General features: G+C 40.2%; 1 protein-coding gene across 4 annotated transcripts; it reads left to right on the plus strand.

The window, feature by feature from the left end:
- Positions 1-127016: 127016 nt before the first annotated feature.
- FAM110B (family with sequence similarity 110 member B) lies at positions 127017-237891 on the plus strand. 4 transcript variants are annotated; one of them, XM_059860977.1, is made up of 4 exons: positions 127017-127159; positions 157660-157790; positions 218604-218669; positions 234104-237891. In XM_059860977.1, the coding sequence occupies exon 4, from the start codon at positions 234410-234412 to the stop codon at positions 235520-235522; it is 1113 nt and encodes a 370-aa protein (XP_059716960.1). In that variant the 5' UTR covers positions 127017-127159; positions 157660-157790; positions 218604-218669; positions 234104-234409; the 3' UTR covers positions 235523-237891. The 4 variants fall into 4 exon arrangements, with proteins under 4 accessions (XP_059716960.1, XP_059716972.1, XP_059716965.1 ...); XM_059860982.1 differs by lacking the exon at positions 127017-127159 and adding an exon at positions 127604-127885; XM_059860983.1 differs by lacking the exon at positions 127017-127159 and adding an exon at positions 149715-149732.
- Positions 237892-244058: the final 6167 nt, after the last annotated feature.

The following is a 244058-nucleotide window of genomic DNA, read 5'->3' on the forward strand; positions in this document are numbered from 1 at the left end:
TGAATTCAAGGGAAGAAAAAACAGCACTGGGCTTTTTCCTCTCCCAACTTATCCCACTTCCATTTTTGTTTCTGAAATGGATTACTGCAGAAATGCTGCCACACAAAATATAGTAAATTATTACTTTTTTCCTCATATATGAAGAACGTGCTTCATAACAGAGGCTGTGTCAAAGTTAATAGGCAGCATATTCCACTAATTGCTGTTCATAATTGTCCTCTCAGGCTTGAACAGTCCCACTACCCACAGAGTGTAAAGCATAAGAAATTAAATAATTAGGAAGCTTTTGGGCTGTTGATTTATCTTTTTTCAGTTTAATCTGCATGCAATCCCACAATAACTTTATGTATTGTCTCTCATGCCCCTATCAACGCATCCATTCCCAGGGCTCTGGTTCCTTCAAAATCAAGATATGAGCCTCAGCAAACTGACAACATACACACAAAAAAAGGTTTTGCAAAAAGTTAATTCTGCCCTACATTCTCTGGAGAATGATATTGGTCATGTATCAGCAGCATGTATTGCAGACAGAAAAACTGAGAAGGGCTGCCCACAGAATTAAGCCCAGAGCCTCTGATGCTGCATGATACCACAAATGGTGAATGCCCAAATTATCAAAGAGCTAAGATGCCCTTAGACTATCAGAGGAGTTTAGTGAGTAGAAAACAGTGAGCTAAAATGCCAGTCTGGTTGTACCTTAAATAACATTAACGTAACGATCTTCACAGCTAGAAACTTGGTTTTGTCAGCATTTGCAAATTGGTGGGGTTTTGGGCAATGCCAGTCAGTTTGTGGCTGCTTATAGAAAGCATATGAGCCCTGCAGGAGTATCAGAAGAAACCAATGAGCACATCTAGATGTCTGTCCAGTGTCCTTCCCTGAGGCAGCACACGTATTCAACAAAATTAATGAGGCCTCAGGTGGGCATCTCTTAAGCAGAGCTTTTCTAAATGAAAGCACCATCTTACTAACTGGTGACAAAAGTTAGTATCTGAGTTTTTTATTTCTACATTTTCACAGTTTTGCTGGGTGTTGCAAATACCTTGGAAGAACTGATATAGGCTTGGTCTAACTATTGTGACACTAGAACTGCCAAAAGGAAAGAGCATTCAGGGAAATAAAGACTAGAAGGACTAAAAGGTGGGACCAGAAAAGTCAGGCTAGAGCTAGAAAATATGTCAGGCAAAACCTGGAACCTGCATGTCCTTGCAACATGAGCTGATGGACTTAGGTTCCCATGGGATCACATCTGTGACAATGTCTTCTCTTGTTCTTCTCCTTTGTGGGGTGTTTTTCTTTCTTAGTCATTCATCCCTGTCCCTTCCTGCATAAGGATATAGCTTTTTAATCCTTTTGTGAGAACTCAAAGGCTCCTCATACTGGTATTGTTTCTAAATATTGCATTTTGAACTAATGGCAGCCTGGAAAGATGCTTCCTGACATCAGGATTGCATTGAAGGGTAATTCTTGCAGGAACATGCAGTGACTTGAGTTCACATAGGCAAACTGTTTAATAGGAAAAGCCAAGTCAGAGCTTATTAAGCACTGTTTACATGGAGTTCAGGACAAATAGCACAAGTCCCTCATCTCAGTACAGAAATATGTATTGCTTACGTAGATTCACCCCGGTTTGACTTTATAAATTGTTAATAAATAGTGCCAAGGCCTACCAAAATACTGAGCCAGCTTAATGATAAACTAAAAGCTTTCCATTTCCTTGCCTTGAAATAACAACTCCCATGTGTTTTATACAGTTATTACCTTCAGGGAATTTAGACTTTCATGAGTGCTCTGGCTATTTACTTTATTTGCTAATGGAGTTAGCTGGGCTGTAATGTGAGGAAAGTTGAAAGGGCAAAAACTGGTTTGTGTTTAGAAGTGCCTAGCAATTTGCAAAGGAAACAGTAAAAGTAAATTTTAAAAAAATCCAAAGTAATCTGTTACTTCTAATAGTGGAGGGAGATGCATTCCCTCTATTTTAGCTGCCAGCCTTAACACGGTCACAGAGAATTTTTAGCTGAGCAACCCAGTTTGCTGAGTATAATTGTTTAAATTCCCCCTAGGGCAAGGCAGGTTTGCCTGCAAGCCTGCAAAGTCACAAAGTCACCTTGGCCAGTTTGTTGTTTCCCTTGTTTATTCAGACAATTTTCTGGTCCTGGGAAGACAGCCCCACAGACCTGGTGATAGACCCTGATAGACCCCACCAGGGGCTCACCCCTGGAGGTGAGAGCATGAGAGCACCTCATCCCATGAGGTACAGGCACAGGTACTCTGTGCTGCTGAGGTTCTGGCAGCTGGGAAGTTAAAACACAGAAGCAGTCAAGAAGGCAAGACCCAGGAGATCACTCAGAGAGTTCCTGGGGGACAGTGACCCTGTTATTATGGGTCTGGAGGACTGGGGGGAAGACCCTGGCTTTGGCTGCCTTGAACAATACCCCTTTTATATGAAATCTGCCTGGGATAAGATCTACAAGAAGCCCTGTGAGGAGGGAGCAAAGCCCTACATGACTGATTGAAGTGTTTCTCACAGCTGGTCTGATATCCCAGGGGGATGCTTGTGTGAACTGGACTTTGATATATCTATTAGCATTTCCTTCCTTTCGTCTTGGCGGGATGACAGAGATTCATTAGATTTTGGACAGAGTCAGGCTCACTCTTTCTGGGCTCAGAGCTAACTCGAGACCTCTCTCAGGCCCCTCCATGGGCTGCCCCGGAGCCTTGGGAGTGTGTAACACACCACAGAGCACCACAGCTCATAAACCCCATCCCCAGGATTTACACTCTAGCCCAGCACTGTGCTGATGCTGTCATGCAACTTCCCTTTCTCCCCCCTCTCCATCTCAAGGGCCTGCCCTTGATGTACAACATCAGCACACTCCTGCACGCTCTACTGATAGTACCTCACTTGTGTGAGAGACAAACAGCGATCTGCCTTATTTTGTTAGTGGCATTACCAGCACCCTAGATGCCATCCAAGGGCAGAGACTGAGCCTTAGCACAGAATTATGGATATTCATTATTTTAAAAGCCCTGTTACAATCCCATCTGCTGTTTGTGTGCTGCAGTGTTGTCAGATTTCAAACTGTAGGAGAGGAAAATAGAAACTACTGCACCAAGTGAGGCTGTATTCATTCTTGAATGGCTGAATTTCATTATTGCAGAGATTTTTTTAATGGGTTTAACAAAGACTTTTTAGATATTATTGTCAAATCAACTCTTTAAACAGGCACAAGATGCTAGATACTAAATGAGGGAAGCATCTAAATCCTCAGACAATACACTGTTAAAATAGCTCACTTTCTTTTGATCTTGTGCTTCTGCTGCCAACACTTGAAGGGTTCCATGAGCAAGTTGTACAACTAAAGTTTGTGTCTGAGCTAGAAAGAAAAACTCATCTGGAGAGCTCATACAAGTACCAATCCCTTTTCTGTCTTCTGATAGACCTGAGCTTGCAGGGCAGCTCTGGGACATATCTGTCCCTGTAGTCATTCAAACATTGTCAGGAAGATGTTGGCAGCAGGAAACAGGCCAGCCTGGCAAACATCACTGTTTTGCAGCATAATTGAAATGCAAGAACTCAAAATAAGGGAAAGTGCTTTGTCTTTCCAGAAAAACAGTGCACTACCTTAAACAAAGTAAGTAAAAAACGCACCGTCATCCAACTCCTCTATTTACTTTAAATCCTTCAGAGGCCACAGCAGTGACCTCAGTGGACAGGAGTTTATTTAATATTGGAGTGAATCATTCTTTTCAATTGCCTTCAGCGTAAGGGATTAGGGTTGCAGGAAGACATTGGTGTGGCCAGCCCGTGAGAACCTAGAAGTGAATGGGAACAGGGACTGTAAACCAAAACATGTTAATCTTGAAAATCTTTAAAAACCCCATTCAGAGGAAACTAGGAGAGCTGTGTGAATGCCAGAAACAGGCTAAGGTGCAGCTGAAGCAGCAAAGCTCTGTTCCCTGACTCTCCCATCCCCTAGGGACCTTTCCTGTTTGGAGGCCTGTGAACCCACCTAATGAGGAGGTTCAGTGCACGCTGAGGGCTCCAACAGAACACCACTGAATTTCCCTTTTACTGCTTCTCTGCTGTTGTTGTGCAGTGACCTGTGGAGCTAATAAACTTTAATGCCCATTATTGTTCCTCATTACAATAGACATTATCAGCATCCTCCTGCTCCTCTCCAGAAGATTCAATCACTTTATCTTGGTATTACATTAGTAAAATAGTACAATAACTGAGACTCTTTATATATTCAACTCTCTGAAAGACAGACTACTTGCCTGTTTCTAAAGGCTTAAGTATAAAGTTGTTAAATACAGATGCTGTGCAGGGCTCACAAGTTGTGTAATTATTTCCACAAGCTGTTTTCTCTTGTAAGTAAAAACTTTAGTTCTTTTTCTTTTTTTTCTCACCACCCTCCTCAGAGGGCAAGAATTCTCATAAACGCAACCTTCAAATAATCATGTTTTTACTACCAGTATATAATTTAATTTAAAAGGAAAGGAGGGGGAAGTTTATAGGATTCTTATTATCCAACTGTTACATTTCATGATTAAATTCATTAAAGCAATAATTCAGAGCAAAGGGGTGGTGCTGAGGGCAGCAAAGTTTACAGTGTAAATACTTAGTGAGCCATGCTGTATAGCCAGGGCTCTTATCTTGTGAAAATGATTTATAGAAAACAACTTGATTGCATTTTCAGCCCTACTACCACTGGGTGATTAGATGAGAGCTCTTTGTTGTTATGACTGTCTGCTTTAACTAAACTTAACTCCATCTGCTTTTCATTTAGCAGCCACCACATCTCTCTGGCAGGCAGCTGCCAGGTAAAGAGCAATTTGGAGACTGATGCTGCTGGGGGTTTGCAGCCCTCAGTTCAGTTCCCTGACCTCCCACAGGCTTCCTGCCAGAAGGTCTGACATCCCTTAATCCCTCAGCGAGGTTTCTTGAAATAGCTCCTCCATCTTTGCTTATTTAGACTAAAAATTTCTCAGGCAGGGTCTCTTTTACTAGACTGAAACTGCTGCATGTTCAGGCATTAATGGAGTGCAAATACTATAGACAGGAAGATTTGATATCATTATGCTTATGTTGTCTGATAGTGAGATTGAAGACAGTATTAGGGTTGTGCCTGAAGGACCTGAGCATCACTTAGGTTTCACCGTTGTTAAGTGGAGGAGAAAAATAAATAACCTAACATCTTGTGATTTATCTGACTTCAGCTTGTGCCAGGCTCTTTACAGCAAGGACTTCAGTATGTGCAATTGTATTTGGAAATGACATGTATGGAGGAAATGAGGACAACCTCTTCTGACCACTTTCCAATGCATGAATGATTGCTGCCTCTGCATTCTCATGTGCACATATGTAATTTCATTGAACTTTTAAGTTTCTCAATCGCAAGGAAAATTATGTAAAGCCCTTTGGACCTATCAGAAACACTCACATACATCCTGTGGGATACCCATAGTGTGCTTGCTGATATGTATGAAGACAAAATCTTCCATTTTGGATCTGTAAATGGATGTATATGTCCAGCACAGATGGTGGAGCTCTTCTACAAGGGGGTAGAAACCCCCTAACTGGTCATCTTGAGGGTTTGAGTATTTGCATTTGACATGGAGGAGACCATAAGAGTGCCCTTGGCATTGCACGAGGCTCAGAATTAATGTGAAAGCTTCCTGCGAGGTACACAGCAAATAACAGAGAGATAGAGATAGAACCCTAAAGCTACATAACCACAGGAATTTCTTCCTGTAAATCTCTGTACTTTATTCTGAGATAGGGATGTACTTACCACCACTAAGAGTTCCCTGCTTAGACCTCAGACCCAAACTAAAGGCTTAGATTTATTTTTTTGTTTCAAAGAGAGAAAGTATTTCCCATCACTTCCAAAGGCAAGGAGAGGGCTTTTGCCCACCTTTAGCATAAGTACTCCACTTGCATAGAGCCCCAGCAATGCACTCTCCATCCTCTGGCAATAGTCTTAAGCCCTAGGAAGGATCTACATCCTGAGGTGCACTCTCAGCATTCTGCTCACAAGTAATGAGATAAAAAATTCACTACAGAGGAAAGAGCAATCTATTGGCTTATGAATTAGAGGCATCAGCTGAACCTCAGGAAAGCTGGATTCTAGGTCTTTCCCTGAATCATTAACATAACATGGAATAACTGTGCAATGGGGCTGGATAGAACATGATTTACACTTCAGAGCAGTTTCTCAGCAGGCAGGTAGGTGGGGGGTTAATCTTTCAGCTTTATCCCAAGAGCCTCACTCAGGAAACCGACTGTAATAGAAATGTTGTACTTTGTTCCCTTTTGAAGGGTGGACCAGGAAAGTTCTCATCTCTCTTTTTCCCTGGAGGAGCATGTTGCTCTTCCTTCAGTTACCAGAACTCATCCCTCCCCCGGGTAGGAAGTGTTGTTCTATAGCCTGTTCTATAGCAAGCCACAGGGAGTGAAGGTTACAAATGTTAGCTAAACCAATCAAATTACGGGCTTGTATGTCCAGCCTAAATGAAGAGAGGGTCATATTTACATTCAGGGAAGCTATCAAAAGTGAAGGTTTTGTGGCTAAGTGAAAGGAAATGTGTGCTTGGGAAACCTATTTGCCTGTTTAGTCTGTTTTCAACTAGCTCCCTAAGGTTTCTGGTTTCATACAGGGCTATATCCTCAGGCCAGGATATTAAAGTTTCTAGAAACAGTGAGAAAAGATGGATATACACAGGCACTACAAAAGTGCTTAAAATTATCTGAAAAATGGGATAAAGTGCAGGACAGACAAGAAACCTTTCCTGCCCAGAGCAATTTATGCCTCAGTTTCCTTCTTTGCCACCAACGTGTACTGGTTTTTTTTTCTTTTTTTTTATAAAGATTGCTACAACTACTTCACCTAAAAATGTAACATACACGATTGCATCATGTGTATTTTTGGTGTGCTCAGACAACACGTTGAATTTTTACACTAGCAGCTATGAAATATAATTATGTCAATTTTAAACAGAGGCAGAGTTTTGTGATGTGCCTGCTGTAATCCTGGGACAAGAGACATAACACCATATTGGGCTCAGATCCTGTTCTGTATAACCTGGATTCTCCTTCTACTCATGATTGCAGAAGTTGCAATGGGACCTAAGTGACTGTTCCTGTTTCACAAAACATTGCCTCTATTGCTGGAAAGCCCTCTAATAGGTGTAAGAGGAAATTAGGAAGGAAAGTAACTGGCTAAGGTGTATGGACTGAGATATAGCACATCTGCCTGGTTCCATCTCTAAAAAAAAAAAAAATAGAAGGCAGTCTTTCTGAATTAGGTGAAGCTGTTTCACCTTTTTTCTGTTTAGCATGTTCCCCACTCCTGTGCAGTAACTGTACTTCTCTGTACCCGTGCACAGCTGGCTGTAGATGATGTTTCATTCTCCAGGTGGTAAAGGCTCAGGGTTGAAGGAAGATCTCCAGAACATTCCTTACTTTACCTGAAGTGACCATGTGGACTTCATTTAGCTACTGCACACTGTAATGATGGTAATGAGATTGCCTCAACTGCACATTGAAATTACTTTTGGCAGGGTAATGAGCAAGGTCAGCATAGAATGGTTTGGGTTTGAAGGGGTTTTCAAGATCATCTAGTTAGAATCATAGAATCACAGAATACCCTGAGTTGGAATGCACCCACTAGGATCATGGACATCCATCTTCAGACCCTGCACAGGACATCCTCCAGAGTCACACCACATGCCTGAGAGTGTTGCCCAAACTCTTCTTGAACTCTGTCAGGCTTGGAGCTGTGACCTCTTCCCTGGGCTGCCTGTTCCAGTGCCCAGCCTTCCCTCTGAGTGAAGAATCTTTCCTGGATATCTGATGTAAACCTACCCCGACACAGCTCCAGGCCTTTCCCTTGAGTCCTGTCAGTGGTCACCAGAGAGAAGAGATCAGTGCCTGCCCCTCTGCTTCCCCTCATGTGGAAGTTGCAGACTCTAATGAAGTCTCCCCACCTCATCTTCTTCAAGCTGAACAGACCGAGTGACCTCAGGCATTGCTCATAGGGTTTCCCCTCAAGGCTCTTCACCATTTTTGTAGCCCTCCTTTGGACACTATAGCTTTGTAAAGCTATTGGAGGATAGCTTTACAACCTTCTAATATTGCAATGCCTGAAATTGCACACAGTACTCAAGTTGAGGCCACCCCAGTGCAGAGGAGAGCAGGAAAGTCGCTTCCCTTGCCTGCCTGGCAATGCTGTGACTGATACACCCAGGACAGGGTGTATCAGTCTGGAAACCCAGAGCACCAGAAATATTTCTCTGTCTGCTCTGGGGTGCCCTGACCCCCAGGGGAGCACTGACTTTGACCCTCATTCATGGAGAAAGTTTCCTAGACTTCAAGATAGACCAGAATCCACAAAAGTGTGAAATAGATTATAGAGAGTAGTGTAGGTGTATCACTTGGTGAGAAATTTAGGTTTTGGGATTTTTAGTATGTTGTGGATGGAAGCAAGATGGAGGGCACAGGGTGTCATCCTGGGTTTCTTCTTCATGCTTCTTCCTTCTTCTTCATGGGTTTGGGGGCCATTTGGGCAGAAAAGTCCACATTGCAGGCTCTTTAGGATGTTATTGGGTTAAAAGGGAAAATAATCTAGGTGTCAGTTCTTAATTGGGTAGTTTAGTCTTAAAAGACCTTGTAACAAGAGATAGCCATTTTGTGCCTTGCTAATGAAAAGCTGCCAAAGTCATAGCTGTGAGACTGTTCTACTGGTAAGAAATGATGAACACCTGAGTCCAAACATGGATCACTCTCTCCAGTGCCTTCAATCCAGAGCCAGAGAAACCAATAACTGGTACCCCCACAGCCCCTCCTGGTTGCCACAGCATACTTCTAACCCTCCCATGGGCAGGGACACCATCCACCATCCCAGGTTACTCTGGGTCCTACTCAACCTGGCCTGGAATACCTACAAAGGTTGGGCATTCAAAACTTTTCTGGGCTGTCTGTTCCACTGCCTCGCTGCCCTTATGGTAATGCCGTGAGATGCTCATGTGTCTGCCAAGGAAACCATGGCTGAGACCCCTCTCACTTTACTGTCACTCATTCTGAAGTTGAGGTGACTTGACATGGTTACAAAGAACTTAATGTTGATTCTTGAACCACAATTAATGTGATTTTTTTTTAAAATAAGGGTTTATTTTAAGGATAAATAATCAAGAGCACCCCATTTGAGCTCATTTGTGCCAGGTACTACATGGATCTCCTGCACTGCAAAATAATAAATTTTAATTCTGATATTATATACTGCCCACTCACTGTTAGAAAAATCATTTGCTTCTGATGTTCCCAGCAAGCTGTGAAGCCAGGAAAAAGGGGGAAAATGAAAGTCTATTCTCAAGCCATGGTGCAGAACAGGAAATTTTACTAAAAAAGAACTTAAAACCTCCATATGATGAGTAAAATCAATTCCTATATATAGAGGAAACATCCTTCAACATAAGGCCTCTTGTTTTCCAGCAAGAAATCTTTCATATATACATAAGAAAAGCAAGGCATATCAGAAAAGTGCCAAAACCTTGTTGTGCATTCAAACATTTCTTGATGACATTTTTCTGAAATAATGTTAAAACATCCGAGCATTGACAGCTTCCCAGGCCTCAGTCTAGAAACAACATGAAAATGTGACTAGAGCAACTGACACTAGAGGAAAAAAAGAGGTGAAGTCTTTGACTTGAATAAGAAAGAAACACTTAAGTTCTTTATGAAGCACTCTGTCTCATCTGTCATGTGTCAGACTTTATCCTTGGACAACTGAAAAATCAGGTAAGCAATTGTGGAATTGCTAACGGTTGACGGAATAGTGAGATTCCTCTTTTTAGAATTCTTCCTAATTCCCTTAAGGCAATTCCCAGGTGTTTCCCTGTTTCTTCCTAACGCCTCTGCAGCCCCTGGTTTCTCCAGAGCGCTTAGAATTACATCCCCTTCCCCTGCTAAGTCTAGTTTCAAGCTCTGTTTCTGAGTTGAGCCATCTTGTTGCCCCCAGCACTCACAGGAAAATATATCACCGAAAGAAGACAAAAATAATTTGCAGATCCAGATCTTTCAATTACCAGGAATCCCCGGCTTTGCTTGACCCTTCTAACATAGCATCGCTTGTGGATCAGATGTAGGATTCTGGAGAGAAAAAAATGTTTAGAGAAAAACTTGTTGTGAACAATTATGAAACCATTTGCCCAAAAGGAAACTTTCTTCCCTACTCCCAACCTTCAAGTTTCATCTGGCAGGAGTTAGTTCAGGCTGCATGACCCAACCTTTTCCATGGTGACTCAGCGTTTCATTGCCTGCAGTTCTTTGCAAAGCAGCCATAAGGTGAAGTCTGTTTTCTTTTCTGTAGAAATAGGGACAGCAGATGGCTTGTGGAAGAAACTAAGCTACATTTCAGGTCCTCCTGGGGCTTATTTAACTCAACCTTCCACATAAATAGTCAGATTGTGCTTACTCTCCAATGAAGAAAAGTCTATTTTTAAGTTCTTTTATTTTCAGAAGATATAAATGTCAGCAGAGGTTGAGATAGTGTTCAAGCAGTTTCAGTAAATGAGTAAAAATGAAATTTAAATTGCAGAGGGACAATAATCATATCATCACTTCTATTGTGAAAGCCTAAAATAAAGGCAGAAAACCTATTTCAAAAACTTTCAGAGATTTTACAATAATAATTCTTAGTCTGCCATATGCAGATCTGAGCTGGTAATGAGCATTCAGACCTTTAGTTTCAGGGTCTCTGATAAATTTTTTAGTCTTTTTGTGATTGACACATTTTTAAATTAATTAGCTTTGATATTTCTAAGATTTATTTCCAAAAAAAAATCATTGATACAGACTTTGAATATCTTCCTAATGGTAAACTGAGCTTGTTAAAGTATCAGAAATTTGTCATTTCAGTGTCTACTTGTGGTGTACAATTAAGGCACAAGAAATAGCCCATCATTTGCGATGCAAGATGATAAGAATGATGTGTTTTCTCAATCAATAAACTAGGTTTATACATGCTTTCATCTAATGCTCATGTTACAAATTTGTCTGACACAGGCCTGTCAGGTTGAATCATCTTCAAAAAGTTCATTCAAAGACATGTATAAACAAACATTCCAAAGGAGATGAGAATATCTGAAAAAGTTCTACCTCCCATCATTTAAGGATTGTGCACATCTTGTCATTGTAACACTGAAATTTAACTAAAAGATCTTGTAAGTTGGGAATCAAGAGAGTTCTCTTGTTTCCTATTTCTTCTACACATTTTAATTTTTTAATGAACTTTTAAAAATGTTTCCTAACAGATATAGAGCTGTGAAGTCCATAACATGGAAAAACAACCTAATCAAATAACATGGAATAACATTATTGAAAAAGAAGATAAAAATAGAGAGTTCTGTGAAAGATGGAGCCTGCTTCCCTCTAGAAAAAAAACCCCAAACCTCCTTGCTGTATAATCCAAGTTAAATGTCTATCCAGTCGGTCCTATGGCAATTGAAAAGAAGTGTCCTGGGGGCATCCAGAGCTGCTCTCCTCCCTGCTGGTGTGGGAGGATGCATGTGGGGTTTATGGCCATGTTCTGGGGATCACTTACTGACTTACTCAACAGCAATCTCAAGACCACTCGTGTAACATCTGTCTGTACTGGAACAGCCTCCACACACCCAGTAACTCTCATCCTTGCTAGACAAAAATACCACTGGCACCATTCCTCCTGCCCCGGGTTCCTGGGTCTTGAGTAACAAACTAACAAGATATCACTTGGTGCCAGATTTTAGTTCATAACACAACCCTGGTACAGGAGTGTTGTTAATCAGGACACAAGCTTGGAGAAATGCTTCATTAGGTTATTAGCTCACTGCTAATTCTATTTATTTCATTATTCTATTTTTCTTTCTATTGCTTAATTAAATACACCCTTAATGGATGGGATGACATCCCAGAAGGAAAATGTTTCTCATAGTTGTTGGGAGAAACTTCAGGCTTCATTTTGTTTCTGGAGAAAAAGATGCTAGATAAATTGGTGCTGCTCTGTTGGCCTCTGGGGATATAATGTCCTCCAATAAGTAATGTGTGACCTAGATAACAGCAAACACCTCTTCTGGAGAGAAAATACAGAAGTATTACGTTATAAATCAATAACAATAGCGTGAAAGAGAAAGGTGCTTTCAGTTTGAGAAAATTGAAAGGAGGGCAAGATACCAATGAAAACACAATCTAGGAATGGATGGCAGAGCTGAATGAAATAATATTGTGTTCAAACAGTCCTGTCTGGAAACCAAAGACAAGAGTAAATACAAAGAAGGTGAACAAACCTTTAAAGTGATCATTGGAGACAATAGCTGAGAAAAGCTTTCTAAGATGAAAAAGAAATATTTTAGAAAATGAATTTATCAGAGTACATGGTAACCTGAGATCTTTTTATCTTGAGATTTCTGCTTGAATTCTTTCCTAGATAAATCTCACCTTTCATATGAAGTCATGGCAAAAAATTACTTCTCCAGGGGAAGTGAGAGGAGCATGGCACAGTGGCACTGAGGTGCAGGCCAGGGAGATTATTCTAAGGAGACTGCCTGGAACTGAGAAAGATGGGCTTTTCAGAGCAGCCAGACTTCTGTTTCTACCTCCAGTGCTTATCTCTAGGTGAATCCCCAATATGTTTCATCCCTCATCAGTATTCCCATCCTAGAGCTCTTGGACATCTTCAAATGTTCTCTTTTGCCCTCTCTTTTAATGTCTAAAGGGAGTTTCAGGATAACTTTTGTAAATTGTTGGTGTGACAGTCAGCTCTCTGGCTTCTGGGAGCAGGTGGTTTCTTCAGAGCTGTCAACAAGCTTTTAGGAGAATTTCCACACCTGTTACTTATCATTTCTGAAGCCACATGTATCTCATCCCCTGAGGTGAGGCTGTATACAGTTATCCTCTAAGTTATGTTTAAAAATTAATATGCAACTTGATACATATAAGAATCTTGACCTTGAAACTTCCTTGCTGCTGTGTGAGTTTTCCTTACATAGGTATGATTGCTTCTTTTCAGGAAAGATCATCCCAGCTACATGAGGGATATTTCCCATGTGCCTGATTTATAAAGGAAAGAAAGTTAAAGAACATCTTATTTCAAGTGGGAAACAGTGAGTCATGGTGGTGACAAAGAGAAATATGATTCATGTCACATTTTCAGGTGTTTCAGTTCCTCAAATATCGTCGATAATGATTCACCAATTCTGATTCTTTGCAGATTTCCAAGTGCCTCTAAGGTTCTGTTCTAACAGCTGCTTTTTAACCCTTTTTTAACCCTAAAGCTTACAGCTTTAGGCATCCAACTCCACAAAATAGCAAAGTCTTAAAAGCATGCACTGAAGAGTTCTACAGAGGGTACAGGCCCCTTGCTTCTGCAAGCAACTTCACAAACAGAATTACTGACATTCTGGCCTAGACATCTGAAGTGTGCCTTGCAGCTCGGACCAGAAGGTAAAATGATCTGAGGAACAGAGGGAAAAACTGACTGAGAAGTGAAAATTGAACATAGAAGCTGTATGTGCCTTAGGAAGGGCAGTCATCCTAAGGCAAGGATGCTTTACAAGCAGGGCAAACTTTTGCTGGATATGGGTACTATTTACTTTCTTTATTGCCTCACAAAAATTATTTTAAACTGCTCACTGATGTTTTAGGAGGCAGGAGAGGTCTCCAAAGCACCTGGTTTTCCATTCTCATTTCCTCTTTGCTTCAGGCTTTTTATGGAATGATCCTTTTGCCCTATAAACTTGCAGTGAATCTAAATATGCAACATTCAGCCCTCCTTGACTACTCACTGCTGAGAAGTTCCCTCTGTGCTTGGAGATTTAATAGCAGAGCTATTGCTCATGTAGCAACTACAACAATAGGAATCATGGCAATAGCAATCTCATTGCTAACTTCATTTTTGTGACTGTATGGATGAACCCCTATCTTGCAGCATTCACTATTCCAGTAGAAATGAGGCTGTTCCTTCTGAATGTATAAAATACATTTTATGAAGCATTTCCCCTTCTTTTTCATCCCTGTGTGGAATTGTGCTCTCATTTGCAATATTTAGCAATTCATAAGTCTAGTGTTTCTCTGTAAAATTATGTTTCCATATATTTAAATCACAATTTTATCACCTGTTGACATTGTCTTTTGATATCTAGTCCTGTGGACTATTTTAGTACAGATTATCAATTTTCCTGCCACCTTCCCAACCCTGAATTTCAGAATTTCAGTAGGCATTGTGGCTTCAGTTAGGATGCTCAACATGGAAATGGCCCCATTTCCATATGCAGCAGTCCTAGCTCCTCACTTTCCAGCTACATGCGTTCTGACTCCCATCTCTGTTTCCACATAGTGCATTTATTCATGTTCACATTTGGTTTTGCTTTCATCTTTATTCCTCTGACATTTTCATCCTCTTTTGCAAGATTTGCCTGTCAACCCACCCTGGTCTCAGCACGCATCCATGTAACACCCTGCAGCCTAAAGGGGCTGATTCCTCCTGCTTTTCACTGCAAAAAGCATGTGCATGGCAAGATATTGCCGTGCAGGAGAGTGTGTAATCACATTCTTTTACAGCATTGTCCCACACATGATTTTTGTCCAAGGTCAGGAAGCAGTTTGAAGAGCTGTCCAAAGACTGCACTTTTGCAGTTCTAAGGAATGGCTTCCTCAAGAGCTGGATGAGGGATGGTATGCCGCTCATGGGTTGTGTGGGGATGGAGCCTACTCACTGCCAGAGGGGTGCTCCTGCCAGTTACTTGTTAAAGTTCTTTCAGTACCTAATGAGGAGATGTAAACTGAGGGGCTTAGAAAGTGATTATTTGCTGAATTCAAAGGATTTCCAGCAAGTAGTGGAAAGCCCTCAGTCAGCTAGGCTGATCACCTGTATCACATAGCACACGCTACTCTACTTCCACTGGATCCAATGGCTTTGTGTTTCGATAGCACATCTTCAAAGCAAATTGTGCTGCTTTGATTTAAGGATGAGGAGAGTTTAGGAGATGATGGATTTCCTAAGCAGTTTACTTCAGGAAATAATCTTTTGGAGTGTTACTGTGTTTAATACTTTATCTCCATTAGAATTTATCTGATTCAATTTCTTAGATTTTATAAGAAAATCTAAAAAACAGTACAGACATTTTTCTCACTACATAAAAGACTACGTACTCCCCCCTGTTTTCTCCTTGTGAAGACATTATGCTCTGTAATCAAATCACTCCTCAATCTTTGCTTCTAATAAGCTAACCAGATTTAAGCATTAAGCTTTTAACAGCACGGTGTTTTCTCCAGAAAATAGAATAAGTACTGTGGTTATCATCGGAGCTCTCTTGAGACTTCTAAACCCCACTATAAATGCAGCCACCAAAATTGCATGCTGTATTTCAGTATTAGTCTCACCTGTGTTTCACACAGGGATAAAATTACTTTTACTTCATGGATTACAGGGTCCAAACAGTCCTTTTTCACTAATACATGTCACTGAGAGGCATTAATTAGGTTGTTTCCCCTGCGGTGAATTTTAATTCCTTACAGAGCCTTTGCTTTCCAGGGTACAGTTCTGTATTCTGTTCTATGCCATCTGTTAAGAGAGCTTTTGTTGTGTAGCTTCCCTGTCTGCATTACTGTTTACCGGTGTCTCAAAGCCCCTACTTTTTATCAAAAGCACTTTTTTCTCCTTACTTTTTAATTTCCAGTCTTAAACATCATGGTAGAGTAATGGGGCCCCCCACAAACCCTTCAGGAAAGGTTTCCTAGACTGATGACATTAATAACAAGATTTCTTTTTCATGTACTACTGAGAAGTGCTTGTTGAGTAACTTGCTCTGGTTTGTAACTTACAGAACATTCCACAGGTTTTGTTACTGAACCGTAAGTGATCTGTGAATTCTCAATGTCCCACATCCCCCAGATTACTAATAACTCTGAGGCAAACAAGGCTCAGAGTTATTAGTAATCTGGGGGATTACTAACAAGGCTCCACATAACATTGTTTTGCCTTTCTACCCTCCCTATCTTTCCTAAAAAAGTTAAATTTTACTTTTATTTTGAGCATAGAGTTTTTCCAAAGGTTTTAGTACTGTGGCTTAACAGTGTGGATTTTTTTCCCTGAGAAGGTTAATTTTCTGCTAATCTTACACATTTCATGTCTCCATATCCCTGCAAGTCATTTTGCACTCAGTTAGATGGCTGGCTTTTTGCTTAATTTATCATTAATAATCACTTCCTTCCATCTCTTACCTAAGAGATTTCTCCTAAGTAAAACGGCCCCTTGTTCCAACAGGACAAATCATATCTCTGCTAGTATCAGCTCGTCATTTATCTTCCTGAGAAGGAGCAGAGAGGCAGCATCCACCTGGTCTGTCTTCCAAAGCCTAGTACACCCCACAGAGTCCCTTGTGCTGCCCCATCTTTGGTACAGACAATGACACGTGGCTATTTTCCCATCCATTTCCCAGGCTGTTGTGCCAGGGTTAACTCACCATCCTGCAGCAATGAAGGACCTTGTCTGTGCTGTATTCACAACTGATTTTAATTATCTCAAAATGTCAGGAAGGATCATTGGTGGTGGCTTCTTGTAGATGGAAAAGTTTCCTATAATTTTCATATGTTTTAATAAAAAACAAGATCAACACAAAGCATAGCACAACCCATAGCACAGAGAAAGACCTGTGTATAATTGAAATGAGCCTTAGAAGGAAGCACCAGACAGCTGTGCCTGTTTGGGCTGACAACAGCATACAAAACATTTACTCAATAATCTTAGTTCCTTAGTATGATGCTATTAAATCTACATTTATTTAGCATGCACAGCCTTTCCCCAACCAATTAATTTCCTCTTGTTGATGAAAAGTTTTGGAGAATCTAGAAATAGTTGATATCTAAAATGAGATAGGAAACCTGGTGCCAACTGTTTTTGCATTTCCAAAGGGGAAATATGTCCCGCATCATTCTTGCTTAATATTTAGCACAGATGGCATTTAAGGAAGTTGAGAAAAAAAGAGCTATGAATTATTCTGTCTTTAAGGACAAGGTGTTTGCATTTTATTCTTATAGCTACAAGGAACATTTTTAAAAGGAACACAGTTTCTGCTTCCTTTTTGCTGCAGGAGAGTAATTTTTGGACTGTTAATGTAATTTTATAATTTTCACAGTTTTCAGTTTTTTTAGTATATACAAGAACATATGCTCTCACTTAGGTACTTCAAGGATTTATGTTTACATGGAAATTAATGTGTCATGTCTTGATGAGACACAATATGCAAATTCCTCCTTTTTGTTAATTGACTAAATAATTTCAGCCATCTTACATCCCTGGAAGGCCTTGAGATAGGTTCTTTCTTACTGAAGTCTGAAAAAAATTTGCTGTTAATTTCTACTGCGTTGCAAGACGTGCTTGTCTTCAACCAAGTGGTTGAAGTTGGCACTTTTCCTTGTACACAAAGAATCTTATGAAAATAAAATGACTTTTTACAGAAGAAAAGAGTCTCCTACCTCTTCAATCAAACCCAGACTAACACTTTCTTCAGTTCATCGTAGGTGGATTTGTTTGGGCATCTCTTTATTATTAACTGCTTTCTTGAGATGTCAAAATAAATGAATTTATAAAATTGTTTAAGCTCTAGGAACCTCATTATATGTGGAAAAAAATATGTGCTGTAAATTGACCTTTTTAAGAATGCCTGCTGTCTCAGAAATTCTCCTTGTATAAATATTTAAACTGAGAACATACTTTATTGTTACCTTTTGACATGAGATGCCAGGTAGTGGATATATTTATATTTTAGTTTGCTTTCATTTTGTTTCATTTATTCATTTGTTGATTAAATTTCATATGAAGAATTCAAGAAAGTACAGAAAATAATAGTAAATATCAATTATGTAACCTCTCAAATGAGCCTGTTCAAGACAATTTCTCAGAACCCATCTATTTTCTCGGTGCCATATAGTAATTTCTTTTAAATATTATGCTACACATGAATAAATTCCATTAGTTCTTTAACAGAGCTGTAACTTCAAAGACAAAACCAAAGAGATTGTGGGAGAAAATGGACTGTCAGTTCTAGATCAATTGTGAAAGGAATAAATGGAAATGAATTTTAACTTTACATCACAAATGCATCTGCTACTGAAGTTCAACGACAAAACACAAAACTCATATAAATTAGATCTCTGAATTTTAATTCAGTTCTGACTCTGAAATACTTTCCTGTCAACAACATTAATCCAAGGGATGTGGAACAGTATTTTCCTGTATAATTTCAGAACAAGGCTTTAAAAAACTGCCCAGATCATCAGACACTAAAACAGGAAAGCCCAAAATGAACTTTTCAAGGTCTGTTCTTGAGAGGGGAATATGCACAGATTCAGGCCTATACAGCATTTTAAATGAAATTAAGAAAATAGTCTCTGAAAATGGTGCAAACAATTCAAAATGCTGTACCATACACAGAAGACAGCCATACAACCCAGCCATCCTGGTTTCCAGACATTTTCTTCATTGGCATTAACTTTTTGGTAAGATTGCAGAAGGATGACATTATTGAGAATCAACCTCAGTACAATTATTTCTCTTTCCAAACATAGTAGAATGTTTTTTAAAACACTAAGTGTCAAATACAGAATGTATGCATAAACTAATACAAATAGGATATAAAAGGATGCCTAAACTCTTGATGAATGGAAAAAAATAAGGAGAAAAGGCAAGTGCAACATTTTGGATCTGAAGTGGCCTGTTGTACAGAGCCTGTCCCATTGCTCTGTCTTGACAGGAGTCACACCCTCAGCACAGTGGTTTCTGCTGCTACTTCACACTGCCATCAGTCCCTGACCATCTTCAGCTTTATTCCCGTGGTACAGGTTGCCAAAGGTTCAAACCCAAACTCAGTATGTTAGGCAGGCTTTTTTTACCCCTAAACTTCTGTAAACTGTCAAACAACTGAGAATATTTTGATATAGAAGGACTCCCCTGACAGATCTTTGTGAGCATCTCAGATGGTTAAAAGGTTGGAGAGTTACTGACAACTGTCTGTCTAAATCTTAACGTTATGATAAAAAAAACACATCCAACAAGGCTAGTAGGATGAAAATATCAATAATTTTGTTGTGGGTTTCAGAAATTAAAGTCTTCTTTATGTTTGTTGTGGGTTTTGCTTCAACAGCTGTGTAAACTATTTTCTTGCAAGCTCTAATCTAAAGTTTATGAAGTCAAAAGTGGACCAATTCAAGATTACTTCCTAAGTTATTTTCCTGGAGGAAAATTCGTCCTTATTGTACACATCACTGCTAATTTAAATGGAACTTTTCCTAAGAGTAAAACAAGGAAGAGTTTCATACTCTTTTGATGCCTGGAATAAATAAAATGGACCTTACTCTATGGCAGTCATATGTCATTTCATACTCAGACATGAATATCAATTCATTTACATAGAGTCACACAATCACACAGAATCACTAGGTTGGAAGAGACCTTCAAGATTATTGAGTCCAACCCATGCCCTAACACCTCAACTAAATCTTTGAATCGAGTGCCACATTCAGTCTTTTTTTAAAGACATCCAGGCATGGTGACTCCACCACCTCCCTGGGCAGAGCATTCCAATACTTTATCACTCTTTTGGTAAAAAACCTTTTCCTAATATACAACCTGTATTTCCCTTGGCACAGCTTAAGACTGTGTCCTCTCATTCTGTCAGTGGTTGTCTGGAGAAAGAGACCAACCCCCACCTGGCTACAGCCACCCTTCAGGATGTTGCTGAGAGTGATAAGGTCACCTCTGACTCTCCTTTTCTCCAGGCTGAACACCCCCAGCTCCCTCAGTCGTTCCTCACAGGGCTTGTGTTCCCAGCCCCTCACCAGCCTCATTGCCCTCCTCAGGTGGTGCTCAAGCCTCTCAATGTCCTTCCCAAACTGAGGGGCCAGAACTGGACACAGTACTGAGTACAGGGGAGGAATGACCTCCCTGCTCCTGCTGGTCACACTGCTCCTGATGCAGGCCAGGATGCCCTTGGCCTTCTTGGCCACCAGGGCACACTGCTGGCTCATGTTCAGTTGGCTCTTGACCAGTACCCCCAGGTCCCTTTCTGCCTGGGCACTGTCCAGCCACACCGTCCCCAGCCTGTAATGCTGCAGGGGGTTACTGTGGCCAAAATGCAGGATTTGGCACTTGGTCTTATTAAACTTCCTCCTGTTAGACTCTGCCCATCCATCCAACCATTCCAGGTCTCTCTGCAGAGCCCTTCTTCCCTCCAACAGATTGGCATACACTCCCAGCTAAGTGTTGTCTGCAATCCCCTCATCCATGTCATCAATATAAATATTGAAGAGAACTGGCCCCAGCACAGAGCCCTGAGGACACCACTGCTGACTGGCCCCAGCTGGATGCAGCACCATTCACCAGCACTCTCTGGGCCCGGCCATCCAGCCAGTTCCTAACCCAGCACAGCGTGCTCCTGTCCAAGCCTGGGCTGCCAGCTTTTCCCGGAGTGTGCTGTGGGAGACAGTGTCAAAGGCCTTGCTGAAGTCCAAGTAGACAACATCCACAGCCTTTCCTGCATCCACTGGGTGTGACACCTGGTCATAAAAAGAGACCAAGTTGGTCAAACACGACCTACCCCTCCTAAACCCCTGCTGGGGGTCTGATACCCTGGCCATCCTGTAAGTGCTGTGTGTTGAAACTCAGTATAAACTGTTCCATTACCTTACCAGGTACTGAGGTCAGGCTGACTGATTTATAATTACCAAGATCATCCTTCCCACCATTTTTGTGAATGGGCGTCACACTGGCCAGCTTCCAGCCACCTGGAACCTCACCAGTGAGCCAGGACTGCTGGTAAATGATGGAGAGCAGCTTCGCAGGCTCATCTGCCAGGTCCCTCATCCCCCTGGGTTGCATCCCATCTGGGCCCATAGATTTATGAACATACAAGTGGCTCAGCAGTTCTCTGACTGCCTCCTCCAGGATAACAGGGGGACCATTCTGTTCTCTGACACCATCTTCCAACCCAGGAGGACAGTCATCCTTAGGACATGCCGTCTTCCCACTAAAGACTGAGGCAAAGAAGGTGTTAAGCACTTCTGCCTTCTCCTCACCTGCAGTTACTAAGTTTCCTGCCACATCCAGTAGAGAACAAAGGTTGGTCTTATCCTTCCTTTTGCCATTAATATATTTGTATTGTAAAAACATTTTTTATTATCCTTTTCAAAACTTGCCAAATGAAGTTTGAACTGAGCTTTGGCCTCCCTAATTTTTTCCCTACATGCCCTAGCAATCCCCTTAAAATTATTCCTGAGAGACCTGACCCTCCTTCCAAAGATGATACATCCTCTTTTTAATCCTAAGTTCCTTTGAAACCTCGTTGCCTATCCAGGCTGGACATTTGCCTTGTAGACTCATCTTTCAGCACTCAGGGACAGTCTGTTCCTGTGCCCTCAGGATCTCTGTTTTGAAGCAAGCCCACCTTTCCTGGACTCCTTTGTTTTTAAGGGCTGCTTCCCAAGAAAGTCTCTGACTAAGTCTCCTAAATAGGCCAAAGTCTTCCCTCCAGAAGTCCAATATAAGAGTCTCATTGATGCCCCTCTTTGTTTCACCAAATGTAGAGAACTCTATAATTTCATAATCACTCTGCCCCAAGCAGCCTCCAACCACCACATCTCCCACCAGCCCATCTCTATTTGCAAACAGCAGGTCCAACATAGTCCCTCCCCTGGTGGCCTCAGTCACCAGCTGTGACAAAAAGTTGTGCTCCACACACTCAGATCTTCCTGGACTGCCTCTTTTCTGTTGTATTATGCTCCCAGCAGATGTCTGGTAGGTTACAGTCACCTACAAAGACAAGGGCTGGTCATCCTGAAACATTCTCCAGCTGCTTATAGAATAAGATGTCCACTGCTCGCCAGAGGAAAGCCCTGCAGCTAACGAGAATGAGGAACTCACCTGCTCAGTGCTCTTTTAATCACCCATTAATAAACAATACTTCTTAGAATTATTGTGTTCTTTACATATTTTAAAGACCCCTGAAACATATATAAATGACATTAGTGTTATTCAGTTTGTCAACCTGAAAAAAATCTGCAGCTTTCAAAATTGGTTCTAGTATCTCATTTTTCTCATGTTAATGTATAATATATTTGCAAATTTCTGGGCTGAATTACATTACTAGGTCTACTGGGCCATGAAGCACAATTATTGCTCATAGAATTCATGTTATGAGAGTAATGCAAAATCATTCTTCACATCAATGCTTTTCTTTAAATGAATTCAACTGATCTTTAAATTAAGGGTTTTTTTGCTGAAAAGGGAATTTTAGCCAAATGTGAGTTGAGATATTTCTGTCTTTTCTTCTTTGAGGGTTTTGTATTGTTAAATAGAATGTATTTTAGCTTTTTAAAGCAATGCTTCTCTTTTTGCTGCCTTTGTTTGAAAGCTGGCATGATGAGGAGCTTCCTGTATTCTAAGAATACAGCATGTGTCCAAGGCTGAAATATGATCACATCCAGCCCAGGCTTTTTGTATGCTTTTGTAGAAGTTTTTTCTTGTTAATTACTCTGCTATTTGTCATTGACTATTTGCTCTTAATTTTTTTTGAGCTTTATGGGGAATTTTATCTCATCCTGTTCTCTCTACATTTCTCTTCTAAATATTTATACTAAAATTGAGCAAAATAAACAGAATTGCTTCCTGATTGCCACGATATTTTAACTTTTTAATAACTTTTCATCTTTCTTCCTGCTGAACTGAAGCACAGAAAGATGATGGTAGGATTCTCAAGCTGCTTTCAATTTTCAACTGAAATTGCTGCAGGAGTTGTGTAGGCTTTTGAGACTGTCCTCTACAAGAAGATAAAAAAGTCATTGATAAATTTGGCTCATGTCATTTGACTAGCCATTATCATTATGCATAAATTCTTCCTTTGAAAAAATAATTTGATAATCAATCAAGGAAGTGTATGTGAAAATTGCTCCTCAGCAAGTTGACAGATAGGTTGAAGCTGCGTTTTGACCTGTGTTGTAGGTAGCCCTGTAGTTTCTTAACAAAGCTGCTAATTGTTCGTGAGCTATTTAGGCTTAAGAGCCAGACACTATTTTAGAAAATATTTTTGGTTTAAAGATTTTGTTTGCATTCTTGCCACCTTGAAAAGGATTTTATTCTATTTTTCTTTCCCTGGGCATTTCAAACACAGAAATATGAAAAGCTCAGCAGAAGTAAAATGCTGTTTGTCTAAATTCTTGAAAAAGTTGCAAGGTGTGCACACTGTGCTTAGGTGCAGTCTGTGCCTCCAGCCTGCACTGTATAGAATGTTAGGAGATCCTGTATGATGTGGATTCAGTTCTTAACCAAAATTAGTCAGTAGGCAGGCAGTGGTTTGCCATCTACATCTCGTGTGGGCTACCACACAGTCATTGTGCCTCATTGCTTGGGTAAGTTCAGTCTGCCCATGAAAAGAGCTCAGGTGTCTACCATGAAGCTTCAGCTCATGCTGGAAGTAAAGGAGAGAGCACTCTGAGGGGCTGTGGCCAAAACACCATCCCTGTGTGTGCAGACATAAATCCCTACATTGATCACAGAGCATACAGTTCAGGAGTTTTCACAGACCATGTTTTGCCACATGGAAAAGGCATTTGGAGATGAATGTCTGCCATTTTTGTTTGTCCAAAAAGCTGTCATGTTACAAATGTGATAGACACTTCTTAGTCAGACTGAAATGTTGCACCATAACAGGTGTCCAAACGTCCCCAGCTAGCATGAACTGCTGCAGAACATCCTACATCCTTCTTGTCATGTAAGAGGAAATTTTCCTTAACATTTTTACATGCAACAGGAAAGTAATATGTATTGCACACATAATTTATTCTAGAGACTGGATGTGAATGTGACTCACAGGTGTCAGAGATTAGTTAAAACACCTCCAGAAAGTATTTAAACATGGGATAAAGAAGGCAGTAAAACAACTTACACAGAATAAAGGACAACCTGTATTTCTGTATATAATACAACCCAAAACGATTTTTTGTCCTTGGGATATAAGTCATGAGCTGCAGAAATGCTGGCACACAAATTTTGAGCTGCTCCCACAGCAGCTTGACAGTCCCAGAACACAAGTTCTCATAAAATATAGCTGCTCTGTCTGCTACTCCCCTGGCAAGAGATGCTCTTCTTGCTTTCATGCCAGTGTGGTGGGAGAAACACTCCTACTCACTCTAGCTATAAAATACATAGACCATAATTGTTTTTCTGTCACTGCTGCTCCTTTTCTTTGTTGCTTTACCCAGTGTCATTGTAATTTACCTTCCATTTTCTACTGTCTCATTTCCTAACTTGAACCTCCATCAGTCTGGAAGAACTTCCGACAGAAGCACTCTTTGCTGAAATGCCTTGCTTGCCTCTGTCAGACCTTCCACTCAGTAAGGAATAGGTCATTCCTGCAACTTTGTATGCTGATGTGATGCCTAAAGTTTTAGCTTTCATATTTTCCAGATTCTGTGCTGCATTAGCATATAACTCTGAACTTCGTGTAAAGCGTTAGCAAGTTCTCTTCACAGTTTAGTTAGACAAAACAATAATTTTCCAGCCTTAGGACCAAGGACACCATTGCAGCTTCAGGCCCAAAAACTGTAAACAATGGTGATTTGAGGAGAGCAATCTGGGAGGATGGGATTTCATAACCTGAAACTGTAATTGGAAAATTAACAATATGGAAATGGACCAAAACTTATAAAAGTGTGAAAATGTGTGACCTGTTTTCCATCCTGGGTGGAACCCAGGCTATTGTACTGTCCAAGGTGTATCCTTGGAAGGCCTTTTTAATAAAAACTTACTTTGTTCCATTAACACTGTCTAGCCTCTGTTCTAGGTAGCTCTCAAGGCATCAGACGGGCTGCAACAAACCAAAGCTGTCTAGAGCCTACAGCCTCCTTCAGTCGCACTTTTTCCCAAGCACTGCTGTTCTAGACATCTTGCAGTGAGAGTCATGACATCAAAGCTGTCTCACCTTCATGAAACATGGTATTCAGGCTTGTCCTTTTTGTGAACTGTACAATCTGATTGATGTATTCAGAGTCTGGAAATTCAAGCCTCTCAAATACAGCTTTACCCATAACTGTAGCAGAACTCTTCCTGTTGAGAAGTATCAAGTATTACAAGCCAATGTACATTTTAGTTGCATAGCCAGCTTTGTTGACTCTTCCCTTATTCTGTTATTCAACCAAAGCCACTCTGATTTCACTAGCTCATTTTTTGCTATTCAGTTCTGAATCTATCTCTGATTAGACCTCTGTGAACCAAGGGACACAGAACATCACACAGCACTCATTTTTTCCCTTCTTAACAAAGGGGGGCCTCTGCAACATAATGTGTTTGACTGATAGGCAGGCTGCTGGGTAAGTAGGCAGGTAAATACACAAGTAGGCCAAGAAATGTACAGGTAGATGGATTTTAATTTTTTTTCAAATTAAAAATCATCTTATTTTAATAGTGAAAGAAGTTTTTAAGAGCAAGGCCCATATTTTAGTTGTGACCAACAACTGAACTACTTGCAACCAGTCATATCCCAAGTCTGTTGAGACTTTTCTCTTGTAATTGTTTTTTCATGTGTTACTTCAGAGACCCGGAGTTATGTTGTTGTCTCTTGATAGAATTGTAGTCATTAAAAATAAATATATTTTTTATTTCAACATTTCTTACGATCAAGATCTTGAGATGTTGAGGAAACAGAGCACTAAGAACATAAAACAAACATATTAGCCTACATTTGAGCAGTCTCTACAACTGAGGTAGGGGGTGTGCATTGCACCCAAGGCAAAAAAATGATGGCAATGTGGTTTTACAATGCATACTGTATCTTCAGAGTTAGGCCAGAGCATGCAGCTTCATCTGCTGCTGCATGCCTGGGAAAGCAATGCTCCCCTGAGAGTGAGGACTGTCATGTTCAGATGACAGATGTAAGTCAGGATACAGAACCTGCCTTTCCCTCACCTGATAGTGATAAATATCTTGATGGCTGGTTCAGGCCTTCCCTGGGGAAATGGAAGAAGTCTGTGTTTTTTATCTCTGTCATTTTTGGTGATACAGATTTAGACAGAAACCATAACCAGGCTATGACTTTGTTCTCTTCTCCACAAAGCACAGCCTCTCTCCCTGGGCAGCCTCCCCTCCTTTGTCCCTGCATTGCTAACATTCATGCCTAGATTCCAAAACATGCATTTGAAATTCCTCCTCAGAACCAAGCACATTGTATCCTTCTGCAGCCCAATATCCTCTGGAAGGAAACCAGGCAAAAGGGCAGAAGGAGACAGGAGACTGAGTCCAGACCCCAGATTTCATAAATGGGGATGGGGAGCCAAGAGATCTCTGCCTAAGACAAATACCTTCATCTGCAATTTGTGAATTAAGCAGCACAGAGGGAAAATCATAACTGTTCAATTTCTAATGTTAATTGTTAAAGCAAGACCCTCCCAGGTGTTAACCTGTAAAAAAGGCCATAAAATGGTCTTTCCTGGGCACCTGAGAATTCAGCTAAGAGGAAGCTTTCATCAGTTTTCAAACATGGAGAAACTTGGGCTCTCACAACTTTTTAGATACTGAAAGCAATCAGTAAGTTTGGATAAATGTGTAATAATCTGGAATTAAGGAATTCCTGTGTACATAGATTAGATCACCCTACCATTATTCATGTGGATATTTATTTTTGCAGAAGCAGCTTATTTATGAGTTCATTATTTTTGAGGCATCATGCACTGTTATGCTTATTTCACTTAACTACAGAGATGACAAGGCTAGAAGTTAAATGGAAGTTTGATTATCAAAGAGAAAGAAGGGTTGATTCAGGTAAAAGATGGAAGGCAAGGGAAATGGTGAAAGCAGGCAGAGAAAGCAAAACAAAACAAACCTACAAAATCTAAGATCATTTCCATGTCATGCAACTGGTTTTAAAAAACCCAAGATAAAACATACCTCCCCTCAAGGTGAACTGATGAATTTTTTATTTTGTTCTATTTCTTCCCAAGGGGAACAATAGCACTAAAAAATGATATTTAGATCAAAAGCTTGTGCACAAAGCAGTATTTCAACTCCATCATCAGCCAGGAGGATGAGGCATCAAAATGCAATATATTTTAAATATGGAATTGATGTCTCTGAGGACGTTCTTTCCTGAGTGGAAGAAAATATGTTTTAAGACACACATTACATAGTATAGAAGAAGAAGAAGAAGAAGAAGAAGAAGAAGAAGAAGAAGAAGAAGAAGAAGAAGAAGAAGAAGACCTACATCAACAAACTCACCCTGAAAACACCAACTCAAAATAGCTTATTAATTGGGAATAGTTTCAATCAAATGGCAAAATTAAAAATTAAAATTTAAAAAAGTGAAAAACAAATAAAATTGAATCACATAAGCTCTATTTCCCCCAAAGCAGAAAAGTTCTTCTTTTTACAGTTTCTCATCCTCCTTGGATGAAGAATATTCTTAAGCCTTTTTGACAATTGTTTCTACATATGGGGGAAACACATACACAGGAAATAAATGGGTGATATGGAATAGGTGATATTGAAATTGAATTTACTAATATGGATATATCTCCTAGTATCTTCCACTTTTTTCTCAAAAAATGCAGTCTTCAGAAATAAGACGTTCAATGAAACTGCCTTGTCAGGGATGCTTGGTTGTCAAAGAAAGAGAAATTTAGTTATGAAAGAATGTTGGTATAGCAATGTCACTGAAAAAGCAGCTTGAAAGAGGAACTACCTTTGTATCCTGGTTTCAGAATTTCATGCTACTTATAAGTAGCAGTTTCATTTTATCAAATTTGTGCATATATTGTGTTATCTTAAAAGAACGAAAAATAATGCAGCATTATTGCTCTGCTATGCAGTAATGATTTGTCATCATCTGCAGCTTTTTCTCAGTCATATAGAAGATGTCCCATGGGTTGGGCAACTTACCCTGCAGCTTTTTGTTGCTTTTTTGCTGGAAGGAATTACTTAATTTCACCTCTTTAAGACTTGTGCATATGCAGCCATTTCCAAACAAACTGGGTTTCAAGCCACATTTGCTGTCCCACTGGCTGGAGTTCCCTGGAATCAGTGTTTTGCTAAAACTGCAAACCCGAACCGAACCTTCTCTGAATTCTGCACTACTGACCTTCCAAGAAGTTATGTTGGGGAGTTTATTGTCTTTTTCTATTGAGTTTAAAATTTAGACCAGCTCTGTCAAGGTGTAGGAATAGAGTGTATTCTGGATATTTTTCCCTTACTGCAAATGGCGTTGGCTGCTAATCATTTGAATCTCATTTCTGTTAATAGCTTCTGATGCTTAAATTTATTTATATTAATATCAAAGAGAATTTCTTTAGCTAAAGTGTGGCATCTGCCCTGTGAACACAATTATTTGGGACCCAGAAGTCCGTATGTTTCACTACCCATGAATTGTCTCGCACAGCTGCACTCTGAAAGAAATATCTACCAGCTTTTCAAGTATTTACAGCTTAGGCTGTGATTTTATGATGGTCCTAAGTCAACAGAAGTGGAGCCTGTCTCACCTAACCTTGGCCATACATTCGCAATTCTCCTTTTTTGCCACCTCTGTTATTCATCCTGATGTCCAGTGAACCAGTTGAGTATACTGATCTGCCTGAAAACCAGTCCAAAAATAATAAAAAGTGATAGGTTTCTGACCAGACTAGTTTTCTGATTCTTTCATGTCACAGAGGCACTGGCACACAACTGGTGATGGGAACTTGTAGCCGGAGATAATCAGGAGACATGAATATCTCTGACAGCGCCAGTCTGCCCTTTAGGTGCTTTCAGTAGGAGCTGGGACCTAGTATTTGCCTCATCTTGATTTGTTGCACAGCTCTTATCTTGCTGGAACTCTCTGACTATCTTTCTTAAATAAATATATTTGTCATTTCCCTGGATTTCCACTTCTTCTGCTCTTACTGTTTCTGTGTCCTTCAAGAAGAGGCCAAGGAGACACATCTGAATTGTGAGTCTGGAATGAGTACTGCAGATTTTGACTGACCTTTTCATAATGGATTACAAGCAAGCTGGTAAAAGCTCCAGTCCAAAGAAAAGTCTGCTACCTTTATCGGTGCCCAACAAAGAGCCTGTATGTATATTTCACTTGGCTTTTGCAGTTTAGGAATTAGAGTTCTCTTACATCATTTTTCTGTTTCACTAGAGAGAAACCCAGAGGCTGAGGGGCACTTTCAGCAAAAAGCCAGGGGCAAATGCAGCATTTCAAGGAGTCCCTTCGTTGCTGACTTCTAACAGAGACAAGATATACTTGCTCTCAATCTGCATGTTTGTGTTTGGCTTTCCAGGGACTCTTGATGACTTTTGAACTCATCAGCCAAGTATGGAAGAGTCTGAAATTCTCATAAAGAGAATAAAAATCCTTGTGAGATTCATAGAAGAAGAATGACTCTGTAATAAAGAAAATTGGATGTTAGGGGAAGGTTTTCTCCTATGGAGCACACAGGTTGCTGAACACCAGAGGAACTTTAGAGGACAAAACCTTAGTAAAGAGCACAAACCCCAAGAATCTTTAACCTGCATCTGTATTCTTTTAGAAATCAGCATCAGTCTGCTAACAAAGAAAATGCATGATTATGTATAAAATAGGAAGCCATTAACTCTACAGCCCACTGAACTATATATTATAAATTAGATAGCTTAAAATGCAATTTTCTTTCTTGCTTTTCCTTTACATTAGTAGATTATCCACATTCTTCCTTTCAAAAAGTTCTCAGTGACAGTGTAGACTGAATGTTATTGCAGAAGTTTATTCATTCCTCTTGCATCAGTATTCATCAATGATATAGAGCCAGTCTGAGCTTGGCAGTGACTCAAGGGCAGGCAGTCATTTTTCTAATCAATGCACCCTCAAAAAAGTCATTTACCATCCATGTCTAGACATATAGCAGAAACCTGCTTTGCTTTGCTCTACTTAACATCCAATCTATTCTCTAGAAAGCTGGAAGCAACTTGAATTTGTGTTGCCTCATGCAGATTTGGAAAGGTGCCACATGGACTGTTAAGCTCATCAAGCCCTGCTTCTGGAGCTCCATAAAAATGGCCTTCAAAATCTTTGAATGGCAGCATAGATAGGCTTACACACAACCTAATCATGCAATTCCTCTTTAGGATTCATTTTGAGTACTAAGAACTCTTTATTTTACCTTTCCTGAGAACCTTTCACCTATTGTTCTAAACATTATCCACCATTCATTCAAGTCAGGTTGCTCTTTTATCACAGCGCCATTTGAACACGTCCCAGGCCTTGTATCTGTCTGTGTTTATATGCTCAGACTATTGTCAGTGGGCCCTGTGAAGACTGACATGGACTTGTTTTATAAGGATGACATCTCAGTTCAAAAATCACATCAATAAAGCTTGAAAAGCTCACTCAATTTAATGGTCAAACTCACAACCTAAATGAGCTTTTTTCACAGGTATCAGAAGTAAAGGGTGTGATGTGTAAAGGCTTCTTTTTCCTTCTTCTTGCTGCTAGCATTCTTTCACCTATTCCTGGCAATGGGGTCACTTATCACCCTCAAAAGGTATTTTTAGTGTATAGGATATTGCCACTTTGGAAGCACTAGCTGGGTGAGTCATCACTTCCTATTGATAGCACCAGACTTGTGCAGTTCTGCTGTCTCCTACTGCTGATAAAATTGCTCTGTGATGCAGCCATAATGCATGCTATAGCACAGTTAATTTTGGACCTCGGGGACTTAAATCTTATCAGTCAGGGAGTGCAAGAGCTCTAAAGGGCCACTGGGCCTCTGTATAATTTAAAACCTAAGATTTATATGGCAAAGAGGCCTATCCTTAAAACCATTATTACATCATTATTTCAGATTACTTCTAAGGATAGATATGCAAACGGACGCACTCAGCCTGAATAAACTGCACTGTTATAAAACGGTATATGATGGAAAAGAGCTCTAACAGCCCTCAGGTATTCCAGAAGACTCTATTGATTCAAGTTGTCCAACAGATTTATGGAAAGCAAACTAAGAGACTGCTCTTAGGAGGACCCGTTTCTCCATCAACACTACATTGAAAATGCACTCAGAGTGCATTTTACTTTTTCCTTGACCCTTTTTTTTCTTGTGCTAGTAGAAATAGTGGTCTATTGACAAATGCCTGCATTATTCATAGAACCTTCAAGGCTGGAAGATACCTTTAAGATTATCAAGTCCCACCATCAAGCCAGCACTACCACTGTAACCCCTAAACCACTAAACCACATCACCGAGTGCCAGATCCAGATGCTTCTTAAATGCCTCCGGGGATAGTGATTCCACCATCTCCCTAGGCAGCCTATTCCAGTGCCTGAACACCCTAGCAGTGAAAAAAAATTTCAAATATCTAATATGAATCTCCACTGTCTCATCTTAAGGCTGAAAATAAGCCTAATGCTTATTTTCAGTTAGCTTTCTTTTAATCCTATATCCAAGGAACTTTCTTAATAGCGGTCTTGTTTCAGTTAACTATATATTATAACTAATGTAATAACTAATATAATAACTAATATAATAACTTTCATGTTTCTGATACTTGTTTATGCATCTGTTTTATTTGAGAGAACAAAGAAAACGTTCGTGGTCAGGGTGCAGACATCACCTCAGACTATGCATTTTAAGGCATAAGGGTTTTTTTCCAGCTCTCCTTTGGGTCATCAATCATTTTGTACCTGCAAAAGAAGAATGGATTGCCTTGTTGTGTGCAGGACAGCCACTTGACAGTAATATGAGCTGCAGTTCTTTGTGAGGCTTTTTCTATCTGGCTGCATAAAGAATTGGAGTTGCAGGGAGCAGCTTCACTGTAGGAATCTGACTTCCTTGTGTCCAAGCACTCTGTGAAATGATATGTGATTTTTGAAAACAGACCACTTAAAGATTGAAATTGAAGTCTGGACTGCAGATATCTTTGTCACCAAGTATTCTGGTCACGTCTCACAAGTAGTAATTATCTGCTGTGAGAGAAAGTGGCTGGTAATGGTCGAAATTACATTCTAAGAGCCACATAATCAGCCATTTATCTGACCATTTGAACTGTTCTGTAATAGCATATCTGATTTCTTTCATTGTTAATAGTACCTATTCCTCACTTTCCTTTTTTTCCCCAAGACCCAGTGGATGCAACATCACTCTTCAAATTATTTTTTCTTTCTTTAAATTCCCCCTTCAGGTAGAAATTCCTAAAATGGTCACATCAATGCATTCATCAGACCTCCAAGAAGGTGATCCAGTTAGCGACTTGTTTGCCTTGGTGGGAAGACACAGCACCAGGGCTGTCCACGAGAGGGTTTGAAGAGATTTCTTGCTGAAAAGAAATGAAGGGTCTGTGCTGGGTGTTAGCACCTCTTGGTTGCTGGCCCAAAGGTAATTCTGAGCAGATGTTAAGCAGTCTGGTCCTGCTTTTTCTTGGTCGGGTCTGCCAAGTTTCCTGCTTGAATCAGGTATATTACACGTTAAGGAACACTTTCCCGACATTCTCCCTTTCAGCATCGTGCTTCTCCTTAGTCTGGTCTTTTCTGGTGCTGAGCAGTTCAGAGAAGTCCATGTTTTCCTTGGCAAAAAAGCTCCACAGTGAAAATATGTGCAGAGCCCAGCTATAGAACAGAGCCACAGGAGAGAAAACCCACCACAACTAGACAATAAAAATCTGACTTGGAAATGCAGAGTCTTGTTCTGGGAAGAAAAAAAAAAAAGGAAAATTGGGAAAAAGAATTGTAAGGCAAGAGAGAAAAGTTTATGGGAAACAGACAGAGAGGAAAAAGGATAAAGAAGGTAGAAATGTGAATTAGGAAAAATACCGAGTGAAGGAAACTGATAAAGTGACAGAGCTTCTGTGACCATCTGAAAAAGAGGCATCTGTATCACTGCTGACTGTTTCACCACCAAGCTGTAGCCTCCTCTTCTCCCTCCCTGTCAGTCACTCAGAAAACCCACTATGCACCACTATGGACTGACACACAGATGGAGTGGATGGACAAATACTTGGAGCCCTTCAGCTATCCCTGTATGTAGGCATTGATCTGGGCAAGGGCTCACAGGGTGGGAGGAGGGAGCCGGTAAATGACAATAAGATCCTTTGCACGATTTCTTCTTCAGGGAACTGTCATGAGATGTCAGCTATGGCTTTAGTGACCTTACTCTCATATCACCTTCAATAGACCTTGCTGCAAAATCATGCCCTGTCTTTTATTGCCAGAACAACTGATCTCCATTGCTTTTAAAAAGCATTTTGTGCACAGGAAGAAAATGGTGTAGCTGCTTTCCCAAACATCTCTATTTCCCTCAAAACTTCATTCCTCCAATCTCATTTTCTTACTTGTTTCTCACCTCTCTATTCTCTGATTTGTCATGTACTTGCTGAGAGGAGGTGCACAACCTGCAGCAGACCCTGCAGATGATCTCAGGTTCCTAAAGCAGGCAGCTGAGCAGAACAGTTGTTTTGGAGATCCTGCAAATGACACTTCTGCTAATCCCTCTCAGACTAAGGTGTTCAGGCTTTTCTTTTCCTGCACATGCCCTTATATTGAATCTCAGGTAATGTGTACTTGGTATGGGGACTGAGATCTCCATCCTGGATACCAACATAACATAATTCCAGCATCTTCTATTGAGATCTCTTAGTGCACACACATTTGACGTCTTTTCAAGCAGCATAGCTTTCTGCACCTATCTTCATTCAATTTAATCTGAAATATTCCAGACCACCCATCCCTGGATTCATCAAGAATGAGCTGAATTTGAATCCTGACAATGCTCCTGAGCCTGTTTTTTCTCAGGTAGTTCAGATACATATTCTCTGTTGGAGCAGTAAGTTCTTAAAGAGAAAATGTAAAGTAAGTGTTAAGCAGCAGAGACCTCCTGTAGCTCCCATTGTGATGTGGCCCGCAGTTTGAGGTGAACTGTAAGCAGCTACATCTTCATGTTTGTGCCTTGTTACTCCCTAGGTGTCTGTAAAAGCATTGGGTTTTGGTAACAATTCTCTTGGGTAAAAAAATTAGACTGATTGCCCTAGAGCTCCAGTCCTTTTCCTTCTTTTCAGACTCTGTCCTCCCATACCTCCCTGGTCTGTGTGGGATCCCAGATCTTTGTCAGCAGCTTTGCTCCTTAAGTACACTGACATGGATTTTGTCAGGCACTGCTGACTCAAATACATCTGTACGGTCTAAACACTCTTTAATTTACTCTTTACCCTGCTCTGGTCTGTGTTGCCCCATTTCCCTATTTACTTTGTTTCAGTGTCTGGTGAAGACTAATCTCCCTCCTGCAGCCTGAAAAAAAGCAGACACTCCATACTTCAGCTTTCACTTTACTACCTGACTTCTGAGCTTTTTTGTGAAGTAATAGATTTTCTTTGAGGTCTTTCTCTGACTTCTTTTTCTGTTTCATGCATTTTCTGAACCCTTACTTGTTACCTTGCTGTTTCTTGTGTGTTGAATTCTAAAAAGAAGAAAAGCAAAGCAAAACAAAAACCCTTGAGCTTTTCTGTTTGTTTGAGATCTTTCATTGTTTTTGAAATGCTGTTTTCTTTTCAAGCATCCTTTCTTGTATACCCTACTTTTACCCTTGCTTTTGGCATTTACCACAGGGGTTTTTCTTTTTCCTCAGGGGAAGAATTACCCTCATAACTTAGCATAACAGTTTAACCTTATTGCTTTGTTTGTTTTTTTCCTTTTGAAAGCACAAAACAAGGGTGGCCATCAAGTGGCATTTCAGACACCTTGACTACTTTGTTGGACTCACAGCTCCTTATTCTGCTATTTATGTGTGTTTCTCTCTGATAATAACTCACTCCTGTTAAGGCCCCTTCTGCCTACATTTCTCCATCAGATTTGCAGCCTCCTCCTCAACTGTAACTGAATTTCAAATTTGCCTGCTGTTAGTACAGCAACTTCCAAACTCTCTTGAAAACAAACTAGGGTGAACACCTTGCCAGTTGGGTCAGTGTTACTCTTTGAACAGATGGATAGCTAGGAAAGTAAATCTGCCACTGCCCTTTTCTACGGCATTGAATCCTTCAGCTGCTGAAATTGCCTGGTGCTCATACCTTGATCCCCTGTTCAACCTACACTGTGGAGTGGACTTTCTTCTTTTCCTCTTCACCTCAGGCAACACTACTTTTATTTAATATCTGGAAGCAATGCATACATTCTTGATACATTTTTAAGTGACCTGAATCACAGATAACAAGGTGATAAGCATATTTTAGATGGTTGCCTTAATTTTTTTTTTACTGAGTCCCAGCACAGGCCATAGGATGTTTCAGCCAAAAAAACCCAAAAACAACAAAACAAAACCCTCACTATCTCATAATAAATCTATTCATCCCCCCCCTCTCTTATTTTAATATAAAGCAATATTGGCAGAAGCTTTGTTTTTGTAACTCATGTGATTTTTACCAGCGAATATACCCAATTTTTGATTATAATGTGGTGTAACAAATATTCTGCAAATCAAAGCAAACAACCACTGGGAGTTCTCAGGCCTGTTATTATCTTAGCTCTAGCAAATACTAACTCCAGGCTGCACATTTGGTCAACTATAAAATGACTACAGATGTGGACCATATTTCATCAGACCTCTGTTTATTAGGTTGTCATATTTCTACAGGGTAACCCCTCGCGAGGGGGTTTCAGGATTTCTGGCTTTCAAAGTGGAGGTTTGTGGATTTCTTCAGCAGGGGAAGCAAAGTTTCTCACAGTAGGAATGCAGCACCCAGCATCTGCAGCATGGATCCCACTCAGGATTGACCAGCTACCTTCTGTTTGCACTTCCCACCTTCACCCCCGCTGGCTTGTCAGCCCATCACCTGCTCAGGGCATTCCAGCTGGGGCTCACCAGAGCAGACAGTCCCAGCATATTTGGGTCACTCTGATACTGATTGCAGTCACTATAAAATAATTTTTTCCTGAGGCGTCCAGTCTCTGTCCTCATTGTAGTAATTCTGTTCCAGGAAGCTGAAGCAACTTTAAACAGACTTACTGAAACTTTTTTTTTAAATTTCCATCTATTTCTACTTTGAAATTAGAACATTCATAGCTGCTTCTTTTAAAAAGCTCAAAATTCATTTTGTTTCTTGCATCATGCTATCCAGCTTAACTAATGATACCAATCCATTTCAATTCTCACTCCTTTGCTTAAATTGCTTTGTATCTCTGATAATATGAATATCCATCTGCTAATCAATACACCAGAGATATCCCCATTGATTTTTTCTCTCTTTTTTAAAGAGTCTGTTCTAGTAAATTATCAACTGCTGCTACCTAAGTAGTTTCACTGAGTGCATTTATAGCCAGTAAAGCAATTTCTCACTGGTTAACAACAGGAGGAAAAAAAAGCAGTTGCATTTATTGGATCTGAAAGGTACACAGGCTTGTGACCTGTTCCTGGGGGATTTGCCCCATCCCTCTGGAGCTCCTGGCACAGCATACACGGTCACTGGAGGCTGCCTTGAAATGCCCTTCCACACAGCTTCCCCTGCTGTGTGGATAATGACTTTGCTAGTTTTGCCATCATACTTAGCAGGCCATGATGGACCACGTGCAAAAGACTGAGAAGACTTTAGTAGAGGGAAAATTGGCTCTTAATAGATGAAATTACTTTTGGACTGTGAAAGCAATTTGTCCAGGAGGACTAGCACCTTGCAAGGAAGTGAGATTAGACTTGAACAACTCGCTCCTGGGTCACCTCTCGACTCAGGCACTAATTCAAAAGCCTTCATACGCTGTGGTGCTGCACAGCATATCTGACTGCAGAGCAAAGACTGAGTGTAACTGACAGCCTGGTATCAGGGGAGTGCATCAGGAAAACAAAGAAGAGGAAAAGGAACTCTTTAGGAATAACTAAAATGTTCTCGTGTCTCCCTTGTGTCTCTTCCTGTCTATTTATATGGTAAAAACACTTTACATAAAATCTTACATAAAAAAGGAAAGCTCTGCAGTGTCAGAATTAGTCTGAGACTGGGTTTCCTCTGTGTTTTCATAGTGGCTCTGTTTCAATGGTACTTCAATTTGCCATGCCAGATTCTAGTTTCAGTCAAAGTGAGGGATAGAAGAAATGTTGGCTCAGCTGCTCAGTTGCTTGCCTTATACAGATGCAAGAACAGAGGCATTTCCTAGTGCTGCATTGTACTGCTGCCATCCACTATTCCAAAAAGCCAAACAAACTACTACAGTTCTCTCAGTAAGATTATTTGGGGTGGGATGGAAGTAAAATTGTTCTTATTTCCCCTCCTGTGCCTGAAATCATTCAGCTGTTGCATCTTTTCAAGCTCTCTTTGACATCTGTGAGGTCTTGGAGTTTTCCAGGTTTAGGGATCCCTGCATGCAGTTCATAAGACTATAAGAAAAACATTTAATAATTCAAGGGCTGGTAGAAGTTAGAGTGCATTCAGGTGCTTCATTTTGTCAAAAAAACCCAAACAAAACAGCTGATGTTACATGTAACCTTGTAAATTAAGCCAAAATGTACGTCTCAGTTCTGGGAATTCTGTTTCATTGGTATCTATTTGTTATTAACCAGATAAATTTCATAAACTGTGTAGATACATTAAGGAGCATGAGGCTTGCAAATAATCCTTTTCCTTCTTTTTAAAGTCACCTGTGTGTTCCCATTGACATATCTATTCTCCTTCTTCAAGCAGCATTTTCCATGTTTCAGCAGTTTTATTTCCCTACAGAAAAGAGATTACATGCAAAAGTCCATAATTAAGGAATGTGATGTAACATCATTATTAAGATTTTCTTCACCATTGAAAATATTCTCCGATCTGGTGAAACATTAGGCTTGTTTAATGCCCCCATCAGGTGGCAAAGCCTGTCTTTCCTGAGAAACACAGGTGGGTAAGTCTGGTGGGTACATCTCTAATGCAGCACAAGAGAATTTGGCCACCTGTACATCAGAGGATGGCAGAGCTGAGGTTGAAGACTTTTACCTGGGCTAGGAAAGTTGCCTGGAAAGTTGTCTGTGTCACTTTACCCAATAAAAAATTGCTCCCTCTAAAAGTTATCACAAAGCTCCATAAAGCCTGCAGTCTTTTTAAACTTTTCAAAATTGCCTTTTTTTTCTTGAAAAATGAGAAGTCTGGGAAGTTTCATAAGCCTCCAAGGACTTGCCAGCCAGAAAACTCTTGGCAGGTTTCCTACTTTTTCACTGATCCTAAAGCAAATACTTTAGAGTGTATGAGGATCCCTACTGACTAGTGATCATTCTAATTTTGTTGAGTAGTAAAATTATTAGGATCACAGAAGACATAATACTATATTGATTGCAATGTGCTGATGCTGGCTAAAATGAAAGTTTCACTAGTCTTGTATCATCATCACCTTCACAAGTGAAGGGATGCTAATGTTGGGTGTAACGCCAGTGGCAAGGCACACTAACGGCTCAGTGGAGGTGAAAATATCATTATTTGCCTAATGAGGGCAGAAAAGATGAAAATTGCTCTTTATATTTCCATTAAATTGCATAGATGCCATTGATAGAGTTGTAGAGGCTATTTTGCCCCTTAATATTCCCATGATGCAAGTTAGATTTGTGCTCCTAGATGAAAGCAAGAATGGGAAGCCAAAGATGAACAGTCATAGTGGCTTGTGCAACACGTATGAAAATGAGACCAGAAGCAGGGAAAATTTATATCTTCTGAAACATAAATATTTGCTTAATGGTGATCCTGTCTGCATATCACAGGGAGCTATTTTTTTAGAGATAATTAATAGTAAATTTCATTTTGTATTTTCCTGCCTAGTTATTGATGCATAGATGCTATGTGATTAGGACTACACAGAGAAGACAGACATTCCTACATATTCAAATGCATGAGTATTTTTGTAAGATCTACTGCCTAGTCAGCTTTTTTGGATTGAACATGTAGTTAACATTTAAGCAATTCTAATTCAAGAAATGCAGGGTAACATCCTCACGAAACCCTTTCTGATGCACTAAAAAGACATCTAGTTCTGGTGAAAACAGTAAAGACAGCTAATGTTTCTATGTTCTGGTAATGGTTACTTCATGTTCCATATCAAATATATTCAGTTAAGAAGAATGGCAGGGGTTTTGTAGCAGGTACACTTTAGGGAAGTAATCATAATATTAAATAATACTAAAAATGGAAGTGCTTTTCACATGTAAATGCTGATTAAAATAAGTTTGTGGAACCATTCTAGCAAAAAACATAGACTGGATAAGGTAAAAAATTGACATAAATTTTACTGAACTTCCTTCTGGGTTTTGGGGGTTATTTTGGGCAGGTGCTTCTGGATGGACACCTTTTGCCAAAGCTGAGAGTTGCTGAAAGTTTTCTCAAGTAGAAACAACAAATTTGAACAGCAAGACATTCCCATTTAAACTGAAATATCTTTTTTTTTTTTAAAAAGAAACCCAAACAGAGCAAATAAAATTTAGTTAGATTCCAGCTAAAACTGCTTCTCTGTTTTTCCTCTCCTGGCTTTATTCAGAAGTACCAGTGAACCAAAAATACACAGCATTCAGATGGTTCAGGGTTCTTGGATGGTAAAGAAATACAGTTATTAAAGGGCTTTTTAAAAGGTCAGAGAAAAGCACAATAGGAACCTAAGCACGGAAATCAAAGCCAAAGAAAATCAAATGGAAGTACAATACAAATGCTTAATAGTGAGGTTGATTTCTGCTGGAACCAGTTACACCAGAAAGTGCTAGATTCAAGGCTGCAAACCTTCCAGGCACACACATGAGCCAAATGTCAGCCATTGGGCTCCATACAGAAGGAGATGGAATAAATTTTATGGACTATGAGATACAATAGATCGGACTGTGTGACCTAGTATTCCCCTCTGTGCTCAAGACCTGTTTAAAATGAGCTTTAGTGACACCCACCAGAGAAATCGAACCTTAAACATTAGGACAAGCCCTCATGCTTTTGGTATGGCTTTTAATGGACTGCTTTTGTGAAGTTAAAGAGAAAGCAGTATGCATTCAAAGTGTATAAATAACCCTCTTGCTGAGACTGAAACAATGACTCTGTGTATACTATTGGCAGTGCAATCCCAATGCAATTTTTTGAAAGAATGAACTATTCCTGCAGTGTTTGCCAGCTGGAGTGTTTGCTTTGTGCTTAATTCAAAATATATCTTTGGTTCATCTTCCCTACGAAGAGCCCTTCTGTTTACAGTAACTGTTAACTTACTATAATAGCAGGGACTGTAGACAATACTACATTGTCTTACAAAGCTTGATGTTATCAGGCAGAACCAGACATTACTGGCAAAGTAATAATCACTAGCATAGAAGTTCACTTTAAATAAAATTTTAAAAGTAAAAAAAGAAAGAAAGAAAAAGGAAGGATATAAATGTGTGGTTAAGAAACAAAAGAATAATTGCTATTTTTTACTGAAACAAAATTGTTTCCTTTGTTCATTTAGCTTGCTTTATATCTAGGACTTTATCTATCATTCCCATTACATGAAGGACTTGGTTCCTCACATGACCTGGGGTCTTGTTTTTGTTAACACCAGACAAACAGAAGATCTGTGTAGTATCAAAGAAGGGGGAGGGAAAGAGAAGTGCAATTTTTTTGCCAGTTGTGGTGGGATCAGCTGTGTGATTTGCCATGCACTAAAGATTAGGTCCCCAGTTTTGTGATCCTGCACTCAGTCCCACAAGCAGTGCCTTCTTTACAAAGCAGTCTAGGGCATACTATTTTGATTTTTTTACCATAGTCATGAGTCCCCAGGGGTAGAATCACATAGCAGCAGGGTTGGCAGACTGGGCAGCTGTTGCTTCTGCAAAAGTACAACAAAAGCTTCAGTCAGGGATGCAGCACATTTGCTCTCTCCATGGATCATGCATAACAGAGGCATATAGGGTATGAAGTCAGCTTCATCCCAGCTCACAAAAATTGCTGACCTAGGATGCAAGATGGTTTTGTATATTTCCTTTCTGCCTTCCTCTTTGTACAAACTTTATTCCACAAGATTTGCTCAAGTTTGCAGTTTTCAGTCAACCAGTCAGTCCCCAGGCCAAAATTGCTTTCTGATGAGGGAAACCCTTTTTTATTTTCATGAAACGTTCCTTCCCAAGCACGGTCTGGATTTCTCATGAATTCAGTTTCCAAGATGGACAATTTTATGTCAGTTGCAAAATGGAGCCAAGCAAGTACTTTCACACAGTTCTGCTTTCTGTGGAATCCTTTGCTGAATCTGGCTCTGTCTCTTTGTTATGATTTTTGCTTGTGTGGCAGTTTATTTTCCAGGTGTGTCAGTGCTGGAAGACAGTGGAAAAACATCTCATTTTTTGTGGGGATTTGATTTTCTGCTGTGAGCATAAGAAGACCAAGAGGTAAATCCAATGGGAAAACCAAGTTATTTCAGTTATCACCAGAAGAGGACAACCATTTAATCCACACCCAAAATAATTTCTAAAATACTACAAATGTCTCCTATATAATGGCAGGAAACTGGTAAACAAGAAAAGATAATGTCTTTTTATTGGCAATCCCTTCTGCCAGAAGCCTGCAGACTTAAGTTCTTCTCAATTTCTTCACAGTTAATTGTCTTTAAAGCCAGCCTCCCTAAATTGCCTGTTCTGATTACTGGCATTTCACAGAAAAGAAGGACAAACACTGGAACAGGTGTACCTATAAACTTAAGGTCTCAGTCCATGGAAATACTCAAAACATGACTGGACACAACGTTAAGGAATTTTTCTACCTTCAAAGTTGATCCTGTTTTGATGAGGGGCAGGATGACTTTCAGAGGCCCCTTCCAGCCTCAGGTTAACACCTGAGTCTAAGAAAGAGAGGTAATTCTTCTGTGCCTTGGCTTGAACTTGTTGCATTGCCCCTTAGGATGATTTTTAGGCATCATTTTTTAAGGTTGCTGGTCACATTTCTCTGAAATGGATGACCTTTCTTGAGGCCATGTCAAATATTGCTTATTAATATTAGATATGTTGTATAAGCTCTTTAACATATTCTTTATTGCTATTAACTGCAGTGAGCTTGGCAAACAGTGACTGTTTGCTAGAGCAACATGAACAAATTTTCCTCTAACGTCACTATTTTTGTCTTGAGTATCAAAAACATTTGCCAAAAACTTGCCATTTGTTTCACTGTTCTTCTCTTGATCTGCAGTATGTAAGTCATCTTGTTCTTTTGCTAGCTTTAACTGCTGTGCTCAGTCTACTGTGTGATCCAATTATAAAAGTCCTTTTAAACATTTCATTTCATAGTCCTACAAGTCCTGATGCAGATCTTGGAAGTGTTACTGTTCTTCTAGTACTCTCTTCACCTCAGCTGTCATAAATAGACATAAACAAATAAATTATCCCCTTCATCCCTTCCTACTGTCATGACATGTGTTGCTCATTATCTGTTCTCCATTAATCCTTCAACTTCCGCCTCCCCAAATATTTCCCCATTGAGAGAGAGGCTATTTATACAACAGGACAAGGGGGAAAGGATTCAAACTGAACAAAAGCACTTTTATCTTAGATATTAGGAAACCATTCTTTACTAGGAAGGCAGTAAGGTACTGGAATAGCTTGGCCAAAGAAGTTGTGGATGCCCATCCCTGGAAGTGTTCCATACTAGGCTGGATGGGGCTTTGAGCAACCTGGACCAGTGGAAGCTGTGCCTGGCCATTGTAGGGTGGTTGGAACCAGATGATCTCAAAGATCCTTTCCAACCCAAGCATTTCTATGATTTTGTGGTTTAAACATGGCCTTTTAAATTCTTGATGCACACCAGGAGTTGCCTACTTGTAGTAAATAAGCGCTGCCATTTGAACACAGTTTGCTAATACACATCCAGTTTTTACTCCTTCCTGTGGAAACAAAGAGTGAAGATGGAAGCCATACTCCAAAGCCTCCTAGATGTTGGGATTGCCAGCCTGGAAAATGGTTGTCCATTTTGTTGGTTAATGGGGAAGGATGTTAGTGGTGGAAGAAGCCAAAATGGAAAGTCAGTGGCGTTATGTCCTGTCCCAAAAATCCAGACAAGCTGATGGGTTTTATCGCTGGTAAATGGACTAATAGGCCATTTATAGACAGAGGAGCTGATGGTTATCTGTCTCCATGTCTTCCCACTGCCTTTTAGTTGAGACCAAATAAAAGTCCATGCCCAAGCTGGTAAAAGCGATCTTGCGGTTTTTCACAAGCATAGAAGTGATTTGCTGAGTACCATGGAATGGCCTTTTGCACAGGGTCTGCACAGTTCTTGCAAATTAAAGATCTTTAGCAAGATACTCAGCTCTATTCTTTGACCATAAGATGAGCAAATGAACAATAATTTGTGATAGTTAACCAAGGTTATTTGGCTGAGCTACTCAATCCTTTTATAGATCACTTAATGGCGATGAGGGTGCAATATTTTAGATACAGTATCAAATTAATGTCTATGAGTTCTCACCTTGAACACCATTCATTTCTCAGTGCACACAGCAAGATGATTTACAATGAGTTCTGGACAGTAAAAAATGCATAAAACAGTATCAAATTATTCTATATCTTAGGCAGCTTTTCAGTTTGGGGGTTTATGAGGCGAGATTATTTCTCTAGATGCATGCATAGCCATCTATTATGGCCACCTGAAACACGTGTTTCTGATGGATGGCAGATGCACAGATTTTCATTTGGCCCCTTTCCCTGTCCTACATAATCTCCCTGAGACCTTCCTCATATAAAGATCTCTCAGGTGCTGCTTATGCTCTTTAGATGGCATGAAGGAGAAAAAAAAGTTTTTGGACAGAAATTATCATGGCTCTCACTTGACAGTTTTTTTTGGTTGCCATATTCAATTTGGTGCATATTTTTGCTCTGCCAAACAAATGCATTAGAGAACATTAAAAAAAATGAAATGGAGAAAAGACAAAGTAAAGAGAACAACTATTAAAATAGTCATACTATTTTAATAATGTTGGAAGCATAATATAGACTAGCTTCTCCTTGCTGTCCTTGGACTATGTTTTAAATATGTGTTTTGAAATACTGCTCCTAAAATAATGAGCTTTTAACATCTGCTAAAAAGTAAGCATGAAATCATACAATCATAGAAGGTTTTGGTAGGGAGAGACCTAAAAGATCGCCTCATTCCAATTCATTGCCATAGGCAGGCTCATCTTCCACATGTACCAGGTTGCTTTCATTTCTTTAGTAATTCACTGGTATACTTCATGCTTTTGTGTATCAGACTATTTTGTCTCAGCTTTCAGTCCAGCAGCCACAGAATACAACCATGATACAGCAGATTCTTGCTGCTCAAATCACCTGATTTCTGGGTAGTAAGGATAGTGTGAAAGTATAAGGACTCAATAAAAAAGTTAGAGGATGCTCCATGACATCATATTCTTTGGGTTGGAAAAAGAGAAGCACTGTGTCATTAAATGTAAACAATGGGAAATATTTTTGCAACTTGAGATAGCAAAATATCTAAAGACAAATCTATCAACTGCTATTAAAGACAATATTGATGCAGGATAAGAATTCACTAAGTACCTGAAAGTCATCTGGATGCCTCTTTCATTTTTACTCCTTTTCAACAGATACTCCAAATTGCTTGCTTAGCTTAGTCCTGTAATATTGATATGCAACCTTAAACTGAGCAGCTGTTGCCCTGATTTAGGGTTTCTTGCACAGTTAGGATTTGCTGTGCTGTACTGTTGATAACATTCTTGGCCGTAGATGAACTTGTAGACATTTCCAGTGGTGTCTCAAAAAACTCCTGTCTTATACTTTGACTTTAGTTAACAGAATAACATCTCACCTTGTGCAGTCCTGTTTTATAATGTGGGATATATATATATTTTTATATATATATATATATTTATATTTTTATATATATATGTATATAGGCAGTGCCCTTTTAAGGGTTGGCTTAAGAAAGGCATCTGCTACCTTGGGCAACAATTTTATAGTCTTTGTGCATCAGAATTTGATCCTGAAGGCTAATTTTCCTAGAGAGGTGCAAAGAGGAGAAACAACAGTCTTAAATGTTTCCCTTTGCGCTCATTTGCATAGGATTGATTGTGCTTCTTATTACTCCACATAATTTCCTTTATTAAAAACTTGTCTAAAAATAAATTACTAATTCACCTGAGAAATGGAGGCCTGTATTATTTGAATAAAAAGGGATTTAAGTGGTACACACAGGGGAGGAAGTACTCCAGCACTACTCTCCCAGCAAAAGAGGGTGACCTGACAGTTCTAATGCATAAGCAAGATTTGGGGTCATAAATAGATAAATTTGTTAAAAAAACTAGCAACTCAGAGCAAAACAAACCAAAAAGAATGGTGGGAATGAGCCAAATAGGTTGCAATTAGAAAATAAAGTTACTGTATAACTCTGTGCTGCTCTCAAGTTATAAACACTATGTGGTCCTCTCTGCTCACTCAGTCTTTTAGGAAGGAAAATAGCAAGATTAGAGGAAAGTGGAAGTGGGAAAAAAAGATCAAAATTCTCAGGGTATGGTGTGATCCTTCTCTTCAGCCTGGGGAAAAGATGTCCAAAACCAATGAAAACTGCTGGGAAAGCTGAGGACAACGTCTCACAGTCTCTTTCTGTGTTTGGATTGGGGGATGTCTTACAAAGCTGGTAGGAGTCAAGCTCAAGGAGTCAAGATGAATATTTTTCATGAAATGAGCAGTTGGACTATGAAACTCCTTTCTGTGATGTGGACTGTAAAAGCTCACATTAGTTCAAAAAAGGATTAGGGGCATTCATGTCAGGAAATGCTTCTGGAGACTACTGAATAGAAAGACCTCCATCTCCAGGGCTGCCTGAGCTACAGACCACCAGATGCTGAGGGAGTTTTTCTGGGCATGTAACACTACATGAGCTCTTTGCAGTCACACATCTTCCTGTGTGTCTGGCTTGCTCTCATTGAGAACCATTTCCATGTGTGGAAAATTACCCTGAAAAGGGTATCAGATTTTTTACAGAAAGCCAAATGGTCCAACCCCTGCCAACTGTCTTGTAACAGCAGCTAAAACTCAAGGCTTTAACAGAAGATAAAGAGTGCTATGATGAACTTTGTCTGGCTGTGGATGAGGAAAACTCTCCTCCTTCACAGCAGAGTGCCCATGATGTTTGATAAACCCACAGAAATGCAACATTTGTTCACTGTTATCCTTGCACACACAAGAGCTGTTTGCAGATTTAGATTCAGCTGTGTACCGAAGTAGACCATGCCAGCAGATATGAGAGGCTATGGGGACTGCTACTGCATGTGCTTCTCATCTTTGGACTCCTTTCTCTCATAATCTGCTCCTGGCTGCTGCTGCTGAGCCACATCAGTTAGTTCTGTCAAGCTTTTGTCCTGTTTGAGCAGTGCTGCCATGAGGGAAATTAATTGCAAAAGCATGGTCATTTTAATGAGAGGATGAATATTATCTCTGAGGTTGCAGGATGACTGAAACAGTAACTGGACTTCAACCCATGGTTTGCAATTTCTTCTGGCCATGAAGCATCTCAGATCTCATGGCTCTGCTCCTTGCCACCTGTTTTGCTGGATGTGAAGGGCCACAAGCCATCATGGCAGGAGACTCCAAGCTGCAGAGTACTGATCACCCCTTTGCCTTCTACTACACATTTATCCTTGAGGATAAATGTATTCAATCAAGGGTGCTATTATGATAAAATAAGACATCTCATTCATGTACCAAATGAAACATAAATAGCTCATAAAATAACATATGAAAAATCTTCAACCAAGACTATTTATATTCTCTCATTCATGCCTGAGTCACAGTGATTTCCGTCTTCTTTAAATTTAAGTCTAAACTAGTCAGATTTTTGAGTATTTCTGTTTAACAATTTTCAACTTTTTGTTGGATTTGTTCCTTAAGGATTTGGTTTTTTTTATTGCACCATCTTTTAGTTGATAATTACCTTCTAAGCATACTTCAAGCTAGGTGGTTTCTGACTGGTGAAACAAATCAGAAGCTCCTGGGGGAACTGAAAATGTATCTTCAACTGAGGGAAAAGTTGTCACCAAAAAATTTCATCTTTCTTCTCTCTCTCTATTCTCTTTGCTCACCGTTTCTCCTCCTCCAATGCAGTAGTTCCCTCCTACCTGGGAGCCTTCAAGGGAACATAATATTTATTCTAGTAGGCACAATGCTGGTGGGAATTGAGGATGGTTGTAGGCAGTACCTTGAGCTGAACCATGCTGGGTGTGTGAGGTAGTGGCTGGCTGGCTGCAAAGTAAAATTTTTTCATTCCCAGTAAAATGGTAAACCACACTGAGCTTGGGCAGGAGGAATATATTACTGCATTTCCCTTCCAGTAGGAGCCAAAACAAGCCAGGAACTGAGCAATGAGGATCTGGTGTGGGGTGAAGGATAAAGGATTTTTCTCTTTAATATTTTGAGCAAAGCTGACAATGGTTGCAGAGAGAGTTCAAGGCTGATGTGGCAGCCAGCAAAGGCTAAACTGGAATGTAGGAATTGACAGAGTTAGGCTGGATGGGCTCACAATTGGTTTAGAAATGAATTCCTCCATTTCATTGCATCTTTTGGATTAAAGTCTTATTACAAATGACGAACTACTGTTGTATATATGTTAAAAGGCAAAACAAAGGAAAAATAGATGGAAAAGAAATGTGGCTTTGTTGGTCCTTCAATCCTCAGGAGAATTTATTTGTCTGGCTTGAGACATGGGCCCAGAAAACTGTCTTGGTATTTATATTGAAGGAAGAAAAGACTGAGATACGTGGGCCTCAGCATTATGCTGAACTGCACAAATTAATTTGAAAGCACTGACCCCAGACTTCAGGCACTTTATTTCCAGTGTATATTTCATGTTCTTTCACTGTTTAAATGGCTAGAAATAATTTGGGACCTTTTATTTTTGGATGCCAGCTTGACAATTTATAGGTGAGTCTTGTGTTTGTTTTTCTCAGCAGAGAATTGTGTCACTCTGAAAAAAAATCTGATTTTCTCATTCCTGAGAGAGTGTAAGACAGAGACAATCTTCAGCAGGTGCAACAGGGGACAGAATAACATAAAGAGACAGTGAGGGACCAGACAAAGGTGCATCCTCTAACATCCATAAAGTCATGACTGTGAGTGTTGGGTGAGGAGGAATGAGCCAGGGAAAGCAGCCAAGCTTGGTGCCCTCTCTGAATTCCCTTCAACTGCAGTTGGCAGAGGTCAGCTACAGCAAACATAGGCTGAACCTACAGAGACTTCTGGGCTGAAGTTACAGAGACTTTAAACTCTTAAATTGTACTGTGTCAAAGACTCAAAAACCCAAGAGCTGTGATTACGCTTGAGAACCATGATCAGTGCAAAGCTGAGGTTGAATGCTCAGGGTCTGAAGTGGAGTTGTCCATCCACCTCTATGAGCTAACTAGAACAAAGCTAACAGGTGTCATCCTTTGCCCCCTTGCCTCTCCTCCTTGAGGTTAGGAGGAGGGAGCAGAATGTGGTCTCTGGAATCAGGCTGCAGTTGTGGGTGGTCAATATGCCTTTGAGTTTTGGTTTGTTGTTTTGTTTTCTGATAACGTTCTTTGAGAGTAAAGCAACATCTGAATTCAACTCTTCTCTGCTATCTCATAAACATTATTAGATATTTCTGTGGTATAATTTCAAATTGAGACAAGCCTGTTTCTCTAGTAAAAATAGAGGGTTCAGAAGAAATAACATTTTAATTCCTGGTTAAGTTTTTTCTTGTTGTTTGGTTTGGAGTTTGGAGGGATTTTGTTTTTTATTTAAAATCTTCATCAAGAAGCGTACACACAGGAAAAGGTTAAGATCCACACACAAAAAAAAAACTTGGCAAGTAACATGTTAGTTTGCTTTTCCATGGGAAAAAAAAAAACCAGCTGATTCCGGCATCTAACATTTTACACATCCTTTTATAAATAAATTAATTTCTCCCTCCTACAGATACAAGCCCTTGCAGAGTTCCTCCACTGGGGTATTTACATCCTCTGCTCCTTGTTCAGTTGAATGAAGTCTTTGCTATTTTTTTTGTCACTTTGCTTATTTTGTTTCCCCTTTGTTTATCTTCTCCTCTTCTTGGATGCTTTTCATAAACACCCATTATTGATGTGCAATCACAGCCAAACCACCAATGTTTTTCACTGTTTAAACATGTAAGTGTCAAGGAGGGGAAATGGTCTATGGTCCTCATCCAGGCAGCCAGAAAGCACATTTCTAATACTCTGATATTGTCTAGTGATGGAAGATTGTGCATGAAGTTGTTAGTGGAACAAATAGGAGTTTTGTGGTGAGATCAGAGGGTAGAAGAGAATTATGCCAGCGCTTCCTGCAACATTCTTGGAAACATTCTTAAATACATCTCCTTCCTTTGATACCATATCTCACCAATATTATGTATTAATTTTTCTATCTCAAGATTAAGAGACCACATCTTGGTTAAAAGTCACCCACTGATGACTTTTGTCAAACCTGTATCAATACTTCCATTCCTACTATTATTAGACCCTGAATGGTTCATTTTGGTGTTAGTCAAAACCAGCACTGATGAATGCACTTCTTAAATTGATAAAAATACCATTTCAGTCAACAGGTTCCAATTTTTGTTATACTCTTTAGAGTTACAGAGTCTTAGTTTACTGAGTTACAGCAATCTCAATGATGTGAAACCAGTTATGACAGGAGGTAATTAATGCTGGTAAGCTGGAAGGAGGTTGCAATGTCATATAAAGCTGTACAGGGATACCCAGCTGAACTGGTCATGAGCAATAATTTCAGTCAAAAATTCAGAGCTTGCTAATCAAAGCATGACACTAATGTAAGTGCAAGTATTTTAGGATCTAGTCTGGCATTATATTGAGTCACTTAAACATAGAAAGATGCCTCATAGCTGTCCCAGGTGAGGACGTGCTATGAAGCCATAGCCACAGAGATGAAAACAATACCCTGCAAAAGCCTATCATCTTTATTTTGCTGCTAGAAAACTCTACTGATGCTTTTTACTACATGAAAAGTGAAAAGCAAAACAAAGCAAATCAGCTCTTAACATTATACAAGAAGAAAGTAAGAACATATCAGTGCATATTAAAAAAAGGAGCATTTTAAGCAGATGTTGCTACTGTAGATATGAAAACACCAAGTAAAAATTAAATAAATTCTAATGTTATGAAGGATATTAAGCAAGACAAGCACAGCCCAGGCCTCCATTAAAGTGAGAGCATCTATCATATAAATGTGGAGGCACGAAATAGATAAAGATTTATGCAACTTGGGCATATTATTCCAAATGGGATTTTATTCCAGTTGAATATATGCTCAAGAGATGGTTTCTCTGTGACTGCTGTATTTCTAGATTCCCCTAGACAACTGCTATGCACAAGTAATTTCTCAGTTTTCTATTTGAGCTAGATAATTTCTTTGGCTTTCACCAGTCTCACTCTCACCAACATTTGCTATTTGTTAATTTGTCAGTCAGTCTGTTTATAAAAGATGGACTTGATTACAGCTCCAGCTGGGAGCTGTATTGGAGCAAATTCTTCTAGATATGGTTGTGGTGAAACCAGATATTAGGAACTGTTCTGGAAATGTGGAGATCTTTGCCTCGCCTTGCCTTGTCCATCCCTCTACCTCTCCCTCTCCCTCTCCCTCTCCCTCTCCCTTTCCCTCAGTATTAGCAGATGTCATAGAGCAGGGAAAGAAGGTTTTTTTTCTCTTTAACTTGAGAAACCTTTTTTCTAAAGGTATGCATGTCAAGCACAAAGAGACAAACACACATGTTGTGCTGGTGTGTCACAGGCCTGGATATTAAGAGGAAAAATCCCTCTCAAGACACAAGATGAAAAATCCACCCTGTATCACCATTGCCCTTCATTTGTTGCCATGAAGAGCTGTCACCAGGTGTTCATAGAAAGTCATGAGACAGCTTGCCAAGCTGCAAATAACAGTGTATTAAACTCAGTTGTGTGGAGTCTCAATGCCCTAGATTTTTTAAATATTACCAGAGGCAAATTTTGTTTCCAGTTTTGGGTTAGCACACAACTGAAACTCAATGATGCTTAGCCAAAACCCACAAATCTTGCCTGGTTCTGAATCAAAATTCTACAAAACCACAGTGTTTATCATGGTTTCTACATGAAGTCATAATTAACCCCAGGTTTGCTCAAAACTTTATCCAAGCTAACTAAAAATTTTGCAAACTGTGGGGAACCTTACTGAAGTATTGGACAAGTATGAAAGCATGAGCGGATACTTGAGTTCAATCTGATCCAAAGTTTTGCTGAAAAAGTTTTAAATGACTGTAGCCTGAATCTGATTGTTTTTTCCCAGGAGGTAGATGTTAATAGACATTCATTTAACTTCTGAACTCCAGAAATCTGTTCGGATTCAGTGTTATCCAGGACTGTAGATTTACAACAAATTGATACACTTCAATACATTTTCTCCAAATTATTTCTATTTAGAAAATACTCTTTTTACTCAACCTGTTGATTTTCCTAACAAGAGAATCAAACATTTTGGGGATGTAGAGGGGGTGTTGATTTTTTGGTTTTTGGGGTGGGGTTGGGGTGGGGTTGGTATTGCAATCCCAGAAACATTTTCTTCACTAGCTTAATGTAAATACAGTGATTTCTGTTCTCTGGTTTTGCTATCCAAAACATTCTCCTGGGGCATCAGTAGGAAATGTTCACTCATGTACATTTGAAGTAATTCAAAAAGAAAAAAGAGAGATGGAGAGATGGTGAAAAAGAAAGACAGTGAGAGAGTGTGTCAGAGAGAGAAAAAAAAGTCTGTTAGGCTCTTTGTTTGAAAATATGAATAAATTTCTGTGGCTGAACATACTACTGGAAAATGTGTTGCTTTGGCAAAAGATCATTCTAGGGTGAAATCCCGACCTCAGCATGATCTCTGGAAGTTTAGTTTATCTATACTATACATAAGCTTCACTGGAAGCAGGGTTTCATCAAAGGTCTCAATGAAGGGGAAGTTTATTTTCAGATTATTTTTATTTTCTACAACAGATTTGGATCTAATTGCAGTTTCTGGACTTTGTTGGGATGTCCCACATTGGTAAAGGCTTAGCACTGAAGAACATTATGTGAAAGGTCATATCCTTAACTCCCACATGTGAATGTGTAGCTTAATAAATTTAGAGACCAGTAATTTCAAGTAATTAAATGCAATTTGTCCAGGAAATTCTGCTTGGGAAAAGGTTATAAACCTCAACATTTATGCACTTTTCATGAGTTGTTTCTGTTAAAAAAATTTATGAAAATTATTCAAGGCCTATGAACGGCATCAAGCCTAAATCAACACTATTTTTTAGCATTGTATGGTTCTAGAAATTTATTGCCATTAAAGTATAACAAATACTAGAAGTGAAGTATTTTACTTCAGTTTGAATTTGAAGGTGACAATTTTCGCAGCAAGTGTGCAATATAGTCACAACCTGTCACTTTAAAACAATTTTAGTATTAAGTACAGATGGAGCATATATATACATGACTTTATTAATGACCATAAAAACCTATGCCTTAATTAATTAAAAGTCAACAGCTATGTAAGGTTTTGCACTAGCTTAACTCTGGTTTAGTAAAGCAAATTCTCTAAATAGGAACTGAGCGCCTGCCAGGAGTTCCACTATTTGCATCATTAATTCTGACCCTTTGCTTGCAAGACTCTCTCTCCCAAAAGGAATTCATCTCAGTTATCAAGTGACAGCAGAATTTCACACCCAGTGCCAGACTTCCAGTGATTTCTCCCCATATGGCAACTTCCTCAGCTCCATTATGCACAGTTACTGTGCGTCAGTCTCAGGCAAGCACGTCTTTTGCATAACCAGCTTCACTAATAAGCTGATCACTATTTCTGGAAGCAAAACAATGATTCTTTGTCGGTGGTGGGAATATATTTAAGTTTAAAGTAGGAAAACTATTGTACCTTTAGGAATTCCTGGTTTGATTCTAGCAGCTAGCTCTTCTCAGGTTCCCATTTCAGTTGGTGGAGAGAAGGGCACTGCATGCATAAAGTTCAAAGACTTCAAACAATTTGGACATTCACAGATTTCTTTCTGCAGATATTCATTTCTCCATATGTTCCCATTCTTTCTAGTGTATGTTAGATTCATAAAAATTAGCCCTGGATCCATAAATAGTCATGCAACTTCCATCTTTGTTTGTTTGCAGAACTGGGGGGTTGGTAGTTTAAAGCAGGAGGAATATTGAGAAAGCCTTCCTTTTTCATCCTAGCAGTCTATCTGTGCTCACAGTCTATGGTCTGGAAATCTCCACTTCAGGTATTAGACACAGAACACGTTTGGCACTGCTCAGCAGAGGTGTCCCTGAGGCAGTGTCTGAAAAAACTGGTCCAGGGAAATTAAATTCCTCTTTTCTCTGTGACTACAGAAGATGGTACATATAAGTTATACTTCAGAGGATGGATTTACACCAAAGGGGCAGGAAAGCAATAATCCTTTGCACTGAGGCAAGTGGAAAATCCTTCACACGAGGAAGTAACCTAAAGCACTCATGTAAAATACATTCACAAGATCAGAGAGACAGAAGATGACCAGACTGCACAAGAGGTAGTATCCACTGCAGCCAAAAATGCTTTAGTCCATAGGATTGTTACATCAAGGAAGCCAGCTCTTAATCATTTGTGTTACTGGATATTCAAAATATGTAAATGGGTGCATTATAGAAGGTTTTCAACTTAGTCTCTGTCTAAAATCTCCTCATTTTCATAAAGCTTATGGACATACAAACATCCTTATCTTAAAGCAAATTCATAGACTCATGGAATGTTTGCATAGCGTGTTTTGGGTTGGAAGGGACCCTCAAGAACATCTCGTTCCAACTCCCCCTGCCATAGGCAGGCACATCTTTCACTAGACCAGGTTTCTCAAAGTCGCATCTAACCTGGCATTGAAAATTTCAAGGCTGGGGCATCCACAGCTTCTTTGGCCAGCCTATTCCAGTGCCTCACCAAACTCCCAGTAAAGAATGTCTTCCTTGTAAGTTAAACCAATTCTCTTTGAGTTTAAAGTCACTACCCCTTATCCTGTCTCTACATGACCTTGTAAAATGTTAAATGATAAATGTATCATGTTAAATAATGCTGGTCCCAGTATGAATCCCTGAGGAGCACACTTGCTGCTGGTCTCTCCCTGTTCATCAAGCTGTGAACCACAACTCTCTGAGTGTGACTATCCAGCCAATTATTTATCCACTGAGTGGCTGAAAATGTAAGATGCAGGCATCAATACCCAAATCTCTCATCTGCTGGGTGACCACTCTGCCATTTGAGCTAATTCCCTCTGCTTCCAGTGTATGGAGTTACACAGGCTGTAGGGCAGTGTCTTTTGAAAACAAGTAAGTCAAGGACAATGCTGAGATGAGTGGTAATATTAATAAAAATTTTAATAAAGATTCTAAAGGATCTATATACAAGAAAGGAAAAAAAAATTATAAAGTGAGCAGGTAAATTAATGGCTGCTCCTTGAATTAATCTCCTGTCTGGGAATGGATCTTATCTTTGGGCATCTTACAGCACAGATCTGGGCCCTGGAGAAACGGGTTGGAAAGCCAAACAATAGTTTCTACTCCTTCAGATGACTGAAGCTGGAGCTAAGATTCATGGACATCCTTTAAAGATTGGCATCAGACTTTCAATTCTGTTCACCCTCTTCCCATAGATCATAGCTGTTGTAAATCATTACTACAACACTCTATGAAACAACAATAGAAGAATGATTGGGGTTTTCATCATTTTTTTTCTTGCCTTAAATGTTTTTGTTTTGTTTGAACACTGATACAAAGAGAAAGTACCTCTTTCTTCAGCTCTATCTTTAAATTAATGTTTATGGACCTTCTCTATTTGTCTACAGAAAAATGCCCTTAGTAATTCAAATGGAAAACAATGTCACATTCACATTTTCTGAAAAATCCCTTCGCCCAGGATTTTTCTCCTGGGAAGCTGAGAAGCCTCAGAAAAAAAGGAAAACAATAATTATCTGATTTGCTTCTCCTCTGTTTTACTCATGTGGAATGTGTTCAGAGATTGTTTATCCAACAAGTGATTGTTTCATTGGATTCTCCTGTGGGTTGTTTTCACTCTTTGGCCAATCAGTGCCAAGCTGTGTTGGGACTCTGGAGAGAGTCACGAGTTTTCATTATTATCTTGTTAGCATTCTGTAAGTATACTTTCTGTATACTTTAGTTAGTTTAGTATAGTATTCTTTAATATAATATAGTATGATAAAATAATAAATTACCCTTCTGAGAACAAGGAGTCAGATTCATCATTCTTTCCTTCCTCTGGGAGCAAGGCAAATGCAACAAAGCAAGAGTAACCATGAACTGGAAGAAGAAGGGAGAAGAGGTGCCTCAGACAAACAAAGAGTTTTCTCACCTCTGACTACTCTTTGGTTCCAGTTAACAGCTTTTTGGTGGTATTTTTCCTCCAAGTCCTTCCGGTTACCTTATGTAAAACCTTCTAAGTGATTTGCTTCTAAAATATTACCTCAAAGAAGCAATTCAGACTCAAAGAGTCACATGGTGATTCAGGTTGGGAGGCACACAGAGAATCTCTAGTCTATCCTCCTGTTCCATGTAAGGCCACCTGTAAGGGCAGGCCCAGTATCTCAGGACTTTTTGCAGCTGGGTCTCCAGCAATGGGGATGACACAATCCCAATGCACATTTCTCCTCACAGTGAAACAAATTTTGTCTACATCCATTGCAAACTGCTCCTGTTACAATGCATGCCCACCAAACTCGGCAAAAACACTTAATGACACAAAACTGAAAGAACTGGGATCTTCAACCTTGGCAACCTTGTAATAGGATTTAAATCCAAAGGATGCTTTTCTGCATGTTCCATAAGTCCTCTTCCATGTTCCCTGAAATATTACCTTGGGCTGTCCATCGAACTGCAGTGAAAGATGAAAAGTCATGGAAGTGCCCTATATCACATGATCCAGAGATATCAATTGTATCATGTTTTGGTCTCATGCTCATGCAAGGTTTTAAAATGCATTTAGCAGCTCATGTCTTTTTTGAGTTACAGTGTAATACTTTCCAGGAAAATTGTGTTCTTCTTCAAGATAGTGTTTTCCAAAATCTCATATTAGTCTGTACACTCATGTGGTTGCCTTTTTCCTTGTGGTCTGTCTGTTGACTAGATGCAAACTAAGAAGCAAATTTGTCAAGAAGCCAATGCTAGGTAACATTGTCTCAGAATGAGCTGACCATCATCTAATATGGACTTCCTGTAATCAGCTTAAAACAATGTTTTGAGTTAGATGTGCTTTAATGTATTTATTTGGTTCAGAACATAAGAGCACAAGTAAGTGTAAGCAGCCACAGGCAACTGTATGGTCACATATACAAGGGACAAAAGCAGAAGTGACAGTAAGAGAGTCTTGACATTCACTGAAGACAGATCATCTGGTGCTTGGAAGCAGTAATCAAGATTCCTTAACAAACCCACCAAAGCACTGGCAAGCAAACTGAGGAGTGAGGGATGCAGACTGCTGGAGCTATACTACCAAAGCCATACAAATAAAGGCAGTCATGTGCAGCTGGAATGCTCCCCAAGTATCACATCCTGGCTCTCAAATGGAAATGGCTGGCAAGTGTTTGCTGAATGATGTTGTAGCCCTGCTTACAGCCTCCATTTATTTTGTGCTCCTGAGGCTGAGGATTACTGATCCCCAGCTGTACAATCTAATGTTTTGTGCCCACACATTTTATTTTTTATTAAGATGATCCCAAGTACCTAGTTTCCAGGTTTTCAGCTGCTTTTAAGTAGTATTCTCCCTCCCTATTCCAGTCACTAGGTGGTCTTAAAGTGGCTGTGCCTGGCCTAAGGGAGATCCTTTGGGTAATTCATGGAAAAAGAGAGATGGACTAATAACGCCTGTACCACTTCCCTCCCCATTTATGTTTGGTTCCCCCTTCATGGTAGGTACAGTTTGTGAGAATTGAAAATATTCCCGTCCATACAGAAATTTAACAGTATCCCCTCATTAGAGATAGAGATGATTTAAAGCTCATTTAAGGTTCATTTAAGCCTTCAGAAGGAGATGTATTACTCAGCAGGGAGTAGTAATAAAAATAATGGTGTACAGTCAAGGGAAAGGGAACTCTTTTCCTGACCTGTGAGGTTCATTTCATACCAGGAATTACTGAGAATTACTGCAGAATATTTCACATAGAGCTTCGTTTTTCCGAGTTTCAGTTTTGCTTCCAAATGGAAGTGGGAATAAACTTTGGGCAAAGTTGTGCAAAACTGCTGTAAAAGGACAGCTGACCATGTGAAGTTGGTCAGAAATATTTAAGGAGCAATTTACAAGGGGAATGGCTAAGGTTTACCTATTTTTCATATTTTACACTTCCAAAATGCTTGTTTGAATACATGGTGGAAAATGTGAATTGGTTTAAGTTATCTGAAGTGCTTACTGCCAGCTGATATGCTTCAAGGTGTGCAGTCTCATCTCTAGCCGCCACTTCAGAAAGTCACATTTCCCCCATAGTATCCTGAGTGATACCTGCCACTCTCACATGGATCTCTGGCTATTTCCAGAAGCTAAAACCCCATACTGGCCCCAAAATTGCCACATAGCTCATGAAGGATCATGTAGGTATTGCATACAGAGGCATGATCTAGTCCTTTAGATTTCACTTCAGGAAAATTTCAGGAAAATTAATGGGCATTTCATCTGAGGACAGAATCAGATCTTCAGTATATGGAAAACGTGCGCTCTGCCACTTCAACATTCAGCATCTGAACAATGCTTAGAAATAGTATGTGTGAACTCATGAATGTTTGCAAATTATATCCCAGGTTTCTGATGAAAGATCACAGAATCAAAGAATGGTTTGGATTGGAAGTCACCTTCAAGATCTTTTAGTTCAAACCCCACCACAGGGAGTGACAACTTCCACTAGACAAGGTTGCTCAAAGTCCCATCCAACCAAGCCTTGAACACTTCCAGGGATGATCCATCCACAACATTTCTTAACAACCTGTTCTACTTCCTCACCACCCTAACCCTAAATAATTTCTGCCTAATATCTAATCTAAACCTACATCATTCAGTTTAAATCTGTTGCCCCTTGTCTGATCAACACTTGTCAAAATTCCCTCTCCAGCTTTCTTGCAGGTCCACATTAACTACTGGGAGGTGTCTCCCGAGCCTTCTTGTTGCCAGGCTGGATAACCCCAGCTCTGCCAGTCTGTTGTTGTAGGAGAGGTGCCCCAACCCTCTGATCATCTTCCTCACCCTCCTCTAGACCCACTCCAAAAGGTCCATGTCTCCAGAGCTGTACTCCAGGTGGAGTCTCACGAGAGCAGAGAGGGGTGGAACCACCCTGCTTGCCTCATTTCTGATGCAGCCCAGGACAGGTTTGGCTTTCTGGGCTGTGAGGGCACATTGCCAGGTCATGTTGAGCTTCTTGTCAACCAACACCCCCCAGTCCTTCTCCTCAGAGCTGCTCTCAATCCATTCTCTGCCCAGCCTGTGTTTATGTCTGGGATTGCCCTGACCCAGGTTCTGGACCTTGCATTTGGTCTTGTTGAATTTATTGAGGTTCTGACAGGCTCACCTCTCAAACCTGTCCAGGTCCCTCTGGATGGCATCCCTTCCCTCCAGCAAGCTGACTGCACCAGAGCTTGCTGTCAGTGAACTTGCTGAGGGTGCACTGGACCCCACTGACCATATCACCAGCAAAGATGTTGATCATCATTGGCCCCAGTGCCAACCCCTGAGCCACGCTGCTCATCACCAACCTCCACCTGGAATTAAGAGCCATTGACTGCAACACTTGGAGTGCAACAATACAGCCAATTCCTTATCCACTGAGTGGTCTATCTGTCAAATTGGCATCTTTCCAGTGTAGAGATTAGGTTGCTGTGTGGGACAGTGCCAAGAAATGAGTCTTCATCATCTTTCCATATCAGAAACTACCACTGTTTATTTTTACTTAATGAACAAAACACTTTTTCTGCAATTTATCACTAAATGATGACTGAATTACACAGACAAGTGAAGGGGATCCCTGGTTACCCATTAATTGTGGATAAATACCAACTCCCAGAGGTGTTTTAAATATCCATAGGTGATTACTACTTTTAAAATGAAAATATTTTAAAAATACCCAGTAGCTCATGCAAAGCCTGATCTGCAGACAGTGAAACTCTGACTAGTTTCATTGTTGACTCAAGCCCCAAATTCTAATTTAATAGGGCAGCCGCATAATTAAATTGTGAATAATATAATTTATTTAGGATTAAGAAGCATGTGTGTACTGAATATGAAATATTTAAGCTTCTAATGACCAGATGCTACTTAATTTTATTGTTCTTATCATGAAGTCAAGTGAATTATATCCCAAGCAGCAAATATCTCATACTGAAATTCTTGCAGAGAAACACCAAAATGAACAGCAGTTTTTTAGCTAGTGTTAAACTAATGTTAACCTAACTAGCATATTTGACAAGTGTTTAATTAGGAGATTGATTGGTAGAGAGATAGACAGATAGAAAAATCTCAAATGTATTGTACAAGCCAGAATTATTTATAAATATACTATGGTGGAAGGTAATGTAAAAAAATGGACTGAGAGCATGATTTGAATAACTAATACAATGAAATATCAAATTATCATTGAGTTCTTCTCTTTGGAGACTACTTATCAGTATGTGTGTTCACTGAGCGGGAGCTCCACTGTCTTAGGCTTGCCAATAAATTGGGCTGAGTGGCAAATGACTGAAATAGACTTATCCTATAGATCTAATCTCATCTTTGGATCTAATTTCGCATATGGGTACATATACAACTTTTCTCGCATGCTTTTTTTAAAATTATTTTTTAATTTGATACAAGAAAAAGCTTGTTATCCATAGAGGAGATGCTCAGCAACATGTGCCAGGGAGGCCATCACAGCTCTGCCCTCTTATCAACCACTGTTGAATCATGGCCAGTTCAGAGAAATACGTGCTGGGGGTGTTTACTTGAGGTAGCATATTTTTGGTACTAGTACTTCTTTGGTACTAGTTTGTAGAACAGAGGGGAGAAGTGTATATCCCCAGAATATTTGTCCCTGTGTGGTAAATAGAGTTTGGAACCCAGGTCAGTAGTCTATTTTCTTTTTCCTGTTCAATGGAAAAAACCAAAAAAGCTATTTGATATCCTTTGAAATGATTCAGAGGAATCATGTTTCTTGTTATCTGAAAATATAATACAGATCCAGGTCATCTTTCCTGTTCTGAAACTTAACTTTGGCGGAATCTGTTGGGCATACTGCCAAATTGTAGTGGTACACACATTTGAAAAAATGCCATTTGTCATACGAGTTATTGGAACAGACCCCAATAACTGAATGTCAAGAGACCACTGACTGAATGCCATGAGAAGCACTGAGCATGATGGTTTCTGGATGGCTCTGGTACACTTGGCTGCCCTTGTGGAAAAGCACCCATGTTGCTGCAAATATCCAGCTATTTCATTGCTACAAACAGCATTTCTCTCTCTAAATATCTATTTATTGTTTTACAAGTGAAAATCACTGGATTCAAGGATTAAATTACCACCTCTGATTGCACAATAAATAGGTAGAACTCTGTCCTCTTCACCTCTGAGTGCATCATGAGGCAGAGGCTGGAGATGCACCACCAGCCTCTAATCAACAGTGTTTGCACACCCAGGATTGCTGTCTTGGGGACCCTGCTGAAAGCAACAGAAAAATCAGGTAAACATATTTTCCTTTAACAGAGGCTGCAAATTAGCATGCTATAAGACCCACTCTTTGTTTGCCGTATACAAGATGTATAATATTAGTAGAAGTTGACACTCTATTTCAGGACAACATGCTAAAATTGCTGTTCCTCCAAATGGTAAGTGATAGCTGTCTATGCTGTTTTGTAACAGTCTGTATCAGGACAGAACAGATGATCCCTGATACAAAAAACATTCAGTCAGCTATAGGTCATGACACAATAAATAAAACAACAAATTGAAAAATAATGAAACAGTATTGGTCTATGCCAGTAGCCCTACCATAGCAGAACTTCTGCTTTACAGTGTTTTTTTCTCAAGGCTGCTTAGGAGAGGAATGATTGAATATGGCTTTTAGGGAAAATTAATATCCTTTGCACATACTTGTGGATTGCCTATCAAGTATAAGGGGCTGTGTAGAAGACAGCATTGAAATGTTCATTTCAAATTTGAACAAGGAGATGATGAAAGGGCAAGTGCTCAGGGCTGATTAGAATCAAAACCAGGTAGGATGGCAGTAGGCTCAGAATCTGAAGAGGAAGACAGAGATGGCAGCAAGGTAAGGGTTTGCAAAGGAAGGGTTCTGTACTTGGTAAATGGACATCTGATCTGTCTGGACAATGTTAAGCACTTGCTAAAGAAAGTTTTATTGAACTGGCTGAGATATGATGATAAGTGATTGTACTGGATAAGATGTAGTATCTTAAAGGACAGAGAATGTATGTTTTAAATTTATCTCTTATAATAAATAGACCATATTTATTTTGAAATGCTACATAGCTTGCAGCTCAGCTGGGAAGTAATCTCTTAAGCACGTTCAATTTTAAATCTAGTTCTAAAAATACTCAGATTTTTAATTCCCAGCAAAATTAAATTGCAATGTGTGTAACCAATAACAAATGAATGCCACAGAGTGGTACCAGGAACCAGCTGGAAGTGGGAGCTAACAGACATCACACTGACTGAGAGAAAAAGGGGAAGTGCTACCACATGATGAGATTTCAGGAGACAGAGTTAATGTTTGAGGGAGAGAAGAACTCACAAACAGGATTTAACAGTATTGCAGCTAATGAGACTTTGGTGCAACAATGATACTCAGCTAAGATTTTAAAGGAGAGGTCTTGGGCAGGGGAAGAGATTTGTAGGTCATCTGTATTGAGAGGATAATTGAATTTGTGCTCTGTTGATGAGATTAAACAGAGGTAAGTTATAAAGATGAGTGAGAATGGAACCAAGGACAGACACATTTGGGATCTCCACTGAGGTCTAAAGGAAGGCAAGGACATGCTTCTGACAGATATGCTGAAGAGAGTAAGAAGACCAGGGAACACCAGAGTAACAGCTGGTGAGAGGAAGTGCAATTTCAAGAAAAAGACTAGAACTGCCCCAACAAAAGTGAGGGACATATCTAAGGATGGAATATTTTCCTTCAAATTTTGATTAGAAGACATTGCACATTGTGTCTGAAGATGAATGCAAGGAGAGGAAATCTTCAATGGAACTGAAATGTGTGACCTGAGATTATTCAGTGAGCTTGGAGATGAAAGGAAGAAGGAAGAGAGAACAGTAGCTGAAGGAGCAAGGGTACATCAAGAGTATTTTTCATATGGGAAAGGCAATAAACCTTGTAGTTGGAAGGAGGAAAAGCAATGGGAAAGTGAAAATACTTGATGATAAGAACAGGCTAAAAACCACTTTGATGAGATTGTGACAATGCATGGAACAGAGCTCCTATGACAGTGCAGATTTGAGGAGAAAACAGTAGAAGAGAATCTTAGGATGGGGGGGAGGAAAGAGTTGTGAATAGGAATGGAAGTAAGATGAGAAAGACCAGGTTGTATTGCTATTTTTTCTCTTGGTGTTGGGATACTTTATGAAAAGAAGAGCAGTAGTTTTAAGAAAAAAATCAAAGATGGCAAAAAAAGAAAGGGGACAAAGAAAAGTTTCATTATAAATATGAAAGGAAGCAGAAAGATATTGTTGACCTGGCAAATAGATTTATGCAAGTTAAAGGAAAGGGAGATCATGTAAAGAACTGAAGAGCTGGTGAAACTGGAGGTAACTGTGAAAGAGGAGAGGAGCTCAGAGGGGAAAGAATAAAACAGCAGGAAGACAAATACTTAGGTCAAAGGGAAGGAAAGCCGTGGGTAGAGGACAAGCAGGTTAAAAACAGCCTGTGCTATGGACATGTTGTATTGTGCCCCTCATGACCCAGAAACCAAATCCGCCTCTGTGCACATTTCTGTCAGATAATTATAATGAAGTTTTTGTGTTTCTGTATCAAGGCTAGTGTGTTGTTGTGATGTTGTCATCCGGATTCTTAAGAAATGTGCTGACACCATTTGTTCTTTTGGCACAGACTCAATTGTGCCCTTCTGGCACAACTGGTAAGGGCCACTTTATATCAATGGGAATGAGGTAGCAGTTTGTTTATATAGGATGGTTGTCCAGGGAATAAAGCAAAAAGCGAGGATCTTTTCTCCTCTGTTAGGATTAGCTCCACAGCAACAGAATGGCAGAGATTGCAGCTAGAACAGCTTAATTCTTACCAACAGAAGGGTCTTTGTTGTTTAGGTGTTTATGTGGTTGAAAAAACTACTTTATTAAGTGTAATGCTTGCCATAAAGGGAAAAGTCCTGGCCCCATATTTTTCCTGGTGCACTTATCTCCCAGTTTGAATTGACAGGGTGATTTGGAGAACAAAACTGCAGTAGGCTGCGGAAAGCAGACTTTGCTGTTTGTCCAGAGAACCCTGTTTCAGCAGAGCTTCCACCTACCAGGGATACCCTGCTGTGGCTGGTCACACGTTTCTTCTACTCTTCTGTGTAGTTTCAGTCACCTTAATGCCATCTCTTTACTCCTAAACTTCCTCAGCTGGGTTGCCAATGACAAAAAGGAGGTTGTTCATGCAGACCCAAGGTAAACAAGGTGTCACAGATGTTCAACACTTTCCTAAACCAGGTAATTCATGTTGGTGCTTTTGTTCAGGAAAGTCAACTGTAGAGATTAAAAAAGAAATCTGGGTTAAAAAAAAAAATCTGGGTCATGAAAGATCAGTTGAATGAGTGATACAGACAAGAGAGCAAATCAAGCCCTTCTGCTTACAGGAGAGCATTTAGGGGGTGTTTCGAGTGGCAGCAGATACCTTCCATACTTAATGACGGACAGTCAAGGTGTTTTGAGTTTCAAGAAGCTCTCAGGAACATTTTTCTGGAAAAGTATTGCAAGTACTGTAGAAAAGATGTGGAGTTCAACCTCCATTTAGTCTTTTCTAATGCAAGTACATGAGCTAACACTGACTGTGAACATTGGTCTTGATCTCTTTGCTTCTGCTGGCTTTAAAAAGAGCATGGCAATGCCCAACTTGTCTGTACAGGCAAGCCAGGTGCTAACTCACTCTGTATTACTTTCTGATGCTACTGCAGGCTGCTGTTAAGGGACAAATTTAGTCTAGAAAATTATTTATTCTAAAATGTACACCTTTGTGTTCCTGTCAATGTGTAGTGTAGTATCACTGTTAATGTTTGCCCCAGGCAAATTCAGTAAAGGTGTTGCTTAACAGCATCAACAGCTCTGGATTTTTTCTCAGAAACAAGATAGTGCCAAAAAGTTATGTGTGCCAGGAGAGTTTCAGCAGTTGTCTGAACACTGATATAACCTGCATGTTAGGTACTTTTAGGTATGGTGTAAACTCTGCCCCACTCACTTAACCCCTCAGACAGGGAAACTACAGGTATTTAGGATGGGCATGCAGCCTCAAAATAGGACTCTGTGGTGAACCAAAGCCACACATATTATTTATAAAATTTATGAAACCAGCTGATGGAAATACCTAATGAAAGATATAAGGTGAAAAGTGTCATGAGAAGCTTCCAGGATGCCCAGAAAAATGGAAATGTACTTTTCATGTGACATCCACGAATTATTTATGATAATAAACCGTAATGAATTAGTTGATAAAGCAAACAAAGGTTCCTGATAGTCTGCTACCAAAGTACAGCACAAACCTACTATCATTACACAGATAGGGAGTGCCATGGCCTTCCCTGGGAACATTTTTATGATCAGAGGCCACTCTTTTACACTGAAGACCACTCAACAGTATACTAATAAATACTAAACCAACAAAATGGGGGTTTTTAATCACATTTTCTATCTATATATTAATTTAGTATATGTTTTATCTTTTGTTTGAAGTTTTTTTCCAAAATTTATAGAGGGCAATATTTTAATGTGTTCTGACTTAGAGCAGATCTTCATATCTTTGGTAGTGAGTGCATTAAAATGCATGTTCCTGGGAGAAACAAATGGGTCTACATGGATCATTCATATCTGACTTTCTTTGCTCTTCCACTTTTTCTGTTCTTACCCCTACCCTTGAATCTACTTCATACAATCATAGAATCATTCAGGCTGGAAAGGATCTTTAAGATCACTGAACCCAGCAGTCAAACTAGCACTGCCAAGGTCACCACCCAACCATGTCCCTCTGGGGATAATGACTCAACCACTTCTCTGGGCAGCCTGTTCCAATGCTTGACCACCCTTTCAGTGAATAATTTTATCCTAATATCCTTCCCTGGCACAACTACAGACCATTTCTTTTTACCTGTGAGAAGAAACCAATCCCCACTTCAGTGCAACCTCCTTTCAGGTCGTTGCAGAGAGCAATAAGGTCTGAGTCTCCTTTTCTCCAGATAAAACAACCTCAGCTCACCCAGCCACTCCTCATATGACTTGTGCCCCAGATCCCCCATCCACTTCCCTGCTTTTCTTTGGATGCATCCACTGTGTCTGTGGGTCGTTTGAAGGTTGTCATCTAAAAGGCAGGTAGCACAACAACCAGACTTCACTCTTGCCTTGAACTTAGTATCTCAGAGTATCACCCTGGATTTACATCCTGCTGAATGACTCAGGGGCAGGTGTGCTCAGCTCCAGCACAGAGGCACTGCTGTGCAGCTTCTCCTGGTTCATAAACATCCCCTTTCCCTTGCCTTCAACTGGAGCTCAGACCCTCGTTTGATTCTGCCTCACCCCACACTGTCTCCCCACTGGGCAGCTTTCCTCAGATGAAAGGCTCATTAGATCAATGCTTCCTTGTCCCTTGCTTCTGCAGTCTCTGTCAGATCTCAGAAAAAAAGTTCATCCTGTCTGCAGCCTGACTGTGAGGGTAGGTCACCTAGGGTGTCCTTTTAAACAACTGCAGGTCCTGCCCTGCTGAAGTTCTCATCAGCAGCACGAACAGCTGCAGCAAGGAAAATGGAGGGAAAAACACCTTCTTACAGCCCAGAAGCACACAAGGGGAGCACAGGTGTAGCTCACACCAGGCCATTTGGTCCAGAGTCACTCAGGAAGGGGAGATATTTTTGAAACACTTGCACAGGACCACCAAGGTCCTTTATAAGCAATTATGAAGACAAATGACCTCACATTTGTTCCCATTCAGTGTCCTGTGGCTTCTAGATGAAAGGATGCGGATGAACAGTTGGAGTGAGCCTGTGCTGCAGCCAACATCAACGTTTCCAAACAGCTCAATGGGCAAGTGGCAGCTTGAGTACAAATCAGAACAGCCTGAGGGCAGCCCTAATTTACAGCAATGTAACCAAGCGATGGAAAGAGAAATCCAAGGAAAATGCTGGTGATAATCCCCAGGACTAAAAGATTTAGGTCAAACTCCAAACTACTGAACTAGGCAGAATCTAGTTCATTTTGGTTGTTGTGGCAGGCCTCTACCTCCCTCTGAATCTCTTACTGCTTTTTAATAAACTAGGATAAATGACATAAGATGCAAAATTACAACAGATACCTGTGAAGGATCCGTGAAAGACATGAAGGATGAATAATGCTGGAGTGGATTCTGAAAGCTAAGATGGATGACGGGAGAAAAATTAAGATGGAAGGTGTGGAAGGATGCTTGCTTTCTGACTTTAATATCTTGTGTAAGAGAAAAAAAATGAAAATCCAGAAGTAAGAGGAAGTAAGGTAGAATGGAGCCTTGAAATAACATCTTTCAGAGCGGGTATGAATCGCTATGAATAATGCATCACTAATTACAAGGATGTAAGTGCAGCCATGCATCCAGTCTCAGGCATGTCAATTGGAATTTAAAAGGAAATGAGAAATGTTATAATACGTCTATTTCTATCAGAATCCATGTCTATTGCTGCTGCTTTCAGGGAGAGCTTTCTTTCACAGAGATCAGGTCCTTCTCTTTATGTGGCAGTGAAGCCATAAACGCCTGTGAACTGGTAATCTGTTTCCATGGAAATGAATGGGATGTCACAAATGTAGCCCTATGACTTCATTTCAAGATAGAGAACAAGGAGAAGATAGACAGCAAAGAAGGGATATCAGGTTATTTCAGGCTCTTATGACTGCCCACTGTAAATCTCCTTTGTTTGAGCAAACAATGGAGAGGAGGAAGAGGGTTAAACTGGACTGAGTCATCCTTGAGGTTGCTTGGGTGGGAGATGAAGGTTGTGATTACAATTATTCCTTGTTGGAAGGCTATTGTGAAAGAACAGCAATACTTGGTTTGTTACTATTTGTGTCTTAGCTACATGTTTTCAATTTGTTGCAAGTTATATACTTGTGTACTAGAATAAAATAAGTTGTATTATTTTTATTCTTATTTATAAGAATAAAATAAGAATAAAATAACTATATTTGGTGAGAAAGTGAAGAAACTAAATGAAAGATTTCTTTTTTAGACACTAAAATATTTTTATTACTTTGTATATACCAGTTTTTAGATACGACTCATGAAGTAAAAGATCATCCTTTTTCATTTTATTGACTAGCACAGATGTCTGAGCCTTCCTTAGAAAAGGAGTAAATACTTTACCAACAAATCCAGTTTTTTACAGGTCATTGTTGTCCACTTGCACCTTTTCTACTTTCTTATTACATTCTCTTTTACCAGGCACTTACATTTGAAACCAAGATGAGATTCTCAAATCTCTTTCTACCTCAGTGTCCTGTTTATCTGTTGTGTTTACACAGCACATTGGACCATGTTTGCCCTGGCCAGTCTTCTTTTGAAAGTTAGAAGTAAGGGGTATTCAATAACTAAAAAGCTTTTTTAAAACCAAAGAATATTTATTTTGGAAAAAACCTCCCTTTAAAAGTCTGCCAGATTTTTTTTTTTTACTTTATTTTTTAGTTCTTTGAATCCCCAGGCATTTTCCTGTCCTGGCATTGTCTTTTAACAACTGTTAAGTGTTTTTGGAGAAGTGGCTTATCTCAGCCCATTCTTGTCTTTCTGCTTGCTTTTTTTTGGTTTTTTTTTTGTTTTGTTTTGTTTTGTTTTTGTTGTTGTTGTTTTTTTGTTTTTCTTTTTTCTTTTCACATATTCAGGTAAACTAAGCCACTGCAGTCTCACAGTGAGCAAGGCGAGAACTAGGTCAACACACTTTGTAAACCCTGACAGAATGCTTCTAATTTTGTCACAGACATGGGAAAGGCTTGATGTTTACCTTCTTCCTGTGTAACTGGTTACAAGACCAGCTGGAATATTAGAGTGTGACATTACAATATAAGTTTGCTGAATGTTGTCCTGTACCAGGTAGTCAGGGCAGCAGAGCAAGGCACGGAGCTTACTTACCCAGCCACAGCCCTGTCTAGGTAGAAAGGAATAAAACTGTGACCTCTTCCTTGATGACTTTTTCCTCCCCAGATCCTTGGGAATAACCAGCTCTTTCAAAAAGTCTGGCAACAGAGTTACTTGTCCATTGGCAAGGAGAAGCAGCTCTTGATGAGCCTTTTTTTAGTTCTGTGATTGAAAAAATCCATGGAGTTGACCAAATGTTTGGCTTTGCCAGTGTTACTGCACTGTGCAAATGTTTTGAAGCACAAGTCAGGTGGGCATTAAGTTCTAGAAGTGCCATTGTTTACCTGGACTGAAATCTAGTTACTCTCTGATGCATTCAAGCTTGATGAGAATTATGTTTCAGAGGAACATTTTGACTGTATGCTGTTGAAGGAGAACTTAATTATCTTCATTGAAAATACATTATAATGCTATCACTCGTTATATCTAAATGAATAATGGGGAAGATATTTCCTTTTTTTCCTGTGGCTGCCTGGATCATGAGTTTGCTCAACCCAGTAGCAATTATTTGCATCATAATTGTCTCAAGAGTGAGTTTTTCTGCCTGTGTATAAACATCTCAGATGTATGCAGGACGCTAATGGAAAGAAACAATGAAGCTAATAGATCATCTGGATAGAAATAGATGTTTCAGACTCCCAGGTAATTACTTACACTGATGGTGAGCCATGTATTATTCACAAATAAGAAAGCAACTGAAGAGACCACAAGCATTACTGAGGAGACCCTAGAACTTCATGAAAACATTTTCAGAGACCCTTGAGGAGTAATTTGAGATGGAAGATTGAATTTCAGAGTATTATTCCCAGACAGTCCTCCTGCCAGGCAAGTGCTATATACACAATCCCTGCATGTCAGTGTGGATGAGGAGCTGCCTTTCCCTTCTGGCACCCTGACAGTTTGAAGCTCTTGTGCCTCTAATAGCCTGTATCACCTGTAAGAGCAATTAGAAGGGATATGGAGGGGATGGATGCAGACCATTAGAAATGAGTGCATCTGTACCACTCCTCAAACATCCATTTGGTCAACAAATTAAAACCAAAAGCATGGCATTGGCCAAGCCCTCTTATTTTGTATGTGTTCATCTCACAAAGCAGCACCTCAGGCTTCCCGGTCACTGACTCCTACTTCTGTCATTTGTTTTTATTTCCTGAATCACCAATTTGTTTGCAGGCCCCATTTTCCTTCCCCTTCAGTTACTTTGTTACTTTTTGACAGAGGAAAATGTCTCCTGTCACACTGCATTTGCAATGGAAACCCCTGGTTTGAAAACTGATGAGCTGCTTTTCTTGCATAATTTCCCTCCCATGGTCTGTGCTGTAAATAGAAGGAAAAAATAGCAATCTATGCCCCATGGTCATGGCTGTCATTATTTTTCTTTATTTTTACAAAATATCTGCAGATAAACAGTGGGAAATCTTTTACCATGTAATCATTTAAAATGACATCAATTTAAATGTGACAGCACTACTATGTTTTGTTTAACTGCCAACTCCAATTAAACATTGTGCATCTTTTATTACTCAGATTTCTGGGGTTGCAACAATGCATGGAATCTGTCCAGATTTAGAGAGAACTCTATATTAAAAGATTATTATGAATCATCTTGCCCTGTCTGGAATCAATCCTACATTTGAGTTCACCCCATAGTGAATTTTAATGCTGGCATTAGTCTTAGAACATTCTGATTGCGATTTGCTCCTTAATCAGTTCTTTCTTTTCAGTTTTTAATTCTGCTCAGTCTGTGAAAGCATCTCACATTCCTTGATTTAGTGCTCGACTGCCAGCTTGATGCCTTTTACAGCCTATGAGTATCTTACCAAATTCTCCAGCTATTGTTTCCATAAACTCAGCTGATGGGGTAGGTGGCAACTGAAACTTGTGCTGGGTGTAAAAAGGGCTTAATCACTTGCTAAAGAACCACAAAAACAGAACTAGATGTAAAAGAATATACTAAACAATTCATTGCCACATAAATATTCTAAAACAACAACTTCCTAAGAGTGAAGAAAAAAACCAAAAGAGCTTCCAGATAATTTACATTACTTAGAAATACGACAGTATCCTTAGCAATCAATTATTTGGTAAATTATTCTACAACCTTTCCCTGATGTCTCTGCTTGATGCAGTGATGGTCCAGATGCTCCCATGTGTGCAGACAGTCATTTTTCCACTGAAAATAAAGGTAGATTTCTGGGCAACAGGACAAGTTTGAATAGGCCACCCATTATCTGATTGAAAAAGTGGTTATAATATTACCCAGCCATTACACAGGATAAAATTTTTAAAAAATTAGTGGACATTGAGAAAGAGAAGAAGAAGTCTATCATCTGAACGTCCTCATGTTGGGCACATGACTTGGATGCAAAAATTAGGTTATTCTCTATTGGTGATCTTCCAATGCAGTGGAAAGAGAGAGGGTTCACAGAGTGAGTCAGAGTATACTTGTGACTTTGACGATTTGAATCCCTCTTAGGAGGAATCAGAAATAGATATTTTGACCAAATTAGGTGCCAAATATTCATACTCCCCAGTGAGATTTAAATTGTGTTTGTGGAGCCTAGTCTGTGTTCATTTGGCATCAAACTTCTTCAGCACTGAAAGATACAAATCTCTTCGCAAGCTTAAAAAGACAACTGCTCAGCTTTTTTATGTAAATAATCCTACAAAACTGTCAGATCAACTCTGCTGGAAATTCTGCATTAATAAGATTTGAGATACCAAAGAATCTCAGATCTCTCTGAGTTATTTATTCAAACCTTAAACAGAGAAACAAAAGTCAACAGCTAGAGGATTCCAAAACTATTTACTGTTTTTTCCACATATGCAACCACATACACAAAATCCTGATTGCCTGCAGATTTCAATCATTATACATTTGTTTCCTCTTTCTTTCTTTCTTTCTTTCTTTCTTTCTTTCTTTCTTTCTTTCTTTCTTTCTTTCTTTCTTTCTTTCTTTCTTTCTTTCTTTCTTTCTTTCTTTCTTTCTTTCTTTCTTCCTTCCTTCCTTCCTTCCTTCCTTCCTTCCTTCCTTCCTTCCTTCCTTCCTTCCTTCCTTCCTTCTTCCTTCCTTCCTTCCTTCCTTCTTTCCTTCCTTTTTTTCTTTCACCAAGACAAGATTTGCTGCACAGGAAGTTCTTTGAGGGAGTAAGCAACAAATGTCAACAGAAATCATCAGTTTTGTGAGGAATTTTAGGCTAAAACTTAGGACACCAAGGATTTCTTTTAATTGTGGATTTTACTACATTTGATTCTATGCCTAGGGCATTGAACAATTGCCTTTCCCTACCTTGTGCAATGAAGAATCTCTGTTAAGCAGAAATCTTCTACACTACAATGGAAAAAAAAAAATTAGATAACTCTTTGTTTTTCTAGATCTGACTCCGTGTTAATAAACTGCCTTTAATTTGCATTCTGGGTAAAAAGCTCAGCAGCTCTATCTGCTCTGTGATTTAAAAACCTGATCCAAAGGTAGCCAGGGTGACTGTTGTTGTTGCTCATGATTAAGTAGCTGCTGTTAGATATTAATCTCACTTTGACTTGAATGTGTTAGAGTCAGACCGCAATGACAGCAGGATATCTTCCAGGGGAACTGCAGAGTCTTTATTTATTGATCTAGAAGCAGAAACAATCTAGCAGGTCATTTTCTGCTAGTGCTGCTTTCTTCCTCACAGATAGTGGTGACAGGCAGGAGACAATCTCTTTGCAAGATCATTTCCCCTGATTATTGGTGGCTCCTTTGCTGGCATCACTTGCATTCCCTCCCTTGTCCTTTTGACTTCTTGTAAGAAAGATGCCACAGGAGTCCTCTTTAAAAACTGAAAGCATGAAGAAGAAAGGCAAAATCATTTCAAACCTTCTGGGGATGGTAGGCTAAATAGGGGAAATAGGCCAGAAAGCACACTTTATGATGCAATAGCCACACTCCTATTGCTCTTCGATCTATGTGGGCAAAGAGCTTTTAGAAACTGAAAGGAAACCATAGGAGTTCTACTGATTGTCTTGAGGCAGTTCCTATGTTTGCATATCTCCTTCCTCATACTCTTAGCAGGGGGAGACCAGGGGCATTTCTGTGAACATTCATGACTGCAGTAAAGGCTGTTGGGGGTTAGGACAATGCGTCAGGAGACCCAGGAGCAGCTAGAAATGTAAATGAATCTCCAGGCTGAAGCTGAGGCATTGAAATCCACACAACCCAAGGGGGACCGAGACTTGTGCAAATCTTTCTGGTTTCAGAATCTCAGCTATTTCTTTAGACATCATTGTTCTCAAAATATTAGTAAAAAGCTGTAAATACTGCCAATTCCAAACACCTGAGGCAAATTCTTTGCTACTCTTTTTTCACTTGTTTTCTAGCTTTAAAACTTTGACAATTCAAGAAGTGTTGAGCTTTGAATTTCTCTTTAGAAGGCCAGACTATAAATATTTGGTTTTCAAAGAAAGAGGAAGGCCTCTTGAATACATGATTGAATAAGATGGGATTTGATTGGCAGGACTTGCTGTGGAAAACCCAGCGGTGAACCCATGGTGGCTGACCACAGGAGATCACAGGAAGAAGCCACTTCAGCTGTGTAAGTCGTGCTCCCCTTCCCCTTCTGCAAAAAGTGAATATCATTATCAAGGGCAGCTTTGAATATTCAGCCCCTGCTCTAACAGAGTGTATGGTAAATGCTCACACGTAAGGTTTAGGTACAGTTTCTTGATTTTTGCAGTGGCTGCATTCTGTGCTGCTCCTTGTGATACGAAGAGTATTTATCCTGGATGCTCACACTGAAAAGTAACTGCTAAGTTTGGATAGCAAACTAGACTAATCCAAATAATTGTTCACCCAAAATTTGTTTACATCAAAGTATCGACAAATAGAAAGACACAAAACAAACAAAAAGAAAAAAAAATCAGTCTGTTGTATTATTTTTGGAAAGCCTATAGAATCATGGATAACCAACATGCACTGGAATTCCAATGCACACTGAAACAGATGTCCTTTAATGCTCTTCGTGTGGTGTAAACTGGAGCTAAGCAGGAATGGACAACAAAGGTTTTCATCACCTTTGCTGACCAACTACATTCTGGTTTACTGTGTTTTAATCTCCTCCAATGTGTTGAGTAAAATAAAATGGCACGTTCTGCAGCACAAATAACTTCTTGTTTGTGATATGTCTTCTTTATGTTCTCAGTATTTGCTTTGCATAAACATCTGCCACTGCTCAGCAACCACGAAACACAGAGGATATGGATTTGCTGAAGACATTTATGGCCATATGATGCTGATGAGCTTGTAAATCACATAATTAGAGTCACACAAGAATCAAGAAACTGGAGCAAAAAACAAAAAACCTTTGAACACAAAATGCATATTTTTCATTTCACCAGCTTTACCCAACAGACCAATCTAAATCTATTGGGTCAAAACTTTCAGGAAATAGAGCTGCCTAGAACTAATATACAAGCCACAGTCATTCCAAACAAGCAAAGGGCCTGTCTCACTGGAGCTACAGTTTTTGCAAACTGATGTCAACTCAGCAGATAATGATAGCCAAATTGTTATCGACCTCAAAGGGTTATGGGTTTTATTAGTAAATGCTGTTATTGGAATCCCGCCCAAATATAATTTATAAACCTAAAGAAAAAAAAAAAAAAAGCAATTCCAAATGTTTCAGTACATGAGTAGTTAGAAAAGATGCCCAGAATTCATGCAGCTCTATAAGTAAAATAAGTAATTTAAACGTGCATAAAAAATATTGGAAAAAAATAAACCAAAAACCCATGGGCTTGATATCCTGTAGTGCCACTTGACCATGATGAAAGACATGACCTGAACATTGTTTTGATAGAAAAGAAGGAAATTGCTGTCACCTTTCTGTACCTGAGACTATGAATCTGTGACTTCATTGCCAAACTCACTCGTTTTACCCTCTGTTCTCTCCTGAGGACAGAGAAAAAACAGCTAGAAAGAGCAAAGGCAAGAAGCAGTGATGATGAGGCACTTGGGGTATAAGAGCAATTTAGTGTGCTGCTCCTGGAGTTTAAGCTGTTTGTTATGCATCTCACTGACCAGCTTTGCAGTTCTGTCCATAATCACTGTCTTGGCCTTGGGGAGAGCTCCTGAACATCTGAGATATTCCAGGGGCAGAGAAACCTCATCACACCATGCTAAAATTTGTTAGGAATAACCTGATCAAACAAGGTTATTGTGGGCCTGCCTCTGCTGTCTATGAAGTTAAAGCCCTATTGACATCAAGGGAAAGAGGATCAAATGTTTTGTATTCTCTACAGAATGAAGAACTCCCAACAAAGAGTTTGTGGTGCTGTAGCTAAGCAGCAGGAAATTTGCATTTCGTCAGAGTTGCCTGAGGGTTCAAGATTCTGCCTTTATCATGTTTAATTTAGCACTTGCAAAAGCAAAACAGATAAAGCTATGTAGTACCTCTGCAAAAATAAATAACTTTTTCAGTGCCAAGCCTTGAGCTCACTTTATAATATTTCTTCAGAAACTGAGATGGTTATCAACAACAGCAGTGTTTATCAGCTCATGGAACTATAACAATCATGTGGCAGTGTGAGATCTATTGTGCTCTGCAGTTTGCCTTAGGCCTGTAGGACTAACCTTTTCTCAACTTGGGACCCTGGAGTGAGGAAAATTACTGTTCTGAAGGATAGCCTATTATTTTTGCAAATGCCAGTACAGGGCCTGCACTGTCTCTGATGTCCATAGTCTGCCTGCAGGGTAAATGTCACTCTGGAGCTTTAGAGGATGTGCAGCAAACACTCATTCCAGACTGAATGGACCCTATATTGTGATCCCCTGAAATGAAGTTTTGGTGGATCTAAAATGAATTTTGTTGGGAGCAGGGGAAGCAGGTGGGAATTCTGTTCCACTTGTTTATAATGATCATAATTTATCTTCTGTTACAATGGCATCTTAGAGACTTTCTCCATCAGCGTTAAGAACATGATAGACTTGTTGGCTGTTATTTTTATTAGCAAGATCAGACTGTGTGTGAGATCGAGAAGAGTGCCAAATACTGTCAGAAGCATCAGAAAAAGGCAGTGTTATTGTACTATCACTTCAAAGTATCCCTTGGAGAACACAGGTATGCACTGACTATGGAAAAGTAGAACTTTATCAGGAACTGATTTGAAGTCTGCCTTAATCCAAGCCAGGACATCAAATGAGACCAACTTGTGCTATCAGACCTTGTGTGCCAAATGTGCTGGTATGTCAGGTGGAAACCAGACAGAGAAAATGCATGAAAGCAACATTTTATTGAATCACATTGATAACAAAATCTGTTATCTGACCATTATTAAACTAGAGGGGTTTGGTTTGGTTTGTTTGCTTTGGGGTTTTTTTTGTTTGTTTTGTTTTTTTTTTAAATTTTGAATTGTTAATGTCATTTTAATTAATATATTTCAAAACAGCTTATGTTCAAAACATAAGATTACTCTTTAGGCTGTACACCATCAGGTATTATATGTCCCACTCAATATCCATGTGTGCCTACTCTCCCTTGCCTATGTTCAGTTTCCAAGGGATTCTCATAAGATGCCCTTTTCTCTTGTGTGGCATTATGCTTCTTAAACCTCCTTTCGTGATGTAGTTGAAAAAAGCCTTCTGTGAAACAAAAATCTATAATATGCACTCTCTAATGCGCCAGTTGGTGCTCTTGTAGATGCAGGAGGAGCACCCTTGGACAGTAATTTAAGGGCAAAATATTGCCCAAAATGTCAATGGTTTGACACTGTTTCTTTTTGTCATTTATCTTGGTACAAGACAATTGATTTGTTTTTCAATGCATAAATTTTCAGTTCTCTCCAGGTAAAAGCCTGTAGATTTCTGTTTAAAGCATCACACGTTAAGATCAATACCAAAGCCATGCACCACCTGATTGAAACCCAGTCAAAATTTCTTCTTTTTTGAGAACTGCCAACATCCTCAGTCCTTCACACAGCACAGGCTGTTCTTGGCCATAGGGTTTCATTCCACAGCATCCCACAACTGCAATCCCACAGTGTAGGGAATCACACTTCTGCTGCTTCCAACTCAAATAAAGGCAAAATCCAGCAGACAGCTGGATGAAAAGAAAAATCTGATTTTTAAAGAACTTGGGAATCTTGTGTTTAAAATTTCAACATGTTCTTCCTCCTTACTGTGATTATCCAGTACTCAACAAATATAATTTTCCTGAATATTCCGGTATTCCTTATGAAACCCATGAAGTAGGTACTAGCAGACAGAGGTCCTGGCACCCACGTAGTGGGGTTAGAGTGGACAGAAGTTTGGATTCTTCTTTTTCCTGTAGAGAGTGCATCTCCAGCCATCATCCAGGCCCCTTTACCCAGGCCCCTGTCCCATCCTGGGTTTGGAATAATTGTCTTTTTTATTGCTGCAGGAGTACAGCACATGGAGACTGAGGAGATCTTTGAAGTGCTCTCCTGCACAATAAACAAGTTTCCAAAAATAGGAGAAACACTCAGTACAGTTTATGGGTTGTTTGGATGGTGCTTTCCCAGCAGAAGTGCAGAGAAGACTGGACAATGACATCCCTCAGATAACTTAGACTTGGCCTGTGTCTCTCTTTTACAGCCTGCATAAGGGAATCAATGCTTCTAAAGAAAATCCCACCATTTTCCCCTATCTACAGAGTTTACACGTCCTCTTACAGATTTCTATCATCTGCAGATTGCAAGAGTAAGTTAATGCAGTGGAACCAATGGTTATGCAAATGACACCTTTGAGAGCAGGAGGAATGGTTGAAGCACTGTCTGTGTGCAAAGGCAGAGCTGGGAGCCATTGCCCAGCAGCTCGGGATCTTTTTTCAGGATACATCACAAAATGGTAAGTGTTTGGCTTTGACATTTCCCTTACAAATCCTTCACTATGAAAGCAACAATGATAGAAATTGCTTACAAGACAAAATATGATGTTCCAGGGTGGAAAAATCTGTCATCAGTATAAACTATAATCTTCTACAAGTAGTGCCATTCTCATCTGTCACATTACTCTTCAGCTTCGGGGAAAAATGCTCTACAGATTGGTTTTTACTAAACAATCTTAGTTCCAGTGAAGAAAAGGCAGGAAAAGATGTGCTTGGCTTCACTGGGAAGAGAGCCTTGTATTTTTCATAACATTCCACTCTTTCATTGAACCACCACTCTGTCTGCAGTTCAGCTCCAATGAGCTGCAGCACTATAATTCTCTTCACAGAACCACAGAAGGGTTCAGGTTGGATGGGACCTCTGGGGGCCATCTGGTCCAAGCTCTCTGATCAAACAGGGGCACCTACAGGCAGTTTCCCAAGACCATGTTCATACAGGTTTCAAGGGTGGAAGTTCTACAATCTCTCTGGACAACCCATGCCAGTGCTCAGTCACACTCAGAGTGAAAAAGCATTTCCTGATGTTCAGAGATACTCTCCTGAGCTTCCATTTGTGTCCATCACCTCTGGTCCTGTCACTGGGCACGACTGAGAAGAGTCTGGCTCCATCCTCCTTTCATCCCTTTGTCAGGTGATTACAGACTTTGATGAGATCCCCCTGAGTCATCTCTTCTCAAGGCTGAACAGTCCCAGTTCTCTCAGCCTTTCCTCACAGGGGAGATGCTTCAGTCCCTTAAACACCTTTGCAGCCCTTCACTGGATCCTCTCCAGTATATATCTCTTGTACTGGGGTGCCTAGAGCTGAACACACTTCTATCTGTACACCAAATAAAATATTATTACTTAATAATTAGAAATTTGAATTTTTCTTGTTATCCTTACTGTTTTATTATTATTTCTGTGCATGTTTTATACTCTCTGATTTATGGTCAGATTTCATAGCATTTTCTTGTCAGGAAGAGTGAGGAATACAGCCATTAACTGTTCTTTTTTTAGTGATTATTATCTGAAAAAATATAGATATCTTCTGAGAGGCTGAATCTATATACAGGCCAGATCGAATCTGGGTTACTTGTATCCTTGTCAACTTAAATGAATCTCTTAACTTCTATTAAACCCTACAGCCTCTTACTTTGCCACAGTTCTGCATTGTGTTTGCATCTAGAACGCAACAGGAAACACCCACTGAATTAAGTATCTCTAAGGCTTTCTGGGTCAAATATGAGAAAACAAGGTTGCAGAACAGCATACACTGAAGGAACATTGCAATTGCATAAAGGTTCCTCAATTTTGTTAAGTTCACTAAATCTCGGAAAATGCTTTACTTTCTATTAATTTTTAAAAGAAGAAATATTTAATATCATTTTCTCTGCAGAAGCAATTCTTTTCAATGCTCTTTATTCCACAACATGGTGCAATCTACCCCAGGTTATACCCAAGATTTATGCTGGATGATGGTTGAATAAGGAGTTGTTTAAAACACTGTTCTTATCTGTTTTATCTGACTAAATTCCCACCTTCTACTCCTTCTCTCATAGAAAGCTTCTCTGCACAAATCCTTCCCATGGCCCCCAGTAAGGAGAGCATGGGACACAGCACTTAATTTCCTCCTCCTGCTCCCGTTGAGGTCTTGGCACACCCACCTTAGAGAACTAGAACCTGTTGAGTCAGAGAATCTGAGGAGCAAGTAGGAACTCTTTTTGGTTCTTGTAGGCCTATCAACATCATACACATGGGAGACAATGAAATTTCATTCCTTTTTTTTCCCCCAAGGACCACCCACAACTACAATGACATGGAAAGAGAGAGACACAGGGAGTTATGAAGTCCCTGCTATCTGTCCCCTTTTGAAGCTTTACATGATGATGAGCCTGTACTTCTGCAGATCTTCATGGTAAATCTTGAAGACCCACCCAGGGTCTTATGCCTGATACAGAGTAGAGGGCATTGTCCTCAAGGCATTCTTCTGTTACACATCATCACTTGTGACATAGATCATACTCCATCTCCTATGGAAGCAGTCCCTGTTTTTCCACTGGAAGGGCAGAAATGAAATCAGTAACTTTTCTGCAGAGAGATGAATCCCTTAAAGCCCACCCCAAAGGACTGGATCTTTTGGAGTCACATCATTAAATAAGCACAATGGAGTAAAACAAACAGTTTATTATGTTATCCAATAACAAATGTTTATTATCTTGTTTTCCACTGACTGAAGAAGTAGAACATGAGAAAAGTTTTCAAGGCAGTAATTGGAAAATAATTTATAAGGGGAAGAGCCAGAAAGAAAACAGAACTAAGACAATTGTGTAAATATTTTATTCTCAGAATAATTGTGTACTTTATTCAGGTGCAAACTGAGCTCTAGTTGGCCCCTGGGAAGCAACTGTCCTTTTCATCCCTGCTCCCATGCTTGCTGCAGTGGAGCTGGCCCAAGATCATTGCATGTGGTATCCTTGCAGCCCTCATGCCTTTGTTCTGCTCTCCCGAGGCTCTGCTGAGCTGCTACAACCTCTTTGATGCTGGCAGCCCAGAAAGCATGAAGACTCTTACTGAGCAAGGAAAATAGAGGGTGAATAACCCTCACATAACAGAGATGAAGGGAAGAACCAGAAAAGGGGTAAAGGAGGGCAAGTAAGGACAAGAATGAAAGGGGAAAACGGAAAAATTCATTGGTCTTCCATGCCAGCAAAAGGGAAAAAAACAGTTACCAGAGGCAAGATTTTGGCTGTGTATCCTGGTGATTTTAGAACCTTTTGTTCAGTTAATTGGCAAAGTAAATCCAGGAACAAAAAGATTGAAAATCTTTTTCTTAGAAGGGTCATTTCTCACAGAAAAAAAAAAAAAAAAAATTAATTGCGAGCCAAAACTTGCAAAACAATTACCATTTTTAAGGTTGCAGCCGGCCTTTAACTCTTAACAAAGCCTGGGTATATAAACAGGGAACATTACAACCTCCGTCTTGGTAGCTTATACTAAAAACTTAAAGTCTGGCCTTTTTAATATGAAGAAATTATCTAGTGTCCTTGTCTTGGTTTGGAAAGACAGGAGTCTTCTAAGGAAGGCAGGAGCCTCCCCTGAAATGGAGAATGTAAACCCTCCCCATCTCTCTGAATTGCTATAAATTTTAAATTAAGGGGCTCTCAGGCAAAAAATATGGGAGCAGGAATAATAGTTCTTTAATAGAGAAGAAAATAAAAGGATAAAATAAACAATGCAGTACACTAGAACAACACTGACAGAGTCAGAACCCAACCCAACACCCTGTTGGTCAGGGTGTTAGTAGCAGTCCAGTTGGAATTGTGGCTGCAGTCCTCCTGGAGTGTCAGGTGTGGTTCTGTTGGAGCAGAGATCCTTTAGAAGGGTGTATTCTTCCTCTGGAGATCCAGTGGAAGAGGAGGCAGCTGCTGTTTCTCTGGGGAATCCAGTGGAGAAGCCATGCAGTTATTCCAGAATCTCCGGATTATATCTGGGTAGCAATTCTTGGCTCCTCCCTCTGGGTGGAGCATCTCACAATGGGATGTTATAGTTCTTATCATCCATGCAGTGACATTCAATAGCCTGTTATCAGCAGATGTCCCCTCCCGAGGGAGGAGTGATTATGATCACTCAGAGAAGAGATAAGGAGAATTGCCCTCTTGACAAAAGACAACTGCCATACAGATGGTAATAGAATATGCCTTGCCTTGCAATCTGGAACAGTCCTCAAGACTGTTACTTCTTTAGTCAGAAAAAAAAAAAATCCAAACCACTGTTGTAATGGTGGATCATCATCTAATTCTACTCTGCAACCTTACCTCTTGCCCTGCTTCTCTTTTTGCTGTGTTACAACAGTACCACAATTCTTGGGTTATTTGAGTAGCCTTAGGAAGAGAAATTATAACAGTCCAGGGAATTTCTCAGCAAAACACCAGTAATTCTGGGATTAGGTCACTTTTATGAGAGATACAAACTCACTTCTCTTAAATCTGAGAGAGAATTTGAATTGGTTTCTTTGCACTCTGGGTCAGCAGAAGGTAAAATCAGCTCAGTCTTAGTAACTACAAAGATAGTTTGTTCCCTCATCCAATCTTTTCCTAACTAGAGCTACACAAGGAAACAGAGGGTCTGTTCACAAACACTGAAATTTTCACTTGAAAAACTTAATCTGGAATCAATCACATAATTTACCCATATACCAGCAGCACTAATTACTGCTTCTCTAAACATCATCTCTTAGTTCATGTCTGTGACATTAATTAAATAAGCTCATTCAGAGTTCATTTACTAGTCTGAAGTCCTTTGCAAATCCTAGTAAACTGCCTTTTGATGTTCAAACTTTCCCTAGTGACCAAGAAATACAGACATGACAAAAGACAATCAGTGTTTGAATTCAGACTGCAACATATCACCATCAAGATCAGAGCAGAATGGTTGGTTTCAGCACCTCCTTCATCTCATCTGTCTTGTCCATCCCTCACTTTCCTCACCCTGGATCTGGAGAGCAGCTGTGAAGGATGGTATCTGCTCTCCCTACGCCAGGCAGCCATTCTGCAGCCCCTATCAGCCAGTGCTAAGCAAGAGCTGCCTGCATGTTCATCTGGACCTGAGAACCTGTGGAGGACTAAAATTATTGCCCTATGTTGGAAGAGCCCTCCCTGGAAGGTCAGAGAAAGGCCTGGGCTGTGCCTGAAGCACTTGAAGCATCACAAATGGTACCTGAGACCAGTTTCATGGGGAGGGAAAGAAAAGAAAATGTTGTAAATATGGAGGAAGAATGTGTTCTTCTGAGTGCTGCTCAATACCCAGCTCTAGAGCAACAGCCCCTGAGGGTCGTGGCAAGTATTCTTCAGAGGAAGAGCAGGGTAGCAGTCATCACTAAGATATATTCAGTAAGACATATTAATGCTATAAAACATGTTTTTCTCCTACAGTAGTTTTTTTTTTCTCATTATCTGCTGCTTTCCTGACAAATTATTTGATTACAAGCAAATAAGCTACAAGTCTCTTAAAGGCTTTTGATAGCAATGGCTTGAAATTTGTTCGTTCACTGAAGATCTTGATTAAATAACACAGACTTAGCAGCAATTTTCATAAGAAACTGTTGCATAGAAATATCCTCCCTCCCCTCATTCTTTATGGTGAATCCAGATTACTTCTATCAAAGTCAATAAAATTGATCTGCTTTTGTGCCATTGTATCTGAGGAGAGAATTTAGCTCACAGTATATATTAAATGATGATGGGTACACTAGATACGCCTTGTATGCAAATGCATTTGGTCTCCTTTCCATTCTCCCTCTCAATATGTTTATTTCCATATTATTATTTAAATCAAATAGACTGTTAGCATCAAAGTCACAAAGTTGAGCTCCTCTAAAACAGAAAATGCAAGAAATAAGCTGCCACTTTGCTAGGCTTTTCATGATGCAGTTGGAGTTGAAACTCTATCCCATCCTGTTATCTGCTGATGCTTTAACAAATTCAGTACTCAGCCTTTATTCCCCGTTTAGTTTGTTCTCACAAGTTCATTTAGTGGCTGAGTGGTAGAGCAAAAAACAGAAAAACAATCCTTGAGAGCAAAACAACTGTGAAAAAGACAAAGTCCTGGGGGAATTACTGGAACAAATACTGTGCTGCTTTCTTTCTCTTCTTTACTGGTATAAAGATGTACAGTCATCTGCTTAATCCTTGTAAGTGCAGCATCTCATGACAAAGCTCTACCTCTTTTTTTTTTTTTTATATTCCCAATTATTTGAAAAAGTCCAGAGACTGTCCCCAAATGCCTCTTACTCTCTGGGCTTTCTCAGTTTTCTCTGTGCTTGTTTGTTGTTCTTCCTTTTTTTTCAGTAAGTGGACCAAAGTTTCCTGAAAAGTCAGCCAAATAGAGGCTATCATAAGATATGCACACAAAGAGCACTACAGTATGTTATTAAGATGGAGTGGGGGGACTTGGGTGTATTTCAAGGGCTTTTGAAGTGTACCCAAGAGACTTTAAGCAGTCTTTGCAGAATTCTTGCTAAACTCTGCATGGTTGCCATTTGATTTCACCTTCTTTCTTTCTTTTTTTCACAATATGTTGGTCACCATTGCAAGAAATTGGAACTTTTAAATATCCTTTATTATGATCCAAAAGGTCATTCAGACATGTTGGGCCACATAATTCTATACCCAGTAGTGCTTTGGATTTCAGTGTCTTTTTTTCCAAGAGCACAAAGTGCTAAATGGGAGTGAAGTCCTTAAGCATTTCCATTCAAAGAACAATTCAGCCAGCAAAATATGGCATGAAAGTGGAAGTCAAGTTGATACAACCCTTCACCACACAATGTGTGCAAGCTCTTCTGTTGTTCTGGCTATTTTTCCTTTTAGGAAGCACCACATGATGCAAAAAAAGCTCAAGCAAGCATTTTGCCCTTCAGCACACTGGCTGAATGCTGACACACTTACTGGCAGGAATATATAAAAATTAAGACAAATCTTTCAAGGAAGGAATGCAGTGTAAGGTCTTGTTACCCAGCAACCATGTGTTTAAAAGGACATCTGTCAGTCACAGCCAATGAGAACTTGATGATCTTTTAATTACCCACTGATGGAGAGGTCATCAAGGTATCACAAGGTTATAAGGCTTGCAAAGAACCGTGAAAACAGTATTAAAAACATGGGGAAAATTGGATACTTCAAAAGGATTTTTCTAAAATGTCAAAGCAGATTTGATTTATGTCCTGAGCTCCATCTAAGACCTTCTTGGAAATGACCAGGCTTTTTAAAGGACATTGGTAAAATAAATTCAAAGGAGAAATACCAGCAAATGTTCTAATTTGTTCTTACCTTGCCTTCAGCCATGGGAGAGAGGGATCCACAATATGCAGGTACATTAATATTTTTAAATGTTTTCATTCATCCAACTTTCCAGCATTAAGGAATAACTTTATGACTGCTGTGCTGTGAAATATTCCAGCTGTAACTACTCATGGCTGCACAGTGTCAGTGCCTGAGGTGACATTTGAAGTATAGTACCAGTAAGTCAGCTTTTTGCATTCAAACTCCTAAAATATTCTACCTCTTTAAGTAGGGAACAAGAGTTTCATGTCACATAGTCCAAAGGGAGAAGTACAAGTGGAGGCAAATTAAACTTAACATTTTTCACCTTCTTCAAATATTTGTTCTTTTCTTTATTACTGTGTATGGGAACCTGTTGATTGCTGGGGTCTCTTCTGGCTTTATAAAACTATTTGGTTTTGCATTACAAAGATTGCATCCCAAAGAGAAAAAAAGGATCTGGTAGAGTCTGTCAGGGCAAACACACTGTAAGAGACTATTAAGTTTACACATCTCAAGAGGTGAAAAAAATGAGGCCAGAGACTTGCTCCAGGTCATCAAAGTGAGCTTCAAATTTAAGCCTTGAGTCATAGTCTCTGTCAATACTTTATACTCTGGACCACACCACTTACTCTCTAATTATAAAATAATCATGCTTGCCTCAAGAATTTTGAGACTTGAAAGTTTTCCCCAGGGTATCTGATGGTGGTAACAGCAATAGGTGCCATGCTCAGAGCCACTGCAGAAATGCAGGAATAGGAAATGTCTGGGGAGGAGGTGACTTCAACCCCAGCCCAATATGAAATTAAAACAAAGGTTAATAAAAAACTACTACACCTGGCCACAAAATGTATGCTGAGCATGAGGTTAAGGAAGAAAGAGGAGAATGGCCTGGCACACTGGAAATAAACACCATTTCTCCCTGCCCTTTTTGCCACCTCAGACTAGTGACCTTCCTGTCAGTAAATTCTTCAGCTGCGATCAGAAGACCTAGAGACACAACCCAGAGAGCAATAAGTGAGGTACTGGGAGCACAGTGCATAACCCCATCCAGGTGAGGATTGAGGGCCGGGAAGCTTGGAGTCCAGTGGCTGTGGCTACCAAGTCCAGGAGCCGGCCGGCAACCCCCCAGCTTCACCACAGGTCAGTGCCCTGTTTGCAGGCACTGCTGGTGAGCGCCAGGCAAGCGTGTGCTCTGATGCCCATGGAGCCTGCTGAAAAGCCAAGGAAAAAGCAGTGAGGAAAATCAGCATGAAAACAGACAGTGGGAGCTGCTGAATTTTCCAGCAAGCACTCTGTCACCAGCATAGAGTTCCAGCCCAGGAGGTGAGAACAGGCTGCTGTCCTGTAACATCTCTAGGTGCTCTCACCTACTTGGGAAGGTGTCAGCTGTTGCCACTGGGGTGAAACAGATTTCTTCCTTTCTTAGAGAGATGTGTTTTTTCCATCTCCTCCAGCACAAACAAAGAAGAGCCCTGTGATCTTACAGGGACCTTATTTTGTAAGGCATGCTTCCAAACCCACTCCAAATGCTTGCTCCTTATCCATTCGCAGTCTACTATGGACAGGAAAGTGTGGAACACGTAGCAGTGTCTCAGTGTTAGAGATGTGCTGACAGTTTATGCTTGTTCTTCTGAGGTTTTCTTCCTGTGATTTATTTAAGACAGAATTCTGATGAAATCCAAGACTTCTGATGAAACCAGACACTTTGAGCTGAATCAGAAATGTGTATCTGTAAATGCCAGAAATGCAACAGCCCATCCTGTGTGTTGAAAGAAACTTTCCTCCCTACAGGTCTTTCTTTATAATAAAAAGGGCTCAGCTATTCCTGAAATATGGTTTTTATACTAAAATGGGACTCCATTGTTCCACCTTCTGACTAAAGTAGAGGAAGGCTTGGATGTGGAGGAGGACCAGATTCTCATCTGCTGCTCCCATTTGGCCCTTTGGGAAATTTCACCAGAAGGGAATGTCTGAGGGTGCTAGTTCCCCTACAACTCCCTTACCTGTGTCTCTTCATGGTCCTCAAGGCTGTGGTGACCACAGTTAGGCTCTGTGGCATGGCAGAATGTTTCTGCTACGGTACTAGAGACACAAGGAGAGCCAGGAGCTACAGCCCTGCTAAGCCTTCTTCATGGAATGTTAACAACACAAGATTTTCCATCTAATTTTTTATTGTTAGCCACATTTCACAGGAGATAGAAGGTTTATACCAGCCAAAGCTATGATATATAGAATTCTTTGAAATTTCCAACTGCTGAACTCATGCAGAACCCTGCAGAACTCTTGCTGAACTTCACCAAGACCCTCAGCAGCTTTCTGGGTCTCAGCAGTGCCCAAAATTGTCGTCAAACCCACTCTGCTGATGTTTTGTCACTGTAAAAAACCCCAAAAGCCAACAACTTGGGCCACAACATTCAACCTCCTGGATGGAAACAGAATGAGCTATGTAAATGTTTATTGCATAGGATGTACCAAACCCCAGATCAGTTCTTTTTATTCACAATTAAGATGACCTCTTTTCCACCAACTTATCCTTAATTTGGAGAATCACTTTTGTGATTCTTGCAACCACAGGAGAATGGCTCTTGAATTGTCTCATGAATTTTCACCAAGATGTGAATTTTTCAGGGGTAAGGGCCAGTGCCTGCTTAGCATCAGCTGGCTCCATAAACACAAAGGCAGGATTGCTGCAAAGCCCTCTCTTGACTTTCTGTCCAAGGACATGTGCTACCATCTGACTTCTGAGACTAGGAAACAAAGCAATGCTTGTTTTAGCTTGATTCACAGTGTTAAGTAACAAATCCAAACCTAATTTTGTTCTGTCAAGTTAAAGGATATACATATCACTTAATAATCTTGGATTTGGCTTGACATTTGACGCTCAGAAAAGTTCACAGGAACACAGCTTGCTTCAAACAAGTGGAAAGAGCTAAGAAAACATTGTCTGGCTATGTTTAGTCCAGATGCAACTCAAAATCCATTACCTGTAGCTTTTCAATTTTTTTTTCTCTGTCATTCTATCAGGTCAGGACTCAGGCAAGTAATTTGAAGCAGCAGGGACTGCTTCTTACTTACGTATTAACCTTTCCAGTATTCCATGCCCTCCCTTTCAACACTGCACATTAACAGGCTTCTGCCAACACAAACTTGTCTGTTTTGGTAATTGGGCAAGATTTGAGTTCCAGGAGGATCTAATAAGTGACATTATCTAATGTGACCATTGAAAGTGTGCTCCTTAGGAAAGGAAGTGGTTTTAAATGATGGATAATCAAATCACTAATAAAGTCCACCTGGAAATCATATTATTCCAAATTGCCCAATTTTCATTTTTCTAACTTTCCTCAAGACTGGGCTGTAAATCCCTCTGGTTGTGCAGGACGTGCTGTATAAACCCCTAAATTTTGGTCGCCATCTCACAGCACCATGTGGATTTGTGACCATTGAGGTACTATCCCACCTCTTTCCTTGGGCCCAGGAACCCTATTTCAGCTCAGGCTTTGTCTTGCCTTTCACCCAGACTCATGGACAGGCCTTGGATCCGCACACCAGCCTTGTTTCCAGTCCTGTCTTTGGTCTCTTCTTCTGCTGCTCCCAACTCGTATCCCTGGATGGATCCTGGATTTTCACTTATTGGGTGGGGGAATGCTGTTGATGGACCCTGTTACCAGCACTCAACTCTGCCTGCTAGAGGACAGTCAGTGAGGATGCTGTGTACTTTGGGGTTTGCCTCAGCTTCTGGCTGATCCCTCTGCTGATGGCAAACCATTCCTCCCCTGCAGGTTAACACCTGTAGCATCTCGAGCCTGGGTCGCACAATCAGTGCCACTGACAATCTGCAAATACTGCTCTGTGTGTGGAGAGAATTTCTAATGCTCTCTGCCTTCCACCTGTCCTGCTGCTAGCAGTCTTGCTCTTAAAGAATCACTTTCTCCCTTGCTCCCTTTCTGTCTGTTCACATTCCTTACTTGGTATTTTTTTTCTTTTCCTGCAAAATTTCTGACTGGAAAGTTGCAGGGGTAGCAGCCCAACATCACGAGGAATCTGTGGGCATGCTGGGGGAAAAGAGTTGATGGGTATTGTCATTTGTGTGTATAAGCCTCATCCCCTACTCTACTTTATCCAGGTTTTTCAAAACATGAGAGATGGTGGTGCTGAAAGGGTGAAATGCTATGATATAATAATGTACTGCTATTCAAAGTAGCATATTCTATGATTTCACTCCCTCCTCCAAAACTATGAACATAAATTATGTTGCTGGTTATATTATCACCACACACTGCAATCAGGCATTCATAAGATTCAAATCCACTGAAGTCATAAGCAGTCCTAGAGTTAATGCATCCAAGAAAGTCCAAAAAGTATTGTGCAGTACTTGGTTTTCTGGTTTTACAACATAGTTTGGTCCTTTGGAAAATGGGGTCAGGAGAAAGCAAGCTGAATTGAAGATAAAAAAATTAGCATATATTAGTATGCTTGAACTGCTTCTACATCTATTTTAACATCATTTTCTATATACTCCCTTGCCGCGATTCAAACTTCATCTCCTGTCTCTGATAAAGTCCTTGGTATTCGTTCTTAATACAACAGAATGTTACTGTTACATAATATTTATAGCAAGCCTTCCTAAATCCTCCAAATTAACTTAACTATGCAAAAATTCAAGCTATGCATCGAGGACCAAGCACAACAGCTTTCGGTTGTGGGAAAGAGTGAGAAGTTTAACTCTCAGTTTCCTGGATTTGTCAAGCTTAATCCTAACCCAGAACATTTGTTTTAATGCATTTCTCTGTGTTTTGGGAAATAAAGGAGCATTTGTCTCCCTTGCAGTTGCACACAAAGCCAATTTCAGTGTCTCCAACTATCATATCTAATATACCAAAAAGATCCATTCACGGTCCATGTTCTCCTTGTCTGGGCATATCACACTTGTGTAGCAGATGCATGATCTTCAGATGTCTTAGTCTTTCCCTAGCACATCCCAAGGGTCCCTGATACATACTGATTCAATTTTCTAGTCAGAAATCATTGGACCGGATAAAATAGCTTAAAAATTACCAAAAAGTCAGAAAATGAGCCTGGCAGGAGCCTTAAGAATTCCAGCTCTCTGCAGAAAACAATAATCCAGGCCCCTCAACATAGTTTCTCTTCTGCTCTATTCTTGAAGACCTCAGTGCAGGCAGTCACATCTCCATTGTGTGTACATATGTACTTGCTCCCTGCAGAAACTTTTCATAGTGTCTGACCTAAATCTTCCTTGATAGAATCTGATTTTATTCCCCCTTATCTGATTCATCACAGTTCTAGAGACAATTTATTCCTTTTGTCTTTTCATCTTTACTTGAAAGCTATTATTTTGTCTTCTCCCTAATCTTTTCTTCTTTAAGATATACAAGTTCAAGCCTCCTAATCTTTTCTCATAGTCATGTTTCTGGATCTCTGTTGGTCCACTCTGCCGTATCTCCAACTGCTCCACATATCAAATGCTGAACATCTTCACTTGCCTTAGAAAAGACAGCCCCTCTAAAACATTCTGGCATTACCCACCCTATGTCCCTAAGTCACATTAAAGGGGCAGATGGCATTGACCAGAATGCATTTGCTTTTTGCAGATACAGGCTGACAAGGCAATTGCTTTTCCTCCTGCCAGTGTACTCGACCTAAAGAGAGATTACAGGAACAGAAGTGTACCAACTCTCTTCCTGCCTTGCTGTTTTGATCAACTATAAGTCATATTTTTGCAGGTCTAGTTTAAAATTTTGGGCTTTTTTTTTTGCCTATATGTGTCTATAAGCATGTCTCTCTCTCTCTCTCTATGTGTATATAAAATGCACAAAATCACACACAGATACACATAACCCAGTATATGTACGTGCATGTATATGTAGTGTTATATATAAGCACATGTGTATACATCCGGCAAGCAGTTCTTCCTTCACTTCCCCTCGTTAAAAGTGGAAGGAAGCACAACTTCATTCACCCTAAAAGAGCCTGCGCAGCACAGGGCAGATGCCACTAGTCAGCAGATTGTTTCTGCCTGGAGGAAATTGGAGAAATTTTACACTAAAGGGCAGGGAACTTTACTGGACCTTTTGATGATCCCCTTCTGTAATGTCACAGAATCTTGTCAGCACAAAGACAATAAAGCAGGCTTGTTTAAATAACCCATTACTGTTCGTCTCTTATTCAGACCACGTCACCAAATAAATGACTGCTGTGTCTGTTTTTTCATCAATTCCTCTTTGTTTCAGACTGCCACAGAGGTTTTCCGGATTAACTCACAAGTAAATTAACAGGTTCCTGCTGAATGGACCACACTGAGCAGCATACCCAGACAGAAAATGGCATACCTGACAGGGACTGAGAATCGGTTTCTTGTTGAGCAGGGCTAAACCCAAGATGCAGACATGTGATTATTATTGTTGGAATATATACAAAGTTATTGGAAATTCTGCATACATAAACTGTTCTTCCCTGATATGTGGAGGTGGTGCATGAGTAGGTCTCGGGTGTCAAACAGTTTTTCTAAATTTATCCCAATATTTCATGTGAATTGAGCCAAAAGTGGTCAGCTTAGCCAGGTTGGGCTCTGTTGGAAGACTGCTGCTGCTGAAGGAGCCAGGCGCTTCCTCTTCCTTCTCCTCTCCGTTCTCACCTTGCTCTGACCTCGCAGGGAGATGATTCAACTCCCTGAATCAGCAGAAGACTAAGGGAAAAAACAGGGTAGGGTTTTGCTGGCTTAGTGAGCTGCCCTGGGTCACCCTGGGGCCATCCCACTAGAATTGTTCCTCTCAGTTCTGCGATCCTCAGCCAGGGCTTTCTAGAGCTTTTGTGCACCACCTTATTGCTTTCCAGAAGCTGACCAAGACACCACCCTAAAGCACACAAATATTAAACAGCTTCTGCATTTCCTTATCCATTTGGTAATATTCCCCTGGAAAATGCAGCTGAAATTATCTTGGAATCGGCAGAGGAGGATGGGCTTTCGGGAGAGAGATTCAGAGCAGAAGTCCAACTTTGCCTTCCTCAAACAGCTTTTGGAGAAACATACATCCCAGGAGGCTCAGGGCTAAGTGCTCACGCACAGCACTGAACAAACCCCAGCTATGAGCACTTCTCCTGCCCCCCAAGTGGTACTGTCAAAGGCTGGGGAAGATGATTGGACCCAAAATCCTAAAACTGAGACATTTTATCTAAAATAACCCACCAAAAACCCCAACAAAAAACAACAAAAACCCCAACCCAACAACACACAAACCAAAATGAAGCAAAACATACTAACAAAAAATAAGAGACTTTTTTTTAAATTGAATTTTCCATTAGAAGGAAGTGGTAATTCATTGAAGGCATCATATGGAAGTGCACTTCCTCAGTTGTGATAAATACATAGCAGCTCTAGACATACTTTGTTATGAGCTTTCAGCTGTACTATACTAATTCTAAATGGAAAATTTGTCTTAAAACTATGATATGGATTAAACCCTGCTGTATACTTTAATAAACAGTGCCAGTAATATTTATTGTAGTTTGCTATTTATTGAAAAAAGTAGGAAATTTAGGGCAAATGAAAATATGCCTATATTTGCAGAAATAACAACTGAAACACACAGAAGATAATCTGGAATATTATTAATTTGTGAAAGCAAACAAATCTTTACTGTTATGTTTAGACAGGCAAGATTAAACCCCCAGTTTTTCACTGAAGGCAGAAAAGCCTCTGGAAATTTATTTGTCTGGTTAAGTTACATGTATTTCTCCAGCCTATATGTGGTATCTTTGGAAAAGTGAGGAATGTATCTCCTGAAGTCAGTGAAATTATTCTGTTAGAAAAGATACAAAAAATTAGACCTCAAACTCTGAAAAACAGGCTAACAATCTCCTGCTGCCAAGGTCTGGCACTGTAACAGAAAGCTTGGAACTATTTATATGTGTGTCTTTGCATGTGTGTTATCATTTTTGTGCTATTCTGGAGCTTCCATTTCTATATTTAGTTGGAATATTTGTACCAAAACAATTGAAACTCACATTTGGAAACAGCAGAATCTGTTTATATTCATTTTATATTTATTGTGCCTTTTTGTGGATCTCCAGTCCCTGCTGCAGTAATCCCTTTGAAGTTCAGCTGTATTTTACTCCATCTTATTTCACCATGGTTATTCCTCCTTTAGAAGGACCAAGGCAACAGCAAAAGAGAAAGATGATTCAGCAGACAGCTGCTGATATCAGCAGAATCAGAGTTCAAAAATGTGAGGCTAGGCAGCAAAACTATTTCTCATCTTGCATTCCAGAGAGCAAGTTAATTTTCCTCTTCTCCTCAGAGTATAATCCAACAGCAATGAGCAGAATTGATATTCTGAACAGCCAGACCAATATGGATGATACGGACACTTCCTGACCTATCTCCCCTTGCTGAGCCACAGCTGCACTGAATCTTGGCTGAGGTTCTGGCAGTCAGATCAGTTCTTTCATTGCACATTTATATTCCATCGTCCTTGAATTTCTGCATTCAAAACACTAGAATAACAAGGAAAAAAAAAAAAAAAGAAAAGAAGGTAAAAATCTTTTCCCCCACTCTTGATTTTCCAGCATGGAAAAGGAAGCAGGGATGTTAAAAACTTTGCAGGCTTGCCAAAGTGTTTCAGGAGATGCCAGATTTCTTTAATTTTTAATGATGCACTTAGAAGAGGGAAATTTTCAAGTCTTGAGTTTACACAGCTGATAATGTCCAGCTAAAATAACATCCTCATCATGAGGTGTTACCCAGGGCAAAGAGAGTCCCTTAAGCACTGGCATCACAGAACTGCTGTAATTTCACTTCTGTGAAGGTCTGGGACCCCAGGTAGATCTGGAATGAATAGAATGTACCCTTAGTGCTTTCCCTACTGCTAGAAACAAACTTTGGTTTATACTTCAGTGAAGTTCATAATGCCTGTTTTGCCACTGGCAGAATATGTTCTGTGTCCACATAGTTCCTCTTGCAGCCTTGCTTTGTGCACAATAGCTCTGCACAAGAAGTAAAATAGGAATGCTTCCTACAGGTTTTAAACCAGAGGTATTGTGAGAGAGCATTTTGTATTGCATTGAGATCTCAGGTCAGGAACTAATAGCAGCTTTTTTTAGCAGCGTGCCATGGGAATGCTCAGCTAACAGAAATGTGCTCTTAGGACCTGCTGACATGTCTGGAAAGAAGGGGCAGTGTGGCACTTGTATAGAGCCAGTGAGAGATCATAGCCCTGCACAAAGTTGGCATCAACATACACAGTACTGTCAATCCCTGTGCTGATGTGAAACTTCTTTTCTAGGGATTGCCACTCAGTGCCTCTACATTCATGCGTAAGGCAAACGCCGAAAGCTTTTCTCCTGGAGCAGCAAGTGCTTACCTAAGAATTACATTCTTCTTCCCTTTCACATAAACTTGCTTGAAAACACCAAATTTAAAGAAGGAGAAGGAACAAAACATATTTTCTCAAATTGCCCTGCAGAGCAAAAAAATGCCATTACTAAACCATACACAAATTTCATTGTTCAGGGACAAAAGTAATTTTATTCCTAACTGTTACTGCTCTCCCTGGGGCATCTGTCCTTTAGTTTATACCTGCATCTGTCTTAAAGATATGATCCTAACAAATACTGTTCACTCCTACATGCTCTGGAGGAAATTCTATTATTTCTGAAATCAATGACAAAACATCCTTTAGTGCAGCCAAAATTTTTTCTGTAATTATAACTACAGCTTATTCCCTGTCTCAAGTGTAAGTTTCTCTCTGCACCACACTGGCATATTCTTTCCTTCTGGCTCCTAACATATTAAATTTCCTACTTGTTTTTACAAATGTATAGCCAATAGTTTCCAGATCTTAATTCCTATATTACCAACTTACGCACAATTTGTCAAAACTCAGTTAAAATAGTCAATGTCTCCACTGGCCTGAGGATGATAAATGGGATGTCTGTTCCTCATATTTCTTTCCTTAGGAAGCTCTAGAAACTCCATTTATGTGAACAGAAATCCACTATCAGAGACTAACCAAGAGAAACTTGTCTGGTAAGTGATACCTCAGTGCATTTGCTGATGCGGTCAATTAAAGTAATAACCTAATATCCATGTGTTGGCAATATTTCAAAATATTTCCTTTTCCCAGGCACAACTGACTAAGGAATCTGGATGCATCTCTGACATGAAAATTACAGATGTTTTTCCTACATATCTGGCAGAGATGCTTCTGATCATAGCTGATCAAAATCATAACCCAACTTATTATTATCCCTAACTGCACCACAAACATAACAGGATATGTTTCTGACATGCCCCTGCTCAATGTCATACAGGCACAGAATGGCCTTAGGATTTTGCTCAATGAGAACAGTTACAAATGCAGACAGAACAATGACTCAACTGCAGCCCTGTGCCTGCTTATGAGCAGCATAGCATGCTTCTAAAGGAATGACATTTGAATGATACTACAGCAGTAAATAACATTTGCTTTATCTTCATTACATTCCTGCTATAAATATGTTCTAAAAACAAAAAAATCATCCTTACAATGCAATTTATTGGATTCAGCCTGGAATTTGGGCCACCAGCTCTCTAGCTTCATTCCTTCATGCTTCATCTGCCCAATTATCAAATCCCCTGTCGTACAAAGACACAATTCAGCTGTTCTGAGGGCTTAACTGTGCCCTCAGACACAGGGATGTGCAGTGCTCTGCATCTTGTAACATCGAAATGCACAGCAGCCAGTTTTCACTGGGTACATCCCTGTCTGAGGACTGAAGTAAACAAGTAAACACGATCTGAAAGATCATTTAAGGAGACAAACACGCATTTAGATGCAATGAACTGCTGACCCTGTCAAACCAGGAACATACACCAAAACAATACTGAAACATGAATGCTGGGAGAACAGATGCTCTGATTTACTTTTACTCTCCTCTCAGAGTAGGTATTCTGGATGTGCAAGTGCACTGTACCCTAGACTTCTATCCAACCTCGTGAATATTTGAAATTCTATTTTTCATTTTCTTTACCACCTATTCCCTCTCCTTTGAAAGATTTATGTCAAGGCCTTACTTTTATATCAACCATCTCCCTGTCAGTTTATCTCTCTGATTATCAGTCACTTCTGAGAAAATCTCTATGATCTAAGATGTTTTATGTGTGCTTGCAACTTCATCATGTGTTGCAATGGAGGATTCTTTTCTGTGATGGAATGACCAACCGATTGATGGTGAGAAAATGTTTAAAGAGAAATGCTGAAGAAAAAGAGGCTGCAGGCAAATCTCCATTGCAGAATGATGCACCAAAACCTGCTTTTGAGCATTATGAGCCATGGGTTTGTTCATCCTTTCCAGAGGTCTATGGCATACCGCACATTTTTCTACAAAGAATATTAGAGGTATTATTATAATTCAAATCACTCACAGTAACAGGACCGAAGCCAGTCAAAGGATATTTTCTGGCCATCAGAAAGGAAGGCACACTGTAAGTTCTACTTTCTGCCATCACAGAGCCCAAAATAGCATAACCAGTTCTAGCTGGCACCCAAGGCAGTGACATGGATCACTTGACAGCCAAGGGCTGAGTGTCAGCTGAGAAAGTGTGATTGTCTGTCCACATTGGTGCCTTCTCCAAGAGAGCCATGCCAGTCAGGAAGAAAAGAACTCATTGCCCTGGAAGTCTCTCTGCAGGCAGGCATGGGCTTTCCGAAGAAGGGCCCATTTCATGGTGCTGTGGAAAGTTCCACCCCATCTCCTTTAGGAACCCCCAATTTCAATAAAATGGGAGATGAGTCTTCTCCCCCAGGTTCTCATTAGAAGGAGGCAGGAATTGCCAAGGAACCATCAAGTAACCACTTAGGTTACAATTCTGCAATGGCCTGTAAAAGGCAATGTCTGTTCCCTTACCACATGCACATATTCCCCTTAATGGAATCAAACACCCATGAATGGTAAAGGTGAGAATATTTGGCTATCAACAAGTAAGTAGAGGTCTTCATTCTTTGTTCAGCTTTTTGAACTACTTCACCCTACAAAGCATTACAATTAAGTCATGAAGTGGAAACCAACAGGCTCAGAGGCTTCCTGACCCTGATGAAACTGCTCGACTTTTGTAGCCTGTTTAGCAGGGCATGTTTAGCAGTCTGCATGAGCAGACTGATTTTGTAAAAGCAGCCTTCATTTTTACTGATAAGCTGAGCTGTCAGAATTCATTTCACACACAGATAAAATCAAAACGCAGATCTCTGCAGGAATAAATACCTATGCAGACAAGGTGTTGCTTTTACTGTGAATACTACTCAAAAATATGCCAGATATGAATTTGAGAAAAAGATCCCATTAAAAAGTATATGAAAAGTTCTGGACAAGTGGCACTGGAAACTTCTTAAAAGATTGCATGAAAGACTTTATCATTTCAGAAGCACTGAGTTTTCCCTGGAAGCACAGTGAGAGGTTGCTAGACTCCTGAGAGAATAAATAAAAAGGAGATGTTCATTTTTCATTCTCGGTAAAATATTGATGAAGAACCGTTGTCAAAATCTATTTGGCAAACTGTTTGGTGTATCTTAAATTACTGCATTTTATGTTTCTGGACATGAACAACATAATCTTTCAAGATGCTCCAAAATAATAGTTGTAGTGAAAAAAGAATATTGAATTTTGGTTTATTACAGTCCACTAGGTAATAAAACTGTCAGTGTTTCATTTGGACAATTTTACTGAGTGGAATAAACAGTCATAAAGGTCAGTGTTTTTCACAGTGTTTTAAAGGTGCTCACTGACCATTTTCTGATTTTACCACAGTTTTTGCCTTCATTATCACAAAAATCGCCTGGAGAGAGCCGTGGATTGATAATTACTAGGATGAATTTCTGTTTGGTTTAATAGGACTGACTGGTAGGTCAGTGTTCCAGACAAAGACTAATTAAACTTTTTTAAAAAGAGACTTAGTTGTCTTCAGAGTGGTGCAAGTACACTAGTGACAGAACTGTGTCTGTGTTTGATGAACACAAGGTGGGTGAGTAAGACAGAGAGGTGAGTCTCCATGACAAAGGGGGGAAAGCAGAACCAGAATAAAAATAATTTAAGATTCCTCAGATGTGAAGATACAAGGGAATTCCATCTGTATCCCCATGCAGCACTTCCACCACATATGTTCATATAAGTATGCATATGAGTACAGCCATTTGAAAGGATTGTTGCCTTCATTGTTTCTCACTGTTAAAAAGAAGAAAAAGAGCTTCCTACCTTCAGACCAGCCTTTCCAAGCCCCTGGGGCTGCAGCCCAGCTTAGAGCTTAGGAAACTCTGCAGCTGGCCAAAAGGTTTAGTGAGCCATATTCCCGACAGTCTCAGTCATTTCTGCATTTGTTCTCTCTTTCACTAGAGGTTCAGAAATGGGGAGTCCTGGGGACTTTTGTACCAAAGCTCTTTGTGCAAGTCTCACCTCAGAACTGCTCCCAGGTCGTTGTGAGCAGCCGGCTGTCGACCAGCAGAGTCAGACACTGTGATTTGGGTCCCTGGCTGAGAGGCAAAAGCACTGTGAATAGAAGAATAGCAACGTGCTCCTTCGCAATTAGGTATTTGTGTGAAGAAAAACCTCATTTGTGAGAATGATCATGAATAGGGAATAAAAGGAGGTATGAACACGATCACACTGAACAGCTGCTCAGAGCTGGAACAAATGTTGGTGAATACTCATTTGCAGTATTCTTCTAGATCTGGATTTTCTTTTCTCCCTTCAAATATGGTCTCTGCTTGAGTGGCTTAGCAAAATAAAGACAGATGGCAGTGGATTATCTCTAACACTTCATTAATTGCAGTGCAGCCATTACAGTATTTCTAAAGCACTCGCCAGAGCTTTGCCTGATGATTTCCTTTAACTGAGTCACATGCCACTTAGTGAGTAGGGACCTAATAAGAAATTGTGACTTATTAATTAAGGATGCCGGTGTTAGTCATAGCAGCATATAAATACATTAGCAAACTTCGTGGCTGAATACGTTGTGTATTTGGGATAACTTTTTCAGTGTAAAATAAGAAATCACAAATTCTTGCAAAGGCATGGCTGCTTTACATTGCCTTGCAGTCATGGCACAGATAGTGCCGGATTTTAGAGCCTAATTCACTCTGATGCCATCCAGCTTTCAAAATTAGGAGCCTAATTTCCTTTTCCAAAATTGGCTTAGGAACATACAGCCAAACTTAGAGATGATTCAAAGCCTGAAGATTCAGATAACACACAGTGAAATTACTAATGTTACTAGGTACTTAGATCTAATGACCACAGAGACTATCTGGAAATCTTTTGGTTATGTTTTCTTCTGCTTATAAAAATGTGATTCATTCACTCCTGGGATAGAAGTAATAGCAGGTTACTTAAGTAACCTGCAGATAAGTGACAGCACATTTATCATTTTTTAAATTCTCTTTTAGATAAGCATTAGTTTGAAATATATGTGAAGAAAATGTCTGTTGAATAATTTTGAATACACTTGCTTAAAAATATAGCTGGCATAATGCACAGAAAGTGAAAGGACTATAACCATAAAGGATCTCTCAATTCTGATAGAAAACAGTTTTAGGTACAAACCCAGAGGCACACACTTAAAACACTGTACGTATTTCACAACCCTGACATTCACAATTCAGTAGAATTATCAAAGCTCACAGACATTCATCCAATGAAAAGCCGGCTGGCTGCAGCCTCAGTGCCATCTTGATCTCCTGCCCCAGGTTTCCACAGGCAGCAGATCCTGTGGCACAGTAACTGTAAGTGCCCAGCCACTCTGGCAATACGTCCCGTGCATATAGGGGATTATCCCCAAACTTATTCCAGAAGGAGCAGCAGCTCGCATTTCTGCACTGCTCTGAAGAAATTTCCATCCCTTCCCTCCTTTTCCACAGTTGCACCAGTCCAACAAACTCAACATAGGCTGAAGAGAAAATATTCATCCTGCCAAGCGGTATTTTTGGTTTGATAGGCAGCTAGAGCACAGAGAGAGGTATTACCAGGGTGTACAAGACAATGAAGTCTTGTACAGCAACAGTTTGATCCTGATGTCAAAGAGAAAAGGGCAAACAAAAGGAGAATCAGAAAGAACAACAGAAATAATTTGTGCTCTGGAAAGTCTAACGTAGATACTGAAATCTGAGGTGCTCAGCCTGAATTTGGCTAAGCAGTGATTCAGTCACAGTCTAATAGTGCCAACACAAGAAAAAGATTGCTGGCTGTGGCTGTCTCTTTAATTTTGCAAAGAGAGAATAAGACAGAAAAGACAAAACAAAACAAAACAACAAAAGAGCTGGAATAGGAGCAGAAGCTAAACAAAATCAAACCAGAAATAGCACATTCCCAGCAGCAAGGGTGGATAATTAGCCACTGGAACAGTGTGCCACTGTATGTGGTGAAGACATTAAGTCTTCACAGCAAGGTTGGATCTGTCTCCTCTGTCCAAACACAAGTTGTGATGTCTATGCAGAAATGACTGAGGTTTTTCTGACATGTGCTGTCCTGAACGTTGGACCACATGACTTTTATAATTCCTTCTGTTCTATCAGGCTATTTATGGAATACACGGTCTTTGTATACCAGATTGGTAAAAGCATGCAAGTGGTGCTATGTTGACTCTTTGTTCTACTTTTGTTGCTATTTATTAAGAGGGTTCTCAAAAGTCTGAGTGAGTGCCAGAATGCCCTCAGGCTCTCCACAGCTGAGCTAGAGAGTGGAATGCAACTGTGGCTCCCAGGGGGTGTTGTAAAGTCCAGTGTCCCCTGCCTCCTCAGGAGGAATCTGCAGCCCTGGTTTGGACACTGCAGCTCACCCTGCTGTGCACAAGTGCCAACTGCCTCAGGTGAGATTCAGAACAGGCAGCACACCAAGTGGGCAGAGATCTAAACTTGCTCATAGAAAATGGTGGAGGACATGTTTATTTTTCCCTCTGTTCGGTCTAGTTTTGAGATGCAAGGGAGTAAGCAGGGCTACCTCTGGACTCACAGAACAAAACCTGCTCTTAAATTAGAAAGCTAGGATCACCCTGGCCCTGAAACCCAAAGAAACTGTCAGTTCTGCTCACCTTCAGCAATTCCCTGTCAGAGGACTCTTGGCCGAGCTCAGCTATCCATACCCTGGAACGTGGGTTCAAACCCAGCCTGGTTTAGACAATAGGTAACACTGTGAATGTGAGCACTTTCCAAAACTTGCACTGAATACAAGGTGTGACAAGTCCAGTGGTGGGAGTAGAATTTAAAGATAAGTAATTTTTAAAGTACATCTATGGGACAAATGCATCTACCCTTCCTCTCTAATCATCTATCATCACATGCCTTTTCTTCAGTCTAGGATTTTCACTCATCAGGTGCCCTCTATCATAGTGTTCGGATCACATCTCTAAAGTCCTGTTTCAAATGGGTCTTTGTGGCTTGTTAACTACAGTTTATTCATATCCCATTAGTTTTAATTGTACATATGCAATTTTTGCAAAATCTTCTCAAGGTGAAGATTTCAAAACACATGTTTTGAAAACAATGAGTAACAATGATAAGTACCAATGATTATTGTTGCTAATGCTGGGAAAAGGGTGAAGGTTAACAACTTATTCAGAGCAGAGACACAGAATTGTCTAATTTTGTAGCAGCACAAGACTGCTTTTCTGAGGTCAGCATTCAGAAGTTGGTCTCATGCTGATCTTTGGATGGAAAGATTCTTTTTTGATTTATGTCTTAACAAGCACAAAGAAGTCATGCTAAGAGTAACTTTTTAACTTTTCATAGAAATTCAAGAGAACTCTGAAAAATAAATTTTAGATATTTTAGGGGAAAATTTATGAGCACCTATTTTAGTGACTCTGTATCATTCTTTCCTCTTTAATGTTCAAGCAATATATGAGTTCAGGAATTGTTACACTAAAAATGCCATCCTCAGCCTATACTCTCAACCTGTGCCCAGCAGATGTTTCCATGTAGGATTTAAGAATCTCTCAGTAAGTGCAAGTGGGTTGGTTGTGCCTCATCATTACTGATCCAGTAAAGATTAGCCTATGCATGAGATTTTCTAGAAAATTCCTAAAACTGTAGTCATTATTTATAAACATGTTAAAATTATTTTTAAATTCCTGATTCTATTGACTTTCTGTTGTAGGGAATTCTGCTTTGCAGGGTGATTTTTCCACCATTCTTTCCTGAACTTGCTGTTTTCCTCTCTCCGGTGCTGTTCTTTGTATTTTAGATGGGGAGGCACACTTTGTTACAGCATTATACCTTCTGCAGAGCTTATCATCCCATTCTTATCTCTGCAGCATATCCTGTCTTTTATTGACTGCTTTCAGCAGAGCCCTAATGGCGCTGTGGTGAGAATCTGTACTCTCTGCTGGCCTGATAAGGTTAATTGAGAATTCTCTAATGTTTGGGTAGTTCATACTTTTCTCATCAACAGGCTTGAAATTCACTTTACCATCATTCATCTGGGTAACTGAGGTCTGAATTCCTCCTCAGCCCTCTGTTTCTTCTAAGTCACCTTGACTCATCTTTTCCACAGCGATCACCCTTCCTTCCAAGTCATATATGAGTGTGTATAATAAGCACCACATACCTAAACAAGCTGATGTATCATATCCTAATCTTAACCATGCTCTTTATCACAGCTTCTCCACCTGCCCTTCTTTTTGAAAACAGGTCACAGGAGGCTACAGAAGACAACAGCCAACTTTGCTGGGGACCACACCGAGTCACCAGCACTTCACAGACACCTCCACGCAAGTCAGCCTGAAAGGAGCCAACAATGAGAAACACAGGCTAAAAGCAATGTAAGGTGTTACCTGTTATCAGAATGAGCTACTTCATAACATCATTATGTCTCCAGTTCACACCCCAGGTATTGACAAATAAACCAAAAAACCCCCGTGCACTCCTAAAGATGTCTTCAGATTCTTTGGAGAGTCTGAATGTGGGATTGAAGTTGATAATATTATATGTTGTCTTCATCCATCTGATTTGATAAAATGCCAGGAAGTAGTGTAATAGAAACTTTATTTAAATCTCTGCTATGAAAGCTATTTCAACCTTTATCAGGAGTTTCATAACAATAAAAAATGCATGACTATTTTTCTCACAACACTGAAAATTTACTGGTATTTTGCAAGGCCTGTGGTTTCTGTTCTGTATAAAACAGCTCATATTTTCCTATTAACTAATGCTGCCCTTAAATTGCATCCTGCACTATTGAACAGTAGGGGTGTTTCCTATAAGACTTGGGAAACCTACCTTTAACCTTTCACATGGAATAAAGCTCCTGGGAATCATTGCAGATAGTTTTACATAGAAATCTAAATGACTAAGGAACAGGCCTCATTTTCCAGAACAAACAACATTCAGAAATATACCAGCTATGAATCTGATTGAGTGTGTCCAAGATGAAGATAAATCTTTATAGAACAGTTAATAATAGAGCTATTGCTGTACTACTGTTATGACGGATGGGGGAAAAATTTTAATAAAAAATGTTCCAAGACATTTAAATATTTAAACATTTTCGGTGAACATCAAAGTTCAGTAAATTCCCTGTTACTTTTAAGCTTTTTACATACAAGGTCACTTTCTGCTTTCATCTTATCCTTTTTCCAGATGCATGAATTTTGGAGGATTGCTAGGCACGAGAGCTGCAGATTCACTGGAGAAGGGAAGTTTGTTCTCCCAGGAGTTTCACTCCAATTTTTCACATTAAAGTTCTGACAAAGTGCAGTTGCGTTTAAAGGCTACTGGCACTGTATTAATTACACTGCCTGGGCTGTTGGGTTTGTAATGGATGGTTTGTGCTAGGGATGCAGAAGCTGTTCCTAGTCTGGGTGGCATTTTGTACAGAGCTTTACATCAGAGCAATTGATCCACTCTCACCGAGTTCACTCCTGCTTTCTTTGGCAGAGAAGCCCTAATTTTCATCTGAATAACAGCAGCCCAGTTTAGGCACCTTAAGGCAGCGAGTTGAGGAGGCTGCCATGGTCCCTGCTGCAAGGAAGTGAATTTGGGGTAGTCAACACTGATTCTCACTCCTGCCTCCTCCCTCCCTTGCAGTCTGACACCTGGATCTTCCCAGCATGCCTGGATAGCTGTGCAGTGCCTGAGCTGCGAAATACCCAGTTGGTGTCACACTGCATACCCACACCAGCAGAGTATGAACCTATCAGGGACATCTCAATGCTGAGCATTTTCAAAATACCAAATGACCCATATGAACAGATTGAGTTTATTACAAAATTTTGTTAATACACAAGAATGAAAATGGTCTCTGTGTCCCAGAAAACTGCTGAGGTTTTTTTTTAAAAGCAATTTTTATCACCCAAACCAGGTCAAACAGTCAATCAGGAAAATTTTCTCAAGTTGTTCACTGTTAATAATAAGAAAAAAATGGAAATTATTGAAACCTTTCTGCACAAAAATGTTTCTTTTTTTTTTTTTAACATTGCAGAATTATTTTCTCTTTTCTACAATTTAAATCAGTTTGCTGAAATAACAGCCATTGTAGAATGAATAGTCTGAATTCTTTAGTTTGGAAATTGAGCTCATTTTTTTGGATTTACAATATTTTTGTGAAACCAAATCCCAAATAAGAAATTCTCTAAAATCAGTTATTTTTCACAAATGCATATGAATTTTCAGAGTAAAAGCTTTTGCTATAAAATAAATGGAATTCCTCTCTGCACTTTGAGTAAGAGTGAAACTTACCATTTCTCACATCCTTCTTTTGCAAATATCAGAGAGCTCCAACTTCTATAACAACATGTTTAAATCTGTTTTTTTTTTATCTGCATAAATATTTCAGCAACTGCTATAGGCTGCAGTGTCAATGTTTTTTTCTCAGCAGAGGAACAACTTTTCCTTAAATAGAGGAACCTCTTTTCCTCATTTTTATAATAAACTTGCATAGATATACTTAAACCAGACACATTAGGAAATGTGCAGTCAGTGCATTTCATGGCCATAGCAGTTTTACTACTATTATATTTCATTAGGCTGCTTTATTCATTCCAGGTATCTTCTTCAAGGTCAAAAAAAAAAAAAAAAAAAAAAAAAATCAGTCCAGCAACAGCTGTTTTCAGAGTGCTTTTCCTGTGTACTAACCCATACCCTCCCAATAACATGAGGTCAAATAAAGTAATTAACTGTTCATAAACAAAATGGTGATCTATTATAACTACAGCATGGAAAATAAAAAGTTGTTACTTCCTGTAAATGTAAAGAGAGGTGATTTTCAATAAATTGAAGGGGGAAAATGGCACCATTCCCAGTTTTTCAAGGCTGTACTTATAAGGATTCATTTATCACCTTAGTGACAAGTTCGGGAACTCCTGTCATTAATGCTGAAGCAAAACACATTTGAATGTCATGTCAATAAATCATTTGCCAACTAGAGGGTTGAAGGATTTTACAGTTGTTAATCTGGCTGGTCTGGGAATAGAATTTGCACACCATTTCCTTTCATTACCAGGAACAAAATAAATCCAGATTATTACAATCATGGAAAAAAAGAGGGAGCCTTGGTTTCAAAGATTATTAAAAATGCAGAACTTATACAAAATAACATTGTGATGTATTTGTTTTTCTTATTCTGACATACTATGTTAAAAGTGTGTAAAATCCAATAGTTTCCCAATTCCTTAACCAAAAAATGATCACATATTTTGTACTCAGATTGATTGTACTGTGTTTTGTCAGAAACGAGGCAAAACAAATGGGCTCTGAAGCACAATCTGAAAACGAGCTAATCAAAGCTATTTTGCACAAATGGCAGGGAAGCACTGCAGAGGTGCAAGCCTGTGAGGTCAACATCTGTCAGCAGTTCACCCTGTCCTATGAAATGGAGGTGAAATATCAGCATCTCTCCTGACTGTGACTGTGTCAGTGACTCAAGAAGGGCATATGTGATGGGATCTCTCAAACATCCACATCCTGGCTCTTTAACCATTGCTATATAAGTTTGTGCTCCATTTATGCCTTTCAGTGGATATAATGCAAGTTTATACAATGAAAGGTACTATCAGAGTAATGAGGCAGAAGGCAAAATGTTTTTTCAACAACATTTTTATAGCACTTGAATTCTAATAAGAAGTAACAATCACAAAAATCTTCAAAATGTGAGAGATTCAAAATCCTTTCCCACCACTACCTTAACCAAATTAATCTCTTGTATTCTTGGAGTCCAGAAAAATTTGATCAAAACAAGAGTTGTCCACCCCGAATTTTTTCAGCTTTGAAATTGAATGTGTTTTTCATTGGCTAAATAAACCAATAGGCCAGCATGGAAGCATGGTGAATAGAGAAAGAAAAAAGGTGTAAATGCCTGTAGAACAGTGCTAGAGCTGTGTGGTAGTGGTGGTGAACAATGTAAGCTCAGTTCTGGAGGTGTCATCTGTCATTTATAAATCTCTTGAGTGATCCCACTTTTTTCCAACCCATCAAAGCATGAATGAGCACATACTATCCAATGGAGAAAGAGTCAATCTCTATACCACAGACACCCCATAAATGCTGGTGTTTGCAATCCAGGTAGTAGGGAGGTTCAACATTTTTGTGTCAGCTCTCTTCTAAGGCAAGACTTCAACTCAGGATGCTGATCTTAAATTAACATGTGATATAGTAAATGTACAAAACACCATGGAGCTGTAGGGTAACATAGATGAGTGATATATACCAGTCTTATAAAGAAAAAGGTTTGGGAAAAAAGTGGATTCCCCAAAGTTAGCATACTAAGCTTGATGATATAGCTCACTCAGTTGAAGAAGACTAAAAACTAGAGTGCATAAATGGTTTCTGAATATTTTTGAGTAGCCTCATTGTTGTACAGAGGAATAGACCGGGAACCAGAAAAATATCAGAGTATCAACCAAGCTCTTATGAGCCCTTCTGCTTTCACCCAAGGCTGTCACAGAAGGAAAGTGTTCACTCCAGCCAAAGTGACATGGTGTTCAGGGGCTGAGCAGGATTCAAGAATAAGCAAGGATTGCTGGTCCCCATGAAAGATAGAGGCAGCTGGAAGACACAAAATAAAATGTCTCCTAGAGCATCTGGATCTACTGAAGGGCATGCAGAGCTACCACCCACCCTTGGATTGTTCTCTTTGCTCTTTTTGCACGTGTGTTCAGCTTTGCTGGCCATGATGGGGAGCAGCCTTGACATCCCATTTGTCAGTGAAAGGAGAGAGTTCTTCTCTTGAAGATGGCAGCTCCTTAGGCTTAGTTTCTGAAGCTTGTGAGATGAGGGAAAATTATCAGTACAGAGTCATAGAATATACTGAGTTGGAAGGGACCCATCAAAATCATCAAATCCAACTCCTGGCCCTGTGCAAGACACACCAAGAATCACACTACATGTCTGAAAGTGTTGTTCAAATGAAAAATTCCAAAAATAAGTCCTCCTTAATTACTAATTCATGAGACCTCCAGAGAGGGGAGTATGTCAGAATGGCTTACTGTAGAGAGAACATCTTATGCATAAGCATTATATTACATATGTTAATTACTTCATTGGTATATTATTTTTATAAAGAGACCATATGAAAGAGCAATGACTCTTGAGGGAACAACTAAATGGGAAGGAAGTTGTTAACAGATTTAACAGACTATGTTTAACATACCTTTGATAGCGAAAGATTCTTCAGAAATGTAGTGAGTTGTTCTTGTGCTGATTTCTTAGTGTTTCTTTTGCCATGGAGATCATTGAAAAGTTCCTGTTGTGCTGTACAGAGATTAGGCCATGCATAATAGCCCTAACTGAATCTTCAGTTACACAGGTGTGAGATGAAAGGCTGTTGTAGAGTTTCAAAAATATAGCAGGAAAGAGGTCTGTTCTTCAGCACTAAACAATATTTAACTAGCAGTACCTGGAAGTATTTAAGAAGCCTAATTCTGGAGAATTAACAGTTTTTTTCCTAAATTGTACTTAATGAGTACAATCTTGAATAGATTGGCATAAGGTGGATTTCATTGATCTACCTGAAATTACAGGCAGTTTCACTTTGAGTTACATCTTATAATAATGAAAATTCTGAGAAAAGCTGTCATTTTAAATGTTTACTGCAGTTGGTATCCAAGGGGATGCTAATGATTTGAAAAATGTAAATGCTCATTTTGAGAGAGTAGTTAAGTTCTAGGTTGCATATAAATGCAAGCTTGGCTTTTGAGAGAAATTTCACTTCCACTTCTCCCATATGAAAAGCTAGTGGAGGAGCCCCTGGCACAATTTTTACTCTCAAACCAAGGTCCAAATCCATGAGTTGACAGTAGGCAAAATAGTTCCCCCAAGAAAAGATCCTTTTAATTTGAGGGAAAAATAATAGCATCACCAGTGGTAGGTTAAAATGAATGTAGGATGTATTTCTCCATTAGAAGGTACAGCCTTTGGTTTCCCTGTTTCAAGTGCAAAATGCAGTCTCATCATCTCATTTGACTTCTTACTGCATTCACTCTCCTTTAATGCAAGTGCCCAAGCAGTCAGCTCAAGATGCTGGTAGCAGGGGTTGGAAGTGACCAGCTGGTTAAGCAGTTAGATCTAGGGAGGGAAGACTTGCTGAGGAGACCTTGCAGAGGTATACAAGGTCTGGGTATATACCCACAGAAGTCCATGAGCCGGATGGTGGATGTGTAGGAGAACTGTGGAAGTGGAGTTGGCTCCTGCTCTTGGCCTCGGGCTTGCCCGAAGGTGCTCCTGCAAGTGGCAAGCAGATTGAAGGCAGGGCAGATGCAGAGGCAGGCAGCCCTGGAAAGGCACAGGGCATTTTAAAAGGACCTAGATTTAGCTAAAAGCTTTTTGAAAGACACTTAGTGTGATGCCTCTCACCCAGCTGTAATGGCTCTTGGCAGGTGGGTGTTCACTGCTTAGGCTTTCATTTTAGGCACTCTGCCCAAAAAGAGAGAGAAATAGGCAGTCTTTAGCAGCAGTTCATCTGACCTATTTTAATGTGCTGCTGAGGAGGGGTTGAATTGCCCAGAAGTGCATATTTCTGGTCAGATAAATTTGCCAAATGAAACTTACTTTTATTCACAGCTTCGGGAAGAAGAGATTTCTGAGGTGGATCCCAGCATGGAAGCAGTGTGGATGGCTGTGGGTTGATTTCATTTTAGTTGCTCTGACCATTATTTAAGCCTGTGCTTTGTATTGAATGAACATCATGCTTAATGATGATAGAAAGTGTCAGGTTCCCCATGTGTGCTGCACAGATGGTCCACAGTGACCCTGACTGTGTATTTAATGTGCACAGAGACCACTTGCACCACACATGTGCAGGAGATTTGAAAAACATCAGCCTTGTTGCACACATGGTGAAAAGTTGATCCTCACATAGCAGGAACCTGTGAGGAAGAAACGATTCCAGCTTGGTCCTTTGTTTTCTGTAAATCCCAGTCAAATGTATACATTCCTTACATGCCATGAGCCAGGGGGAGGTATGTGGGGGAACCCAGACACTAGACAGCCCTACCATTCCTGTCACCAGGAGAACAGTCCCTCGGAGGGATCAGTGAGCTAAACCACCACGATGGCAGACACTTGGTGGAGCAGAGCTGTGTCATTGCAGGAGAAGTACTTTGATGGTCCATTTAATCCAGGCTCCCAACAAAGAACAAACTGAAAATTGTATAGGAATCCTACACACTGAAATTTCACCTCATATTTGTCCCAAAAGCAACCATGTCTTTAGAAAGGTCTGCCAGTATTATTGAATTTAAATGTATTTTCTGTTAGCTAATCAATTTTTAGTATCTAAATCTGGCTGCTTTTCCTTGGTTCAGCTAATATTTTTCACCAGTTCTGAGAAAAATAAATCAAGGCATGGTATTTTATCTACAGTGCTACTATTTCAAGCAATGTTTCAACCAGCTGTCACTGTGCTACCAGAAGATTTTCTGTTTTCTAGAGTTTTGTGCAGTTTGGGCGATACAGTGGTAAGTCAGAGTGAAACCCACAGGCATTCTAGACTTCCTCTTGTTTAAATTATATCCAAATCAAGTATTTTGGGCCCTCAGATGTTGCATGGCATGTTAATGCATGACTGTAAGGTATTAACTGGTTCTTCTCTGAAATTTCACATGCTGTTTTGGCATAACTCTGAAAGACTAAAGAGTTTTTAAAACATTTTATTGAATTACAGCAGTGCAAGCTTCTTAATCCTAAAGACAGTTGTACACTTCAGTGAATTTTGCCCATGTGTATGACTAGACTTAGAAATGAGAAGTAAAGAAATCCTCACTGACCAGCTAATGGGTTGGGACATTTTCTGGACCTGAAAAGCCTGAATCTGATATTTTCTCCCAGTATAAGGACACTTCAGGAGACTGCTTTAACTACTCCACTAGAGAATATGATATGATGCAGGAAGAAAACTGTTAAAGCTAAGTTAGGTTTGTGCAAAGTCCTTAAAGACTTATTGAAATAAGGCAAAAACTCTTGTTCAGTCAGGAAAGTGGACCTTCGCTTGCCTGAAAAAGAGAGAACAGGAATTAAATTTCTCACTTTATTCTGTATATGGTTCTCAGAGCTATATCTATTTTTCTATTTTTTAGTGTTTTCTATTAATTGTAGTTGTTAAAATTGCTCTCATTGAAAATGAAGTGTTTTTATTTTGGCTTGCCTTGTTCTTCAGTGTGAAAACAGGGAACAAAATCCTCACATTTTGGTTAAAACAGTTCATTTTACTTATTTGATTTGAGAATGGCAAAAATTTAACCAAATTTATTTAAGGAAACCAGAAAAATTAGTTATCCACTCAATCCTCTAGCTAAAAAAGATGAGAAAAAAAACCCTAGGAATTACTTCATGATGGATCCTGTTAGATTTATGTACAGGATTGCATGATGTGTTTGTGACAGCAGTAGGCTTGAATGGAACAGTCACAGTGAGTCTTTACCCTCACATGTTTCTTTAAGGTTTCTCTTTAGGGTTTCCAGAGATAAGGGAATTATTACTATTTTACTCTTTTTTTTTTTTTTTTTTCTTTGAATGAGAGTGGCTGAAAAGTCTGTATTGAGTAAAGATTGAGGAGCTGTAGCCATGGGAACCAAGCTGATGCTGGTGTCTTTGTCTAAAGGAATCAAACCTCTCAAAACTCCCAGAAGCATCTTTATAAGAGCAACAGTAGCAGAAATGACAACAGGAAGGAAAGCTATTGATGCTCTGCCAGCAGAAACTGGGAATATCAACATTAGAGAAGACTGTGACAATGATTTAACAAGGAATATATAGCATATACACAAGAAAGTTCCACCAAAACCCTCCCAAAACTAAAAGCTGCAAAAGACTCTGTGTACCAGCTGTTGGGAGCATGGGTTTGAATGTAGGAGGGAATGACTCAGTCCTCAATTAAGTGAGTTTCGTGGCTATGAGTGTCACTTGCACGTGTATAGATGGAACAGAGGCCCCAGCTCAGAAAACAGAGTCAGCAGCTTTTAACCCTTGCACTGAAAAACTAGCTGCATGGTATCTTTTTCCCCATGTGATAGGAACAGAGAAGAACTTTGGAGTTATACACAGCTCTTCTTCAGAAATACCAGCTGCCCAAAGCCTGAATACAGAAACACCACAGAAATGGCTGCTTTGACAACGACTGAGAAATTCCAAGCATCAAATTGTCCACCACCACAGCAAGAGGGAAAATGGTTTCACAACTGTTTTGGAAGAAGAGGATCTCTAGGCAGATGGCATTTGGCCAGGGAGCCTGCTCCCAGGAAGCTGATCTCACAGCACTGTCCTCAGTGCTTTCCCCTGCACAGGGCAGAAGACACACACCAGCAACTCTCCCCACACGTGTGAGAAGTCAGCACCTTTCCTTAACACTCATCCTCCCAATGCCCAGAGATGCTCCCGAGCTGGCAGCAAGCACAGACCAAGAAATTAAAAAATAGGAACATAAATTCCAAGTTCTGTGCTGAAAGCTGCAGTGGTCTGGTCGGCGCAGAGGCTGAACCTCTGATCTCACAGATGAAAGGGACTATCTGTGCTGCACAGAGCTGTGCTGATCCCATCCAGCACACTCAGGGTATGCAGAGCTCAGCTCTTTGTGCTCTTCATCAACAGTGCACCACAAGAGAAAATCCCCTGGTTTGCTCCCAGCCCATACCTTATGTAATATTTAAATGTAGCAATGGGATACCTGGAAGAAAAAGATCCAAACTTAAATATGCTCTTCCATAAAACAGACTGAAACCTCAGAAGCTGCTAGCAGTAGCCTAGCAGGCACTCACCCAGCCAGACATCTAATAGTTTTTAATGCTAATCAATAGAAAAGATTCTGGGAAGTGACTTTGAGAGCTATTGTCTCAGTGTGATATATATTTTGAAGCAGTGGGTGATTCTGATGCTTTAATGCAGTAATTTCTGGAAAAGGATATGTGGAAGAGTAGTGAAGATCTGAAAAGGTGGTATTTGTTGGAGGAAGGTATCCAAAAAGGGGTAACTTCTGGGAGGAAAAAAATGGTTAAAATCCAGAAGACTGAGCCAAGCTGTTTCAGCTGCATTCACAACTTCTCTGTGCGTTTGTTGAACATTCATTTTATGAACAACTCAGGAAACTTCCCTTCCCTGAGGAAGGGATAAGTATTGATCATCATAGCAAAATTTTGAAGGTTTATTCACTATTAGGGGAAATACTGACTTGTAAATGTTTAAAAGAGTAAAAAGTTGCTTTTGACTATAAAGAAAAGGTTTTTTTTCCTTTGGAAGCTTAAAATTTATTATGTGTTATATAAATGCTACTCAATATTCCAAGTACTACTCCTATGTTTTCTGGTATTTTAAGGATATATCAATTTTTTAGTACCAAACATATATTATGCCTTATTTTCTCTTCTGCATGCAGTTGGACCTTTTGGTTTGGCACCAGACACAATGCAATTAGAATTTGAAGGGTTTGAACTGCTGTAAATGCTATAATAGCTTGCAGGAGTTTCTGTGAAAGAACACCAAGCATTTTTTTTTTATCAATAAATGCTCTATGGCATATGTTTCTACATTTCAATATCCATTTATCCATATCATTATTTCTGAGGAAATCAGTATTCCTTAAAAGGAAAACACTGTTAAAATGTATCATTATTGTAAGGCATTTTTCATGGGAGGTAGAGAAGAAATTGCAATAATTTTCATTCCCAGGTGTTAGTATAAGGAGATTGCTTTTTTTTTTAACATATTCTTTATTTTATCTGTGAACTTCCATAGAAGTCATAAGACTAATGTCTTAGTCTGTAGAATAAAGTTAATGCCTCAGCTAAATACATCTTAAAACCTGAAAAATCTGCTTAAATACAGCATCTTGCAAGATATGTTTCTTTAAATGATTTCTTTTGTGTCCTGAAAGCAAAATGAATGTAATAAACCACTAGGCTATCTTAAAGCACAATTTGAGTGGAACAATTGTTTGTCTGCTTAATTGCAATATATGAGGTGTGCAATTCCAGTATCTACAGTGAGGTCACTCACAAGTCTGAACACAAACAAGTGTTTAAGTACTTTGTTGGATCAAGTCTTTCAGAAAATTACTGTTGCAACAGAAAAATTAATGCCTCACTGTTGGGGTTTGACTGCAGGAAATTTAGCATAGGTAATACCACTTACAGAAACTCTTTGTGGTACCTCATACAACAACAGACAAACAGCAATGTATTTTCTTCTTGCTTTGAAATGCAGCAAATGTCTTTCTTGCCCTCCTTTTGACTTGTAAATATCAGAAGTCAAAAGCATGCTCTGACCCGTTTTGGTGTTATTTTGGGATTTTTTGTTCTTAGCAGTTGATTCTAATATAAAGCATTTTTTATGTCTTTAGAGGATTGAGGTGAAAAAAGGAATATAACAAGAAAGGAAGGAGAAATAAACTTGCTTGGAAAGGGAAGACTACCATGACAAACAGGGATGAAGAGAAATCTCAAATATTATCTAAGAGAGATGAGGACAGTAGAGGGAATGAGGTATTGTCAGATGAGATATTGTCAGATAGAAGCTGCAAAGAATCTTAAAAATGAGGGTGAGGAAGTCTAAATTCTGTGAGCAAGATCTCTGGGGCCTGTGGTGTGTGAGTCTTAGGTTGGGTAAAGTTTATTTGAAATGGCATCCATTGTAAAGATTAAAAAAGAAGGGTAAAATAGTAAGTAATTAATGCTAACTATGAGAGGATCGGTGTTAGTTTTTTTTTATCCCACACCCATTAAAAGAGGGCTGCTGTTATGAATATTCAAGATTAAGCAAAAAGAATTAGTGAAAGTCTTAATGTGAAGAGAATGAAGTGAGAAAGATGGAACCTAATAGTGGTGATAGAGCAGTGGGGGAGAGAAGGCAGTTTATGAAGAAGTAAGAGAAGTTCCATTTTAGAGCTGCTTGACCTTGAGAAATCACAGGAGATCCAAGAGAGAGTACTAGGGGAACAGAGACACAGCATGCTGAGAGAGAAAAATGAGGGTTTGGATTTGAGGGTCAGAGGTACTGAGGTGAGAAAGAGAATGAGAATAAGCCATGCTACAGGCAAGGCATGGTGAGCAATACAGGGTGGTAATCTGGAGATGCCCAGGGAGTCACTGAAGACCCCAGAGAGGCTTCATTTTGGAAATGCAGCCATTGAGTGATCACAGCTGAAAACACAGGAAGTATATTTTTTATGGAGTGGAAAGGGAGGGGAATGCTGTCAAAATCTCAGTCTTCCTCTCCAGAATGAGACACACAATGAAGAAAAAGTAAAAGAAGCAGGATTTGGGAAAAGGAGGAGACAAGAGAAATAAAGACAGCAAATTATGTCAGGATCAGATGCTAATGAGGAAGAAAATGAGAGAAAGGAAAATGAGGGAACCGAAATTTGAGGCCACTGCTATAAAATCTGAAAGGACCAGAAACACTTTCTGGGATGGGCTATTTTAAACTTTCCTCCAGATAATTATACCCTTGCAGAGTCATGATGTGTTCATCTAAAATGATGGCTCTTTGTTCCGCGTCCGGCATGGCATTGGCGGGTATTAAATGGGATGCGTTGCAGTTCAGCTGCAGGTACAAAGCAAATGATGCATTTCTTTGCTCGAGGCCCTCATTATGCTCTGTAAACAATCAGAATGGAGATTTATTCTCTACTCACTGATTTCCTGCTCTCGGGTAAAAGCACGAGGGGCACGTTAGAAAGAAAGCACGAAGACACTGATTATCTCTTTCTCCAAGCCAAATTGGTTTAGGTTTCTCCAGGCCTCCTAGCAACAGCTTTATTATTACAGAGTAATTTCCCCCCAAATACTTCTAAAACAAGTATCAGATTAATGTTTCAGATAAGAAGAAACTGTATTCATTAACTCCCAGGGCTTGTCTGTTGAAATAAAAGCCTCAAATGAAACACGCAAGTATGATTTCATTATGATATGTTATTTTTCTTGGGGTTTTGTTTTGTTTTGTTTTGGGTGTTTTTGTGTTACATTATTTAACAGTGAATGGTTAATGATGACCAATATACAATACATTTATTCCATAGACAAGAAAAAAAATAATTCCTGTTAGCAAATATACTCCTGCAGTATTAGCATATTTCATGTTTCTTTTAATATAGCTGTAGATATGAATCACTGCACGCACATGCATCACTTTTGTTTACTTACAAACCAGCTATACTGCATATTATGTTGGAGGTAAACACATTTATGAAGAATTTATTAGGTTCTACAGTAATTGCAGTTTCTGTTGTTTACAACCTTATGGCACTCATATTTCTTATGATATTCCAGGACAACTACGGTACATTAAGAGAATGAATTAATCTCATAAATATGTATTCTTTGTTTCATGGTAAATTTTTCAGAAGTTTTGTTACTCAGATGCATATCTCTTAATAACCATGTTTTAATCCCCAAGTAAAAGATTTATTACGTAGTCTCCTTTTCAAAAGCAGCTTAAGCACCAAGAAGTTGGTGAGACTTGGGATCACATCGCAGCTTCTAAAAAGAAAAAAATTCTTCATGTTTTGAAAGACAATAAATTCGCTATGGAGAAAAGATACACAGTGGAGCACTTCTCTCATTGTCTGATTTTTCTGCCATGGTACAATTGTGATTTTTCAGAAGGAAAGATGTATTGGTTTGGTGGTTTCTCTCGCCTTAACCACAGGTGTCACCTTCCAGTATCTCTGTGGAGGAATGGTGGATGAAAACTCTTTTTTTTCCTTTCACTGTCTTTCTTTGTTGTGGGGTGTCACAGCAATAAGGTCTCCGGTGGTGCCAGCAGCTGGTTTTGTAGTGTCACTTTGTTCAACCACACCATGAATTGCAAAGGACTGGTGCAAGCAGATTCTTGAGGACACAGGTTTAGCCAGTGCAGGTGAGCTCTACTCCTGGGGGAATGTGGGAAGCTCCCTGTGGGTTTTCTTAAGGGGGACACTCTTAAGAGAGGAAACAAAGAAGAGGAAATCAAAGTATCTACAGTGTTTCTAGTGGACTTGACTAAAGAGGTAGAAACTGTTGCATCCATATTGCAACAACAGGTGCTGCCTGAATAAAATGCAATATGACAACAGTTTCAGCTGTAGATGTCTTCTTAGCATTAGAAATCTTGCTGGTAATTACAGAACGTGACTCTCTGGAGGGCAGAGTCAGTTTATATCTGATTCACTGTATTCCTAGAGATGTTTTTTTCTGTTCCTTTCCTCAAGAAAAGCTCAGGTGATATGCCAAGGCAGACCTGGACTTGTGCAGGAAACTGTACTCTGTAGCCCAGTTTGGTCAAGTGAGATTTAGGCCCTTCTTATGAGTACACTTAATTCAGGTGGAGAGAGTTTCCTTTACTCCTTGTACTAGCGGCACATGTAATGACAGAGACTTAATACTAGAAATAGGCAATATTTAAAGTTAGCAAGCATTCTAATACAGGCAATGTTGCAAAATACTTTGAAGTTTTAAAAACGAAAATCTTTCAAAATGTAAAGATTTACACCTGGCAAGAAATTTGAGGGAATACATGAAGGGAACGCATGCTTCCATTAAAAGTCACCTGAGGACTGGGAAGATAGTTGTTTATAATACAAGATTTCTTATGAACAGTAGCAATTTGTAGCATAATGTAGGACAGCAATTCAGACATGGGCAGTTCTAACTTGAGATTGTTTTTTGAACATTGGGTGTTTTTAGCAAGAGTGCACATTGAGTTTAACATGCTCCATATGTACAATACAATAACAACAACAAAAAAAGAATAAAATTTTTAAAAAGAGGTGGTCTTAGCATATTATCCATCTATTAAAATGTGTTTCATGCTTCTTATGAAGGGAACTAAGCACAATACACTCAACAGTTGTACAATCTTTCCTGCCTGGTCTATTTAAGTTACTTTCAGCAAAAGGAAGTAGATGTTGCTACAAGTCAAGCTCAGCTTTAACAAAAAGGCAAAGGACAGCACATATTGCCTCCTCCATCCTTCACTCTGTGGGTACAAAACCAAGTTGTCCCTGGCTGGTTTAATGACCCTGCACAGCAATGCACAGAGTATGAAGGGAAACAGCTTGGCACCTGCAAACCTCACACATGAAAGCTCCAAAAGTACAAGGGATTATACAGAGATTAGATTTTTTTTTTTTTTTTTTAATGAAAGAGCAGTTGCTTTACATGCAGATTTTTGTTACCTAAGGACCTAAGCTTGCTTCTGCATTATTGAAAATACATATTAGAGCCCAGCAAACAAGCAATGATTTATTATGGAGTCAAGAGGATTAGCAACATGGCTTTGTCACTTTCTTTTATGAATAAAACACATTAATAACAGCTTTGCAAAACCAAGTAAGGTAGATCATAATATTCTGAGGCAGACAATAAATAAAAGTTGGGAACTTTAGTAGACAAGAATATACATTTATGTTTATCCTTGAAATCAGCTGTATGCAGCCTTCCTAACTATTTTACATATCTCTGAAGAAACTCCATTTAATGTAGAACTCAGCCTATTTGAAGCTGAATGTACATCTTGAATATATGCTTAAATTTAAATCTGCAGCATTAACAACAAATAAATATTTCTCTAAAGGTTGTTCTCCAAAGAGTGTTCTCTCCTTGTTTCTTTTATAGATTATGAATATTAAATGTACCTGGTAAAAAATCAGGAAAATGCTTGTGTGGTAGTTGAAGTCTATTACTGAAAATGTGAACTAAGCACAAATTAAGTTGGAGCAACGCCTGGAAAAGGATGGTTCATGTTTCTGAACTCAAGCTGTGCTTTTTATCTTTATTAAACATTGTAAAATTAGGAATTATGACTGCAAGTAAAATTCCACATATAATTTGTGTCAATATACCATTAAATATCTCACAGTGGTTTTCCTGCAGCTTTGAATTGTATTAGGCCTCTTTTAATGGGGTATAAAACACAAGAATCCAATCTTTCTTCACATGCACCAATGGTTCCCATCACTTCATTCACATAAATTCTCCTTGTTGCTAGTGAAAAATGGCTGATGAGTAAAGTAGGATATATCCCAGTATATGGTACCTTTAATAAAACATCTGCCATTGGAACAACTGGGAATGACTTCAGGAGTAATTTCTGAAATTCTGTAAAAGAAAGAATTAGTAAAAATTTTTAAAAATTAAATAAATTTATTTGAAGAATAAATAAAATTTTTATGGACAAGTTTTTGTTGCAAATTATATTTTCGTATTCTGTAATGTAAATATAATGCTACACCATATCTTTGCAGAGTGCTGTTTTCCTCACAAAAAAACCCCAATCTTTTATAGTTATTTTGCACACCCTTTTAAAGATAAATTTAGAAGACACTGGCATTTTTACAAACATCTACAACAGATCTGTTTGGTGTGAAATAAATACCTTCATTGCTGTACTCAGCAATCAAGTAAGCAATATAGAACTCCTTTAGTTAATCTATTAAATAATAAGGTACTATGTGCCTAGCTTTGTGTAGTGCCTTCCAGCCAAGACAATTTACACACTTCATAATATCATTTTGCAGAGGGCCTGTGAAATGAGGAAATAGCAAATATTCATTCTGTTCCTGGAACAGAAGCACAGGATGTTTTCAAAAGTGGCATCTCTGCTCTCAGCTGTGAAAGGCAAACATTTGGAGGCTGTTTAGCACCAGTGGCTGCTCAGGAAGTGGAGCTGAGTGCAGTCCCTATCCTGCCATACCCAGTCTTGGCTCCATCCCTTTTTAAAAGCTTAATGCATGGTTTTTCTGCTGCAACTAAGTCTTATAAACAGCCAAGTACAGAAAAGAGTCAGTTGATGCTCCACCTTCTTAATACAATATTAAAATCCTGTTGTTATTTTTTTAATGTGGATATACAATGTGTCTCTTGCCATTTAAACATACTCATTTGCATACTTTTCCTGTTATTTGGTTCAGTAAATTCAAAAAGTGTGCTGACTGATGTGAAGTTTTCTCTGATAACTCTTCTATGTTAAAATGCTGTTTGGGAGTGATAACGGGACCACTGCCACATGGGAGCTGATACTCTGCTTCAGCCCTTGACCCATTCTGGAAGTTCTGCATGTCTCTCTCTTCTGTTTTTCTGATGTAAAGTATTTCCTTTTGGAAGATACTTCAATGACTTCAAAGATTTATTCCCTGCTAGATTTTACCTGCTCCTGCTTAAGAAGAAAATAATTGGCAGTGTTGAATAAAGAACTCAGGGAAAGTATATGCCATCTCATAGCTTATTGGTCTCATTGCCATTTCCAGTCTACAGATAATTATCAAATAAAAGCAAAAAGTTGAATGAAAATACAGTCATAGGCTTCACTGGAGTCTCTGAAAGAGCCCCAAAAGTTCATCCAAATGTCTTCCCTGGAATAAGCCATTTCTTGCTGGAAAACTGCATTGTTCTTACAGGGGTTAATCATAATATTTGTTTTATGGTGTGACTTCTTCACCATCCAAATTGCTTCTACACTACACATAACCATCATCCCTCCTGATCCTGCTTTATATTTTAAATACCTTTACAGAATCTTTTTCACTTGCAAACCAGTGTCTCACAATCAATGGAACTTCATTACATATCTGTTTTACAAAAAGCCACATTTATTTAATGGGGTGCTGAAGTCACTATTGTTTGTGTATAGTAACTCAGATTGGAGTTTATAAACACTTTCTTCTTTTTTTCTGACCTGTTACACTGTGATTCCTTCCCTCTTCAATTTTACTACTCCTTTCTAGAAATTTTATACTAGTTTTGATCCATTTGTATGTCTATATTCTCTCTTTTAATAATCCCACTCCTTTTTATCTTTATCAGCTTATTTCTGCTTGCTTTTTCTCCTTGTCATGGTTATTCATTTCTCTCCTCTGTATTTGCACTCATCCCCTTTCCTTCCTTTCAAGCTAACAGATGTAGACTGTATTTACAGACTGGATTTTTTTAAAGAATAACACATCAAAGTCAGACTACAAATATTACTTATGCCTGATGTCAGTTATTCACTACCTGTCACTTCCAATGCACACATCACCAAAGAGCCTCCACTGACACTCTGGCCCAAAGTATAAACCCTCTACCATTACATTTCAAAAAAATAACAAATCTTTTCATGTCTGAGGTGTCAAAAGAAGCTCTTGGAATAGCCAGCATAGACAGAGTCACTACCCCCACACACAATACAAGTATGATCAAATACCTACTAGCAGCAAGAGCTGATAACTCTGGGGGGTGGCAAACCCTTTCTGAGCAGCTCCAATGCAGCAACATGGATTGATTTTTTTTTCCTTTTTTTTTTTCCTAATCTGCCCTTGCCAGGGCATTTGATGCATTCTGCAAAGCAGGGCCTGGGAGAAGCAGTGCCTGGGATGCAGCTGCAGCTCCACTGGAGGAACACTGTGGGGGAGTGCCAGGGTGGCACTGCACATTTGGGGTTAGACAATGTACAAGGCCACGTTGAGCTGCCTGTTGTGCTGCTTGCTGAAACCACGAGAGAAAGAACAAACAAGGCTTGGAAAGTGGGGTAGTTTCATGTTCTGCAGAGCTGCTTTAAATAACCCCTCCCTGACACCACACCACAGAGGGACATTGATGCTACTCAGCCTGTGCTCTGGTAGGATCCCACTGAGGCACAGGGGCAGGGAGAGAGCACTGCTGCCAGCTCTAAACCAAAGGGGAAGTGAAACCTCTCATGCAACTTAAAACCACCAGTCTTCTGGACCCCTCTTCATGAAGACTGGGAAAAAAATGGGAAAGAGCTGGTTCAGGGCAGCAATCCTTGCAGCTGAAGTTCTGGAGAAAGAGGCATCTGTAACTTCAAGCAGAGAGATTTACTGAAGAGAAGAAAAAACATGCACATAACGGTGAAGGCATACAAGGTTTCATGTGCTAACCTTATATTTGAGACTTTGGCTAAATTTTTTGTTTGTCACATTACTGTGTTATGGTAATTGCAAATTTTTCATTAATTTATCTTTATTTTGATAGATCATAGTTTAAACAACAAGTTATTAGTTTCTACATATAACTCAGCTCATGCTCATCTTTTAATATGCCTTCTTGTCACTATAGGACACGAAACAACACAAGCGCACACACCGCTGTTCTCAAGGTGGAGAAAAGGGAATGTATGTTTTCTGACCCCAACATTCACGGTTTTTCAAAAGTGACAGTGGATTAGAGGGTGAAAGTGCCACCTCTCCAATGACACTGGACAAACCAACAGTCCATCAAATTTCTTCTCCTCTATAAAAGACTGCAAAACAATGAGTTATTTACAAAAAGTGTATGAGAAAGTGTTACAAAAATGTAAACATCAGAAGGCTTAGAAAATCTTAAAAAATCAAAGCGACACCTTCTTTTTGCCTTTAACTGTTCTCAAGATCTTTGAGCTAACCTCCTTTTCTGAGGAAAACAACAGGTAACTACATCTTTAAAAAAGGCTAAATCAAGCTTTCTTTCAAACACCACTTTCTGGATTAATGATTTGCCAATCTAAACCATGCTTAGTTCTTGAGAACTTGGTATGCTGTTTTGCCATTTTCCTCTTGCTATTCTGAGCTAGTTCTGTACCTCACACAACACTTAAATAATAGAGAGACCCTGAAATCAGACCTCACTGCTTTTTGGATTTATTCACACTCAAACATCCACACTGCTACAGACACTCAGCAATTTTTGACCCCTATCAAATGTTCTAGCTCCTGGGATTTAAGGGAGAAAGCCAGGCAATGGCTCCTGGAATCACTCTCTGCTAGTGTTTGCTGTGTGCTGTAAGATCTGCTAGATCTTTCTCATCTCCCCTGCTGATCCAGACTTCCCTGATAGCATCGCTTCCCATGCTGGCTTGATGAGCTGAAGAGAAGAAATGCCTGCCCTGGTGTTTGAGAGCTGTGCAACAGCCAGAGCGCTGCAGGCTGATGTGAGCACAGGAGTAGGGCGGGGGCTTTTTCCATGGATGAATTATGATCCGCAGTTTAGTGTCATCACATTTGCTATCTGTTACTGATTCTCTTGTTAGTGCCATTCCCTAATGTGGTCATGAGTGTGCTCCTACATTCCTCTGGTACAATACTGAGAAATGTGATGCTCTGTGGTTTCAGTTCCTGTAATGAGAACAAGGCAGTTCTACTCACACACAAAATTTGTAATTATACAAGACTATATCATGTTACTGGCAACTAATTAGAATTCTCGGTTGAAATGACATTACTTTATTATATATCATTAGCATAAAATGTCAAAACTAGCATGATAGTTGCTTTCATACCAAAAATGAGCCTACTTCTGTAAGTGAAAACAACAAAATTACAGCAATTTTAGTATCAGTATTTTAATATATATTTTAGTTTATGTGGTATGGTCAGAGGTTTTGCCATATAAAAATCACAAAAAGAGAATCCTTCCTTTAAAAAACGTCAGTGACTATCAGTTTTGTCCTCTGCATTTATTATGCAGATTAAATAAAATTCAAAAAGCATTAAATGTCAAAGGGTGCACCTTTGACATCTGGAGGGGGGGTGTGTTGAACTTATACTGTAAGTTCATATTTTGCTCTATATCCTTAGAGCACAGGGTACACGTTACAACTAATTTACTCTCTTCCACCACTGAATAAGCGATGTTATTATCATATTGCATACAGTTAAACTGAGACAAGAAATTGAATTCCTTCTGGCCAGACAGTAAGTAAAATGCTGGTGCTGGGATGAGGACACAGGGCTCTTTGGAGCAGGCTGAATATCAGGATATCACATTTATTTCTCATTTACATGCTAGGTTTGAATATTTCTAAACGAGATAATAAGTAGGTTTTTCATTGGGGAACTGTAGGATACATTGGTTAAATCAAGCCACAGCAGCCAAGGTACCTACCTGTTCCTTGACAATATTATGATTTTGGTAACATATAAAACTGATGAGAGGGTAGCATTCCCTTGGCAGCACACTAAATATGCCGCAAGACACATAACCAATGAGTATAATTTGCAAATGTGTATGGAGAATCAGTCTTGACAGTTTTGTTTACAAAGGCAGGCAGCTATTTGCTGATAAGAGATATGACATGCTATTCATCTTGCTGCTACTAAGCCAAAGGGATTGCAACTGTGATAACAAACTGTTAGATTTGATTGTCGGAATGCTTATGCAATGTTAGTAATAAAGGGTGTTTAAAAGCATATCTCATTTGTTCTTGGGCAATCATATGGCATTTCTTATAATAATTTTCCTGGGACTCTTAAAAGGACAAGCTAATTAAAGAAAAGGTATCTGTCTGGCTCAGCTTTAATGGGTCTGTGTTCTTTAAGTAGGTGTATGTAGGAAACAGGAGCAGACGTGTCTTTATTTCTCTGCTTGCATGGGTTGAGGCAGGATGTCAAGTGACACAGTCATGGCCTCACATCTTTCAGTTCCTTCATTTTGGCAGGTGTTACCTCCACACACCTTCCAAAACTGGAAAATAAACAGTCTAAAGATAGGACAAGGGTAATGGCTCTAAACTGAAAAAGGGTAGGTTTAGATTAGATAAGGAAGAAATTCTTCACTATGAGGGTGGTGAAACACTGGAACAGGTTCCTATCTCTGAAAATTTTCAAGGCCAGGTTGTACTGGGGTCTGAGCAACCTCATCTACTGGACGGTGTCCCTCTTATGGCAGTAGGGCTGGAGCTCGATAACCCTAAGTGTCTCCTCCAGCACAAACCATTATATGATTCCAAGTAGTGCTGAGACCTTGAAGAAGCTGAGGAGGAAGTTTCTGGCTTGTTTCTCCCTCTTACTGAGCACCAGAAGAATGGGTCAGCATGACTAACACCTTTCCTTTGTCATCAGCCCCCTGCTTCAGACAATACTGAAAAAACACTTTTCCCAGCACTCCTAAATACCTGCACCATTTATAGCCTGAGTAACACATTGCTCACACGTTTTCTTACAAAGCTTATGATCAAAGTAAAAAACCCCCAAACTTATATAATACTATAAGAGCAAATACAGGACTAGAGAACCCAGCTATGTTTTTGTGAAATATTGCTCACTGAGCTTTGTTGAATGTGTGCATGCAACACAGTAAGGTGCAGACAAGGGCTGATCCAGCTGTGATGGCTAAAGCAGTGTTTTGTCTGGCCAGCTCACTCCCACCTCGGCAGGCACAGCTGAGGTGACGGCTGGACAGTCTGAGCAGGCAGACCAGCTTGACCGTCAGAGATCGTGCACATGCCTCACTAATGGATTTAACCAATGCCAGGTACACTAAAAGAATTGGTGAGGGGGTAGCTGCTGCAGGTTACAGCTTGTAACTTGTTGTTGTAACAAGCTGAGCTTGTGGCTGGCCCCAACTTACACCTCCTGGTCAGGAAACTGGAGAGAATATTTACAAAGATAAATATTATACACCCTTACAGGGGTAGGGGCAGCTAGGAAGGCTGCATCACTCTTGAGTTGCTGTGGCTTATTCAGCCTGAGTGCTGCAGTAATTCAGGCAGCAGTCTGCATTTTTCAATATATTTGAGCATTACACATAAGTCCACACAAGGAAGACATACCAAAACCCCAAACTTTCCACAGCAGGGATTTTAGAGCTAACGAGTGGAAAATGAGTGGCTTTGTTCTCAGTCATTCTTACAGTTACAGGTGACTTTGTGAATAGCATGTACTGTGCCAAACTTGAACTGAAATCCTCTTTGAATGCAAGCAGGCCTTAGGTTTAGCAGCAGCTGTGAGATGGAGACTTACTATTAATGGCAGATTCAAGTAGCGTGAACAATAACAAGGGCTCTGTTTAAGGTGGACACAGCTTGTCTGCATTAGAACTGGACCTTGAGAACCTGTGTTAATTAACACAATTTTAAGTAGTGCCAGCTGTTTCTGAGTAAACCAATTGATCAGAGCAATAAATGCTTTATTCTTGGTCTTACAAGAATATGGATTTAGGAAGAGAGTTATGATCAATAGGCGGAGTTTTAATTTTTTTATCTCAAAACCTTTTGAAAGTTGTGAAATATTGTAATGGACTGAGAGGATTAATGTAGTTTTTAATAATCTGTTATTTGGAAAGCACAAAGAAGAAATCAGTCTGGAATGTGATAATTTTATGTTCATTTCCAGGGGTTCTTGACTTAGTTCCAGACAACACAATTTCTTATGCACAATTTTTACTCCTATTCAGCAGCCTTACTGAACAAGTTTAATTGAGTACATGCATGTTTAGAAAATTAGTTTCCTGTCTTAGATATGATTTATAAATCCAGGGTTATAGTGCTTTAAAATACAAAGGTTTGTGTAGGTAGATAATAATTTAATGCACCCTTAAATGTCATCTTAGGGCCAGGCTGCTGGTTTCATTAAAGGGATCTGGCACGTGACAAAGTCCATGGGCATTCATGATGAGCTCAAGGCTGCAGCTTGCCTTGCACTGGGAGGATCTCTCACCACTGCTTCAATGGGTTGGTCATCTGTCTGAGGCTTCTGTCACTAGTCTTGACAGTGAAAACAAAGATCATATTTTGGTAGCTATATTAAAAGGTGAGGCATTAATTGTATTATTCCATACTTCTTTTCCCAGAGGCAGCAGCTGCACAGTGTGGCATAATTTAATAAAGCTGGTCATCATCTGATTCCTGGGTGTGAAAAACTTACCAGGTAGTAGTGTAAGGTTTTCTGACAAAACAAGAACTCCATAGTTCTTGTTTTGTCAGAAAGGGCACAACAGAACTGCTATATACCCACCTAGGCTCTAGCAAATGTCTGCATATTGATCTGAAGTTAAAATATTGATAAGCCACTGCTTTGACTAGGAATTGGGAGATTTTCTGGCCAGAACACATCATCTAATTTCACATTACAGTTGCATTTACTTACTCCTCCCCTTACTACGTACATCTAGCCTAAAGAAAGAAGGGCACAATGCACATCCTGTAAAAGTTGGCCACAAGAGGTGGGATACCTGTGGATTGGACATGTGACAAATGACTATGCCATTGTGTGGCAGAGGCTCCATTCAGCACATGCTGCAGGGCTGATGATTGGCTTCTGGCCCTAGTGCATAATGCAGCAAGAAGATCTCAATAGCACCTAGGAAGTGTCTTACACCTCTAGCACACTGGCTTTATTTAAGGCTGACTGATGTCTTAGGCAGGCTTCTTCATGCTTACTACACTGTTTTACATTTTCAGACTTTTTACCCCCAAGCACATAATTTTTTAATTTTAAGATAAAACAGAAAATTATTCCCCCACACCACAGCTACAGGAGTAAAGGTTCAAATTCACATACTTTTCATTCCCTTTTTCTGATGCAGCTATGCTAACACATACAAGAGGTAGAAGGTCTGTGTGGGTAATGCAGAAAACTCACATGCCATGGGTTCCCCTCCTTCCTCACATACCTCATGGACCATGCAGAAAATTTCTAGCTAATTAGCTAGGGGAACTGATAAATCATCTACTTCTTTGGAGCACAAAAATGCAACATGGCCTAGTACTAAACCTGAGGAGCTGGCTTAGCATCTAAAGCCCTGTGCTGCTCTGCCCCTCTCAGTCTGGGAAGCAGAACTCTGCATAGTGAGAGCTCCCAGGTGGGATTTTTTAACTGCTGGGGCTTAATGAACATTATGTGAAAAGACCTTTTAAAAGAGGCTGCTTAGAGTTTACTCCTGATTATAGCAAACTTAGGGTAGTCTACTTTTGTTGCTGGCTTCTTAATAGTCCACTTGTGGCTATACAGTGACTGCTCATTCCACCTCTACGCAAAGGACTAAAGTATAAGAGAGGCCTCATTGAAGGGGATTTCTGTCACTTTCTTCTAAGTTGGATGCGAATGAGCGGAAGTTCTCCCACTTCTACGGTTTTAACTGGCGTGACAGGACTGTATGTGTTAACCTCAGGTACCTGAACTGAATAACTAAATCGGTAAGCTTGGAGAAGATTTATAAGATGAGCACTAAAATATGGTGCAAAAGAAAAAAAAAAAAGCCTTAAGAAAGGTATGTTAATTGGACATGTAGATCAATATGAGTAGCTACGTTTGAAAGATCTGTGACCTACCACAGACAATGGGGCAAAGGTATATCTGAAATTCGTTTTTCAATGCTTCTTGGTTGCTGCCAAGCACAGCATACTAAGATCTTTGCGATGCCATCTACCCTGAGCAATAAAAACCCACCCTTAATTTAACAGGAGTCACCAGTCAGCTCCTGAGGCATAAACAGGCAGCTGAAGCACCGCGCGTGGGCTGGCTTTAGTGTTGGATGCCGAGCAGCGCTTGGCACAGGTGGAGGAGTTTTCATCACAGACCCAAATTAACTCCGGTGAAGTTGTTCCGCGCCTGCCAGTGCCGGAGGAACAATCTCCGTGTGGGAGAAGCGCCCAGCGCACCGCCCTCCCCTCCCGGCGCCGCTCGGCCGAACAAAGGCGGCAGCGCCGGGTCCCCTTTGTGCGGCACGGGCCGGGCAAGGGGCGAGCCCAGCGCCCGCCCTGGGCTCCCCGCCTGGCCCGGCCCGGCCCGGCTCGGCTCGGCAGCGCGTCGGGAGGAAGCGCCGGCTGCGCGGCGGGCGGGCGGCCGCCAGCGGCCCGGGCCCTCCCCGCCCCCGTCTCCTCCCCTCCGCCGCCGATCCCCCGCCCCCTCCGCCTTCTCCTCGCGGCGGCGGCGGTGCCTTTCTCGGCCCCGGCTCCTCGCGGTTCTCCGCGGCTTCGCCTCGCTCCTCTCCGGGGGCTCCCGCGCCGCGCTGGCCAGCACGGTAAGGGCGAGGCGCGGCGTCGGCTCGGGGCCGAAAGTGGCTCCATCCCGCGGCTCCCCCGCTGCCTTGGGGCGGCCCCGGGAGCGGGGGCGAGCGGGACCCCGCACTCCCAGCCCCGGCGGGTGTCTGGCGAAGGGGCTGCCGCGGGACTGGGGCGCTGCGCTGCCCCGAGGGCGGGCGGGGGGCTCGTCCCAAGCGGGGGCTGCGGCAGGAGCCGCCCAGCCCTGGCTGCCCAGCCCAGCCACGCTGCCGGGGGTCGGTGGGCGGGCGGCTCCCGGTGGAGACGGAGCCCAGCCCCGTGCGGTGGGTGCCGCGGGCGCTGCCCCACCGGCCGAGCCAGCTTTGCCCCTCGCCTCCGGGGCGGCGGCTCCGACCCCCAGCCCGCGAGCGGATTCGCGGCGGAGCGGGTAGGGCGGTTTGGCTCGTCTGAAATGCCTCGCTAAATGGCAGGGGAAAGCATTTGGCCCAGGAGAAAGCCGCTGGAAGCGATAGCTGTTGGACTCCTCCGAGTTATTTCCCCGAGTCGGTGCGTAGTGAGAACTTCCTCCCGGGATGCCCTTTCGGGGGGATGCGGGGCTGAGCACATGGCTGCCTCCCCTGGGTCTGCCCCGCGTCTGTCACAGCACCGCCTGCCAAGGGGCCTGCCGGCGCCTGCTCTCCTTTCGGAGTGCTAATCTGACCCCAAGAAAACTTTAGCTGGGCGAGGGAAGGAGGCTGCTCCAAAAGGTAATTTACTTAAACGTGTTGGGTTTTTTCCCTGCTCGTCTTCCTTCCCTCCCTCAAGCCAAGCATCTGTGAAAAGGAGGGAAAGCAATGGGGTTATCTGTGTCTAAGGGTCCAATACGTATGGCTGCTGACAGTGCAGAGAAAATGGTTAAAACTTGCAAAGGCTTGGTACTGGCAAATTAACATCTCTAGTGAATCGTAGTGTTAACTTTTTAAGCTTGAATTTTATGGTCCTTTGCTTGCTGATTGTTCCTCGTGTTTAAAGTCTCTAGATACTCAGGTATTTAAGGATGAAACATAGTCTTTATGCTTGCAATGTCAGTGTTGTTGCATTTTGTAAACACCAGGACAACTTTTATCTTCAATGTAGACCCTTTTATCACTCAGCTGTATTGAGCTGTACTAAATACTTGTACTGTTTGTAAATCTGGTGCTGATTTGTTGGGTGGCTTTCCAAAGGTCACTTCAGTTCATCCAATACAGGCATTTTTTGTAAAATGTCTGTATCGATTTAATGTGGTACAGGGTCAGACTTGGCATTTATAAATTATTTCACATTTGTACTTGTGTGCTATAAGAGCCATGCTTTATAAAGCAACTATTCCTTAGTTGTTCCTTAAAGCCTACTGGCAGCTCTTGGTGTGTGGTGTACAGGAGGTATGCAGCTTTATGGGCATCCAATGTTAAGTGTCCTACTTATTTAAAAATGTTGAGAGCTCTAAAAGGGTCAGTGTAATCCATACCACACGTGTGCTCAATTGACCTAGAATTAACAGGATAAAGCACTTTTAAGCGCTTTTGGAGTGAAAGGTAGGATGCTGTTTCCTCGTGCATGGCTAAAAATGATGTGCTTTTTCAAGGTGTCCAGTGCCATGCTCCCCAGTTTGGAGGGTTGCAGAACACCTGGAAAGGCTTGGGAGAGTGGTCGTGAGAGCAGAAGGCACCAGCAGCCTGGAGGTGCTCCACAGGGAGATGAACATGGTGATGTTGGTGGCCAAGGGAGGTGGATGCCGAGACCACCATCAATCCTCCATGGGTGGTGGGCAGCCCTCGCTGTGCTGTGGGGCTGCTGGAGCTGACAGAGCCGTGTGCCCTCTCAGGGCCCCCATTTCATGTGGGTTGGTAACTTAGCATGTCAGTTGATATTTCATGCTGTGGTACTGAGTTTCCCCTCTGGCTTTCAGGAGGCAGCAGGCAGGTGCCTGTGCACTGCCGTGTAGATGCAGGAATGTGGTGGTAAGTGTGATTTACTGCCTCGATGGGACTGATAGCCTGTGCCAGCAAGTTCACTCAGCTGCACAGGAGGCCTGGACTGCCTTCATGCCAGTGCATCTGTGTTAAGCAAATTGTATCACACTCTAAAGTTAAGAGGGAAACCATGTTTTCCAGGTTCTTGTGGAGATCATTCACTGTCACTTTGCTAGAGAGGCTCTTTCTGTGTTGTGTTGTAGCAGTTGGCCACCTGCACCCTCCTTGTCTGCTCCTCTTAGGCTTGTGGTGACCATGCTGAAGATCCAGTTGTTGCTGCACTTAATAATATCGGTGCAGTCTTCCCCTGGATAGGAGATGGTTTTCTTTCAAAGTTCACGCTTCTGTTTCCAAATCTGGAGGTCTAAGATTTACTGAGGCAAAACTGAGTCAATTTGTAGGACACAACTTTGCAAATACGTTTTGATTGCTCAGAGCTACAGAGCTCATTTTGGATAGTGTGCTAGTGTGTAAAGGGAAGGTGTTTCTCAAATGTGCTTTTGTAAGTATGTTTCCCAGGGCTGACTAGTTAAGTTAGAAGTCAGTACACTGAATTATCATAGGGTAGATTTTGGCCATTAATTGTAGTGGAATGCAGAGTAAATGAATGCTTATGTTTACAGCCTGCCCAGAACTAGAGGGTGTATCTTTGAATTCTGGAACATCTCTGGTCTCTCACTGGCTGACAGTGTGTCTTGTTTTCTGCTGCTAGATTACGGCTCCCTTCCATAAGGCCTTAAGCACATGTGTTGATCAGCCACAAGTTAATAATTTTGAATTAAACTGAAGGGTAAGTATATGTCAACTACAAAGTTTTTTTTCTTTCAAGGAAGCTTTATTTTAGTAGGGCAAGTTCTGAGAAGTTAGAAGAACTAGTTTGTGTTGTCCGCAGAGCTAAAGTCCTGTAGGAGTTGGAGGTTTAAATTTAAAAAAAAAAAAAAAAAAAGCTTGGACTGTCTTGAGTGGAAGGTACAATAGCTGCTTGGAAACTGCATTTTAAGGAGAAGGGAAAGCTTGCCAAGTTGGGCTGGGGACCTTGCTGTGAGAATAAGATACTGCAAGTTACCAGAAAACCTAAAAGGAATGAAGTAAAGGAGGGGATTGATTGTTGGAGAGGAGAAACTGCAGGGATAGCATGTGAACTGCCAAAAACTAGAGGATGAAGAAATTTAAGATGAAGAGGGGGGGAAAAAAAAGAAATAGCAGAAGAGAATTTGGCTATGATGTTGTGAGGACCAGGCTGTTTGAAAAATGCTTGATGCCTCTAAAATTAGCACTTCTTGTTTTAGTTGTTTAGTTTTAGATATGCATGAGGATTTGAATATGGGAAAAAGATAGGGTGCCAAATGGAAATGTCTGGAATAAATGTCTGCTCCCAGTCAAACTAAGTCTAAGGGTCTCTGCTTTTGTGCTCTGAAAGAGCTGGGGCAGGGCACTGGAGCTAGGTTAAAAAATAGAATTGGGTGTTATCAGTTAGGCTGTCTTGTGATAGCAAGATAGCAAAAGATGTATAGTTCCATTTCTTTTAAAAGGAGAAGAGAAGGATATCTTCACACCTTTTACACTGGTCACAATAGAATTTAAGGATTTAGAATAAATTTGGAATGGAAATAATAATTAAGTATACAAAGCTAAGTGGAAAACAGGATAAAGAGCATCATGTATTTGCCACAATTAGGTCATTGGAGACTAAAGTCATATTATTCCTGGCTAAATACTGAATGTCCTAGACAATAGGAGCAGAATGCTTCAGTTCCATGTATATACACCAAAAATAACTACATTGGAAGTGTGAGGCTTAGCTAAAGGTGTCTCCTGAAGGGGAAATTATGAGTTTGCCTGCCTGAATAAAGGAATTATTCATGCCCTGCACCAGTATTAGTGGTGAGCTGGTCTCTTTACTACACCATACTGGCTGAAATAACTGTATGAGAAGGACAATTGCTGATGAAGCAAAGTTGGGAAACGTAGTCAGCACTGAGGTGGTTTGGATTATTGCACAGGAAGAATTGAATGTCTGTGATGACTGAAACAATAGGAATGTCAGGAAGTTGAATAGCTCTGAAAGCCAAGTTATCTACTGAGTGATTATTAACAGCACATCTGCTATCAGCTGGCAAGTCATCCCTTAAAACAGGTTTGGAGGAAAAGGCCTGACGGCCATAGTCAAACAGGGATGACTCTTGTTTGATGCTAACCATGAAATGGGAGTGAATGTGATGCTTTATAAGAGCTCTTCAGTGAAGATAGACAAGTTATTAGGCAAGGCTTTAGGGTGACTTTGTGTCAAATACTGTACATAGTTCTGGGAACTTAGGTAGAGAAAATATTAAGTCCTAGTGGAATATGTAGATGGACATACAAGCTACAAATATCATGTAATGTGAACAGTCTGGAGTTAGATGAGAGACCAAAACTTAAATGACTCTGGCTTTTGTTTCTTAGTAATGGCAGAGATGGGAGATAGCAGCTGCTTAGAATCTCCCTGGGGCAAATTCTTGGAGGAGAGGAAGGGTCATAAGCTGAAGATTCATCTGTGATTTTGGGTTAAAAACTTGATGTACAGAAGGGTAATTTGATGGATGAGTACAGGAATAATGCACGTGGGGAATTTGAAAAGAGTTTCCTTACTGTCAGATTTTGGATGCCTTCTTAGCTGTATGTATCCTGAGTCCCAGTTAAGTATCAAAGTTTGCAGGAATGGAGCAGTTCAGGTAACTGAAACTGCTATATTTTATGCTTTGGTGTTCACAGTTAATCAACAGAAATAGAAGTCACTTCAGTAAAGGAGGTGTGATGAGAAGAAGCACTTATTTTTGGGGAGCATGTGTTGTCTAGTCACATGATGGTGGATGGAATTTATAGCAAGTAAAAACACTTATCTATGACATTAGTAGCTGTTTTGTTCTCTTTTTAGTGCATAATGGAGTGGAATGAAGCTTAACTCATAAAATATTTAAGATAACCTCAAATTAATATGTGTGGGACAGAAAATGCACAAATGGACATGCAGGCTGGAGGTCAGGTTGGCTGACTTGCACCCATAAATAAATAAAAGGGTTCTCCTGTCGAATGAGTGCCTGTGTTTATCCTCTGCCTGATTTCATACTCTCTGGTCTTACGAGTGTTTCATGGCACCGGCTGCATCCTCTTGTTAGGGACTGTGCTCCGGGGAGAGGCTTGGGCAGAGCCTTGTGGGGCAGATGGAGTGCAGAGCTGTTGAAAACCCATGGTGGGGGCTCTCCGCTGGGAGGATGTGTGCTTGTCTGTGGCTTGGTTTTGTACTACCTGACCCAGGTGTTGGTGCTGAGCTATGCAAAGGCCAATGCAACCTAGCCACTGGGAAGAAATTGGGGTATGAGGTGTGCCAGTTGGGACACGCTTCCTCTAGTGACAGTGTTGGAGCCTTGACTGGTTCACAGTGAAGAGACGTGTGCCCCATTGGAAGTGTAGAGATGGCACGTGTAGTTTGAAGGCTGTGTTGGCTTTGTTTGAGCTTTGCCATAGCTTCAGTCTCTCTTGGTTTATAAACTGTCCTGTGGCTGGTCTGTGTATGCCCAGTGAAACTTCTGGAAGCTTTGAGATGCCTTCAAAAAGAAAAAAGAATATGTCACCTATGTGAATGTATTCTGAGAAGAACCATTGAAAAATAAGGTGCTTTGAGTGTGTTTGTACATCAAAGCAAGATGAATGTCTTGATACTGCTTTATAACTATTAGCTTTGAATTTATAAGACAGGTGTCTTTCTTCCTGAGAAATAATCCAGTTGCAAACTCCCTTCCAATGTAGTTTATTAAAAATCTGAACTACTGAATTTTAAGTGTTTGCTCTAAATGCCTGTGTATTTTTTGCTTTAAAGAGGAGCTATGTAATGAACTCAATGTGTCAGCATGCCCCGTAGGAAGTAATTGTGAAAAGATTGTGTTGAGCCACCAGAAGAATAATTAAACAATCCCAGGGAAAATTGAATGTATTGTCCTGGTAGCTTTTAGCATGCGTTATTAGGCTGTCTGCTTACTATTATTTTTCATTTACTGCTATTGCCCTATTATACAAGTGTTGGGTGTATAGCTTAAAAAGATGAGACTAGGGCTGTGGTGGGCATTATAACATCTTTCACTTGACAGCCTTCAAGTCCCAAATATTAATGGATGTGGTGGAAAAGTTATTTCATGTTTACAAGGGAGTGTTCAACCTAAATTCAAACAGTCTTTAGCAAATCAAAGAGCAAAGCACTTGTCTCTTGATGCTTTGCTGCTTTAAAAACAAAAATCACTCAAATAATTTCCTGTTACAATTTGAGGTCTTGGAAAAGTCTGCATTAAGAAATGGGAGGAAATGTTTTAAGACTGTACAGGACAGGGAAGAGAATAATTGAGTCGAGTATTGTCTGAATTGTCTTAATCTAGTGCCTCTCCACAGTACTAGACAAGTCTGTTTTAAGTAACTACCCAAATTCATGAGTGGACCCAGACCTTTGGATTTGTAATGGCCTTTGTATGGTGTCTCACTCTATTTGACAAGTTAATCTGTGCATGGTACTACTTGGGAGGTCAGGCAACCACAAGGAAGCTGTTTCTCATGTATGCATGTGCATATATAGATAAATGATTCTCCTCCATCCTAATTTAAACTGCATATAAGTCATGCTTGGGTAGAACACTTTTGAGATGATGGTGATGATGATAATATGAATTTTATTTGTACTTTATTTCATGTATATAAAACTTAATGTTGCTGTGATATGTCTGTCAATCTCTTATTTGTTATCCTGTCTAACTCCAGTGGGTTTGGACCATTTTTAAAATCTTACTTAAGAGCCTTTTGTCACTTTTGTCACATGCAGCCACATACTTCAAGATTATATTTTGAAAATTGCATATTTGTTACTAACATTAGTAAATTGCTCATGTAAGTACAATAAGTAACATGACACATTCCATGTGCATGTTGTATTTAATTGCATTTAATATTTAGATTTGTATTATCTGTGTTGTTTCGCCTTTCTGAGCTGCAGTACTGCTGAACTTTGTTACTGTTGGGTTGTCCCAGTGTGTTAGTTTGGTTGTTCAATTAATTGCAGTGAGTGTCAATCCTGAATGAATTTAAATGGTAGGCAGTGATGGTTTGCTTTTGCTCCATTTGGATAGATGTTATTTTGTCACTGAAGATCACTTGTGATAGTCTCTCTACATAGTAAAACTTGATACAAGATGTAGGGACTTACTGATAAATAAACCAGTTAATTTTATTAATTAATATCTGCTAATTAGAAACTGGAATGGCAGTTCCATAGTGTGTGATTTTTGCAGTATGTTTGTACAAATGCTTGGGGATCATTGCAGATGGGAAGGCCTGCTTATTCAGATTTCCTGCAAGGCCTCCATACATGTTTTACTGAAGGATTTCATGTGTTCTAGTTAATTTTCTCTTTATTTATTGCTGCTGTGCTGTCTTGCACTGTTTTCTGTGCAAGTTTGGGGTTTACTCCTGTTGTAATATTGGGTCCTATTCCCTGCAAATGAAATGATGCTTGTAAGGCTGAGCTTCAGAACTTCTAGCTGAAGTGAATCCCCCAAATCTTTGGGTATTTAAAACTACAGATTTCAGGTCTTTCCCCCTTGTGCTCCTTTCTTTCTGTTTGATAGACTGTGAGGAAAAAGACACTGACTCTAATGAAACACACCATATAGGAGTGCACAATGTTCTCTTTATGTGAAGAGAAATGTTGCTTTCCTCTGATCTTTGCTGTAGTCATTTGAGGTGTTCACTTGTGACTAAAATAAATTTATTTATTTAAAAAATAAATCTTGGGTTTTTTCTGCGGGCCTGTTTCTTATAGCAAGTTTGTGCTATCACACAAATTTCTTTTAGGACTGAGAACTTTTTTTTTTCCTCTGTTTAATTGAAAGATGATCAGTATCATTTCTCTCTTCCTTTCCTCTCAATCTCCCCTTAAACCAAAACAAACCCTTCAGTCCTTAAACAAAAGTGTCTTTGTTTTTACATTTGTTTTATGAAATTGCTTGAATCCTTTGGGAAAAGCTTTCCTCTCACAGGAAGAGAGGGAAAAAAACCCCCCACCCTTCTAAAGCCAAAAACAGCAGGCCTGCTACCAGACATTACTTTGTTTTGCTATCTGAATAGTAGCAGATTGCATTAGAAAAGCAGTTTCTCATCTTAGTGAATGAAAAGTACAATTGCAGAAATGCACACAAATAGACAAATGGTTTTCACTCGGCAAATGTAAAATTGGTAGTATTCAGGGCAATAATTTTCTGCACACCCTTCTGGAAGCTTCTTCACATTGGGAAGTGGAATTTTAAATGGGTACTTTGTAGTTCTAAGAGGTGGGACCATCAAATGCTCTTTGGCCTTTCTGATTTTATTTTTTGATACTGTTTATTCCTGAAAGTCTTGGTTGTGCACCTTCGTGCTGTTCTGATGCTGTGGCCCCAGCTGTGAAGCCATCCATCCTGGCAGACTAGGCAGTTGTGTGAAACACCATCTCCTGATCTAGGAACATGGAAACTGGCAGCAAACATGAGTTAAATGAGATTGGACCAGGAAGACAAAGAATTTTACGTGAAATTTCACCCTGCTAGTTTGTCTACATGGGCTTTATCCAGAATACATACTAAAGAACAGATGCTGATGAGCTAGAACAAGATTATTGCAGCAGACTTTCTCCCAGCTGTAATAAAAAGGCAAAATTGAGTCAGTGGTCTACTATTCTTGATCACCTGTATTATTATGCAGGCTGGAGGAATCAAGGATGAAGAAAAATTTTCTGTGTAAATGCTGAAGGTGAATAAAAAATAAGGAGGCTTCCCTTAACACCAGGAGGTAAGGGCTTATCTGCTGAAGAGTGAGAAATCAGACTCTGGGCAAAAAGAATTGGTACAGGACTGTCCTAGAGGACCCCTTTGTAAGCATTATATGAAGAATTAGGAGTATGGTGGCCTCCCTGGGTTCCACTGGCACCTCACATCTTAAGCAGCTCTTGAATTTTGCTTGACATTCCCTCTGTTGGTGTCCTGCATTGCTACTGTCCCCTTTCTGTCCCTAAAGCCCATGCTGTGTCAACTTTATAGCTCCTGCTGGGCTTCCATGTGTGTGCAGCTGTGAAACAGCTGTGTCCTTATGACTGGCTTAGCCATAGTGTCCTGGTGAAACCTCCATGTCATTTCCTGGGCTTACTTTTTATATCCTAACCTTGCAGGAACACCTGCTTGTGCTTCCCGTGCCTGGGAAGAGAACTGTGTGCTCTGCAGTACCTTCTGGAGTAGCATCCATACTTCTCATAAACAGGCATGTGCAGAGATGATTATAGGGATGTTCATCTTTTATCTGAAACATTTTAAAGTGCTCGTCATGAAGACTAGACCAGAGAATTATAGGCTTTGGAGAGATAGAAGCTGAATTAACTTGTGCTTTGCTGGCTAAGCTGCATTAATGTTTTCATTACTTGCCCTAAAATGCAGTAGACAAAAGCTGTAGGGAGAGGCCCTGTCCCCCATCTATGCTGAATTTAATAAAATATAGGATTTCTCCTTCTAAACTTTCATTATCCAAGAACCTCTATGAACATTTCAAATTAAGCTGTTTAGATTGTTGCAATCAACTAATTTGATTTCCATATTACTTCTGGGTGACTGTTGCTGAAAAGATATTTTTACAAGGTGCCTTGCCCCAGTATTAAATCAGATCCTCACACTCCACCTCCTACGTATATATTACTAGACTGTGTGGGCTGTGCTACTGAGCCAGAGAGCAGAGAGGAGTATTTGCCTCCTGTTGTGGTCAAGGCTAATCAAAGGCTACTGGACAGGAAGGCTTGCTTTCCTGATGAGTAGCAGGATGGTACTGTATATTTTGCTTAGAGGGGATCAGCATAGATGCTGAGTAGAGAACCTGCCCACACGACAGACCCATGCTCATTCTTGCAGTACCCTTGGTTCCAGTTTGCTGTGTGCCCAGAACACTTTCCCTGAAGATGCTGTTCCCTGTAGGTGCTGCAGCTGGGCTGGGACAGCAAGGTGCAGACTAGAAGGACAGAGACTGCTATGCAAAAAGCCCTTGCAGTGGACATGTTTAGTGTTGCACCTCTGCAGGCCAGAGGCTGTCACATGTTGCTGCAGGTTCAAGGCTGAAGGAGTTGCTGGTTGAGCTGGACATGAAGGAAGGAGGCAGCTTGTATTCTGGTGGTTGGGATACAGACACTGTCTAATGTGAAGTTGCCTGCTGTGAGGTTCCAGTCTTTCTCCTACGTCTTTCCCATGTCTTGAACTTTTACTAATTTAAAGCTGAACTTCTAATGAGAAGCAAAACAAAACCTGTTCCTTAATCAGTGTGATTTGCTTTCATGTAATACTTCATTCAGCTTAGTGCAAATTGTGAAAGCCATGTTTTTATATTTGAAAATTATGTCAGCTGTACTTGACGTTGAACCAGGCAGAGGAGTGCTGACAATCCCCATGAAGTCTGGCTTCAATGAAGTGTAATTTAGTACCATAACATACTGAGCTGAAAGAAGCAATAAAATAGTCCTCCATGTAGTCCTTTTTGCATTATAGTTCTGGAGTTGCAACTGTGGATTTCCCATAGTTTCCTTAATACCTTTCTCTTCTTAATAGGCAATATATAGAATACCAAACTCCTAAATTCACTTTTAGTGTTATTAGAATAACTGATATGTTTGGGTGGGATATTGATTGCACTGTGCTAGAGATGACTGCTGGGGATATTTCTCCTCAGAGACACCTTTAGCTCGCAGGCAGTTGCAGCCAGGCACTCGGAATGAGTCCATGCAAAGCAGAAACTCAGTTTACCTCTAGTGGAAAAGGTTCAGGTGATGGTGAAGAGAAAGAGAGCGGGTTCTGCTGGAGAGTTAAATCCAGAGTTTATTCCAAGGTGACACAGTTCTGAATCTCAGTACAGCTCCGACAGACCCGGACCACATGGCTATGATGCCTTTTAAGCTCACCGAGAGGTGGGAGGGAGAGGATAGGTGAGCCACCAACCAGGTGGGAGGGGGAGGGTCTCAGGGGACAATGACACCTGGACAGGCCAATGACTCCAGGTCTGAAAAGCATCTTTTGAACTTCTGCCAATTACATGATGCCCTTGCTGGAATGTGGAACTGGACAGACAGCAATTAGGAAGGGGGGGGGGGGGGGGGGGGGGGGCAAGGAGGAAGCGGAGCTTCACACCACAACAGGTGGAGATAATGGCTTCTTGTTCTTCTGTTGTTCTTCTGTACAGCAGTCACATGGGCATGAATTCTTTCTTTCTTTCTTTCTCTGAAGTTGTTTTGCAGAGTTATGCAGAAATGCAGAGATTTTTCCTAGGCTAAGATTTTTCTTAAGTCAATGTCAGAACTCACTTTCTCATAACTGCAAAGATTGTGGTCTCTGACAACAAGGTAAACAGAACCGAGGTGAGGTATATCTTGTTCACCAAGTTGAACAGCTCTTACAATATTTTTCCATGATCAACTATATCATTGACATGGCAATTAATAAAAGTGCAAATGAGAATGTGAGAAACTCTGGTCACTGCCCTATAAGCTTCACTGGCACCTACAGTGAGTGTTCTCCAAGGGTAAAGAAGAGGCAAAGCTTGGATATGGAGGAGGGAATTACAGTGCTAGAGTATGGCCAAGTTAATTGTGGCCTCTGTGCTTTGTACCTCTGAAGGCTTCTGACAGTGAAAGGAGTGTGCCATTGGGTTGATGCCCAGTTTCTCCTTTTTTTTAATATTGTGGTATCTCTGATCACAAATTCACAGACTTTGGGAGCTTAAAGTGTAGGAGAACTTCCCTTGATGGGAAATTACACAACATACCTGCTTATGTGTTCTGAATTACATGATGGTTTTTGTTTTAACCAATTCTTTTCTGATTTGGGGAGAAAGGGGATATGTTCTCATGGAAAGAGATGTATTCCACATGGAAACCATGTACATAGTTTTCAGATGATTTAAAAGCACATTTCAAGACAGATCAGAGTTATCTTGATTTATATATTTGGTCTTCAGTCTGACTATGTACAAAATGTAAAGTGAAATAAAATTAGGATGTCTGGTTTATTATGTTGTCTACTAATAAAATACATCTAAGTGTTCACAAGGGAAAATTTTATTGGGAAAACGATTCAAATGAAGTACTGCCTTACTGTTTCTGTTGTTACTTTTCTGTTGTCTTACATTTTTTTTTAGGTGGTTTTTTTTTCCCTTCTAACAGTGTCTAGGATGTGTATTTGAGCTAACTATTAATGCTTCATTTTTGATGTCTGTCGTACTTTTACCTGTATGCTAATGTGTGTAGATGAACAGGCCAGGGTTTGGCCTATATAAGTACCTTCATTTACTCCTATGTACATTCCAGGGTGTGGATATTTAAATAAAAAGGGAAAAGATGAGCTGGTGCCTAGTACAGTAACTCTAGCTGGAGACTGATCCTTGTGATACAAGGGCAGTTATCAAAATAGCCACCATCTGATGCCATTTTTCCCCATTCCTGCTGTAAAGGCAGCTCATGGAGACACATCTGCAGCCAGGCAGAGGCCAAGGGCCTGCTTGGGCAGAGACATTCCTCAGTCTTCTTTTCCATCTTGATGGCAGGATGCATGTGCTGGGCTTGTCCTGGCAGCAGGGTGCACCTTGCAGCTGTGCTTCCCAATGATCTTGGGAAGAAGCAGCTCCTGGAAAGCACAGAGCCTCCAGAGCCTCCCTGCTGTGCCCCAAGTTCAGGCTTCCTGCAGGAGCCCAGGGGACACAGCCTGACCTGCCTCTCCCCTGGATTAGGGCATGGCTGGGCTCTGGGTTGGACCATAGGATCTACCTGGCCATCCCTCCTGAATTCCTTTGGTGTCTCTAGTTCTGGGACAGGCACTTAACAGGAGAATGACAGATGATCCCTTGGCTGCTGTGCCAGGAATTCAGCCATGCAGAGTGCTCGCAGGTCATAGTTGAGATTTTGCCTCTTAGGAAATAACAAATCCTTCACATTAAACAGGATGAGAATACACAAAAGAACGTCTCCAGGACAGCATGCGTGCATGAGATGGTGAAAAGGAGTTGATCTGGTTTCTGATGTGCACCATTCACTGTGGGATCTGTAACATTCCTCAACAGTCCAGAAATGTTATGTGGATGCCTGCAGGTGATCCTGAGACATCTTGGAGACAGAAGACTGAATCCTCCTCTCAATCCCCTGGTATTCTTTCTGTAACATGATGGTGTCCACGTGTCCACACGCAAATAATATTCTTTGTTTAAAAGTCTTAAATGATCTAATCTTCTAGATGAGCTTTCCCTTTCTGCAGCTGGTTTGGATTGAATCTGGGGAAGCAGTTCCAGTGCGTGGTCTGCATCCAAAGAAAAGTGTTGCTCCTCTGAGGACTGTTAGCTATGGTAGGAACGTAGTCCTTAGCAGGTGGGCTGGGCTCAAACTCTTGCCCTGCCCTGTGCTTTGAATGGTTGTCCATGAATTCTGAGCTACAGCGTTGCTCTTCCACATCTTCTGGAGGGTGCTGAACAGACTGGTGACAAGGCAGACTAAGGTGGGCACCCAGTAAACCTATTCTCCAGGTCCCTCTCCCAGGTTCTCTCCTGAAATATCTGAAATGCTCTTCTATCTTCCTGTCAGTCCTCTTACTTGGATTGTCTGGAAATAGTTACTTTCTTATAGAAATTCTTGCTGGTGGTATAAGATAACTTGGCAGCATCTATGAGAAAGCAGTTATATGGGGAAGAGGTTATTTTGAGATTTTTGTCTTGACTGGAAAAGTACCAAAAGCTGGGAAGTGCAAAATACATGTGTTTTTTTTTTTTTCCCCTGAAATTTCACAGCACTTTTCAAAATAAATTCTTCTGCCTTTAAGTGGGTGAGTCCTTTCTCAAAAGTAGTGATTCCCAAATGTTCATATTTGAGCCAAGAATAAAATCTCTTTTTATGCAATCTCTTCAGAGCCTGCCTTTGAGAAAGAAAGAAAGAATTTAGTCTTCTTTTAGAGACTTCATTCTCTTTATAGAACATAATGAGTTTGCTTTTCAAAAGAAAAACTGAGAATTGCAGTGTAGGGGCTCTGTAGTATCTTGGCTTGATTTTATGCAGGATAAAGCTGTTTAGTATTTAATACAGTAAACTGTTTAAAAGTATAAGTTATATAATTACCATGAACTTTTAAATAACAATTAGTATTAGTACTTGATTGTCAGTCAAGGCTGTGGCTTTGTAAGTAGGAATATGGTTGTAGATATAGTCAGAGCTTTTAAAGATTTTTTCCCCCTTCCTTTTTGTTTATCCCTATTTGCATATCTTAATTATGTCAACATGACTGTTTACAGTTTAAAACTCAAATGCTATTTTATTTCTCCAAGTATCTTTTAGTATCGGCTCAGTGACTTCCAGTTTTTAGGAGCTTGTTAACTTGCCTCTGACAGTTTCTTCATAGTCAGATACGGCAGCTGATGTCTGAGAGCTTTAAAATAATAATGAATGCCATAAAATTCTTTGTTTGCTTAGTGATGTGATCCTGTAGCTTGATTTCAAATGAACCAGCATCCATGTGGTGTATGGGAATAAGTGAGTTGTCCCTTGCTGCGTGATACCTGTTGCTGGACTGCAGCTGACTCTTCAGGCAATAGAAGAGCCTAGTGGTAGAGTGTGAAGTGGTATGAAACCACTCCTGATTGCAATCAGCTTGTCATGTATGCTTGAGGGAAAGGGTCAGAAAGTAGCCTCCAAGCCTTTCCACTTCACAGTGTTGAATTGTGGTTTTATTATTGTCAATGTTTGGCTAATGATGGAGTAGGAGTTGAACCCAGTTTATGGGTATTGTTCACTGAATTCAGTTCTACTCCAAGAGAAACAGCACCAAAATGTAAGCAAAATATCTCTTGCTTTGTTAGTATTTAAACTTTTGTAACAAAATGGCTTAGGACTGAAAGCAGTAGCTTCAATCTCAGAGGCAAACAGATGCTTCCCAAAGCTGCCACACTGGAAAGGGTATTTGTCTCTGGCTCTCTTTTTGTTGTACTCTGATAAACTTAGAATCACAGCCTTTAGAAACCCCTCCCCATGCACTTTTTAGTAATGACCCAATCTTTCCGTGATACAAAGTGGATCTGTGGACTGGAGAATGTTCATTTAGCTCCCAGGTGCACCAGAAGAGCTCCCAGATAGAGACAGCCAGAATTCCTGAGGTGCCAAGCCCAGCTGGAGGGTTCCTCCTGCAGCACCTAATGTAGTAGTACAAAAGCGTCAGAAAAGGCTGTGTGAGGCAAAAGGAGATGATATTTAAAGATTAGCCTTGTTGTTTTACTAGTAGTTTTGCAGCACCAGACAAATGATAATTTTATTTAATTGTAAGGGGAATTCCATTGTGTTTGAAGGATTCTGCTCCTCAGTTTGTTGAGACCTTTACCAAGTGGGTAGACTTCATCAGTTAATACAGGAATTTACATAAAGGTGATGCAAAGTTCACAGAGTAGTAGTGTGGTATGGCTGTCAATTTAAACTGTTTACTATGTTCACGGCGGGGGGGGTTCTTTTGGGCTTTTTTTTGGTCTTTTCTTGAGCTTTGTCCTACTGTCAAGTCAATCCCCAGGAATGATGGGTTGTGCATGTGTCACAGGTATCATTCTGGCAAAATCACTGACAAGCTGATGTGCATTGTTTTTTTTTTTTGGAGAAGGCTCCAAACAGCTCCACTTCCTAATCCAAAGAGAAACTTTTTTTAGAGAAAACTTGATCTCTTTGTAAGTACTTTTAAATCCTGCCTGTGTATTGCAGGTGCATGCCCAGACCACATGCTGCCTGGTGACTGCTCCTTCTGTGAGCAGGATTAGAATAAAGTTTCAGCCCTAATCCTGGGTTTCCTGCACTGATTCACTTTACAGCCTTATTCCTGTTTAGTTGGCTCTGTCTTAAAAAGCATGTTTTTATTTATACTTGCTGTCACAAAAAAAAAAAAAAAAAAAAGGCTCTCACTGTGATATTTTGGTTTTTATTGTTGATGAACTGTGTAAAGATTTATGCCTTCCCCCCACTCAGACACTTCACAAGGTAGTAATTAGCCATGTGCTATGCAAATTCATGCAGAAAACAAATTGGTTATGTGTTAATTAAAACTAAATGACAGCAATTTTATATTTAGGTTACTTTAAAGTGCCTAAATTATTTTGGATTTGAAGTCTTAAGTGTTTTTCAATGCATGTCTTAGTCCCCTCTTTGTTACTTTCAAACTCTATAGTAAATATATAAGGTTTCTTATGTACAGAATTATATGCTATAATTAAAAAAAAAAAAAAAAATCCAAACCAGTGTTTGTCTTCTTCAGGGCTTGACCTGACCTGCAGAATTTTTTGAAATGTGAAAAATGATTGTTCACTTTTTTAGTGGCCTTGCTTTTTGTACTTTTATTATCTTTGCAGTTTTAAATGTGGTGTGTAGAAACTGAACTGCATCTCAGATTTAATATTGGCCTGGACAAGATCTTGCAACTAAATTTGAATAGCAATATGTTTAATTGACAAGTTGATAAAAGACTGTTTTCTCATTATGCAGTCTTTTGTTTATCCTTGAAAGTTTTGCATTTAGGGAGCTATTTAAATCATCTGTCTTTATAAGTTAAATCAATAGCAAGCATACAAGATGGTTTAAGCAACAGGAAAATTAGTTTCTTGGTGTTCAAACAGATTTAAAAGAAATATTTTTGAATTGTGTAGTAATGGCATAGGATGGGTTTTTGATTAAAGAAAACATACTAGAAGCATGTGTTTGTGATGGGTTAATTTTTTTCTTTTTCAGGTTTTCATGTCTTAATTTGTTTCTTTACCAGTCTCTTGCAAAACTGGGCTTGGTGCCCTGGTGAGTCCTCTGAGGTTTGTGTGAAAATATAAAGTCAAAATTTCAGGAGTTTCAAAACCACTAAGTCAATAAGATGTTTGACGGGGAATTAGTTTATATTTGGGTGCTGCAAAAGTATAAATCCGTGGCTAAGGTGTACAGGAAAATGTGTGGAGGTAAATAAAGTTGCAGGGGGCCACTGGGGAAAATTTCAGATGTTGACAATTTCACTGATGTGTTTCTGTGGAATGATTTCCAGTGTTCCCTCATTCTCAAAAAGGTGCTTAAGTGAAAATTAAGCCTTTTGGGAGGAAGTGCTGATTAGCTCTTGTGCCCCATATGATGGAGTCAGGAGCTTGCCCCCCCTGCATGGGGAGGGAAGGGAGGATAGGGAATTCTTCCATCTCTGATCCATATATTTGTAATCTCCTGCTGTTATTTTTTCAGAGGTCTAAAAATATATTGGATTCTGCTTCAGAAAGAAGATTGAATACATGTTATTCTAGGAACAGTGTTTTAGGTAGTTTAGGGAAAAAAGCAGCTGTTGTGTAAAAATGTCTATATAAGTGTAGAGTTTTCCTTTGAGGCAAATAAATTTGTTTTCTATACAATTGAGTGCTGTTAGTTTGGGGTTTTTTTCAATTCTTAATAGAAGCTCAGCAGTAAGCCTTGACCACAGAATAAATTCTTTATCCTGTGTGATTTGTGTGCATTTGTCTTTTAAATCTGTTTAACAAAGTAGTGCAACAAATTTGGGATTAGCAACATGCTAGTTAGCTTTGCTGGAGGAAGCTGGGATGTAAAAATGGGGAAAATCATGTTTTTTGCATTAGGTATGATGAGCTGACACAAAGATTAGCTGTATTGTGCATTTCTTTTCAAATGGTTCCTGACCTCACGGGTGCAAGGAAGTTGTGATTCAGCTGTAGAGGATAAATTTGGCAAAGAAAATAAGCATGGGTTTTGTGCTGGTTTGTGTATTGGCAGAAAGATATTCTCAGCTTGTAGACTTTCCTTTTACCTCTCCCAAATTTAAAAATAAGGTTGATTTAGTGCCAAATGTCTTTTGTAACACATGCCCTTGTATTGTATTTTAGTGCTCTCTACCATTTGTAGTGTCTTTATTTTTTCTCTGAATCTCCTCTGACACGTATGGTATGGAGGGTTGTAAATGCAAGTAAACCAGGTACTGCTTGCAGAAGTTTCTGATACATTGTGAAATACACATTGTAAATTTCAGGAACATGAAATCTGTACTGTAAAATCCTACTTTTAATCTAGGCTCATTTGGTTAGGCTATGTTAAATCCACTCCTAAAAATACTCAAGCTTTTTTCTATTATTATTATTATTATTTTCATTCAAGATCAAATCTCTTTGAACTATGTAGACACGCACCTGTGCTCATTTTAATCCCTGTGTAGTTTTCATCAATTATCACAGCAGGCAAGAAGAAAATCAAATTGTAAGGTGCTTTTGAAAAGTAAATACATGCAACTTGGGGTTCAGGTTTCTGCTTTAATCAAACATTATCTGTATTCACGTTCTTAAGGCAGAGCTGGGTGAGGGAGGAGCGCAAAAAGCCTTTTTTTGTTATCACTGTGAAATATCTGAGGTGCTCTGCTGTATGATGAGTGTACTATGTTTGTGTTGTAGAGGAAGGCTGTGTTGTGTGTGTATATGCTTTTTTTTTTTTAAGCTGGAGAAAATCTGGGTCAAGAGATTTCATTCTTATTAATAACTTAAAGCTTTATTCCTCAAAAATTATCCTCCATGGCTAGAAAGCTTCCTCACTGGCGGGAGCACTATTGGTCTCAAACATGGATGGGAGCATTTTCCTTTCCATCAGGGTGTTAAGATGTTCACCTGAGAATCATAGAGTCATTTAAGTTTGAAAAGACCTCCAAGGTCATCGAGTCCAACCATTAACCTAACGCTGTCAGCCGAGTCCACCGCTAAACCGTGTCCCTGAGCACCCCATCTACACAGAGGTGTGGTGACTCCATCACTTCTTTGGGCAGACTATTTCAATGCTTGACAGCTCTTTGGGTGAAGAATTTTTTCTGTTATCCAATCTAAATCTTCCTTCACACAGCTTGAGGCCATTTCCTCTTGTCCTGCTACTTGGTAGAAGAGACCAACCACCACCTGTCTACAACCTCTTCTCACTAGATGTAGGCAGCAGTAGGGTCCCCCATGAGCATTCTTTTCTACAGACTAAACAGCCCCAGCTCCCTCAGCAGCTCCTCATAAGACTTGTGCTCCAGACCCTTCACCACCATTGTTGCCCTCCTCTGGGTGTGCTCCAGCACCCCAATATCTTCCTTCTCTTGTGTAATGTTGCACACCATCACAGGACCTCACAGGAGCCTGTTCTTTCGGGGTTTATCAGTGTGGGGCCAAGCTTGGGGCTGGGGATCCTTGGCATTTCCTCTTTCCTGCTGTCCAGCTCCGTGCCATGTCCCCAGCCTCCTGACCCACGTGTGACCACACTCTGCCCAAAAGAGCTCTTATGGTACTGATATGACAGAATGGGCCACAGGACTGAATTTCTTTGAACATGCATCCCCATCAGCAAAATAAACAAATGAACATGGAAGCTTGCCAATTCTTGTTGTAGTTCATTGGGAGATGCTAAAACATGAAATCTCTCACTTGGCCTTTTCTAGCTTTCCTCTTCCTCAGCAGCTACTGCCCTGTGTGTTTAGCTGCACAGCACCAGTGACTTGGCCTGGTATTACATAGCTAAACTAGAAACACTGTGAGGAGTGCTCTTAAACTGGAGGAATAGACAAATTCTTGGCTCTTACAGATAGAGTAATCTATTGTATTAGAGGTTTAAACAAACTTGGGGAAAATAATTGTATGAAGCCTTTAATTTTATCTTAATCTTTTGTGTCACCGTAGACCTGAAAGCAAAGGTAGTTAAATTAGGATAATTAATCATGGAATAACTTACACAGGAGAATGTAATGAATTTTCCATTAATTTGCAAGTTATGTAAATCAAGATAAGAGTCTTCTCATAAACATTCTGTTTGCAAGCTGTGGACAAAAAAAATTAGGTTAATTTAGATGCCCTTTGTTTTGGCATTTTGAAGTTGTTTCTGGTTTAGTTCCTTCAAATATTAGGATTTAGAACTTTAGTTTGTGTTTTGATGCCTGGTGCAGTATGAAAGAGGGCAGACTTGAGGGGGAAAAGGTAATTTTTAGTTAAAATGTTCATGTTAGGGATTCCTGTGTTGACTTTCCCTTTCTCTTTTTCCTGCCCAAGATCTTGTGGATATAGGAGAGATTGGACAGGAAACTCTTAATGTGCTGCTACAGGACCTGCAAAACTGGGTTTGTGCAACAAGTCAGGAAATATATTTACTGTTTTTCAGGGGAAGTCTTTCAATATGTGGAGTTGCAGGTCCTAACTTCCCAAAGGGAGATGTGCTGAAGCCTCAGACGTTGTAGTCAGCCCATGTTATTAATGTAATTGCATCTTCTTTGTGAATAACTTCTGTAGAGGTGAAGCAGACTTTGAAGCAAATCAGTTGACACCCACACAGAACCAAATTATAACATCCTGATTAAATTGCTATGCAGTGTAAATGCTTAAGTATTGTCAATACAAAGGAAGTTTGTTCCCCACAACTCTTAGTGTTGAAATTCTCTTGAATTTTGCTGGATTAAAAAGTTAACTTGCGTAGTTAGGTTATTTGCATGTAAAATGAGCAAAGATTATCAGGATCATTAAAAACATAAAACAAATAAAAGAATAATGTCAAATGTATTTTAGGAATGCCTGTCAAATTCTGTTCACATCCCACATATTTTATTTTTTTTTAGTTAGTGATCAAATGGTGACTTTGAGTACACTGCTTTTTCTTGAAAATATAATAAAATAATTCTCTGCTTTGTGTCAAGCAGATTGAAACATATTCTTGAATTGCATTGTATGAAACGCTTTCTCAGCAGGGTCTGAGAAAGTGTGCTTCTGAAAACTTACCTCCTTTTTATGATCATAGGGCAATGGTAGATGCCACATCTCTGGAAGCATTCAAGGTCAGGTTGAATGAGCAATCTGAACTAGTTGGAAATGCCTTTGCTCATGGCAGAGGGGTGGCACTGCATGGCCTTTGAAGGTCTCTTCCACTGCAAACTCCTCTGATTCTCTGGTCATAACTGGTCATTTAAATGCAATGTTTGTACACTATGTGAATGTAGGAGTAGAAATTATAGTACTGCAATAAAAATTAAGATAGATACCTCTTTAGATGTTGGACTTATTTTTAAAGTTTGTTCCTTCTGTCTTTAGTGCTTTTGATGATTTTGATTAATTTTGTGTGCTGCACAAGTATCTCTTTAGATGCCTCATACTGACCTTCAGAATGCTCAAATTGGATGTTTGGGATTTTGTTTGGGTGCCTGTCTTCATAATACCTTGCACAGCATTTTCTGCAGGAACATCATATTGTCAACTTTCACAAGGAAGAATGCCATGTCAACGCTTTATTAGACTGTTGGAATCATCAAAATGCTCATCTTTAGGGATATGTGAGTGCCTCCAGTGAAAACTGCCTGTTTTGATGTAAAAAAATGTTTTTTGTTTTTTTTAATGAGGGTTTTTTTTTTTTTGTTACACGAATGACTAGCATAATTTTCTTCGTTGTGGGTTCTTTTGAGATTCCAAAGGTTAACCAGTGTCAGTGTTAGCAGTCCATCTCATTATTTAAAAAGAATTACTGGGTAGTTTCAGGATGAGTGAGAGGATAGGACAGTCTCTCAGTTGCCCTTTGGCTTCGGGGTAGAACAGCATCCTTGCTTTAGGGACTGATGACGTGAGCTCACTAGCTGTGAGCTTCCGTGCCCCTTTCCTTTTATGACTGGGGCTTTGAAGTTGCTATCTGCTTTGTGAATTCTGTTTCCACTTTGTAAAGTTGGGGCTTTTTTTTAAATATTCTCTGCTCTTTCCTTCTTCCCTGGACTCAGTGCTATTATGTGAGGGTGAGAGTTGTCAAAGGAAGACTATGCCTGCCGCTGTCCATGGCGTTTTGTCCCACATCTGGTGACATGATGTGAGTGCTTGATCTTTTTAAAGTATAAGAAAAGTGTCAAAATTCTCAGTTTTATAATGCTGTGCTGAGTTTTGTTTATGTCAGAACAGCATGAGATTGTAGTCTTTTAGTTTGACTCCTGGTTTGACATTTGACAGTGGAGTGGCTCGAATCAAGCTCAAACCCATGGAGGTACTCTGCAACTGTTGCCCCTTTCATTCTTTTCCACAGTGACCTGATACAAGGTTGATTAATGTTTCTAAAAGAAGCAATAAGTGGCTGAGTCCTCAGAAAGGAAGCATAGAGCCTTCTGATTCAAACTGTTGATTTATGCTGCTCTTAGCAGTAGTGGTTGGTTTGGCTGCTTGCCCCTTGCTTGTTTGCCAGCTTCCTGCTACTTGGAGATGAACAGGGTCCTGGATTTGCTTTCTCTGGGGTATGGAAATGCTTTGCCATTGCACTGAAATTCTGGTTAGTAATAATTTGCATAAACAAGAACCCATTTTTTTTTTATATCTAGCTTTTAACAAAGAAAAGTAATCAATTGTGGCATCTTATGTATTTTTTTCCTTCTGTACAGAACTGCCTCAAAGGGCCTGTCTCTAAGCTGGACTTGCATCAGTAACTACATTGCTGTTCGCGTCTCTGTTCTCAAAACTGTGGTGTGCAGGACAGAAATGTTACTCTTAAATACCTCTGCTGAAGGTAGGCTTTTGCAGAGCTGGCACATCACACTTAATTCCTGCTTTCGTGACCATCTGCTGAGTAATCCTACATGCTGAGCCCATGGCCTGGAGATGGGCTCCACTTCTTGTCTGAGGGGAAGGCTTTTGGTAAGACATCCCTTTTCCATGGTGTGCCAGGAATGATGCAAGGACTCTTTCCACAGCCTCATTAAAGTTAAATCATCAATATCTTATAGCCAGCAAGTGTGATACTGTTTTACTGTTCCTATCAATGATGATAGTGTAGTATTGGAGCAGGTCACAAAGGGAAGCAACAAACTCCTTGTACCTTGTTGTAGTCCAGTATTAGGTATATTTAATAAGCAACAGTAATGGTTTAATGTAGTTTCTAGGAAAAATTTTAATGTGTGTCCTTTGAGGTGCCGTGACTTGAGCCTTCCTGAATCCCCAGCTTGGTCAGTAGTGTGGGTCCTGGGGTACTCCCCAGTTATATACTGTCCTGCTTTAAAACCTGGATGTGAGAGCCAAGTCCCCCAGCTTGGCTGGGGACAGGGATTAGGTCTGACTGCTAGAGCAGGCAGCACATCTGTGACTGGCTGACATCTGCACGCCCTTGTACTTGCTTTTTTTTCAGTGTTGATATGTTTTCATAAATACTTCCGTACTCACTGTCTTGTCCTTTGGCAAGTAAGTTATAGAAATAATGTCTGATTTATATCCTCTTTGTATTTTTGACCCTGTGGCCTGACCCCAAGTCAAAGCTTTGTATATCTTCTGATTCCCAGCAAAGTGGACTGTAGGGTTTTGTTTTGAAGCCCAGCTGTAGGTTTAGTATTTCCTATCATGGGTAATGTGTCTGTTTCATGTCTCTTATTACTAACATTTCATTTGTTGATTGATTTAAAGTCAAAACTGAGGTCACCTGTTTGTATCTTTTCCTCCTCCGGCTGTAAAACATCCAAAGAGAAACAATTACAGTTGAATAATCAGGAACCAAGTTATTCTTCCTGGTTGTACTGAGTTGTGAAGAGAGAACTGACAGTCTGAGTATGAAGCAGGGTAAGCAAGTGGATATCTTCAAGCAGAGACAGGATAGAGATTAAAGTGAATTCTTGCTGCTTTGGGGTTTTAATAACTTGCTGATGAAAAGTCTTTACTTGGAAACTTGAATGTAGAAATGCGGGCTGGAGCGTCTTTCATGCCAGAGGAAAATTCATCTTTACAGGCTGTAATGTCCATCTGTGTTTCAGTCATGTGTAATGAATTGATAAATCAATGACTTTACCTCAGCTGTTTCGTGCTGCTAGTTCTCTCTTACTTCTTAAGAAGTGCCTAATTTTTTTGGGCCTAACACTTCTGAAGTGTTTTGTTTGAGGTTTTTTTGGTGGGAGAATTTTTTTGGGATGGCTGGGGAATGGGCTGATGGGGTTTCCTCTGCATTTGCAGCTATCTCATTATTAATAATTGTGATTGTTCTAGTTATGAAGCTTATGTAATGAATTCAGCTCTTGTTGTGTTGGCCAGTGAGCAAACAAAGGTGACCTAAAACTCTTCCAAAATATGTGCATGGCTTGGTGTTCTGTAGCCATTTGGCACTTTCTTACTTCCCGTAGGCCTGATGGAAGTGTCGTACTGCCTCTAGTCGTTCAGGTACTTTGGAGAACCACTCTTGCAGTTCCCTGGCATCATTCCCTGGCAAAATTGCTTGGGCAGGTTTTGCTTCAGCATCTAACTGTGAGTTGAAAACCTCAAAGCTGCCTTGATCTGATTATTTAATGGAACTGGGTGTCACTTTTATTGCTTTGAACATTGGTCGCTGTTCTTGGTCACACCCAAGAGAGAAGTAACACATCTGATATGGGGGTTCACTACCAGGAAGGGGTAGGATTCTCATGTCTCTTGCACAGCTTATCTTATGCAGATCTGCCAAGATGATGGAAAGATTAGAGGCTACAGCAAATTTGTTTTATAGTTTGTGTAAAAATCCTACTTCTCCTACTGTGGCTGGATTTGCAACAAAAACAATCATGAGTCCAAATCTGAAGTTATGAAGGAACATCTGTGTACCTTTGATGTTGCAAAGACTTTTGAAAGTGTCTGTGTATTCCAGACTATCATTCTTAAGATGATAATGGCATCACTAGTAAAAGCTAGAGAGAGGTGTCACCCATGTTAGATCTAAAGTCCGTCTCATGCATAGTTTTGCTTGTATTTCCATGCTTTTCTTATGCTTAGTAGATTTCCAATTCTGCCCATTAAGTGCTGCTGATTTTCAGAAGGTTTGTTTTTTGTTAGAATGCAGGCAGGCAGTGTAACATACGTGTTTCCCCTTTGAGCTGCAAATAATTAATTGCTCTCATGTATATTTTCATCAATGTCTTGTCTTCAGATTTTTCCAAATAGCAGGCAAAGATGGTGATAGCATATGGTTGCTTCTAATGTTTGTTCCAAAGTCAAACCAATTACTTAGCTTGCATCTTATGAACGACAAAGCGGTTATGATTTCATGGGGACTATGAAAAATGAATAAAGCTAAATGGCAAACTGAAAAGCAGCACAGTTCAGACTTTGACTTATTTGTGGGGTTATACTCAGGCTGTCATTCAGAAACCACTATATTTAGGAAATAACTTTGGGACAGAGTATACCAGCATCTTCCCTGGATCATCAGTGAGGTCTCAGAGAGTACAATATTTTTTGAAAATTTCAAAATTAACTACTTTAATGATATCCTTTTTAGGAGCTTCATTGACTTTTTTCTAACTGATAGAGAATTCACCAAAAACTCTTACAAAAGGCCTCTTGTTTTGTCTAATTTCAGCTTCTATTCCCTATTTTATGGTTCTCTGTAATGTTTGCAGTAATAAGGCACTGTGGCATTTTCCTATTCCCTTTCACAGTGAAAACTTAAGAAACCCAATTGTTTTGAATAAATTTCCTGGTCTTATTTACTTAAAATTAATCATGGTACCAGGCCCCTTTTTAAGCCTATCTTCTGGTGCCACTTTCTGCTGGTTTTGGCTGGGACAGAGTAAATTTTCTTCATAGTAGCTGGTTTGGAGACATGTTTTGGATTTATGCTGAAATCAGCGTTGATAATAGAGAGATGTTTTTCTTATTTCTGAGCAGAGCTTGTACAGTGTCAAGGCCTTTTCTGCTTCTCACACAACCCCACTCTTGAATCATTATACTTGTTTTTCATCATGTGCCTGGTTTTCCTCTCCTCGTTTTTCATCATGTGCCTCATTTTCCTCTTTTTGCAGCCTTTCTTTGAACTCTTAGTTGGCTGTTGTCACCAAACCCAGGAACATTCACAAGTTTACAGCCTTTCTTCTTTCAAGTCCTTTGGCAAGAGGTGTATGTTCACAAAGACTGAAGAGGGTAGGAAGTGGTACATTAGCATATAAACACAGTTCATAAATTCCCAGTTGCAGTTTTTAGTTGGTATCCCTTGAACCTGTGCTTTCAGGTCCCCCCCCACCTGTACTTTCCATCACCTGCTGCTTTTCTGTGGAGTTTCTTAAAGAAATGTTTTTCTATAAGAATTGTGTTTATCCTCTTGATAGCCACCTGTCTTAGCAGACCTAATTCTGATTGCTTTTTTGTTGTCATTAATTTGTTTGGCATCTGACTGTTGTTCCTCAGGTGCACAAAGAAAGTGACAGCATGGAAACCCATCAGGTCCATCCGTGCTGCTGCTTTGTTCAAGTACTGTAATTTGCCTGCCCTTCATTCCCCTCTACAACAATTCCCTCCTCTAAAAACACACCATCTCTTTTTGCTCATCTTTGGAGCCCTGCTTTAGTAGTCTGCCCACTGATGCTTAAGCACTCTAATTGCTCTGTCATGATGTCTGTACATATTTTCATTTATTTTTTTAACTTCAGAAAAACAAATCCTATCCTGTAAAACCAGGTAATGGGCCGGCCAGTAAACCTGTTTTTCTGTGTTCCTTTTTTTTTTTTTTTTTCCTATTTTATTTTAATAACTGATATAAACTGTAAATTAAACCCTTGGTGTTGGAGAGTAGAAAAGAGAGTAGCTGAGAATGATGGCATAAAACTAGTAAAAGTAAAATGCAGATCTGCTTTTTGTATCTTCTTACAGATATATTTTTCAAAAACAAAAGTATTAGTGCATTGTATTTGGGGATCTGCTTCTAATTGAAGCTTTGTTTCAGTATAATTAACGTTTAGGAGATTAGTGCACTTTTGTACTTCTGCAAATGTACTGTAACTTTCCCTGACAGTGGCTAGATAGCTGTGCTGAACCAGAGTCTCCTAGTGAAATACTCACAGCTGCAAGAATGGTGGTAGCAAAACCTTGAAACTTTGAAAGATGTTGCTGCCTTCCAGTTGTCCAGTGGATGTAAGTCCTGCTTGGGAAAATTAGCAGTATTTTCATCAAACTTTGCAGGGAGTAAGGCTCCTCTTAGTATCTTATAGGTGTCTTACTTTGCAATGAAATTTATTAGTCTTGATCTGAGTTGGGATGAATACTTCTAACAACTGGGTACCAAGTCAGAAAACATGAATGTTTTTCCACCTCAGAAGTAAAACCTTCAGTACTGAAGATACTTTTTACTAGCCAACAAAAGTAATATAGAGTAATAATTAAAGTAGTGGTGTGTGAAGTATGAATGTATTAATATTAATTGTGGGGGAAGTGCCTGACTTGAGATTTTTCTGTATTTCTTTAATTTGATTCCTCCATCTTTTCAGGGGCTTTAATGCTGAATATGGGAACAGATTGCAACTTAGTTTTATTGTTGATGTAAATGAAAATAAGTCTGTCTGCAGGAGTAGAAGCTGCCAGAGTTAGAAGATATGGACCCTCTTTAACAAAACTTAATGTTTCTGAAAATTGTGTTTTTCTAAATTGAAAATACCTTTTAATTTATGCTTGATGTGAGATTTTTACATGAAAATTATAGAGATGTTAGAGTAGTGAGTCTGTATCTGCTGCCTGGGAAAACGTAGGGTCTGCATTAAAGAGGTGGAATAGTTTTCAACAATACCCATTGCTGGATATCCCCTTGTTTCTAATTATGTATAAAGCTGAGGTTTTCCCCACCTCTTCTGCTTTGTTAGATAACTTTATTCTCTCACACAGGTTTGGCTGCAGAGAGCATTCATATCTTTTTGTTGTTTGTGGTTGTTTTTTTTTTTTTTTTTGACACAGAAAGTATGTCTTACTTTTCTGAGTAGCTAGATTCCTCCAGCTGTCTAGTTTCAGTTTCCTGACTTACACCTCTCTCTCCCCGTGACAGAGGTTAGGGTAACGCCTTATCAAAGCACCAAGTTATCAAATGCTTAATCATACGCTGCTGAACTTCCGTATCAGCTTATTTCTTTCTAAGGAAATCCTACATTTTTAAAGACTTTAGTTTGGATTATGGAAACCTCCTGGTAGACTTGAGTCAGGTTTGAAGGTTTAGATTGATGCCTTTGGGATTATTAAAATAAGAGTGCCATTCATTCATTCAGTTGCGAATCCGTCTAAATTACATTTGGCTTCTCTTCCATGGGATGTATATTTTTGTAAGTATTAAAACTTTGATTTTATACTTAGCAAGAGAGGAAGAACATAGCAATTGAGGATGAAAAGTCCTTTCAGAAAAAAAAGCCTAAAGACTTGTTGATACTGGACAGCCAAGCAGGAAATTACACGTGTCATAAAAGGCTCCAGTTTGTTGGATAGAGACTGAAACTCAGGATGTAGTCTATAAATACCAAACAGGTTCATAAAAATATTTTTAAAGTGCAGTTCTGAGCACTTTATAAACGCTGACTGATAACTGTTCAGCTATTTAATATAAATATGTTTGTGCAGATGCATGCACACACATTCAATACCATACTTTCATTTTTAAACATGAATATATTCAATTCAGTAGTATTTATTTCTCTTATGAGACTGGTAACATTGCTAACACCAGATATAAATTTGGGACCATATTTTTTTGCAGATTCTAAACAGCAATTTAGTGGAGAAGCGAAACAGAAGGAACTCTAATTTCAGCAGACAGAAGGGAAGGAATTTGTGAAGCTGAATATTTACCTGCACAAAAAGTCGCAACCTTTTTTTCCCTATAGTATTCTGTCACAAGTGTTTGATTTTAAGCAGTACATCTAGCAGTCTTCTGGGGATTTTGGAGATGTCTTCTATCCTGACCTGTTAATAGCTGTTAAAATTTGTCACTCAACTTGGAAATAGAAGTGTTTGTACTTGAATTTGCTCAGGCTATTGGCCAAGCAGCATGGCTGGAACAGATTTACTAGCTGCAGGTAATGACCATTTCACCTTTTTCCCTTTGACTTGTCAAGTATGAACTTACAGGGATCCTTTTGCTTACACAGTTGCTTTGGTTTTTAGACTGGAATGACCATCATTCAGAATTGCTGCTTAAAATCCAGTATTTTGGATATCAGAATAATTTGTAATAGTACAGGGGTGTGTTTCTGGCTGATTATTTGTTGTTGTGCTTTGTTGTACTAAACACGGCAAGGTTGCAAAACATTTTTTTTTCTTGCCATGTTTTAAGTTTTTTTATCTTTTACCAAATACTATAATAACACTACTACAGCAGGCTCATAATAGTTGTGTAGCTGTAATGCTATGTCACTCTGAATATGTTTATGCCTTCATCCTTCTCTTTAATGTTAAGTATTTACATGTAGATACCAATCTGTCTGAAATCCCCCCATTGTTACTTGTTCCTGTTGCACAACTGTTTCAAAGGCAATCTCCCAAGATGAGACTTTGTCAACCCACTCAACACAAACAAACTCTTATCTTCAGTGTACTATTGTCAAGACCCAAACTCAGTCAGATTTGATGTCTAGACCCCAAAAAAAAAAAGCAGGACTGTGAGTAAAGAAAAAGTAATTGATATCTGACTAATATTGCTGCCTGTTTGGTTTTTTAACAGTATGAGATCAAAAATGGTTTTCTTGAACTTGTGCTTAAACTGTTTCTGCATGTATTTTTGAGGTTTTTGCTAAAGGAGCCCTGTGTTTCATCTCATGGTCTGTTACTTGACTGCAGTCCTGTTTCTAGAGTGAATAGCTGATTAGAAAATTAAAGTAATTTGAAGCCACTCAGAATTGTTAGCTTAAAGGAAGCTGCTGTGCCATCTGCTTGTGCCAGTAAGGGTGCTGGACCACATACTGTCAAATAAAACCAAACCACAGAAATCTCATGTACCCAAGTACTTTTTCTGTGTGATTAGAGCTGGTTTTACCTCAGGTGGCATTTTGAGAAAAAGAATATAAACAGGGATTTAGGTCACAGCTTGTAAACTACCAAATTCTGTCTGGTTGTTTTGCATGTAAAAAGCAGTGGTGAAAACACATTCATTTCAGGAAAGCTAAGTCGTTATCCTTATGGGTGGAATGGGTGGAATTTAAGGATTTTTATTTTTATTTTTTCTGAGCATAAGACAGTGTTTTGGAGTGGGCTTTTAACAAGGACTGCCTTGTCAGCTCGGTGGAGGTCATCTGCAGGGAAGCTAGGTGGTGTTTCTTGCCTGCAGGGGCACAGGAGTAGATGAGTCCCTTAAGAAGATGTTGTGTCACACTTGTGCTCTTTGCCCTGAGCATTTCCCTTGCATGTCTCTGAGTAGTTTCACTGTGGGGAAAATAATGACATGAGAGAAATTCAGAATTGATACCTGTATGTCACCTGTTAAATTTCAGAGCTTGGAGATTATGCTGTTGGGACTGGCAGTATAAAGGCTAGAGACCATCTATAGCTGAATGCTTGTCCAGTATTGCTAAACACCTCTTTGCAGCCTTTAAGTCTCCAAAAGAAGATGTAGGGTTCTAATTTTGGAAATTTACAATGTTTAAACCAAGATGCAGCTTTAAGGACACTGTTCTCTTATCCATTCTAAAACTGTGGCTTTGATGATGAAGCTAAATGCCTTCCTGTTGCTGTGTCTCCAGGCATTGCTGCAGGGAGCCTCTGGGAGTTCCGGGGTGAAGAGATCTGCCTTGATGTGGAGACCTCTGCTAAAGGTGAAGACCTCCTAACGGGCCAGACAGCCTCAGCAGGAGTTCAGAAATCTTACAGCAAGGTAAGGTGATTCATTTTTCAAGCAAATTGGATTGTGTGATACAATTCTCAAAATAAGTATTTTTCTTCTTGTGAAAAAAAACACTCAAGTGCATCTCTGAGCTTTCTCCTTTTGTGTGTATAGCTCCGTGCTACCTGATACAAATGTTGTAATAGCAAATTCTGGGGGAGGGGAGAGGAAAACTACATAATATGCATTGTAGGTTAGAGCCAGAAGTAATTCCTTAGATTATTAGTAGGAAGATAGATCTACAGTTCTTTGTTGGCAAGGGAACAGGCTGTTTCTGAGCTCTACTGCATGCTCTGGTTTTTGAAACATCTCACTTCAAGTGCCACATTCAAAGCTCGCATTGAGTGGCCACAAAAATATGGAAACACTCTCTGGTATCTTCAGCAATGGGAGAAGAATGAGGTTTGTATATAATGATTTTCTGTTTATCAGCACTGTGGTAATTTCTTAGCATCCACAACCCATTCTTGCTTGTACAGGAGAAATACTGGTGGAAGAAATGGACATGTGACCCCAAGAACTTTGTTGAACTTATCAATGTTACAGTTGCACACATTTAGAGATTTGACTATGCTACGGTTTTGTTTGCCAGAGTTTTGAATGTAGTGATGATATATGCAGGATCTTTCCTTCATACTGACAAGATCAATTGAACTAACTGTAGAGAGTTGGCTGAAAAAAGTAACTGTAGAGAGTTGGCTGAAAAAAGTGAGTAGTAGTGGAAATGTTTCCTACAGATTTATTTAGGATTGAACATAGGTGCTTCTAAAGTTCTGTCAACTTCTCAATTTTTAAAAACCACCTTTTGCAAGGTGCTAACTTCATTGTTGGAAAGAATATTTCTTGATTCACCTAAGAGGAATTGCAGATTTTTCTAGTTAATCCTTTATTGATCCTAATTTAAACTGAAATTACAGCTCTGAACTAGACCTAAGTTCATTGTCCTTCCATCCATGGAGTAAAATCAAAATCGCTGTTAAGTTCTCCCATTGGCAGAGTCAGTGCTTCAAATCAAAACCTTCCCTCATCATCTGCTGTACACACTGGGGGTGAGTGCAGTAGGCACAGTTAGGCCCCCTCATCCCTTTGCTGCACCATGCCCTCTCTCTTTGCTTCACATTTCTTGGATTTCAGCTGCACTCATGTTTCTCCAGTCCTCTAGCAAGGTCATCTTGAACTACTGAGGACGCTGTATTCAACCCCTGACCGAGCAGAAAAGCTGCTGCTGCTGACTACAAAGTGATTTCAAATTGAAGGCAAAAAACCCATCCAGAAATACTTATCTCTGTAACATTTCCCTTTGTTACATTTGCCTTAGGAGTGCACAAAGCAATACAAGTTGAGATAACCATACGTAGCAAAGACACAGCATTTCTCCTGGGAGTTATGTAAACATTTATTTATTTTTGAAGTGCAGTTTTATGCATTGAGAGGATAAAGACTTCACAGAAGGTGTCCTCATAGTCCCATGGGGTGCATGAATGTATCTAGGTGAGGTGGTGGTTAGGTTTCAAACACAGCAGTGTTAGTGTAGTGTTGAGTTTTGGTGCTGCAAGCATCCGTGAGTGAAATGCAGCCTTGAACACTCTCACTGCTTCCAACAAGGCAGTTTATTCTGTGCCTCTCTGTCTCGTTTCCCTTTGTTGGAGGGGTTTGTTGCTAACTAGAAACACATGATACGAGACAGCCAAATGTTCTGGTGAAAATCAAGGACACTTCATATCTGTGAAGATTTTATATTTGCCCTAGATTCTTTTTTTTTTTCCCCTTTTCCTCATTGATGCAGCTGTAACTGTTGTAAATTATATGAATAATTGATCAAGGAGTTCTTGTTTACCTCAAATCATGTTATGGTTCTTGCTTTTAAGAACTGTGCTGCTCTTTGTTTTACTACAGCATTGCTCTTGTGCTGTTCTGTGTGTGTGGTTTTTATAGCCTTAAAGTTTTCTTCTGCTTCTGACCCTTTGCTCTTCCCATCTTTCCCCTTCTCTGAAAAAATGTGTTGTTTCTGCTTCAGTATATTCCGTGATCTAAGTGAAATGCAGAGTCCTTTTTAATCAACAGCAACACATTTTAAAAGCCCTTCCCAGCCCTGGGAACTGTGCAGTGCACACATCTGGTTTCACATAAGCATGAATTGCTGGCTTCACAAACACGGAGCATGTAGTCCTTGCCACAGAGTTAGCTAAAGTGTTCTGTAACTTGAGACTCTATTTGAAATAAAAACAAAATTGTATAGCTTCTTTACCATGCTAATGGAAAACATTTAATTTGCTTTTTTCAAGCCAACCAAAAGTATGACGCAATGCTGCTCAGGCAGATTTACAGTGCCTTTTCTTCCCTAGAAATCAATACAGCTTGGAGGGGCTGCTGTGGGAGCTGGCTAGCTGACTGCAGTCCAGCTGCATTCAAATGTAAACTTCTCTACCACAAACCAAAACTGGTGATCTTGATTTATTCAAGCATCACTGTATCTTTGAGGTTGTGGTGTTGGGTTTTCTTCTTTGCTTTATTGCCATTAATACTAGATTGGATTTCAAAATAGCAGGTTCAGTGGGCTTATGATATTTTTTTCATTAAATCATTCAGTGAATTTTTGCGTTTCCTGAATTACAGTACTTAGGTTTGTGGTGGTGATATCAGCAAAAGCAGATCTACATACACGGCCATGTGTTCCTTTCAGTGGAGTCCTTTTTTCCCCCCCTTAGAAACAAACAAAAGAAAGAGCAGCACCAAAAAGCAGGCCCTCATTCAGTGTGAGCATTAAGGGCTAGCATCATAAGCATTTTGTACTTTGCACAGAATAAGCCCTGAATATTATGTGCTGTTTGATTTCTCTCCTGCGAGAAGAGGTAAAGTGCAAGAGTTCTTTGTGAGCCCAAAAAAAGTTTTTAGAGGAGATTCATGGCGTTTTTTCATAAGTGAAGCCAACAATGCAGATTTTCGTTGTACAGCAACTATTTTGCCTTTGTTTCCTTTCTGATTCTTCACTGTTTTCAATAATAGCTTTGACTTTATTTAAACTCTCTACTATAAGAGGCTGTTGATGTTCCTCTCATTTTTTTTTTTTCCTTAATGGGATTTTAGTCGTGCTTAAGAGCTTTACTTCTGGCAGAAGGTCTTCCCTAGAATGGCCCTTTGGGATCCTTGATGCTGCTTTTCTCCCCGAATGATGTGTTTCTTTGGGAAGTCTGTCACTAGTGGTCTGTGTCCTGGTCATACCAGACACAGTTCTACCAGAAGGAAAATCACAACTTGATTGCTAGCTTGCCAAAAGGACATTTCATCTTTTTAAGAAAAGTTCTACTTCCATTTCTCATGCAACTGTGATCCAGGTTTTTTAATCCTTCAGCCATTTTTCTCTGATATACTTAACAATCTCATGGTGAGTAAACAGCTTAAGAACACAGTGTGGAGGAGTTGTGGTCCTTTTTGCAGGGATAGCTCAGGATGTCATGGGTTAGCAAAGAGGTGCAAACATATTTTGGAAATGCGTTTGGCCCATAGGTTTTCTGTTTGACCGTTCCGAAGTTCTTGTGAGCATGAAAGGTCTGTCATTATAGTTTTCCTTTTGCCATCTTCCCTGCACTAGCACTGGAAGTCCAGGCTGGAGTATGCCATTAAGACTTCTAAAGCCACACTTTGAATAAAGCTTACATTTACTGCAGAATATTTGCTTTGCATGGTTACAGTACAAGCACTGTATTCCTGTGTAAACACTGTAATGAAGTTGTTAAGAAGAAAGAAAACGCTTACAGCATTTGCACTAAAGTTCATGGAGCATGAGATAGCTGTGCTTAGGATGCTGGTACTTTGAAGGGATTAAAAAAGGCTTCTCAGAAATAAACAAAAAAATATTCTCAGACTAGCAAAACAGTTTGCAAGTGATGAGAAGAACAACACTAATTATTATGTAGAGAATAATCTGACTTGAAGTGCCGCGGTGGAATCCACTTTATGATCTGACCTTCCTACATATGAATTGAAAAGCAGGAAAAAGTACAGGGCATGACCTAAAAATGGTAGTCTGGAAGCTTCTTTATGTATGTTGGGTCTTATTTTTGTCTAGCCTGAAATGTAGTTTTTCCTCTTGAGTCAAACCTGAATAAACTGGTTTGAGTGTTTGTGTTGTCCTCATGGTTCCAGCTCTGCCAGACATAGCTACTTTATTTTAAGAATTGCTCTTACTTGGAATTTGAGTCCTGCTGGAAACAGTATTGTCAGGAGGCTGCAGTCTTGCTGTTAAGAAACTTAAATAAGATAAGGCTAATCCTATTGTGTGCTTCTACTTTCAGAGGTAGTGTAGAAACTTGCCTTTCGTAGTAAGGGCACCATACCAATCACTACCTGCTTTATGGGATTTCTCTCCCTTTTTTTTCTGAATTGCTGACTTGACTAGACATTAATATTCAAAATGTTTCACACAGTTGTAGATGGCATTATACTGTGCCAACTTTCAGACTTACAGAAAAATAAACCAGCTCTTGTTTTCTACAAGTCAAAGAAGGTGAGAGAAAATAAATTTACCTCTAGTCTCTTTGATTGTGGCAAATTTGGGTTTCTTTTGTACAGGATATTTAAATTGTTTTATTTATGTATCAGTAGAGGTAGAGTAAGGATTGGAATACTGAATACCTGTGAGCTTTTGCTGCGATGGTTTATAAGTTTCAAAACCAGAAACTCTGTGCACATAGTAAGAATTTTTGTATTGTCATTTTGGATTGGTGCTGAACCAAACTTCATTATCCTGCTCCAGGAAGAGGTAGTGTTGGCTATTAAAAAAAGCTCCAACCAACAACAATCAAATTTAAGAATTCTCCTACAGGTGTAGGAGGATAATCTACTTCCAATATTTGTTTCTATCTTGATTTTTTGCGTTTAGAGATTAAAATGCAAAATGACTTCAGAATGAGGTTATCTTTTGAGTCTAAATCAGCCTTGGGTTTCTTAAAACTTGCAGCATTACAAATGATTTGTAGAGAATTGGGCTGCTAGAGTATATGTTCTTGAAATAAGTTGGTTTAGAAAAGGCACACTTTTCAGGCTGTCCTAAAAATTAGTTACTCTGTAAATCATTTAATCTAAGGCCGTGGTTAGATTTCTGTGTGTGGATAATTAGCAGTTGTCTCTGCTCATTTCTTCTAAAGGACCTGAAACTTTTATAAGCCTGGATAGTTATCAGAAGGTTTTGACTCACTGGGAAGATCTGGATTAAGAGCAGAAACTTTTTGTGGTTAAAACAGCAGCTGACTTTTGCTGTGGGCCCTTGGGCATGTCCTCTTGACTTCCTTGCACCAGTTTACCACTGTATCCACTGCTGTTGTCACCCCCATAAAGTTCTTTGTAAGCCTGTAATCAAAATACAGTTGAAGCTGTTTGTTATTCTGAGTGTACTCAACTTCATTTGCTATGCAGTTCTGCATATGGCAGTGTAAAGCACAGTGGAATTATGCAGTTTAGTCTATAAAGAATTTACACTAAATAAAACCACCATGTGCAACCTGTATTATACTGAAGAAGATTTGGAAAAAAAAAAAAAACCAAACACACAGAGGTTTATTTTGGATTTACCAGAGTATAGAAATACTGCCAGTGGGGGATAAAGCCGTTTGGTTAAAAATGGGAATGCTATGACTATAAAAGTTGAGAGGGGAAAAAATATCTGTCCTAGAAGGGCTACGTGGCAGTCTTAATTTGCCTGAGTCTTTAGCAGAGGTTTTCCACTTCTGTTTCTGCCAAGCAAATTAAATTTATGAAGAGAAGCTAAACTCCAAGGGTTGGACTGTTAGTATCTTTTGACAAGGTTAATGTGGTGAAGCAGAATATTGGTAATAATGAGCTGACATTTAACAGTGGACCAGCTGAGAGATCCTTGTGTTCCTACGTAATGTGAAGATTGAGTGTCCTGTAAGCTTATTGTTTTATGTTTTGTACTTGCTTTTGCATGCATGCCAGGACATGCTCTGGGAAGAGGCATAAACTTTTTTCCTTTTTTCTTTCACAAATACATTTCTTTCCTGTCTAGAGCTGGAAAAGAGGAGCACAGGAGGGGTTTTGTTAAATACAGCAAAATCTAATTACAGCTTGATTTAAAGCCACATTTACACAATGGCTGAGGGGTGAGTTCACTTCCACAAAAACAAACTTGTTGGCTTCCTACTGTGCATCGGGGAATGTGAAGATGCATGTCCTGGAGAGCAACTGCCTCCCTCTGCTGGCACCAGCTTTTCTTACGCTGTGCTACAGCTTTGCTACATTACATAAAAATACAACTGTACTCCTATAAGAAAGAACAGTGATGCATGAATTCACGGGTGTGTGCTCATCTTACTGGTTGTGCCACAGGTAATACATGGGACATCGTGTGTTCCATGTGATAGGCCTGATGTCTGTTTTCCACGAGCTGCAGAAACCATTCCTCTAAAGGAATGGTTGTTTCCTCCAATATGTATCTTGAGCAGTTATGTTCCTGGTGGTTCAAGGGGAAAATGTGGGTGAACGTTTTCTCGCCATTGTGGTTTTCACTCAGAGTGTACCTCTGGAAAATGCAAGATCTTACTTTATTTGCCTGCTGAAGGAGCTGAAAATGTGGTTTTCTTTCTTCAACTGGTTCAAGTGTTCTGCTGTTCTTTTAACTCAGTTTCTCAGATGACAAGGCTGCACATCTCCAGCTTAGTGAAAGTTCATCATTTGTAGTAGGTTTTTCACTTCCAGGGATACCTTTGCTCAAGAACGCCACCACAGGTGGTTTCATAACAGCAGCTCATAGTTAAGACTATGGTGTTTCTTTATTCTTCCCTTGTTTCTGGCTGATGACTGCACTTTTAGCAGTTTTTTGTTATTGAATTTGCACTTTATGCTGCTACTGTTCCTTCCATTTCTGCTGCTCTAACTCATAAGAATTAGAATAGCAGAGTTTAGAGATTAGGTATATGCACTGCCGCTCTCTAGAAAAATGAGGCTCAGTGGAGGTAGAAGGTGGCTGGTGGTGAGACTGAGGTTGCTGTGCTGTCCAGCAGCATTGCTGAGCCATGTTTGGAAGCTGCTTAGTGAAGAGATTTGTGCTAGTGAGAGGCTGAGGTGAGTGGGTTGGTGTACATGGGAAATTTTTGGGAAGGAGGAGCAGGCACATGGTAGGTGGGGAAGGAAGGGGTCACCAATATTTACAGAAATCAAGGGGGGACAACAAAGCTTGCCTGGAAGAAAGCATTGCAGACACACTGGTGGAGAGGCAAAAGTAGAGATGGAGGGCCTAGCATGGGCAGCATCTGGGTGAAAATTAGTGGAGGGATCTATGAGCTGTGTCTTTGAAGTAGGGTTTTATGTCATATAAACAGTATTTGATCAGAAGCACCCAAGAGTGAACCACTCAAATAAAGAAAGACCAAAACACATGATGTCATCAAAAAACCCAGTAATTTCAATGTGATTTAAGTTGTCTTTATCTGGAACTGTTTGGCATTAAAGTGTGATCAGTCTGATTTCCAAGCTTGCTATATTCGCATCAGTTGTAAATGAAGTCTTGTGTTGCCTGTGGATTATTCCTGTAGGGTTTTGTCTTCTGTAGAGCTTTCTGTTTGTCGTCTGTCTTCTCTTTCTGTGTTCTACTAACAAGAACAGGTTCAAAAAAATTAATAAATCTATACAGACAATGCTTACTTTGTGACTGTTTCAAGTTGCATCGTAACTCATTTCTACAACGTCTTTTGCATTGCTCATTCACTTTTTTCACGGCAATAGGCAGCCTGTAATGAAAATGTTGACTCACCTGAATGATGTCTCGGTTTTCTTTATACTCTAGATCAGATTGCAAGATAATTTTAAATTACAAGTATTAGATCACATTTCCTTGGACAATTGCTTTTGATTATACTAAGTTACTGCACTCACCTATTTAAGTCACAGTCAACATTCTAAATATCAGTGTTAAGGGAAGCAGGAGAAGGTGTTCTGAATGATGTTTGCTCCATATCTTGTAAAATTAATATTTTGAGTCTCTTCAAATTAATGGTACTCCTTGTATTAAAGAACGTTGCATTAAAGAGGCAATTAATTTATCTTGTAACAAAAAATACAGGTAATCTTGGCAAGGGGAGGTGGGGCAGAAGGCATCTATGAGATGCAGCTTGGATATGCACATAGTGTAGTCTTTCATTATTTTATAGATTGCATGACAGCAGCCTTTAATTTTTGGATGCTTTAATTCTAGTGCAAGTACTCAAATGACTCACCAGTTATCTAAAGCATCAGGTAACTATACTGATCTTTAGCTTTGTTCTATGTTCTTATCCTTGTTTCTATCTTCATTTTCTCAGGGGTAGGCTACAGTGAATTTAATTAATGTTTAGAAAAACAAAAACCCAAAACAATGTGGGAAGTGTTCCCAAGTGTTCTCACGAATAGAGCCTCTGCAGGCTTTCTCTTGGGATGGTCAAGACATACGGAGGATAAGTTCTCCATCTCCTTTCACAGTACCTTCAAACACAACATAACTTGACCCCAACCTGCCAACAGGCTGCACTTCTCAGTTGGAGGTGATACTATTTTCCAGAAGACGTGTCTTCTCTCTGCTACCTGCAGCGGTGCCTTCGTTTTGGTGGTTGGCCTTTGCCAAGGCACGACCCTGCCCTTAGCTACATTCCCCCTCCGCTGAGGGATTGCTGTGTGCCACAGAGTGTGGTGTTTAACCATGGAGGGAGGGGCAGCCCTTCTAGCTAATCCTATCAAAGTGCTGAATTACAGGGGGTCAGACAAGAAATCAATACTCTTTTTCCATCTGATTGCCTCGAAGACTATGGAAATTAAATCTGTCTGTCTGTAAAAAAAGTTATGTCTACACTACAAGAAATACAGTTGGCAAGTATGAGCTGCTGCTTGTCTTGCTGCTGGGAAGGATTTTGCCTGGATAATTTTGTTTTCAAAGTAGGTATTGGTAAGTTCCCCTGAGCTTTGTAATAGTGAGATGCAAATAATCTATACAACAATGACAATTCTGCTGTTTTCCTCACAAGTTGTGTAGATCTGCCTGCAGCAGGCTTTGCGAGTTGATGAGGTGAGTAAAGATATATTGCCACCTGGGAGGCATCCTTTGTTTTCTGGAGTTGTCTGCCTATTAATACCTTTTATGTGTATTTTTGTTGCCTTTTTCTTCTTTGACACATGCTTTTTTGATTTCCTTTGGTTTTGTTGTGTATAGGCTTTTTCTGATACAATGTACTTCTCAAGTGCAGACATGCATCTCCTTCACCACCAGCAGCTTCTACAGATTTTAGAGTTTATTTTTTTAATATCCAGGCCAGATCACTTATTCCCAGTTAGTTAGTTTTGTATTTTTATTTACTTGAGGAAATTCTGCCAAGTATTAACTCAGATTCAGCTGCAGTAAGGCTGGAGGAGTGTCATGGGTTAGGAGACATGAGATGTTCTAATATATGATAAAATTGGGAAGACTTTAACAAGTCTCTGGTTTTACTCCAAATTTTTTCTTCCAGTAGTTTTGGGAATTGAAATAATAAGTATACAGAGACCCCAAAAAATGATGTGAATACTGCAAAATATGATAGATAATTTTCAGACTTTTCCTTTATGCACTCTTAGGTCTGAGAAAGTCAATTTAAATTCCAAGTTCTGAGTGAGTACAGACTTCTGAAATAGTTTTTTGCTCCAACATAAAGTGTAGGATTTTGAAAGAGAAATAGTACATCTAATTTGGTTGATTTTTAGTCTCATTTTATTGATGTGATGCAAAACAATAGTAGAAGTTACTTTTACCTGATGTAGTGTCCTAGTTTACCACAAGAGTTTATTATATGTGGAGTACCCCAAGAGAAAATGAGCCTTCTAAATTCTTCCCAACATCAATATGTCAAAGCTGTTTCAGTTTGTTTTAAATGAAAGAGGTATGGAATTATATAAATGGGGGAGTTGTATGTACTCTGAGCAGCTTGATTACTGTAAGTGAGATAAATGATTAGATTTTTGCAAGTTGGCTGTGCAGATGCTGTGGCCTATGTGCTGAACTGATCAGCATGAGAACTCAGTCCTGCGTGCGGGGTTATCCACATTGCTTCCACTCGGTCCTTCCAAGTAGGAATATTCATGCTAGTGAGTGGGATATGGTGGAATTGCTAGCAGCAGTCCAACTGAGTATAGAAATTATGCCATTTTTCAAGTTCTGCAATTTTTCGTACTTACACAGTTTCTGTTAGAGAATACAAATCATGCATGCAGTGAAGTCTGTGTTAAACACTTAGGCAACTCTGAAATTTGCTAATGTTTCATTTTTCTAGCAGCCCTTTTACTGTGGTTATGCTGCTTATGTTTTGACTACAGACTACTGGAATTTGCTTTGAAAATATCAGTGTCTGTTTTATTTGAGGATTACTTTTGGAGCAGCTTCTTCTATAAATCCTGATTCAGGCAAGAAGAGACTCTCTTGGCTCATGTCAGTAAAGACTGCATTGTTGCAGAACATTCAGGAGATAATTATTTGAGACTGACTGAAATGTCCAATTCTGACTTCACCAAGTTTTGAGTGCCCACCTTTTGCCCCTCTTTGTGCATGTCTACTTTCTGTAGGGACAAAAATTGTTCCTGCAATGCTATTAAGGTTATGTTGTGTGGGATTACTGATTGCCCATCCTACCTCTGATATGTTTAGGACTTTAAGACTCACTGCTGAGAGCCATCCACTTGATGTAGTGGGAAATCAATGATCTCAGAAATGCCCTGAGCTTCACTGTGTATTAGAAAAGCTGAGTTATACTTGCTGTATGTTGGTGCTCACAAACTGTATGTGAGTTTACAGTGAAGACTAGGTTCAGGCCTGTAACCATTACCCCAATTTTTCCTAATCTTATGTTGATATAAATTCTTGACAAAATAATAAATGTCCACTAATGTGATGTGTGTGCAAGCAGTGTTAAATTACAGTGCCTATGAGAGGAAGGCTGTTACATATTTCCAATTTGCATAATATAAAACTGAAAATTATAATGCTTGCACTTTTAGAAACTTGTTCTGAAAGTGCAGTGGAGTTATGTCTGGGACAAAGGTCTGAAAGGTTCCATCTGGTTTGGCCACTTCATAAGAATTGCCACCTGAAGAAATTCTGATAGCTGGCACCAGTGGTATTACAGGTGGTGGCTTATGTGAGGCTACTGTGCCATGCAGGCATGTGCTTCTGGCAAATTGGGCACTTGTTTTTCCCTCCCAGGACTAGGGAAGGAGGATGAAGAAAAGGCCTGCTGCTTTGCCCAAGAGAGGCAGAACAGTAAGTAATTTGTCCCTAGAATGTGGTAGAATTCCCCTAGTGCACATTTCCTGTCTTCTTCAGAGTACTTCTCAGTGCTCATGCTCGTTTTGGTGGGATCGTCACTCTCCCCTTCACCTTAGTTGGAGCACCGTGCAGGGAGGGAAGTGGCTGCTCACATGTTCAGAGAAGGATGGAGAGGAAGGTGTGGGAGCCACTCGGCTTGAGGAATGGTCACTCATTTGTCTCCATTTATGCTAAGTCTTTATAGCCCTTCTTATGTGACTTGTGTGCTTGTTTTGCATTAGAGGATTGGACAAAAGCATCAAGCAGTTCTTGGAAGAAGGGTAAGAGGATCTTATCAGCTCAGCAAAATTTAACTTGCTAGGTGTACAAGCTGCCCAAGTTGAAAGTATGCTCTTCTTTAGGAACATTATATGGGATAAGAGTCCTGATGACTCTTTCATAAAAGAGATTTGGCTTGCTCTATTAAATAATTAAATCTCTCTTCCTGGAGAGGCTTTTCATCTGTGCCAGCAAAATGCTTCTGGCTTCTTGTAAGAAGACCTTGAGACTGGGTTCCAGTATGGTGAGGCACGGTTGCTGGTTTTATATGGACACAATTTCTAGAAATTTAATTATAATCTTTCTAAGATTAGAATCTAAATTTATTTTACTTTTGGCTAAAAGGGCTTGACATTTAATAGGCTGTCTTCAAACTCGTTAGCCTTGATTTCTGAGGTAACCAAAGCCATTGCATAGTTTTCTCCTGGGATTCATTGTGCTAAATATCTTCAATTCCAGTGTAAAGTAATAAGATCTTAGAGTTACTCTGAAACCCTGAATTATGGGTGTGGACTGGAGACTTGAAGTCTCAAAGGTTTGCAATCTCTGAGCTTCCAGAGAGCTGCCTGGCAGCAAGGAAGGTTTAGTGCAGTGCCTGTGTGCATTAGTGTCTGCAGAGAACCACTTCATGTTCCAACAGTCACACCTTGACTTGCTTTCTAGTTGCATCTTGCAGCTCAACATAAACACCTCCTTGCACAGAGAGATGTAAGAGAGTGAAAAACAGTCTTTGAAGAATAAAAAAACAATGGGGTTTAGAGAGCCTGATGGGTCTTCATTGTCATCACAGAAGATCAAAGAAAACCTTGGAGCTCCTCTTTCTACTCAGAATTGGAAATAACATTCTTAATTACAGAAGTGAGCAGGTCTGACAGAGTTTTTTCTTCAAAGGGAGGAATGCTATACTTCATCTTTCAGCCCTTGCACTCTTTGCAGCATAGCATCTTTGAAAAATTACACCTGTGCTCTAATGGAAGACTTGTATTTAAAGTTTTCCCAGGCCAGTCTTATCTCAGCTGGATATACTCAGCAGCAGGTTGTGTCACCCATTTCAGCAAGGTGATCATAGTGAGCACACTACTAAATAGAGAAGAAGAAAATGCCACCAGGGTGATGAAGGCTAATAATGTGGAAGTGCTGGAAGTTTACTTACTGTATTGCAAGCTCTTTTTTTCTGCTTTTCCATGAGGGAAATCACTATTTGTCTATCAGCTTTCAGGGTTAAGTGATGCTCTCGGGGTCCCTATTTTCCAACAACAACTACAAAAAATGTGTCTCCACTTATGAAGCCCTTGTGTGGCTTGTTCCAGTGTAGTTTTAACCTCCTTTGTCCTTGTTTTTAAGCAGTTAACTTCTGCTACCGTTACACCTTGTGTTAGGACTTCAACATCTTATTCCAGTCATGTGTTTGGGGTTTTTTTGTTTAGGTTTGGGTTTTTTGTTTTTTGTTTTTTTTTTTTTTTAATTGCACTCTTTTTTTTTAAACCTGTTTGTTCTGGTCTGCAAATGTGTCTTTCTCACTTAACCATTTAGAAGCAGAAGCTGGTTTTTTTGTAATATATTTTCCAGTCTTTGACTCCTAAGGGTCATGATTATTGGTTCTCTGTGAGTCAGTCATGCATTAAATGGGGTCAATGTTCTGGATGCACTGTTTAAAGCTATTTCTGTGCTTATTGTAAACAGTGTGGTCCCTTTCTGTGGTTCACCAACTTTTGTGGCCATCTGGCTGGTCAGCCAGAGGCTGTGAAATGGTGGCTAGAAGAGACACATGTTTTGGTCTTGAGAAGGCCTTGGTTGTGCTGACAGGTGTTGCTCCTTTCAAAATGAACAGTTCATACTGAGCCTCTGCTGGTAGCTGTGAGGAAAGGAAGTGGAGGGAAGAATAAGTAAGGTGGAAATACAAGAGGGCACAAAGCATATTGGTGTTGTTTGAGGTGACTGCTGAAATATGGTAGAGATTTGAAGAAAGTCTTGCACTTGAGGAAAAATGGGTGGAACTTGAGGAGGAATGAAAAGTTGACATTGGTATGGAGATGTGTTGGGTGTTTCAGAGTGATGTGAAGTCTTTTACATGACCTTTTGTTTGGGACTTGTGTGTCCTTAAGAATAGAATAATACTGTGTTATTATTCCCCTTTTGGTTTTGTGTCTGAAGTGCAAGTGCTCAGCATAGCAAACGTCTTGCAGGCTTCACTTCAGATCCTTTTGTGCCACATGCATCAGCAATAGGCTGAAACACACCTCACTGACAGCTGAACTGCTCCTGCCCTGGCTCTCTGAGGTGCCAGTGATGGACTGGTGTCGTCGTTTCAGTCAGCTAGGGCTGCAGTGAAGATACTGCTAGCTTGTAGGTCTGTGGAGGTGAGGGATGGTAATGTACCTTGAAATATGGGTGTGGGGGATTTTTGTTTGGATTTACTATGATTCTGAGATAAAAGTGAGTATGAATGCTATAGCACATAGTTTGTAGGGATCAATCTTTGTGCCATCCTGCAGCGAGTCTCTGGCATTGATATAGAGACATCTCTGCCTGTTAGTAAGCTTACAGAGGAGGTATATCTGGGGCCTTTATGGATATAATGAACATACTTAGAAAAAAAAAAAAGCTTGAAGTTCCAGGTTATCTGTCCAACTTCAAAATATGATTGAGAGCATTGACAAATGCACACATGTGGATAGGTAACCGCTTGCTTACCAATCACAAGAGGGGCAATCCAAGAAATGTCCTTGTGCTACACAAAATGAAAATAGGTTTGTTTACGCTGAATGCCAACTTCAAGGCATTTGTGACTTCCAGAGAAAAGTTTATGCAGCAAACACTTAAACCATGTTTTATTTTCCTCCATAAATGATGATGATGAGTGATGAGTTTGCCACCAATTGGCAGACTTCCCATATACTTGCTAGGAAAGGAAAGAGCTTAGCAAATAGCAATTGTGAAATCAAAGGTTGTTTTCAAAAGAAAAAGAAAATAATGCTAGATACATTTATTTGGGAAGGAAAAATGAAATGTAGAAAAAATAGTGGAAATAAAAATTGTCCCCTTATCTTTTAAATTGTGTGAATGTCAGAAGTATCATCCAAAAATCGTAAGATTTTGTTGTTATGTAAACATAACCATGGGATGGTTTAACTTACTTCTAAAAGTCTAATGAATGCATCAAGCCAAGTAAAATATTCATTAGAGTAATTGGTTCAGTTCAACCTCTCAAGGCTACAGCTTGGAAATATACACACTATTGCCTTTAGAAATGCAGCTTGTTGATTCACCAGCCATTTTACTCAACTCATTTTCATTCCATATGCTTACTATACTTTGCAAAATCTAATTAAGTAACTGAGGTAGCAGTTTGCAAGCAGTATTTGATACATTTTTAAGCCAAAGGTTAAGTGATATCCAGAGTAAAACGTGTTCAGTTGCAAGACACATCAGAAATTTTTGATATTCTTGTGTTAAAATAATTGGCTATAGAAATACTTGCACAAGTGACAATAAAATAAGAAAAAGTTATTTGTTCCTGATATAGTAATCTGTTTGTTAATTCCCTTAGATATGCCTAAATGAAGTGTATAATTCATTAATGAGCTAGTTAGACAGTTTTCATTGTAGGAAGCTGGTTTTAGTGTCATATGATGAATTCATCATACCCTCTTAGGTTTTCCTCTCTCCTCCCCTCTGTGATGGGCATCTGCCTCGGACCATATGGTTTTGGAAAATTTTAATTGAAATTCTTCTGTCAAGGAGCTGAGTTAGAGAAAGCCTAACTTGCTTATAATTGCTAAAAATGTTGTAGAGACCTTCTGTTTCCATGCGGAGGAGCGGGAACTTGAAGCTTAGCACAGGCGGGTAGCTTGTGCCAGGGACAGGCTTCTGCTTTCGATGAAAGTCTGCCGAATATTGGCCAACTTGTGTACCTTTCACAATTTCTTCATTTCCAACAGAGACTTGCTGGAGTCTCTTGTGACTGTGTCCTCATGAAACCTTTGTTCTCTGGGATCTGATGATTCTCTTGTGACTGTGTCCTTACGAAACCTCTCTTGGCTTCTCTTGCTGGTGCATCTGTAGATGGCTCTATCCTGTCACAGGTCCAGTGCATGGTCCAGGTGCTTGTGTGCCATCACCACGGGTGGCAGGGCAGGCTGGTGGAGCTCTGCATCGTCCTCAGTTGGAGTTTTAGCCATCTGCCATTGCCAAATGTGGGTTCTTGTGAATGACCACTGACTCTAAATGTTAGCCCTGCTGTGCAGTTCCCCATATTTTCCTGACCCAGCATATTGTCACAATGGTTAAAAACAAGTGTAAAAATTGCCATAGACATTGGCACTCCTCTGGCTGATCTGCAAAGCCAAGCACAGAGGTTTAGTGAATATTGATTCTGTTGCAGAGACAAATAGGTTAAAATAGTTGAAATGCAACTTTGCAGCTGTTTGTGGGTCCTTCAACTACTGTTGCTACCATGATGTTTTAAAAAAGAAAGCAATTCCTGGAATAAACACCCTGCTGCAAAGGTGTGTTGAGAGTGTGCTGCCAGGGCAGCCCTTGCTGGGACTGTGGGGCCATGCCCTTGGAGACAGCAGCTCTGTGGGAGGAGGCAGAGGCTGGCTGCCGGGGAGCTGTGCTGGAGCTAACAGGGTGAAGCAGTGAGGGCTCCAGGAGCTGCTGGGCAGAGGGGGGACACACGTGTAGGCTTAGCAGTCTGCATGGGGGGAAGCCAAAACTGAGAGTCCCATAGCAGCTGAAGCCTGGTTGAGTCCTGTTCAGTTTTTCTGGTCATTTTTTCAAGTGTCATACGTGCCTTCATGGTTTGTGAATGGGGATTAGATTAAAATAATGGTTTGAGTCTCTTTGACTTTATTTCTTTGTTTGTGCATCTTTTCTTTTTCTTAGCATTCCAAATAATCAGAGGACTAGGGTAAAGACTTTTATTGGTCTTATTCCCCTGTTGCTACCTTTGGCAAAATGTCATTTGGAAAAATAACATTTTTTTATCTGATCATCAAATCATTGTGTATCTTTTTCACATGCTTCTTGACCTCTTCCAATTAGGTTTTTAACTCCTGTATAACTGCCTCTCCTGCCTTTCCTCATTAAGTACACAGTTTCCTGGTTTCAAGGAGTATGGCTGAGAAACTTGGAATATTCCACAGTATTTTAAAGAAGTACATTTTGTAAAAATTGATGAGCTTCTTAGATGATATCTAAAAAGAAGGACTTAATAAAACAGCTTTCTTTTATCGAAACACAAAACTTCATGTTGACTGAACATTGAATCAAAGAGTAAAATGTCGCTGTTCCTGCACTTCTTTTTTATTTCCAGCCACATATAGCTCTGAAAATATTATTCTTACAGCAACAAAGTTTACTTCTAGCACAGAGCAACTCTTTATGACCAATTTTCACTGACAGATTAAGAAGGCTGTGACATAGCCATTTACATATTGCCAGTAAATATGGTCTTGCACTGTTACCACATTGGGATCTTGTTCCATTAGCAAAATTTTATATAGTACCAAATATAATTTTTGTACTGAAGTAAGTACAATAGCTAGAAAGTGTTTATAGACAGCCTTTAATATTATGCTCTTGGACTGTGCCTGATATATGGCACTGGTGATAAGAGCAAAGAATTAGGAAAAACGCCAGTGTGGGCACAGTGGAATTCATTATTGCAGTGTGGTTCAAGATCTTGCTAGTGTAATGTTTATGGGTATGGTTTATGTGTAACTTAGTGAAACATCTTAGAAATGCATTGTAGTTTGTATATGCATAATGCTGTAGCATTATGATATTTTTGTAATATCAGTCATGAAAAAGGTGCTGTATCTCACAAGAGAGAGCTGGCACCACAACTGGTTTTTCTGATAGGTTGTGTATTTCCATCTTGTCACTGGTGTTTGAAAACCTTTTGGTCAATGTAGAGCTTAGGTGACTATTTGAACCATGTGGGAACAGGAAACATCTGAAGAGTGTTTTTTTCTGTTTGTGCTAAACAGAGTGAGAATTAATTGAAGTGTACTACCAAGGAAGACTTAACAAGCCTCTTTGTCTTTTTTTTCATGATTATTTACCTGATGTTGTAAAAGCTCCCAGCATCTTTCAAATACACAATGTTCTCTTGGATCATAACATTCCTTTGTTTTGTGGACTTATTTATAGATTAAGCATAAGTAAGCATGTAGGAGAATGGTTGTGTTAGTTCCCCATGCATCTAAGTAGTCTTTGCTCATGATAAGTATTTCTCAAACGGCTTAAGATATTTTGTATAATGGCAAAAATTTCCTTGGCATTTGCACCCTAGCCTCGTGAAAGCTTAGTTAGGACTTTATGTGCCAATGCACACAGAAGCCTCTGATCATCTGGGTGTCCGCCCACGGGTAAATGTAAAGGACAGAGGGGGTCCTGTTGACTTCTGTAGGGCTGCTGTGCACTGAAAGCATGTGTGTGGTGCCTCTCTGATCTGAGGTCCACGTTGTCGCCTGTGTGGGAATGCACAAAAGCCGAGATGTGCTCTGCATGGTGCTGGCAATGTGTACATTCAAAACAAGAATTCCTGCTGGCTGAACAAACAGCTTCGTTTTATTGTCTCCTTAAAGCAGACCCAGCAAACTGCAAGTGGTCAGCTTCTCAAAGGGCACACGCCTAAATAGATCCTGCTCTTCAGAGATGGAGACAAACCCCCTCATAGGTGAATCACTCAGCAAAACAACAACACCACCGCAAAAACCCAGCCACGGATGTTCTGGTGACGCACCCCGACGAGCAGCAGTCCCAGACGGTGATGCTGCGGGCTGCAAGGTGTGCTCGGCCGGGCCGTGTTTCCGCGGGTGCCTCGGCAGCCCTGTGCTCGGCGAAGGGCTATAATTAGATTAGCAGCCTGCTCAGCAGCGGTGCCAGCCTGCGAGCCTCAGCGAGCATGTGCTGGATTCTGCATGTGCCTCCCGCTTATTGGCGGCCGGGGTTGCTGCCTGCCGGTTTGATAGGTTTCCCCAGTAATCTTTATGCTGCATTACAGACATAGATACAGAGAGGTACTGCGTGCATGCAACGGGAGAGGTGCTCAGCTCCTAGCGTAAAAGAAAGCCCACAGATGAAAGGCACTGGTCTTTGTTGCAAAGCATCAGTACTTAAGGACTGCTAGCTGGGAGCAGAGAGGTCAGTGAAGGAGTTTTACTTGGTGGTAATTACTTTCAGGTCTTTATCTCTCCGGTAAAACAGTCATGCATGAAATGAATACTGTTAATCATGTCATCTGTTTAATTTGATCTTGCTTTCGTTAATGTCACGTATACTCCGGTGGGAGAGCCGTCAGATTACAAAACATATCATTGGAGTGGGTTCGGTTCAAAAATAGAGCGTATTTCTATGAGAATATTGCTTTCATCTGAAATTCTGAGCCTGTGCATGAGAGTGATTTTACTGCTTGCCTTTTGTTATGCTAATAGAAATATTTCTTTTATTGCAATGTTTTCTGCCGAGCAATTGAATTAGAGCATTTATAACTATTGGCATATGAAGATAAATCTGTAAATATTGATCAGTTTAAAGAATAATTTTGTAAAGTATTCCTTCATATGATCACAGCAATAACTATCTTGATGGTTCTCTTGCAACAAGGTAGAGGGATGAGGAGTATTATGCTATTGTTCTTTCAACAAAGATGCTGGAGCCTTCATGTTTGGGTGGATTCTTTGTTTCATCTACTGGCTTTTATTTTAAGTGGCTTTCAAAATGAAACTGAAGCTATTCAGCCTGGTAGATTTCAATATATCCTTTGCTTGCACATACATGTATTTTGTACTTATTTATTGTTCTCAAAGGCTGAATTTTGGCCCAAAGCCTTGTTTATTGTGAGAACTGCCTTCAGCAGTAGAAAGAAACAAGATATATACATGCCAATCTTTTAATCTGTGATTCTGAGACTATTACAGTATTTATCATAGCGTCATACTCATTTAAGTTTTTTTCGTACTTGACCTACGCATCAATTGATCACAACTTTTCCTATAAAAAGCATGCATATTTAATGAAAACATTCTACAGTGAAAGCTATTCAGAACAAAAGAAAGCAAGCATGAAGTATTTTTAAAAAGTCTCATAATGTAGTCGTGACTCATTTGATGAGTTTTGAATATTAAGGCTGACTGGTGAGACTTCAGAGTTAATGCCCTTGTCTGTGTCAAACTCCAGAGCCCACATGAACTTGTATATTAAGTCACCAGTCATCTGGCTGGCTGGCTGCCACCATGCGTCCGAGGTACGAGTAGATTGTCTCAGCCAGGATCAGAAAGGTGTTAGGAACAGGAGCTATTTTGGTATTAGTCTTCATTCTCTCCTCTGCACTTATCCTTGAAGAGGTTTTTTCTGCTGTATAAACCAAAGTATAGTTTAGGTTGTTCCCTTTTAAAGTGTGTGTTGTGAAACTGTGTTACCTTCTGAGTAGATACCCTCAAATGTGAGCATTTATTCAGTTACCAACTTTATATGGCAGTGGGTACAGCAAAGACACATTCTTTATTATTTGTGATTGTATATTCAGACAGAAGAGTATTTGGGAGGTTAACTCACAGCTGGTACATAACAATTGGTCTGAAGTTTTGCTGTTGACTAAAACAGGTAACTTGGTGTCTGTTTTAGTCAAGAGCAGGTTGGTTTTTCTTATTCCAGGAGCTGCTTTTGAAGTTGTTTTCCTTTAGGCAGACTTGGAAAATGGCATTTTTGCATTGTGACAGTTAAACCTGGACAGGGAGGATTCAGGATGGGAAGGCATGTTATTCTTGAGCTGTTCCATATTCCCTCATTGCCCCAAGTTACCAACCAAAAGTGTTTTAAAGATGCTCTAAGCTGATTTATGCCTTCTGCCTTTTTTTAACAGAGGATCACCTTAAGTAATTTATCTATGTTTTTATAACCTTTGCAACAGCATCCCATGAAGGAGGAACTGAAATCAATGTTAGTAATAATGAAATGTAGAAGGTAAATATCCTCATCTGAATCACATGTTTACCATATCCAGACGAGTGGGTTTCTGAGAGAGGGGACGCTGATGTTTTCTACTCCATGTACCAGGCTATTCTTATTTGTAAGCAACAAAAAGTATGTCTGGAAAAATGCCATAAAAGTTATTGTATTTTTGGTGGTGGATACAGGCAATACCACCACCCACTGGAACTGAAGTGATGCACCAGCAGCTATTCAGCTATTTTGCCTCCAGAAAGAGCTGTGATGATCTATGCAAGCATCACAAGAAAACGTGACAGCAGTAAAACTAGAACTGGTGACCTTGTAATTTAACTTGGCAATAGCTTAACAGCAAGGAATATGCTACTTTGTTATTGCTTCATTTTGTAACAACCTCATTTTTCTTCTCAGTAAACAAAGAAAACAAATTGAAGTAACAGTTTGTGTGATTGCTCTTTAAAAAGTTGACATCATTGTTGCTATAAGCGTATTTTAACTATAACCAGTGTATTGCTCCAGGAAATTTAATACACTTCAGATTATTATCAATGAGTTTTTGTATTCAAGCTTTGTCAGGGATTTTCTTGATGTAAAAGTTTTAATTAATCTTTTGTTAGGAGATGTTTGCTTTGCAGGTTTGTTATGTGCCTCTGTGAGCTGTTCTCATTTGTGATGTGTTGCCTGTAGTTAAATCTCAAAGTCCTTTGTTATGTGAAAAGGAAACTTTTTTCCCCAACAGGAATACAGTATGTATGTGTTTATACAGATGTGTGGTAAAGACACAAGAGTATGTTGTGAAAATCAAGATCTCAATTGTTTAATTTATATACGCAGGTAAACATTTATAAAAATACATCTGTATTTTCTACCATATAACTCTAACATATGTTTGTGTAGAAAACACTTTCAATGTCATACCAGTATTGTCGTAATAATCCAGTAGAAATACTCTTGGAAGAGTAGTGTTAGAAGTACCAGATTTGGCTGCTGGCTGGAGATGGGATGTATGCAGTAAACTGAGTGGCTGTAATAAACAGTGCTGCACTAGCTCTTCCCTTTTAAGATATTATGTCCTTGTACTCCTATGCATATAAGTGAATTTTGCATTACTTAAACCCTTACCAAGTCTAAAGGGGAAAGATGATACTTAAGGTTAATGCATTTTTGTTGTAGCCTGTTAGCAATGAAAGAGATACTCCAGAAAAAGTCGTAAGGATTTAAAGTATTACCACAGTGTTTATTTTGCAGGATTTGTACTTACATGCCTTACAGTTTTTAAGTCGAGTAGCAGCCAGTGATACATGCATTAAGGTTTATATTAGAATAAGAAAAGCGACATTGTGCCCTAAAGCTCCTTTTTGCTTTTCCTCTGTTTTTGGAGCCAACTCCAGTTATTACTTTGCTGATGAAATGACTGTCTGCTTAAATGGTCGAGACATTCAATAGCCCATCTATAAATGCTTATTATAACACTTTGAGAGTTCACAGGAAATCAATAGCCTGTTTTAGTATTTTGTTGAGTGAAGATCATTTCTTTCTTCAAATCTGAAGACTGTTGGGCTGGGTGAAGATGCAGGATGAGTCCTCTCAGTGCATCAGCTTGGGATGGCCTTATTGTTGTGACACTCTTCTCACACCGATGCAGCAGCACCGGTGGGCTGTTTAATGGGCTCCAAAATATTCCTTGTATGCAGACAGCTGTTGCTCCCGTTCAGGGACGTGTGTCCTCCCATGCTCTGAGACTGGGCACAGGAGAGCCAGTGGCAGGGAATGTCTGCCCTGCCTTCCCCTCCTGCAGGGCTCCTTGCCTAGCACAAGTTACCCTGGGGACTAACCATGTGGATTTAGAAACTGGATGAATGAAATATGTCTAGCTTTGGGCAGCTGTGTGTCAGACATTTGCAATGTTAAGAGTATAATTGTGTTTTATAGAGCAGGACGTGAAAGTCGCTCTTCTTTGCAGTTCTCACAATGGTATGGTGAATTAAAAGCAAAATGGATACTAATTTTTTTTTACATTTAATCTCCTGTTGTGATTAATTTAAATTGTTCTTAAATGTATTACCTGCAGTATTAAGTGTGACTTGATAGATTAAATGCAGAATACAGCCAGCAAATAGTAATCCTGGATGCTATTGTCTGCATAATCCTGGTAATGAGATTCCTGTCTTAGTTTTACGTTATCTTTCATGGATGTGCTTTGGCCACCTGTAGACACAAATATTTGCTGCATCTTTCCATGAAGCCCCTGGAGCTTCCAACCCCAATCCTCTCTTTGTATAGATGTTGATTTTAAGCATTAATTGTCAGTTCCATAACAGATGTTACTTGGGTTTATGCCCTATTGTGTAGCTGTTGCATATTTCTGTAGTATATTGCTTTTTTTAATTGAAAGAATATTTATACATTGATGATGATCCTATGGCCATCTACATATTTGGCTGCTTATCTGTTGGGTATTTTAGAATAATTTGACTGTATCATCCATACTTTCCTGAATGTGTGTAATAGAAAAAATCCAATTAATGGCAAAGAAAGCCGTTAAATTGTTTCTTTTTTGTTGTTTTTTTTTTTTTTTTTTTTTTGGAGAGCTTAACATTATGAAAGTTGGTAGACTAAACCAAAGGTTATTCTACTTCCTTTTTAGGAAGTGTGTAAAAACAATGCTGTAAGAAAGTGATGCAATGTGTGAGAAGACTTGTACATGTTATTAGTGCTGTTTAACTGGAGAGAAATGTGAATACCTAGATTTGCTGAGGTATGCACATTTTCACAAGTTTGTTAACATTTGGCTCTTTCATCTGTTTTGGGTTCTCTAGAGTCCATGGATAGAAATGGGTTTTTTTAAGGTCTGGTTTTGTATAGAATGTTACTGAAGGAGAGATGTTAATACAATGTGGTGTATTGGCCTATAATACAAAAGCACAATATGATGCAGTGTCTATGCCAAAATGTTTCCTGCCTGGATAATCTAGGCAGAAAAAGGCTAGAGTGGAAGGGAGAAATGGAGACAATAAAGATGAATTATCTTTTATGTGACCACAAACTGTGGAGTTGCAAGGTAGACTGAACAGTCTGTGCTTTAGGATTATAAACCATCACTGCAAATGTCTTTACAAAGAGTGAAAAATATAAGATCAGTGTAACTATTCCTGTCTATACAGTACAAACTTCCCAGGGTAAGGATGATTTCCTTCTGTCTCAATGTCATGATTGTCATTGGATATTTTGGGCATTGCAGTCATCTGGAAATGAGTGTGCAGCTTTGTATTTCTACTGTGACATTACAACAGCAGTCTAGTCAGAAGATGTATGAGGGATGTGATAAATTATATTTCTTCCTCTTCCATTACTGTTACATCAGCCCTACTGTAATCCATGGTTCTGTGCCATGTGGTGTGCCCTATTTTCCTTTGCCATACTGTGGAGTGCAGAGGTTGCTGTTTTGGCCCCTAGCTCTCCAGGGACTGGGTAAACTCTGGCAGGAGTTGTGCAATTACTGTGAATTTTCTGTGAAACACAGGTGCCGTGGAGGGTGCAGCAGAAGAGGACTTCCGAATATGATGATGTCATTACCCTCCAGTGTTTTGCTGCTTCTTGTTTCTCTTCAGCACAAGTGTCCTCTCCTTGCTGCCACCACCTTTCTAAATTTGTCTGCTCCATTTTCCCATTTAAATCTACTCTTCTCTTTTTCCCACTTTCTCCAATCCCTCTTTCTGCTCTTCCGTTTTTACCTGTCATTCAACCTTGGGCTCTTTGACATCTTTGCAGCCACCTCCCCCTTTTTGGGAGGTGAATATCTGTGCTGAATTCTGCTGGGTAGTTGAATTTCCCAGTGGGTGTATGGGGCTGTGTTTTCAATTTGTGCTGAACACAGAGCTGATAACACAGAGATGTTTTTGTTATCACTGAGCAGGGCTTGTACAGAGCCAAGGCCTTTCCTGCTTTTTGCCACACTGGGGAGGGGGCTGGGGCTGCATGGGGGGTGGGAGGAGACACAGCCAGGGCAGGTGACCCCAGCTGACCAAAGGGATATTCCAGACCTTATGGCATTCTTTTTAGTATAGAAAGCTGGGGGAAGAAGGAGGATGGATGCTTGGAGTGATGGTGCTTGTCTTCCCAAGTCACTGTTCTATGTGATGTGGCCCTGCTCTCCCAGGAGTTGGCTGAACGCCTGCCTGCCCACAGGAAGCAGCAAAGTGATTCCTTGGTTTGTTTTCCCTATTTAACTGTCCTTATCTAAACCCGTGAGTTTTCTAGCTTTTACCCTTCCTATTTTCTCCCTGATCCTGCTGGTTGGGAAAGTGAGCAAGTGGCTGCTGACTGGAGTTAAACCACAATATCCAAAAATATCACTTATGCAGAGGTGCCCAAGGACGGCACACAGGTGAAGAATATAAGTTCTCTTACCAAAGAGCCTTGATTTTTAAAGTTATTATGTATTTATTTTTTGGAGCAAGCTGTCCTTGACTCCTGCTTGGAAAGCTTGTTCTGACAAATACAAATTGTGCCCCTGACCTTTTCAAATCTGACATATCTGCTTTTTTTCTCTCAGCCAGTTACCTCTTTACTGAAAGCAAGCATCTCTGTTCATCTTCCTGTCATCTCTAGATCAGGCCTTTCTCGAGTGGTTTATGAGCTTTGCTGACCACTTTCTGCAAACAGGGCTCCTTTCTTGTCATGCCTTCATGCAGGTACCTCACACCAGCTGTGTTCCTGTAAGAGCTTGACCCAAGGAGCTGCTTCTGCTCCTCCTGCTCTTCAAAGGTGTCTCAGACAGTTGTGGCACGTTACCGACCTGAATTTTGACAGCTTCACTGGTGCCTGCAGGGCTCCAAGATGTGTGGGTACTTAACTGCCTTAAAGTCACATTTATTTTGCTCTTCTTCTTTTGCTGGCACTTGGCACGTTTTCCACACTGGCTGCCTAAAGGATCCTGCCACAGGCTGTCCACTGGGAGGAGATTTTTCAGACTTCCTTCATTAAATCCTCACAGAAAAACAGCCAAGCAGATGATGCTCCTATCCTGTGCTAAAGTATGCAGGATTTGGGTTCTTCATCTGTAGTGTGACTTGATGAGAACTATGGTATGTGTAGAAAAACTGGGATGCTTTTTTACTATCAACTCTGATTTTGAGCTCCCTAGAGAGAGCGAGTTTTTGCAAGTATTTTCTCTTTCCTTATGCTACAAAACAACTTATACTTTCATATTTTATTTCAGCATGAAGTACTGAAGCCTAAATTTGCAATAAAAGCATGTCTATAACAACTCTTAAAACACATCCATTCTCAGAAAACATTACGGATACTAAATCCATCTGGTGTTGAATTACCATTGATTTTTTATAACTACTCTTACTTCTGTGGAAAATAGTCCTGGAAGCATTAAGATCCTTAGGATCATACACAGGGCCTTTTTTTTTATTTTTTTTTCCCTGATTTTCACTAAAATGAATTATGGAATTTTCAGTGTGTATCAATACCTGATTGAGGGAATAAAGAACATGGAGCTTTCTCAGTGGTTTCCCATGACAGGACCGGAAGCAATGAGCACAAACTGAAATACAGGCAATTCCATTTAAATGTAAGCAAATGCTTTTTTACTCTGAGGATGGTCAAAAGTTGGCAGAGGTTATCTGAAGAGGTGGTGAAATCTTCACCCTTGGAGATTTTCAGAACCCAACTGAGATGGGGCAGCCTTTTCCAGGTGGCCCTGTTGTCAACAAGGGGTTGAACTAGACAGGCTCCAGAGGTGCCTTCCAGCCTCAGCTGTTCTGTGATTCTCTTACTGGAAGTCTCCAAACAGCAGACCAAGCAGGCCTTGCAGCTCTAGGCAAGTTGTTTTTTAGTATATGTTAATTCTGCAATCCAAATAGTATAACATTTTATAGCTGGCTATACCCTAGGTATGAATGTACACATGTGTAGGTATGTATGCATCTACCTATTTCTGTCTCCAGTGTAAACATACTTGGACAAGCTGGAGAATATCACAGATGGAAAAGGGAGGAGTAGAATGTTTATTTTTATATATATATTATTTATTTATTTTAAATAATCTAATGTAATTTCACACATGCTTTATGCTGTCATGGAAGGGTTTTTTTTCCCTTCCCCATATATATGCTACATGTGTATAGTAAAAAAAATGCCAGATAAAATTGCTTTAAAGAAAGCTTTATTTTTATTAGATGATTTCTCTTGGGCACTACTTATACATAATTGCATCTTTGTTCCGGTGCACATTGAGTGTACAAAGTGGGCACAAATTGTCCAGGAGGAGATCTGGAGGAGAGAAAGCAGAGAGCAAAAGGTTCTGAGGCAGAAGAGGGAGGTTCTCCCTCAGCTGGACTCCTCTTTCTCAAAAAGGTAGCTCCAAATTAAGCAGCAAACACATAAAAATTGGCCTGAGTTTGTGTCTATATAGAGTACTCAATACTTTGGATTTTTTCAAATACTTTTTGGAGTCCTACATGTGCATAATTACAGCTTTGCTGATATTCATCCCTATTTCTGCAGCCCACAGCTGTGTCTGGGTGTCTTATGGTGCTCTTGAAAACTAGGAAGCTGGACAAGGCTGCTAAAATTACATGTAGTCTCTTGGCATAGAGGTGATCCTGGGGTAGTGTTGGAGGAAGCTGTCTGAGAGCATCCTTTGTAGCATGAATTGGATACCTTGTGGTGAAAAGGAGACACTTGCACAGTTCTTCATCATGTCCCATCAAAGCTGTGAATCTTGCCTTATGGTATAAATACATTTTCTTTCTCCTTTTTAATCCACATTAAAGTCAGTCTTCCCCTTCTTTAAATGGTGACCATTATGTTGTTTGGGGTTGAAGATATTTTCTTTGTCATATCTTGGCCAAGATAGGTGACAAAGCATTCTGTCTTGAGGTTTTATATGTATAAAGTTTGAAAAAACTTTTTTTTCCCCCCTAAGCATTTGGATTTTTATTTAAGTAAATGTCAATGCCAAGTTCTCTCTTCTGACTCCCTGTGGTCAAATCTGGTGTGGGGTTTAGTTTTTCCTGCTTGTTCATAGGTCTTGAAATAACTTCTTAGAAATGCACTTGCAAAAATAACAACAGTAATAATAAAATCTGTTTTGAAGATGAAAGAAAACCAAACTCTGGTACTAAGAGCTTGCTTAGCTCCTTGTTAAACCACCAGTTCAATCACAGCTACTAGAATGTTTGGAACTCTTTTTTTGCTGTTGAATTTTCAAAAATTAATCTAATAAACCCTTTAATCCTTTTGAACTGTACCATTCATTTTAATTGAGCAGTTATGCCTTTTACACTTGGATAATTACTTTCTTGGGTCAGTGCAGTTGTCTTTTGAAAATCATTTGGAGGTATCCACTGGTAGTGAAGTTGTCTTGTCAGGTATCACAAACATGCAGCAAGAATGAATGGGTTTGCACTGACAGCTCCAGTCTCCCTTCCCTGCTTTTCTTTGCCTTCTTGCCTGTGTGTTTTTGATCATCCCTTCCTCTCTCTGTCCTCCAGCCCCTTTTCTTCCCAAATCTGTAGTGCTCATGTTTGCTGTGATTTTCAGTTTCAAGGACTGTTAGGCCACCTGAAGCAAGAAAAAGTCCTGTTCATATTTTAAAGTGTGAAACTGCTTTTCATTTCCTTTTCATGATATATCTGGAAATGTTCACATGTATGATGTGACACTCTTCAGTAAAAGTGGGACCTGCTGTGACTGAAGCTGTCCTGCAAGTCAGAGGCTGGCTCGGCTCTGCCAGCAGTGAACAGGCACAGCCGTCAGCAGTGTGAGCTTTGCCTTCTTGCATGGCTCTGCCCTTCCAAACTCCACAGGGAAGAGGCGATGGAATTGTCAGAAGTTCCTGTTCAGCTATTTGGAACATTTCCATGGTGTTCCCTGAGGAAGGGTTTTCTTGGAGTTTACTGGGTTTTCTTTAGGAGCTTGGTATTAGACCTTCAAAATGGGGTTAGCAGTTGTGCCTTCAACAGGTACCAGGGTATGAGTTTCCTGCTTTTCCTCACAGCTGGAAAGGAGTTTTCATTAAGTGTGAAGGTGCTGGATGAGCTCTGCTTTGAGGATGTTTCTTTCTGAAGCCTGCCAGTTTGAGGGTTCTGTCACACCAAGCCCAGTGGTGGTGAACCAACTGCAAGTTCCACCAAGCTAGACTTGCACCAGGGGCTTTTGTGTAGAGCACTGTGACAGAGATGGGACTTCTTGAGATTGTTGCAGTGCTTGGTTTTTTTCAGCCAGAGGTACCAATCAGAACATGACTCTGCACCTTGCACTACTGCATCAGTGCCTGTGCTCTGCTATGGAAAAATTTGGAAGCTCTAAATGTTTTTGTGAAGAGGAGAGAAACCCAGCTATGGTGATGCCTTTGGGGACTCCATTTGAGTTTTGTCTTCAAAATGAAATTGTTTATTGCATTTAGAGAATAAGTAACTAGGATTAAGAAGCAGGTGGATGAGGTTAATTTTTTACTAGTTCGTTTCAATTTTTACTGGTTTATTTCAATTTTTTTACACTTGTGGGAGAAGTCAGGTGGCCCAGATACTAATGCAGAACTGATACAGCCTCAAAAAAAGTAATTGCATTTTTCCTTCTCAAAGAGAAAAACCATACTAAATGTAATTTTTTTTCAGTCCCTATTGTATCTAGCATGATTTTAGCTGATTTTAGCTTGGTTTTGGAATCCAGGAGGATTTCCTTATTTCACAGAAGCTGTCACCTGAGGTGAATCGTACTTCTTTAAATGTACTCTCCCTTGAAACTGAAATCCTTAAATAGTCTACCTAAGTTTTGAGTGCTTGTATTGCCTTTGCTATAGTTAGATTAAAACTTTTATTTCTGTATGGATGTGGGGTTTATCCATAATTTTTAAATGCATGAAAACAGGGTTCGCATTAACCTCCCTTCTAAGTTGTCCTCCGCTCAGTAGAGATCTTTAATTTGCTTTCAGAGCCTTTTAAATTTGCTTTCAGAGCCCTGGAGTGTCCCAATATTTCTTGTCAATAAAGGTCACTTACCTTGTGTAGGAAATGCAATTTCTCTCAAGTTAGTCTACTGAGAGCCTTGTGCCATAAGGACCCTTTGTGATGATCTTTCCAGACAAAGCAGCACTTAAACCACTTTCATAATTTCTCCATAAGGTGAAAATTCTGCAATCCTCTTGAATCAGAAATATCTTTTTCTTCCTGTCTTAAACATGTTAGTATTTTATAATAATAATAATAATAATAATAATGAAAAATGGATATGTAAACAAAAGCAGTCATCACCACATACCATAGTGGTGGAATAAAAACTGACCAGTTCTTCCTACCCCGATTTTATTTCTTCCAAGGCCCTCACAAGCAGGGAAAGCCCATATATTGAAGATTTTCCTAGTACACTAGGATGTAGTGTTCTAGGAAAATCCTGTTTCCACATGTCTGAGATGCAGACTTCTGTATCTGCCCATGCTATGAAATCTGCCATCTGTGTGTCTTAGCCTACTACTGAAGTACTCTGCTGTCACTTTCCTGGCCTGGATGAAAGCAGCCTTGTCCCACTTACATCAGTTCTGAATATTACTTGAAAAAGCGTTTCCCAGAGCCTGTGGCTTTGATCATATCATCTGGCTTTACAGTTTTTGTTGGTTCCTTCTTCTCTGTTATACCCAATATTGAAACTCTTGGTAAGATATCCTAATATTATCCGTCCTCTTCCATTTATAACCAAAATTTTTGGTTTCTTGTCTCCATAATAAGTCACCTCATTGTTACACTTTCAAGCAGTAATCTTAATGCTTTGTTTTATATCCTTTGTTTTACATCCTTTCCACCTGGGAAGAGTTAATACTGTTTAAATAAATTCAGTGTGCTCCACTGTTTTTTTAATTTACCTAGTATCAACAGGCAGTCTTGCAAAATGAGTATTAGTAACATTTCAGTTAGGACCTAGAAAAAGATCTCTTCAGAAGGACCTATGTTTGTGTTTGCATTGCATTTGCAGAATCGTATCTGCCAGGAAGAGTTTTCTGTGAAGATGATAGGCAAAGGTTTGTAATGCAACAGAAACTTGCTGTGGTGTCACTGATTACAGAGAACAAGTCTAGTCTGGTGGCATTTCCAGGTGAATGGATTTGTCTGCAGTGAGAAATACCATCAGTTACAAAAGCAAATTGTCCTGGGAAGGAAGATAAAGTAAAATGTTCATACAAGATAAAGGAAATCTTAAAGAATAATGAAACAAAATACAATTTGTTTTGGAGCTATTTGGTATTGAAGGTAGTGAAGAAACTCAGTATGTGTTTTCTGGAGCTTCTCAAAATGGTTTGTGCATGTCTGGTGGCTGTGGGAGCAAAGGGAGACTTGTCATTTTGGAAGACTTGAGGGTTGCATTGTGGCCTGGCAGAGGGGATGCAACCTACCTTTAGGAGCCAGGAATTGCAATAATTGCACTTCTTTTCCACTGACTGAGTGCTTTTCTTTATGTATCAAACGGAAGCAACATGGTCAAACCCATGTCATGGTTCCAAGCATTAATCAGCTCTCTTTAATACTGTTCTGGAAAACCAGTGGGGGTTTTATTGTTGTCCTTTCAGGTTTGGTGGTGGGGTTTTTTAAAAGATGCCTGAAAGTCTTAAGGCCAGTTTTGTTTGCCAGATTATTCAAAACTGTGCTGCATACACTGGCTCCCAGTGGAGGCAATTGGCAATGCTACTGTGAGGTCACTCTCTTAACAAAAAGAGAACAACAACCACAGGGAAAAAGAAAACCACCCACCACTAAAGAACCCACAACTACACCTATTTATTGATGTCTTTACCTCTGTTCATCTGCAAAAGCTCCTGGAAGGGCAGAGCTATTAAAATCACTGGGACACTGTTGAAAGGATTCAAAAAAGCTTCTGAACATTTACTGCTGCTAGATGTTTAGGAGAGATTTGTTAACAGTGTTTTCCTTAAGAATTAAGAAAGTATTATTTGGTTTTGTTATATTGAGAATTACAAGCATGAAGAATGTAACAGGTCCCTCGGAGGTGCCAAGTGAGTTGTTTGTGAAATGCCATCACAGAGGTCTATTTGGTAGCACCACACTTTCATAAGTGAAAGTTACTGGTGATAAATTAGGGCAGATAAGTTTTCAAAAAGAACTGGGTACTAGTTTAAAGGAGGGAACAAACGGAGTAAAATTAAAGAATTTCCTGGTTTAAGGAGTGAAGAAAGTACAGGAAACAAGATGCACATTGAAATTCAGATGGACTCTGAGCCCTTCTCTCTCTTAGAAACATGGTGGCCTATTTCTTCTGGGTTTCCACAGAGGCAACATTTTGTTGAAGTTATTTTAGTGTAAAGGTAACATGTGAGAGAAGTTCAGAGTTGCCACCAAGGATCACAGAAAATTAACAAAACCACTGGGGCTGGGCAATTCCCACCTTTGGCCTGGACTGCAGTGGGGGAAGCTGGAACAAGCAGGGGACCCTGAATGGCCCCTGCAGCCCCTCACCCTGGGGCAGCTCACCTCCAGGGTGGAATCTCTCTGGCTGGGCTAAGCCAGTCCTGTTCCACAGTGCCAGTGCTGTCAGTGAAGAGAAGCAGGCGGGTGTGGATATGGCTTCTCCAACCAGCTTGGGGGGTGTGGGCTCCTTCTCTCCTGCCAGCTGTAGAAGGGACAAGATGCATGGCTTTTATGTGGCTGCAGCTTGTTGACTGCACTGCTGTACTTGGAAAGCAGTCTCTGAACCTATCTCCTGTACTGGTTACAAATGGTTTCATTTCCAGCATAAATTTTCACTTTTAATTAGCAGTGTTTCCTATACTGATAGCGTCAAACTTGTTGCTCTGCTGTGTGGTCTTGGGTTTTTTCCCCTCCATATTACACTTCTGTGGAGTGAAGCATTTTTAAAAATAAAATGGTTTTTTCCAGCATAGTTTGTATAGATTGGATGCATCTAGTGGCAGTTTACAAAAGTGATGGAAGAATCTTTGCTCCACATCAAAATCTGTGTATCGTCACATACATATATCTGTATCTATCTAATATATAAAGTTTTAAAATCTGAAAGCATTTGGCATGACAGTGGTGTGTGATCACAAAGGCCCAAAGTTTTGTGCAATTTGGCCAGTGCTTCCCACCGAAACTGGTAACAGGTGTGGGAATTGCCTGTAATGGTCACTGCCTATACAATTCATGGCTTGGGAAGAAACCTGCTCTCTACCACAGGAGGGCAGGTTCAGGGACAGCTTTTCCATCTCAATTGCTTTTTAAGGCAGCTGTGGTTTGTATGTGTGGTAACTGAGGAACGGGTGTAGCTGGCATCTTCACAATTTCAAATCATCCCATAACCAGCTCATGGGTGCTTTGCTGTGCCTCTCTGGTTCTGGGGGTTTTGCAATGTATAAGAAGGCGGGAGGGACGTGCTGCTGTTGGGGCTGGGGCCGTCCTGGGGCTGAGGTGGTGTGTTCCTCATGTGCCTGTCTGCATGTTGAGAGGTGGGTGTGCCAGTCCATTGACTGAAATCTCATAAGGTTTGGTGCTAGTTGCTAAGCAACTGCAAAACACTTCAAAATGGGATTTTTTTTTCCTTACCCACAGACTGTTTTTGCGGCAGGTAGAGGAAAGGGGGAGTGAGGAGCGCTGTGGGGTGGCTGCCCAGAAGCCCCTCTCCTTCTTTCCACATCTGATGGCCAAGGTGATGGAGAAGGACCCAGTCTTGTACTGTGCTCCCCTTGCGAATTCACAACTCTTTCAGCCTGTTACAGCAGTTTCATTTTTTTTGCCATGTACCAAAATATTGCTCTCAACAAGAGAAGACGCTGTATTTTAAACGTTCCTCTGACAAACAGCAAAATTTTCCAGTAAAACTTTGGTGTTTTAAGGAAGACAGTTGTGAAGCAAAGGGGTGTAACATGAGAGGTATGATGATGATGATGATAATCCTTTAAGGATGCTCTCCACCCTTAAAGGACAGGAATGTTCTCAGTGTAGTCATTACTGAAAATAACTGTAAGTTTTACATGACCCCATCAGTTCCCACTCTATAAAAACAACCAGGTGTGTGAATTGTTTTAGCAGTTGGCATCCCATCTATTAAGTCATAAGTTCTACAGTTGGTATTTCAAATTATTTCTTATAAATGATGTCTTACGTGTGAGGATTATGTTCAAGTGATTGCAGCTTGAAATTGGCTGGTGTCTCATGCATTTTTATCACCAAAATACAATGTCCTCGTTGGCAGTAGCTTAGTTTTGGTATTTGATTTATTTTCAAGCACCTTACTTTTACAAATCGTGTATTGTTTTTTGGCAGAAAGGCAGCTGCTTGGCATTCAGAGCCACTAGTTTGTAGTAACAGTTGTTGATTCTGGTCTTTATTGGTTTTTCTTTCCAATTAAGATGCAGCTGTTACGACTTCTGGAGTGAGGGAGGATTATTTTATCTAATGATGTAAATGGAAAAATATTAAAGTAAGGATCTGTCCTTCAAAACAGCTGGGAAAAGACCGGGTTGTGAGGCCTCAATGTTTAGTGAGAAGTACCCCGGGCTGTGATTTTTGTGACAAACTGTGTAAAAAGATCTGGTGTTTCTTTTCTCATGTAAATGGAAGGGAATTAATGATTTGGAGAAGATTATCCTAAAGGATTTTTCACACCACATCTTTTATAACATAATAGGGGAACGTACAATTGCTAATGCCTTTGAACTTGGTTTTTTTGTGACATTTGGAGCACTTGCAGATATAGCGCTTTTGTATTTTTTAGGAAATAAAAATAAGATTGTGATATTTTTAACTTTTTTTGCTCAGGTATGTGTTCAGTGTTGTATAGGAAAAATCCCTGAGCCAACTTTTTGTTTTAGCTATAGCCTAAAAGCTGTAGGAAGAGGAAGCCACACACACAAATCATTGCAGTGTACTGTAGACTGGACAATTCTGTTAAACAAGCCATTTAAAGTTAGGAAGTCAAGCAGGCTGAAGGGGAGCAATGGTTTGAGCTGTATGTGTAATTTCACTTTGGTGCCTCATTCATGCATATTTGTTTTTTGAAAAGATTGTGGTACACCCCTTCCCCAAACTCCACCCATGCAGCAGAGAGTCACTCGAACCAAATAAGCTCATCCACACTGGAAATCACGCGAGTTCAACTGTTGCACTGTATAGACATACACAGAGAGATTGTGTGTATGTATATATGCCACTACACACATACATATAGTATATTTTGAGTGTTGTTCTCCTTTATATCTTCCAGATGTGATTTTTTTTTTTTGGGAAGCTGGAGGTGGAGTGGGATGGGAATCCCATGGTACTCTCTCCTTTACTGTTGCTTCATGGAGCAAAGGAAGATGAGGAGCAATTGTGGGCTCTTCTGAGTCTTCTTGGAAAGATTTGCATAGTGTCTTTGGACACTGTTTCTTCCTTTACCTCCAGCTTTCTGAAAGGAATATAAATTATATCAAGTTGTTTAAGTAGTTTAATCAAATATGCTTAGGCATTACCTCTCAACTATAAATGGCACTATCATATAGAAGAATAAAAACTAGTCAGACAGACCAAAAGCAGGAAGATGGATATTTGATATATTCTCACACTAATAAAGGGAGTAAACATTCTTATTAATTTTCATAACAAAAGTGTATGTAACTTGACGAATTATTGAACTGAGAGATCAACTAAGAATGTCAGTGCTATTGGCAAGTGATATTGTAAACCAATACATCAAGCTTTTATTGACACAACCATAAATCAATGACTTTTATTTTCCTCTTTCATTTCAACACAACCAGAGTCAGAAATAAGTTCATATAATCTTAATATTTTTTTAATTTTTCTTTTTATAGACAGCAAGACCACAGGAATGCCCCAAGGAGGTTGTTACAGTAGTCTTATGTTACAAAAAATATACAATTAGATACTCTCTCTTAATAGAAAATATCCAAGAACAAGTCTTCAGGATTTTCATTCAAATACTTGATGCTGTTTGCATAAAGACCATAGCATGACGACTTGCTGGATGGATGTGGCTCCTTGTCCACATGGGATTCTGTAGTGACCTTTGTTGGTGAGGGTTGGCTGTACTGAGAGCATTTATGGTGATGGCTTTCATTTGGAGATACAAAGAAACTCATGTGTTTAACAAATTTGTGTGAATGTAGGACAGACACTCTGGTCTGTGTGGATGTGATGACCGTGAAGATGATGTCTTTTGAACACTGAACTTTACATGAGAATGTTTTTAACTTGAGTATTCTCAGTTTGAAGATTGTCTGATCAAGGATGGCAGGTTGACTTTTAGGGCATCCAGTGCCATTTAACATGCCCCAGGGTATCAGAGGCAGCACGTGGGGCAGATCCTGGTGTGTAAGGAGCTCTGAGAGTGAGATGTTGCTGTGTTTTAAATAGTGTTGTGACAAGGAAAGAATGTCTTCTGTTGGAAAGCAGTCTGCAAAAGTAAAACCAGAGGTGGGGTGTTAAAACTTCATATGCCTAGGAACTTAAACTAAGACTACCCTTAGCAAGTCCTGAGAACTGATTTTTTTGCTGGTGGTGGTGATACTGTTTCTGTTATTTATTCCCGCTTGATAAACAAAACAAATTCTTAACAATATTCTAAAAAGTTGTTGGAATAGTAAAAATAATCATAAAGTTAAAAGAACCAAATACAAACAAAGGAAAATAACCCCAGTAAAGAGCAAGAGTTTTTGTAACTTGCTTGGTCACTAACTCAATCATAGTGGCTGTATAAAAAGTGGTCCATTTTGGTAGTACATTGTGTTACCATGGTAACATTGACATACTAATTTAGAAACCCTTCAGGCTAGCTTTGAGAACACGAACATTGCACTAGTATGCCAAAACATGGAAAGACCTATTGTGAAAGTAACTGCTAAATGTTTAGGATGAGCCCTTTAGATACATGTAGACTTTTTTCCCCAAAAAAAATTTCTGTTAGGATCCACATTTGCTTATACTGTTAAAAATATCTGAACCAGATTTATCTTAATGGTTTTGCAATGTTTCTTATTAAATGCTTTTGTTTTCTTCTTGGAATTGGACCTTGGGGTCCCATTGTGAAGGCCGTGTTAGGTGCAGCTCCTTTGTCCCCCAGCTGCAGGGGGCTGTTATTAGGGGTACTTGCTTCATTGTCTTGGTACATGGACTGTAAATTGCATTTTGAGTCCTGGGTGTTAACAGGTCCTGCAGTCATCTTACTTGTGTGTGGTCGCTGATTTTTTCCAGTGGCATTGAATTATGTCAGCTGGACCAGTGAGTTTGCTGCCATTTAACTGCGTATTTGAAAAAGAATAGTTCTGTTGAAGTGCTATGTAACTGGTACTAAAAATACTCCATTTATAAACAACCAAAAAAAGTTGCCAGAAGTAGGGATCATGCCTGTTACACTTCCTGTTGTGGGTGACTTCCTATGTGGTAGAGAAATGTGTAGGCTCAGTTCCTTGAACCTGTGCTCATAACACCCTCAAAGGCTGCCATGAGCTCTTGTTTCTGGCTGAGACTGGCAGAACCTGGAGTTATGTGGGATTAGCAAGGCCTGAACATGCCTGGGGTGCTGCTAAGCTGTGGTCTTTTTCATTAGAGGGGATTTTGGCAACAATTCTTCACTCAGAGTAGAAAGTACCCTGCATTTTCTGTTTCATATCAATATATACATGCACACAACTGCATTTGTGACTTCTTTACCTAGCTCAGTTAAGTTAAGCAAAACAAATCTTAGCATGGGAAATAAGCATTATTTGTTAAATCTCGGTTGAACTGATTCTGCAGTCTAACTAAAGAAGACTTTTTCCTGAAAATAAGTGACAAAAGATTGGAACATCAAGAAATAGAATTAAAACAGAATTGGCTAAATAGTAACCTCCTTTACCAAGTCTGCTTTGTGGCAATTTGCTGTACTTCTTGTTTCATGATAATTTCTTAAATCCCTTTTTGAGAGTGGAGGTAGGTTTTAATCTTAATTCTTAAGTGATACTAAATTGGCAGATCTGGAAATCAACAGGCAGGATTAGGTTGTAGCACCAGCTTGGGCAAAATGAGGGTGTTCTGGATTCTGAGCTTTTATTTAAAAAAAAATAAGCAAGAAAAAAGTGAAAGGTAATTTGAGCCCTTCTGGTCACAAGGATTGCTGTTAAATCTGTGAGCAGAATGCAGCTGGCATATTCTCAGGAGTCTCTGTGCTGCAGAGATGGCTCATGTGCCACACCAGCCCGAGAGGTGTTGACTCTGGAGCAGAACAGCACCAGTCTGTATCTGCTGTTCTCATCTGAACATGCAGTGAGTGCTCCTGTGTGCAGGGCTCCTCTGCAGCTCCAGGGGGGAAACACCCCAAACCAAAACAAGGTGGTGCTGTGTTTGTGCCAGGATTTCAGGCTTTCCCATCATGATTAATGCTGTGCAGGTATGAATTTATAAGGAGTAACCAGTGCTGTGAACAAGGCATGTCATATGTGTTTAACAAAGTAGTTAAAGTCAAGTTTTTTAAAGAAAAACTGAACTAAGCTAATGGAAATCATGCACGTTTCTCACAGTTTAAATCTACTCGCAATTGAGCTCAGCTACAAATTATGCTTTTCCTCCCTGTCTTCCCTACCTCCTTTTGAAGAGATGACATTAATTTTTTCCTGGATTGCTTCTTTATCTTGATTTTGCTGGCCCTCTACAAGCAGTTGCACCAGGGTAACCCAAGGTTTTTTCAGACAAGAGAGAAAGGTCTTGCTGCTACACAAGAGGCAGGCAAAGCCACATTCCCAGTGCAGTACAGATCCCAGCAGCCTTTTTCAGTTTCAGAGAGCGCCTGCAGCCATCCTCGTCACCAAGCCTTTTCTCTTGGTAGCCTTTGTCTGCCTAGACACACATTCTTCAGCATCCTGGTGATGTGCTGCTGGGCCAAAATGGTCTCATTTTAGGTCAGAGAGGTAACTTACCAGTGCAGGAATGGTACCTAAGGAAGCTGGTCTCAGACTGGGATGGGCTCCTGACCAGATCTCAGGGTGAGCTTGAGGCACACATCCGTGGGACCCTTCCAAGGACCCTGGTGCTGGAGGTAGCACAGAGAGGAGCACTGGTGGGGATGGAGTGGGTGGGGACCCAGCCTCTTCTCATCAGTATGGGTGAAAGGTAGATCATGTCTCAAGGCTGAGTTTGTGTGCTGGGTGGAGAGTGCAAGCTGGAGCTGCTGAGACCACAGCTGTGTGTTCCAGCCTGGCTCTGCTCCCCCTCCCCTGCAGCCTCCTGGCCCAGCCAGAGGCCATGGCGTGGGGGAGCGCGTGGCGGCTCGTGCTGCTGAGTTATCCCAGCTGTGCTTCAGCTGCTCCCTTTCCCCTGCAAGAGTAAATAAATATTTAGAGTTTGAATTACATTATCAAGCAAGAACAATTTCCTTTTTTCATGTGCTTTGCTCCTTAGAGCTTACTAGAAGCAGCAGCAATGACACTGGGGAATTATCTAAAGACAAAAAAAAAATTGTAAGTCTGTCTGGATTTACCTACTAAAAACACATTTTGACAACAGTCATTTAATTTAAGAATTTGTGTCCTGCTTGAGCACCCTGTTTTGTTTGTCCAGTTCCATATCCCTTTGTTGCTAAATGTTTTTTCTGGATGTCTGAGAGGCTTTTTTCATCTCCAGTTGCTAGAAAATCAGTATCTTATAGTTTTTCTAGCTTGAAATAAATTAGGGTGGTTTTTTTAATAACCATTGATTGATTTCAGAGGGCTTGGGTGGGGGGTACAGTGGTGGTGGTTTCCTTCTTTTTTTTTCTTTCAGTGTGTTGAGTCCTTGGGTTTGGTTTGGAGATTTTTGTTTGGGTTATGGTTTTGGTTTGGGAGGGTTTTGGGTTTTGGAGGGTTAGTTATTTTATTTGTTTGTCTTGTTTTGTTTTCTCTAAGTGTACTATTTGCCTACTTGCCAGATGAGGAAAAAATGCAGGGAGGCACAGCTGAATCCCTCCAACAGCAGCAGCCACCCGCTGCCATGCTGCGGTACAGAATGTGAAAGCAGAGCATGTTTCTTTCCATGCCCTAAATCCAAACACCCACTGCCATCACCCTGATGCAGGCTGTTTGTGGGCCAGTTTGTGGTCTGGCAGTACAAGGCAGCTCTGTCCTCATTTCTTCACCTGGAAGTAGATGTGGGTGCATCACTACCTGGCTCTTGGGGCTGTCCCTTCCACAAGGGTGGGGTGTTCTTACCCACAGCGCTTGTGCCAGTGTCCTGTTCGACACTTAAGTTTTGTGCTAGGGCAGTACAGACTGGTTGGATTTATAGGAAAGTGTTCCAGACTTCTTTTCCAAGCACATTGAATGGATAATTTTTTTTGTTGTATGCTCTTTTTCAAAAGCTGCATGCTTCATCCTCACTCCAGGATTACTTTTGTTTGGTTTATCCTACCTTCCCTGAACACCTTAGAAGTTGTTACTTCTCTGTGCACTCAGCAATGCTTCCCATCAGGAAAGAGACGCCTTGCAGGGCTGGTCATTCAATTATTGTTCCCAGTTCCAAGCTTTTATTTGCCTATACATTAATATTTGCCATGCCTGATGAGACTGGGCTTTGCTCCTGGTGTCAATGACACAAGTTGCACGTTTTCTCACAGTCTAGCAAAGGGATAGACAACAGAGCTGTTGTCACAACTGGAATTAACACACCATATGGTCCCTACATCACCTCTCTTTTCTATATTTGTCTACTGCAGAAAAATTATTGGAAACAGTCGTCCCTTTCCAAACTCAAGTCTTCAAACTGTTTCTTTTTCTTCCTCAGCTTCCTGTGTTTTGTTTGCAGAGGCACTGTTGTTGTTCTTAGACTAGCAAATAAAAAACTCCTCAGGTGCTAAAAATAACCTAGCTGTAACTCTGTAAAGAATTATTTTCTGCAATTTCTTACTTTTTAAGCAGCAATGTTATTTAGCATTCCCAGTACGTGGGCATCTCTGTCGTGTCTGTTTTTCTCTAATGCAGCAATCTAATTTCTGATCCATGGGTCTGTTACTGTTGTCTTCTCATCCGTTTGCCGCTTCCCATTGCTTTATTAAAGAAGTCAGTCTAACCTTATATAACTTTAATTCTGGGTTGTCTGTGTTTTTTCCTTCAAAATAAGTTCTATTTCATTTCTGCCAGTATTTTAGGACTTCCAGTCAAAATTACTTCAGCAAAATAATCTGATTGGGAGTGTGATAAAAAAGGATTTATCTGTGCATTTCTTTAGAAACTTTGTCCTGTTTTGTCTCTCCAAAAGGTTTAATTTTTGTCCTTTCTAAACTAAACTAATCATACAAAGAGGATTCACATGCTATATGAATGACATTCAAATTATGAAGAGCTGAAAATACATGTCTGGACAAATATTCAAAGTTCAAAAGAACCTAAAGAGGTCAGAAACATAAAACAACACACGAAACTGCAATTAGCTTTACAGAAGTGTATCCCAAGTGAAACTATTGCATGTTGTGGAGAGACTTCAAAAAGGGTAATGCTATAAAATACTTGGGAATAATACCAGGAAGGGCCTGAAATACAGTGGGAGGGAGCCTCACAATGGTTGTCCATATAAAAATGCCCGACTGCAGGGGAGAGTAGTGGCTCTGAAGGTTTGATTCTCACCCCACTGACGCTGGATCCCTGTTGATGTCGGTTGGCATTGCATCCAACTCTGTTTCTCCTGTGTGGACAACTCACCCAGGCAGTCAGCTGTAGATGCTTTATACCTTGGGGGATACTGTCAACAAAATTTGAAGTATTTCAGGAGAGAAAAGAACAAATGTGGGAAATAAAATTGAGGGTGAAATAAAATCGAAGTACAAAAGAAACTTTCGATATAGATGATGTTACGAGAATCAGGAATTAACAGAGAAAAACGTAAAATGTAGATGCATATATCCAGAGAATGGTCTGCTGCAGAAACTAGGAAAAGGCTCTATACTATGTGGTTTCTAGTTCTAGGTCTTACAAGCCATTAGCTAAGAGGTGGTAGAGAATAATCTTCAACTGGTAGGTTTGGAGAAAATATCAGTCCCTTTTCCTAATGTCTACAATTCCTTATTGCTTATTGGTGTTATTATTAGGTTTGGAGAAAAGATCAGTCCCTTTTCCTAATGTCTATAATTCCTAATTGCTTATTAGTCTTTTTGATGTGTGAAAGTTATAAGAACAATGCCTGTCTCTGATTCTCCTGCAAATCTCCCACCAGTTAAAAAAAAATAAATTGTACTCTGTGAATGAACTTTGCCGTTTCTCTAAAAACCTGTTAACTAAATCAGGCAATATGAACTTTACTTATTATGACAGATCTGCTTTCTGTTGTCATAATACAGAGATGATACTAACTTTTCTTCCTTTTATAATTTCATTCTCAGCTCTTCCATGTATCCTATCTCCATCTACATAAAATGTGGGGGTTTCTTTCCCCCAAGTTGGATCTATTCTGGCACATCTTCTTATTCTGTTATTTAAAATTGAGAATCAAGTAATTGTTTAGGTTGGAAAGGACATACAGTGTCAGCAAGTTCAACCCTTAACCCAGCACTGCCAAGGCCACCATTAAATCCTGTCCCTAAGCACCACATCTCCACATGTTTTACATAACTCCACTGAACCCTTTCTGTGGGCAGATTGTTCCAGTGCTTTCCATGAAAAATGTTTACCTAGTGTCCAATCTCAACCATCCATGGCACAGCTTGAGGCCATTTGCTCCTAATGCTTGTTACCTGGGAGAAGAGACTGGCCCCACCTCACTACAAGATCCTTTCAGGTGGTTATAGAGAGGGATAAGGTCTCCCCTGAGCCTCCTTTTCTCCAGGATGAACAGCCCCAGCTCCCTCAGCTGCTCCTCATAATACCTGTGCTCCACACCCTTCACCAGCTCCTTTGCCCTTCTCTGGACATGTCTTTCAGTGTCCTTCTTGTAGTGAAAGGCCCCAAAACTGGACACAGGATTCAAGATTCAGCCTCACTAGTGCCAAGTACAGGAGATCACTGTTCTAGTCTTGCTGGCCACACTATTTCATCCTAAAGCATCAGTAAACATGGGTAAAACATCAGTAACCCGTTCATTTATCCAAAACTCATTAAAACAATGTTCCTCCTCCTACTAGAGCCTGTCCAGATTGGTCTTCCCCTTTTGCAGTGCTCAGTGACAAGCTTGGCTGCTTTATTTGCTGGTGAGTATTCAGTATGTGTTGCTTCTCTGGTTGATCCCTCTGTTAATCTTTGTCTAAGCCTATAGCCACTGGGCAAAGTTCCTTCCAGGTTACCTTCCTTTGGACTGCTCACGCTGCTTGTGCTTGAGGATGTCCACGGGGGCGTGTCGCAGTTTTGAACCAGTAGGATAAGAGTTAGGGGCACGCTAAAATATCTCATATTGCTAAGCTTTTCCCCTTTGGATTCATGTGGAGTTAAACACCACAGTTGTGCAGGAGCCATTCTTCTGTATAAGTTGCAGTGTAATAAAGTACTGGAATGCTCTTCCCCGGGAGGTGGTAGAATCGCCATCTCTGGATGTGTTTAAAAAAAGACTGGACGTGGCACTTGGTGCTATAGTCTAGTTGAGGTGTTAGGGCACAGGTTGGGCTCGATGATCTTAGAGGTCTCTTCCAACCTCATTATTCTGTGATTCTGTGTTGTGCAAAGTGTATAATTTTGGGGGTTTTTTTAAGAACTACAGGAGAATAAACACAAATATTGAGTCCAACAACTAGAAAGCAGTCTAGTAGGTGTTGTTACAAAGGGGCAGTTGCAGCTTGCCCTGCCTCCTGCTCCAACCTTCCAGTGAATAGCAGAGCTCCAAGGGAAGAGAGTTGAGGCTTTCTCCCTTTCACTTTCCACTACCATGGGACCTGGCTGCAATTCCCACCTTCCTGCAGCAAGCAGCTACTTCCTCAAGGAGTTTTACTCTCTTGCATGTGGCGGGGTTGGCTCATTTGCAGCAAGGTGGGCACTCTGCTGGTTTGACAGCCCCAGTGCCCGAGGTGCCGCATTTACCATCAGTGGGCTCTGGCCTCGGCGCCGGCTCCCCCAGCATTTGTCAGCGCTGAGTCGAGGCACTGGCACGGCAGCCAGCAGCCTCCAGCAGAGATAATTCTTATCGTGTGTGCTGCTGGCTCAGCTCCCCCTTGCCTCACATGGTGACAATTTCTGCCTGCCATCGGTCCCCCCTTTGGATCCCAGTCATGCAGGAGGCAAACACAGCCAAAGGATGTGTCCGTGCAGTTTAAGTCTGTGGTCTCCAGTCTCCGTCAGCAAACTCTGGGGAAGTGAACTCTTCTTCCCAATCAATTTGCCCCTTTCCTAGCATATTTAGCATTCACTATCTCCCGTGATGACCTTGTTCTTTAAATTGCATTGGGACTTGTCTTGTTCAAGACGCAGGTCAGCAGGAGAACAGTCAAGTGTGGAAAAACACACCGTCGCTGTTCACTGGGGTCAGAGCAGCACAAGTGACCTAAATTTGAAATGCTCCATGCTCCGTGGCTGATCTAGCATCCTCAGGCTGCAGCCTGTCTGTCTGCAGCAGTTGCAGACCAAGGAGTGATTTTTTTGTTCAGAAGCAAGATTTCCACCAATTTACTAAAATTTGGAGTTTGTAAATCTGGGGCAAAATGGAGGGGCAAAGAGAAAGCAAGAGAGAAAGAAGTGCAGAAAAAGACAAGTTGTAATTGAGAAGCTTGAGTGAAACACAACGTTTTGGTCATACAGTGGGGTGTGTTTTGGCAGTTCAATTTGTTAATTTTCTAGAACAGGCATGAAATCGCTGTATTTATGTATATAGGAGTTAATAATAGCTTACAAAAGCAACACATTAGCTTTTTTTGGGTGGGAGGAGAAAGCAAAAGCTGCCTGAAGGCGAAACATTTCTAATTCCCTTTTTTAACTTCTTTTTGGTTTATTTTTTTTGAGAGAGCTTCTTTTTTCATTGTGTGCACTGCTGTTGCCCACACTGGTGCTGGAGGAGAGCATCTGTGCAGTCTGCATAAATTGATTCGGAGGGTGGCCGACCGTGCTTGGTGCTTCCTTCAGGTCACGGCTGCCACGGTTTGCCACGGTCTTTTATGCGTGCATGAGCACGGGCAAACACATCCAAGATGTGGGAGGAGTTTGAGGAGTGCTTGGCATCAGCCCCCACACACGCTGGCTGCGGTGCCTGCTCACAGAAGAACACAGCTCAGAAAAAGCCAGGGAGGTTTTCCTCTGTGAGGTGAAGCTTGTAGGAGCACGCCTTGCGTTGCTTTTGCTGTTAAAAGCAGATTAGTTTTTGTTGGTTTGCTTCTAGGCCACTAAATGCTCCTGACTTCTTTCCTGACCCCCAGTGATGGCACCAGGATCACAGGAAGGGAGTCCTGTCGTTCCCTCTTGGGCAAGGGACAAACCTTGGGTCAGTGGTGATGACCCAGGAGTACTTTTGACAACTAATGAGGAAAATTTGGGGGTTTTTGGTAGGGGTTTTGAACACAACAGGAGAGATAGTTTGTGGTGGATCCCCTCCCAACCCTTTTTTTCCTTAATTATGAGAAGTTTCTAAATGATTGTGCTGGTTGAACTATGCAGAGGAAAACAGCGGCATTCCTGCAGGGGCTTGCAAGAATTTATACTGGGTTTTCGCTGACACCTGTTTTTATATCAGAGATGGCAAAAAAATACTGACATATCTAGTCTATCTGCTTGTGAATATATTTCATTTCCATATGCATCCAGCCTTGCAATGTGTTTGATAAGCTGGGTTACTTGTTTTAGCTCATCTGTGTTTCTCCCTTCCCCTGGAGCTAATCCAGAAAATGTCTTGAAAGAGAAGGTTTTGTGGGGGGGAGAAGGAGATTTAATTTGCATCATGAGGAAAATATGAAGAATTTTCACAAGATGTGATGACTATGTTTGATATCCTGTAGCTTTTGTTAGTCTAGAAGTGATTTTTTTTTTTTTCCTCTCTCTGGATCTGAGTGATCTGGGGTGATGGTGATCATCTGTTATTATTGTTATTATTGTTATTATTTCTTCCTCCTTCTTCCTCCTTCTTCCTCCTTCTTCCTCCTTCTTCCTCCTTCTTCCTCCTTCTTCCTCCTTCTTCAGAAAGAGCAGTAGTTGTTTATTTTGTAAACTGTGGAAATTAGGTAAATGTTCATACTTGATAAATTTTATTTTTAGCTACTGAGAAGAAAAAAAAAAGATTTACCTAAAGACTGTGCCCAAAAATCAGAATACTTTATGTTTGTGCTGAAGTCCTGGAGCATTTACAAGAAACTAAGAGAATCTAAGAAGAAGGAATATGCAGTTCTTTAGTTTAAAAACTGCCCAAATTGGTGGTTTTGGCAGATATTTCTTGTTGACTATTGCCTCCCATACATTCTACAAGATAAAGCTTAAAAACCTTATTTTTTGATCTACCTACTCATTCCTGTTTTATCTTATCCTTTTGCTTTTATCCATGTATTTTAATCCAGAACTCATAATTAAATTCAGGCTTTCAAAACAGTTCACAAAATCAGCAATTTAATGCATGGTTTGTAACTTTTACTTTTGTAACAGCTGTAAGATAAATAAAATAATGAGATATTTACAGCACAAGGTCAGGCAGTTTTGTGATAGCAGCTTTTCATATAAGATTACAGCTAAAAAAGAGGGGAAGTGCTGAGTTACATAATTCACTAAAGTTTGACACTTAGAATTTGTGTTATAACAGCACTTCATAGGCTATAGATGGGGCTGTTTCAAGTTCTGTTGTAAATCTGACTTTACAAGGCTTTAATGTTCTGTAGGCTAATAAAAATCACTCTAGGATTGAATGTGTGAAATTAAAAAAATTGGTGTTTTTAATATTTTTTAATGCTCTGGCTATTTTGTCGTCTTTGATTGTTTTTTGCCAAGATTGCATTTTTCTTGGATTTTTGAATAAATCTTAAAGCTTACCTTCATGTCTAAGGGAGGAGGGGCAAGAAAGAAAAGGAAAAAAATAAAAAGGCATTCCAAAAATAGAAGTCTTGCATTTGCACAGTAAAGTTTAAAGTATCAGTGTGAGCTTTTGGCACTGGAGAAAAGGGCATAAATACTGAGCATGAAATATAGTGTAATAAAAAGTGATAGTATTTTCACATGGTTGAAGTATAAGCCTTCCAGGAGCTACAGAGGATAATCTGTAAGCCCCAGAAAGTCAGCTTTTCTGGAAGACTACCCCTGTGCACTGCACATGTCTCCTTATTTGAAACATCTGGGGTGCTGAGGAGGAGAGGAAATTGTCTGACCTGAAATTTTGAGGGTTTATGTAGCTTTTGCATGATATTGTTTGAAGGATTCACCTGCTTGGCAAATACTGTGAAAATGCCAACAGTTAGGAAGCGTGATTAAAAATATCCATTCCAATTCCACATAAGCAGCAGTGGCTCACAGGAGGAGTTAGCCCTCAGCCAGACGTGCTGCACTTTGCCATTTAGGCAGTCTTGGTGTGAGGCAGTGCAGGGCTGCCATAGCAACCTGCCCCAGAAACCTCACTCCCTTCCCTTGGTGGTAGTGATGTGAGAGCAGTGAAAACTTTAGGTCAGGAATACTGTGTTAACATTTCCCTCAATCCCCGTGCTACTTTGTCATTTATGCCAGTTGTATTCAGTGTTGGAGTTGTTGTTTCTGGCTGCCTTGTCTAATCTGCAAGGAGAGGACTGTCACATGCAAGGGTGACACCAGCCCGACCGTGACCTGCAAGGCTTTCCATGGCCTCATTTCCATGGGGGAAGGAAATCCATGCAAGAACATAAACTTAGGGCCAGGAGGGGCCTGGGAGGAAACACCTACAAATTTCTCACATCCCTACTCCTTTCCCTGTGTCCATGGGCTTCAAGTCATTCATTTCCTCAGTGAGTATGGTAAGCTTTCATCAGTGTTTGCTGACAGCAGTGTGCTACCCTCTTTACCACGCTGTGGTGTCCCAGGTATCTCTGGCATTGCTGTTCCAGCTGGTTTCCATGCACAGGGCATGTTGCATTTTGTTGCTGTGGGGTGATGGAGAGAGAACTGGGGAAGCTGTTGACTCTGCCCACCACATGAACTGTGCTGCAGAGACCCAAGGGAGCCCCAGCAGCCACAAAGCCTGCAGCACACAGTGTATGCTTTGGAAAAGGGCACACTGCTGTTTGGTCTGTAATTCAGCCACTGGGAGGGCCCCCGTGGGCTGGGCTGTGCTCTTTGGGCTGGCAGAGATAACCAGGCTTGCTTTGCACAGGTGCACAAGACACCTGCCAGGGATAAAAGGGAAAATCAGTGTAGGAGAAAAGCAGCTCCAAAAGATAGTGGTCCTTTCACCTTGGTCCCTGGCGAGGTGGCCAGCTGCCAGCTCTTTCCAGACAGCTTCAACATGGGCTTAAATGAAGTTTAAGACTGCTGGCTATCTGACATTGTTCATTGTTCTGTACAGGCAGTTGCAGAAATTAAGGATTCATATATGGGGGTAGGTATGTATTGCCTTCATTCTGCATATGTAAGAAGCTGTGGTCCACAGCTTTCCTCACAGTTAGGCAAGAAAGTAGTTTTTCATTATGTTAGACGCTTGCTTCAAGGTAGAGAGGGAGAGATTGAAAATTTAGGGGAGTTGTGAAGCTGTCTCCCTCAGATATACTCTGTGGTGAAAAAACAAAGGCTTTTTATTAGTATTATTTTTCCTATAGCTAGATCTTCCCTTGAACACATTCATGTGCTGTATTCTTTACTCGTGTTTTCTGACTTGGGCTTGAAACTTCCAGGCAGCTGGGGCTTCCTTTCCCTAGTTCTTGTGCATAAGGAATTACTGGACAGGCAGAGAGAGAAGTTCCTGCAAGAAGTGAGACAAGGACAGGAGCTTCAGGTGAGCACATCAGAACTCTTCCTAGAGAAAGAGAATTAAAGCTCTTTGGTGGTATGAGTGCTTTATTTGCCTCAATTTGCATCCTTTGAATTCATGTGGTACTGAAGTCATGCTCTATCATGACAGTTGTTCAAATGCCCAATATTTTGAGCATGCACTATAGCAAAATCCTTTTAAAATTTTAATACCTGGTTGGAGTATATCTGATTGTGTGTTAGAACTGTTAGACGTAGGAGATTTTGTTTTAGGAAGTGTAAAATAATGTGCCTGCAGGCAGCTGTGCAGCTTTGGTGTGAGGAGGACCATGCTGGATGGTTTCAGAGGTATAAAACAAAAAAAAGTGCACTCATTTTAACCCTCGGTGCCTTCTGTAGTTCCATTTCAAAGTATGGAATCTCTTACTTTATGCAGTTTCTATTCCTAGTGAGGGTTTAGTTAAGGGACAGAAGCACAGACAAGTCTGAGCACAGATCAGTTGTTTGCTTTGCTTTTATGTGCTTTGGTGTCAGCAGTGCGTGGTGAATTGGCAGCACAGCAAGTCCTGTGATAAGAGTGAATGTCTGGGCCTTAGACTGTCCCTGTGCTCCACCTTGAAATCTTCTGGGTATCTCCTGCTCTGAATGGGGTTGAACATTACATGAGGGGTGTGTTCTTGCAGATAGTGAGAAAGCATCTGAGCAGTTATTCTTCTTGAGAGGTGCTGATTTGAAGGGAAAGGAGGGAGGCAGAAGCTGCTCTGTGTGGCACTTGCTCTGTGGTGCAAGTGGCTGCTTGTGGGTACCACCTCTGCCTGTGCTGTGGAGGTCCCAGGACAGATAAAACCAGATTTCGGCACGCACATTTTTTTTTAATTACATAACCCTTTGGGGGTGGCTTTGTATTCTCATCTACTACCAGATCAGAAAACAGGAGTAGTCTTACTAAGCCTTTTGCCTCATGTTTGTTGAGGTTGTGGAAGCACACAGCGAGGGTTTTGTATTATGTAGAAAGTGAGTTCTTCCTTGGAGATCTGCTTATTTTTACTTTTGAGTGTGTGTAGATTTAACTGAAGATCATGTATTCACACAGTTGTGCTATTTAAGTTAATGTGGGGTGACTCAGTGTGTATTCACTGCTGCGAGCCCACAGCGACTGCGACAGAACATTTTATTGTCTGAAGACAATGCTAATAATGATAGCATTAAAACAGCGTTGGAATTTCACAAGACAATATTCTGTTCCCAGAACTGCCAGGGGACAAAGAGATTTGCCATTGTCAGACAGGGGAACAGGAGCTGGCCTGCAGTGCAAACAGTGCCCTCCGCTTCCGCTGGGCTGGGCTGGGGTGTCCTGCCCCTCTCTGCTCCTGCTTCCAGGAACCTGCTCCAGAGTTTGTCACAGCTGTGAGCACCTCTGCAAAGCAAGCACTGCAGCAGTTGGCTCTGCTGAGAGCTGTTGTAACACAGCCGCTTCCCAGGATCATCCTTCTCTAAGCTGCTTTCATCCAACAGGTGAACTATCTTGGCCAGCTGGAAGGGGCAGGCCCTTCTTTGTCTGCCTCCCACCCATCGCTGTTCTGGTGCTTGGTCCCACCAGGTGTGCAGTTTGCTGAAGGAGAATTTGGGATAGGTGTAGTGTTTTGCAGTTAATACATTGTGGCTGCTATGGTATTCCCATAATTCACAAAGCAGTGATTCAGATGTGATGCAGTTTATATTGGTTGTGCATTTCTTTGTGGAGGGATTGTAGGATGAAACCAATGCGCCTGTGGTGACAAACAGATGGCAGCTGTGCTGGCTTTGTAGATGAAGTATAGGTTATAAGTGCAAATAAGTTGTTCATTATGAAGTTAAAAAGCATTACATGTATATTATTAATCCTTAGTACCACCTCTTATTGTGTAAAAACAATAACAGTTTCCTTATCAAAAGAGTTGTTAATAATGCTTGGATCCTGAAAGCAAAGATGCAGAGGTGGGAGCTGTATGCATTTATTCTTTCATAGGAAATATTTAAAGTAAAACATTTCTACCCTCATAGGTACTCCTTTGCAGCAAGTTCCTGGTTTGCTGGTGTAATGGATTGGATAATGACAGCATAGACAATAAGATGAGAAAATTAACTGAAGATGAGACTGTTGGCAGTGCAGAGACACTGCCTGGAAACCTCACCAACCGTAAACCACATTTGTAGTATCATGGCTTGCATCCAGTGTGGACAGCATCTGCAATCTGCAGTGCAAAGCCATTTGGAGGCTCACTGGTGGTGAGCACAAAGTTTGCTCTCTGCATTAGTAACTAGCAGATAAGATAGCTGTGAATCTGTCTTGCACTGAACGTCCTTAAGATGAGAATCCACTGACTACTTGCTTCTTTAATGACTCCCAGCATTTCCCAGGAGCCATGTGACAAAGTACCAGAGGGCTGGGCTTTGATTTCAGTAGCTTCATTATGGAGTTGTGCTTATCTCTTAAAATGGATCCTTTCAAAATGTAGTTGTGTTTGGGGATAGTGAGGAAAAAGAGCTGATTTAAGGAAATTTCAATGGGGGAAGTGTCACATGTTTTGCAATGTTGAGATTCCAGGCATCCTTGCTGTGAAAAATGGGAGTTTAATTACCCAGGTTTTGTGTGGGTTTGCTGAGTTGCTTTAGTTTGTTTGTCCTCTGTCAGTCTCTAATAATGCTATTATTTACTTTCACTAAACAGAAAAAATTAATTCAGTGATCTCTGTTGCTCAGTGTCTGCCGGGAATACTGGTACTGAGTTGTATCACTGCAAATATTGGTGTGTTCTTGCCTGTACTGTTGGCAGAAGCAGTGGGGAGAGTCAAACAGCCTAACTCAATATTGCTTACATGTCTTCTATTTTTTTTTTTTGACAAAATCATTACATGGTTCTGCCTCAACGTGGTCTTCTGTGTGCTACAAGGACCAGATGACATCATCATTGAACTAGCTAGTTCAGTCCATGTGTTATGTACCATAAAACTTTATGGAGTACTTTCAGCAGTTTCCCTGCCTAATACATGTTTTGGGGCATCAGAAATCTCCTTTGATTAGACAGTTTCTAAATAGCAGCACTTGTTATACTGGTCCCAGTATATCATGTGTGTCCCTGTGTATCCTGCATATCTGTATCACCAACACAGGGAATTCGGGGCATGTTTTCAGCATGACAACCAGACTTGCACAGAATGGCACAGCCCATCAGCCCTCTGTTTAGCCTCTACTCACAGTTAAACACTGGCATTAGCAGCTTTTTATCCTTCTCACTCCCTTTCCTGGACTGATTCCTTAATGCCGAACACAAAGCAGTCCTGCACAGCACTGCCTGTTAAGTCGCTGCCTTGCTGAATAAATTACAGGTGCCTGCTGCTAAAAAGGAAGAGATGATGCTTTTCTTTCTCTGTGTGGTTCCTGTTCTCTTCCTCATGTTTTCTTGATTTTCTCAAGTCATCCTGTTTTGTTTGCTGTTGGCAAGTAAATCACCGAGAGATGCAAAAAGCAAAAGAGCAGAGGAAATGCTCGGTGCATACTAAGAGGCAAACATTCCAGTCTTTCAAGCATGGAAAAATGGAAAGAGGTGGATATAGATGGTGATGAATTTAAACATGTACTTATTTATTATTCTGTCTTCCATGTCTGGATCATCTGCTGCTGAGGAGAGGGTGAGACAAAGAAACACTTGATTTTTGGCACCACTGCAATGACGTGGCAAGATGAGATCAGATAATCGTATAGGTTGGAGGGGACTTGCAGAGCTCACTTAGTCCATCCTGCTGACCAACGTGAATCCCATCTGATCAGGTTGCTCAAGGCCATGCACAGGACACTTTTCATTATCTCCAAGGATGAAAGTCCAGCAGACTCTCTGGACTTCTGTTTCAGTGATTCACTTCCCTGAAAATAAAAAGTTTTCTCCCCCGTATAAGGCTGTAATATCCCATGTTGCAGCTCTGGCTGATGCTCCCCTTCCTCCCTGTGTACCTTTGAGGACAGTCTGTGTCCCCTCCCATCAGGCAGGTAGTGGGTAGGTCTCCCTGTAGCCCTCTCTTTTCATGACTGAGCAAACACAGTGCCCTCACCCTCTCCTCCTATGCTCCAGCTCCTCAACTGGCTCTGGCACTGGGCAGCCTATGCTGCTCCTGGCAGCATGGCTACAGGAAAAACTGTTTTCTGTGCTGCATCCCATAAGTACCCTGAGACTGGTTTCTCTTTTCATGTCAACTGACCTTAATTTCTTTCCTTTTTCAGCCTTTTTGCTTGACATCTCCAAAACAGTAGCATTTTCAAGCTATAGCTTTCATCACAGTTTGGTATGATGTCACCAAACTCTATGTGTGATAGTAGATAAGAAAAAAACAGCTGTTAAGTCTTAGCTCAGATGTTTTTAACTCTCATCATGAACATTTTTACAACAAAAATGTTCATTTTTACAACTATACCCATCCAGCAAGACTTGATCCCGACGTTTTTTCTTGAAGAACTTTAAATGTGTTGTCCAGTGTGAAATTAAATATACTGCAGTCAAATGCAAACATCCAACCCCAAAAGGCAGATGCTAGTCCAGGTCCAGTATCTATGTGTAAGTCATATTATGTTAGCAAATGAAGTGGAAAAATGGCTCTTAAATAGTTTCTTCTGCTGCTTCCCTATTTTTTTATATTAGGTTGCCCCTGGTATTTTAAGAGTTTCTATCCATTTGCTGTATATTCTCACATCAAATCCAAACACAGTTTAGCAGGGCGAAGAACATTTGGAGACTGGCTCAGTGCCCAGAGCCTGCTTTTAACCTCTGCAAAGGGCCTTGTCTTTCTCAGCAGCACTGTGTGTGGTGTAGATATCCAACATTTCCTAGCTATGGGAGAAAAAAGAAAATTTCAAGATAGAATTTCTGAATCTTAGTGAATCGGGTGTAACAAATACTGGTCTAAAAGAAGACGTCAGATTGTAAAGATCCTAAGAAGCAGGATCAGGCATGCTCAAACACTCAGGTTAATGAGCAGAGAGCTATGGCATTTGATGAATTCTCATGTAATTTTTAAAGATATCTGCCATCTCCCAGCTGAAAATTCACACAGAGTTATTCTGTATATATATTCTAAAAATGTTATGACCATTAAATATTGTCTAATATATGTATAAATTCTGCATGGCTAATTTAGACTTTGGACGATTCATTTTCTTCTTACAAGTACATTTGAGAATTCCTCTAGAGTAATCCACCAACTCATCAAGGAACTATTGAGTATAAGTTAAAGCAAATAGTATGTCAAGAGATTGACAACTTGATTTTATGTTGTTATTTCTCAGTGACTGAAGAAATTGGATCTGTCTCTCCATCCCTAAAATAAAGTAATCCCAACACAATATTGAAGCACTCATGAAGAGCTGTGGCTCATACCATGATGCTCCTCTTGGAACTTGAAATAATGTGCATCCCTTTACAAGGTGCATGAATAAAATATTAGACAGGTAGAGTTTGTGACCTGGTTAAAAGTTATGTGCATGATCTCTTCTCCTTGCTTGAACTGAGGAATCATCTGGAGTGGGGGATATCTTTATGTACAACAAACCTTATCTGAGTTTTTGGTTTTGTTTCTTTTAGTCAAAGGGTCATTTATGAATATGTGCGCTTTTGATATGGGGCTGAGCTTAAAATAACTAGATATCCGAAAACTTAATATGCACAGTGAAATTTAATTAGGCAACTGCATAAAATCAAAGGGATTATTTTGTAGACAGGAAGCAAGAATCCCCTTTTGGTACTTTCAGCACATATGCGGCTAAGTCCTGTTTTCATCTCCCCCTCTTCAGCAAGAGGTGTTAATAATAGATGTGTATGATCTGCTGCCAAGGGTGATGGGCCAGGGATGTGAGGAGGAATGGACTATATTCCTTCCACTTGCATGGTGCCTTCTTCATGTAGCAAAAGTGCACAAAGGCTAATATTTCAAAAGGCAGTCTTCAACTTTGTACATTCCAATTTGATTTGCTAAATTTGGTCTCCACAGACACCAAGCACCTATTTCATGATCACAGTTTGACTTTTGGATGCTAAGTACCTCTTGAAAGTATACACAGAATTTCTGAATTTAGGCTTAATTAAGCATTTCCATGAAAGATACAAGCCTAGCTTTTTCAGTGTCTAAATTCATCTTTCTTTTTTTGGTAAAAATTATGAAAAAAGTATATCTGTTTCTAAAAACCTTTTTATATCTATAATGTGGATTAACTGTTGTGGAAGGTAGTAAGCTTCAAATGTGCTCCAGTTACATCTCTCCAACTTATTTATTTCAAAAACTGGGTGGGTTTTTTTGGTAGATTAGGCAATACCGAATAAAATTATATTTGTTAAAAAATCTGTTCAGTGTTAACTCTCAGAATGAGAGGCTACCTGCAATATTTGTGAACCATAATTATGTGAGACTCATTAAAAAAAAGCCAACAAAACTCAGAATCACAGAATGAACTAGTTTGGAAAAGACCTTTGAGATCAACACAAAAAAACCCCATGGAATTGAAGAAACAGGATTCCATTAAGGGAAACACCAGGTACACTTTCTGAGCAAGATCACTGACACATCCAAATATGAATATTTCATATAAAACCATCACACTTTTTAAATCACCTTTTGCTGGCAGTTACCAAAGCCAGCAAATTTTCCCAATGTTTCATTCAGGCAAAGGTCAGTGATGAATTGAATTTCTTTCTCTTAAGCATTTCCATTTATTTTTTGTTGCTGTGTCACTGCCTTGATTGTTTGGGGTTTGTTTTGGTTTTTTTTTTCCCCTCTATTAATTTTTTTTTTCCCAAAAAAGTAGTGAGATCAATTTTTGCAAAGAAATATGTTTGGGAGGTGTTTTAACTTTTTTTTTTTTTTTTTTTACTCAGGGGAAACATGTTAGAAGTAAGTTTTTCTGTGCTGTGCAACTTGTGGTTCCCATCTCCTGGTGTATTCGATGCACTGTGTGCTCCTCAGCAGAGCATGGGCAGCAGCTTCCAGCTCCTCCCTCTCCACTCATTTACAGCTTGGGCACAGAGCATTCCTCTCTGTGTGTCTGCACATGTTGGTGTGTGGTGTCCTAATTAAGATTTGTTGTCATCCAGGTAGTTCAAATAAAGTTTCGTGGGTGGTTTTCACTTTTCCTGTTGTGGTTTTTCTATTATTTTAGTATTCAAGGACAAGACTTCTCTGAACCTGTATGAAGGCAATAAGCAGAGCAGCTACAGAAAGTATATTTAGGTATAAATTTTTTAGCTTTCGTAAGATGCATTTAGTTGGCATGATGTTGCCTATCTGAAAATTGTTTTATAATAATTTCGTCCCATTTTTCTTTCATTTCAGATTCCATCAGCAAGGCAAAACAGTCTTTGCTTTAATTATTCTTCATTAAGATTCATATCTCTGAGATTAAACTGAGATAAGCTTTGGCAATTCTCAGGTTGTGGTTGTCTAAAGAGGAGCCAGGCTGAGGAGTAAAACTCCCTGTTCTCCAGAAAGTAAAAATAGGAAAAATCAGCTACAGTCCCTGAATCCTCACTACAGTGCCTGCATGCTTTCCCCAGACACAGGGCACACCATGCTTCTGAGTTAAGAGATACTGAAGAAGATACATCCTTGACAATGCCTTTGAGAATTTGTTATGAGATGTGTCCCTCTGCTGATAATATCCAGGGACAGATGTCTCTTCCATTCTTCAGATGATTCTCGAATAAGAAATCCAGATGTTAGGCTGGCCTCTTTCTCTGTTTTAAAATCCTCACTGGGCTCTTGCTTACATGGCAAACACTTTGGTCATTCCTTCCTTTGAGATTTTTAAACTTTGAATATGCAGTGCCAGTCACAGGACTCTGAGATTTGTTTTTCTCATATCGTGGGTGCTTTTTGTTGTAAGAATATTCAACTGGCAAGGGACCAGCTAAAGGGATCACTGGTGGAACAAGGTGGAGTTTTCTGTAGTTTTGTATGTTATGTTCACATTTCAATGACTCGTAGTCTAAAGGTCTCAACCTCGCTGTGAAGATACTATTTAATGAGTCTTCTAAATGTGTTGTATTTCTGGAGTGGCCTGGCGCCACAAATGGCAGGAGAGTTTCTCTCCTGCCAGTACCCAGCCTGGGTGTGGCTGTCCCCAAGTCAGTCAGTCTATCTTGAAAAGGAGCATCACTCCTGCGTGAAGGATTTGCATATCCTTTTGCTTACCAAATGGTCAAAACAATACATTTCCAAAAAATGGTAAAAATATTTAGAATTTGTCTAGTTACAGACTTAACTTTAGATGCACAGATCTCCTCATATTGGTTGTTAAAATTTTCCACTTGACCTTGATTTCAGCAGCAGATCAGAGATTTCCTGTTGAAATTAGGATAATGAGCCATTGCAGTATGCCAGCTGCCCAGCCATTGTGGACTGTTTTTCTAGGCATTCCAGGAGGATTTTTTTGGAAAGAAATTTGAATGAGTGTGGGATTTTATGGGGAAAAAAAGCTACAGAGAAATGTCAGTTCAGAGGAGAAAGTGGTAGCTCACACCCAGATAATTACAGTTAATATTTTTTTACAGTCTGAGTCTAGTCCTGAGTTTCTTATCTTGGTTTGGTTTGGGTGCTCTCTGTCTAGGTGAGGCATATTCTGCCCTTACAGAGGAGATTAAATCTTAGCTGAAGTTCAGAAGGGAAACCAGCTTTGTGTAAGCCACTCATGATTTTTGTGATTTTGAGAAGTCTGTTATTGGCTGTCCTTATGTTGTTTTGGACCTCAGATGGTTTAGAGTATTTTTTTTTTTTTGTTCTTCTTTCTCTTTCTTTTCTCTCTCTCTCTCTTTTTTTTTCCCTCCAAAGACAACTGAAAAGATAAGGACAGTTGCTTTAAATATTCATGTCGAGGCCATTTACACCTGTCTAGCAGGAGCCAGTGACCAGTCAGTTCTTTGCACATATCTCAGCCACTGTGTGTTTGGCACTACATCAGCATATCTATTATTGATTTTTAAGAGAAGCACTGTGGGGGCACCTAATGTTCCCAAGAGGAAGTGTTGCAGAGATCAGTCTTTCCTGTTGGAGTGAACCAGGCTGGATGGGGCTTTGAGCCAACTTGGTCCAGTGGAAGGTGTCCCTGGCCATGGTGGGGATGTTGGAACCAAATGATCTTTAAAAGTCCCTTAGAACCCAAGTGCTTCTCTGATTCTATGGGACAAATCTGCTTGCACAGGCCTTGTTAAGTTACTTAAAGGGAAAAAAAAGATTTAAGAAAGATTGTCAGTGAGGAAGGAATGGAATGGTGACTGCACACCATAGCAGCTGTGCCCCACTGTGCCTGCCTGCAGGAAGCAGATCTGTCCATCGCCAGGAAGAAGCACTGAGCTCTCAATGGGAACAAACATTTTCAAACTCTACTGTGCATCCAGTGTAAAGCTGTGCAGCAACATATCCTGCTGTATTTTCATCTGAGTCATACAACTGCAGGAGAAATGAAATCCTCCAGATTTGGCCTCCAGATCCAGGAAGAAGGATTAAAAAGCACCTAAGAATCAACTATAGTAGTTGTCAGACGTAAGTTGCCTTCTTGGAGGCCAAGCATTTGGTACTGGTTTATCACAGGAGGGTTGGTTCTTCCAATGCAGGGCTTGCCTTGTATTCCACTGCAAATTCCATGGGACAAGCAGGGTCTTTTTATTTCTTGTCTATTTATTATCTTCCTTTCATGTTTTCATGGAGATAAACAGCTTGTCACTGGTCTTTCTGGGTTCTTCTGCATTGGAACTGGGCCATACAGGGAGGTAGGTGGAGTAACCAAAATTTGGTGACAGGGGTCTGGCATCGTGCTTGCTAAACACATAAGAATTGCACTTGCATGAGTAATTAGAACTTGAAAAATATCTGTGTGAGACCTCTTATGCTAAACAGTATATTCAATTGGGAAAGGAGGATCTGGTGCTTTTAGCTATCCTGATAAGTCCTTGCTCATAAATTCTGCTGAAATTTATGCTATATTCTTCATTTTCTCTACTTTTTCTTGCAGTTCCATGTTAATGTTTAAAAATATTCACAGTGGTGCATGTGGCCCTTCTCAACTGTGTTAAGGGTGCTGTGTTGATTAAGAGATATGTCTGAGAAGTGTTGCTGAAGGGCACTGTTTTGGACTGATAAAGTGCTACTGGACATCTATTACCAGAACAGTTCATCTGCTCAAACAGGGCAATTAGTACATAGTTCTGCCTTGGGCTGTTCATCCTGCATCTACCAGTGCTGCCTGTCTGGGGATTTGCTGTCCTGCTGGCAGAGACATGAGTCCTCACAGAGGGTTGTCCACACTGCTGCTGCACAGTCCCATGCATGAGAAAGAATATTGTGTTATGTTGAAGGACTTACACAGTCTGTAACTTAGTTCAGAACTTGGTCTCCCTCCACATTACTCTGTAAGCTTTATCCATTGACAGTTTTGTCAGTGCACGCTGCTGTTGCAGATGCTAAATAGCATCGTTGGGGTTTTGTTTTGTGGCATAAATGATGAAACCAGTCATGCACTGAAAGCTCCACAGAACATTTATCTGTTTGAGTTTTGTATGTATATCCTCTTCAGTAATTTCTGTCCTGGGTCCAGAGCCAAGCTCAGTGAAGCTTGTGTGGTGTGTGCTCTCCTAGTGGTTTCACAATTTAATGGTGACCCTCTTGGGAAATCCTTGAGACCTAGGCAGTATGTTTATTGTGACACCAGAGGATTCCAGCAACTCGCTGTACAATAACTACTCCAGTATTAATACTTCCACTTTTTATTACTGTGACCTCTTTATAACACTTAGAAGACAAAATAGGCCATACAATCTTAACATAGTGTACACTGGTGCTCACTAAACAACAATGTATTTCACAGTTCACACTGACATTCATATCATAAATGTGTCTGTTTGAGTTACTACTATTGGAATAAACCACATGGATGTTAGTCATTATGTCTATATACTTGTATCATTTGGAAAGTAAAAGTGTTTTCTTGTTGGTACCAGAAGATGAGAACTCCTTTGTGCATGCACTTATGTGGTAACTGTGTGCTGGAGCTCTCTTAAAAGCCATTATGATAATGGGTCTTCCTTAGCTTGGCATTTATCCCCTTCTGCTGGCTGTCACCAGCCTCACAGCAGAGAGGAAAGCTGCTTCTCCCCTTCCTCCATCACTGCCTTTTTTCCACATAAAAAGATGTATAGAAAGCTGCATCCCACAGCAGAGGTGGATTCCTGCCTAAGAAATACACTGACTTATTTTTCCCTTACCTGTTGCATACACAAATGCTTAATTACAGGAAAATTATATCAAAATTTTTAAATTATGTGCTTTTCTGTCAGTCTATTTGTTGTGAGGATATTTGCAATCATTTTTAGCAGGTGACATAAAATATAAAGATTTGGGGTTTTTTCTTTGTGCACTTTAATAACTGGTTTAAAATTCCAAAAAGTAGGTAATAAGTTTGTGTAGAAAAAGAAGGTGTTGCATATGAAATGAAAGATGTATTGATTAGCTAGATGGGAGTAGTGTTTTGTAAATACAATACTGCCATGGTTTTAAAAAGCATTGTCTAAAATAAATGTTTTAGAAAAAGCAAAATTTTTACATGTAGAAGTATAACAATTAAAGAGTAGATTTTTTTTTTTTGTGCTTTTTGTTGTTAGCTTGGAGCATATCCTGTCATCCCTCCCAGCAAGGAAGGTGTGGAGGGTTTTTGAGCATACAAATATTTTCTTCTTTGGCCTTAACTTTGAATATGGAAAAATAGACCATCCCTGTAGATTCCATATTTTCGTGTCAAAATCAACTAGCAGCTGCCCTGAAATAACACTAACATTTACATATTGATATTTTTCCCTCAGTTACTTGTAAAGTAGCTGACATTGATTCCATGCCCTACTAAATTTTTATCATAGAAACAGAGTTGTATTTTTTTCTTTGCAGTATTTTCTCTCTTCATTGTTTGGAAATAGCCAAAAACACAACAAAAGGGATTGTTTATCTATAACAGGAACTTAAAAGGCACTTTTTTTTTTTTTTTTTTTGCCTTCATCAGTGAATTAAAAATTGTATTTTGGCATTTTGGCCCTGTTTGCATTTATTCATTGATCCCCAGCACAGATGCATTTCATCTCACACATCAGATACTGCATCATGTGCAAGCTTGTATTCTGAGACTTCCCTAATGACCTTTTAATTAGTTGTTATTATTACACAGCTCACAGGCTTCAGCCACATTGATGTCATCATTTATCTCACCTTTCATGGGAAATAGTCCCAGTTGCTGCTGTGGCTGCCTTGCACTTCTTCCCCTCCCTTCTCCTGGCACGGGCTGGCCTTGGTGTCCTGTTTCCATGACCTTCAACACTGACATATATGCACCTGCAGTTCTACTGCTATGTTGTGTTTTGGGTTTTTTTTAATGCCTTTTTCATATATTCTTTTTTGTCTTTATTTTTTTTCAGAATCCCTGGAGCATTACTTTCCCCTGTCTAGAGTGTGGACAAGAGTTTGGCATTCTGCTTTCACAGGTACCTTTTTGAATTAAAAATGCATGTTTATTTCTCAGAGGTTGATAAAAAGAGAGCAATTCCAGAAAGATTTTACTATGTCCTCCTCTGCTGTCTTGGGAGGTATGTTGTAATAACATACCACCTTTACTAGTCCATTGGGTTGGCAGATTCATTAGTTGCAAGTATATAGCTGAATGCCAACTCAGAAAGATTGAGGCTTTCTTTTCTTTAGCTGGCCTCAGTCACGTAGACATGTATGTGATGCAGACTCCTTTTTGGAAGTACTCCAGTAGTTCCAGGCTTTTTCTCACCCTTTATTCCCAACCTGTACTTTGGTTACAGTCGCTCCATTCAGTAAATTTGTTTTAGCTTTTACAATGGAGACCTCCAGTGCAAGTAAACACTTCTGGCCTTAGTCCTCCAGAGCTTTCTATTTATTTCTGTTACTTACCTGACTCCTTTTTGGAAGTATTCCAGCAGTTCCAGGCTTTTTACCTTCCTTTATTCCCAGCCTGCACTTTGGTTACTGTTTTTCCATTCAGTAGGCTGTGTTAGCTTTTTGTAACAGAGACCTTCAGTGCAAACAAGCACTAGTAGCCTCAGCACTTCAGAGCTTTTTGTTACTTATTTGGTTATTACTACTGCTTTCCAAATACCAAGTCACACAGATTCAGAGAATGGATGAGGTCGGAAGGACCACAGTGGGTCATCTGGTCCAACCTCCCTGCTTAAGCAGCGTCATCCTAAAGTACGTGGAACAGAATTTTGTCCAGACAGTTCTTGAATATCTCCAGTGAGGGAGACTCTACATCCTTTCTGCAATCTGTTCTAGTGCTCGGTAAAGAAGTTCTGCTGATGAAGAAGTTCTTCCTCATACTCAGGTGGAACTTGCTGTGGATCAGATTCTGCTTGTTGCCTCTTGGTTCTGTTGCTTCGCACCTCTGAGAAGAGCCTGGGTCCATCCTCTTGGCACTCTCCCTTCGGATGCTGATAGACATTGATGAGGTCCCCTCTCAGCCATTTCTTCTCAAGGCTGAACAGGCCCAACTCTCTCAGACTTTCCTCATAAGAGAGATGCACAAGTCCCTTAATCATCTTTATTGCCCTTTGCTGGACCTGCTCCATGTCTCTCTTGTCCTGAGGAGCCCAGAACTGACACAGCACTCCAGATGTGGCCTCACCAGGGCTGAGGAGAGGGGCAGGATCACCTCCCTCAACCTGCTGGCAATGTCCTTCCTAATGCAGCCCAGGACATCTTTGACCTTCTTGGCCAGCAGGACGCTGCTGGCTCATGGACAGATGTTGTCCACCAGGACCCCCAGGTCCTTCTCTGCACAGCTGCTTTCCAGCAGGTCAGCCCTCAGCCTGTGCTGGTGCATGCAGTTGTTCCTCCCCAGGTGCAGGGCCCTGCATTTGCCCTTGTTAAACTTCAGAAGATGCTTCTCTGCCCATCTCTCCAGACTGTTGAGGTCCCTCTGAAGGAGCACACAGCCCTCTGCAGAATTGACCACTGCTCCCAGCTTGGTGTCATCAGTGAACTTGCTGAGGTGGCATCTGCCCCTTCATCCCAACCACTGATGAACAAGTTAAGCAGTGCTGGGCCCAGTATAGAGCTCTGGGGAACACCACTGATGACAGGCCTCTGACTAGACCCTGTGCCCCTGATTATGACCCTTGGGATCTGCTGTTTAGCCTCTTCTCAATCCGCCTCACTGTCCAGGCATCCAGCCCACGCTTCCTGAGTTTGTCTATGAGGATGTTGTGAGAGACAGGGTCGAAAGCCTTAGTGGAGTCAAGGTAGGCAATATCCACTGCTCTCCCGCCATGCCTCCAGGTGGCTGTTTCATCACAGGAGGCAATCAATTTGGTCAAGCATGATTTACTTTTAGTGAGATGTTAAAATGATACTAGTGAGGTAATAAACTGGTACTCCTGAGCACCTTCTTGTCATCCATGTGGATAGAGAGGGCCTTCAGAATAAGCTACTCCATCACCTTTCCGGGGAGGAAGGTGAGGCTGGTAGTTCCCTGAATCCTCTTTCCTGCCCATTTTGAAAGCTGGGGTGCTTTTTTCCAGTCCTCAGGCACAAGTCCATCCACAACACTCTGAGCTTGATCACAAGGTCTGAGCAGAAGATGAACATTAAAAGCTTAAATTCTTGATTTTTGTCACTAAAACTCTAAAACAAAAGGTGTCAGGAATCCAGTGTCAGGAATAATGGAAAGAGTAGCTTCATCCCTGGTGAGTACTAGTAAACCAGCTGAAACCCATGAGGACAGGAGGGGACCGGAGCTGAACATGTGGCACTTTGTAACAACGGTTGTAAAATTCTTGAAAGATTGATAAGGCACTTCTGGTATTTCATTGTAGCAAAGGAAAAAATCAGTAATCAATGTCTGATGTGTCATGTGTCAAATTAGCAACACACTTCACTAATACTTAGTTTTAATTCTGCTCAGTAAAAGGCATTTCATGTTCATCTGTTTCCAATCAGCATATTTGGCTCCAGAACATAAATTTGCATTGTGTGGGGTCTTAAATTAACAATTATCACTGCTGTTTTATTTCAAGACAAAATGTTAAGTCTGAGAGTACACATGGCTAATTTAAGGGTACAAATCTGTTCCCAGAAAGTGAAAATCATCTCAGAAGCAATTTCTATCAGCTGAGGAATTGGGAACTTGAAATTCCAGATACGTTTCATCCATAGTATGAAATTAAGGCAGCAAAACCATTTTAGCTGTGCCATGGGCTGACACCAGGAACATTCAAAGATCTGTGTTAATTTTTGTGATCACAAGTTAACCTACACTAATTTTAGTCACATTTCATATTTTTACCTCCCTCATGTCATGCTGCATGGGATTTATTTCTGCCATCTTAGAAATGGGATTCAATGTTTTGTGTTCATACAGATGCTCCAGTAGGTCTGCAGTTTTGTTGGAAATATATTGCTCATTTTGTCAACAGAAAAAATTGGATTTGTGATTTATGATGAAAGCAGCATTCAGTCCTGGCTGGGTGACACAGCCAGGCCTCCATTTACATTAGCTTTTAAAGAATGCCTTGAAACCAATCCAGATCAGTGATGAGCTGGAACTGGGACTGAGGGACATCTTCAGTGGAGGGACTCAGTTCCCCAGCAGTGGTGGGGATGGTGTACTGGCAGAGCAGCTGGGCAGGGGAGGTTACCTTTATGAAGCAGGCATGGGCAGATGAAAAAAGGAGACGCCATGTATCCTCATTTGAAGTTTGGCACCTTGGTTTCTGCATCCCATTATTTGTCTGCTTTAGGCATCTTAAATCTGCCATGCAGGGTTAAGTAGTTTCAGTCAACTACTATAAAACTTGGCTGATACTCATCTCTTAATGGAGATAAAGAGGTAGATGCAAGACTGGCATACCTCTATCCACTTTCTGGGTTTGGGATGAATTTCTTATGTTACGTTGGGCAGCCAATATCAATCCTGTATTTAACTTCCAGTTTGGAGATTTACTTTTGTTTACAGAAGAGGGGAGATCTGTTAGTGTAGCTGTGTATCACATATCTTAGGGGAGAATAGATATTTAGCAATCTTGGGGTAGTCTGATACTCTCAAGGAGGGCAGGAATAGAGGAGTAGTTTAAGCAGACTTTCTAAGCAATAGTCTATGACACCTGTGAGGACAGGGTGGAGAGCATCCCTAGTTCAGGACTCCCCAGGGATAAGCCTGTTGTGTATCTGATCATGCAATCAGCATGTGAAAGAGGTCTGAAGCATTGCCAAAAAGAAGAACTGGATTTACTGAGGAGTCTGCAGCAAACCTCAGCACTCACTCAGTTGACTGGTCAGTATTTCTGGTTGCTGGATTTACTCCTCTATGCATTTTCATCCTGCAAGCTCGCGGTGCTCTGAGCCTGGTATCCCTCTGTGATGCGCTCCTGCCAACCAGCCAGTGCCAGCTCCTTTGCCCCCAGCCTTCTAAGCTCAGCAGACAGTGTGCCCCAGGCACAGAGGCTGCAGGAGAGAGATGGTGTATCTCTCTCCTGCAAACCAAAAATGGTCTGGGTTAGCAGGAGCTTTGCTTCAGGAAGAGCTTCACTGGGAGCTTTACCTTTCTCCACAATGCCCTTATGCCAGCTCTGTTCCTTCTGCAGGATGTAGGAGCTGTGAGAGAGGAGATGAGGAAGAGAACTTGAGCTGTCTCTTCCACTTTCCTGTAATCCTTCTCTGTCCTTGTTATCTACTCCTCCTTCCCAACTCACTCTTCAGTGCTTCTTTCTCCTCTGTTTGCCTGGTTAATAGCATTTCTCTTCTACCTCTCTGTGTCTTGTCATTTCTCACTTTTCTTTTGTCTGTTCCAACACTCACAATTCCAGGTTTTAGGTTTCTTTAGTTGGTTTGTTTTGTTTGTTTTCTTGGAGCCCCTGCCCTGCCTTACTCACTTCATTTAATTAAATGCAGGGGTCATGACTTGTTATAGCTTTTGTTTTCTTTAAGATGGTGAGGATTTTATGGCTTCTTAAAATCGGAGGTCAGGAAGAATTTCCAGCATCATCATCATCTTAACTTCACCTAACCCCTCAGATAGGCAAAAACCATTCAAAAGAATCTGGACAGTCTGATTTCTAAAATGAGGCTTTTCAAGAGCATTGTTTTAGTGAAGGGTCATTAAATTAAACAGTAATACAAAGCCCTACTTTGAGTGTCAAATTTGCATATTAAACAAAAGTTTGGATGTTCATTGACAAGTTGTTGTGAGAGACAGGGTCAAAAGCCTTCCTGGCCTTGCTGGAGCTGGATGTTCATCTCCAGTTAAATAGGTTGTGAACAGTTTGTGAACATCTGTAGCTTAACATGTGGACTCTGTGGCACGTATTTCTCATACAGCAACCAAGAAGATATAAAACACCTCAAGAGCTGTAGTCAATGCTGGTATAGTCTGAGGGGTTGCACACACAAATGTGTGACCATGCACAAGTGTAGCGCGTGTGTTGAGTTGTACAGCTGTAATCATTATTTGCAACATCATCATAACAAATGAAGACCTAAATTGCCTTGTGTTCCAGTGCCAAAACTGGTATGTTCAACCATCTGCTGGAAGAACTCTGTAATATACAGATATGTCTTCAAGACACAGTGCTATGCATGCCTTCAGTTTTCTTTCTTGACTTCTAACAGTATGTACCTTTAGGCATGAGGCTGGAGAAAAGGGGAATGAACTATCCTGTGGTGTGGGAAAATGTCCTCTTATCTAGAGAAAAACATAATTTTACCATTCAAAAATGAAAGAAATGATTCATGGAGTTGCTCTGAAGGTTGCAGTGCCCTAGAACACTGCTGTAAATCATGTATGGTTTGTTTTTGCTGGTTTTTTTTTTCCAAATGTAGTTTTAAAAAGCCTTGATTTGTTTTTACATAGTCAAAACTTTTATAGTGTGTTTATTTAAGAAAAAAAATATGCAATATTTCATGTGTGTAGAGCTTAGAAATGCAATGCTGAGAAATGGTTAAATCAGGGCAATTCATTTGTAGACATTATTTTTAAATAACCATGCTGACCTTACTGCAGTAATATCTCATGTTACAGAAAAGGCTGTTTAATGCAAAGAGTTTTGACAAACAAGACCCCACAGCTAATCAGAAGAGCAGCTCAAAGTCCGCAGTTGTCAGAATTAGGCCACTCTATTGTATCCCCCTGGCTGAACATTATCATTTTTCTAATGGTTCTGGTTTTACTATGCTCATTTTTAATTGTGTCTACTGTACTGCCTCTTAAAGACGTTAATTACTTTATTTTAATATTTATTTCTAAAGATTAAATGCTTGTGTTCATGTATAGAATTTATTAAAAAGAATTTTCCATGTAACAAGCTGTTAAAGTAAAAAAATATTTAAATATAAATAATTAGGTGGCTTTCTGGGTTCTTGCTTTTAAAATCTTGACAGGTATTATAAGAGATATTCTGTATGCTTAGGCACTTTTTCTTTCAAACATATTTTCACAATATGTAAGAAACTTCAGGAAGGTGCTATTAAGCTTTGTTTTGAAACTTTGAAAATAAGCATTTTCAAAAGATTCTTTTACTACATACATCTCTAAAAGAAAGAAAAATTTAAGTAGGGTGTCTTTTTCCATTTGTAATAGCTTTTTATGGTTTCTAGTTTTTTCACTGCATAAATTGTTGGAATTGTTTTTCTTTTCTGGGCTCTATTTGTTTACTTTGGGTCTTCGTGTATTTGAACTTTTCTGGAGTTTTGCAGGATGAGTAACTGCAAGGGAGTGTCTAACTGAAGCTGTTTTCATTGTGGGTTTATGGTTATTTCTCACATAAAATCTGTTCATACCTATGATGCTATATTCCTTTAATGTATTTCTCATTGTAAACAGTTTTAGAGAACTTTCATCAGTAACTAAGAGTCTAAACATGGCAACTTGATATTTCAGGGCCTTGGTCCTTTTATGACAGTTGGGTAAATTTCTGCCATTCCCACATGAACAAGCTGGCAGCAGAGTTTATGTACATAAAATCAGGGATTGCTGAACTCTTGAGAAATGAGAGATTGGATCAAATCCCCAGTCCCCAAACTGGGGCAAGTTTCTGACCTCCTGAGGAAGAACTGAATTGGTCTTCCTATTTCAGCTGAAATGTCCTACTTGCTAGAAATTATTTAATTGCACTGGAGCAGGGTTAGTAACCCAATTTCCTTGTCAAGTACCATATATGGTCTTTTTTTGCTCTTTAAATAAAGAAAACTTGCAATTACTTTTTGTTTGTTTGTTTGTTTTAAAGTGGAAACCTTTGCAAGAAGGTGCTGGAAAAGGATCTGTCTCTACCTACTGAATCACAAAATTGTCAGGGTTGGAAGGCACCTCTGGAGATCCTCTCATCCAACCCACCTGCCAAGTCAGGGTCACCTGGAACAGGTGACACAGGAAGGTGTCCAGGTGGATTTTGAATATCTCCAGAGAGGGAGACTCCACAACCTCCCTGGGCAGCCTGTTCCAGTGCTCTGCCACCCTCAATGTAAGGAAGTTCTTCCTCGTGTTGAGGTGGAACTTCTGTTTTTGTTTCTGGCCATTGCTCCTTGTCCTGTCACTGGCACCACTGGAAAGGGCCTGGCACCCTTGACAGCCACATTTGAGACATTTGTATAATACAAGGTATAGCCTGGGGCCTTGAGTATCTGCCCTGGAAGGCTGCTTCCAGTCTGGACTCCAAATCTAGTGGAGGAGGAAGTGTTTTCTTTGTCATCCTCCCCAGCTCTGGCTGTGTTTTGAGGTCTGGCAGGTACCTGCTGAGTGAGACGATGTGGATGACTAAGGAGAGGAGATCCCTGGTTTTCCTACAGGTTGGGAATTATCATTAGGCTTAGTTGCTTGCATGTCTTACAGTAGAAATAGGAACTTACTTCACTTATGCTAGGTGGCATGGGTGCTCAGGGCATGCCCATGGGGCCTCTTTCCCTGAACATGCCTTCTATCCTACATGCTCATGATCATTCCAGATTGTTCACAGTTCCCTTCCATAGAAGTGAAGCAGGGGAGATGGGCAGCCATAGAAGTCATATGGGAGATGAGGAAAGTGTCCAGGTTTTGACTTGGTTTGATGTTCAGGACATAGCTGAGGCCTTGTAGGCAGGCAGAAGAGTTCAGAAGTGATTGTCAGTGTATTAGTTGAGGGAGAAAAGTGAGCAGGGGAACATGTGCTTTGTGGTGAGATCCAAGCTTAAATATCAGCTACCCAAGATTTTATGAGTACTGCTGTCACTTAAATGGTGAACAGACTCTGTTTCCCCACAGAAAATGCCATTTAGGTGTGTGTGTTTCAGTGCAGATGAGTTTTGAGGGCTCAGCTTGATGTTGCCATGCGGCAGTAGCCATGAAGGAGATGAACCTATAGACTTCTTCTGGTCATGGGTCCTTAAGTCTTTGACTACAAGGCTGTGTTGGTAGGCACAATGCACATTTCATGTAAAATTGAAAATCTATACTTTTTTGAAAATCTGTACTTGCACTTTACCCATTTAAATCTGGCTTGATTTGTTAGTGTTTCCAAGATAAAAAGTTCTTCTAAGCCAAGGTGGTTTATGTTTTAGGGTTTACTCCATAGTGTAATTAAGGTCAAGCCTAATCCCATAGCTGTACTGCTATGCTGCAGTACAGTGCTTTAACATTCATACAAGTTTTCAAACCTTTAAAGGATTTAGGACTATGTTTAATTTATCCCAGTGTGACAAATAGCTCAGAATTGGCATTTTGAGAATACTGCTATCAAGATGTATGTTCTGTAGGTGAGTTAATAACTATAATTTTTTTTTTTTATGGGGGATGCTGCAGAAGTTTCTGAGCTGTTTCCCAGCTGCCTGATTACTGATGAGACTTGTTCTTCTGCTGTTGAGGACCAGACTTGGCAGTGTTGTTGGGGGGACCACATGGGTGAGGGAGCCTGAGAATCCTGCTAGTGAGGTGATGTGTCTGTGGTAATGCTAGAAGGAGGGTGTTTTGCAGATGTATCTCCACATTTTTGTGGATGAATTTTTATTTCCTTCTTTGCAAGTGCATATGATTTCTACAGAATTTATTGCCATAAAGATTTTGGTGGCTTAAAATATGTCTCACTCTGAAAGTGGGCTAGTTAAGAATTACCGTGGACTTGAGATGGGAACTAAAATGAAAAGTTTTCCATTTAAAACATTTTTGCTGGGCTACATAATTGAAATTATTTTGTTGTTCTGTCTCCCTCTGTTTTCCCCTGCTTTGCAGCAGTGAACTCCCAACTAACATTTTTTTCCCCCCACATATTGGAAGCACTTGTACCAGGAAATGAAAGGTGATTTACCAGGATGCCAAATCCAAACATGGCCCTGAAGGACATCTACCAGGAGCAAGAAGATGAGATGCTATCTTTTCCTACCAGTAGAAAAAAAGGAAAAGTGTAGTACAGATAGCACTGCTCCTTCCATCAGAGCAGCAGTTTACTGCATCTTGCAGAAGTAGGAGAGAAGTAAAAGCCTCCCTTTTTCCAGAGAAGAGGGACCAAGAAAGTGGGACTTGGTACAGTAGGGACCTGTATCAGGGTTTGATGAACCTCTGAAATGTAGCTGAACACAAGAGACAAGTATTCTGTATTGAAGAAGGGGATTGTGTTGATCTCTAAAAGTGCATTAAAGATCCTAGGAAAACTGTGTAGGCTCAGAAGCCCACGGGATAAACTGGGAATCGTGGCCTTGTTGTAAGGAGGAAGCTGTAAATTTAAAACATGATGGTTGTGGAGAGATGTAGAATTAAAATTATAAAAGCAGTTTAGATTTTAGACCATTGACACTGGATGATGAACAAGCAGTAAGGGTAGAAATAGTCACATAAAGCTGCAAATACAGTAAAACATTATATTCCTTATTATATTTTTTTAGGCATTCTCTGGGGTTTTTTTTCTTTTTGTTTTTGTTTTGTTTAAATGAGCGACTGAAATTATTGCAAAGAACACAGTGCTGTCTAAGCAACACAGGGATCCAAAGAAAACAAAACTTATTTACAAACACAGCTTTTACAAAAACAGCCTGTAGTATTGCTAATAATAAGACATTTTATTTTGATTTGTACTGTCTCATTGGAAGATAGGGGAATTTCATTTCTGGGTTTTCTTCTGCATCTATGCAGCCTGTTGAAAGAAATTAGAGTTTTCATCGTTGTGAGTTGTCTATAGGGCAGTATTTAACCCAGAAGCATCACTTAGAGTGGATTACTGCTACTGGGTAGGAGATGTAACAGTGATGGATTTCAGAACTAAAAAGGAAGCAAAATACTTTCTAAAGCTTTTTCTTTCAAAGAGGCATCTCTATCCAGCTCCCAGTGAGATCTAGGCATACATTACAGTGTTAGTATGTAAGTATAGCTGCTAGGTTGCTTTCCTGCTTTCCAGATATTTATACCTTCATGGATTTCCCAGCAGTTAATTCAACTTAACAGTGTTAGCATTTCTGGTTATGGCAACGTCCTGCTTTAAGCCTCATCATTTTCACTTCACATGGAAATAGAAAGAGTGCTCGATGGTGACACTGTTGTATTTATGGAGAGTTTTGTCTTAAAAGCCTTTGATGTAAAAGCAAAGCAGAATTAGCATAAATGTATCAGCCTGTGTTATGCTCAGCTATGCAAGCTATTGCAAACAGTGCTAGTTGTAGTTTGGGTTTTTTTGGTTGGAAGTAACACATAAGCAGTAAAAAGTGACTGCCTTTGCCAAAGTTACTGCCTTCCCACTTGGTGCAAATTTCTCTTGCCTACATAATTCTGCCACCCTTAGTTTCAGGTCACTGTAGTTCACATTATTCATGACCTTTTGAAGGTTTAAATGTATACTTGAACAGATGCCTATTGCTCTTACTGTTCACTGTACCACGTTTTAGAGAGCAACAGAGTTGAAAACAGGCACTTTCATTTGTATTTTGAGTGATGGTAGATCTGAAAGACTATTTCATCTCCTCATGCTTTATCTTGACAGTTAATATTATATGAGACCAAGACTACACAGCATTACACATCTTTATCTAAATGTGGCGTAAAAAATGAAATACTGCTGCCATTCTGGATATGGATGACCTTTTATCAATTTCAGCCAAATTTACTTAGGCTTTGCCTATTTTTTTAAAAAACTTTGCAACATATATATGTGAGGTTTTCAATGACAATTATCCACAGAATAACTTGTATCAGTTTTAGGCATACATATTAGTATAACTTAGCACACAGACCTGTAGCCAGTGATTCTCAGTGAAGCTCTCATCTGTAGGCTTTCCAGTGACTTGAATAAACAGTATCTTCATAATGGGGCCTGCAGCTCTGAAGTGCACCCAGGTATTAGGGGAACCTGACATTTTCCATCTGTGTCCTGCGTTCCTGTGTAGGTTTTGTTTTGTGATCTCTTTGAGCCCTGTTGCAGCCACTTCTTGATTACTTATACTGGAATTTATGTTATGTTTATGGTGCATCTTGAAGTAGTGGTAGTTATATTTTATCACCTGGAAAATAAAATTGACACAGGCCTTTAAATATCAAGGAAGGCAGAGTAAAGACTGTCAGCCTTCATTATATTTATCCACTGTACATCATCCTCCCTTCTGTGCAATCCCTTCATCTGCTGTCCCAGAGGGATGAATTAGGGGAATGAGCTTCATTGTAACTTCATCAGGTGAAGCAATGTCCTCACCGAAGTCAAGGACAGAAATTTCACTCATTTAATTTTTACTGCATTTTCACATGGCTTTTTTGCTGCTTTTTCTGTAACTTGAATACTGCTAAAATACATAATGCCTTTCTGTGTATGCTTTTAGACAGAGACTGGGTGAAACGTGGCCAAATGCGTAGGAGCTGCAGGGCACCACAGAGTGGAGGAGGGAAGTGTGTCATTTACTGTCAGTTGACACCATTCAGTCTGTGTTTAGAATGCAGTTTTAGGTGTGAGAGGAAAAAATGAACTCTATTACTGCACAATACTATTGTATTCATACTAGTGCTAGAAATAAATACTTGCCACAATGGGGTCTGTTCATAAATTTCTCATACATTTCAAAAAATTGCATATTTAGAATATATGGACCTGGGATTCCAAAGTTTCTGCATAGTTTACCTCTTCCTACTGCCTTGGTTTTAAAGTAAGGAAAGAATATTTTATGGGAGATTTATTTGTAGTTAATGTTAGTCGTGTAGCTATTGCTGCTCTAGGCTGTGTTGTGTTCCCCTAAATCATGCAGATAGTGCATTGGTTATTTAAATATGAGTATCTGACAAGCATATTATGGACTCAAGTGATTAAATTGTGATGCCTAGAACGAATTAAGTGCTTTGAATCTCTCCCTCTGCCACAAAGGAATCCTGAATTGAAGTGTCTGGCTGAAAATGCAGCTTTAAAAACCCAAAACTTTGTGCATTTTGTTTTCTACTCAGCAGGTGTGCAATAGTTGTGGGATATTAGAGGAACTCAGTAAGACCTTTCAGAAAGGTTTTATTAATGTATACATGGTATTAAATAGAACTATGTTTGAATGCATGGATAAGTTTTCTGTCTTTGTTTTTCTTGAAGTAATTTCTTAAGTCTAGTAATTTTGCAAGGAAGAGCAGTAATGGAAATCCAGAGTAAATCCTGAAAAACACTGTTAAGTCCACAGAAGGATTACATCTATACAGCAGACCTTTGGATGTAAACAGAGAGAAAGGAACATTTCTTGGGTCCCTAGGTATATTTCACTGGAAATTCACTAGGTACATTTTCTGGAAGTGGGTGAAGAAAACCAATTTGCCTTTGAATTTCTGCAGGGTGTTACTGGTACTGGAGATGTTCCCAACAGGGAATTCAGATGGCTAAGCCGTGAGTTTCTTCAGAGCTTAAGCCAGAAAAAAAGCCATTCCTATGCCCTGGTTGCTGCAATGATAATCTTCACAACTGGAGTCTAAGTCTTCCTGAGACTACACTGTACTGCATCTCTCAGCCTCTGTAATTAACAATAAAATTAATAAGTAGCAAGGCTCTGTAGTGATGCTGTGGTGTTTCAGGTGCCCATGGACAGCAGAGAGGGTGGTGGGAACTGAACTCATTTTCCCAGTTAGCAGTAAGATGATGCTGCAGCCATCACCAGCACAGGCAGAAGTTTCATTAGATTTTCCATTAATCCGTGTCTCTTTCATCACACTTTCTTTTTAAACTGTGTCTGTTTAAATCTGTAATTTTTATCTCTCTGAGATGAGAATACTGAGTAAGCTTTCTGGTGATATTCAAATGCAGCACTTCAGTGAAATGGAGCAATTTAAGCAATACACAAAAAGTTGATCCCTTTTCATAGCTGTATGTTCCTTAATTTATAGCAGCAGCCCCACAGGTACAAAGCCTCCATGGCTGGCCAAATAACCACGTGGCTGTTACCGCCCAGGCTCCCTGTGCTGGCTCAGGTGGACATTTCTGTCCTGGCTCCTCACTAGGTCCTTGCTCTTCTTTCTAGACATGCCTGAAGCATGTTGCCAGTTGTAGCATATTTCCATGGACTCGGGGCACTTTGCTCCATGTGTGCTTGCAAGCGAGCACACTTGTACTTTCAGGTAAACACACATGCATGCTGGGATTTATTTTTCTTCTTTTTTTTCCTTTTAAGTGTGGTGTTGAAGTCAGTGTGGATGCTCAGCCTACTGGGCAATGCTTGCTGACATTGGTGAAGGCTATCCAAAGTGAGGAAGTTGTTAAATGCTGGGAAAAGACTTCCAAAAACAGCTTTGAGCTGGAGGCCTGGGTTCCCATCGCTCTGATCTGTAGCCTTGTGCGGAGCCACTCACCAGGAGGAGGATGGAGCTGGCAGCTGTCCTCAAGGGCAGGACCATGGTCACCTTTATGACAGTGGTCAAGCAGGAAAGTTGTCTTGCTTACTCAAGTAGTATTAACTTGGTTGGGTGACGGTGTTAAGTACAAAGAGCTCGGTTGTTTGTGGGGTTTTCTTCCTCTTGACAAAGCCCCTGCTCTCACACAGATTTGATTTCTGCACACAAGTATTAAATACACGCATCAGTGGGGTATTTATACAGGCATTTAGCCATCCTGCTCTGAGCTGGCAATGTGGAAAGATTTGCTTTGTGTGTACGGAAGAGAAACGTGTGTGCAGATGCAAGTTGCTGTCTGTGCATTTAGAAGTTTCATACTTAATTTCAAAACAGTACCAATAAATATGTTGATTCAAATGGGGAAAGCTTTTTCTCTCTCAGGGAGACTTAGTTTAAATTCAGGAAGTCAAACTGCTGAGGAGTTAGCACTAGGATTTATAAAACAACATTGAAAGAGAAGCTTAATTAACATTTCACTACCCTTTCAATTGCACTGAATCTGTGTCTGGTTTATCACCCACCTAAATATGTTAGTTTGTATTTGAAGAATGCTTGTGACAGTGAGCCTTCACGAGAAAGCTCAGCTTTTTCCTATTATTATATCATTATATATATATATATATATATATATATAAAATATATATATAATATTAATATATCATTATATCATTCCTATCATTATAGCATTTGTATATTTTATTTGCTCGCTTTGAGCAAATAAATGGATAATATGTAGAAAGTATTTAATGTGTATATATATATCACATGTTTCTGGTCATCAGTAATTGAGGTTGTTTTGTTTTTACTGTTAATGTAACTTCAGCTGGAATTTCAAGTTGGGTATTGATGGTTGAGAACACATAGGATGACAGCAACCTGAAAGCAAATCATCCCAGGGAAGGATGCTGCTCTGTGTTCTTTAGGATAGAGTGAAGAAGTAGCAGCTGCTTTTCTTTCTCTCCCTGAAGATCACAGTGATAATAGAAATGAGATGTTAAAGAGGGCAGCATAGATTAATGGGGCAGTAATAAAACAAATGAGACCCATTAGCGAAATCACTGCTTGAAAAGTAGATTCCATGATAAGTGCCCTTCAGTGCCTCGTTTAGGAAAAATTGTTTCAGCACTTGTAATATCATCCATGGTGTTGGATTTTAGACTGTTGTGACAATCTCAGTGATAAAACCTTAAAATAATTTAGATGAAGATAAATTTTATTTGTACTTACTGCTTGGTAGAAAACCTGAGTTATTATATCTACATGTTGAAGACAAGTTCTTCTTTTTCAAACCCAATCACAATGGTTTTTCATGTTCCCAAAATCTTACATAAAAAACCAAAGACATTATTTATTGTTCTTTTAAGCCTGTAAGGTGATCATGAGAGCTTGGAAGGCCTTCTCTTCTTTTATTGCTGGAGCGCCAGTGCTATGGATACCAGTGTTTAAACAGACTAGGAACTGGAATTGGTGGATTTAGTGACATCTCCTGGCTTTATTTGTTGATTCTATGTTTGACTAGCAATGAAGGATGTGGATTGCACTTAAAACTCTTCACGTCTCTGTTTGCTCTCTGCTTTTTAGACCAGATTGTTTTCTGGACAGTTTAATGAGCAAGGAAAATACAATTGATTGCTGAGATTTATACAGTATGTTGCCTATAAGGAGAAAAATGTTTGGGGGTTAGAGCTAAAACATGTTCACAAATCTACTTAACTAAGCCAAATATATTAATATGAAGTGCTTTTTTATTGGGAGATGTGTGGCTTCAAGTCTCTCAATTGTCTCATCCTGCTTCCCTTTCTCCCTCTAGAAATGTACGCCTGTATTGTGATGAGGCTTAATTTTTTTAGAAATTTTTTTTCCCCCCAATATAATTTTGTTAAATCCAAGCTCAGAGTGTAAATATCAAAGGATACACGTCTTGTGAGATGCAGAGGGGTGCTGGGCAGGAGCGGGGCAGGGGCTCCGTGCGCGCTGCCTGCCCGTGCGGCTGCGGCAGGCTCCCGGGCGGGCGGCGGCGGCAGAGGAGGGCCGGGAGGCGGCTGTTGCTATCGCTCTGATGTCAGGCGCTCCCGCTAACGTGTGGTTGGTTATTCTGCCTTTCAGATCGCTGCCGCTCGCTCGTGGAGCGCAGAGGGGACGGCCAGACTCCCACATCTTTCAGTGAGAAGAAAGGAGCCAGCGGAGCAGAATAATACGGACTTGTGTCGGGTGCCCTTGCCCTACAAAGGCTGCCTTTAAAAGAGAAACGCAGTGCTATTTAATGAGCTGTGAGATGAGGCACTGCTGCTAACGCTCAGATCCCGGGATTCATCGGCTATTCATTGTGCTTAATGTACATGTTTCTGCACCGTGCATTCAGGAGATCCCAGAGAAGAATCCAAAACGGCTGCGGGGGAAAGACCACCAAACATGCCTACAGAAACATTACCGACAGGTAGCATGGTGAAGCCGGTCAGCCCCGCCGTGACTTTCACATCTGCCGTTCCTCTCCGCATCCTGAACAAAGGACCTGACTATTTTCGCAGGCAGGCGGAGCCTAATCCAAAAAGACTGAGTGCAGTGGAGAGGCTCGAAGCCGACAAGGCGAAATACGTCAAGAGCCAGGAGGTCATCAATGCCAAGCAGGAGCCTGTGAAGCCGGCGGTACTGGCGAAGCCGCCGGTCTGTCCTGCAGCCAAGCGAGCGCTGGGGAGCCCCACCTTAAAAGTCTTCAGCAACAATGCAAAGACTGAGAGTGGAGTCCAGAGAGAAAATCTGAAGCTCGAGATTTTGAAGAACATCATCAACAGCTCCGAAGGCTCCAGCTCAGGTTCAGGGCATAAGCACGGTCCCCGAAATTGGCCACCCCACAGGGCCGATTCGACAGAGCTGAACCGACACTCGTTTGCCGAGTCCTTGAAGGTTTACCCCACGCAGGGCCGGAGCAGCCCCCAGGAGAGCAGCTCCAATGTCAGCAGAAGGCTCCTAGATCAGTCAGCAGAGACTTTCTTGCATGTCTCTCACAGCTCTTCAGACATTAGGAAAGTAACTAGTGCAAAGCCCTTAAAAGCAATACCCTGCAGTAGTTCAGCCCCACCTCTGCCTCCAAAGCCCAAAATCGCTGCCATTGCCACCCTGAAATCCCCAGAGATTGAGGCAGTGGAGTCTGGATGCGGGGTTAGTAGAAGACCCTCCCTGCAGCGGTCAAAATCAGACTTAAGCGACAGATACTTTCGCGTTGACGCAGACGTTGAACGATTCTTTAACTACTGCGGACTGGATCCTGAAGAGCTTGAAAACCTTGGGATGGAAAACTTTGCAAGGGCTAACTCTGATATTATATCCCTCAACTTTCGCAGTGCAAGCATGATTAGCTCAGACTGTGAACAGTCTCAGGACAGCAACAGTGACCTTAGAAATGATGACAGTGCCAATGACCGTGTGCCATACGGCATTTCTGCCATTGAAAGGAATGCCAGAATCATCAAGTGGTTATATAGCATCAAGCAAGCTAGAGAGTCACAGAAAGTGTCCCATGTGTGAGAGAGAAATCCACCGTAGAAAAAAGCAAGGACTGTATCTTTGTCTGTGAATATTCAGTTTGTGAAGGGTTGTGAAGTCTACTTGAAGTCTTGTACCCTTCTCAAATCTCTTTGTGTTGCTTGTTGTGCAATGTTTCCAAGTTGCATGCCTGTCAACATGTGAGCTGACCTGGCTTCCACTTGAACAGTAACTAACTACAAAGCCTGGCTGAGCATACACATTATCTGCCAAAAGTTTAAGACAAGAATCTGGTTAGGGCTTCAGTATAATCAAAGTGTTTACATGGAAAGGTTATTTGACTTCTTTGGTATTTATGTGGTTCCTCGTGGATTTTATATATGTCACTTTTTGTCTTAATACAGATATTGTCAACTGACTTTGCTTGTTTCCAAGTTGAAACAATCCCTTTGGGGGGAAGAAAAGTGGAATTGGCCGAAATACGAAGTTTAGGCATACAACGATAGGCAGAGCAGCCTTATCTCTTGTAGAAAGTGCATTATTGGCACACGAAAGCTGTTTCTAAAAGGCAAAGAATGCTATGTTCTTAAATTATGTATCGTTGTTAAACTATATATCCCTACTTGTAGTAAGGCACTGTTCAGTAAAAGTTTCTTTTTCCTAGGTAAGCTCCCTCTGTTTTACAGCAGAAGTAGTCTAGTGAATCTGCTTGACCTCTCATAATCTAAATGAGACTTGCATTTGGGTTGGTGTAAGCATTTTAATGATTTTGTATTATACCAGTTGGAAAAGCTTAAAGAAGGTTGGAGTCAACAGATGAAAATGGCGCAGGTGCAGGATTTTGTGGGTTTGATTTTTACTCAAAGATTCCTGGTCTTAAACTTTTGACAGGAATAATTAGATCCTATAGCTGATATTGAATGCCTTTATTAGTCAAAACACATCATGACTACAAACTCCATGCTGTCTTAATTTTTTTTGTAGACCTATTTGAAGAGTTAATGAACAAAAATGGAAACACACAGCCATATCAATATAACGCCTCCTATTCAGAAGTAAATACACTCAGTAGCTGAACTATATCTGAAAAAATGTGATTATGTTGTCTTGCATATGTTATATCTAAGGCTGTGAAAGTTTGTTCCAGCTCTAGGAAAGTGTAGAAACATGACAGTATGTAGCTTTTCTTTTCTCTTTTTTTTTTCCTCCTTAAGATGGTTAGTGCTGCGAATCAACCTGTTACAAATCTTTCAACAATCTGTCTTCCCAGTGGTTTTAATTAACTGTCATTTCAACTGACAGTGGTGGTGTGGTAGTGGAGAAGTTGAAAGTACAGTGATCTGCTTCATTATTATTGTATTCATGCTTTGAAGTAAATTGCAGCACTACCTTATACTACATCAGCTAATAGGAAACTTTTTTTATTGTGTAAATGCTGTAAGACTTTGTATATACTTCAGTTGTTACAAAATCTTTAAAAGGAAGAGTGTTATGCTAATAAATAGCTCCTGGTGCAGGTATGGTAGGGTTTTTTTTGTTCTTATTTTCACCCCTCCCATTCTTAAAACTGTATCAGGAACTCAATTGCAGTGTGTTCTAGTGCTGTAGAAGGTCTTGGTTAAATAATAGTTCCAGTAAAAGGTTTCTTTTACTAAAGTGCTTTTCAGAATATAATTTTTTATAAAATAACTATAGCAGCATGATCTGTCTGAAGAACTAGAAGAGATTTTCAAGACTCCTAAAATAGCTTGCTTCTTCCTTACCTAGCAATGTTACTGTTCCCGTTTATAGCATCTGTTCCTAATGAATCACCGCAGTCTTCTGAATTATTCTTCAGTAGTGCTTATTTATATATTTGAATATTAAAGATGTTTTACAAAGTTGGGTTCTCTCTTTTCTCTGAGAAGCCTGTAGCCCAGCTTATAACAGATAGCTACAGTTAATGCAGGCAAGACTGGAAGCGGAGCCATGCAGTCATTTGTTTCCTACGGAATGATCCTACATCCAGTTTTATATAATTGTTCTCTAAATGTTTGTTTATGGAGGGAGGGAAGCACACATTCAGTTTCAGCACACATTCAGCTTCAGGAGGCTACTCTGTGATTTTTACAGTTGACTTCACAACCTAAGACTTATAACATTCCTAGCTCAGACAAAAAAAAAAAAAAAAAAAAAAGAGGAGCTCTGTATTTCAGCTACAGGCCCATTTGTGACATTTTAAGCTCCATGGGTTTCAGTTGGCATTGACATCACACTGGTTTTTCAAGCATATTTTTCCAATAGTAAGTTCTACTCAGTTCAGTGACTGTTTTGCCAAGGAAAATAATGCTTGAGGGATTGAAGCCAAGTGTAATGCAGCTGTACAGCAATGAAATAAAGAAGTTAAAACCAAAATAAAAAATGCACCCACATTGTTCTCTCTCAAGTGTTTTAAGAATGATGATAAACATGCTATCTCAAGTGTTGTCAGCCAAAAACAGTAATAAAGACGCTTTTGTAACTAGAAAATGGATTAGAGCATATGCTAGTATTCTGAATTTGTTTCCCAAGGTTTGTTGGGAAGCCATAGGCTCTTGAGAAATCAAATTCATTTCCTTTTAATCACAGAAGGGGTTGTGAGCTATTTGTAAGAGGAGGTTTCCTCACCCAAAATCTTAGGCAGCACCTTTGGAACAGCTCAAGTGCTGATCTGCCTTCACTCTCCCTGCTTCCTACACTGTGCACATGGATAAGATTTTACAGGGCCTAGACCTTCACTAGGACTTGCAGCTCTGGTGAGATTGCAGTGATAGAAATCGTGGGATTGCAGAATGTTCACAAGGCTTTGAACGAGCAGGTAACAATTGCCTTTATTTGTCACTTTATTGCCGTTTATGCAGATATTACTTAATTATTAGTCACTCCAGGACCATGGTCTTGTAATTACCTGTATGTTTGCATAAAATCTAAATCATTGGTGTCTGGTTGTTTTTGTATTCAAATGGGAATAACCATTCTATACAATATAATATTACATATTATCTGCCTTTGCAGACAGGTAATCCTGTCATGTCAAGAGTGCGTTACTTGTCTCTGCCTCAGGAGATTCCTGAATGCTGAATTTACAAAGAGTTGTAACCAGCTGAAATGCTTCATCAGGGACCTGTTCTGGTCCTGTTCCTGCTGTGTCCAGCAGTCATTTACCCAGGTACAAAGTGCACAGCAGGTGCTCACAGCTAAACAACAGCTCTTGTTGCAGCTCTGGAGGGAAATGCAAGCCTGTCCTGTGAAAGCCTTTACTGACAGCACTGGCCACAGCAGTGAAGAAAAATGCTGTGTCTCTTCAGTGATTGGTATGAACTCATACACACAGACAAAACAAACCACCACAGAGGTTTATGGTGGCTCTGTTACTTTGACTTGCCAGAGAGGGAAGAGAAAAACGGTGTGACCAAGGGAAGAGAAAAATGCTGTGACCAATTACACTTTGAAGGGTACCTACAGCTTTGCACAGAGATAAACCATTTATCTGAGTCAAAGAGGTGGGCATCAAAGTAAAACTAGTCTTTCAATCACTTCATATTATATGGGAACAATGTCATGAAAGATTAGAGATAAAACATCTGTGCCACAAATTTACATTCAACAAATGTAAAGTACTGAAGTTGTCTTTTTTTATATGAATACTGTTTCTGCAAAGGAGAGCTCTGTGCTATGAGCCTATGCACCATCTGAGTGACCGAGGGCTTTTGAAGGGGAAACAGAATGATGATGCTTTTGGCTGTAATTCAAAAATCAAAAGGCACGCTCAGACAACAGAGCCAATCAGTATTGCTGACTTATCTCTTTTTACAGCAGTTTATCCATCCGTGGAGGCCATACGCACTTGATTCTAGTCATTGAATGGAAAACAAAGTGCTTAATGGAGCTCTGCAGTACAGAGCTGAATAATTGCAGTCTGCAGGAGAACGAGAAGGGAACTAAACCTTAAAAACAGTCTTCCTGATACCTATTGATTATGGGGTGATAATGTTTAGTACATTATATTCAGAGCTCATTTGTTTATAGGAAACATTTTATTGAGCAAAGTAGTCTTAACAAATCTGGGAGGTTCCATTTTCCAAGGCCATAAAACTCTTGTTCATTGTGATTAATGCTGCTACACCAGTAACTGAACACATTAAGCTTAGAATATAAGAGTATCTGGAGTTTTGTTCCCATGAACAGTAAGGGTCCATTGCCTATTTTAATATAAATGTGGATATAGATGTGCTATACAGGAGAATAAATTGGTCAAGGTGTTTTGTCCTGAATTATAAGGTAGCTCTATATTAAAATCCTTGTTACCAAGGCTTAAATATTCACTGATATTCTGAATTCATTTGACATTCCTTGCTGTCAGCAGAAAGACTCCAATAATCTGCCCTTTGAAATATGTCATCCATAACTTAATGGGAAAGGCCATTAAAATTGTCTGTTCAGTGTAAGGACTTTTATGTCCTGATGATGGCATCTATTAAGTGAACCTCTAAATAGGCACATTTCAGTCAGAAGTATTAACCCATGAATGCCTTTTATTTTTCTCCCTGAAAGCCCAAATGGGGATCAATAGCTGAGTCCTACCATTTGTTACAGTTACTACGTTATTGCTGAATACTCAGTTGATGTCCCTTGGGCTGCAGTGCAATCTAATGTGGAGACACCTACACTACACCATCTGTCTTGCCCTGGTAGGTATGAACAGTATTCAAGCATATTCTACATTTGATTACTTAGGAACTTGGTTGTGGCTGCCCATCAAAACTGATTAATAATAAGCAGTGACTTAAAAAAAAAAAATGGAAGCCAATCATTTATAATCAAAAAAGTAGTCTCTTGAATGTCATTCTTCTAAATCTAAAGTAATTTTCATTATGATCTTATGACAAGAGTAAGAGAGCTAGTATCTCTGCTATTAGTTTCTTGCTTTTGGCACAGCAAGTCGTCTCCACCTTCTTGGTGTCTCGCCCTTTCTGAGTTTTCCCAGCTTTCTTCTTTTCTGTGTCTTCCTTCCCTTGTGGTGTCTGACTTTTACTTCATCTCTCCTTTGAAACTTACAACCAAGGTAATACTCTCCTCGTTTAACCTCCTTTCAAAGCAACTTTCCCACAACTTGTTCTGTCTTCTATTACCACTGTGTTCATGACAGCCCGTTCCCAAGAGAGTAACTCTGGCTACAGTTGAGCTGCCATGTCCTGAAAAGATAGTAATCTTTTTAATGGATTATTTTTAATTTACTGGGGTGTCATGTTATTTGCAGGCAAGATGAAACAGCGAGAGGTGCTTCTTTGGGAAGATGCAGGGATTGAAAACACCCATAAAGAGCAGGATGTCAAACATAACTCAGAAGTATCAATCTCTTGGTCCAAAATTGTCTTTTTTTCCCTGTCATATTTCACTCAATGCAGAGTCCTGCTATTTCTTTGTCTCCACATAAAATGCTGGGTTGAGGACAGCGGTGTGCAAAGGTGACACAGTTTCCAGAGAGCAGAATGCTATGGGTCCACTATCCAAGAAATAATTATTGTTTTGCCTTCTGCTGTGTGGTAACAGGGTACCTGCCTGTCTTGCACCTTTGGCATCCAGACCACTTGTGCTGCGTGTGCCGTTCCCAGGCAGCTGGTCAGAGAGCACTGCCTAAAAGGACTTGTAAAACAAAAGGACCGTGGAAGATCCAGGAGGGACAAAGTCTGTCCTCACCCTCACTGTTATGGGAAACTTTCAGCTGTGGTAAGAGAAGGTTTAGAAACTGAAGCCCCCAAACTGCCATCTCGTGCAGCTCTGGGGCTAAAGGTCTGAGACTTCAATGCTGTGTATGAGAGAAGGGTACCTGAGTGTCTGGGAGAGAGGATAAATCAGTGTGTGGAAGCAGAAGGCACTTGCTGAAGCATGCTACTGCTTCACTAAATGCCTGCTATTCATGTCTTAAAACATGAAGATGAAATGAACATGGTTGAAATTTGGAGAACAGCTGTGTATGCAAATGCTTTCAGACGAGATGCGGAGGTGGGCAGATAGTTTTGCTTTTTAAGAAAGGAAGCTTTTAAAAGATCTTTTAATAAATGACCTGCTTTTCAAGTATATTAATTTTTTATGAAGCCTGTCTTGCCATTCTGAACTGTAAAAGCTTTGTTACTCTCAGCACACAGCATTTAGAAATGTACCAATGGTGCTTTGGAGTGACTTAAAATAACAGGATGCTTAGCTGAATGTGAATCTTATTTTACTAAAATTTTGGATGGTGGGGGTTTTGTTCCTAATTTTAAAATCATTGTAGGGGGCAATAGAAAATTAACACAGTCTTATTCATTAACTTCCTGCAAATGAGACTGGGAAATACTGATAAATGTGTCTGTATGAAAATTACAGTATTAGGTTTTGGCTTAGACTTCATTTTCTTAATTGTTTGCATACCTTGCAGCATATCAGCTTCACAAAACTGGCACAAAACTCAATCAGCCCATCTGAAAATGCTTTCTGCAAACTTATGGCTTTGTGTCCACCTGGTGTATTTTCTACAAGACAGACACTGAGGTGCTGGAGCATTTCTAGAGAAGGGCAATGGGGCTGGTGCGGGCTCTGTAGCACAAGTCTCGTGAGGAGCAGCTGAAGGAGCTGGGGTTGGTTAGCCTGGAGAAAATGAGGCATAGGGGGAGACCTTATTGCTCTCTAGGCCTACCTGAAAGGAGGTTGTAGCCAGGTGGGAGTCAGTATCTTCTCCTAAATAATAAGTGACAGGATAAGGGGAAAAGGCATTGTATGGTAGAGTCACCATGCCTGCAGGTACTTAGAAGGTGTGAACATGTGGCACTTGGGGGCATGGTTTTTTGTTCTTGTGTGATGAACACCCAGTTTTGGCAGTGCTTGGCAGTGCACTTGGTGATCCTAAAGGTCTTTTCCAACCTAATAGATTGATTTGTGTTCAATGACTCTGAACATCGAGCTGTCAAATTGCTTTCAATTTCCCCTGGTTTTGTTTCTAGCATGTTCACCCTCCTCTTCTCCTACAGATGAAGTGAAAATAGGAAGCTTTTTATCAGTATATATATATTCCCTGGTATTGAATTCAGGAGGTAGAGAATAGGCATGGAGCTATAGCATAAAAGAATTTTTTGCTGTTTTTTTTAAAATCAAATTGCAAGTTTGGTGGGTTTTTTCCTCCAAGATGCTGTACAGTCAAACAGAACCAAAGAAGCTAATAAAATGTGTGTGTGTGTGTGTATGTGTATGTGTTTGCACTTACAAAGTGCAAAAATATATCACAGGGCTAGTAGCAATAGGACAAGGTGTAATGGGTTTAAGCTGAAAGAAGGTAGAGTCAGACTGGATATTTGGAAGAATTTTTTTTGCTATGAGTGTGCTAAAATACAGGAACAGGTTGCCCAGAGAGGTGGTAGATGCCCCATCCCTGGAGACATTCCAAGTCAGGTTGGACCATGTGAGCAACATGGTCTAGCTGAAGATGTCCCTGCTCATTGCAGGGGGATTGGACTAGATGGCCTTTAAAGGTCTCTTCTAACTCAAGCCATTTTGGGTTTTCCCCACAGGAAACCTTAAAACTTGTTTGGCATAAGGAAACCTTGAAACATCTCTGGACAGTTCATCTGGGAAGAGCATGGAAAAATGAATACCCAAATTCTAGCTCCATTGAAGTAAAGTTCCAATGGGAACTTTATTACTGCTCTTTAGTTGGGCAGACAGCATTTCACCCACTGTGAGAACTTAATATTTTGGCCTATTTGGGGATGGGATTTCTTTCTCTGTATTGTGAATATCATGCACTAATTTTCTACCACTTCCTCACCTATTATTCTATTGTCTCAAAAAGTGGACAGGGGGGAAATCCCTCCAGACACTGCAGGTAGGAGCCATGGGAGGAGCAAAACCTTGCAGAGACGAGGCAAAGAGGAGGTTTGGTGAAGCACAGAGGTTTGGTGATGCACAGTACTGGTGTGAGGAGAAGGTTGAAGGTCGGGACCTACCCACGCACACACCCAGGGTGTGTCTCTACACATAAGTAGCATATACTTGTTTTCTGTATTTTTACTGAACAGCTAATGAGCAGATTATGGAAAACCTACAAACTAATGAGCCATCATGAAGATTCATATCAAGTCTCAGGGGTGCCCCTGCTGCTCATGTCTAACCACCAATGAGGTCTTATAGGAGCAGTGTATGACCAGTGCTATTTGAAAAAATATTTGCCCTATTCCAAACCACATTTATGTAGTCAGCTGTGATATCAAAACCAGCTGTGATATCAAAAACCTTTATGGGCCGTTATTTATTTGAGAGATCAGAGATCATTTATGAATTTTTTGGGATGGACCCTGCTCCTTGGAGGTCACCATGGAAAAGTGTTTACTTCTGTCATTGTCCTATTTCCAGTTCTGCTACACAAGAGCAAGCAAGCAGAGCTCCTCAGGGCCCTGTTCTGGCTATTCCCCACCATGTGCAGGACATCCACATGCTGTCATCGCTCAGAGACGTGGATGGTGTGATGCCCAAAGGCAGCTGTGGTGTGAAATTGAAGATTTTTCTCATGGGCTCCTTCCCACAC

The sequence above is a fragment of the Haemorhous mexicanus genome, chromosome 1, assembly GCF_027477595.1.
Source record: "Haemorhous mexicanus isolate bHaeMex1 chromosome 1, bHaeMex1.pri, whole genome shotgun sequence".
In the NCBI taxonomy this organism is placed as follows: domain Eukaryota; kingdom Metazoa; phylum Chordata; class Aves; order Passeriformes; family Fringillidae; genus Haemorhous; species Haemorhous mexicanus.

What these genes read in the sequence shown, in the direction of transcription:
- FAM110B (XM_059860977.1), top strand. Translation starts at nt 234,410, where the DNA reads ATGCCTACAGAAACATTACCGACAGGTAGCATGGTGAAGCCGGTCAGC.